This window comes from Candoia aspera, chromosome 3 (genome assembly GCF_035149785.1).
Source record: "Candoia aspera isolate rCanAsp1 chromosome 3, rCanAsp1.hap2, whole genome shotgun sequence".
NCBI lineage: Eukaryota > Metazoa > Chordata > Lepidosauria > Squamata > Boidae > Candoia > Candoia aspera.
The window spans coordinates 111,072,757-111,361,114 of NC_086155.1; the positions used below are offsets into that span (position 1 = coordinate 111,072,757).

The window sequence follows — 288,358 nt, forward strand, 5'->3', positions numbered from 1 at the left end:
GGATATAAGTTGATTTTTTCCAGTCTGATGGCCATTCTTGTGTTTTCCAAATTTGCTGGCATATAGCATGCATTACCTTGACAGCATCATCTTGCAAGATTTTGAACAGTTCAGCTGGGATGCCGTCGTCTCCTGCTGCCTTGTTATTAGCAATGCTTCTTAAGGCCCACTCAACCTCACTCTTCAGGATGTCTGGCTCTAGCTCACTGACCACACCGTCAAAGCTATCCCCGATATTGTTATCCTTCCTATACAGGTCTTCTGTATATTCTTGCCACCTTTTCTTGATCTCTTCTCCTTCTGTTAGGTCCTTGCCATCTTTGTTTTGGATCATACCCATATTTGCCTGGAATTTACCTCCAATGTTTCTAATCTTCTGGAAGAGGTCTCTTGTCCTTCCTATTCTATTGTCTTCTTCCACTTCCGCGCATTGCTTGTTTAAAAATAATTCCTTATCTCTTCTGGCTAACCTCTGGAATTTTGCATTTAATTGGGCATATCGCTGTTGCCTTTTGCTTTCCTTCTTTCTTGGGCTACTTCTAGTGTCTCAGCAGACAGCCATTTTGCCTTCTTGGTTTTCTCTTTCTTTGGGATGTATTTTGTTGCCGCCTCCTGAACAATGTTGCGAACTTCTGTCCAGAGTTCTTCCGGGACCCTATCTACTAAGTCCAGTCCCATAAATCTATTCTTCACCTCCACTGCATATTCCTTAGGAATATTAGTGAGCTCATATCTAGCTGATCTGTGGGTCTTCCCTAATCTCTTTAGTCTGATCCTAAATTGTGCAAGAAGAAGTTCATGATCTGAACTACAGTCAGCTCCAGGTCTTGTTTTTACGGACTGTATAGATGTCTGCCACCTTTGGCTGCAAAGGATGTAGTCAATCTGATTTCGGTGTTGTCCATCTGGTGAAGTCCATGTATAAAGGCATCTCTTAGGTTGTTGGAAGAGAGTGTTCGTTATGCAGAGTGAATTGTCTTGGCAAAATTCTATCAGCCTATGTCCTGCTTCATTTTGTTCTCCCAGGCCATGCTTACCTGTAATTCCAGGTGTCATCTGACTGCCCACCTTAGCATTCCAGTCTCCTGTGATGAAACTAACATCTCTTTTAGGCGTGTCATCCAGTAGGTGCTGCAGATCCTCACAGAACTGCTCTACTTCAGCTTCTTCAGCAACTGTGGTTGGGGAGTATATTTGGATCACTGTGATGTTAGATGGTTTGCCCTGAATTCGAATTGAGATCATTCTGTCGTTTTTTGTATTGTATCCAAGCACTGCTTTAGCCACTTTACTATTAATTATGAAGGCTACTCCATTTCTTCTGTGGTCCTCTTGTCCACAGTAGTAGATCTGGTGGTCATTTGATGTGAAGTGGCCCATTCCAGTCCATTTCAGTTCACTGACGCCCAAAATGTCTATCTTTAATCTTGACATCTCACCAATAACCACATCCAATTTGCCCTGGCTCATAGATCTTACATTCCAGGTTCCAATGGCGTGTTGATCCTTAGAACATCGGATTTGCCGTTCACCACCAGCACCGTCGGCCGCTAGCCGTCCTTTTGGCTTTGAGCTAGCTGCATCATCACGTCTGGGGCTAGTTGAACTCATCCTCTGTTCCTCCCCAGTAGCATTTTGACCATCTTCCGACCTGGGGGTCTCATCTTCCGATGGTATACCGACATATCTCTGGTTGTACTGATCCATTTAGTTTTCACGGCAAGAATACTGGGGTGGGTTGCCATTACCTTCCCCAGGGATCGGATTTAGTCTGACCTCTCTGTCATGACCTTCCCGTTTAGCTCATGGCATCATTGAGGGGCTCAAGCTCCAGCACCACGACAAGGTAACGATCCTTTGCTGAAGGCTCAGATCGTTAGTCCTTTAAATTATGTATGAATTTTAAAGAAGCCTCGAAATAATGGAAGGTTCACCAAGACAAAAAGTATTTCTATGATAATGAATAGCCTCTTCAGATTCTCCAATTAGAATAATGCAAATTACTTTTAGAAATGACGTGGTCAGAAGTATTGTCCTTCCCACCCCCCCCCCTTATAAGGACTTCCAAATGCGGCTCCTACAAAATGGTTCTCTCGCTTCTCAGCTGGCTCTCACTGTTCGGTCATGAATCCTCACTCTCTTGACTGTTTCCAGCTGTCCAGAAGACACAGGGAGCAATTCGTCAGCTTCTCCTTCCCAGAGCTTGCTGCATGACTCAGAATAATACCCTGAGGCACCGTAAATCACCACATTGTAAATCCTGGATTGTCCTTCTGCCATTACTCCTCACCAGAAACCCTGTCTTTTCTTCTTTCAACAAAAAGTCCATATAAGGATTCCAGTCTTTCAAAGAGGTCTTTATTGTTTTTTCCCTGACCAAACCGGTCAGCTTCTTTACCATTTCTGCAAGTTTCATCAATTTTATAATCCAATCTTCCACTGTGGGTATTTCATTATTCTTCCATCTTTGTGCATACTGTAATCTTGCAGCAGTTATCATATATAGTATTAATTTACCATATTTGTTTTCTAGTTCTATGTCCATAAAACCAATAAAAACAATTCTGGTTTCATCATAATATTAATCTGCAATATCTTTTGCATCATTGTATGGATTTGCACTCAAAATTTCTTTGCTTTTTCACAGGTCTACCATACATGATAGAAGGTCCTTTTCATACTTCCAACAGTGGTTTGATATTCCTTTATACATTTTTGACAGCTTGACCAGTGTCATATACCAATGATACATCATTTTATTTTAAAAAGTCTCTTAAATTATGACACAGTGTAAATTTAAACTAGTTCCCCATATTTCCCCCCACGTATCCATATTTATATTATAACCAAAATTTGCAGCCCATTTTACCATGCAGTCTTTAACTTGTTCATCTAGTGTTTTTTTTTTAATCCATTCAATTGTGTCCAATTCTCAGAGACTGCCTAGACAAGTCCCTTCAGTTTTCTTGGCAAGGTTTTTCAGAAGTGGTTTGCCATTGCCTCCTTCCTAGGTCTATGAGAAAGTGACTGGCCCAAGGTCACTCAGCTGGGTTTATGCCTAAGGTAGGACTAGAACTCACAGTCTCCCAGTTTCTGGACTGATGCCTTAACCACTACACCAAACTGGCTCTCTGTTCATCTAGTACCTATTAGTAAATCTGTAAGTGATCTCAAGTAAATTATCAATGATTTCTGACACAATCATAACACAATTGCAGCAACTAAATGTTTTCCTCTGCTTTAAATTATACTGCTAACATTAAGATGTTATGAGTAATCAAACTGAATGCTTGTGAGGAAAGTTCAGTTGTGATAATCGAAGCAAGTTCCTAAATTCAGAATTCATTAATTCTACATACTGTGTATGTTTTTTACACCAAGCTCCTGTTATGGATCTCAGTTTGAATTAAAATCATCATCATCATCATCATCATCATCATCATCATCATCATCATCATTGTCGTCATCTTGCAAGCCTGAAGTCTAGAGGAATTCTGAGTGCCGTGGGATTTCCTGTACAGGACAAAATTAGGATGCCCTGAGAGGAGGCACTGTGGAATAGCCAGAGGAAGCAACCCTGGAACCAGCAGTTACAGGTAAATATAGTACAGTAGACTCAGGATGATAAGGTCAGGTTCAAGGAGCACAGTTCTGCAGCCAAGATAGACAAGCTCCCCTAGCATTGAGTGGTGCAAACTGGCACATAATACAAACTGCTGAGGAGACTAATTTATAGGACACCAGGGTTTACAAAAGGTTAGCAACATTTTCCTATAATCTCTGACTCCTGCTGGGGGAAGGGGGAATCTGGTATGAGAAATAGAAACCTTGACTGGTAGTGGTCCCCAAGGTCTTCTGGTTACTAAAGGCACCTCTCTGAGATTTATAGGACAACTGGAGCCTTCAAAAATCCACTGACTGACTTCATCTCCTTCTCAGCTACTACAAAAGTTTCTTTGTCTTTAGCCATTGCTATTTCTTCAGCTTTACCTGCTACACTGTCTTAATTAGGGGAAGAAATATGTCTAAGTTTTACCCAACACATATGCCTTCTTAGACTCTTGAAATCAGGTTTTTATAAGCTATCAGCTGCTCTCATCCTCAAGAGATGTGGATAATGTCATCTTCATCCTACTCCCAGTCCACTGCAAATGCATACTGCAGCCATGTTTTCCAGCTTTTTGACCCAAACCATCTTAAGTGCTTCAGAGTGGAGGGTCTCCAGCGCTTCATTCCATTCTAATAACAGCTCCTGCTCCAAGAGGCAGTGCCTGGCATGGCGCCTCTCCTCCAGTAGCTGGTCACTGTCCTGTGCGACTATTTCATCCTGGGCTGCTTGATGGCTATGTTCTTGCCATCAATAGTTGCTGAGGTGTTTTTTTTTTGTTAATAATCTTGAGGCTGATCCAACAATAGCTTGTTAAGTCAATGAACTATCTCAGCCCTAAAAGTTCATGCCCCATTCAACCCTTACATCTCCCAGTGAAGGTGAAGACATCCATGTGGGCAAATATCTGGGAAAGCAAAGGGACTAGTGAAGACGGGACAGTCCCTAAAAGGGCAAGAAGGCCTAATTGACACAGGAGTCAGCCAGCGAGGCTGTCAGTGTGCTATCTTGAAGCTGGAAGGAAGGATTAGCTATTTGTTGTGCCAGCATGTGTCTGCATTTCAATGCTTTAATCTTTGTATATATTCTATTAATTTAACTTTGTGTCTATATCTATGTGTGTTCAACCTCACAGGAAGGAAAGTGATTGGCAATCCCCTTTTTTGGAAGAGAAAGGTGGGAGGCCACAGCAGCAGGGGAATGAGAAGACCAATGGGAAGACATGATAGCCTGCAGTCTTGACTGAAGACCTTGCAAACTGCTGTCAAAGTGCCTTAGTCCAGAGAAGATTTTCTTAAGCCAGTTTAGAGTCAAACCAACAGGACAGGAGTAGCTTAAATGATAAATATGGATATGCCCAAAAACAAGAATTACAGAGCTGGAAGGGACTTTGTGGGGTCATTTAGTTCAACATGCAAGACCTTAGCAATATTTTGGTTACTGAGCAAGTCTAGTAGAGTGGTTAAGATATGGGACTAGGAGCTGGTAAATTGAGGGTTCAAGTCCATCCCATAGCCATGAAAGCTTACTCAATAACTTTAGTCCAGTCACTTTCTCTCAGCCTATCCTATCCCATATACTTTTTAAGAAAATTGGAGGAGGCAATGCTTTGTACATTGCCTTGAAGAGAGATGGGATATAAATCTAATAAAATAAACAAATGAACTGATTAAATGTTGGTTAGATGGTTATGATGATTATTTCTCCTCATATTGGAGGGAAGCTTCAAGCAGGCCGCTATGGAACTATTTTTCAACATTTTATAAATGACAACTCATTGGCCACACATACCTGTCTATGGGATTTTGTGTGGTTATTCAGCATTTTACTTAACTGCCACCAGTTTTTCATTATGTTTTCTATAGCTACCAGCAACCATTCTTATAATGGCTCTTGCAGTCTGGAACTTGTCAGTCTTCTCCCCTCTTGCCAGATTCTTCTATTCTTCCTGCTGAAATGTGTATGACCTTTGCTGCCAATGTTTTGTTGTAGTCACACTTATTCTGTCTAAGAGGTGGAAAGGACTGGAGACAATGTTGCTGCTATTTATGGGAACAGCGAGTAGTGCTACTGCAGATACTCTCACTGCCATCCATACCCTGAGAGCATTGCTCTGACAGCCACCATAAGAAAGCTTTGTGGTTGATTTTAGAGTCCCTCAGAATAGCTGCCTGGGCTCTAGCTAAAGCTGCTACTTGGCCTTATGAGTATCATTTTCCAAGATTAGTCAGCACTTTAAAAGCTATCCTGAAAAAAATCCAACAAATTCAGTGAAGATACCTAATTTCCTTTACTCTGATATAGAAGGGATTGCTCAAGGGTTCTTTTCTGCTGTAGTCTACAGTTAAGCTTGGTTGCTAATTTACCTAGTTTGCTCCCAACACATCGTTTATCCAATATACACACTGTAAGAGCTGCCAGAAATGAATTTAAATTTGGACAAATTCAATTCTGGTAGCTATTACCCTCTGGTTCATGGTAGTGTGTGTGATCACCCTCTCTTCTATTTTATCCTCAGAGAATCAGAGTTAGAAAGTGCCATTTAGATTATCTAAACCAATTATCTAACCCAATTTCGGTTCAGTGAAGGAACCCAAATTCAAGCATTTTAGACATTTGGACATACTGTTTCATCTTTAGTGGTAAGTACTTCTCTAGTAATTAGGGTCAATGTGATTACTCTTAGGAAGTTGTAGTTTTTCTCTCCCAACTCAAATTCATTCAGAGTCTGCTTTCCTGTCCTCCTGCAGTCTGAAATAAGAGAGAACAGGTTCTAATCTCTTTCTCTGTGATATCATTTCATGAATTTCAAGACTGTTGTCATAACCTCCATAGTAATTCTAATCCCTCTTGAACCCTACAATGAGAATCTAAATTAAGAAATCAAGAATAGCTCAAGAATAGCTCTAAATGAAATCTGAATGTTCTTAAAACTTACAAGGCTACAATTTAAAAACATTTAGCTATGCTATTTTTCAAATATCTATTCATATTTTATGTACCATGTCCTGTATATTGATGTAATGGACAATTCATTTATCATGAGTATTGGGTATGGACAACTTCAGCAGCTATTGAACGTGTCCAATATGATAAATATGGTTTATTCTGAGGATTTATTTATTTAATTCAATTTAAATGCCACCCAACTCCAAGTGACTGAACAGCTCACAATATAATACACCATAAAAAAACCCCAACAGAATAAGATGTGATATGGTCATTCTATACAACTATAAATAAAGACACATCCAACAAGGGATCCCATCCATCAAAACCCAAGGCCTAGGAGAACAACCAAGTCTTCAGGAGTTTACAGAATGCCAACAGGCCACCCAGATTTCAGGGGGGATCTCATTCCAGAGGACAGGCCCAGAGAAGGCGCACTTCTTAGATTCCAATAGATGGCACTGTTTAAACTCTGTTGGCAAGTACCAGCCAGGCAGAAAGTACGGGAGATAGGCAGTCCCTCAAATAACCAGGCCCTATGCCATTTGGTCATTAAAGGTAATAACCAGCACCTTGAATCAAACTTGGAAGCATACTGGCAACAATACAGTTCATAAAACAGAAGCATTATATGGGCACATTGAGGCATACCCATCACTGCCCATGCTGCTGAATTCTAAACCGGTTGAAGTTTCTGAGAGGTTTTCAAGGACAGCCTCATGTACAGCACATTGCAGTTGTTGAGTGTTGAGGTGACTATAGTATGAATGACTGTCTGAAGAGCCCCCCATCTAGGAAGGGACGCAACTGGCATACCAGATGGAGCTGTGCAAAGGCTCCCTCACCTTCAGCTGCCACCTGCTCTTTTAAGCAGGAGCTGTGAGTTCAGGAGGGCCCCCAGATTCCCTGAGCTGCCTATCAGTTTTTCAGGGAAGACCCCAAGCTCCCTCTGGATTCTCACTTAGTCCATCATTCATCTGGGGCAGAGCACTTGAATAGGCCCTATCTCCCTAAGGGTGTGCATGACCCCAGTGAACTGAAGGGCAAAGAGTGATCTGTCAATGGCAATGGACTGATGTTAATGTCCTCTACTACCAGATCATGTTGTAACTGCCCTGAGGCAAAAACTAGATCTAGTGTACAGCCACCAGTATGCATTGGACCATTGATGATCTGGGACAGATCATGGAGGCCATGAACTCCTGAGCCACCCAGGACTCAATGCACTATGTGGTAGATTAAAATCTCAGCACTAATAGTCTCCAGCAGCTCAGGCAGGGATGCTGCTGGCAATAAGGAGGACAGCAGCATTCCCAACTGTTTCCATAAGCCCAACTTCAACCAGAGTAACCCACATCTGGTTACCTGTGGAGCTGTCAGTTGTATAAGAGATCAGACTAAGAAATAGAAACCACATAGGCCTACCTTTCCTAGAACAACTAGAGTAACAAAATCTTGCAAGTCTGAATGTGCTTTCCATCCTTCTTCTTTTATCTTCATGTGAATTGGGGGGGGGGCTGTCTGAGGCATTTTTATAAATCTTTCTTGGTATGGGCTCAAGCCTCGTTTATTTATTAGTTTATTTATTTATTTATTATTCAAATTTGGCCACCGCCCATCTCCCCCAAAAGAGGGACTCTGGGCGGCTTACAATAAAATCAGGCTCCAAATATAAACATTAACATCTCATAAAAACAATTATTATAAATTGTTTTATTATAGTTGCCTTGGTAATAGACCTTCCCTCTGTTCTTGAAGGTCATCCTCTCTACTTCAACAGGAGCCTTTGAGAGCTTGTAAGGACTCACAGTTGACAACAGCCCCCTCTCCTCCCTTCCCTGGGGTCTTGGCTAGTGCAAAGTCTGAAACCCAGGTGGGCACAACTCCAAGATGGGTATACTTTCCTCCAGGCCCAGCTGGGTCTCAGTTAAACTTGCCCAGTTGGCACTGTTTTCCATTATAAGATCATGAATGAGGGCAGCTTTATTACATTATGATCTGGCATTCAGAAACAGCATCCAGAGCACGGGCCACTGAGGAGCCAATAGCCAAGTCCCGGGGGTGAAAGCCAGGGGCTGGACAGTGGTACACTTGCAAGCAGTGGTCCTGGTGTCCCTGAGTGTGGCCCATCCTTGGGTTCCTGCCATGCTTCCCACTACCAGTCACTATTGTGATGGTCAAATGATTTCAGCAATAATTAAAGAGAAAATATTGTTTGTAGTGCATGAGAAATATGTATTCAGGAAAGGACAATAGGAAAAACTGATGCAATGCAAGTGCACGTTTGCTTACATCCTTAGAAAAACTATCCCTTCTTGTGGTAAGATAGGACCTGCTCAACTCCATTTTATAAACAATACTCCCAAGTAGTGGAAAAGAACTTGTTCCTTTCTCTCAGGGCTAATGCCCTCTTACCAGAAGCATCTGAAAAGGCTTTTGGAGCAGAAGAGAGAACAATCATTCCAAACAGCACAGACAGATGGTTTTGTAATCAACACTTCAAGTGGGTAAGAGCCTGAGAGGAGGCATACATTCTCTGCATGCCAATGCAGTAACACTTGGTTGCTGCTGTCATTGTTTCAAAGTGGCTCCTTCTCTTTCCTGAATTTAACTGCCATTCCTCAAGGAAGGAAATACAGTGGCTCTTTTATTTAAGAAAACTAGGGAGTGAGAAAGTGTTGCCAGAGTATGCACACCTGCTAGAAGAACACGTTACAATTATTGTAGTAATAATATGTCCAGTAGTTTAGGACTTAAGTACCAGATCATGAGTTTAGGAAGAGATTAGCAGCAGCACAGTTCTTTCAGCAGCTAACAACAGGGTGGGGGGTGGAGATTTTCCCATTGCTTTTGAACAGCATAGTGCTCCAATGAAATGCAATTGTATTATACAGTCATAGGTAAAGGTAAAGGTTTCCCTTGACGTTAAGTCCAGTCGTGTCCGACTCTAGGGGGCGGTGGTCATCTCCGTTTCAAAGCCGAAGAGCCGGCGTTTGTCTGTAGACAGTTCCGTGGTCATGTGTGGTCATGACTACACAGAACGCCGTTACCTGCCCGCCGAAGTGGTACCTATTAATCTACTCACATTTGCATGTTTTCGAACTGCTAGGTTGGCAGGAGCTCGGATTAGCAACGGGAGCTCACCCCGTCACGCGGATTCGAACCGCCGACCTTCCAATCGGCAAGCTCAGCAGCTCAGCGGTCTAACCCGCAGTGCCACCGCGTCCCTCCTATTATACAGTCATACTGTAGATTAAAATACAGAAAAAAGTGGATAAAATGGCCAAATTTAGTCCAATCTACTTAATGAAGCAAAGCAAATGAATCTGTTAATAATGATAACAACAATAATAATGGTATTATATAGTAACATAACAAGTTAAAAAGGGGAAAGGAAAAAACAAAGTAAAAACAAAAATAATTGAGAATCAACAGTCAAAGACAAGTGAATAATTGCTAGCATGAAAGAACATAAAAAATAGATTTGGCAATAGTTGATGTCCCACTTCTATTAAATTTGGATAATTACTGGCCAGTCTTCTGGAGAAGGTGGTGATACTTCACTTGCAGAGGATCCTGGGAGAAATTGATTTTCTGCACTCATTTCAGTCAAGTTTCAGAACTGGCATGAGATGGAAACATCTTTGGTTGCCCTAGTGACCTGGAGGAAGGGAGTATGTCCCTTCTGGTCCTAATAATCCTCTCTGTGGCATTTGGTACCCCATCATTGCATCCTTCTCAAGTGCTTGCAAGGAGTGAGAATTAGACACACTCTTTCACAGTTGTTTTGCTCCTTAGCAAGTGGCTTCAGTTGATATGCATGGAGGAAGAGTGGACAAGGTAATGGTTGTTCCAGTGTAGGGTTTGGACCTCTTTCCCATGCTATTCAACTTCTACATGAAACCAGTGGAAGAAGTTATTTCTCAGTTTGGGGTGATTATGCTGAGATATACAATTATACATTCCTACCTGAGGCTAAGCCAAGAATGCTATTGAAATTCCAACCCTGAGTGCCTGGAGGATGTGAGGGTCTAAGATGGGTCAAAGTAAAATCAGATTAACCCCTGCAAGATGGAATTGCTGTTTGTTGATGATAGACCTAGCTATATGCTGGCTCCAGTTTTAGCTCTTGTTGACATCACACTCCCCCTTAGCAGTAGTTACACAATCTGAGGGTGCTTCTTGTCCTAACAGCCAGGAACCACGCTGAGACAAGGAACAGGTCTCTAGTGCTTTATTGCTGCTACATAACAGGAAAATCCTAACAAACTAAAGAAGCATGGGAAAAACCCAGACATATAAACCCCAAAGGTTAAGGCGGGCCCGATCTGTGTCTCTTGGAATGGCTACCTAATTCCTCAGTGCTACGCATGCGCTTTACAGCCTGGAGGGGAGCCCCCTGCTCGCCATCCTTACTCATGACACTTCTGGACTCATAGCTGCTGGGACACCTTGGCTATAGTGATTAATGCCCTTATCACCTCACAGATTACTGCAATGAGTTTTACATGGGCTGTCTTTGAAGACAATCCAGAAGCTTTAATTGGTCCAAACTGCAGCAGCCTGCCTGTTAACTGGAGGTAACAGATTTAACCATGTAATACCTATGTCACAATTGCTACACTGGTCATTAATTTGTTTCCAGAGCCACATCACTGATATATAGATTAAACAGATTTGGAGCAACTCTCTGTAGCAAAAACTGAGTTTACCAGATCATTGTACTATCCATATTTGACAACCAGTAGAATATTGGTAAAGATAAATTATCCAGTAAAGAAGCCTTTTCTCAACAGAAGAAGCTGATCTAAGCCAAAGTTTGTCCCTAATGATGGAGTCAACGGCAGCTTTCAGATTAATAAAAGCAACATATAAGGCATGATACCTTCAGCAAAGGATCGTTACCTTGTTGTGGTGCTGGAGCTTGAGCACCTCAATGATGCCATGAGCTAAACAGTGAAGGGCCACCCAAGACAGGAAGGTCATGACAGAGAGGTCAGACTAAATGCGATCCCTGGGGAAGGTAATGGCAACCCACCCCAGTATTCTTGCCATGAAAACTAAATGGATCAGTACAACCAGAGATATGTTGGTATACCATCGGAAGATGAGACCCCCAGGTCGGAAGATGGTCAAAATGCTACTGGGGAGGAACAGAGGATGAGTTCAACTAGCCCCAGACGTGATGACGCAGCTAGCTCAAAGCCGAAAGGACGGTTAGTGGCCGACGGTGCTGGTGGTGAACGGCGAATCCGATGTTCTAAGGATCAACACTCCACTGGAACCTGGAATGTGAGATCTATGAGCCAGGGCAAATTGGATGTGGTTATTGGTGAGATGTCAAGATTAAAGATAGACATTTTGGGCATCAGCGAACTGAAATGGACTGGAATGGGCCACTTCACATCAAATGACCACCAGATCTACTACTGTGGACAAGAGGACCACAGAAGAAATGGAGTAGCCTTCATAATTAATAGTAAAGTGGCTAAAGCAGTGCTTGGATACAATACAAAAAATGACAGAATGATCTCAATTCGAATTCAGGGCAAGCCATCTAACATCACAGTGATCCAAATATACGCCCCAACCACAGATGCTGAAGAAGCTGAAGTAGAGCAGTTCTATGAGGATCTGCAGCACCTACTGGACGACACGCCTAAAAGAGATGTTATTTTCATCACAGGAGACTGGAATGCTAACGTGGGCAGTCAGATGACACCTGGAATTACAGGTAAGCATGGCCTGGGAGAACAAAATGAAGCAGGACATAGGCTGATAGAATTTTGCCAAGACAATTCACTCTGCATAACGAACACTCTCTTCCAACAACCTAAGAGATGGCTTTATACATGGACTTCACCAGATGGACAACACCGAAATCAGATTGACTACATCCTTTGCAGCCAAAGGTGGCGGTCATCTATACAGTCGGTAAAAACAAGACCTGGAGCTGACTGTAGTTCTGATCACGAACTTCTTCTTGCACAATTTAGGATCAGACTAAAGAGATTAGGGAAGACCCACAGATCAGCGAGATATGAGCTCACTAATATCCCTCAGGAATATGCAGTGGAGGTAAAGAATCGATTTAAGGGACTGGACTTAGTAGATAGGGTCCCGGAAGAACTCTGGACAGAAGTTCGCAACATTGTTCAGGAGGCGGCAGCAAAATACATCCCAAAGAAAGAGAAAACCAAGAAGGCAAAGTGGCTGTCTGCTGAGACACTAGAAGTAGCCCAAGAAAGAAGGAAAGCAAAAGGCAACAGTGATAGGGGGAGATATGCCCAATTAAATGCAAAATTCCAGAGGTTAGCCAGAAGAGATAAGGAATTATTTTTAAACAAGCAATGCGCGGAAGTGGAAGAAGACAATAGAATAGGAAGGACAAGAGACCTCTTCCAGAAAATTAGAAACATTGGAGGTAAATTCCAGGCCAAAATGGGTATGATCCAAAACAAAGATGGCAAGGACCTAACAGAAGAAGAAGAGATCAAGAAAAGGTGGCAAGAATATACGGAAGATCTGTATAGGAAGGATAACAATATCGGGGATAGCTTTGACGGTGTGGTCAGTGAGCTAGAGCCAGACATCCTGAAGAGTGAGGTTGAATGGGCCTTAAGAAGCATTGCTAATGTGATGCTGTCAAGGTAATGCATGCTATATGCCAGCAAATTTGGAAAACACAGGAATGGCCATCAGATTGGAAAAAATCAACTTACATCCCCATACCAAAAAAGGGAAACACTAAAGAATGTTCAAACTATCGAACTGTGGCACTCATTTCACATGCCAGTAAGGTAATGCTCAAGGTCCTGCAAGGTAGACTTCAGCAATTCATGGCGCGAGAATTGCCAGATGTACAAGCTGGGTTTAGAAAAGGCAGAGGAACTAGGGACCAAATTGCCAATATCCGCTGGATAATGGAAAAAGCCAGGGAGTTTCAGAAAAACATCTATTTCAGTTTTATTGACTATTCTAAAGGCTTTGACTGTGTGGACCATAACAAATTGTGGCAAGTTCTTAGTGGTATGGGGATACCAAGTCATCTTGTCTGCCTCCTGAAGAATCTGTATAACGACCAAGTAGCAACAGTAAGAACAGACCACGGAACAATGGACTAGTTTAAGATTGAGAAAGGAGTACGGCAGGGCTGTATACTCTCACCCTACCTATTAAACTTGTACGCAGAACACATCATGCGACATGCTGGGCTTGAGGAATCCAAGGCTGGAGTTAAAATCACTGGAGGAAACATTAACAATCTCAGATATGCAGATGATACCACTTTGATGGCTGAAAGCGAAGAGGAACTGAGGAGCCTTATGATGAAGGTGAAAGAAGAAAGTGCAAAAGCTGGCTTGCAGCTAAACCTCAAAAAAACCAAGATTATGGCAACCAGCTTGATCGATAACTGGCAAATAGACGGAGAAAATGTAGAAGCAGTGAAAGACTTTGTATTTCTAGGTGCGAAGATTACTGCAGATGCTGACTGCAGTCAGGAAATCAGAAGACGCTTAATCCTTGGGAGAAGAGCAATGACAAATCTCAATAAAATAGTTAAGAGCAGAGACATCACACTGACAACAAAGGTCCGCATTATTAAAGCAATGGTGTTCCCCATAGTAACATATGGCTGCGAGAGCTGGACTGTAAGGAAGGCTGAGAGAAGGAAGATCGGTGCTTTTGAACTGTGGTGTTGGAGGAAAATTCTGAGAGTGCCTTGGACTGCAAGAAGATCAAACCAGTCCATCCTCCAGGAAATAAAGCCAGACTGCTCACTTGAGGGAATGATATTCAAGGCAAAACTGAAATACTTTGGCCACACAATGAGAAGACAGGACACCCTGGAGAAGATGCTGATGCTAGGGAGAGTGGAGGGCAAAAGGAAGAGGGGCCGACCAAGGGCAAAGTGGATGGATGATATTCTAGAGGTGATGGACTCGTCCCTGGGGGAGCTGGGGGTGTTGACGACCAACAGGAAGCTCTGGCGTGGGCTGGTCCATGAAGTCACAAAGAGTCGGAAGCGACTGAATGAATAAACAACAACAATAAGGCATGATACAGGCTATAGAGGAGATGCTATTGATGCTCTTTCTCAGTGCTTGGAAGCTGTCAGGGTCTGGATGGGGCAGAAAGGATTAAACTGAACCCAAGCAAGACAGAAGTTCCATTTGTCCATAGAGGCTCTTCACTGACAACAGAGTTATCTCTGGACAGGTAGGCACTACCCCGAAGAAGCAGGTTCATGAATTAGGGGATCCTTTTACACAGCTTCTGCTAGTGCAACAGGCAGAAGCTGTGGCTAGAGGGTCCTTTGCCCAGCGTCAGCTGGTGAACCAGCTGTGGCCTTACTTCGTGCAAGAGGACTTTGCTATGATAACTCTTGTCCTTATTACTACCTGGTTATGTTACTGCAATAGGCCATTTAAACCATTTGGAAGCTACAGATATTCCAAAATGCTGTGGCCTGTGTGCTAATGGGACTTGCTGCTGGGACCATATCACCTCTTTTCCTATTTGCCCTCCACTGGTTACCTATTAGCTTCCAGGTGCAATTTAAAATGCTGGTTTTGACCTATAATGCGGTTTATGGCTTGGCACCTGAGTACCTATACATCTGCTTGCTTCACGCAGAGTAAGCCCCACCTATTAAGACATCCAGGGAGAAACTGCTCAAAGTGCCCCATTTTCAGGAGGTATAGAGGTGAAGCCATGAAGTGCTGCTTCTCAGTAGAAGAGCCTCCCTGTGGAAATCAGGCTGGCCCCCTCCCTGATTGCATTCAGAAAGATGTTTAAAATAGAACTAGTTCAGAGGGCATTCTTGTTAGATTGGGCCATCTCTTTTATTAGGGGGGCTGCTTCATTCTGAGCTGTTATTTTATTGTTATATTGTTTTGGTTTTATGCTGATTTTATTGCTATCATAGATGTTTTGTTTTATGGCCTTCTCGTGAGGCTCCTTGAGATCACTCTTTGTCCTTAGGATGTTAGCAGAACAGTGGAAGTTGGATTAGAAGGAAGAGGAAAAACACTTGGATTCTGGTGCTATATACAAAGTGCTGTGTACATTTGAATTGGGTGTTGTGTTGGAGAAGTGAGTTATCTATAAAGCTTAGAATGCTTGGACACCTTGGAATAAACCTGGACACCAAGTTTGTGTTGGGGACAAAGGAGATCTAGTTTAAGGACTACCTTGCCCTTATGATGCACATATACTTATTCATGGGCAGTATGATGTACTTCAGAAAACTGCGTTTGGGCAAAAAATAGTTCAGACTTGTTCCAGAGAAGAGGACAAGAAACATTGGATTCTAAATTACAGGGAAATAGACATCAGGGAAAAATTCCTAATAAGAACTGTTCAACAATGGAATAGACTGCCTTGGGACTCACTGCACTGGAGGCATTTAAACAAAGACTGAATGGCCATCTGTCAGGAGTGCTGTGAGAATGCATTCTCACACCAGGCAATAGGCTGGTTTAGAAGATTACTTAGACCCCTTTCATTCCATACATTCTATGATTAGAACCCTTAATTATGTGTGCTAAGTTTTCTCATTATAGCTGTTAGGACCTAATTGAGATTTCAAGCTGAAAATTATGTATAACCAAGGAACTGATCAAAGCCATTTCTTTCAAGAATATTTTGAGATATGAATGAGAATATAGTTCTTTTACTTTTGAACCATCTGCACTAAAGACACTGGCCAACCTCATGACCTGGTAAAGCTTATATGTTGCTTTTATAAATCTGAAAGCTGCTGTTGACTCCATCATTAGGGACAAACTTTGGCTTAGATCAGCTTCTTCTGTTGAGAAAAGACTTATTTGATAATTTATCTTTACCAATATTCTACTGGTTCTCAAATATGGACAGTATAATGAATTTCCAGAGATTTGGCATTGGATACCCTCAGTTTTCTGCTGCAGTTGCATCCTGACATTGTATGGGTTATGCTCTTCTGGAAGGGTTGTCAGTTTTGCCGGCCATATTGTCAGCTAGCAAAGAACCTTTTTCTGAGGACTTAAAATTAATCTCATGATTTGTCCATTTTAGTTAAAAATAGGGTTCTCTTCCTTTGTATGCTAGCCACAACATATGGTAATCCTTTGTTATTGTCTTTGTTTTTACCACTTTTGCATTATATATATTTGTTATATACTGTGTTCGTGTGTGTATATACACAGACACACACACAAACACATTTCTGGTTTTATCTGGGATTAATTTTTCCGACTTTAGATTCTAGTTCACAATCAGAAAAAAATACTAATAGTGAATTAAGTAATATTTTTCTCTAAAAAATATTTACAGTAGTTATCTTACAAATACAAAATGCAGTAATCCACAAAATTAAAGAGCAAGAATGTAGTATTTAACTGTGTTTGTTTAGAGGCCTGAGAGAATAGCAGACTGTCAGCTGACTAAACTGTGCTTGTGCCTGGTTAGCTTCCATAGGTTCACTGGTGAACCACCATAACCAAAGTGGTACTTTTTCTTTTTTAGTGCTTGGGAATGCCTGGAATATGGACTCTCATGCTGGTTGAGCCACTAAATTTATATTAATTATATTTATATACGAATTTTCCTCTAGGAACTCAAGGTGATTTGCATACTACTGTGGCCTTCACGTTTTGCTACAACTACCCTGTAGGGCAGGATGGGCTAAGAGACAGTGATTGGCTCAAAGTTTATATTTCATTTTATTTAGTACACTTATTTATTAGACTTTCCTCCAGGAGTTCGATTGCCATTTTATCCCCATAACAATAATACTGTGAGTTTAACCAGGATGAGAAAATGATTGGCTCAAAATCAACCTATTACATTTTCATCTTAAGATAACTATTTTCTATCCATGTTCTTAGTTCCCATTGTTAAGAGTTCTATATGTTTCAGCTACTCCTTTGAAAGCAATCTATAAAATTATTCTATGAAACATCAAAAAGTCACTTGTTCGAAACAGATATAAAACTAATACAATGATCTAAATAAGCAAATCTATTTTATAAACCTAACACCTATATGGCATCATTTCCACTTTAATCCTTTCAAGTGTTTTGAAGTCAGCTGTCTGACCTAACAATGTTAGCTGGCCCAATCATCTTTCCCCCCACCTAACTGCAAAAGAGTCATTACCTTTTTGCCTGTGAGATGAAGACATTGTTCATAAAATGTCCCCATTTGTGAAAAATCTAATGGTATCCAGGGGAAGGCACTCTTCAATGATATATAGCCATGAATTGCTGAGATTGTCCTGTCTCCCTGGAGGATTAATTCAAAGATGACGCAAACCCACAGCACCTGTGGCCTCCAGACCTGCAGATGAGTATACCCACAGCAATGCACTGTGATGCCTGGAGTCTGATTGGAGGTTTAGACCCACTACTCTAAGTCTCAAATCATAGATAGCCAAGAATCCAGAACCAGAAGACTGAAAACTCAAAAAAGCCTACTTAGTAATAAGACTATTTAGGAGCAAGGTCTTGTTCCCAAATAGTGGATTAGTGCTGTCTGAGTAGCAGCTGGTATGTTACAGATGCTCCAGTGTCAGAGATACAAAAGCCTTCACATGAGAGCAGACCTGAAGCAATGTCTTGCGGTTGTATCTTTGTTTGCTAGCCGGATGTTGGACTTCTTTGCACACTTGTTGGTGGCCCAGTACAATTGTCTTGTTTCAGTTCTGTTTCTCTAGTACTTATATTGTTTCATTTACTCTTTTGTTCTTTCTACTGATTTTTTTATTGTCTCTGTGATATGATCTATGGACTTTTAAAATGTTGCCTTCATGTCAACTGGTCTAAAGCCTGGTTCTTCTTCCTTGTTTATCTAAAATAATTTCCATTTTTACAGAAACTGGAAAAAAGAGGTCAAGGTTCAAAGAGACATAAATATGGCTAATAGTGCCAGAGTCAAAAAAGTGGCCATCGTTCCTCACCATAATTGTTTGTTGTGGAGCTTTCCAGTGTCTGCCTCATGAGATGAGCCAAAAGTAGAGAATGACTTCATGTGACAAGAAAAAAAGAGAAAAAGGGAGTGTAGCACCAAGTTGTGTCTCAGATTAATTACATTAATATCTCACTAAAAACATTTATATTGTCTGTTGAAGAGATATAACACCACTCTAGCAGTGGCAACATTGTGATTGTGAAAACTGATTAAAGTTCTAGTTTTGGATAACTTTCATGCATAATTATATTATATTGATACTGTGGTTAGTAACATGTAATGTAATAGTCATTCATATCCTGTCCTACAAATAAATATAACTGCACAGTCCAAGTTTTGTAAAGGGAGCTTATTTGCAACCAGAGGGACAAGCAACAGGGTAAACAACCATCCAGAAATCAAGCAAAGCAAAAGGGCTCTTGTTGTAATTCCAAGTAGGGTCAAGACAATACAAAAAAGAGTAGAAATCTAGATAACAGGGGAATGTAGTAATTCAAGGATTCAGCTGGAGGCTTTAGGTATGGGAATGTCTCCATCCAAGAGCCAATACTTTCCATGGACTTTATTAAAAAAAATATCCAATAATTTCCAGTATAATTGTTTTTGCCTTTAGCTAGTCAACCGTATTGCTTAACATACCAGGAGAAGAATCCTGTCTTGACCTTCTTTCTTTATTTCCAAACTTACATGAATGCTTAACATACAAGTCTTTTAAACTTCTTATTACCTTTAAAAGACTGTATTTTGAATGCTTGGTAAACCAGTTAACATGAAGGAAAAGCCATGTTTATGGAAAGCAAGAACTTGGCTAGTAATTTCTCAAATGAAACTAAAAAAAAAATCTGAACTCTTAGAGGAAGGTTTTCGTGTGACTGCTGTCTCCACTATCAGAAGGAAACTAAATAGGAATTAGAGTATATGGAGGAATTCACAAAGATGAAGGAAAACTATCAGGGTTGTCAGGAGAAACAGTACAAACTTGAAATCCTGTTTGGCTTCCAATAACTTTATCCAAGCAGGAGCAAAAAGCCCAGTAAACTTGTTTTTCATTTCTAGACTGTATATTTCCAGATATTATAGATACACAATCAATACTGTAACAACAAAATAATAATATAAATGGAACTTTAAAATGATACCATTGAGACACACACACACACACACACACACAGTACAATAGTCTCCTGAAACAGCTTGACAATAAGAACTGAGTCATAAAAGGAAATCATATGGATTACAGACACAAAAAAGAGCATATTAAGATTACTATCCTCTTTTTTTTCAATAAGTTAAATTTAGTTTGCTTCTCAACTTTATTACAAAAGGAGTGGAATTAATGACAAGAAAAAAATTGTTCTAATAAGAAAAATGCAAATTGATTTGCAGTCTGTAGCCATCAAGTCACACAGCAGGGTTGAATTTCTTTAAGAGAAATGTAGTTCTATTCCTGTAGTTTATAATGAGCAATGGATCCAATACAATAGCCACAGAAGAAAGTATGTGTGAATTGCCAGAATCTGACAATTCTATTAATGTTTTAAATATCAGTCAAGAGGTTTTAGTCCTCTATTATTATTGGTTCATCATTCACAGGCTGTGGCAGATGCATGCCTTGTGATGGCTGAAGGACAATGGGTTTGTAGGGGTTTCTTGCAGCTCTCTTAGCATCACAGGAAGAAAGCAGCTTGCGAATTTTTCTATGAAAAATGAAAAGAAAAATCTGTCAGAGAATGTTTTTTGCAAATCCCAGTCTTCCTTATCAGTCTATTATTGATGCAGTAAATTATTTCTGGATTTTTTTTGTTCATTTAGATTAATTACCTGCTCCTTGAAAAAAGGTAAGACAACAGCTGTTAATGGAAATTACAAAACAAAATTTTCTTTTCTGGAAATTTCACATATACCGGAATATATACTGTGTGTTTCATATCTGTTTTCCTCAAAGAAGTTCCAGGAAGAACACGTTTCCTTTTTCCATTGTATTCACATAATTCTTTTGTTACATGTGCAATAAGTTATGCTGAGAGAGTTGAGGAGATAAAACTAAATTTTATGGTGAAATAGTATTTGAACCCCCGATTTATTCAGTCCTAGCTTCCCTTCCCCACTTGGTTCCACCTTTCCTTTTCACTTTAATTTCCCTTTGATTACATTTTGTTTCCTTTCAGCCCAAAGTAGAAAACAGATTTTAGAGATTATCAGTGCCTGATGATCCAACAGCTTTCTCTTATTTGTTGCAAATTAGGGCTATATGAAAATTCTTACAGATCAGAATTTTCTATTTGCTAATCCCCCCTCCCCCCCAAAATTGTGCTGTGCTGCCTCATCATGGCGGAAGGGTGTTCCTGGGAGAGATGAACAAAGAACTCCAGGAGTATATGCCAAGAGTATATATTCCCAGCAGGGTCATTCAAGGCAGGAAGATCATCCCAGCTGCCCAAGCTAAAGCAAGCAGGAACCTTTATTGGGCATCAGAGATAAAGGAAGATCCTGGAGGCAGAGACGACTTTATACTGTGTGCACAATTATTAGGCAAGTTGTATTTTGGATTGACAGAGAGCACTGTAGTTGTAATTTTCATTATTGAACAACTACAGTGCTCTCTGTCAATCCAAAATGTTAATAAACGTCAAACCTGAATATTTAAGGAAGTAAAAGTGAGGTTTTGGCTTTCTTAGGAGCATATCTATGTGTGCACAATTATTGGGCAACTATTAGTGTGCAGAATTATTATGCAACTAAATGAAAAACGAAAATTTCCCCATCTCACTCGTTCATTTTCATCTGTTAAAGTGAGAATTTTATTTATTACTCAAATTTAGCCACCGCCCATCTCCCCCAAAAGAGGGACTTTGATAAACAAAGAATAATAAACAACTCAAAATTTACAAATAAACATTTCTGACATTTCAAACAAAAGATCAGTGACCAATATAGCCACCCTTCTTTGCAATAACAGTCATAAGCCTTCCATTCATGGAGTCTGTCAGTTTCTTGATCTGTTGACGATCAACTTTTTGTGCAGCAGCAACCACAGCCTCCCAGACACTGTTCAGAGAGGTGTACTATTTTCTTTTACCGTAAATCTCCCATTTGAGAAAGGCCCACAAGTTCTCAATAGGGTTTAGGTCAGGTGAGGAAGGGGGCCATGTCATTATTCTTTCATCTTTGAGGCCTTTACTGGCTAGCCACGCAGTGGAGTACTTCGATGCATGCGATGGAGCATTGTCCTGCATAAACATCATGGTCTTCTTGAAAGATGCAGACTTTTTCCTGTACCACTGCTTGAAGCAAGTGTCTTCTAAAAACTGGCAGTAGGTTTGGGAGTTGATTTTGAGTCCGTCTTCAACCCGAAAAGGTCCAACTAGCTCATATTTAATAATACCAGCCCATACCAGTACCCCACCTTCACCTTGCTGGCATCTGAGTCAAAAGTGGAGCTCTGTGCCCGTCACTGATCCAGCCACGGGCCCATCCATCTGGTCCATCAAGAGTCAGTCTCATCTCATCAGTCCATAAAACCTTTGAAAAATCTGTCTTCAGATATTTCTTGGCCCAGACTTGCCATTTCAACTTATGTGTCTTGTTCAGTGGTGGTCGAGTTTCAGCCGTCCTTACCTTGGCCATGTCCCTGAGCACTAAACACCTTGTACTTCTGGGCACTCCAGGTAGGTTGCAGTTCTGGAATATGGCAGTACTGGAGGATAATGGGTTCCTGGTAGCTTCACATTTGATTCTTCTCAAATCTTTGGCAGTTAATTTGCATCTTTTTTTCTCAACACGTTTCTTGCGACCCTGTTGACTATTTGCAACAAAACGTTTGATGGTTCTGTGGTCACGCCCCAATATCTTAGCAATTTCAAGAGTGCTGCATCCCTCTGACTTTTTACAATTTTTGACTTTTCAGAGTCAGTTAAATCTCTTTTATGGCTCATTTTGCCTGAGGAAAAGAAGCTGCCTAATAATTATGCACACCTTGATATAGGGTGTTGATCTCCTTAGGCCACACCTTCCCTCATTACACAAATACACATCACCTGATATGCTTATATCCAATAAGCATTCAGGTTTATACAGCTTGGAGGTGGAAAATATGCATAAAAATGATATGGTCAAAATACTCACTTGCCTAATAATTGTGCACACAGTATAGTGACAATGGCACAGGTATCAATTCATACTGTGTGGGAAAAGGCAATAGTAAACCACTCCTGTATTTTTACCAAGAAAACCACATGGGTAGAAAATATAAAATGATTGATATAATGCCGGATGATGGGCCTCTCATGTCAGATGGCACTCAACATGCTACTGAGGAAGAGCTGAAGATCTTTCGGAGTACTGGATGTCAAAACAAAACATGGAAATTGCCAAGAAGAGAAGAAAAAGCCAAGAAATATAAAAATATCTGGAAGGAACTTAACAAAGAGAGGTGTTAGATAGTAACCAATTCAAAGGAGATCAAACATAAATGGAAGGAGTATACTGAAATACTGTACAATAGAGATGTCAACATCCAAGATACCTTAGAAGATACTTCCTACTTACAAGAACTAGAAGATGAAGTTAGACCAGCACTCTGATCATTACCAAGTTGAAAGGGTACAGGAACTGATGGAACACCCACAGAAATATCCACAGAAGGCAGCCAGTTTGGCATAGTGGTTAAGATGCTGGCCTAGAAACCAGAAGACTGAGTTCCCGGCCTCCCTTAGGAATGAAAGCCGGCTGGGTGACCTTGGGCCAGTCTCTTTCAGCCCAACCCACCTCACAGGGTTGTTGTTGTGGGGAAAATAGGAGGAGGAAGGAGTATTAGGTATGTTCACTGCCTTGAGTTATATATAAAAAGATGGGTTAAAGTAATAACAATAACAATAATAACAATAATAAGGCAAGCAACAGAAGAAGAATCAGTAAAGGTTCTAACTAAGCTATGCCAGCAAATCTGGAGAATGACACAGTGGCCAACAGATTGGAAGAGGTCAATCTGCATTCCAATACCAAAAAAAAGGACCCTTTACAGTGTGTGCAAACTATCATACTATATCCATAATTTCACATGCTAGCAAAATAAATCTTAGGTTCATCTAACGCAGATTAGAGCCCTGCATCAGAAAAAAAAGATGTCAGATGTTCAAGCTGGCTTTAGAAAAGGCCAAGGAACACAAGACATTATTGCTGATGCACGATGGATAAATGAGAAAGCCAAAGAACACCAAAAAGTCACTTGGTGCTTCACTGATTACAGAAAGGCCTTTGATTGTGTTGATCGTGTCAAACTATGAAATGTGATTAGAAAAATGGGAATCTCAGAACATCTCATTGTATTCATGGGAAACCTATATACAGGTCAGTATATAGAGCGAAGAACCGCGCTGAGACAAGAAGCTGAAGCTCTGGTGTTTATTGTTCTACTCTACTAGACAGAATCCTGCTAAGATGAAAGGCACTAGCAAACTCTACTAGAAAAACCCCAGAAGCCTAAGGTGGGTTTTTTCTGATCTTCTTGGCCAGGAGCCCAAGGGATTCTAAACCGCACGTGGGCTTTTCCCCCTGGAGAGGGCCCCCCTCTTCTTCACCAGCAATCTCCATAACAGGAAGCCACAGTACAGACAACATGACAGCACATTACAGACAGAACTGGCTCTGGGTTGGCAAAGGAGTGAGTCAAGGCTGCATACTCTCCCCTTATTTAGTATATGCTAAATATATATTAAGGGAAGCTGGATTGGAAGAAGATGAGCATGATTTTAAACTGGAGGAAGAACATCAGTAACCTGCTATGCTGATGACACTATTCTGATAGCTGGAATTGCCAAGGATCTGCAAGGTCTAGGAATAAAAGTCAAGGAGCATAGTGAAAAAAATGGGACTAAAATTAAATATAAAAAAGACCAAACTAATGACAACAGATCAAGCAACCAGCTTTAGAATTGATAATGAAGATACTGAAGTGCTGGGTAGCTTCTGCCTTTGTTTTAGGTAGTTTGGGCTATCTCAGCTGGGTGGTGCTACAGTGTTTTGTATGAGTAGAAACCTACTGTCATCAGCAGTAGCTCTGCTTAACATGAACTTCAGTGTTATTAGAATTATGGTCTAGGCTTTGTCTCCAATCAGACTTGGTAGAAAATATTCCTGGTTTTGTCAAAGCCTCCATATGATAAATCCAGGAGCATCCCAAGGCTGATAACTTGAATGACCAGAGGGAACTGAATTCCATCAATGATGGGAACCCCAATCCTCTCCAAGTCACAAGACCTACCAATCAGTCTTGTTCAGATTTAATTTCAGTTTCTTCTCCTGTATCCAGTTCCCAACCAGGGCCAGGCACCAGAACAGCACCAAGTCTGCAGGTCAGAAGAAAAGGAGAAAGAGGGAAATTTTGATTTATTGTAATTTCATATTCTTAAGAGGGGCCAAACTGCATACTTTTGGGAAAGCATGTCCTCTTGGGTGAAGCTAGAGCCATTCTCTATTTTCATGAGAACAAGGGAGTTATCATCCTCAAAAATGACCCAATGAGAGTAGCTATCCCTCAATCCCCAATTCTATTAATGAACTGTGAACTTCTGAATCAACAGAACAACTATATTATGTAATAAAAGTAATTAGATAACTTTCCTTCGAGGGATCTACTTTCTTTGCAGATGTCCATGAGTATCAGTTGTAATCTATCTTCTGGGCTCTCTCAAAAATTTAGGATATCCCATCCAAAAAAGAAAAATGAAATCTCCTTCAGGATTCAGGAAAGCAGGTTCATTACCCTGGGTGGCATGTGGCTGAACACCTCAGGGCATAAATAGTTTTTGTATTGACCACTTCTACAGGACAAGAAAACTAAGAAGAGAGCATTTGTTATACCCATCTCCAAGCTTTTTACTGGAGAAGGCCTGGCAAATGACCAAGGATTCAGCCATGACAACAGGCCTGATTTCATTGTAATTTTTGAATTTCTGCAGAATTACAGCTGGATTAGTTCTGGAAATCAAGGCTTCCATAGAAACGTTGTTAGGATAGCCTATAGCACATGCTCCTCATATATGTGCAGAAACTTCTGAATCAGATGAAATGACAGAAGTGCAATGTCATTTGCCTGATGACAGCCAAATCATTCTGCACATTTCAAGTATCTTCCACTGTTTGCTGCGTGAGCTAGTCCATAATCTTCTTGGATAACTTACATTGTGCTCATAGCAACATCAGATGATGCTTTGCTCAGTTCAGAAACATAATAGCTTCATTACAGGAAAAAATAGGATTTTGTTTTTTACTGACTTATATACATCGGCAATGGCTAAGTTGTCCATGTGTATTAGCAGATGTGCTCTCTTGGGCATTGTCTAAATGTGAGCTTACTGAAGCTGAAGCTCAAATACTTTGGCCACCTAATGCGAAGAGAGGACTCACTGGAAAAGACCCTGATGCTAGGAAAGACTGAAGGCAAAAGGAGAAGGGGACGGCAGAGGATGAGATGGATAGATAGCATCACTGATGCAATGAACATGAATTTGAGTAGACTGTGGGAGACAGTGGAGGACAGGAAGGCCTGGCGTGCCCACGGCGTCACAAAGAGTCGGACACGACTTAACGACTGAACAACAAAATGTGAGCTGTCTTTTGCACTTCTATCACAAGATAGAACTGAAATACAGAGGTAGTTTCAAAATTGCAATTGTAGTAGTATTTTGGAATTCTGCAATTCTGTAATAAAAAGGCACACCAATGTGTGAAACACTTATATGCATACTGAATACAGATATTTAGAGGATTAAGTGTTGCTGCTTTCAAGCCATCTGTCCAAGATGTTTCAAGAGCAAAGCATTATGGAACATCCATAGCCTTCAATGATTTGCACTTTTAATTCAGATTTGTCTAAGTGGATTGTTCGTGGAAAAAGTGAACACAAGGAAGATAAAATATAGAATGGTGATTAAAGGATGATAGCACACCTTACATATAAGTAGCTTGAATCCTTTTTTTTTTTTATGTCCTGCATTAACAACATTCTTTGAGCAATCAACATTCAAGAGATTCAACAATATTCAAGAAATTCACATCTGTCAAAAACATTGTATGTTTTTGTCATAAGTAGGATTCTGTTCTTAGAGTGGAACCTACTGTATCCTCTTTGCTATCCAACAAACAATCCAGATAATTATTCAGTTTCTGAGGATGCATGTATGAGAAAATACTTTTGGTATGTTGTTTTTTAATTGAAAAGAACGTCTGTGTGTATAGAATTGTACCTGTGTCACTATGAGTTGACAGAATACTACCAGCCGGGCCACATCAATCACATCTGCTGATTGTCTTAGAAAATACAACCAGAGTTCTGATCCTTAGTTAATACACTCAATAAATAAATATTATTTTCCATAATAAGGCTTAAGTCATTTCCACATGCTTTTTTTCCCCCCACAGATGCTTATTCAATCAGTTGTCTGTGAATCAGGTCTGAATCTGGGCTAGTGTCGAATATAGTAAGTTCATCAGGCTTGTCCAAATAAATGAAGACTGACAAAACCAAAATACAATATTATCTTGGGAAATGTACAGCCAGTGGCATACACACACACCCATCGTTGGTGGCTCATAAGTAATGGAACAAATGGCTGACAAACAGCTGCATGGCCAGGTGTAGCCTGTTTCCTGGGTACCCCATGACCAATCAAGCAGATAAAAGGCCTGGAGGTGGAGTGTTACATTTGCATTTGGTAGCTGTTCACTGGAACTCTCAACATGAGGTCCAAAGAGGTGTCCATGTGAGTGAAGGAGGCCATCATTAGGCTGAGAAAACAAAATAAACCTATCAGAGAGATAGCAAAAACATTGGGAGTGGCCAATACAACGGTTTGGAACATCCTGAAAAAGAAGGAATTAACTGGCAAGCTCAGCAACAGCAAAAGGCCTGGAAGACCACAGAAGACAACTAAAGTGGATGACTGCAGAATTCTGCTCATGGTGAAGAGGAACCCTTTCACAACATCTAGTCAGGTCAAGAATGCTCTTGAGGAAGTAGGCATTCATTGTCAACATCTACGGGCTTTATGAATGTAAATACAGAGGCTTCACAACAAGGTGCAAGCCACTGGTAACGCTCAAGAACAGAAAGGCCACATTAGACTTTGCCAGCAAACACCTAAAAAAGCCTGCCGAGTTCTGGAATAAGATTCTTTGGACTGATGAAACCAAGATTAACTTGCACCAGAATGATGGGAAGAGAAAAGTATGGAGAAGGAAAGGAACAGCTCATGATCCAAAGCATACCACATCATCTGTCAAACATGGTGGAGGCAGTGTTATGGCAGGGGCATGTATGGCTGCCAATGAAACCAGGTCACAGGTGGTTTTCATCACCTGACTGCTGATTAAAGCAGCAGAATGAATTCTGAAGTGTATAGGGCTACACACACACACACACACTATATTGCTCAGATTCAGCCAAATGCTGAGAAACTGATAGGACGCCGCTTCATATTGCAGATGGATAATGACCCAAAACATACAGCAAAAGCTACACAAGAGTTTCTCAAGGCAAAGAAGTGGGATGTTCTTCAATGACCAAATCAGTCACCTGATCTCAGCCCAACAGAGCATGCTTTTCACTTACTGAAGACAAGACTGAAGGCAGAAAGACCCACAAACAAACAGCAGCTGAAGGCAGCTGCAGTAAAGGCCTGGCAAAGCATCTCGAGGGAGGAAACTCAGCCTTTGGTCATGTCTATGGGTTCCAGACTTCAGGCACATTGACTGCAAAGGTTTTTCATCCAGGTATTAAAGGCGATCCTTATGTTTGTAATTACGTTGGTTTGTTCCATTACTTATGAGCCACCAACGATGGGTGTGTGTGTATGCCACTGGCTGTACTTCCTGAATGGTTAGTGCCCCACTTTTGTCAAACCACTTGAATGACAGCTGAAAGTCCTGACTTCGCTCCCATCTGGGTGTGTTTCCTTTCAACTTCAGTGTCGTGGTGTACAGAGGCCAAATGCCAAAACAGTTATCCTTGTTCCAATATTTCTGGTCCTGACTGTATGTGTATGTGTATGTACAAAAGTTTTAGGCAGGTGTGAAAAAATGCTGTAAAGTAAGAATGCTTTCAAAAATATATATTGTAACTGTTTATGTTTATCAATTTACAAAATGCAAAGTGAGCAAACAGAAGAGAAATCCAAATCAATATTTGCTGTGACCACCCTTTGCCTTCAAAACAGCATCAAGGTACACTTGCACAAAGTTTTTGAAGGAACTCGGCAGGTAGGTTGTTCCAAACATCTTGGAGAACTAACCACAGATCTCCTGTGGATGTTGGCTGCCTCAAATCCTTCTGTCTCTTCATGTAATCCCAGACTCGATGATGTTGAGATCAGGGCTCTGTGGGGGCCAAACCATCACTTCCAGGACTCCTTGTTCTTCTTTACATTGAAGATAGTTCTTAATGACATTGGCTGTATTTTTGGGGTGGTTGTCCTGATGCAGAATAAATTTGGGGCCAATCACATGCCTCCCTGATGGTATGGCATGATGGATAAGTATCTGCCTGTATTTCTCAGCATTGAGGACACCATTTATTCTGACCAAATCTCCAACTCCATTTGCAGAAATGCAGTCCCAAACTTGCAAGGAACCTCCACCATGCTTCACTGTTGCCTGCAAACACTCCTTACTGTACTGGTCTCCAGCCCTTCAGTGAACAAACTGCCTCCTACGACAGCGATTTATTTCAAATTTTGACTCACCAGTCCAGAGCACCTGCTGCCATTTTTCAGCACCTCAGTTGCTATGTTTTCGTGCATAGTTGAGTCGCTTAGCCTTCTTTCCACATTGGACGTATGGCTTTTTGGCTGCAATTCTTCCATGAAGACCACTTCTGGCCAGACTTCTCTGGACAGCAGATGTGTATACCTTGGTCCCACTGGTTTCTGCCAGTTCTGTGCTGATGGCACTGCTGGACATCTTCTGATGTCGAAGGGAAGTAAGTATGATGTGTCTTTCATCTGCTGCATTAAGTTTCCTTGGCCGACCACTGCGTCTACGGTCCTCAACATTGCCTGATTCTTTGTGCTTCTTCAAAAGAGCTTGAACAGCACATCTTGAAACCCCAATCTGCTTTGAAATTTTTGCCTGGGAGAGACCTTGCTGATGCAGTATCACTATCTTGTGCTTTGTTGCTGTGCTGTCTTGCCATGGTGTATGACCTATGACATGAAACTATCTTCCACAACCTCACCTTAGTAGCAGAGTTGGGCTGTTCCTCACCAGTTTTAAGCCTCCTACACAGCTGTTTCTGTTTCAGTTAATGACTGTGTTTCAACCTACATGTGAAATTGATGATCATTAGCACCTGCTTGGTATAATTTGTTAATCATACACCTGACTCTAATCCTGCAAGATCCCTGACTTTGTGCAAATGTACAGAGTGTGCAAGTGTAAGAATTGATGCTGTTTTGAAGGCAAAGGGTAGTCACACCAATTTTGATTTTAGATTTCTCGTTTGCTCACTTTGCATTTTGTAAATTGATAAACATAAACAATTACAATATATATTTTTGAAAGCATTCTTACTTTACAGCATTTTTTCACACCTGCCTAAAACTTTTGCACAGTACTGTATAATATGTGTATAAAGGTAAAGGTAAAGGTTTCCCTTGACGTAAAGTCCAGTTGTGTCCGACTCTAGGGGGCGGTGCTCATCTCCATTTCTAAGCCTTAGAGCCGGCGTTGTCCGTAGACACTTCCGGGTCATGTGGCCAGCATGACGACACGGAACGCCGTTACCTTCCCGCCGAAGCGGTACCTATTGATCTACTCACATTTGCATGTTTTCGAACTGCTAGGTGAGCAGGAGCTGGGACTAGCAATGGGAGCTCACCCCGCCGCGCGGTTTCGAACCGCCGACCTTCCAATCGGCAAGCTCAGCAGCTCAGCGGTTTAACCCGCAGCGCCACCGCGTCCCTCTGCATAATATGTGTATATTGTATATATATATGTATATAATACACACACACACACACACACAGTATTTGGATTTTGAAAAAGATATACCTGTTTTCCTTAGGCTTATCTGTAGAGGCCCTTAGGGAAGATGCTCTCTCTCTCCCTTTAGCTGAGAGATAGAAAGCATCCGTTCACCACAATTTTTTGTAAGAATACAAAAGAATTGTGGTGTACAACCTTACAAAGAATATAAATAGCATAATATAGGAAAACTGTAGAGGGAGCAGCAAGTCTATTTGCCTTTGAAAGTTCTTTCTCCACTCTAGTATAGAAACATTTCAGATGAAGAACAGGGAAGAATGTGTTTGGAAAGCCCCTTGCAAAACTGATCCAGAGGACTTTGAATCCTGTGGGAAGAAAAAAATGAATTTAGAAAGTAGTACTATACCAAGTACTGGTAAGAGGACTAGGAAAAGTAAGCAGGATGTGGAGACATCCAATAACAGGCACATAAATACAGAATGGGATAGATTCAAGGATTCCAGTGTCTCCATATAAATGCATGGAGTATACAGTACAAAGAGAAAGAATTTAATGCCCGAAGGCAAATAAGATTTAGCATGCATTACTGAAACCTAGTGGGACGAAGCTCATGAATGGAATGCACAGACTGAAACGTATACAGGTAGTCCTTGGATTATGAAGACAATTGGGACCGGGATTGCTGTTGCTAAGTGATGCAGTCTTAAAGTGTGATGTCACATGACTGCATTGCTTAGTGACAGCAATCCCGGGCAGTCCCAGTTACTGTCGTAACCCCAAGACGCATGGGTCATTCAGTGAGAAGAGGCAGGAGTCCCAGGTAAGGAGTGGGTGGGGTGCCGTGGGGGGTGATGGAAGCCAGGAAAGGGCCTGGGATGGCAAGCGCAGGACACATGCAAAGCTGGGGGAAAGCCTGGGAGGGCTGGCAGAAGCTCTGCGTGGGCAGGGGGTGCTGCAGGTGGGAGAAAAAGTGGAAGCAACTTACCAGAGCAATTTGGTACCTTCTCTGCTAGCTTCCCCATTGACTTTTCTTGTGGGAAGCTGGCAGGGAAGGTTGCAAAAGACGATCACATGACCATAGCTTGCTGCGATGTCATAATTGTGATCCAGGTACCTGAGTGACCGGATCATGATCATGTGACTATGGGGGTGCTGCGATAGCCAGAACTTTGAGGACTGGCCATACATCCATTTTTTTCAGTGCTGATGTAACTTTGAATGGTCACTGAACAAATGGATGTAAGCCAAGGACTACCTGTAACTTTTTTAAAAGGAAGAGGTCAGAAGAAAGGAAGGAGTGGCATTGCACATATGTATTGAGAAGAAATGCACCTATGTGTTGCGATCCAGCTATTTGAACATGAGAGTCCATTTGAGAAGATTTAGGAAAGAATACAGAGAAAGAGAATTAAAAACAATATTATTGTGAAGGGTGTGCTCTATACTGCTGCTAAGGAGATCTGGATGATGCCCTCTTGGATCTGATTGCAAAACTTTAAGGGAGAAATGTAAAAATAAGGGGGCCAGATATCCAAACATCTGTTAGAAACCAACTTGGCCAAGGTCCTCTATGGTCTGTTTCATGTTCCAGAAGACAAGGGGATCAGCTATTTTAGATCTGATCCTAACCAATAGGGAAGAGTCAGTTGAAGAGGCAAACACAGTGGGAACCTTCACAAACATTTCATCTTGAAGATCCAAATAATACAGAAAGAGAAACTGGATCACAGTTGTGCATAAACAGTAGATTTCAGGAAAGCTAATTTCAATAAGATTAAAGAAGTAATAGGTGGGCCCCGTGGAGAGAAATCCTCAGGTCAGAGGGAGAGCAGGAAGACTGGGGACAAGTAAGATACTCTAATCACCCACTGGAAATAAAATAGGAAGCAGCTTAGGAAACTATTGCGGGTATACAGGTAGTCCTTTTTATTTTTTTTATTTTTTTTCTTATTTCTTATTTTATTTTTAAATTTTCATTTTATTATTTTATTTTTTATTGTGGGTATAAGGTAGCAACTGCTTCAGCAACTGTTCACAAATACAACGGTAATAAACAGTAATAAAAAATCATTTTTTGACCAATGAGTGCATTTTGGACAACAAAAGCCTTCAGTTTCAGGCAGCAACTGAGTCACAGAGCTGAGCTTGTTAACTTGCAGTTAGCACTTTTTAGGGAGCACTGCCTTGTGGAGAAAAGCAACTCAGGAAGAGATAGCTTGTTTAAGCAATCTCTCCAGCCTGAGAGGGGACAAAAAAGGAAAGAAAAAAAATGGGTCAGGCACAGGGCACTGAATGAGAGAACTTTATCTGATGAGTCAGCAGCAACTAGTGATCTTTCTGCAGTTTCTCTCTCTCTCTGTCACATGGTTCATTTAGCGACCATGACACTTGGCAACCATTTTGCCAGAACCAATTGCAGTCACTAAATGAGGACTACACATATAGGGACTGCCTGAGCTAAAAGTTATAAGGGCTATGTATAAGAAATCACCAAGGAGGATTATTAGCAAATAGGTAATATTTGTAGGAAGTTAGGAAGAGTAAAGTGCAAAAGAAAAAAGGGGGGGTTGGCTATGTCACTGTAAACTAAAAATGGGAACTGGTGGACCCACTTCTAGAAGATAACAACAAGTAACAGGGAGAAGGCAGAGCTTTTCAACTCCTGCTTTGCTTTGGTCTTGTTCTGAAAGAGGTTCTGCGCAGAAATTGACCTAAGTGGAACAACTGATAAAAGAAAGATATGGTAACCAAGCTAAGTAAAAGGATGGTTAGGGAGTACTTGATTACCATGACTGAATATAAATCTTCAGAATCAGAAATTACATCTTGATGGGACTTGCAGATATTGTCTCAAAACCTTTCTGTGATCTTTCAGATATTGAAGAGGATGGGCATTAACATCAGAGGATCAGACAAGAGCAACTTTCAAAAAGGGGAAAAAAGAAGACCTGGGTCTTTAGGCAACAGTAATTAACAGTAAAACCAGACAAAATTCTGGAACAGTTTATTAAGCAGTTGGTTTATGAATAAATGCATTGCCTGGCAGAAGGTAGCAGGGTTTATCAAGAATAAATCATACCAAATCAACCTGATCTCCTTTGTTGATATTTCTTGGGTTAGTTGACCAGGGGAATGCAATGGACATAGACTGCAATAGACTTTGATTTCAGCAAAATAATTGTCAAAGTTTTTATTAGAGGAGAGGGCATAATTGTTAAGCTGGAGGGAAATATCAAGTTGCATATGCTCCATTCTAGACCCTGTTCATGTTCATGTTCATGTTCAAGTTCAGTTTATTACCATATAACATGCATTACCTTAAACACTGCATTTTAAAATATATTTTTTCTAAAAATGATACCATAAAAATAAATGTTGCAATATTTCTGGATTTTATCACTCATATAACTAGGAGGAGGAGAAGAGCATCCATTTTTTGCATTATTAAGGTGATTAAAGAAAAAGCCACAATTAGGTTATGTCAGAATGAATAGAAGGGCTGGTAAAGGGGAATATGGCCAACAAATTTAACTTTCTCAGTGGACAGTGACAGAGGTGATACCACAGAGGACTACTACTGAATTTTCTTTCTAGTAATGCTTACATCATACCTAGCCAAAGTGAAAGTTCTCCTGATTTTTGGATATAGGATGTTGACAAGATTGTCAGCTTGCTGTGTATTGTTTAACACATTTATAAAAAACTTGGATGGTGTACTAGAAAATATGATTATCACATTGGCAGGTAACATACAAGTAGAGGGAATAGCAAACACCGTGGAGAACAATAACAAGATTCAGGAGGACCTTGAGAGGCTGGAACAATGGGCCAACAAGATTAAATTCAACAGTTACAAATGTAAAATCTGACATTTGGATTTAAAATAAATTAAAAGCATGAGTATAGGATGTGTGGATGATACTGAGCAAAAAAGATCTGGTTATTTTGGTAGGTCACAAGCTAAATATAAGCCAACAATGTGATGCAATTGCAGAAAAAGTAAATGTTGTCTAGGGTTGCAGCAACAGACTCAATAATTATCAAGATCCACAGAATAATTTGTCTTTATTTTGCATTGGCCATTGCATTTTATGAAGATCATTGGCAAACTGGAGAGAGGACAGCAACCACAGTGGCTGGAAGGAAAAACAGAAGGGAAGAATGGCTGGAGGCATGTTTAGCCTGGAGAGGGAAGACTGTGAGGAGAAATGATAACTGTAATCAAGGGCTGTCAGGTAGACAAGCAGAACTGTTCAGTGTTGTTCCAGAAGACAGGACAAGAGACACCAAGTTTACATTATAAAGAAATAGATTTCAGCTGAACATCAGGGTTTTTTCTTCTAACAGTAAGAGCAGATCAACTATGGAAGAGATTGCCTCAGGAGGTAGTGGATTCTCCTACATCAGAGATAATTAAACAGAGATCAAGGATGCTATGAGCAGGATACTGGATTAGATAATCTCCAAAGCCATATTCTATGATTCTATGTATGTAATAGATGGATTAATTAAAGGAAGTAAAGTTTCCTTTAAGTTGAGCTTGATTCCAGGTGACTTCATAAAATTGTCCATTCAGTTTTCTTGGCAACCATATGGTTGTGATTTGTCAATGTCTTCTTCTGGGATGTTTATTAATTTCATAGTCCATGGCTCTGGTATTTCCTGGTAGTTTCCCATTCAAGTATTTCCCAAGCTCAACTCAACTTAGCTTCTGAGCCCAGATAAGACTTCTCCTAAAATCAGTTCTGCAAATAAACAGAAATAGCTAAATGTTCTCAATGTACTGGTGAAAATGAATACTATAATTTCATACAATCTAATTCAGCAGCTTCACTTACTCACTGAATTCCTGGAGAGTGGGAACAGTTTAGTTCACTAATGAACCCAACAGGTGATATCTCAGAATGGATTACTCATTCTGGACTACCTTGTAAACAACATGCAGAACCATGCCTCCACTGGCTTTGAAGACAGAGCCACCAAAAACAGATAGGAAAGCGTGAGCAGCATCACAGAATAACACCCAGAGATGTTGCATACAACCGACTTCCAGTGCACCCATTTTGCTAGACTCTGCGCTTCCAGAATGGGACTACAGAGCTACCTCCATGTCCACAGATGAACCAAAGGACTACCGTGTGTGTGTGTGTGTGTGGTGTGTGTGTGTGTGTATAGCTAGCTGGATGTTCACAACTCATCCTGTTATCATCCCAAGGGGAAAAACTGGATGTAATGCAACACCTGACCAAGAAATTCAATCCAGTACAGTAATTGTAAAAAGGGATGAATGCACATAGTCTTATGACAAATACACATATAACTTAGCAAAAGATCTAATTTCTCCCACTTCCTGGGTAAAAGTCTTCCTACTTCCAAGCATATTTTCTGTATCTGTGGGTATAAAAAACTGATCGGGATGTACCATGGAGCTAAGTTTGCAACTGGAAAAGAATAGAAACAATTTTCTCTGCGAAGTTCAACATTTGGGTAATTTGCTGGGGCAAATCTTTTGGGAAGAAAGAAAAAAGATCTGTTTTTCCTTCATTCCCCTTCTTTTCTATTAGTTCTGTACAGTATTTTATTTAGAGACCATATGTGAATACTATGTAGTCATAGTTCCCACCCATGCTGTCCTGAACATTTACCGTTTTAACTTCCTTCTCTTTGTGAAGAGGGGAGAGTGCAAAGTTAAAGCAGAAGAAAAAGAAAAAGGAAGAGGCAAAGGTTGGTTTATGTTCAGTGGGTCTATTTTTTCCCCCTTCTTTAACTGCCCCCCCACCACACCCCCAGCATCTTGCAACAGCCTAAGAATGTCCTTCCTCCCTCTGCTCCTCATGTTAGGCAAAATTGCATATGCAGGGGTTTTTTTTTAAGAAGAAGAAAAAAATAGACCCTTTGACCATTAAAAAGCTTAAACTGACATCCCTGCCCCCCAAATTTTAGAATTCTTTTACTTTCTGCAAATTAGGTGGAAAAAACCTTTTGCAGGGAGTAAATACTCTCAAAAATGCCAGCATTCCAATCAGTCCATTATTAGTTCTAATCCTTTCTTTAAGGCAGATACTACCTGATTTCCTCAGTGGATACAAAGAAAACATCATCAGGAGCATCAATCCAATTCATCTTCTTCCTTTTCACTGGCAATATGGTTCCACCACGGATTAACCGGATTTTTGTTGGGTATGATTTCCCATTGAGTAGTAAGTTTCGACTTGGTCCCTAATACAACATATAAAATATCGAAAAGATATAATGAATTTCCATGAAAGGAAAAAAAAAAAAGAGAAGAAATTCAAGACCAAGACTAATATTTTCTCTGTATTGCAATGAATGTATTATGCATTTCTGATTACTTGAGAAACAGGACGACATTCATGGACCTTCGGGACAGTCATGTCTCTTATACTGTCAAGAGATGTGGTCAGTTACTTTTTGAAGGGCTTTATGTTGTTAGAATTAAAAAGACCAGCAACCTCTTAAAAGGGTATACAAACAGAAACCAAAAAACCACATCAGGATGGCAAATGGCATGGAAGGACTGCTGTTCTTGATAAAAAATCTTTTTGTGTCCACTTTTAATTTTTTTTTTTTGGGGTGGGTGGGTGAGGATGAAGGTGGCAGTAGTAGTAAAAATATTCTTAGACTGAAGAGCTTAAGCAGTCAGAAAATTATTAGGGAAGGTGTATATAGCAAAGTAGTGAAGATGACTGAAGGTGTGCAAAAGAAATTCGACTGATCATCTCAGGTGAGAGGAAAAATTGTGAAATAGTAGATCCATGCTTATTTTTAAAAAGCACAGGGAAAAGTAAGAAGCTTGGAAAGAAAATAATAATTAAAAATATTATGCTGGGTTTCTAAACCAGCAAACTTTTGACTTTCAAAGCAAGAGCTACACCGACTATGCTATTACAGCAGTCATTTTTTTAAAAAATCCATTCAATCGTGTCTGATTCTTGGAGACTGCCTGGACAAGTCCCTGCAGTTTTCTTGGCAAGGTTTTTCTGAAATGATTTGCCATTGCCTTCTTCCTAGGGCTGAGAGAGAGTGACTGGCCCAAGGTCACCCAGCTGGCTTTGTGCCTAAAGTGGGATTAGAATTCACAGTCTCTGAGTTTCTAGACCAGTGCCTTAACCACTACACCAAACTGGCTCTCACAGGAATCACAGTAAATGATATTAGAACTAATGGTAAACTGGCTCAAATGAAGCAGCATTCCTTCCTTTCGAAGTCAGTGAACTGCTGGAGTTAGCCTGCAGCCAAAATAATACAAGAGCACTCAAGGCATCATAAGAGGAAAAGACTATGTTCAAACTGCAGCAAGAAAATGTGCAGGAATGTTGAGTTTAAGATGGAAGGGAGATGAGTGAAGGCTGATATTAGTTTCTGCCATCAAAAAAATGTTGCTGTCCCATTCTGACAGAAGGGCAACCAGTCAGTGTAAATAAACCCTTTGCCAGCTGATCTACTCTCTTCTGGAGTCTGCTGGTCTTAATTTATTTCCTCTCCTGACAACACATTGTTTTGTTCCAGTTCCAAATGTGTAACAAAACCTGGCTGTTTCAACAGGTGTCATTGTGAGTGTTCTTATTCCAAGTACCGCAGTTGGCATTTGTTTTGCCGCTTATGGCTGAACTCTTTTTAAAGGACCTTTTCATACCTAGCCAGTCATATCACAATGTTAATTATTTAGACTGTGATGATGTGAAAGTAGCCCATGGCTTAAGTGTTTGTGTGTGTGCCTGTGTGCATGTGTGCACAAATAGGTTTCACATAAAAATGTTGCTAATGCTATTGAAGTTGTGTACATGTAAAGAAGACTAGTACAATATTGGTTTGACTGATCTGTTGTACTCTGTATGCTCTTGTGCCTTGCATTGTTAACAGCTTCTGTGGCTTATTAGAGTCAATAATTACCCCTACAAATAAGGACAAACATCAGGAAAGACCAATACATTTGCTTTTGCTTAATTTGTATGCTACAGGGAGACTGAAACAAACAAAACAAACAAAACCAGCCATACCTCCAGAAAAATGGCTAAGAAAATGTTTTTTTTTTTTCAAAAAATGACCAAACTTTGAAAAACATATTTATTAATTGAAACGAATGGTGAAGAGTTTAGCTGCTCTACTGAATTGTATCCTGTTGCTTGAGTGACCCAGGATTATTTAACGAAATTGAAAACACTTCTGTCTTTTCTTTTGTTAAGAAGGGGTGAGAGGAGCGAATTTTGGTAACAGATTTTAATCTAAACAGATTTTTCAACTGGTGAGAGCACAGCTGTAATTCCCATGACAGTGTATTTTAATATTTTCAAAAAATGTTTTGGTTGCATTTTCTTCAATTTTGGTATCAGTTGCATTCAGCATGGATTACCATCCCACCTATGCTTGAAGTTCTGAGATAAAAAAGAGGCCAGCAGCTAGTCCTAAATTACAATTTTTTTTAATGTCCTGAACACTTGACACATTTTGCATCGTTTGGACAAAACATGGAACATTCATGCTTTTCTTCAAGTTTCTCTCTGACAAAACACAGCAATTTTATTCTGAGCTCAAAACAAGTTTTTCTGTCTCAAGCATCTCATACATATTCCTAGTCAGTATCCAGAATACACATCCAGAAATTAAAAAAAAAACAGTAAAATTTCTACTGCCATTGACAAATCAGATCATGATTATCTGAAGTTGTTCTGGTTGCTTCTTTTTTTTTTTTGGCAGGACCAGATTTATGAAATCTCTGAAAGCATATGTAGTCAGTTGCTATTTTGTCTACTTACTGAATATGCATCCTATTTACATTCATTAATATAATTATAATTCATTAATTATATTGCATGATCTACAGATGTTTTATTTGATATAAGTTTTGCTCTTTCAGGTGTCCTTAAAGTTAATTTCCAGTGACAAGCAAAGGTAATGTAATATTTGGATCTGTAAGAATTCTTCAGGCCTGTTTATTTTATCATTATTTTCCTAGGTCTTAAAAAAAATATAAGATACTATTACTATTACTATCACAATACAATGTTCACTTATTAAGCTTTGATGTTGCTCAGGTACACTGTTAATTGTCACAGTCAAATGGAGAAAAAAACATTCAATTGATATTACTATGGTCTAGGATACAATTTCTATACTCAGCCACCCAGTCAGTTTGAAGTCAGGCGGTGCCTAAATTGAATTAAATGAAAGAAAGGGAGGGAGGATGGGAGGGAGGAAGCAGATAAATGTCTAAGGAAACTCTATTGGCAAACTCCAATGTTCACTTATGCACTTTTACACTACCTCACTCTAGCTGTGTATCAGCTTGCTTAATTGCCTGGAATTCTTCAGTAAGCTAAAGGTTGTTCTGGACTATTTGTAACTGGAGAAGGCATTTAGGAACTGTAATGCTAATGGCTCATCTCATTTTTCCACAGCAAGATCAGGGCCTTAATATAATTGCCTACTGTTGTGTCTGAAAAATCCCACAGAGCATCAGGAATACTAATATTACTACTACTAATATATTAAACTTGTATGCCACCTGACTCTCAATGACTGCAGATTTCATATATCTGAATCTAAGGATTCAGTTCTATGGGCGGATACTATCATACTCTTTAAACGGTTGATAGGATATCACACAGAAGGTTAAAGGTTAAATCCTTGCTCTCTCATCTCAGAGTGCAGAACACAGAATACAGTAATGGATTTTAATTTCAGGAAGACTGAACCTAATTCAATGTTAGAAAAAGCTTCCCAGTAGTAAGAATAGTTTGACGGTAAAACCAGTTACTCAGAGAAGTGATGGGCTCTTCTTCATTAAATGTGTTCGTGTGGAGGCTAAACAGCCACCTGTTGGGAATTTAAATTCGTGCACAAAGCATGGCCCCTTCCAACTTTGTGATATTATGAATCCAGGAGAGTGTCCCCAGCATCTAGGAATGCCCAGATAGTTTATTATGACTCTACTCCCCTACTTAGCCCCTGATTAACTATGGGGCAAAGAGGGTCATTTCTCAACTCATTTCTCAGTTGCTGGTACATCTTCTAAATAACATCAAATACATCTTATCAATTTGTGATTTTTAAAAAGTTTATATGAAAAAACACCCATATTTTTGTACATAATTTTGCCTTACTCTACAATTACTCCTGTCTTTTTTATTTTACTAAAGTGTAGATTTTTCTTATATGTTTTTGCTTGCAAAACTGTGAATACTATATTGATTGGACAGGTATGAATTAGGTACATTCAAATTAAAATGGAAAGCAAAGCAAGTTTCTCCCCTATCCCTAGCCATTTGCTAAGGAGAAAGGGACTCCTTTTTTGACCACTCTCCTTGTAATCTGCTGCTGTGTGCCAGCCCAGTAGGTAGAATGGAAGGGAATAAAGTAAGAGTCCTGGGCTGGAAAAGTCTTTTCTTTTCAGATTACAGTCCAGGTAAGAGAAGAATTTCAGGGCTCAGAGTGCTCACCTTTGAGATAAATATTATGAGCCCATGGCTCTTATTCCTAAACCTAGATAAATGTCTTTAAAGCCATTTTTTATCTTATTGGGGGCATATCTTAGTATTCAAGTTTGTAAGGTTTTGTGGTTATTGAGTGAAATGTGTTTTATTACTGTAAACTATTAAAGGTATCATTCACAAGGTCAATTTAAATTAACTATGCATGCTAAGAATTTTACTCTGAAAAAGGACTCCATTGGTGACTTCTTATGAATACAACAGTGTTCATGAATAATTCATTCTAAAACCTTGATTTCTCATTCCTCACACACATTTTTCCTAACAAGTAGCGTAAGATAATTGCATTTAATTTCCTTTCACTAGAGAAGAATACAAGTCAACTGCACAATTTCCTAGTAATAATGCAAGCCAATTTATATAGCAGACGTCAACAGATAGCCAGTGTCCAACAAAGACAAACAATTCCAGCAGCCACTTCATAACATTTCTAAATAGTGCCAAAATTCACATATAACTGCTCTATATAGGCTGTGAATTTGTTAATATTTAGAAGATATATCTGCTAATTCTTATCCTGTAACTGGTATTCAAAATTCTTAGTGGACATTGTTCAAGGTACTATGATATAGCAATTTTACCATTGAGACCATTTGGTTCAAAGAAATATCACACAGATTTGCTTTGTACCAAAATTAAGAGTGACTTTAACTTCTAAGCAAAAAGCTTCTTTAACAGTGCTCCCAATGCCACATCAGAAGCATGTACAAAAAAACCAAACCAAAATAGATGATTAAAATTTTAACACAGAATATTTAGATTTTCATAGGAAAACTCCTATTGGAAGGACTGCAGGTGAGCTGGTGTCACAATGACATTAGAGGTGGAGGGGAACACTATCAGAGAGGACTCTGGAAAGGAGAAGTTTGGAAATAGAGGTGACCTATGACAACCAATATTATATAGCTGGCACAGAAGCCCCATGCAATATCTGTCTGTCTGTCTGTCTGTCTCTATCAAATTTATATGGCCACCCATCTCACGAAAAGGTGACTCTAGGCAGTGATTAAAAAAACAAGATTAAAAAAACAATAAACACATAAAAAGCAATTATTATTAAAAAATCAAAAAATCCCAAGGCTAAAGCAAGCAACAGATTTTAACAATAATGGAGCCACCTCAATACCTCGCTGGTTCCCTGGGGCCCCCAGGCCTGCTGACATAGCCAGGTCTTGAGGGACTTCCAGAAGATCAACAGGGATGGAGCCAGCCTCACTTTTTTGGGGGGGAGGATGTTCCATAAAGTAGGCACAATGGCATAGAAGGCCTGCCTCCTGGGACCTTGCCAAGTGTAGCTCCCTAATAGACAAGACCTGTAGCATGTCTCTTTTGCCAGATCTGATGGGATGGGCAGATATAATCGGAGAGAGGCAGTCCTTCAGATAGCCTGGCCACATGCCATGAAGGGCTTTAAAGGTCAAAACCAGCACTTTGAATTGGACCTGGAAACAAACTGGCAACCAGTGCAGCAGAGGTGTAAGGTGTGCTGTTCTAGAAGCACACGTAACTATTTTGCACCAGTTGAAGCTTCTGGATACTTTTCAAGGGCAGCTCCACGTAGAAGGCATTACTGTAGTCCCACTGGGAAGTGACTAGGGTGTGAGTGACTGTGAGCAGAGCCCCCTGATTTAGGAATGGGCGCAACTGGTGCACAACATGAAGCTGTGCAAAGGCCCTCCTAGGCATGACTGCCACCTGCTCCTCAAGCAGGAGTCGGGAGTCCAGGAGGACCCCCAGATTGTACACTGGGTCTGTCTGGGGCAGTGCCCCTTCATCCAGCACCAAAGATGGCATAGTCCTAGAACTGGCAGGCCCCAAAACCCAAAGCCACTCAGTCTTGTCAGGGTGCAGCTGAAGCCTGCTGTTTCCCATCCAGACCCTCACAGCCTCCAGGCACTGGGATAAGAAATTCACAGCATTGCTTAATTCTCCAGAGGCAGAGATATATAATTGGGTAACAGCATACTAATGATACCTCAGCCCATGGCAGTAGATGAGCTCACCCGGCCATCTCGTGTAGATGTTGAATAGGAGCGGAGAGAGCACCAAACCCTACAGCACCCCACACAGTAGGAGCTGAGGGCAGAATATCTCCTCCCCAATCACCACCAACTGGAATTGACCCCAGAGAAAGGAGGTGAACCAGCACAACACAGTGCCCTCCACCCCCAATCCTCTGAGGTGATCCAGAAGGATACCATGGTTAATGGCACTGAAAGCCACAGAAAGGTCAGTTAGGGCAAGGATGGATGCATGACCCCTATCCTGCCATTGCCAGAGATCATCCAAAAGTGTGACCAATGCCGTTTCTGTCCCATACCTGGGTCTGAATCCTGACTGAAATGGATCCAGATGATCTGCTTCATCCAAGGTCCTCTGAAGCTTCTGCAACAACCACCTTCTCAACCACCTTCCCCAAAAGAGGAGGTTAGATACTGGATGGAAATAGTCTAGTACAGTGGGGTCCAGCAATACCTTCTTGAGGAGGGGGCAAACCAAGGCCTCTTTAAGAGGTAAAGGAACAACCCCCTTACTCAACGAAGAGTTCACCTCCACTAGAATTCACTCACATGAAATCCCCCAGGAGGAGCTTGGATCTAAAGAACAGGTAGCTGAGATCACAGTCCTAAGGACCCTGTCCACTTCCTCAGGTCCAACAGCTTCAAACCATTCCCAGATAACCAGTCAAGACCCCTCCCTAGGCATCTCCTCTGGACCTGCAACAAGGTCAGCATCCAAGAGAGCAAATTTGAGCAACTTTGTCTGACAAATCTGAGCAACTTTGTCTGACAGACGTTGAACAATTCTTCCGCATGACCCTAAAAGAGGTTCTCCAAGCCCCCTCTACCCAACAGGGCACATGTCACCCAAAACAGGGCCGCAGGACGGCTATCCACAGATGCAATAAGGGCAGAGAAGTACTGACACTTTGCCACCCTTCTTGCCACAAGATAGGCCTTAATAGCGGCTCTCACCCATGTTCAGCTGAGTTTATCCTTTGTTGAACACCAACAAAGCTCTAGATGTCTTTTCTCTCGTTTCATCTCCCTTAACTCTTCCATGAAACACAGGGAGTGAAGGGATCCACAAGAGGGGAGAGGTCACATTGGCATGATCCAAGGCCTCAGCTGTCCTCCTTTTCCAAATGGCGACCAAGGCTTCAGATGGACTGAGCAGTGGACCAGCAGGGACAGTCTTCAGCTCCCTCAGAACCCCATTGGGGATGGATCAATCTAATGGGTCTAGCCTCCTTGCAGTGGATAGTGGCACTAAAGAATCCTATGATAATCATGGGAATTATTCAGTGCAGGAAGCATATTTTCTCCAACATTTAGGTTCATACCGATTAAGCTAATAGCTTCCTCCTGTCCTTTAAGAACATTTTTCAGATTAAAACAAAAAACCTCCCAAAGATTTCCTAATTTATTATCTTCCTTTAAAATACTGTATGTACAGACATAAGACATCTTCTAACAAATTCCCTATTTACCTGAATATATTTTTGACTAATATATATTTCATGATTTTACTATCATTGACTAGTATTTTTTAAAATATGCTTGAATAAAGAGTTAGAATCTACTTTAAAAAGAAGTAATTAATCAACGTGACTTTGGTCTTTTGTTCAATTCCTTATTTAAAATTCAGAGCAAAATACAAATTGCAGTAATCACTGAGAAAATGATAGGTAAAATAGTGATGCCTTGCAACTTATCTACTGCTGAAATCTTGGGATGGTGGTGTTTAGTTTTTTTTTTTAATGAAATTCTCTTACCATTTGTCTGTTTTGTCCATGGTTAGGCAGACCTAACAAACAGGAAAGAGAATAGAGCTTGTAAGACACCATTGGTTTACCAAGATAAAAACAAATAAATAAATAGATAAAATGCAAGATCAAAATAGCATGGCTATATTTGTAAATGGCTCACTTTCCATACAGAAATCACTTCCATATTTCCTTCCTCCAAAGCTTCTAATGATCTAAAAAGACTAATTCCTTATGCCAAATATTTAAATTTTTCAACTTATGTTCAGTGGTAGTGAAAGCAGCAACAGGAAAAAGTCAACATTTGTTGCAGCCAAGCACTTCTTGAAGGCATGCTGACTGCACTTACCCAAAAAGCTGAGGCTCTGTTCAGCTCAGCTGAGAATGGGTATTCTTCTTTAAGGAGTTTCTATTTCTAGAAAGAGGCATGGTCTCAAATAGACATAAGGCAGGCAGGGGTTGGGTTGGGAGGATTGTAATATAAAGATTTCCATATTATACAATAATATAAATTGTATGATCCAAATTATTCATCCCCAAGGAGAGGAGGAGGGGGAAGCCATATATGAAAATTAGCAGCATTTATTCTCACAAAATAGCTGCCAAGATGACTATATCTAGCTACAAAACACTCATTTGTCTGAAACCAAACTGATAAATAAGGATTATACTTGGCCACATCTAGTCTGTTTTTGCCTTGGGAGATTAGCATTATTTGCAGGTATGCATAATTTTTCAATTTTTAAAAATGTCTGCCACACCTTTGCTTATAGCACAGCAATATTTTCATTTAATTATTTGGTTTAAGAATATCTTTAAAGGAATAAAAATGTTAAGGGGGAAGAAGCCTCCCTGTTGGAAGCCAAGAAAGATATTTGGGGCATATAGGTACTTAGGTTTGGGGACCCCCGATCAAAGCTAATCCTCTAATTCCTTCCCACCTCCTTAAAAGTGCTTCTCTGTCTTTTAGGTGGGGACTAAACCTCCTGAGCCAGAGTCTGGGGGGAAAACCAAGTCTTCAGAGCCTTTAGAAAGGCAGACAGGATTGGGGCCATCTTGGGGGGAATTTTGTTCAGGATTGGGGCAGGTGCAGGATTGGGGCAGGTGCAGCAACAGAGAAGGCATGTCTCCTGGGTTGTGCCAGAAGATACTACTCACATGATGGGATCTTGGAACATGCCCATCCTGTCAGATCTTACTGGATGGAAACAATTAATTGGAGGCAGGTGATCCCCCGTGCCATGAAGTGCTTTATAGATAACAATCAAAAATTTGAATTGCACCTGGAAGCTTACTGGTAGGTAACCACTGTGTCTCATAAAGCATCAGTGCTACATAGGAACACTGAGATACTCCCACAACTACTACCACTGACACATTCAGGACCAAATGCAGCTTCCAAGTGGTGTTCATGGCAGCCCCATGTACAGCACATTACAGTAATCTAGATGAGAGGTGACCAAGGCATGAGTGACTGTCTGAAGGGCCTCCTAGTCTACGAATGGGTGCAACTGGTACACAAGTTGAATTTATGCAAAATCTCTCTGAGACATGGTGATGGCTTTCTGCTCATCAAGGTCCAGGAAAGAGCATAATTGGTGCACAAGACAAATCTGTGCAAAGCCCCCCTAGCCACGGCCGTGAGTCCAGGAGTACCCCCAAATTGTGTGCCAACTCAGCCTGGGGAAGTGCAACCCCAACCACAGAGTCAAAGATGATGTATCAGCAGATTCTGGCGGGCCAAAAACCCAAAGCCACTCTGTCTTGCCAGGTTCTTCCCCATCCAGACATTCACAGCCTCCAGGCACTTGGTCAGCACCAGAACAGCATCACTTGCCCAGTCAGGTGTGGAGATGTATAGCTGATATTATCAGTGCACTGATGATACCACACCCTCTGCCATCAAATGACCTTCCCAGCAGTTTCATGAAGATGTTAAAAAAGAGAGAAGAGAGACCCAAAGCCCTGAGGCACACAACATTGCAGGGGCCTAGGGTTCGACCTCTCCACCCCCGCACCTAGAATCGGCCAGAGAGAAAGGAGGAGAACCACTGCAAAACAGTGCCCCCCCACTCCCAACCCCAAAGCTGGTCCAGAAGGATACCATGGTAGATGGTATTGAAAGCTGCTGAAAGATCCAGGGGAGCCAGAATGGTTGCACCAGCCCCATCCCAAGCCCTCCAGCTGCAAGTGTGACCAATGCTGTCTTGCTACTGTATCCTGGCCTGAACCCAGACTGAAAAGGGTCCAGATAATCCCCTTCAACCAGGATCCTCTGAAACTGAGCCCCAACCACCCTCTCAACAACCTTCCCCAAAAAGGGAAGGTTGGAGACAGGACAAAAGTTGTCTAACACGACTGGGTCCAATGATGGCCTCTTGAGAAGGGAGTGCACCACCGTCTCCTGCAAAGAGGCATTAACCACCGCTTGGACCCAACCACATGCCATCTCCCAGGAGGCCTTATCCAACCAGGAGATCCATGGGTCCAGAATACAGGTGGTTAAGATCACAGCCACAAGGACCCTGTCTACTTCCTCAGGATCAGTTGGCTCAAGGTCCTCGTGGATAACAGGGCTCAGACGTATCTCAGTCACTTCCAAAGGGTCTGCCCAGCCAGAGTCCAACTCTGAGTGAAGTTGAGCAACTTTGACAGATGCCAAGAATATTCCTCACAGTGGCCCTTCAAGAGCTCTCCCAGCTCTTCCTAATCCAGGAAGGACCTGATCACCCAAAACAGGGCCACTGTGTGGTTACCTGCAGTTGCAATAAGGGTGGAGAAGTAAGAGTGCTTCACTGTCCTTATCGCCACAAGTTAAGTCCTAATATAGGCTCTTACCTGTCCTCGGTCAACTTCACTGTCCTCCAGCAGTGCACTAGGTTCTCTTATGTCACTTCATCTCTCAGAGCTCCTTGGTAAACCATGGTGCTCTACAAGGTCCACATACAGAGTCCACACAGACACAATTCAGTCCAGCCCATCAGCAGCTTATTCTAAGCTACGACAAGGGTATCCACTGAATTACATGCCAGAGTCTCAGGAATAACTGCAAGCTCTCTCTGAAACTACAGTGGGTCCATTATGTGCCTGGGGCTGGCTGATCTAATAGGCCCCACCTCCCTGCAGTGAGGGGAGAAAAGAGCCATTTAGGCCACTGATTATTATTTATTATTATTTGTTTAAAATTTATTAGCTGCCCAACTCCAATGAACTCTGGGCAGAGTACAAAACTAGAAAAATCATAAAAACAGTTAAAAATATTAAATCAGATGGATAGCCCAGTCTAAAATGATCTAATAAACAACAAAATCAACAAAACAAACAGGGGCCTTAGACAAATAATAAACATCAACCCCAGGCCTAAGTCAAACTGCCCAGTACAGTAATCCAAATAAACGCATCAGCTTTCTAAGCCTCTGAAAACATCCAGCGAAGGAGAGCCCACCACCAAATTGGATAATTAGTTCCATCTCTGAATGGCTTTTACAGTTCCAGTTCCATTAGGGGATTAATAACTTTCATCCTCCATCAGTTTGAACCTAGACTGAGCCGCACAACAGATTAACTTTCTGGACACTACAGTGAAACTACACAATGGACAAATAAGTACCACGTTATATGGAGATCAACTGAAACTATACTTAATTACATGTTTTAAGCTCCCATCCCAAGCTTATGGAAGGCTTTCCATCTTTCCACTTCCCACTGCATATCTCAAAGAGAGATTTAATAAATGTCCAGTGGAACAGTGCCTCTGTCCTTGTGGATGTTGGCCAAGCAGGGGACATATTAGATCATCAACTGTCCTTTCAGACACAGAATGATTGAACTACCTCCTTGCAGATATGACTCCCAGTGTTAGTAGTCAGGCTGCTACCTTTGCCATGCTTCCTTTTAAACTTAGAAATAGATTTTTAAACTCTTAATTTTGGTATGGGGATGGAGCAACATGGCCAGAGTGACAGCATTTTTAGTGAGCTCTTAATTCTTCTATTTTAGTTATTCTTTTATTTAGTTTTAAAATAGTTTACTTAGTGATTTTATTTAATATCAGTAAGTAATTTTAGTATCCTGTATTAGGATTAGAAATTTTATAAGTTTAGAATTAAGATTAGTTGGTAATTTAGAGTCTGGAATCCAACAGCTTTGGACACCTGCTGATGATGTGAGGCAGCAATGGCTACAAGACAGGAATGAAAAGGAATTCAAAGGGAAAGACCAAAGGGAATAATAAGCCTGAAATGTCATAATGAGAAAATTCCAAGCATCCATACACTCTAAGGCTGTGGCAGCTTTCAGACAGCTAAAACTGAAGGATTTGTTCCAGCATAAGGACACAGCATGTAAGTCCTCTTCTCCTTCCCCTTCTCCCCTCACAATCTCCGCTAATAAATCCTATGTCCTATTTGATTGGGAAGTGGATGATTTCCCTTCCTCCAATTATGAAGCTTTACAGGAGATAGAGGGGAGGACACTTTTAAAACCACAAGTAATTTAAATGTGGATGTGGACTTGGTTGCTAAAATTGCCTTTTAACTGCTAAAACCATTATTGCAATTTTCGATCAGCTGCTAGATGCCAATCAGAAAATAGATTAACTTAAGGCTATAATGGAAAAGCATATAGCTAAACCTGTAATGGAGTTAGCCACCAACTCAGTTGCTCCAGAACTTACTCAAAATCTATATGCTGCAGACCCCTCATGTATGGAAATTACCAGGGAGGAACTAATTCTGCAGTGATGCAGGATTGTTCCAGATTGAAATTAATCCTCTTAATGCGGGCAGGTGGCACAATAGACAAGCAGTACTACACTCCCTCTCACAACTTCTTCATTGTAGAGTATATTCCAGTGAGCTTACAGAAATCTCCTGGCTTCCCAGATGGCATGGACTCAAAAGAATAATATTGAGTTTCAGGCATTTTGCACTCCCTTCAATGATTTTTAAACTTAAAAATTTTGTGAGGGGATTCATGCCTATAAATGTCTTTCACAATACAGTAGCAGTGTACGGCCTCTGCTAAATTCTGGGAGGACAGCCAAGAATGTGAGGGAGGATGGCATAAGCCCCAGAGTTCATAATCTCAGCCAGCAACTCCCTACATAGCAGAACGATCCACCAACTCCAAGGTCAGGACCAGATAAGCACAGGAGACATAACACCCTAAATTTAATTAAAGGGAAGATACAGACATCAGTCCACCCTATGGAGGATGAGAAAGAACAAGCTCAGTTGTTTGGCACCCTTTCTACAGAAGGAACAATTATAGGCAAACTTGAGGCAGTTAAATCAATGCTTCAGTCAGTGACTGCTGCAATGGAGTCCCTTAACACTTTATTGCCCTCCAGCTGTCCTCCTGTTGAAATGCTGACAAATTCATTCTCTGAGTGCTTAACACTCCCTCCCCCCAGAAAATTCATTCTCTGAGTGCTTAACACCCCGTCCAGCCCCAAACTCATTCAGATAAATGAAGGAACACTAAGTTGATCAATGCAACACAATCTTTCTATAACCTCCCAGATGATCAGCCCACAGGTGATAATCCCTTACAACTGAACTCTAAAGAACATACTAGTTGAACTACAGCCACATCCCTACTGGCTCCCCCCTGTATGGATCCTTATTCTATCCATCCAATGGCTGTTCCATCTACAACTTGCTGTTTGTCCTTGCAAGTGAACTGTTGATCCTGAACATGGTCAATCCTCTGACTCTGACCCCCAGTCTGGCCTTATGTGTTCTGCCCATGAAACTGCTCCTATGGAACTACCCCAGACTCAGGACACCATCATCCTAATTGGAAACAGGTCTGCTATCTTCTCCCCCAATCACCATTTTTTTCAACCCAAGTGCTGAACAGTTATCCAGAGATAGCACCCTGAGAGAACCAGCAAATTGACAACTACATCCTGCTAACAATCTCTCCATCCTCTCTTGGAACATAACTGGATGGGCCCCAAAGCAAGCAGACCCTGATTTTCTTGGATTTCTGTCCCAATTTAATATAATTTTTTTTTTGCAGAAGACATGGATGTTGGGGGACTTTTCAATCCCCAAATACTTTTCTCTGCTTGCCCCTGCACAGCCTGGCCTCAGAGGTGGCAGGCCCAAGGGTGGGGGCAGCTATTTATAGCTTCCAACTTACATGGTCAAATTGTACAAAAAGTACCTCAGTTTGAGAATGCTGTATCATCTTTGTTAGTCTTTGACCAATTCTCCTCACTGTGTATTCTATCTTCCTCCTCAGCACCTCCATTCACAGGTCACCCCAAACTGGAACCAGGTTGATTCTTTCCTCACTCTTTGCCTGAATAAGTTCCCCAGTGAAGATATCCTAATAGCTGGGGATTTAAACGCAAGAGCTGGTTGTAATGATGAAGCTCTCTATGACTGTTTCAATGCCTGTCCTTCTGAAGAAGTAATTGAACCACCACTTATGCCCAGATCCTTCAAAGATACAAAATATAAGCTAGCTGGCTTTAGGTTGCTACATCTCATAAATAGGCTTAACCTACAAATGTTAAATGGTTCTGTCCAAAATGATTTTCCTAGACAATATACATTTTGGTCAGCTCACAAGTTATCCACCATAGATCATTTTATAATTTCGAGAGACCTGGCCCCTTGCCTTAAGCACTTTGGTATAGTCCTTAGGTCTGAAAATTACTGCCTTCCTCTAACTTTCACTTGCAAATTTAGACAAGGTCTAGTTAGGAGCCTAGTTAAGGCCCATTTAAAATGCCTGATGGGAGGCAGCTTTTACAGGGTCAGATGGAATGGCTCCTTTGAAGACAGGAAAGCCCAATGGTTTCACTCAGAGGAAGGAAGTGCATGCTTTTCAACCCGCTGTAACTTTGGGGCACACTCAGACCCAACCGTCTCACAAGATAGCAGAATACTTGATGTACATCACAATCTCATAGCTAAGCTCCAACCTTTTGTAATGAAGGCAAATACCAGCCCAATCATGAGGGTATGGCATTCTAAGAGTTGGTTTGACAAATCTTACATCGCTGCCAGAGCAGGATTATTAGAATCCTATGCTACCTCACTGAAGGCCAATTCACCAGATTCCATCCAAATTTTAAAGGAGCAGAAAAGACAGTATAAGGCTCTGCTCAGAAAGAAGGGGAAAAAAAAATCAGAAGAAAAAATGTTATTCGTTCAGTCGCTTCAGACTCTTTGTGACTTCGTGGACCAGCCCATGCCAGAGCTTCCTGTCAGTAGCCAACACCGCCAGCTCCAAGGACGAGTCCATCACCTCTAGAATGTCATCCATCCATCTTGCCCTTGGTCGGCCCCTCTTCCTTTTGCCTTCCACTTTCCCTAGCATCATCATCTTCTCCAGGGTGTCCTGTCTTCTCATTATGTGGCCAAAGTATTTCAGTTTTACCTTTAATATCATTCCCTCAAGTGAGCAGTCTGGCTTTATTTCCTGGAATATGGACTGGTTTGATCTTCTTGCAGTCCAAGGCACTCTCAGAATTTTCCAACACCACAGTTCCAAAGCATCTATCTTCCTTCTCTCAGCCTTCCTTACGGTCCAGCTCTCACAGCCATATGTTACTACTGGGAATACCATTGCTTTGACTATGCGGACCTTTGTTGTCAGTGTGATGTCTCTGCTCTTGACTATTTTATTGAGATTTGTCATTCCTCTTCTCCAAGGATTAAACGTCTTCTGATTTCCTGACTGCAGTAAGTATCTGCAGTAATCTTTGCACCTAGAAATACAAAGTCTTTCACTCTTTCAGTCTCACTGAACTGTGCATTTTTATGAGCCTAAGGTTGTGCTCTGACCTTATCCATCATTCATATCTAAAGTTAACTCCCTTTCATAGGCTGGAAGATGTAATCCTCCTGTCCTAAGCCTTCTGACCAATAGGAAAAGAACTGTTGTAAGTTATACAGTATGTTTGTGGAAAACATTAAAGGAAGACTTCATTCTGATGAAGCTTCAAACAAAGCACTTGCTTGAAGCTGCTTCACAAAGCAATAGAGATTTCCCTATTTTTGAAACAGAAATGAGATTAAGTTGCTTTATTTTTGTCTGCTTTGGAGCCCCTTCTCAGCCTTCTCCCACAGAATTCATGCTGCAGAAGAAGGCTGAGAAGAGCTTTCTGTAGTGAGTGTTTCCACTAGCCATGGGATCTCCCAGGCTGGATGGCTCCAGTATGGGCTGGGGGAACCCTGCAGCCTAAATCTTCCTCAGTACTCCTAGAACTTTGGCCAGCAGGCTTGAAGAAAGATGAGGTGAGGGGTGCTTTTGTCCAGCAAGTGATGGAAGGGGCAATGTCAGATTCCACGATCAGATGAATGATAAATCTTCTGATCATGTTCATCTGCCATGATGAGCTGATGTGTGTCAAGAACCAGATTTTTTTGGGGGGGGGGAACCCAGGAGTGAGAAACTAATTTGTTTGGGCTAAGGGGAAACGTCAAGGTAGTACCAGCAGAGACATCTGTGCTTGGCATGCCTAACCATTGGAATTAGGTGGGAAGAGGTGTAAAAGAGGGGGCAGATGGGTGACTGTTCATTTTAATTAGGTAGTTTAGGCGGGAATTTTCAATCACAGCTTTTCTCTTGATCTGTACACATTCTCAATAAATCTGAATTCTGCATTTTCAATTGTGCATGAGTCAGGTCATTATTGGGACCCAAAGTGTCAGTTCTTACAGGCAAGGAGTAACACTGATAGTGTCCTTGCCCCTGGATGCACCAGTCAGGAGCATTATAAGCCGATACCAAAGAAAACCAAGAAGCTAGTACCATTGGCTCATCTCTCCCAGGATGCAGTGATCCCAAGTTTTCGTGAGCTGGTGCCAGAAAAAGTAAATGGGCAATGCAGCTGACCTACCACTCCTGAGACCTCCTAGACAAGAGCTTTGGCCAGTAGTGGGGAAAAGGAGGTGCCCCACTGTCTCACCAGTAACTTGCCTCCCTCCTCTGCATCTGTGAAATAAAAGCCTTCCACAATGGCCTGCCTTGGTATCTGTTGAAGGTATCAACAGCATGTGCCAAAGTTAACTAGCCTGGAGTGCCCTCAGCAGGTGCTAAAATCTTTCCAAATTAACCTTTGGTGTGCACGATGACAAGCCTGCAGTGCTGGCTGGAGGGTGTTTGGCACAAATCAAGATTCTCCAGGCTGGCTGACTTTGGTGAGTGCCATTGAGTTGCTTATAATGTGGACACATTAAAGTTGCCTTGTCTGGAGTCCCTGCTTTGCAATGGAGGTCTTCCAGACTGGATAGCGTCAGTACATGGTGGGCATGAGTTTGAAACAACCCACTCTGGAATCACTTTGGCCTGTACTGAGAGAGTAGGTTGAAATAAGCCTTCTCTTGCAGCACCAAATTCTGTTTAGTGTGCATTGACATACTGGGTGGCTAAAAATGCCTGTTTTGGTGGCTAAAATGCCTGTGGGTATTTCCAAGACTGCTTAGCCTGGAAGCACTTCATCTAGGACTAAGGAAGGACACTGAGATGAGCTTCTCCTGCTGCACTGGCCTAACATTTGAGGATACCCAAACTGTTACGTTGAGGCAAATCTGATGACCACTTTACTGTGACAAAGCAGCAACTCTTCACTCAGGCCTGATAGAATGTTGATTATTTTTACTTCAGTAAATGACCAGTTTATAGGAAACCTAAACCCCTTGCTCATGCCTTTTCAGGGCAATTCCATGGGCAAGGATTCAGCTACCATCATTTCCAAGCAATTGAGTGATTCTAACTTCTTGAGGACACAGCCTGGTGTCATGAGTAAGGATGGCGAGCAGGGGGCTCCCACCCAGACTGTCAAGCGCATGCGTAGCACTGAGGAACTGTTCAGCCATTCAAAGAGACACAGATCGGGACCGCCTTAACCCTTGGGGGTTATATGTCTGGGTTTTCCCACGCTTCTTCAGTTTGTTAGGATTCTTGTTAAGTACTAGTAATAAATATTAGAGACCAGTTCATTGTCTCAGTGTGTTTCCTGGTAGTTAGGACACCTGGCATGCATAACCAAGACCTGGGTGGTCCCTGGATTTCAGGTTTTGCATCAGGCAAGACCCTAGGGGAGATCAAGCATGAGTAATGGAGGGCTGTTTCTGGTTGACGACCTTTGTTGGCACCTGGATAGGGAGAATGTACCATTTCTCACCTTTTAGGTCTCTAGACAGTGTTTGATACCATTGACCATGGTATTTTCCAGGACTTCTGGTGGGAACATGGCTGACTGAGCAGCTGTGTCCATGAGCTCTGCGGGCAGAGCTGATGATGCATACTTTTTGGGGGGCTAGAGAGGCTTTTTCCCGGAGCCCAGAGCTTTTTCATGTGAAGAAAAAACTCAGAATCACCCCATCTGCTTTCCAAAACGCCGTCTTGCAGCCAGAGAATTGCAGCGTTCGTGACAATCTGGTAAGAGATGATGGGAGGCGGGGGACTCCATCATTTCCACACCGCATTTGTAGCCTTAAAGGGACAGTAGGTCGAGCCATCCCATTTCTAAATCACCTAGTTTATATATTTTTTAAGTTCATGTACCCCAAGAGAGGCTTTCTACATCAAGAAGCGGACTCTCTTGGTGCTTATCATTATTTTTGGATTAAATTTTTAAAAGTTTTGGCTTGTTTTCCTGTTTAAAGATTAAGGATGACTGAGAATTATAATTGCCTTCCTGTTATTATTTTTGTACTGAATTTGAAAGATTGAATATTTTCTTACATGCTGGATTTGCTGTTTTGAATCTTCAGCTTTCTGTTTACTTTCTCTGGGACTTACTTGTAAGAGCACTTTCTCTTGCCAATTTCATTCAGAACTCTTTCATTATCCCATTAACTCCTATGTGCATGAGTCAATTATCTAGAGGGTGCCATAATCTACTGCCTGACAAATGGAGGATTTCAAGATTTTTTCAGAGCTTTGCTGTGAGGTTAAGCAGACATTTATTTATTTAATGTATTTATTTTTTATCCCATCTTTATTATTTTACAAATAACTCAAGGCGGTAAACATACCTAATACTTCTTCCTCCTCCTATTTTCCCCACAACAATCCTGTGAGGTGAGTTGGGCTGAGAGAGACTGACTGGCCCAAGGTCACCCAGCCAGCTTTCATGCCTAAGGTGGGACTAGAACTCTCAGCCTCCTGGTTCCTAGCCCAGCACCTTAACCAGACTCTCTCACAGTGCTGTCAAGCTATTCTGCAGAATATCTGGGACATTGGGAAAGATATTATTTCTAAAGTGTGTCATCTGGCTGAAGATGTTATGGAGGAAGATGGAGAATTTGATAAAGATGGTGTTTTTACTGACAGCGAGATTGAAGTAATGTCAGGCGAAGACCACATTTTGATGTTGAAGGGGTTAAAATGATAATCTTAACTGCAGACTACACAGAAAGTTGTTTTTCTGGGGGATTGTTATGGCTTTTTGTGAAAATGTTATGGGAGAGAAGAGAACTTGTTTTTTGGGAGTTTTTTTTTTTTGCTGAGAAGGCTGAGTTTTTAGGGGCGGCAGTTGGGCTGTTTGATTCCTGTATGAAAAATGCCTTGTATGTAAAATGGAGATATGCAAATGTTTTGACATATTTCGAAGTGGGGTAAAAATTTAAGAATGCTTAATTGGATTGATAATGACGTTTTTATGATTTTACGTCTTTCTAATGATTTGGATTAAGATTTACTGGTTTCTTTATGTTTGTTTGATTTTTAAGATTTATAAGGTATCTATGAGGTATAATATAATTGTTTGGTTTTTAGGTTTAATAAGGTTGAGATTGTTGTAGTATTATTAATTAGGAAAAAATTTGAGAATGTTTAATTGGATTGACAATGAGGTTTTTTATGTTTTTATAATGATTTAGATCAAGATTTATTGGTTTCTTTTTAAGGTTTAATTTTTAAGATTTATAAGGTATCTTAGGGTCAAGATGGTTGTACTATTATTAATTATAAAAGTAGACAATTTGTATGTTTTTATAATTTGATTTTTACTATAGTAGACAGAAATATATAGAACAGTGTTAGGAAGGAAATAATTGCATAAAGGTTGTGTCCTACTTTAGCAGGCATACCAGTCAGTGGCAGTGGAGAAGGAGAAGGAGACGTCAGCCCAGTAGGTCCTCTTTTGGGATCCTGCAGGGTTAGATTTTTCCTCTGCCTCCTCTGGCTGTTTGTCATCTGTATGTAACTGCTGGAAGTTCAAGGTGAATAGCCTCAGTATGCTGATGATACTCAGATGTATTTGTTTTCATTCTAGGTCAAACTTGGAGATACTGCAAAAGTCTTTTGAACTAATGCTTAGAGGCTGTACAGATCTGGATGAGTCAAAACAGGTTCAAGTCAAACCCAAGTTAGATGGAGTTACTGTTTTGTGCAGAAGAGATTTTTCTGGTGATAACGTGAAGGGGTGGCACTCCCCTTGAAAAAGCAGGTCCATGACAAGGGGATCTTCTTGGGCTGATGTCTATTGTTAGATGGGCAACTGGAGACTGTGGCTGGGGAGGCATTTGCTTAGATTTGGCTGATACGTTAGTTGTGGCCCTACTTGGACAAAGAGGCCTTAGCCATGGTGATTCGTGCACTTATCATATCTGCTTGAAGACCATTTGGAAGCTGTAATAGATACAAATCAGAGGCATAGATTTGGTGAATCAAACCTGCCATATTCACATAAAACTTGCCTTACAGTTGCTGCATTGGCTACTAATAGGTTTCTGGCAACAATTCAAAGTATTGTACTGCAGGACCCTCTGCTCCACACAGAAGAGGCCCACTTGACCCAAACAGTGAGCACATCCTGCATATATCTTTTAATAGTTTCCCAGGCCCATAAAGTCAAAAGGCTTGTAAGCAGTGTCTTTCAATTGTAGCCTCTGCATTATGAATATCCTCTCCATATGGAAGTTAGGCTAGCAACCTCATTATTGTTGTTCCACATTACAGGTCCCATGATGGAGCCTCTTGGCCACTGCCCCATCATCTCAATAGAGGATAGGTCAATTCTGATACCTCACCACCAAATCATATAGTTTCTATACTGATATATGAAAGTATGAAGAGAAGAGCAAAGAACCGTAAAGAAAACTGCTCAAATGGCCATGCCCCGCTCTGAACGACTACAGTGCCTTTTGTAGGTAGGAGGCCTTCTCCTTTGACATGGAGGAAAGTACTGAATGAGATCCTGCAAAGTTTTATCTTCAGCTCCATTATATTCAACATCTTTCTTAATGACCAAGACAACAGAATGGAGATGTTTAAGAAATTTGCAAATGATACTAACCTAAAAGGACTGACTAACATCATTAGAGAACAAAATTACAATTCAAAATGCTCTCAACAGATATGAACACTGGACCATTTCAAACAAGATGATGTTTAATGGTGAGTATAGTGAACTGACTCTCAATAGGAAAAATGAGATAAATAGGTAAAGGATTGGGGAGACCTGTCTTGGGGGCAGTGCAAGGAAGAAGACTACTAATAAAGGAATACTAGTGGATCACATCTGAATAGAAGTGAGCAATATAATGCCAGAGCTAAAAAGGCCAATGCAACTTTGGATCATTAACAGAAGTACTATATCCAGATTATGGGTTGTAATATTTCTGTTGTATTTTGGGTTGATTGAACTGGAGTTCTGTGACCTGTTCTGGGCACTGCATTTTAAAAAGGGACATGAAAAAGCTGGAACAAATTCAGAGAAATGCTGCCACAATGACATGAGATCTAGAAACTAAGGTCTAAAGTGTTTAAAGGAGTTGGGCATGTTTAACTTGATAAAAAAATTATGACAGCAATTTACAAATATAGTTAAGTGACTGCCTCCTTTCAGATGTTCTGAATTCTTATATATATTGCCAATGAATATTATCAGAGCTTCATATGGGTTCTTCTGACTGTTGATATTATTATTATTATTATTATTAAAATATATATGCTCCCAACGACTCTGAGAGTATATAAAGGGAGTCTGAGTGAAGAAGTAACAGCAAAAGGTTGTGCTTGATTCATTAAATAGACATCTAACCTAAGATAGGACAGCAAACAGTAAAAGCGATTCACTCTTGCTCACATTCAGCTGTGAAGACTGCTTAATGTTCAGGCATTATTGATCCATATATACTAAAATGGCAAAACTCTGTGAGATCTCACTATTTTGTGGGCTTTTGACAATCTCAGAGTGATTGTGAAATCTCATTCATCTGGCAAACTTGCATGTTTTCAGCTATCTTAAAATATATTTGTATGTACTCTGTGGGGAAGCAGGCACTTCTTTCATACTTCAAGAACATTTGCAAAGGAGATTGGAGAGAAAGAGATTACTGTAAGCTGTTTGTGTAGTGCACCCGCAGCTCCCAGTCACATTGCTTTGGATGTGTAGAAGAGCAAACAGCTTACTTTCTTGCAATTCCTTTCTCTCCAATCTCTCTGTTCTGCAATGGGGAAAAAAAAAAAAAACACAGATTAGGCATAGGATAACGCGTGCTGACTGTAATGGTGATCACGTGACTGAGGGATGCTGTGAAGTTGTAAATAGGCTATCAAGTTATTTTTCCAGCACCTTCACAACTTTGGTCGCTGAACAAATAGTCGGTAAATGAGCACTACCTTGGAGAAGTCTATGAGTGTACATGACAGTAGGCAGTAACAGTCAACAGTGGGATCCCCTATGGGCAGTCTGCCTAGGCCTCACCCAAAAATTCAGAGTTAGCTGTATAAGTCAGTATATTAAGTCTAAATATAGGGTACTAATAGATAATGCATTCAGGAAGATTATAATTCTACCTGAAAATTATCACAGTAGTTTTGGATTTTAACAGCATGGAAAATGAAATTAAGTGTACAGTACTGTATATGAAGAATAGAAAATTATGAAACCACACTACATGTAACAAAGAATGAACAGGCAGAACAACTTGTAAAGCCATCAGATTAAATTAGAAAAGTTAAACTGCATTAGAACAACCTGAACAAACTTCAAGATCTTACCCCTGCTAGGCATTAAAAGGCGCTTCTTCATGTTGCCTGGTAGAACACAGTGAACAGAAAAATAAGGAGACTATGTCAATAAGCTGATACAATACTATTTTAATGCCAAATTTTATTCGTGCAACTTTTAGGTCAGTTTTATTCTTTCCAACCCAATGGAAAGTTGGAATGGAATTATGTAAAGAAGGTCAGGTTTCTGTTAATCTGCTAGCATAATAATTCGAATAGGATAGATAAGGTCTGAAAATGGGCCAGATGAGGAATCTGACAGCTGCTCAGAATGCTGGTAACTGCTCCATTTGAAGTAATCTTGTTCCTGGTCACAGGACTCAGAATGGAGCTTATGGAATTCACCCCATCTTTTCCAATGCACACATACATACACACATATTGCTATTGTTGATAAATAGGTTGGGAAGAAGTCTAGAAATCATGCTCTACATCCTTTCCCTAACTTGTTAACATAGGTTTTGAATTAATTTAAACACCAGTGATGTGCAAGATGTACACAGTGTGCAAAATCAGCTTGCCATAGGAGGCAAGTTCATTCTAGTAAACACTCTTTGCTCTTGCTCAGCTGATGCAAGTTTGAAGTTTGAGATTAAAATACACTGCATTCACAGGATTCCCTTAGTCCACCAAAGTTAATTTGACTCATCAGCAATTATTTTATTTGCAGAGGTAAGAGTCCAGCATCTTGGAGGGACAAAGGGCCTAAGCCTGTCTGTATGTGTTAACTCCCTTCACTCATTACGTATAGGGCCAGAAAAGCCTACTGTAAAGAGCAGGGGTTGCAGGGAAGGCTTTGGCAGGCAAGAACCTCCCTTCAAAAAAGACTTACTTTGAATGTGTGCAATGGGATTTACCAGCAATTAATATTTAAATTTTAATATCTAAACCAGGGTTTCTCAACCAGGGTTCCTAGGGTTCCACAAAAGGTCACTAGGGGTTCCCTGGGGGATCACAATTTATTTGAAAAATTATTTCAAATTTGGGCAACTTCACACTAAAGAGGTAAGTTTCATTCTTTATTTTTAGTTTAAGAACACTGTTAATGCATATATACAGGCCTACCCATAAAACAATATAATAATTTTGTAACTTCTGGCCTATATTTGAACCTGAATGTGCAGGGGTTCCTCGAGGCCTGAAAAATATTTCAAGGGTTCCTCCAGGATCAAAAAATTGAGGAAGGCTGATCTAAACTTAATTCTTCTGAAGATCTGCATTATTGCAGATAATGGACTTTAAAAAAATGGAATCAGTTGGAATCCACTATTGCAGTGCTATATACTGTGAGAAACATACAGGTTCTCTAATACTACTTTATCCACATTTATAATATTATGAATTTATAAACGCTCTGTGCTTGTGTTTCAAAACTATATTATGGTACCTTAAGGAACCTCAATTACCCAAGCCCCTTTAAATAATTTCTTTCCAACATTGCAAAAAAGCAAAAAAATACTATCATTACAGTGCCTCACCTACACAGAAACAGCTCCAGCATAGATCCTGCCCAGAATGAATAAGAAAAGTCACCTACTATATTCTTCACTTTTGTGGAAGAAGTTGTCAAAATTTAAGTAACTCTTCTATCCCTCAACAAGGCAGAAAAATCATGTTTGAAATCTACTGATCCCCTAGATTCCTCATTTGGGGCTTCTGTTATTGTTTTGAGCTAGATTTAAAGAAACCATAATTTCTGTTTCTTATAACTCAAATAAATGTTCTAAGGTAGGCAAAGGTAATGTTGGAAATTTTCTTCCAGAGAGACATGGAGGCTGGCTGAAAGAACCAGGATTTTTAAGTTGAAACAAGGTAGGAAAAGCATGCAGAACATTACTTCCAGAATTCTTTCAAACCCTTTTCCCAAAGAGCCACAGGTATTTTCTATATTTTTTCCTGTGTAACAAAGTAGTGTTTGGCAACCATGCATTTTGTGTGCGCTGAGAAGCACAGGGCAGGCTGCATATGCTCTGTTCTGTGGCACAGGATCAAGAGGAAGGGGACTCAGAATGAAGCTGTCTGAGCTGTTGTGCCTTTCCCTTAAAGGATACATTGGGGGATTTTTTTCCCCTGGAATTTTGTTTTCTGTAGCTTCCGACCAGAACTGAACCATTTTCCAACTCTTGCTTTACTGTCTTTTCCTTGACCCTAAATTTTGTCCTGTTTTGTTCAGTATTTGGAGAGTTATCCTACTAATGTTCAGACAGATGGACAGAGTCCCAAGCATCTTTACAGAATTCCAACGTTTTATTGGGTTGGAAACATTTTATTGTGTTTGCATGTGTGTACTATGTGTGCATGTACACATCTGTGTTTCTATTGTTGCATCTGCATATGTTTGAATATGTGCACTTTCTTCCCAGGGTATAATAAGGATGTGTACATGTCTTTGTGTGTGCATATATCTACTTTCCCCTCCCATTATATATGTGTTTTTTGCCTATCTGCACGGGGAAGCATGGTGCAGTGGCTATAGGAAGCATCTATATTTTCTTCTGTGTAGGGCTTAAGGAAAGTCAGACAAAAACCCTTGGTCCTGTTATTTTGTTTTTAAAAATTGCTATGTTCTAGGTCACATAAACAAAAGGGAGGAGGGAAGGGCCCTGAGAACAGAGGAGTCAGCAGAATCTTGAGAACAAATATAGGGTTTAATTGGAAATCTGTGTATTACTTGTGGAATAAGGAATGGTGCCCCTCACAGAAACCATTGGTGCCTTGTCTACATAAAGTCTTCAGCAAAGGATCATTACCTTGTCGTGGTGCTGGAGCTTGAGCACCTCAATGATGCCATGAGCTAAACCGTGAAGGGCCACCCAAGACGGGAAGGTCATGACAGAGAGGTCAGACTAAATGCGATCCCTGGGAAAGGTAGTGGCAACCCACCCCAGTATTCTTGCCGTGAAAACTAAATGGATCAGTACAACCAGAGATACGTCAGTATACCATCGGAAGATGAGACCCCCAGGTCGGAAGATGGTCAAAATGCTACTGGGGAGGAACAGAGGATGAGTGCCATGAGCACCGTTGAGCTGAATGCATCAGCACAATGGCACACATAACAATACCACGGAAAAAAGAGTAAGGGATTAAAAGATAAGCAAAGCGATGCACAACAACAGACACAGACCCCGAGGAGAAGGGAACGACCCCAGCCGGAAAAACCAGTCAAGAGAACACAAAGGGGGAAGAAAGAGCGACAAAGACAGGGCGGATCACAAGGCACACCTGAAGCTGTCAGCAGGAACGCAAAGGATATTGCCCAGCTGAAAGCAATCACCGGCTGGAGGAAGAAAACGATTATGAGCGAAGCCCGGGGCACCAGCAGGGGCCCCGCGACCCCTCACTTACCGGCAACGAAGCATACAGGACTTGGGGGGATGACAGAACCCAAGGTGGGGGGGGGCGCTGACCGGCGCGGGCTATTTAAACCCCGCACCGGCGCGCTCCCTTCACTCTCAGCTTTTTCTAGCTATGCACTATGCTGAAATAAACCAGAACCTGATCTTCCCTGAATTAGTGTCTGTGTTTTACTCAGTAGTAGGCAGCGCATGACATAAAGCTGAGAGTCATAAACTCAGCCTCGCCAAGCCCCACCGGACAACAACGAGCCGCGGGAGGAACAGACGGCGAGAAGAACACGAGCGGAGAGCGATGGAGCCGACGCGCCGCAGCCAGGATGGGCGAGCCGCACGGCGAGAGGTGGAGAGAACCGACAGAGGCCAGAGGCAACGTGGACCCCAGGAGCCACGGACACCCTCCCGGCCCATCCCGAGCTTCAGCCCCACCCCCGGAGGGAGGCGGAGGCGACCTGACCACAGGAGGGAGCAACATACCTCCCGAGACCTGCGGAGACCTCCCCGCCCCACATCGCACCCCAACCACAGGCGTGGAGCTTCAGCCCAACTGCAACAAATGCGGTGGAGGACGGAGGGACGAACCAGCCGATTCGCTCCCAAGTCGAGGGAGCTGACCAGCGGACGGGAACGCCTGACCCCCACCGGTGGCCCAACTATGCGGAGACGCCGACCGGTCCGATCACAGCTGCGGCGCGGACCTTGAACCGAGAAACGCAAGCCAGACTCACGGCCATGGAGGCCCAACTAAGGGACCTCGGGACCATGCTGCAGTCGCTGATGTCCTCCATGCCTCACATGAACATACCCGTGCAGGTACACACCCCTATTCAAACCCCGAGCGGGTCTTGGCACCCCCATAGGCCAAATGCTAACAGGCAAGCTTCCCCGGCGGAAGAAGCCATGGGATGGGACATGAGGAGAGGGGATCCACCGAACACCAGGGCCCCAAAGGACTTCCCCATTTTCTTCGACGGGAACCCCGCGAAGCTATCGTTTTTCGTCACGAACGCCAGGGAGTTCATGGGGCGGCACGAACACTCCTTTGACTCTGAAGCGGACAAAATCGCAGCCGTGGCAATCAAGTTGCAAGACAGGGCGGCAGACTGGTACGTCCAAATGTACGAGTCCAATTCCCCCGCCCTCTCTGACTTCCACGCCTTCATCACTGAGATGAAGCACTATTTTGAGGACCCGCTAGCCAAGGAGAGGGTTAAAAGTGCGCTTCAAGCCCTCAAACAGGGCGCACGAACTGTAGCGGACTACGCCCTCGAATTTAAAGCCCTCGCAGGGAAGATTAACGACTGGTCCGAGACTACCCTACTAGAGATGTTCAAAAGGGGCCTCAGCCGCGAGGTACTCCAATGGGCACTCTACCGGGACGACCCGGCGACACTGCAAGGCTGGATCTACCTAGCGGGGAGAGCGGAACACGCTCATCGCACTTTCTTAATGACGACGGCAGAGGACAAAACAAGCACCAGCCCAAAGGTACCCGCGCCACACTTGGGGCCGGCCGGTCCCACGTACCAAAAGAAGAAGTTTGCTCGCGGACCCTGCGCGAAGTGCGGGAAAATGGGGCACAAAGCGGCAGACTGCTTCTCCAACCGAACACTAACTAGCGCTCCCAAACCCGCACCGAAAACGACGTTCAAACCAACTAACCCACCGCCGCCCCCCCCCCCACCGGATGACCGGAGCCACAGCGACACTGGACAAAGACTTGGACGCTTACTTGGCGGGGGAGGATGCCGAAGTCCCAGACCGGCTGGCGGGAAACGCTCCCCGCCTGCCTTAAAACGCGCCGTGAGGCAGGTGGTGGGACAGGGGCGCGAAACACATAGAGTGACGAAAGCTCCGTAATAATGGGGACAATCAGGCTTTCCTTCGGCAACAGAGCCACCACGGCTGCGGCGCTAGTGGACTCGGGGTGCTCCAAGAACCTGATCCACCCCGACATAGTCGCCAAGCTCGACCTGCCTTGCCTCCCCCTCCCCACACCGCTGGCTTTCCACCAACTGGACGGCTCAACAGCAGGAGGGAAACCAGCCACGACGCAGACCGAGCCTGTCACCCTGCAAATGGGCACCCACACCGAGCGAACATCTTTTGTGGTAACCCACATAGGGCGACCCATCATAGTACTAGGAATACCGTGGCTCGCGACCAACAACCCGCGCATTAACTGGAAGACCCGCACCTTCCAATTCGACGACGGCGCGTACCGGGCGCCAGTTCCGGCGGGCAGGATCAACCCCACAGTGGGACGGGCAGAGGCAGCAGCCCAGGACAACACAGCAACCCCAGAAGACCTACCTGAACAATATGCTGATTTCTCAGAGGTCTTCGGGGAAGAGGAGGCGGACCAACTACCCCCCCACCACAAGACGGACTGTAGAATTGAGCTGCTTCCCGATGTCCCCTTACCCAGGCCGAAGATTTACTCAATGACCCCAAAGGAGATGACAACCCTCCGGGAGTTCATCGATAAAAACCTGGATAGGGGTTTCATAGAGCCGGCATGCTCACCGGTCGGAGCGCCCGTCTTATTCCGAGAGAAAAAAGATGGCACCTTATGGCTCTGCACCGACTACCGGGGCCTCAATGCAGTGTCCCTATCCAATAAATACCCCCTACCCCTCGTGAAAGACATGCTCGCCCACCTGTCCACGGGAAGAGTATTCTCCAAACTGGACCTTCGTGAGGCTTATTACAGGATCCGAATCAGGGAGGGGGACGAGTGGAAAACAGCGTTCAACTGCCCCCTAGGCGCCTTTCAGTACAAGGTGCGGCCATTCGGACTAGCGGGGGCCCCGGGAGTGTTCATGCAGCTCATCAATGAGGTACTGCATGAACACCTGTTCAAAGGGGTACTAGTTTACATAGATGACGTCCTCATCTACACCCAGACGCACGAAGAACACGTAACCCTAGTCAGGCAAGTCCTCGAGAAGCTAAGAAGGGCGAAACTCTATGCCAAACCATCTAAGTGCGAATTCCATAAAGCACGCCTAGACTACCTGGGGTACCGAATCTCCGGCGAAGGCATAGAAATGGACCCCGAAAAGTCGAGGCGGTGGTGAATTGGGAACGCCCACGTAACAGGCGCCAACTTCAAAGCTTCCTCGGCTTCACGAACTTCTACAGGTCATTCGCACGGGGGTTCGCGGAGATAGCCCTCCCCCTAACAGACCTCCTCAAAACTAAAGGAGTTGGGGTCACACGGCGAGCCAAGAACCCAGGGACAGTACTAAATTGGACTCCCGCGTGTCAGACAGCGTTCAACATACTGAAAGCTCTGTTCACAATGGAGCCAATCCTCGCACATCCAGACCCAGAACAGCCGTTCGTGGTCCAAGCCAATGCCTCAGACTTCTCCCTGGGGGCTATACTGCTCCAAAAGGACCCTACAGGAATCCTGAAGCCATGCGCCTACCTGTCAAGGAAATTCTCGGAGACGGAAAGGCGCTGGCACGTATGGGAGAAGGAAGCGTTCGCGGTAAAATCAGCGCTAGAAACATGGAGGCATCTACTGGAAGGAGCCACCCAACCATTTGAGGTCTGGGCAGACCACCGGAACCTCGAGGCCCTCCGGACGCCCAGACGTCTCAGCCCGAAACAGGTCAGATGGGCCCAATTCTTCAGCCGCTTTAACTTTCAACTGAAGTTCATGCCGGGCAAAAAGAACTTCCTGGCTGACGCCCTCTCCCGACTGCCCCAAGACGAAGAGCCCATCCCAGATATGACTGGGACGGTCCTATCCGCCTCCCAGCTGGGGATGGCAGTGACCACCCGAAGCAGCGCTCAGAAACAGCTCAACCCCACGTCTCAACCGACGGCAAGCCAACCAGCGAACAGACGGCGCCACCCGCGACTGCCAGGAGGAATACGCGTGGACCTCACTGCCGCCCTCAAAACCGACCCCTGGCTACTAGCAAACCCCGACAAGGTGACAATGGAACAGGACTTAGCATGGGGGGAAGGCAGAATATATGTCCCGGACTCGCAGCGCCAGGCAATCCTGCGCAGATCACACGACAGCAAACAAGCGGGACACTTCGGGTTTCTAAAGACCCTGCACCTAACACGACGACAATTCTGGTGGCCCGCATTGAGACGGGACGTGAAGGCCTACGTAGCATCCTGCCCGATATGCACTATGACCAAACGGGCACCGGGTAAGCCCCCGGGACTCCTACAAACGGTGGCGGAGCCCTCCTGACCATGGGAGGAAATCTCCATGGATTTTATAGTAGATCTACCACCCAGCCAGAAGAAAACAACCATTTGGGTGGTGAAAGACTACTTTTCTAAACAAGCACACTTCATCCCCTGCTCATCAGTCCCGTCTGCCCAGCAGCTGGCTAAACTTTTCCTTGTACACGTGTACAGGTTACACGGATGTCCCGTACGCGTGGTGACCGACAGGGGCACACAATTCACCTCGAAATTCTGGCGGGCTTTTCTAAAACTGATTGGGACCCAACAAGCCCTATCTACAGCCTGGCATCCCCAGACGGACAGAGCCACAGAGATCCTCAATGCCACACTAGAACAATTCATACGCTCATATACCAATTACCACCAAGACGACTGGGTCGACCTGCTTCCGTTTGCAGAAGTCGCATACAATAACGCCGTTCACACGAGTACAGGGAAAACCCCGTTCGAAGTAGTCTCCGGGCGCGAGTTCGTACCCATACCAGAGCTACCACAAGCCCCGGGACCCCAAGTGGGCGCAGGCGACTGGGGACGGAAGATAGCGGAATCATGGCCAATAATCACGGCAGCGCTGAAGGAAGCACAGTCTGCCTAGAAAGAACAGGCCGACAAGCACCGGCGCCAGCAACCAACATTCCAGGCAGGGGATATGGTCTACCTATCCACCAAATTCATGAAATCACCTCAACCCTCGAAGAAACTGGGGCCTAAGTATATCGGGCCGCTTCGAGTAACACAGATAGTGAACCCGGTGGCAGTACGCCTGGACCTGCCGCACAATCTAAGGAGACTCCACCCGGTATTCCACAGCAGCCTCCTGAAACCAGCAACCACCTCCCGATGGCACCCAAGCACGCCTCTGCCCTCCCCAGTGATGATCGACGGCCAACAACATTTCGAAGTAAAAGAAATACTCGATTCCCACCGTCAACGGGGCACACTATACTATTTAGTGAAATGGAAACACTTCCCCCACCCAGAATGGGTAGCGGCTCAACACGTCAAGGCACCGGACCTGACCCGAGCATTCCACACGACGTACCTCGACAAACCAAAGGGGCACCCAGCCGAACCGGCCCCTAGGACACACTTCCCCCCTCGGGCCTCCCCCCCCACCTGCGTCGCCCCCAGGGGAAGGGACCCCCCAAGCCTGCGACTTGAGTAGACCTCCTCCCCCCTGAGACTCACCCTCCCCCCACCCTCTCCGGGCCCACTGGAAAGCGAAGATTGGTCATAGGTGCATCGCCGGGGGGCAAACGGCCAGGATGCACACATGACAACACGACGAACATCAAACTAAACAATCAACAAAACAAAAAGATAAGGATCCTACCTGGAGCTGAAATAGCACCTGACCAGCCACGCCTCCTCTCACGATGAACTGAGCAAGAACAAGCAGGGTGTGGTCGAGGCATGCGCACTCACAGGGTGTGGTTGAGGCATGCGCACTCAGAACACACCCAAAAGATGGAAACGAGGTAGAGGGTGGAGCAAGGGGAGGGGTGAAAGCACTCCGGCGGGAAATACAAAAAAAAAAAAAAAAAACTTTTGACAGCTCCCCCGGAAAAAAACCGGAATGCCGGGGGGGGCTACCATTCGAAAGGGGGGCAGTATGTCATGAGCACTGTTGAGCTGAATGCATCAGCACAACGGCACACATAACAATACCACGGAAAAAAGAGTAAGGGATTAAAAGATAAGCAAAGCGATGCACAACAACAGACACAGACCCCGAGGAGAAGGGAACGACCCCGGCCGGAAAAACCAGTCAAGAGAACACAAAGGGGGAAGAAAGAGCGACAAAGACAGGGCGGATCACAAGGCACACCTGAAGCTGTCAGCAGGAACGCAAAGGATATCGCCCAGCTGAAAGCAATCACCGGCTGGAGGAAGAAAACGATTATGAGCGAAGCCCGAGGCACCAGCAGGGGCCCCGCGACCCCTCACCTACCGGCAACGAAGCATACAGGACTTGGGGGGATGACACAACCCAAGGTGGGGGGGCGCTGACCAGCGCGGGCTATTTAAACCCCGCACCGGCGCGCTCCCTTCACTCTCAGCTTTTTCTAGCTATGCACTATGCTGAAATAAACCAGAACCTGATCTTCCCTGAATTAGTGTCTGTGTTTTACTCAGTAGTAGGCAGCGCATGAGAATGAGTTCAACTAGCCCCAGACGTGATGATGCAGCTAGCTCAAAGCCAAAAGGACAGCTAGCGGCTGACGGTGCTGGTGGTGAACGGCGAATCCGATGTTCTAAGGATCAACACACCATTGGAACCTGGAATGTAAGATCTATGAGCCAGAGCAAATTGGATGTGGTTATTGGTGAGATGTCAAGATTAAAGATAGACATTTTGGGCGTCAGTGAACTGAAATGGACTGGAATGAGCCACTTCACATCAGATGACCACCAGATCCACTACTGTGGACTAGAGGACCACAGAAGAAATGGAGTAGCCTTCATGATCAATAGTAAAGTGGCTAAAGCAGTGCTTGGATACAATACAAAAAACGATAGAATGATCTCAATTCGAATCCAGGGCAAGCCATCTAACATCACAGCGATCCAAATATACGCCCCAACCACAGATGCTGAAGAAGCTGAAGTAGAACAGTTCTATGAGGATCTGCAGCACCTACTGGACAACACGCCTAAAAGAGATGTTATTTTCATCACGGGAGACTGGAATGCTAAGGTGGGCAGTCAAATAACACCTGGAATTACAGGTAAGTATGGCCTGGGAGAACAAAATGAAGCAGGACATAGGCTGATAGAATTTTGCCAAGACAACTCACTCTGCATAACAAACACTCTCTTCCAACAACCTAAGAGATGGCTTTATACATGGACTTCACCAAATGGACAACACCGAAATCAGATTGACTACATCCTTTGCAGCCAAAGGTGGCAGACATCTATACAGTCCGTAAAAACAAAACCTGGAGCTGACTGTAGTTCAGATCACGAACTTCTTCTTGCACAATTTAGGATCAGACTAAAGAGATTAGGGAAGACCCACAGAACAGCTAGATATGAGCTCACTAATATTCCTAAGGAATAGGCAGTGGAGGTGAAGAATAGATTTAAGGGACTGGACTTAGTAGATAGGGTCCCGGAAGAACTCTGGACAGAAGTTGGCAACATTGTTCAGGAGGCGGCAACAAAATACATCCCAAAGAAAGAGAAAACCAAGAAGGCAAAATGGCTGCCTGCTGAGACACTAGAAGTAGCCCAAGAAAGAAGGAAAGCAAAAGGCAACAGCAATAGGGGGAGATATGCCCAATTAAATGCAAAATTCCAGAGGTTAGCCAGAAGAGACAAGGAATTATTTTTAAACAAGCAATGCACAGAAGTGGAAGAAGACAATAGAATAGGAAGGACAAGAGACCTCTTCCAGAAAATTAGAACCATCGGAGGTAAATTCCAGGCAAAAATGGGCATGATCAAAAACAAAGATGGCAAGGACCTAACAGAAGGAGAAGAGATCAAGAAAAGGTGGCAAGAATATATGGAAGACCTGTACAGGAAGGACAACAATATTGGGGATAGCTTTGACGGTGTGGTCAGTGAGCTAGAGCCAGACATCTTGAAGAGTGAGGTTGAATGGGCCTTGAGAAGCATTGCTAATAACAAGGCAGCAGGAGACAACGGCATCCCAGCTGAATTGTTCAAAATCTTGCGAGATGATGCTGTCAAGGTAATGCATGCTATATGCCAGCAAATTTGGAAAACACAAGAATGGCCATCAGACTGGAAAAAATCAACTTATATCCCCATACCAAAAAAGGGGAACACTAAAGAATGTTCAAACTATCGAACAGTGGCACTCATTTCACATGCCAGTAAGGTAATGCTCAAGATCCTGCAAGGTAGACTTCAGCAATTCATGGAGGAAGAATTGCCAGATGTAGAAGCTGGGTTTAGAAAAGGCAGAGGAACTAGGGACCAAATTGCCAATATCTGCTGGATAATGGAAAAAGCCAGGGAGTTTCAGAAAAACATCTATTTCAGTTTTATTGATTATTTTAAAGCCTTTGACTGTGTGGACCATAACAAATTGTGGCAAATTCTTAGTGGTAGGGGGATACCAAGTCATCTTGTCTGCCTCCTGAAGAATCTGTATAACGACCAAGTAGCAACAATAAGAACAGACCACGGAACAACGGACTGGTTTAAGATTGAGAAAGGAGTATGGCAGGGCTGTATATTCTCACCCTACCTATTCAACTTGTACGCAGAACACATCATGTGACAAGCTGGGCTTGAGGAATCCAAGGTTGGAGTTAAAATCGCTGGAGGAAACATTAACAATCTCAGATATGCAGATGATACCACTTTGATGGCTGAAAGCAAAGAGGAACTGAGGAGCCTTATGATGAAGGTGAAAGAAGTGCAAAAGCTGGCTTGTAGCTAAAGCTCAAATAAACCAAGATTATGGCAACCAGCTTGATTGATAACTGGCAAATAGAGGGAGAAAATGTAGAAGCAGTGAAAGACTTTGTATTTCTAGGTGTGAAGATTACTGCGGATGCTGACTGCAACCAGGAAACCAGAAGACGCTTAATCCTTGGGAGAAGAGCAATGACAACTCTCGATAAAATAGTTAAGAGCAGAGACATCACACTGACAACAAAGGTCTGCATAGTTAAAGCAATGGTGTTCCCTGTAGTAACATATGGCTGCGAGAGCTGGACCGTAAGGAAGGCTGAGAGAAGGAAGATAGATGCTTTTGAACTGTGGTGTTGGAGGAAAATTCTGAGAGTGCCTTGGACTGCAGGAAGATCAAACCAGTCCATCCTCCAGGAAATAAAGCCAGACTGCTCACTTGAGGGAATGATATTCAAGGCAAAACTGAAATACTTTGGCCACACAATGAGAAGACAGGACACCCTGGAGAAGATGCTGATGCTAGGGAGAGTGGAGGGCAAAAGGAAGAGGTGCCGACCAAGGGCAAGGTGGATGGATGATATTCTAGAGGTGACGGACTCGTCTCTGGGGGAGCTGGGGGTGTTTACGACTGACAGGAAGCTCTGGCGTGCGCTGGTCCATGAAGTCACGAAGAGTCGGAAGCAACTAAACGAATAAACAACAACTACATAAAGTAATTTGGTTGTAGAGTCATGTTGTAAAATCCCTATTATAAAAAGAAAAATACTAGCTGTCTATTTTTCACTTTTGATACAGTACCAATTTGTGTGAACAAACTATTTCAAGTTGTACACGTGTGGCAAAAATCAGAGCAGACAGATAATTTATATACTTTGGTAGAATGTTTACTAAAAATGGGCAAATTAATCAGAAAATTCTGAGGTGTGCAAATATTGGTAGAAATGTAGTATGTGGCCTGGTTCGAGGTTCAAGAATGGCTTCTGTTCTCTTTGTTAAATGGAAGTGAGAATTGGGAATGTCAGGAGAAATGTAAAAACTGGATGCATTGGGAATGGCTTACTTAAGAACATTGTGTGGTAAAGCAAGAAGAGACATGGCTAAGAACAAATGGGTATGGAATGAAGGTGGATTGAATACAAAAATGAGTGACCACTACAAAAGAAGTACACTGAAGTAATGTGTTTGTATAGAGAAACTGAATGAGGACTCAGTCACAAAAAGAGAATGAATCAATTGAAAGGAGGAGGAAGACAGAGAATGTCATGTTTGGGTGGAACTGATGAGATCCTCAAAGAGAGAGAGTTTAAAGAGTTGATGTGTGAGGCAGAGCATGGAAATGGTGGAAGTAAGAATAGAAGTATATGGGAAGGATAGTGAAAGGTGTTGGTGTAAACTAGATTTAACTGAATTTCCTTTTCTTTTTTTACTGAATTATTTCGATTTCGTAGGCTTACTTTTTCTTACTTCTATTCTGCACTTTGCATAAAGTTGCTTACCCTGAAAGAGAATAAAGGGAAAGTTACATATATATATATATATGTGTGTGTGTGTGTGTGTGTGTGTTTTCTTCCAGGATTTTTCAATTTCCCAGTCTAGTGATTTCCTGGTAGTCATCCAGGTACTAATCAGATACAGCTCTACTTATCTCCTTCTAGATCAACCAAAGTTGACTAGGAGCTGCTATCTGCTTTGACCCATCTTCCCTAAAAAAAATTGTACATCAGGAGACATACTTGGCTGGCAGATGCTATCACCTAATGGTTAATTGAGCAACTGGGAGTTGAAAAAAAGCTGCCCAGTTTTGCCACAAAAACAGGGACAGTGAAGAATAAAGGCTACCATAGCTAACTTGACCAGAAGGAAGAATACCTCAGGCATTAGCATTAGAAATTAATTTGTGAAGTCCTTGGTGCTCTCTGAGCCTTGTTGTTTTCTTGCAGACGTTTCATTGCCACAGTAGGCAACATCTTCAGTGCAAACAGGGAGAGGGCCTTGCTTTCTGTTTATATATATTGGTTTGCCCTGCTTGTGTTGGTGGGGGTGTTGTTCTCTCCTTAGGAGTTCTTTGATTGGGCTGTTGTTTGCTGCTTGGTTGATTGCCTGAGTTAATAGTTCCTTGATTAGGATATATTGTGCTGTTCGATTGTTCATCTGGTGTTGATCCTGGTGTTGATTTTTGCATATCTGGGTGTTGATTGCTGGTGAGGAGGTGTACACAAATTAATTTGTGTGAGAGAGGACTGGCCTTAGGTAAGGAACTATAATCAGAGTCATAAGGACAATGGAGGTGGATCTGGATCATTATTAACATCCCTTTATGTATCATTTTCTTTTCTCTGTTTTAATACTGCTTTTATAGTTTTTAATGCTTTTTAATAATTATTATAATGGTTTTAGATAATGTTTGTTTTATATATCTACTGTTTTATTGCATTGTTGTATGCCGCCCAGAGTCACTTTTCATAAGATGGGTGGCCATAGAAATTACGACAGACAGACAGACAGACAGAATGATCTCTCTAACTAGCTCACTGTCCAAAGAATCCCCCAAAGAAATGCCACCAAAATGTTGTTAACTGATGCCACCATTAACAGCCTCATATCAATTACCTTGGCAGTTTGAATCACATTTAATAAGTGTACTAACTGCCTTTTCCAAACTTGAGCCTGACACCAGTTAAGTTGTCCAAGTACATGAAGGGTTGTTATAACTTTGGAGTCCTTGGTGCTTTCTGAGCTTGGTTGGAGCACCTGGTAAGGGTGAGTTGTTTTTTTGATAGACTTGCATTTCTAATTTGCTGCCGTTTCCTCCGCTGATGAGAATATCCGGGAAGGGTAGTGTGTTTTTGTTTTCTTCTTCCCTTGTGAATTTTATTCCTTTGAAGAGTGCTTCATTACCAAAGTAACAAACCAACCTACCACAAGAGGAGCTGTGTAAGTACATTAGTCAGATGAGCACTAATGCACTGCAGCAACCCAGAACACCAGAAAAAGGCAACAGACCGCCTATACAACATCTTCCAACAAAATGGATACCCACACAACTTTATCAAAAAGTGTCTGACCACTCAACCCACTATAGCCAACCAACACAAGCTATGAAAAGGATAACACTGCCATACATCAAAAACATCTCAGAAACAACCAACAGACAATCACCATAACACAAAAACCAACTAAAGCCCTCCAAAACATCTTAACCAAAAGACCCAGTAGCCCAAGAAGAAAAAACAGGAGTCATCTACATCACACAGTGACTGTAGCAGCCACTGTGTAGGACAGACAGGCAGAAGACTAGCAGAGAGCATCCATCCACCCCAACTAGCAGTCAGAAGACACAATGAAAAGTCCTTAATCTTGCAGCACATGGACACTCAACCATACTTTCAACTGGGAAACTGTGAGCATCCTAGACCAAGCTAAATCCAAAAATGCTAGGGAATTCCTAGAAGTTTGGCATTTAGACAAATCAGCTATCAATAAACACATAAAGCAAACCACATTTACACACCATTCAAAAGAGACAATAAAAAAACTAAAAAGGAAACAAAAAGACCAGAACATATTTATTTATTTAATGTCTATAGCCACCCATCTCAACAAATGACTCTGGATGGCTTACAATCATAAAAATTATAAAACAAAATAATTAAAACAATTAAAAATACAAAATAAATATATATGGTCACCAAGTAAACAATGCATGGATGTTAATATAGCCAAGCAATGGGGCCATTAACACACTCAGGGCCCCAGGCCTGGGCACATAACTAGGTCTTCATGGCCTTACGAAAGGCCAACAGGGTCAGGGACATCCTGATCACTGAAGGGAGAATATTCCAGAGGGAAGGTGCTACAGCAGAGGAGGCACGCCTGCCCTCAGGAATATTCCTTGGCTGATGGGACTCATAGCATATCCAACCTACCAGACCGAATTGGACGGGTAGAAACAACTGGGTAGAAACAACTTGGTCCCTTAGGTAACCCGGCCCCAAGCCATAAAGGGCTTTAAAGGTGACAATCAACACCTTGAATTGCACCCAGAAGCACCATGGCAACCAATGCAGCTCACTTAGTAGTGGTGTTACATGTGTCGAATATCCGACACCATTTACTGCCCATGCAGCCGCATTCTGTACCAGTTGAAGCTTCCAAATGCTCTTCAAGGATAGCCCCATGTAGAGTGTATTGCAGTAATCCAGACAGGAGGACACGAGGGCATAAGTGACTGTGAGCACAGATTCTCGGTCCAGGAATGGGTGCAATTGGCACACAATGCAAAGTGTACAAAGGCTCTCCTAGCCACAGCTGCCACCTGCTCTTCAAGCAGGAGCCGTTAAGTCTACAAGATTGCGCGCTAGGTCTGTCTGGGGCAGTACAACCCCATCCAGGACCAATGATGGAAAAACCTTGTCACCAGAAGGCCCACATACCCCAAACCACTCAGTCTTGCTTGCTTGGGTTGAGTTGAAGCCCATTGCATCCCAACCAGGCCCTTACAGCCTCCAGGCACTGGGACAGGACTTCCACAGCATCACTCAGGTGGCCCAGGGTGGAGATATAAAGCTAAGTATCATCAGTATATTGATGATACCTCACCCCAAACCATCGGATCACTTCCTCCAGCAGCCTCAGGTAGATGTTAAATAAGAGAAGGGAGAGAACCGAGCCGAGGCACCCCACAAAGCAGGGGACATGGGCTGGACCTCTCCCCATCAACACCAACTGGATCTGACCCCGGAGGAAGGAGGAGAACCACTGTGACACTGTGCTGCCCACCCCAACTCTCAAAGCCAGTCCAGAAGGATACCGGATACCAAAGGCCACAGAGAGGTCAAGAAGAGCGAGGATGGTCGCACTGCCCCATCCCGCTCCCACAAGAGGTCATCTAAGAGTGTGATCAATGCAGTATCAGTCCTGTAACCCAGCCTGAACCCTGACTGAAAAGGATCCAGATAATCCGCTTCATCCAGAGTCCTCTGCAGCTGCCATGCAACCACTCTCTCCACAACCTTCCCTAAAAAGGGGAGGTTGGAAACTGGAAGAAAACTATCCAGACTGGTTGGGTCAAGTGATGGCCCCTTGAGGAGAGGGCGCACCACCAACTCTTTAAGAGCCAATGGAACCACCCCCTCCCTCAAGGAATCATTAACCACTCGCAGACCAATCATGTGCCTCCTCCCGGGCAGCCTTAACCAGCCAGGAGGGACATGGATCTACTACAGAGGTGGGTGAACTAGCAGCTGCAAGGGCCCTGCCCACTACCTCAGCTGCAACAGGATCAAACTCCCCCCAGAGTAGCCTCTACTGGTGCTGCCATAAAGCTGGAGTCCAACATAAAGCAAATACAAGTGACTTTATCTGCTAGATGCGCAGCATATTCCTCACAGCAACCCTGTAGGTGAAACCTGGTATTACTTTATCCAAGGAGGGACCAGGTCACTTGAAATAGGGCTGCTGGGCAACAGTCTGTGGACACAATAAGAGTGGACAAATAACCACGTTTCGCCAGCCTTACCGCCACAAGGTAGGCTGTAATAGCGGCTCTAGCTCATATTCAATTGTCTTTGCTCCCCATCTTCCACCAGCGGCATTCTAGGCGTCTCTTAGCTCTCTTAAGCTTCCTCAGCTCTTCTGTATACCATGGGGAGCTACAGGAGCCATGGGCACAGAGAGGCCACTCAGGTGCGATTAGATCCAAAGTCACAGCTGCTCTCTCATTCCATTCAGCCACCAAGGCTTTGGTTGGACCGTGCAGACTTCCCAGAACAGCCCCAAGCTCCCTCTGAAACACAACTGGGTCCATCACTCACCTGGGGTGGGCCGATCTAATAGGCCCAGCCTCCCTGTGGAGGGGGGTGGCACCAGAGAATTGGAGGCTCACCAGGAAGTGATCTGACCATGACAGAGGAGAAACCAATACCTCCCCCAATTTTAGAACACTCTGCCACTGCTCCAACAGAAAAACCAGGTAAGGCAAATGACCACTATTATGCGTCGGGCTCTGGATGACTTGGGACAGGCCCATGGCTGTCATGGTGGCTATGAACTCCCGAGCTACCTCAGACCCCGTGCCCAGGGATGGCAAGTTGAAGTCCCCCAAGACCATAAGCCTGGAGAACTCCACTGCCAACCTGGCCATGGAGTCAAGAAGTTCAGGCAGGGAGGTTGCTACGCAGCAGGAAGGCTGGTCTGTTAGCAACAGTCCCAATTGATCCTTAGTGCCCAACTTAACAAACGGTGTTGCACCCAGCAATCTGAGGAGCAGTGCCCCTGGATGCCTCCCAAGTATCTCAGATGACTACCGCCACCCCATCACCCCTACCCTGGGATCTCGGCTGGTGCCACACCCAGAAACCAGCTGGGCACACCTCAGAAAGGGGGACTTCCCCTTCCTCTCCCAGCCAGGTCTCCGTAATACACATCATATCAGCTTTCTCATCCATGATCAGATCATGGATGAGGGTGGCCTTATTACATATTGATCTGGCATTCAGTAGCAGCAGCCGACAACCCAGGGCCTTGAAAGTCTGCCATCTGGGGCCCGGGAGTGAGTTTGAGGGGCTGGAATGTGCCACAGGAACAATATACCTGTGGCCTATTCCTTGTAAATGCCTTGCCCTTCGTCTCTTGCCATTTCTCCCTCTACCCATCACTACTGAGATGTTATAGCCTGTCCTCATCCCTTCAGAGCCCTCCCCCCTCCCCTGTCCATCAAGGTCCATGCCCAGGCCCACACACCCCACCTCACACATAACCTACAATCCACCAATAAGGGTTCCTTAATGCCTGAGGCACTTCTACAATAATCAGCACTCAGCACCTCCAGCTAATCAAGGGCCACTTCTCCTCATCCCCCCATCCACAAACCATACCATGACATAAGCCAGTCTCCTTTCACCAGACTGCTTAGGCCCCACTTAAACAATCTCAGTGATTAAAAAAACCCTTTCCCAGCTCTCACCCATGGGCAGGAAGACAGAGTCACAGGGAACAACCTAGCTTCCAGCTTTACTAACCATTTCAATTACAGTCCTTTCAATCAAGTCCTCTTGGGTCATGATGACTACTGACTGAGAACAGTTCATGAGGATAGCTATTAACAGCACCTTCCAACTCTCAGCCAAGGGGGAGGCAAAATGGCTACCCACCCGCATGGGGGAAGGAACTGCAGCTACAGGCCCCCGGCAGTTGCAACCAGCCTGGTCCAGCCCTGCCTCCGCCACAGCAAAATCCTTCACCTCCACGCAACTGATAGAAAAAGATAGCCCTCATCCACACTCCAGCAGCATCGTCCTCCTCGTCTTCTTGCTCCCCAGCACAGTCCCTTCTGCAGGCTAGTAGGGGCTTCCTCTGTCGTCAGTGCTGGCTTCCTTCCCATCACCGTGCTGCCACCTGATGCAAAATGCTTGGAGCACTTCCCGTGCAAGGTTGCCAATCCACATTCCTGGCAGTCCCACAATCCAGCTGCCGCCACTGGCTCCAATCCCCCAAGGCCAGTTCTCCAAGCCGTGATCCAGCTGCAGATGCAGGTAAGGGAATGGGCCCTGGACACCACATGCAATCCCATTCCAAGCCGCCAAACAGCCCAGCAAGAATTAGAAACCGCATGGGCCAGATGGAAAACCAATCCAGTTTGGTCCAGTCGGGAAGCGACCCCAAGAAACTCCTCTACCATACAGTCCGAATCTCCAAATCTCTAACCCTCCACAACATAATAAAACCTTCCAACAAACCACACCCATTTTAAACACACATACCGACTCAGCGCCATCTTTAAATATGGCCTCCAGCAACCAACACCAAGATAAGCAGGGATTAATACCAGACAAAAATTCAAGCAGAAAACAATACCGTAATCAAGAAACTACCAAGAAGAAAACCATATTCCCACCAACACCGGCAGGGCAAGTATATAAACAGGGAGCAAACCCCACACTCACTAGCACTGATGATGTTACCGAGTCGGGTAATGAAATGTCTGCAAGCAAACAACCAAGCTCAGAGAGCACAAAGGACTCCACAGTTCAACCCTGAGCTACATATATTCTCTTCTGCTGGGGCTGTTATAAAGAAGATGGAACAGAACTGTTCTATGAGACACGATTTAAGTACATTTTGGTTGGATATTGAGAAGAAATTCGGCTAACAAGTGGTCAACAATAGAACAGGCTGCTCAGAATGTTAAACAAAGTTAAACAAAGGCTGTATAGCTATTATGCCTGGGATCCAGAAGTGGTAGTGTCCTGAGCATGGGGCTGGAATAAATGATCCCTACGTTCACTTCTAACATTCTATGATTATATGAATAACTTCTAAAGTATTTGGCAAAATCATTTTGCATTACTACACACTAAAGAACAATTTTCAGATAGAAAAATCATTAAATCACTCTAATAGAATTATTACTTTCTATTAACAAAAATGAAAAGCTACTGAGGCTACTAGGTTGCAAACTTAAGAACTACTGTAAATAATGTCAAAACTTAACACCAGAAAATATTTACCATCCATCCCATTGTGCTGTTCATAACATCTTTTTCCTAAGATAGTTGGAGATCCACTGTTAATCATTGAAGCAAACTTGTAAGGCATGCTGTTGAGGGAGCCAGATAAACTCTTAGTAGGATCAGGTTTCAGAGGGCAGGGATGAGACTCTGTATGGAAAGAGCATAATCTCAGGTCAATTTTGCGAAAGCCAGTGGTAAATTCATGTACATTACATTGGGAACAATATCTGAATATTAAGAGCTGCCCGATTTAATGTAGGTATCATCTGGTCTTCTGCACTGTAGTTATTTCTTCCTGAATTACCTTTCTTGGCCTGGTATATCTGGTTCATGAGTGTGAGTCTGTAAACACATGAACACACATGAGATGTGTGCATGCACACACATGAGATAAACAGGAAAAGATAACTGAAAGAAAAAGGATTATGTAAACCTACAGTGCTGGAAATAGTTTGGACTCTGTCTTCTCTCTAGCTCAAGTTTGTTCAAGGTCATGATCTGGCTCCAATTACTGTCAATTTCAGTGGTTCACTGCTGACTCTTCCCATGGTTCATCCAGTCTTCATAAGAAAACATTTTCTCACTCTTTGGTTTAAACCTAATCTGCTCTAAGAATGAATAAAGCATGACATGGGTTGCCCAATTTTTAAAACGAAAGCTATACACAGATGAGAAGAACTGAACATGACCTATATTTGCACATATCTCCCCATAAAAACTGGTTACTTACCTGTATCTGCAGTTCTTCAATTAGTCTTCTATGAATTCACATATATGGGTTAAGTGCCTATGCAAATTACCATTCAGAATTTTCTAGACATTTCAACGGTCCTATCTTTCTGGGAATGTGGGTTCAGTCTGTATAGCTGGATGAAGGTTGAGTCCATATGGCCATCCAGCTTATCCCTGATATGGGAAATTTCTCAGGAGAAAGTTGTTAATTTGCTGTCACTCTTGTAGAGTGAGCATAGACTGAAATGGGGAACTGCTGCTTAGCCAGCTTGCAAGGAAGTTTGATAGTTGTCACTCTCTACTTAGAGAAATATTGGGGGGAGGGGGAGAGAGACACTATAGGTCTTAGAAAGCCAAAACTAAATGCTGATCCAAATGCCATATGATCCAAATTCAAGGCACGTATATGACAGATAGCAAGAGAATGAAGTGATTTTGAATGATACTAAGGAAGAGCATTGAAGGAACTAGCAGAGGAATTTCCTGAATGTATGAGCTTATCAGCCAGTGTAACAGGTTCCCACATTAAGTGGTGAGTTCTCCCTCAATGGAAGTCTTCACAAAGAGGCTGGATGGTGATCTGTCAGAGATGTAGTGGATCCTGCATTTAACAGAAGGATTGGACTAGATGACTTGTAGATCTCTTCCAGTTCCATGATTTTATGAACCTGGAAGAGTGGACTGGAAATTCCAGTCTGGTAGGAGGTACATCCACAGACAGGTAAAGCAAATAACTTGTCCGAAATGCTACACTGTCCAATACTTAAGAGAATGACACAGCCTCTTTATTCTTGTTAGGGAAATTTTGTGTATGAGGACTTGTAATATATGAAATCTTGGCAACACTAGAAAGAGAGCTTCCTTGATGGTATCTATTGTTGCCCCAACAAACTGGGTAAGTCGCATGGGAAAAAGAAAGATATCTTTTAACTGATTGAGGGGCTCATGTGATATAGTAGTGGAAGGGTTCAAGCTCAGTGTGGGAATACCCAACTAGAAGTTATCCAGGTAAGGTTACAAAATGATATCCTTGGAAGTGAAAGAGCATGATAGGAACATTTAGAAAAAAACTTCCAAGGCTATTGAGAGACTAAATGGTAAAATACATATTGGTATATGGATCCAGCTACTATACAATGAAGGAAGGAACAATGGCAGGGTATTATAATTATGTGAAAGCCTCTGGACATAGAACAGTATACTTCGTCCACTTGAAAAACTAGTTGAGAAGGAGCCAGACAATAATGGCAATGAGGGAAGACAAAGCAGCTTTGCTGTAGTCAATATATGCACACTGTCCGGGATTTCATTGGTCTTACTGCTTACCAATCTATCCCCTTAAAGGGAAAGTCTTAGCCTTGGCCTCCAGTGTCAGTCCAGCAGGAGGAAGCCAGGCACAGTGACAAAAGCAATAAACAACATTCAGCTATCAAATCACTGTGTGATAAGCTGTATTTAATTGTTGCTTAGCAAATCATGCTGCTCTTGCCAATTGTCTTGGTCTATACGCCTGTTGCCCTCTTGCACATGAGAATGGAGGCAATTTCTTCCACAAGAAATGGTATTTCAGTATACATGCTTGTCAGCTGGGGTCACAAAGGGAAAGCTCAAGGAGAATATTTTGAATCCAAGACTGTCCAATTTTCTGCCTTCATCTATAGGTTGGTGATTGGAGTGTCTCCACTGTAATAGAAGTAGGTAGCAGATGTTGGAATAAGATCTAGCATTCCTCTTCTTTATACAGCTTTTAGATTTAACAAGAAGTTGTAGATATACTAACCAGCATAAGGCCGGAAGTCTCTGTTTTCAGAAAGCATGGAACCATGGAAACCTGGCAAAGTAATCGCATATCATACTAGCTGATATACTTGAATTCAGTTGATCACTTGAAGAGATAAAGGAACTCCCACACTATTTAAGGGACTAGCTGGAGTTTTGAAGGAAGATGAAAAGGCTATTACAGCTTCCATGTCAGCTACCCTCAGAGCTTGCTTCAAAGAAGGCCTCACAAGTGTGAACAAGTGTGACAAGTCTGTTTAGTAAATCCCTGGCAGTATTTCGAAGAGTCTATTCTCCAAGGCAAAACCCACAAAATTTATATATATCCAGGGTGGTTTAAGTCTGCTTTCTATTCTTATTTGTTTTACTTATATTCTGACATTTGTGAAATGCAGCCTTTAGGGCAACCCAGCTGAAGGTCAGGTGGCCTGCAATGGGAGGTTGAGGGTGTCCTCCTTTTTTTTTTTAAATAAGAAACTTTATTAAATTTCAGAATATAAGTAAAACATACGTATAAGAATAGAAAGAATTTGAAGAAAGAATGAAAAAAGAACTTAAAAATGCAGAAACAAAAAGAGAAAAAAGAGAGACTTCCAACTATCTTCAGTACAGATACAAGCATAAAAATACATTAACCTCTCACTCTATTTTATCTATAAAACACATTATTTGTATATTCTTACGCAGTCCTAATCGTCAAATCCCAATATTAAAACTTCATCTTTTTCAGTTTCAAGCAAAAAGTCGAAAAGTGGTTTCCAAGTAGAAACAAGTTAGACAAAATTATTTTCTTTAATCAATGCAGTCAGTTTTGCCATCTCTGCCATCTCTATTAATTTCACCCTCCATTCTTCCACTGTAGGAGTTTGTAAGTCCTTCCACCTTTGAGCATATAAAAGTCTTGCTGCTATTATCGTGTATAGAAACAGAGTCCCAAATTTTCTTTCAAACTGTTTATCCATCAAGTCCAAAAGAAAAACTTCTGGCTTCAACCTATGTTGACCTTAAGAATCTTTTGAATGAAAGCATATATCTGACCCCAATAAGTCTTAGCTTTCTTACAAGTCCACCAGAGATGATAAAAATTATCTTCACCTTGAGAACATTTCCAACATTTATTTGTCATTCCCTTATACGGAGGTTGAGGGTGTCCTGACTAACAACTCTCCAACAAGGTCTTTTGGAGAACAGTTGGAACAAGTTAAAGAAAAGAAAGTAATTTAAGAATTTAAATAAAAAGCATTTAAAACGAATTTGAGCTCCAGGACAAATGTACTAATGCTGTAGTAGTAAAAAAGAAACAGAAGTCATTAACTGAAAGAAACACCTCATTGTGAGATTCACATGGAAGGCAGGGGGTCCTGCCAAACAATTTTATAAACTCTATATTGTATTTCTGTATATTAAAGAAAAAAATACCCAGATTGGAATAAATTCAGCCAAAGAAGGAGAACCACAGACAAGTCTTTCCAAAAGAAACACTTTTCAAGTAGGAATGAAATACAAATAGTCCTTGATTAACAACAGTAATTGTGACCAGAATATTCATCGCTAAGTGATGCAATTGTAAAGTGCGGCGTTGTGTGACTGCATTGCTTAGCAATGGCAATCCTGGCAGTTCCCATTGCTGTTGTTAAGTGAGAATCACGGGTCATTAAGCAAGGACCTCCTTGCAACTTCCTGCCAGCTTCCCACAATCAAGGTCAGTGGGGAAGCCGGCAGGATGTTGCAAGTCCCAGATGGTTTGCAAGCAGACTGGCAGGCAGGTAAGTGGCACACATTAGCATTTTTGGTCCTGGTGGTGGCTGCTGCTAGGTGGGGAAGACTTACCTGAGCAACCTTCTCTGCTGGCTTCCCTATTGACTGCTTGTGGGAAGCCGCCAGGGAAGGTTGCAAATGATGATCACGTGACTGCAGGGCACTGCAACCGTCGTAAGTGCAAGCTGGTTGTCAAGCAACCAGATCATGATCACGTGACCACAGGGGTGGTGCGACAGCTGGAACTTTGAAGACTGGTCATAAGTAACACTTGTTCAGCATTGTTGCAACTTTGAATGGTCGCTGAACGAGTGGTCAGTGAGGACTACCTGTAGCAGGGTGCAGGACTTGAATTATTTCAACATTAGTTGGGAAGTGAACACCAGCAAGCACAGTCCTTCCACATTTCTAACTAATGGTGCCAACAACTTTTTCTTCCAGAGGGTGAAGCAAGGCACAAGAGGATCACATATTCTTGATTTGATTCTCATCCACAGGGAAGATTTAGTTGAGGAAGTAGAAATTGCAGATACATTGTGGGAAAGTGACACGTAATGCCAGAATTTTTCATTTTAAGAAACTGAGTCAAACATATATCTTTGACTTCAAAAAAGCAGATTTGAATAAACGTAGAACAATGGTAACTAGGATTCAACGGCAGGAAAAGCTAAAAGGAAAAGGACCCTGAAGGAGATATTAAAAAGCAGATCTGCAAACAAACTCCAGTGAGGAAAACAAATGAAGAACAGCGGAAAAATTGGACTGATGACCTGGAAACAAAAAAGGGATACCTCCAGGAGGTGAAAAAAGGGTCAGATTACCAAAGAAAAGTACATACTGGTAACAAAGAACTACAGAGCTGGTATCAGGAAAGCTAAAAGCTCTCCTGGTTTCTAGCCTGGTGCCTTAACCACTACATCAAACTGGCTCTCTATATTTAATGTTAGTCCCATTTTTTTCAGTATTCCTTGATTTTCATTGTTAAAGCTTGCAGATGATTCGCATTTTCAGCTATCAGAGTACTGACATCAGCATAGCGCGGGTTATTGATGTTTCTTCCTCCAATTTTAAAACCATGTGAATCTTCTTCCAATCCAAATTCCCTCAATACATATTCAGCAGATAGGCTGAATAAAAAAGAAGAGAGTATGCAGCCTTGATTAAATCTTTTGCCAACCTGGAGCCAGTCTGTTTCACCATGTTCTATCAGGACATGGCTTCCCAACCTGGGTATAGGTTTTGTATGAGATTAATAAGGCGTTCTGGGATTCACATTTTTCCCAGGACATTCCATGGTTTGACATAATCAACACAACTGAAGGCCCTTCTATCATCAATGAAGCACATACTGATTTCTTTTTAGTATTGTTTGGCTTTCTCAATTATCCAGCATGCATTAGCAATAATGTCTTGGGTTCCTCAGCCTTTTCTAAAGCCAGCTTGAACATCTGGCATTTTCCTTCCATGTAGGGCTCTAATCTGCATTGGATAATCCTAAGCATTATTTTTTTAGCATGTGAAATTAGGAATACTGTATGAGATTGCACTGTATTAAGTCTCCTTTCCTTGGTACTGGCATGTAAACTGATCTCTTTCAATTACTGGTCACTGCTTCATTTTCCAGAATTGCAGGCATAATTTGGTTAGACCCTTTATAAATTTTTCTTCCATTGCTTGCCATATTTCTATAGATAAATATCTCCAAAGCAATGGGGAAACCCTTCTATGTTTTCTTCAAAGAAACTATATGAGCCTGGTCATGTAATCCCCTGGAGTTATACTGAACTCAAGGGAAACTTCTTTAATTTTTTTTTTTAGCAGATTGTGGAAATGCTGCATAAAATTTCAGCAAAAATCTGGCAAAGCCCCCCCCCCCCGCAATTTCTGATGATAATGACTGTTGGACAATTAAGTAGATACACAGCTGGTCAAAATTTATAGCAAGAGTGCCCATCAGTAGTTTCTCATCAAACAGGAAAGAGGAAAAGTGACAACTTCTGTCTTCTAGCTATTCCACCCAATATTGTGTCATCTGCAATAATCATTCTAAATCATTAATAAATCTAGACAAATTGGGAATAGAATTTTGGATATCCTACTTTATTTTTAAGAAGATACAAGTTATGAAATTACATATCTATTCTATACTGAATGTTTTATTAATGGAAAAAGTTAAGCTTTAAATGATAAAAGTCTATATACTTAAAATATACTTTTATAAGACTAGTCTAAAATTGTTTCAAAAAGAAAAACGATTTCACTGCTATATAAAATTTTCTAGCACCCTGAACCTTACTACTAAACAGAAGCTGAGAGTAAAAAACCTGGAAGATTTTGAGTCTTTTTAATGTCATTCTTCTGCATTAGTAACAGGGTTGGGCTTGATGTAAGAAGGAAGTTTGAGAGCAGTATACATGAATACTACCCAAATTAATAATAAATTTACTCCAGGTTATGACAGAAATCTTGCACATCCATGTAGTCAGGCTTAATGGCTGAAGAGCAGCTGGACACAGTATGGCAAAGCATCACTGATATAGGAGTTGAATGTTCCTTGACCTTAAGGACCCAGAAACTGGATAAGGCCTCAATAATGAGATGGGGATGTATGTTTAGCCTGTATCTTTCTTGGGCTCAGACAGGCGGCTATTTTTTTTTCTGGAAATATTCATGCCTCCTGTATATTGCAATATATAGGAGACCCTGGATCGCTATATATTTTTCAGCCACCAAAGTTAAAAAGCACCAAATTATGCTCAGGAATACGCTATTACGGAAGAAGCTCAAAGAAAAAGCATTTGTTTATGTAGACTAAGTGAAACACAAAAAAGGATTCTGGGAAGAACCCACAATTATATATATCTTAAGCTGCCTAGAACTGCAGGAATTGGGTGGCTAAATAATTAATTTAACAGAAAGCTATCTCTATACCTTTGCCTTTCACTGATAGCATATCAGTGTAAACCAGAACTAAAATGAAGAGTGTTAATTATATTTTGTTTCTTAGACAACAGACCTGTAGTAAATGATAGGAAGCCATAAAAATGCAGGAACTTCAGACATTTCTGACTATGATTTTACTGGTATATCTTAGGAATATATCCACTGATAAAGCTGTTGGACAGAAGAACATTTTATGATTTTGGAGAGAAAATAATTTTATCTCAGGTTGTTTGTTCATAAATATCTTTTAAATGTGAGATGTAGATGGTATAAAGAAAGAATAAGAGTAGACCTAGGAACCTGCAGGCAACTAGGGGATTCAAAGTGGCCTGTGAGCCACCCAAGGGCGTTTTTCTAAATGTGTTTCTAAACACAACTACTATAACCTTCCAAAGAGAGGTAGGGTGATAAAATTCAGGCTAAGAGGAAATTAAGAGTTTCTTTGTTCTCAGTGAGTTCCCTTGGGAAGCAAAGGTCTTAAGACTGAATGCAACTATACCTAGAACCCAGTGCCTAAAAAGCCTGAGAGAATTGGAACCAGTAACATAAAATTGATAGGGGACATATAGTTGCATGAAGCATCCTTTATTTCTTTATAGTACTGCTTACTCAGTTTGGGTTGGTCATACTCTTAGTAGTACACAAAAACATAAAGTAGCAATAATAACATACAATATAAACAATAATAACCACAACAACAAAACATTAAACTGGAGCAATATACACATAAATTTCATTCAGTTAAATCAATCTAAGATCATAAAATCATTGGATTGGAAGGGATCTTGGAGGTTTTTTAGTTCACCCCCTGCTCAGGGCAGGAAACCTCACATTCCAGACAAATGGCTGTTCAAACTTTGCTTGAAAACTTCGAGTAATGGACCACCCATGACTGCTAAGAGATAGGTTGCTCCATTCATGGTCAGGAAATGCCTCCTTACTTCTAGTTTGGATCTCTCTCTGTACAGCTTCCATCCTTTGGTTCTTGTCCTACCCTTGGGCACTATGGAGAATAAATCCATATACTCTTCCCTGTGAAATCCTGCAAGTATTGGAAGACTGCTATCTTCTCTTCTCCCTTTAATCTTCTCTTCTTTAGGCTAAACAATGCACAGTTGCTTTCTTTAAAGGATTTAGCCTCTAAGTCCCTCACTATCTTTGAGGAAAAGTTCTATTATAACTTATTTCCAGAAGATCAACAAGGCTGGGCTAATCTAATTTCCAGAGGAGGCTGTTCCGTAACACTGGAGCTAGGGAGAAACATCTCTTGGCCTTGCCCCCGATTTTCCAAAGTGAGAGAATCACTAGCAATTTTCCCAGGATCTTTGTATTGGATAGGCTGATTCTAACTGCAGGAGCTCCTGGAGATATCTTACCAGACCTCAACCTATATCACTGCAATCTGTCATGACATTCCTCCCCATAGGAATTGTTTTGCTGCATCAAATTCTAACTCAAAACAAAAGGGTTGAAGCATTAAAAAAATGAAAAAAACTACTAATTCAAAATCTTCACCAATTATTTTTATGAAATTTGGCATGCTTCATCCCTCATAAGAATTTAGACTTCCTGTAAATTTCAGTCTGTTCTGGGGAAAGCAAAAAAGCTATGGACTTCTTAATTACTGGGTTTTAAAGGAGAATCACTTGAAAATACCTGTACAGATTTGTATGAAATTTGGCATACTTCATTCTCACTGACTATTCTGCAGACTTTCCCCACTGTAATAAAAGGCAACAAAAACCATTTAGACATTTATGCTTTTTCCATGCTAGATAGAAGTCAGAGCTCTGTTTTTCTGGCTCTACTTATGACTTGTGACTGAATTGCATTAGATTATCCATGGAGTGACTGGGAGCAGAGCCAGGTCTGATCCTTGAAGTAGATCAGGCAGTCCCTTGCAGATCCCTAGTATACTTCTATCTCAAGATTATATTTCACTCATCTTCCAAAGCAAATTCATAAAAAATCTTAAACCATATTTAAGATGTTAATCTTTAGTATGCCACCAATGTTTTGTTACTAGTTCGGACAACATAAATTTGTAATATTTTTCCAACATGTTTTTTGAAGTGTAGACTTCCATTTCCAATCTTTCTATATATCTGTATTTTTAATGACTTTCTCTAAAACAAGGGAAAAAATGTCATTCTCATGGAGAAAAATTGTAAGTGGCACTATAGCCCAGTGTTGTGATGGGAAAAAATGGAAGATTATTTATTTATTTATTTATTTATTTAAGGAAGATAATAAGAGAAACTAAAAGGAAGTTATAAGAACAGTAACCCTGCTCAGACTGTTAAAATCTCTCAATTTTAATAAATAATACTATCATTCCATGCTAGGTTACAACTCAAGCACAGAAAAAACTTGGTAATCTATTTACCTAGATACTGAAGCACTGCTTCTAAAGGTTTTCTAACAACTTGCTTTGACAACAAATTTTCTGAAGCTTCCGGTAAACGAGCTGCACCTGAAGACAACATTGGAACAAACATTACTTTATTTACATATTAACAAGTGGCATTTCTGAAACCAAAAGTGACATTTTTATGACATGAAGAAAATCTACATAATGAAGAAAATCTACATAATAGTACTGAATGTAAATGAGATCTTAATGGCAAGATTTTTTCATCCCACTCAAGGCAATAAAGCATTAATCACTTGAAAGCCTCAAACTTGTGTACAGGCAGTCCTCACTTAACAACCATTTGTTCAGCAACTGTTCAAAGTTATGATGGTGCTGAACAAATGGTAGTTACGATCAGTCTTTGAAGTTATGGCCGTTGCAGCACCCCACAGTCATGTGATCAAAATTCAGGGGCCTGGAAGCCCACCTGCATTTACAACTGCAGCATGCATTTCAACTCCCACCACCCACCTATCTGCCCCATCTCTGCCCTTTTGGCTGCTCTGAACTCCACCACCCCTGCCACCCTGCACTCCACTCCACCCTCCACCGTCCCTGCTGCCCACTGACCCCAGCTGACCGTCACCATTTTCCTCTTCCAGCAGCTGCTTCAGCTGGGCATGTCTTGTCAGCAGCAGGAAGAAGATGGCAAAGGTCTGCTGGGGGCTTTGGGATGGCGCTGTAACACACATCTCTCACTTCTTAATTAAAGGGCTTTCAAACTCCTGCATTTTTGGACTTTGTGGATAAAGACTTTGTTCACTGGGTAATTAAAATTTTTCATTACATATTATCTTGTTTTTAACAAGCTATTGGCATGGCAACTAGATCTAAAAGGTCAACAGTTAGTTTAACTCCTACTGAATCACTATCTGCTGAGCCAGGAAAAATGGTGGAGGAGGATTCTACTAACTTGTTAAAAGAGATTCTGGCTCAGGTACAAGTTCTGAAGCCAATTCAACAAGATCTGGCTGAGCTGAAGAATGATTTAAAGCAGATGCAAGAAAAAATGGCTAGATATGAAGATCAATTACATGACCACAAGACCATAACACAAGCCAGTCATAATATTCTGGATAAACAAATTACTTATTTAGAATCACAACTGCGTAGAAAAAATATACGTGTGATTGGTATTGAACCACCCCTCCCAGCCAATCAAACCTGGCTGAATTTATGGAGGATTTTTTCAGAAACCGCTTCTCTTTAGGAACAGATTTTCCAGTTGAAATTGAACATGTTTAAAATTCCTCTGATGAGATGGAAGACTGGGACTAGTTCCAATATCATTATTGTGCAGTTCCTACATGTTACCACAAGAGATGAAATTTTACATATATTTCACTAGGAATCAGTAAAGTCTCCACTGAAGTGGGGTTCCAGCCAAAGCAAGATATCAATCTATCCTGATTTTATGAATAAGGTATCAGATAAAAGAAGATTGTTTACAAAAGCTCAAAGCCTCGCCAGATCAGCACAACTTCATGCATTTAATTTCATGTGTTTTCCAGCAACATTCTGCATTAATCATCAAGATCAGGTGCACAGATTTGATAATCATCTGAACGCAGAGGCCTTTATCTTGTCACTGAAATCTACTGATGGAAAAGCCTACTTGTGTTTTGGTAATAGCTGAGTGAGAAGTTTGAGTCAAGCCTCATTTTAAAAGACTCACAAGTTCTCACTTTTTTCTCTCTCTCTATTCATGCCAGCCTCATAATAATGAGTCTGGGTGTATTGACAATTTAGCTTTTATCTCTATATTTTCCATGCTAACTTAAATTATTAGTTTGAAGCTGTTCTATATATTTACTTACAATAAGAGAGATGAGTTACAGTGTGATCCCACTGAGAAGTTGTGTATTTCTTTCTATTTATTTCCCTGTTTATATTTAGGTTTCTTTTCAGTTTTATAATAATGTTACTTCTTTGTTTTATTTTCTTGCACTTAATCACATTTTTTTTCTTTTAAGTATAGATTCTACATATACTGTATGTAATACAATGTTATTTGAATATTAATTTGAGTTCCTATGCAGGTTCTACATCTGTGACCAGTATTAGAAAATATGATAAATATTTAATTATAGAATAGTTCATTGCTAGATATTTGTTAATAGGTACAGGTTATAAAATGAACTGGTATTGGGAGAATATTGATAAATGGGCCAAAATAAAACTAGTGAAGTTAGCTAGTCTTAATGTAAAAGAGCTGTGGGAATACAAGAAACAAAAAGTAATTTTAGCATATTTAAAATCATTAAGGGCAGATATTGCTTATCTACAGGAAACTCATCTAATGGACAGGATAAATTTTTATTAATGAACAATTGGGTGGGACAGGTTTATCTTACAGATACTTCAACAACAGCTAAAGGTGTGGCCATCTTGGTTCAAAAAGGATTCCCAATGGATGTACAACAGGTTGTCACTGATGTGAAGAAGAAGTATGAATTAAATACTATAATATCACAGCAGAGAGAATTTACGCTAACATGTTTACGACAGAGATATTGGGAGTATGGTGAAAGACCTTGTAAAATTTTGGCTAATTGCTTAAATCAAAAGAAAGATAGGGCAATGATTCCAATTATTAGAGGTAAAGGAGATGAAATATATAACACTTCAAAAGATATAAATTGTCAATTTTTAAAAATTTATTCAGAATTATATAGCAAACTAGAGAATATATTGATGACCTTTTAAAATAATATAAACCTACCACACTTAGATGATACACAAAAACAACTTTTCTTATCTGAGCTAGAGAATAAACGAATAATTTTTAAAATGGCAACTGGTAAAATATCAGGATTGGATGGATTTCCTATAGAGTGGTATAAAGCATTTATAGATCTTTTGGTGCAAAAACTTTGTCAATTGTATGATGAGATACTTGGTAAGGGAATATAATCAGACACATTTAATCAGGGTTATATTGCAATTATACCAAAACCAGGTAAAGATCATACTCAATGTGCTAATTACCATCCAATTTCACTGATTAATGTTGATACAAAGATCTTAACAGCAGTCCTAGCAAATAGGTTACAGCAAATGATAGTTTGCTATTAAGAATGATAAGCAGGGTTTATAAAAACTCAGCAAGCAACAGACATTAGATTAGTTGTAGATTTAATAGACTTGAGTAAAAATAAAATCAGTTTGTAATTTTATCATTAGGTGCTGAAAAAGCTTTTGACAAAATATATAGATAGTACATGTTCGCTGTACTAAACAGGTTTCAATTTCCTTTGAAATTTATAAAATGGATTAAGATATGAGTCGCCTACATCTCAAATAAAATGGTATTCTTTCTGCTACTTTCCCATTATTTAGAGGAACTGAACAAGGATGTCCACTTTTAGTATTGCTTTTTAATATCTGCGTGGAATCCTTGTGCTATTAGACAACATAATTTGATTTAGGGAGTAGTACATAATTCAGTTGAATATAAATTGGATTAATTTGGAGATGACATTCTTTTATTACTAAACCTAGCACTACTATTCCAGTGTTGATGCAAATGATAGACGCCTTTAGTAAAATAGCAGGATATTCTATTAACTGGTCCAAATTGGAATTGATCCTGGTAGGTGAAAATTTGGTTACCCACACATTTAAGAAATACCAATTCCATATTTGTACCGAATCCATTAAATATTTAGGTATGACTATACGAAAGGATATAACTCAGTTAGTAACATCTAATATAAATAAAATATATAAAGAGGTTTCTTCAGTTATGGATAGATGGGAGTCATTAAACCTCACCCTTTGGGGAAAGGTGAATGCTCTCAAAATGAACCTTATTCCCCAATTAATTTATACTCTGAGAGGAATTCCTGTTCAGATATCTGGTAAATATTTTCAGAAAATAAATTCTTTGTTTAGAAAAATTTTATGGGGTTCTACAATTCCAAGAATGTCTTTACAGAAAATTCAATTACCAATTAATTCAGTTTTCCAAATCTGGAGCTATATCATCAAGCTTATCTATTGTCAAATATTAAATACTGGAAGTCAACAACTGGTGCTAATTTTCCAATTTGGGCAACATTGAAATATACATATATAGCACCTTTGGTTGGACAGACAGTATTAGGATCTAAATACAACAGAACATTAGTATCTCTTGGAATAATTAAGTCAGTTAGAAAGCTATAGAATGTATAGTCTAATAAAAAAAGATATGATCCTTTTTCCCATGCTAAATTGACTTTATGGGGAAACCCAACATTAAAAATTGGGGAAAAGATGGCGATATGGAAAAATTGGATGGAAGCGTGAATATTGACTTTGGACCAATTAATAGATGATTAATTTTTAACATATGCTGTGTTAAGAGATAACTATCATCTCTCGGATGTATCCCAATGGCAATATTCACAGTTACAGTAGATTTGTTAGCAACATTGTTTGGACCAGCAGCATTTTCAGCTTCTGAGGCACCTAAGATATTAGAACAACTTGCTAAATCCTTTAAAATTAAAAAACCTACAATTAGCTTTTATAGATATTTGTTATTAATAAATCAATTTAACATGCAGAAGATAATAGATGAGTGGATTAAAGAATTAGAGGTTTCTATATTGCCTAGAAAATGTGAGATTGTCTTAACTTCTATAGGTAGTCCTCATTTAACAATGGTAATTGGGCCCAGAATTTCCATTGCTAAGCAATGCGGTCCTAAAGCCCCTGAGGCACAGCACAGGATGGAACTGCAACCACCCCAGCCCAGCCATCCCAAGCCACCCCAGCCTCACCATGCGAAGCCAGACCAGCCGTGTGAAGCCAGCCCAGTCATCCCAAGACACCCTAATCTCACAAGGCCAGCCGTGCGAAGCCAGCCCAGCTTGGAAAGCTCTCCAAAGGCTCTGAAAAGATAGCATAAGCTTCCAAAGACAGCGTTCCAAAGGGAGCCACATGAAGGAAACTTTTGCCGGAGAAGCTGGGTCCAAAAAGGAGTTAGCAAAGGCAGCAAGGTGCTTCTGTTTTGCCTGTGGTGGCTGGGCAAAAAAGGCAAAAGGTTGGTGTGGGGAACTAGGAGGGAAGGCAGCTGGGTGAACAAATGCAGGCTGGGATGGCCTTGCCAGGGGAGGCTGGGGCAGCTTGGGATGGCTTCGCACAGCTGGGCTGGGGAGGCTGGGCTGGAGAGGCTGGGCTGGCTTTACGTGGTGCGGTGGCTTCACGTGGCTGGGGTGGCTTCGAGCGGCTGGGCTGGGGTGGCTTTGCACAGTTCTGGGTCTGTGTCTGCTTGCTGCCCCGCAAGGCAGGGTGCAAGGCTTCCAAAAGGGCAGAGAAGGAGGGGAGATAGGCGGGTGGGGGGAGTTGAAGCACCCCTGCAGTCATAAGTGTGGGTGGGCTACCAAGTGCCTGAATTTTGATCACGTGACTGTGGGGGCGCTGCAACAGTTGTAATTTCGGGCACAGGTCGAAAAGTCCATTTTTTCAGTGCCATCCTAATATAGAACAGTCGCTGAACAAATGGTCGTTAAGTGAAGACTACCTGTAGAGCTTTCAGCAAAGGATCGTTACCTTGTCGTGGTGCTGGAGCTTGAGCACCTCAATGATGCCATGAGCTAAACAGTGAAGGGCCACCCAAGATGGGAAGGTCATGACAGAGAAGTCAGACTAAATGCGATCCCTGGGGAAGGTAATGGCAACCCACCCCAGTATTCTTGCCGTGAAAACTAAATGGATCAGTACAACCAGAGATATGTCGGTATACCATCGGAAGATGAGACCCCCAGGTCGGAAGATGGTCAAAATGCTACTGGGGAGGAACAGAGGATGAGTTCAACTAGCCCCAGACGTGATGATGCAGCTAGCTCAAAGCAGAAAGGACGGCTAGCGGCCGACGGTGCTGGTGGTGAACGGCGAATCCGATGTCCTAAGGATCAACACGCCATTGGAACCTGGAATGTAAGATCTATGAGCCAGGGCAAATTGGATGTGGTTATTGGTGAGATGTCAAGATTAAAGATAGACATTTTGGGCGTCAGTGAACTGAAATGGACTGGAATGGGCCACTTCACATCAAATGACCACCAGATCTACTACTGTGGACAAGAGGACCACAGAAGAAATGGAGTAGCCTTCATAATTAATAGTAAAGTGGCTAAAGCAGTGCTTGGATACAATCCAAAAAACGACAGAATGATCTCAATTCGAATTCAGGGCAAGCCATCTAACATCACAGTGATCCAATTATACACCCCAACCACAGATGCTGAAGAAGCTGAAGTAGAGCGGTTCTGTGAGGATCTGCAGCACCTACTGGACAACACGCCTAAAAGATATGTTATTTTCATCACAGGAGACTGGAATGCTAAGGTGGGCAGTCAAATGACACCTGGAATTACAGGTAAGCATGGCCTGGGAGAACAAAACGAAGCAGGACATAGGCTGATAGAATTTTGCCAAGACAACTCACTCTGCATAACAAACACTCTCTTCCAACAACCTAAGAGACGGCTTTATACATGGACTTCACCAGATGGACAACACCGAAATCAGATTGACTACATCCTTTGCAGCCAAAGGTGGCAGACATCTATACAGTCAGTAAAAACAAGACCTGGAGCTGACTGTAGTTCAGATCACGAACTTCTTCTTGCACAATTTAGGATCAGGCTAAAGAGATTAGGGAAGACCCACAGATCAGCTAGATATGAGCTCACTAATATTCCTAAGGAATAGGCAGTGGAGGTGAAGAATAGATTTAAGGGACTGGACTTAGTAGATAGGGTCCCGGAAGAACTCTGGACAGAAGTTGGCAACATTGTTCAGGAGGCGGCAACAAAATACATCCCAAAGAAAGAGAAAACCAAGAAGGCAAAGTGGCTGTCTGCTGAGACACTAGAAGTAGCCCAAGAAAGAAGGAAAGCAAAAGGCAACAGTGATGGGGGGAGATATGCCCAATTAAATGCAAAATTCCAGAGGTTAGCCAGAAGAGACAAGGAATTATTTTTAAACAAGCAATGCACGGAAGTGGAAGAAGACAATAGAATAGGAAGGACAAGAGACCTCTTCCAGAAGATTAGAAACATTGGAGGTAAATTCCAGGCCAAAATGGGTATGATCAAAAACAAAGATGGCAAGGACCTAACAGAAGAAGAAGAGATCAAGAAAAGGTGGCAAGAATATATGGAAGACCTGTACAGGAAGGATAACAATATCGGGGATAGCTTTGACGGTGTGGTCAGTGAGCTAGAGCCAGACATCCTGAAGAGTGAGGTTGAATGGGCCTTAAGAAGCATTGCTAATAACAAGGCAGCAGGAGACGATGGCATCCCAGCTGAACTGTTCAAAATCTTGCAAGATGATGCTGTCAAGGTAATGCATGCTATATGCCAGCAAATTTGGAAAACACAAGAATGGCCATCAGACTGGAAAAAAATCAACTTATATCCCCATACCAAAAAAGGGGAACACTAAAGAATGTTCAAACTATCGAACAGTGGCACTCATTTCACATGCCAGTAAGGTAATGCTCAAGATCCTGCAAAGTAGACTTCAGCAATTCATGGAGTGAGAATTGCCAGATGTGCAAGCTGGGTTTAGAAAAGGCAGAGGAACTAGGGACCAAATTGCCAATATCTGCTGGATAATGGAAAAAACCAGGGAGTTTCAGAAAAACATCTATTTCAGTTTTATTGATTATTTTAAAGCCTTTGACTGTGTGGACCCTAACAAATTGTGGCAAGTTCTTAGTGGTATGGGATACCAAGTCATCTTGTCTGCCTCCTGAAGAATCTGTATAACGACCAAGTAGCAACAGTAAGAACAGACCACGGAACAACGGACTGGTTTAAGATTGAGAAAGGAGTACGGCAGGGCTGTATACTCTCACCCTACCTATTCAACTTGTATGCAGAACACATCATGTGACAAGCTGGGCTTGAGGAATCCAAGGCTGGAGTTAAAATCACTGGAGGAAACATTAACAATCTCAGATATGCAGATGATACCACTTTGATGGCTGAAAGCGAAGAGGAACTGAGGAGCCTTATGATGAAGGTGAAAGAAGAAAGTGCAAAAGCTGGCTTGTAGCTAAAGCTCAAAAAAACCAAGATTATGGCAACCAGCTTGATAACTGGCAAATAGAGGGAGAAAATGTAGAAGCAGTGAAAGACTTTGTATTTCTAGGTGCAAAGATTACTGCAGATGCTGACTGCAGTCAGGAAATCAGAAGATGCTTAATCCTTGGGAGAAGAGCAATGACAAATCTCGATAAAACAGTTAAGAGCAGAGACATCATACTGACAACAAAGGTCTGCATAGTTAAAGCAATGGTGTTCCCCGTAGTAACATATGGCTGCGAGAGCTGGACCATAAGGAAGGCTGAGCGAAGGAAGATAGATGCTTTGGAACTGTGGTGTTGGAGGAAAATTCTGAGAGTGCCTTGGACTGCAAGAAGATCAAACCAATCCATACTCCAGGTAATAAAGCCAGACTGCTCACTTGAGGGAATGATATTAAAGGCAAAACTGAAATACTTTGGTCACATAATGAGAAGACAGGACACCTTGGAGAAGATGCTGACGCTAGGGAGAGTGGAAGACAAAAGGAAGAGGGGCCAACCAAAGGCAAGATGGATAGATGATATTCTAGAGGTGATGGATTCGTCCCTGGGGGAGCTGGGGGTGTTGACGACCGACAGGAAGCTCTGGCGTCGGCTGGTCCATGAAGTCACGAAGAGTCGGAAGTGTCCTAACTACCAGGAAACACACTGAGACAATGACTTGGTCTCTAATATTTATTACTAGTACTTAACAAGAATCCTAACAAACTGAGGAAGCGTGGGAAAAACCCAGCCATATGAACCCCAAAGGTTAAGGCGGTCCCGATCTGTGTCTCTTTGAATGGCTGAACAGTTCCTCAGTGCTACGCATGCGCTTGACAGTCTGGGTGGGAGCTCCCTGCTCGCCATCCTTACTCATGACAGGAAGTGACTAAATGAATAAACAACAAAAAACCTGTATAGCAAGGTGTCAATGGACCTTAAATTGCAACTTATACAACAAAAAATAATATTTAGAATTTATTGTACTCCATTAAATTTGTACAGAAAAGGAAGACAGTCCTTGCGTTGGAGATGTAATAAGGACAATGCCTCTTTAAAACATATGTTCTGACAATGTTCTATACTTACCAAATTTTGGGAAAAGGTAGTGGATCATATATGCGACTGTGAGACAAAAGCTAAAATTTTCAGAGGACAATATTCTCCTGAATTAGATACCTAGTACATTGAATTTGACAACTGGACAACGTAAATGGATTCTCCCTGCCCTTACTATGCCTAAAAGAGTGATACTGCAACATTGGAAAGATAAATGTATGGCCCCATTTACTCAATGGATTGAAGACCTAGTTATACTTGCCACCTATGAGAGGATTGCCTATAGACGCAGACTTTGTATGGGTAAGTACAATGAAATATGGGACTCATTTATACAAAATACAGTAATTTAGGGAAAAGCATAATGGTTATGTAATTGTATTAGAAATAAATATACTGTATGATATTTGCATTAGATACAATATATATAGAATTATAAAGTGCAGGGATGGGGGTAGACGGGGGGAGGAGTTGAAGTGAAGGTGAATGCAGCAGGCAGGAGAAGCATGAGGTCCTCACCTATTGATGGTGCGGTCCTCACCTAATGACCGCAACTGGGACTACTGGAACTGCCATTGCTAAGTGGTGTGGTCACATGATGTAATGACAACTTCACTTAGCGATGGAAATTCCAGTCTCATTTAGGGTCGTTAAGCAAGGACTACCTATATTTCACAGTTTAGAGGTCAGTCTGGTGTTTTTGGGACATCCTTCACTTCTCCCTCACACTATAGCTCAATTATGATCAACATTTTGTAAGCCCCCAAGCTCCCAAGCTCCCAAATACATAGTTTTTCCTTTTTCTAATTTACAAAAGTATTTTTTCTGCTTACTTCCATACTTACTTTTGGTGGCCTCATGTCACATTCAAATTGATAGCCATTTATTTACTTACTTACTTACTTACTTACTTAATTTATCAAATTTTACCACCGCCCATCTCCCCCCCAAAGGAGGGACTCTGGGCGGCTTACAATAAAACAAAATTTAAAATTCAATAACCTTATAAATACAATATAATATAGACAGAAATAAATATAAAATGTAATAAAAATCCAGATGGCTAAAGGTTATATCTCAATCCATGAGTATAAAGGCCCTTCTAGGGCACTAGCCATCCCCACGTGTGACTGTTCCCCTTCCTGCTTCAGGCATGACGACAGAACCAGGTTTTTATTTGTTTACAGAAGTCCAGTAAAGAGGGGGCTTGTCTCACCTCTGGGGGAAGCATGTTCCAGAGGGCGGGAGCTACCGCAGAGAAGGTCCGTTTCCTGGACCCCGCCAGATGGAATTCTTTTACAGGTGCGATCCGTAACACGTCCTCTCTGCATGACTGGGTGGGGCAGGCCAATGTGATAGGGATGAGACGGTCCCACAGGTAACCTGGACCCATGCCATGTAGGTCTTTAAAGGTGACAATCAACATCTTGAATTGGACCCAGAAGCAAACTGGGAGCCAGTGCAGCTCATGCAACAAAGGTGTTACATGTTCCCGCCTTGGGGCACCTAAAATTGCCTGTGCGGTTGCGTTCTGGACCAGTTGTACCTTCTAGATATTCTTCAAGGGTAGCCCCATGTAGAGCGCATTACAGTAGTCTATATGGGAGATGACCAGGGCATGAGTGACCAAATGCTAGACCGTTAGCCGCCCAAGTTTGCTACTGGAGAAACTTTTTCTTTTTTCAAACATATACACCACATACACAGTTCTCAAGATTTTGTGGCAGTAAGCCTCAATTTTTCCCCCTTCAATAGCACTGACTTACTTTTTAAGAATTTAAAATGTAAGTTAGCAATATGCAATCAGAATAAAGACTCACATTCTGCTTTGATTGCTGCACTGTTGATAGTCACATGAGGATGTTTTGCTGCATGCCATGGACGCAAGATGTCTCTACATAAGCGTCGGGCAAGCCTGGTTAGTTTGGTTGTGTGTAAATAGAAAGCCTGTCGTGTTTTCATAGCAAACTTGGGGCTCCCGTTGTTTCTTATGGGTCCAGTATGAGGACTCTATAAAAAAGTAAATATGTCATATGGTTTGGTTAGAAATTTGTTTAAAAAACAAGATTTCCTGCAGGCAGATAAAGGCTAAGTAAGGCTGAGTGTGGAGAGATGATGAGTAAAGAGAAAGAAGGTGTATATGGAAAGCTACAAAATAATAGAACTATGGAAAAGGAGATTTATTTATTTATATTTTAAAAACCATCCAACTCCAAATGACTCTAGGTGCTAAGGTAATCAAAACCCACCTCCTGCTCAGTATAGGAAACCTAAGTAAAACATCTCAACAGGTGGCTTCCCAGTTCTCCCCCAGTGAAGGGAAGCTCACCTCACCAATTGATTCAATGAACAACCTGCTCTTTCAGTTAGATTCCCCCCCCCCAGACAGTATTCTATAAAGTTGTGTATTTATCTCTACGAAGGTATGAGTGTGCACACATATAAGGTATATGATTGGGAGGATGGAATGTATACTCATGAAAACATATGTATCATGTATTTGGATAAACGGCTGTGACTGTGTAAATTGACTGTGCTAGTGCTTGGTCCATGTGCACTAGCGTGGAGGTTGAACAGGAGTGTTGTGCTGTGTGTCTATACAGGTATCTGTTGATGGTGTGTGTGTATAATAGTGTGCATGTGTCTATATTAGTGACAGGATGTACCCATGGACCTTGTTGATAAGCTGCCTCTGAATACTACTTTGTGAAGGAAAGGAATTTTCTTTCAACCATGCATCCCTGCTGCATGAGAGAAAAGTAATAATTTTATGGCAACAATTATAGAGAACACTGACCCTCCTTGCTCTTCCCTAGGTGAAAACCCCAGGTTATAAATTTAGACATTTAAGTGAAGTTAAAATGTGCATGTGTGATGTTTATGTTTATGTAAAAGTCAATTGTAATATTGTTATGTTCATGGTTGAGTGGAATTATACATAAAGCATTTTATATGGAAAACAATAATCAGTATTTTTATTGTGACAATTAAGGTATCACCTTCCCCAAATATTGTGCTATCATTTGTACCTGATAGGAAGGTAAGAGAGACAAAAGAAAAGGAGATTTATTTATTTGGATTTTAAAAAACACCTGACTCTAAATGACTTTGGGTGCTAAATAATAGAAAAAGGAAAGTATAAAAAGCTGTGTTTCTAAGCATATGCAAAAGAAAAGCATCCTATGATATTTCCAGAACTGTTCTGAAAGAAAATGAGATTTGCAATCTAATACTAACAAATCTTAAAAATCTAAAAGAAAATGGGGAAGGGGGAAGTTATGCATTTATGTTTAGCACCCTGGAGTGGATGAATATTTTTCTCTTTTTCTGCTTTCTTGTTCAAATGTTCTTGCTATTCCTAATATTTACTTAATTTACAATTATCTGAAAAATAACAGTGGCTGTGCCAGCTGGTTAACATTATCAAATAAATTTATTTCAGCCTAAGGTATAACCTACATTTACTTATCTGAAAAAGAATAATCCTGGAAGAAAAATCATTATTTTTTACAGCTCCTGAATATATTATTACAGGACTGAAATGAAGGAAGCTGAATCTTTACTGTTTATTATATCAGGGATTCCTACTGAAAGTACACTAATTTGATTTTATATCTACCTACCTACCTACCATATTCAACACTATAACACAGAATCCTGTATTTTTCTTATAAAAACATTTCATTGATTGGCCATTTCATTAATGTCCAGAGACCTTTATTTTCTTAATTTGCTCTCATTTAATTATCAGATAATATGGTGTTTGCAGACAATTAGTTTTACTAATTTAGTATTGAGGATTAACATTTCCATAATTATTACCATGATATGGTGGAAGAGCTCATTAGCTTCAGTGAATCTGAAATACTAATGTGAGCTAGGGTTGCTCTTGCTGGTACAGGAAGGTCAAAAGGGAGGATTGAAGCTAAAAGGGGTGAGGTCAGGTAGGGCACTGTAGGCCCAAGAGAAGCCAACCCAACTAGAAGGAACTCCAAACCCAAAGTTGAAAGTAGGCAAACCATTTCTTTATTGTTGCCAAAACATGTATGTGAACATGGCTCAAAAATGTAGAAAAATCTGGATGCCAGATGATGAGATCCCCAATCCAGAAGATACAGCTCTAACTACTGCAACATGTTGAACTTTCAAGACTAGGTCTTGGAGGCAATGACAGGGATCAGAATTACAAGGAAATCTGGTCACTAATGACGTCAGTATTGAAAGAGGAAAAGGAATATGTAATGTGAAAAGCATGAACCAAGGAAAACTCAAAGTGAGAGGCATACAGGTGCCCCATGTATCACTGGAGGTGACAGAGAGGTTATCAAGATTATTCAGAGCCCCCAACAATTATCCTTTCCAGCAAAGAGAGTCCACTACCTCCAGAGGCAGTCTCTTCTATTATTAAACAATGGATTACTATTATTATTACTAATTACTATTAGGATTTTTTTTCCTGATATCCATCTGAAATCTACTTCTTTACAATCTAAATCCACTATTTCTGTTCCTGTCTTTTGGAAAAACTCTGAACAATTCTGACCTGTCTTCTTCAAACTCTGAACAATTCTGACCTGTCTTCTTTATGACAAATCTTCAGATACAAGACAGCTATCATGCTTCCCTGAACTGTTCTCCCTGCTAAAGATATTGAACACCTCCAACCATTACTTTTAAGACCTGCATTTGGGATTTTCCCAGTCCAAATGTACAACTTCACATTTGTTCCTGTTGAAATCCATATGGCTGCTTTCTATCCATTGTTTCAGCTTGTCAAGGTCTTTCACTGTCCTCTAAGGCATTTGCTATTCCCTTATCTTTGTACTGACTGCAAATTTATAACTATTTTTTCTAACTCCATATCTGTCTTTTAAAAATATATTGAACTACATAAGGCCTAGAAGAGAGATGTATAGTATTCCACTTGACACTTCCCTCTAGTCTGACACAAAACAAATGACAAATTGCAGGGTACAATTTATTCATTTATTTATAAAATTTACATGACATCCCATCTTAAATATATAACTCTGGGCAGCCAGCTGTCTGTATGTCTGTCTGTCTTTCTATCTACCCATCCACCCACATCCCATGACTAAAATTAAAAATAGTCCAATATAGAGAAGAAAAAAGTGAGGCAATTTTAGAGAACAAACACACATTCGGTGGTGCTTAAAAGTTTTTGAACCCATTTGAATTTTCAGTATTTCTGCATAAATATGACCTAAAATGTGATCTGTTCTCCACACAAATCCTAGAAGTAGATAAAGAGAACCCAATTAAACAAATGAGTTAAAACATTTTATTCCTTTATTGAGGAAAATGATACAAATCTACATATTTTTGTCTGGCAAAAGTATGTGAACCTCTAGGATTATCAGTTCATTTGAAGGAGAAATTAGTCAGGTGTTTCAATCAATGGGATGATAATCAGGAGTAAGCGTAGGAGGTCCTGCCTTATTTAAAGGACCTAGGAACAAGAACTCCATTTTTAGGGCAGTACTATGCCTTGCCTGGTCCACTGTGGGGCAATGGTCACTTTGGCATTTTCAAGACCCTACATTTGATTTTGAGGAACATTTGGTGGCCATACATTCAGGCTAATGTAAACCAGTAGTATGCCTCCTGTTCAACCTGGCCCAGCGTGAAAGATGCCCTTGATAAACCTGATCTGTTTATACTTGCAAGGCTCTGGGCCACCATGTCCTTGGAAAGAGCAATGACAATCCTGGTTGTGGTTGGTACCCTGACCAAAATGGCTCACTTTGTGCTATGTTCGGTCCTCCTCACAGCCAAGGAGATCACCCATCTATTCTTACATATCACCTTCTGCCTACATAGACTGTCCAACCACCTAATCTTAAATTGTGGTCTGCAATATACCACCAGATTCTGGCAGGCACTCTTTAAGAGCTTGGATGTCTAGATCCATCTATCATTTGCACATAATTGGACAGACAGACAGAACAAGTGAATGGAATCCCACAGCATTATTTGAGATGCTTCATCAATTTGCAGCAGGATAATTGGGTAGAACTCCTGGTACTTGCTGAGTTCATCTACAACAATGTACAACATATATCAAATGACACTATTCCTGGTAAGAGCTTCCATCCCACTTTTTCCAATTAACCCAACCAGAATCTATCGTCCTGGCCACAAACCAACTACTAAAAGAACTATAGGCAATCCGCCAAGTTCTCCAAGATCTGCTACAGATGGACGAGGAGGGCTACAAACACTTTGAAGACCAACATCACCAACTCAGGGCTTCCTTAGCAGTGGGGGACTTGGTATGGATTTCTATGAAGCATTTGGGAACTCAGTAGCCATTGAGGAAACTGGACCACTGATTCCTAGGTCTGTTCTCAGTAGAAGTGGAAATCAACCCAGTGGTATACCACATCAAACTCCCATCCACCTTCAAAGTACATCCCATGTTTCATTGTTCCTTACCACTTCTGCTGCTCTTGCAAGCCCACATTGTTCTGTTGCATCTCTACCACCCTTGTTATCATATAAGACAAAACCTAAATAGGAAGTGGCATGATCTTGGATTTGTACCATCATCCAGATGTTTCCAGTACTTCACTGATTAGAAGAGTTTCAGGCCTGAAGAATGCTCAAGGGAAGATGCAGACCATGTTCACACACCCTGGCATACAATTCCACTGGCGCTACTCCAAATGCCCAAACCTCCAGCCTTGGGAGAGGAGAGCTTGATGCTGAGGAGACTGATCTAATGAATGTCACCCTCAGGAGGCAGTAAGAAATCTAATACCTGAAAGCTGGCCCACCCAGCAATCTTCAAGAGCCTGTGGTCAAATGACAAGGACCAGGATCCTGGGTGACTAGCCCTCAAGCATGCTATGCTCTATGCTGAGCAGAGCAAAGGAGTTCCATGTGCCTCCTTGCCTGGCAAGAGTATCCCCAGCCTTGATTGGGTCCTATGTGGTATAGGTTCTACTTAAGAGGCACCATTAGCTGACAACACTCCATTCGGAACAACCATTCTACCTGAACTGTGTGTGCTTGAAGCTTTGAACCTCTTGCCTCCTGAAATTCTGTCACTTTGAACCTGGATGGCTGATTATGGATGGCCCATAATCCTCCCATAACACCTAGATCTTTGGACCAGGACCTAAGAATGCTACACTGGACTCTCAGTGTTAGGAACTTATTTGCAGGCAAGCTCACGTGTGATTAAAACTTTGCTGAGGCATATGTGCATTTGCACACATGCTTGCTTGCCATTACTTGTACATGCTTTAACTAGAAGTAAAGCCTTAGGAGTCTAACTTCTATGTGCATGTGTGCATAGTTGGCTTAGAACAGGACACTGTAAAAGAAGTTTTAAATGATCTAATATTCAAATAGTTCAGATATGGTCTGGGTGACTGGTAAAATGTAGTATCTTTTGTCATCTGGGAATTCTTCCAAACCAATAAAAAGCTTTGTGCTTTCATTTGGGGTACTTTCAATTTTTCCTTGGAATTTGACATCAAAGCCTACATTAAAGCCCACATCTTTGAAGCAAGTGCCAATGTGGAGGGCTCTGAAGGAATAGCTAACACCATATGACTCAAGAGAGAATCTTTGGGCTGTGTGGCTATAGAGTAACTTGTTATTGGAGGCTGGGATACCAGCTGCTATACTTGGGTAAGTATAAAGGTCTTGGCAAAAGAGATTCATGCAATGCAAACATACACTGGATATCCAAAAGATAAAATCTGTTCTTTTTAATCCTGTGGCATAAGAAGAAAAGTGGCAAAATTATTTGTACTGAATCATATAAAAAAGAGTGCTGCACACTCTTTGGAAGTTACATTGAGGGTGTCTAGAGGCCAGGCTTCCAGGGGTCTTTGTGCTCTGGTCAAAAAAACCTCAGTGTTATAACCACTCAGCTTGAATTCTGTGAGAACCTGGCCCTAGTGCCCTAATTAATCTACCCAGTCAAGATCTCTTGTCAGTGTTTACCTTTCTCCATGTAGGCTGTTCTATTTAACCAATGCACTTTGGGATAAACTGGAAAATCAATATCTAAAATCACCCAAATACAGCCCTAATAATAGTAGGTGATTTTAATCTCAGAATTGGACTCAATGATGCAGTGCTCTTCTGAAGTGACTATGCAATTCTATGCAAGCTGCTGAAGGGAAATGCTGACTGGTAGGCTCCTCAGCCTTCGATTCCATCCCAAGAAATATACTCTGGTGGAAAGTTTGCCCTTGCATCTATGGACCAGTGGCTTTTGCACTAATCAGGATGCTGCATGAAAACACAGTCACTCAAGTTAGGTGTAGTAAAGCTAACTTTATTATATCTTACTGCAGTTATTCCAATCAGCCGAGGAGTTAAACAGGGATGTGTTTTAGCTCCCCTACCATTTAATATTTATGTAAACTCAGCGGTTGCTGTTCTTACAGAAAAAAGAATTCCATCCCCCCTAAATTCAGGGTCAGATATTTGGCAATGCTGCTGTACACTGATGATGCAGCAATTTTCTTGCTTATACTGATGGGTCTTAGGAGAAGTTTGAGGGCCTTAGCAGAATTCTGCAAGGAGGAAGGGCTTACAATTTTTGTTGTTGTTGTTGTTGTTGTTGTTCAATCATGTCCGATCCTCAGCAACTGCCTAGACTAGTCCCTGCAGTTTTCTTAGCAAGATTTCAGAAGTGATTTGCCATTGCCTCCTTCCTAGAGCTGAGAGAGAGTGACTTGCCAAGGTCACCCAGCCAGCTTTCATACGTAAGGCGGGAATAGAACTCACGGTCTCCTGGTTTCTAGCCCATTGCCTTAATCACTAGACCAAACTGGCTCTCACAGTTAATTACTCCAAGACTAAAATTAAGGTTTTCTCATGAAGATCTAGTTGCCATAAACTTCAATAGCAAATAGGAACTAACAAAATAGAACGAGTTCCAGCTTTTAAATATCTAGGAGTAATTTTTCAAGCCTCTGGAAGTTGGCAGGAACAATCTAGAGTCATCTATGCCAAAGCCAAGTACAAAGGCAATCCTGGGCCTTTTTCACTCTAAGGGAGGTAGATGCATACCTGTGGCCATTAAGCTGTTTAGAACTAAACCTATATCCCAAATGCTGTATAGGGCACAGATAAGCATCTACAACAATCGAAAGCCCCTGAATGCTGCCAATCTAAGTTTTTGTGAACATTCTTCTAGGTTCCATGTTCCAAATATTCTAATTCACATGGAAACAGAAGGATCCCACTGGAGGTGAGGGTCCAGGTTTGCCGTCCGTCTTATTGGCTCAACTTTCCATTTTCTCTTGGCCTACTGGCCTCAGTAATTCTTCTTAATGCATTCATATCACAATGGAGACTAAAAATCATGGCTAACCTGTGTTATTGCCACCTTTCCATTCACTCTTTTTTATCTCTAAGCCTGAAGAAAGCAAAACCTGCGATATTGCCAAAGAGTCATCGATAATGCATGTCACACAGACTTGAGCGCTATAGGTAACCTGCAAGAGTAGGTTCCTTCCTGGAAACCTTTTAGACTTGCAAACTATCAGTTCAACCTAGTTTGCTCAACACACTGTAAATCCTTAAGGCATTTGGCATGCTCTAATTGTCTCCCCTTAGCAGTATAGGACAGGAGGTTTCATAAACTCACATTTAATTAGAGAAAATGTTCCTGTGACCAGAATGAACCTGAGACCTTAGTGCAGATATATCTTCATTGTCCCTTCTACAAGACCTTATGCGCTGGTATACCTACACCATCTCCTAGTAGAGATCTGAGGGAGAGGTGGCTTGTTTTCTACTTTCAGACTGGAACCATGTTATTACTTACAGGATTTCAAAGTTCTTATTGGAAGTAATTTTATTCTTTTATCTAAAATTTACTTATTTTATGCTTTGCTTTGTTATATTTTGTTCTCTTTTGTTTACTTCTTATATGTGTAAATTTTAATTGGCAGGTCTATGTGGCGGTTTTATTACTCTTATTGTACTTGAGCCTGCTTTTATGTGTTGTTTTAGGGCTGTAGCTACTTTGCTAGTCACTGACCATAAATAAAAGTTTTCTTTCTTCTATAGAAAACTGATATTGTATTGGGCTGCAATACCTGATCTGGTGAAAATGTGAACTGCAGTGCATGAAATAGAATTTGCTATCCAGAAATAGCAGCTACAAAAAGATGAGGCGTAGGCAGCAATGGCAAAAGCAGGGTGGGCCTGCTAGAATGATTACAGATGTAACTAACTTTTTTCTCTTCTCAAATGGCCAGCGGGAATGAAAAAATGTAAAATGTATGTATGTGTACGTATGTTCAGATGAATGTGAGAAAGACTACGTATGGCTTTGGGTTCCAACATGGCATCAGAGGCATCACTATGCCCACAATGCTTTGTTTGGAGCCTGCCAGGCTTCCTGCTTTTCCCGACTTTTTTTTTTTTTTACATTTGTAAACGTATTAAATTTTTTAAAAGGATGTCGTCAGTCTAGTTTTGTCATGCAGGAGGCAGTTCATATTTTAACTCTATTGTGACTGATCACTGATAGACTCTTCAGGCAAACTCCTTCAAAGGAAATGTCTGGTTTTAATCTCAGCCAAATACGAGGGATGGTGTTGGCTCAGTGAGACAATTTGAAGCATAAGCCAAAAGAATACGAGTCACATTACACAGAATATACATTACTAGAATCTGAGAGAATAGATAAGGAAGGTATCTGAAGGAACAACAGAACTGAAAGAAAGCAAAAACGTGGTAGAAGTAGGAAATTAAAAGGCATATATTGATGTAAGGACGGGAAAAGAGAAACAAATGAGTATTATACAGAAATGAGGTAAACACAGCAAATTAAGACACAATTTTTGAAAAACAATAGGGAGCTGAAAAAGGCATGGTGTTGCTAACATGTCAGTTCATGGGCAAACTTCATTCAGGATTAATGGTACCACCTTGTTTGTTTTTTAAAAAGGGCTTACCTTTTTCTCTTTCCGTTCATGCCAGTCCTTTCCTCAGAGAAACACCAAAATTGCCTCTACTGGGAGAGACTAACATGGTGCAGAAGATCCAGATCTGCCTTATTTTTATGAACTTTTTATGGTCTATAGTCCAGAAAAAAACCATAGTATTGGCTTGTATCCTCTAGATGCTCTTTAAATACTGTGAATGAACATACCCCATTATTGCGGTTTGGCCCTGGTCGCTCTCCATCTAGCCGTGTTGGCATTTTCAAGCCACCATATTTCTTCCAGTATGTCCAGCAAGATATACAAAGACGACATTGCATGTTAGGAGGACCCCAAGAATACCATTGGTGAGACTGTGTAACTAGGATCAGCAAAAACAGAAAATGAGACATGCTATGATACTTGCACATTGCAAAAGAAATCAGCTTCCCAATACAAGAGAATAAAATTTATACAAAGAAACACACTTTTGTAGCACAAAAGAACTATTGATTAATATTTAAAGTCAGAAGTCAGATGAATAAACCCCAGGTAGCCTTCATATTATTGGTTTACACTTAATACTCTGGAGGCTACCTTTTTTCACAATGATTTCATTTCCCCCACCATATTGTTGTTATTGCCATCTCATGTATGTGATGGAAGACAGTGCCTGGTGCCCTCTCTCATCTTTTTGCTACCATTACTGCTGCTGTAAGCCCCACTCAACAAAGCTTGCTTGTTGGCCATGGCTCTTTCAAGAACTCATGAAAAAAAAATGCTGCCCAACAAACAGCCATTATGTTTCAATCCCCCTTCCTTCCAATCTACTGCTCAGAGCCAGAAAACCCAGGCCATTCCTCTCTCATTTTGTTCCTGAAGCCAGGTTTCAGTGGGATTCTGCTCTCTCTTTTTCTCTCTCTTCCCTTCCGTCTGGCCTAACTGAAGAAGAAAAGACAGATGTTGGGTTTTGGTAATAAAGGCAAGAGGGGAGTTATGTGGTATACTTGTCCATCAGTAAGCACATGGTGGTAGTAGGTATGTTGCTTTACTCCTATGATCAATGAGCATAAAATACTACTTTTGCTCTGGCTGTTAATTTTTGACTAAAATAGTGAGCTACTTTGCTTGACCTAGCAGCAAAGCTGTATAGAAGAAGTATAAGCATGGGAGGAAGAAAGAGTCAATTTTGCATTTGGTGCCTGCCTACTAGGTTGAGAGGACTGACAATTTTGATTTTTCTTCTCTGTCTCTACCCCTCCATTTTTTAAATAGAAAAACTACTTCAAGACAACTGTGGTCTTCTCTGTCCCCAGGCCACATTATGGTAAATAGCTACCTTTATTCTTCCTGTTTCCTCCCTTGCCAAGCTAACAGTCCCACTGGCTCAGTCCTTGTCAGAATCCAGGCATCTGACAACCACAGGGAACCTGACATGTAAAGCCAGAAGAAAAAAGGAAATAAAAATGTATCTCTCCCTGTCCCCACCATCAGACAGGGTATTGAGAATGCAATAAATTAGGCAGCCCCAGACTGAGCTTGGGATGTAGGAAGGTAGATGCAAAGGCCAGAATTGATGAGAGGGTGGAAAGAATAACTTATGATTGTAGCAGCAGGTGAGAGTTAACTGGGGGTAGAAACATAATGCCTTCCCCACTGTTAATTACAGCAAGCCAGACAAATGTAACATTCCTAGCAGATTTATTGTAGCAAAGGTCTTGAGGTAAAGGACAAGATGCATGGAGTACTCCTCAGCTGAACAATTAATTTTACTGATTTATTTGCCATTTTTCCTGCTTTTCCTCTAAAGAGATTCAGGGAGAAACAGTACCACACCGTCTTCCTTTCTTCCCCTCCCCAATTCTGTGTTCCCCATAATCTGTGAATTAGGTTGGTCAAGGGTATTAATTGGCCATCATTTCTATACAACACTCAGACAGTTAGTGATAACACACAGTTCCTAGCTTTTTGAAATTATGCTCTTCTTGTTTCTACACAACTTAAATCACAACATGACTATGTTCTGCCTTGGAAAAAGAGTTTGCTTACCTGTAGCTATGATTCTTCAAACGCTCATCTGTGTATTCACACACTTGAGGTCTACACCTTCATGGAGCACTGTTCCAGAACTTTCTAAAGCTAAGATGATTGCAGGATAGTCTTAGCAAGAAAATACCACCCAAGTTTACATCACCTACAAACTGATAAACATTCCCTCAATCTCTGAATCATTAATAACAATGCTAGATACTCAGAAAGTATCTAGTGTGGCACTCCACATATTGTTTCACTCCAATCTGATGATGAAATGTTGATGAGCATTTTAAGAATACAAGCCAACCGTATCTAGATAATATTTAATTAACTTGTGAATCAGAATGTCAAGGGATATTTTGTTAGACAATCAAAAATGAAATAAAACTATTCTGGTAAGGCATTTTCTTGACAAATCCTCCTAGTAATCGCTGCATTGTTTTCAAGGTACTTACAACATGTTGATTACTTTATAATCTGTTTTAGTACCCTCCCAAGTATTAGTATCTGTTCTGTTCTGCAGTTTCTTCGATCCCCTTTTCTCCCCTTTTTGAAGACAGGGGACACTATTTATCCTCCTCAAATCAACAGTTCATCTAGTGCTGAAGGAGTATCTTCTTTGGGGAACAGAAGGGCAGTTCTAAAATGCCATTATAAGCAGGGCTTATCTGATGCACAAGAATTCATAGATGATTACTGGAAGAATCTTCAAGAAACGTAATGAAAATCCAAGGAGGAGCATCCCTTCAGTCAGAAAAGAATCCTAAATTTCCTTCTCAGAAATTCAGTAAATATATCTCCAGATGGTTAATCAAGAACTTCCTGAACTCTTTCCAAGACAGGAATAGTAGGCACTTTAAAAAAAACCTGGTTAGAGACAATAGATAGTACAAGAGATTTGATAGTAACTGATGGGAAATAGAAAATCTTGAAAATTGTCTTGCATAATGCACTCTAAGCTTGACTAAGAGAGCCATATCACAATAGAAATGCAGTGTAGGTACTGCTGGAGAAAAAGGCTGAAACAATGTAGCTATAAACAGCTGAGGAGAACATTGTCCAGCCTATTATGAGCTGAAAGAGGAGGAATCTGGAATGTCCCTGACTCCACAAGTGCAAAGAAGTATTCATGCTGATGGTAAGAGGTAAAGCCTCCAGAAATAAGTTAAGCAGTTTTAAAAACAAAATAGCAGTAGCAAAACACTTACTCCAGTTAGAGCAAGCTAGGGCCAGTATGTCAAGAACCCACTGGGGTCCTGGAATCAATAGGTCTAATTCTTGTTATGCTGCTTTATCAGATCCTGCATCAAGCACGTGGTTATATTCATTCATTCATTAATTATCTATCTGTCTATCTAATTTATCCCCGCTCATCTCCTCCCGTCAGGGGACTCTGGGCGGTTTACAACAATAGATTAAAAAACCATAACCATAAATACAGAGAATAAAATACAGTAATAAATAATATAAATAGAGGTAAAAATAAAGAATCCAAGTGGTGAAGAATCTAAAACAGTCCAAGTGTGGGAGGAGTGGTCTATAGCAACCATCCCCATGTAAATCGATTCCCCTCTCCACCCCAAGCGAGGTGGCAGAACCAGGTCTTCAGACTCCTCCGAAATGCCAGGAGCGATGGGGCCAATCTCACCTCCGGGGGCAGCATGTTCCACAGGGTGGGAGCTACTGCAGAGAAGGCCCGCTTCCTGGACCCTGCCAGATGAAATTCTCTTACAGACAGGGTCCGCAGCATGCCCTCTCTGCATGATTGGGTGGGACGGGTTGATGTAATGGGGAAGAGGCGGTCCCTCAGGTAACCTGGCCCCATGCCATGCAGGGCTTTAAAGGTGATAACCAACACCTTGAATTGGACCTGGAAGCAAACTGGTACCCAATGCAACTCGCACAGCAGTGGTGTTACATGTGCCCTTCTAGGGGCACCAAAAACAGCTCGCGCGGCTGCATTCTGGACCAGCTAAAGCTTCCGGATACTTTTCAAGGGTAGCCCCATGTAGAGTGCATTGCAATAGTCTATATGAGAGATAACAAGGGTATGAGTGACTGTTCGAATATTAGATGGACTCTGAGGTCCCTACTAACTTTATGATTCTTGATTGCCATGGTTTGATTTGCTGATGCATTTGTTTACTCTTAGCTATTCATCAGATTACCTGATTTTGATCTCTGTTTATAGATTACTGGGTTCAAACTCTGCTTTCTAACTGCAAATTCTAATCTTGTGTATGAAGATGTTTTATTGAAATGCCAAAAACTTCTGTCCCTATCCCTTATTTCAGAAACAGCAGTTTTTGTCATTTGGCTGGTTATTCTATAAAATGATTTTGAACCTGACTTGATATCAACAATTCTTAGTAAAAAAATTTGGACGCATTTAGGCTTAGGGTATTAAGTTACATTTGATTCTTTTATATGATTCCTAAAAAGCTCTCAAAATGGATAAAATTTTACCTCTAATTTTGACAAATGAAACAAGATTTAGACAGTTGATGTAGAATTTGAGTGTTGATGTAAAATGTGATTAAGATGAATATAATTCTCAGATTGACTTATTTCAAGAGATTAATTTTTATTCCTTCACACTATTTCATTCAGTGTATAAGAAACTACATTTTATTTAGTAGTGATACTTTAAAAAATTATTAAATTGAAACTGCCTATTTGGAAAGGGAGATTTCATTTTTCATACTTTTTATCAGTGGGCATTTATTTTACCATTAATTATAGGCTGGGATAAAAATTTTCCAAATGTAGCTTCAAATCAAATCAAATCAATAATTTTGATCCCTTTACACATGAAAAACTAATATTATAAAACAGTGTTGGCCTTAAGAATAGCTGATAAAATGTTCTGTAGGAAGGAAACTGTGGCTCAACCAGTTTAGCTTTATTGAAGTTATTTTTAAAAGTTCTGTAAAACTTAAAAATGAGTTGCTCTCAGAGAGTTCCTTGACAGTTTGTTCAATATAAGCACTTATTATATGAACGTTTTGATTTCAATGCCATTTGCTAACTTGGAAACTCCAATTTTATTCAAGATCTTGGGGAATTAATTGAGGATCTTAAACCAGTAACCATTGTGTCATCAATGTCCAATAGTGATATCAGATGATGGGTCTGTAATTCCATAGATCCTTATTTTTCTCCTTTTGGAAGACAGAAACTACACTGGCTTTCCTCCAGTCATCTGGCATTTTACCCATTATGCCATTTCAATTTTACCAACTCTAAATGCCATACAGTTGACAACGTAAGTACTATTTTGTGACAATCTGATCTTCTTCCCATTTGTTATTCATATTCATTTTGGTTTTCACAAAGCTTTTTGTGCAGCCCCACTGGATTCTTCTCCTGTCCTCTATTTTTTTCCACATTGGAGTTGTTTGCAATTGTGCTTTTACTATTTCTTTTTACGAAGTTCCACTTATCTTGAGCATCTCTGTCAATGAGCTTCTCCTACCACAGAAATGCACTTAACATTACTCTGAGTTTATTTACTACTATTAAAGGCCAAGATAAGCATTTGATTATAATCAGCTTTAGTTTCCCTTTCATTTTCCCATGTTTCTGTTTCTTCCACTTCCTTGACATAGTATTCCATATTGCTTATGTTATTTCATTATGGTAGTAGTAACTTTTTTGTTCAATAAATTACCAAAAATGTAGAGCGGGGAGGAGGGAAAAAAAAAAGAGTTGGGTTAGGGTATTGAATTATCTAACATTCCAAAAGATGCCTTTGCACTTCCAGGTGATGCAGATCTGAAGTAAAGACCATTTTAAGCACTTGCTCAGAGATAGGAAGATTAATTCAGATTAGTTTATTAAACTGGCAGCATGGGCTACCACTCCCGAATAAATTTCTCCCAAAGACAGGGAGTTTTGGGAATGTCAGGGGCTTGGGGAAGATTATTGCCATAAGGGAAGATTTTGAGGCCATTAACCACAAAAAATTACCCAAGACCATCCGAGATTCTTTCTGACAAAAATAAAAATGTTATTAAGAACAAAATGAACAAGGGGATAGAAAGAATAAAGAGGAAAAAAACCAAAATAAACCCCAGAGTAATGATGAAGTTGGACTTAATGATCCCTTAATAGTTATGATTCTATCAGCAAGCAGAAAGTACTGTTGGCAGAGTGCTAGAAAGCATTTGGCCCAGGAGAGATCAGAAAAGTCACACACGAGGCATTTCTATAAAAATAAATTTATTTACAGAAAGCACAAAAACATATTTACAGGCTTCTGCATTCTCACAGGCTCTCAGAGAGGAGAGATTTCTCCCTCAGCTGCATATTCTCTCCAGAGTAAGAAGGAACTGAGTAACAATCAAAACTGCCCTCGCTTCAGGCAATTGCAACTATTAACACCTGAAAAGAGGACAATTAAATTCAACCTCTTCATCCAGCCAAAATCATTAGTTACCACAGTAACCTTAATCTGTAGCAGAAAACAATATACCAAACACTCCCCTTTTTATGCTACAGAATGAGATGCAAACCAATTTGCTTTGTTAACTCTTTGTGTCTTGGTACAGCAAGAGGTTTGGTTAAAATATCAGCAATCATGTCTTTTGATTCACAATATTTCAACATTTCTCCTTTGCTTATCATATCTTTGATATATTGATATCTAATATCGGTATGTTCTGTCCTATTCCTGCAGGCTTCAGATTTTGCCATAGCAATGCAAGCTCGATTATCCTCATAAACAGTTATAGGCTGGTTCACTTCCATGCCCTATGTCTTTTAACAAATGTTTAAACCATATACCCTCATTACAGGTTTGTGTTAGAGAATAAAACTCTGCTTCTCCAGTGGAAAGAGCAACAAGTGTTTGCTTTCTAGAATGCCAGCCTAAGCTTGACCCAGCAAATTGAATTAAAATCCCAGAAGTGGATTTCCTGTCACTGACATCTGCTCCCCAGTCAGAATCGGCAAAAGCCTGCAATTTCTCAGTTCCAGAGGCATTTAGCTTCAGGCAATAATTCTTTGTTCCTTGCAAATACCTCATTAACCTCTTCAATGCTGCTTTTCCAGTAGATGTAGGCTTCTCTACCTGTCTACTTAAAATAGCCACAGAATTTGAAATATCTGGGCAAGAGTGATTTGCAATGTACAGTAAACTTCCAATTGCAGATCTATATTTCTCTGCCTCAGTTAATTGAGTTTCTCCTATATCTTTCTGAAAATCTGTTATCATCGGAGTAGAGACTGGTTTACAGTCTTGCATATTAAAATCCTCTAGGAGCTTTTGAATTTTACTACATTGGTTGAACAGAAAGCTACCATCCTTCTCCCTGTGTATTTCCAAACCTAGGTAATTTGTTACAGTTCCAAAGCTTTTTAATGTGAAATGGCTTTTCATGCAGGCTTCAAAATCAAGCCTTTGTTTTTCTGTTGGTGTGAACAGCAGCAAATCATCAACAAATGCACAGATACATACAGCCTTGTCTTTCTTCATATATACACATGGATCTGCTTTTCCTTTTTCAAAACCAAAATTCTGCAGTTTTTCATCTAATTTTTGGTTCCAGGATCTGGCAGCTTGTTTTAACCCATAGACTTCTGCAGTTCACAGACTAGATTCTCCCCTTTTTCATAGCCAGGGGGTTGCTGCATGTATAATTTGTGGTCTAAATCACCATAGAGAAATGCAGTTTGAATGTCATAGTGGTGAACTGACATTCCTTTTGAGTGCAGCAATTTTTAACAGTAATCTAATTGATTCACCTTTAGTAACTGGTGCAAAAGTCTTGTCAAAGTCTAAATCTTTCCTTTGAGTCAACCCTTTTGCAACTAACCTTGCTTTACATTTTTGGATTTTGCCATCAGCATCCGTTTTCAGTTTGAAAACCCACCTACAGCCTAGACAGCGTTCATTGGGAGGTAGATTTACCAGTTTCCATGTTTTATTTTCTTTCAAGGATGCTAACTCCTGTTGCATGGCAGAATGCCAATTTTGTGCAATCTCAGGTGGTAAAGCATTCACTTGTTCTAAAGACTCAGGTTCTGTGAATATGTGAAAAGCCTTTACTGTTTCAGCCTGAAAACGTGATGGAGGAACGCCTTTATTACTTCTCTGAGATCTGCGAGGTAATACAGGGCTTAAATTTTGACTCCTATCACTTTCCTGAGAAGCATCTGTCCCATCAGACAGATCTTCAGTTTGCTTTTCTGGTTTAATGTCCTCATCAGGCAAAAGATCACCATCAGCAAGTCCTTGCTGTTCTCTTGTGGTGGTCAGATCAACTGGAGAGCTAGAGTTTAATCTCCCCCAGTTTTGTTCAGCAAAAGAAGTGCTTTTGCTAATTATTAATTTCTCTCCCATTATGAACCTGTAGCTCCTTTGGCTTTGTTCATAGCCAACAAAGATGGCTTTCTTTGTTGTGGGGCCTCCTTTCCTTCTCTGTTGTTTTGGAATATGAACCCATGCAGTGCTACCAAACACTCTAAGATGGTTTACCTTTGGTTTCACACCATAAAACAAATGGAATGGAGTATCCAGAATCACAGAGTTATACAATCTGTTTTGTACATAACAGGCAGTAGATACTGCCTCTCCCCAATACTTAAAAGATAAATGTGAATCTTTAAGCATGCATTCCATCGCATTTTGCAAGTTCTGCCCTTTCTTTCAGCAACACCATTTTGCTGAGGGGTGTAAGGGTTAGAAAGAATTTGTTCTATCCCCTTTCTGCTAGGAACCTTTTGAATTTGTGAGAAAGGTACTCTCCTCCTCTATCACATTGGAGTGCCTAGGGAATTTTCCATTTGCCCATGTCACAAAACCTTTAAATTTCTCAAATGCCTCATCTTTATGTTTTAAGATGTAGATAAATGTGTATCTTGAGAAATCATCAGTGATGGTCATTGCATACCTTGCTTGTCCAAGACTTGGAGCAAAAGGACCAATAATGTCAGAGTGTAAATTTCCAAAGGTCTAGTTGTAACTCTGTCACTGCTTACTCACAGGAGCTTTTAGTGTTTTGCATTCTTTGCAAACTACACAATCTAAGTATTTGTTACAGGGTTTTATCTTTAGGTCAGCACACAGCTGTGGCATTTGTGCTGTATACTTGAAATTAGCATGACCAAATCTCCTGTGCATCAGGTGTACACATTGGTCATGATATGGCGTGTTGCCAACTGCAGCCTTGCAACTTGGCTTCCTTGCATTTTGCACAATGTACAAGGAGTCTTTTAACATACCAGTAGCACACAATTTTCCATTTTTACGTATCTCACAACCATTTTTCTTAAATGTTATGACATACCCTGTTGCAGCCAATTGTGCCACAGATAAAAGGTTTGATTGTAAATTTGGCACATATAACACACCTTTTACAGTTTCTCCCAAGCAGGATAAATACAAGTCACCTTGTCCCATAATTTTGGTCACAGACCCATCAGCCAAAGATACACTTTGTCTTTCAGTTTTAGACAGTGACACAAAAGAGCTTTTACAATTACATAAATGACAGTTGGCCCCAGAATCTAACACCCATACATCAGAATTACCCTTCTCAGCAACCTGTGCAATTTGGGTTGTCTGAAGAGCCTTCTTCTGTGTTGCCCTTGTGCTCTTCTTCTCTGTCTTTCCACTCTTGGGTCTCAAGGCACAGTCTTTCTGCAAATGTCCAGCTGAACCACAAGTGAAGCATCGCTGGCTGGCTAGTGCTGTGGCCTCAGCTTCTGTTCCCTTCTTTCCCCTTGTTTTCTGGTACTGCAGCTTTCCAGAAGAGATGGGGGGGGGGAATCTTTCCTCTCTCTTCTCCCATTCAGTGAGTAAGCGCTGTGTAACATACAATGGGGTGAGATCTGCTTCAGGCATAGCCTCCAGGGTACAAATCAGCGTGTCCCACATTTCATTCAGTGAGGACAGGAGGATATAGAATTTTGTGAGGTGTAAATTCCTTTCCTCTCTCCTGCAACTCAACGAACAGCTGCTGAATATAATGCAGGTGCTCAGGAAGGCGATCTCCTTCTGCAAGGTAGGCTTTGTACAGCTTTTTTGTCAAGGTAGCTTTACTCCCTGCTGTTGCCTTTACATATACGTCTCTCAAAGTGTCCCAAAGTTGCTTTGCAGACTGCATACCTCACATGTGGACTAGCTGATTGTCCTCAACTCCCAGGATAATGGTGGCTCTAGCCTGCTCATCCTGCCTAAGCCATTCAGCACTGGGATTTTGGGGGTTTGCTCACCAATTAGCAGCCAAAGATTCTCTCTGCAAAGATACATCTCCATCTTCAGGGCCCAATTCAGGGCCCTGGTCTCTGATAGGCGCTCCAGAGGCATCGCTGAGGGCTGGGAGGTAGCCATGGCTTCTTCTTTCTTTTGCAAGTCACCTCAGCTGGCTTCTTTGTCCTGTAGACCAGCAGTTGCTGGAAAATCTCCAGGTAGCTCCAAAGAAAATCTTCACAGGTCTTTGCTACCTGCCTTTAAATTGTGCATGAGGTGTGGAGCTGATCTCTCTATTCTCTCTGGGTTTTTACTGGGCTTACTGGGCTGCTTACTGGGCCCATAACCTGTTGGCAGAGAACTAGAAAGCATTTGGCCCAGGAGAGATCAGAAAAGTCACACACGAGGCATTTCTATAAAAATAAATTTATTTACAGAAAGCACAAAAACATATTTACAGGCTTCTGCATTCTCACAGGCTCTCAGAGAGGAGAGATTTCTCCCTCAGCTGCATATTCTCTCCAGAGTAAGAAGGAACTGAGTAACAATCAAAACTGCCCTCGCTTCAGGCAATTGCAACTATTAACACCTGAAAAGAGGACAATTAAATTCAACCTCTTCATCCAGCCAAAATCATTAGTTACCACAGTAACCTTAATCTGTAGCAGAAAACAATATACCAAACAAGTACTTCTTACAGTGCTTCTCACAGTGGTGCAGCTATAGAAGCTGAAGAGAAACTAAAAGGGATGGTGAGAACTGTGCCCAGTGAGGATATGTATGTGGAGGACAAGGCAAATTCTTTAAATTGAAAATGTTCCAATACAGTACTCCATGCAGACACAGACCCCATAAGTGTGATACACAGAAACCATGAAGATTTAATTTTAACACATAGTCTTTGAATGACACTGTAGGGATTTGTTAAAATGTTTCTGTGACTATATAATATTGTCTGGTCATCTCACCATTCCAAAATGTGCTACTGACTTTAGGAGAGAGCCCAGCACCATAGGAAGCCCACACTGGCATTTTTAGTATGAAAGAAAGACATCTTTTATTTACTGCATGCATTTAATAAGCTAAGCATAGAATTTTCTTCCTACTTGTTAAAGGAATTCTTTTTTTTAAATAGGAGGCAGGATTTCACACAATGCTAGTATAAATGGCTAAATTCATAAATCACTTACTATAGCAGCTTTCACAAGCACGGCCTGTTCCCATATTCTGTGTCTGTGTCTGTATTCCTGCACCATTCATCATTCCTGGTTTAACGTTGTTTACACTGATCTGGTTGGGATTTGGTTTGTTACTTAATATATACCAGAAAAAGAAGAAAACGGTTTACTATAACATGCAACATTTCAAAAAGACTTTTGACATAGTAAATAAAACATGAGTACACCCAAGTTCTAGATGTTTTAATACAAAATATTTTAATTAGCTCCTATATACCTCTCACATGTGAGAGACAAGGGGGAGTCCAGGTGTGAATGTGGTGTGTTAGAGCACTCACCCCGTGAGTGAGAGACAGGGGGTGGGGAATAGCGGATGTGATGCCCCCTGTTGTCCAGTGAGAGAGGCATGGGGGGCATAGTGAGTCTATGGGCGGTGGTTGGGCTTACCAGCACCGAGAGCTAGAGCTGGTGCACTGGGGGCCCACCATCCCCTTGAGGTTGTTGGTATGTGTGCACGGTTGTGCGAAAGGATGGAGGGATTCCTATTTCAAACCAGGAACTTTAGAGGTCCAGGACTGGAGGCAACTGGACTGGAAGATCCTGGGGGAGGTAGGGCGGGACACTTTATCAAGGTGGTGACGGGCAGGGAACGTTATGACAGAAGCCGGAGGGTGAGTCATCATAGAGGAAGATGCCCCAGATGTTTGTTAGCTGTAGTGTGTTCTGACCCTCTGTGCTTAAACCCAGGCCCTGGACAGCAGACTCGTTGGGGCCCTGGCCTCCGGCTGCTGCTTCTTAACATCAGGTCAGTTAACAACAAGGCCCCCCTCATATGCGACCTGATCACGGAGGAGGGGGCAGACCTGGCGTGTATTACTGAAACCTGGCTGGGCCCTGAAGGAGGAGTGGCTTTGTCAGAGATGTGCCCGGTCGGGTTTCGAGTGTGGCACCAGCCCAGATGCCAGGGCAGGGGAGGAGGAGGGGTGGCAGTCATCATCAGAGTCTCTGGTGGCCTTCAGGGGCCCTGCTCCACAAGTCACTGGTTGTGAGACCCTGTTCTTCAAGTTGGGTGCCCGAGAGCAGTTGAGAGTGTTGCTGCTGTACCAGCCTCCCTGCTGCATGGCAACATCCCTGCCTGAGCTGCTGGAGGGTGTCTTGGGGTTGGTGGTGGAGTTCCCCAGACTTATGGTTCTGGGGGACTTCAATCTGCTGTCCCTGGGGCAGGCCTCAGAGGCAGCCCGGGAGTTCATGGCCACCATGGTGGCCATGGGCCTGACTCAGATTATTTGGGACCCAACTCGAAGCAGTGGCCTCACACCAGACTTAGTTTTCTTGTTGGAGCAGTGGCAATGTGATCTGAGGGGAGAGTTATAGCTGTCCCCTTTGTCATGGTCAATCACACCTTGGTGGCCCTGAGTTTCTCCTATGCCGCCCCCCTCTGCAGGGAGGCAGGACCTATTCGATTGGCCCGCCCCCGGCGACTAATGGACCCAGTGCGGTTTAAGAGGAAGCTGGGGGTTATACCTGAGGACTTGCTGCACAGTCCAGCAGAGGCTCTGGCTGCTGCCTGGAATAGGGAGGCAGCCGGGGCCTTGGACAGGATTGCGCCTGTGAACCCGACACTCCCCATGGTACATGGTAAGGGTTCTGAAGAGGATTAAGAGACGCCTGGAGTGCTGCTGGAGAAAGACGAAGACTGAACCTGACCAGACACAAGCTAGAGCCGTGATTAAGGCCTACCTTGTGGCGGTAAGAGTGGCAAAACGTCAGTATTTCTCCACTCTTATTGCATCCGCAGAATGCTGCCCGGCAGCCCTGTTTAGGATCACCCGATCCTTGTTGGGGAAAGGGAGTCCGGAAAATCATCTACAGGGCCGTGTGGAGGAATTTTCGCAGCATCTGCAGGATAAAATCTCTCAGATTCGCTCTAAGTTGGACTCCAAGCATGAGACACGGTCTGTGGAGATGCCTGGGGAACATACTTACCCAGTTATCTGGGAACAGTTTGATCCTGTTGGACCTGAGGAAGTGGACAAGATTCTCCAGACTGTAAATGCCACCATCTGTCAATTAGATCCATGTCCCTCCTGGCTGGTGAAGGCAGCTCGGGAGGTGACGTGTGGTTGGGTCCAGTCGATGGTAAATACATCCTTGCAGGAAGGGGTGTTTTCAGCGGCCTTTAAAGAGGCGCTGGTGCACCCCCTCAAGAAACCATCACTGGACCCTACTATACCAGATAATTTTCATCCAGTCTCCCACCTCCCCTTTATGGGGAAGGTGGTTGAGAAGGTGGTGACATTGCAGCTCCAGAGGATCCTGGAGGAAGCGGATTATCTAGTCCCCTTTCAGTCAGGTTTCAGGCCCAGATATGGAATGGAAATAGCATTGGTCGCACTTATGGATGATCTCTGGCGGGAGCGGGATGGTGGCAGTGCATCCATCCTAGCTCTCCTTGATCTCTCAGCGGCCTTCAATACCATCGACCATGGTATCCTGTTGGGTCAGCTCAGGGAGTTGGGGGTGGGCGGCGTAGTTTTACGCTGGTTCACCTCCTTTCTCCAGGGCCAGTCCCAGTCGGTGTTAGTAGGGGAGGAGAGGTCAGGCCCACGGCCCCTCCTCTGTGGGGTGCCTCAGGGTTCAGTACTCTCTCCCCTCCTATTTAACATCTACGTGAAACCGCTGGGTGAGATCATCAATCCCCATGGGGTGAGGTATCATCAGTACGCTGATGATACTCAGTTATACATCTCCATCCCGGGGGAAGTAAGTGATGCTGTGGCTGCCCTTTCCAGGTGCCTGGGGGCTGTTGGGGTCTGGATGGAGAACAACAGGCTTCAGCTGAACCCTGGTAAGACAGAGTGGCTGTGGTTTAACGGCCCCTCGGCTCCTAGGAATTTGCCATCTTTAGTTCTGGATGGGGTTACACTGTCCCAGACAGACTCGGTGCGTAACTTGGGGGTCCTCTTGGACTCACGACTCCTGCTCAAAGAGCAGGCGGCAGTCGTGGCCAGAAGGGCCTTTGTACAATTTCATGTTGTGTACCAGTTACGCCCCTTCCTGGAGCAAGAGGCCCTTCAAACAGTCACTCACGCCCTGGTCATCTCCCATATAAACTACTGCAACGCGCTTTACATGGGGCTACCCTTGAAGAGTATCCGGAAGCTTCAGTTGGTTCAAAATGCAGCCGCACGAACAGCGATGAGTGCTCCGAGATCAGCACACGTAACACCCTTACTGCACGAGCTACATTGGGTTCCAGTTTGCTTCCGGGTCCAATTCAAGGTGTTGGTTATCACCTTTAAAGCCTTACATGGCATGGGTCCAGGTTACCTACAGGACCGTCTCACCCCCATTACATCAGCCCATCCCACCCGATCATGCAGAGAGGGCATGTTGCGGACCCCGTCTGTAAGAGAATTCCATCTGGCGGGGTCCAGGAGGTGGGCCTTCTCTGCAACAGCTCCCGCCCTTTGGAACATCCTTCCCCCAGAAGTGAGGTTAGCCCCCTCCCTCCTGGCCTTCAGAAAACAGCTGAAGACCTGGTTTTATCGCCTTGCCTTGAATAGGGAGGGGAAGAGCCATTCTTGGGGCTGGTTGATTCCCTAGTTCTGTGGGGACCAGTTTTATGCCCTTAAGGTTTGAATTAGATTCGCCATGGCTTGGATTTTATTGCATTTTATGCTGACTGATTAATGGTGGTATTTATGATTTTATTGAAATTTTAATTGTTTTTATTGTGAACCGCCCAGGGTCCCCCGTGTCGGGGAGATGGGCGGTGATAAAAATTTGATAAATAAAATAAAATAAATATTCATTTTCCTTTCATATTTAATGGTACAAAAGTCAGCAACCTTTTCAGGCAGTGGATGTTATCACATAAATTTTATGCAATGTCAGAGGAACATTAAAAAAATTAAATATATTTTAAAAATTAAACTGTAAAAATGAAGAAAATCACATGAAATACAAGATGTGGCTATCTCAGAAGATATCAGACTATTTGATTTTAAGACATTAGGAGATCAGTGGACACTATTTAGTGCCATTGTGAGTACTAAGGCACCCCGAGATGCCAATTCCCACGGAATGCTTTCCAAATCCCTTAAAGGTTTTGTTCACTGATAAATTCCTAGAAGAATGATTCCCTATTAGCTAGGAGATGCACAACAACATGGTCTCTTTCAATCTTTAGGCAGTTTGTTTTAGGAAATTTGAGTTTTGGTGGATGATGGATCCTTGTTGTGAAAGTCCACTCAGTACAGAAGCCTTTGTGGCTCAGCAGTTGAGAGATTTGCTAGAACCAAGGCCTTCTTGGCCAATGGTTAGCTCAGCCCACTGGTTAGCTCAGCCCACTCTACATGGGTACCCAGAGATCATTTTAAGGTGTTAGCCTTGATAGAAAAGAAATGCTTCTGAGCCTAGGTGAATAGACTCCCTGCTTCCTTCAGCAAAGGCTTGGTTTTTTTCTGCTTTAGTTATTGACATAATCACCATAGCATAAGACCAAGTCAGGCTTTCAAGTATCAAAGTCCAAAGAAACTGTTCTGAGAACCAGAAGATTACACTGATTGTTTGAATTCTTTGGCCCTGATTGTGAGCCTGGTGGAGTTCTCTTGATTTGTGCATAAGGCATCAAATGTCTGGTCCCAGGATTGGAGATCTTTGCTAAGAGACAGGTGTTCAATTACCACATTAGGGAGCAGTGTACTATTGGGGAGGATGTTTCAGTTGGGTGCTTCCTCTTGGAAATTAGGAGGGTCTTAAATGAATCTGGCCCACTGGACATAACGTATCTTGCCTAAGTTTGGCCATGGACTGATGCTAAGTTTTGAGTCTCAGGTAAATGGCATTTGCCAAATTCTTTATCAGTTCTTGACTAGACAAGAGTGCAGTATGATTCATAAGAATTGGAGTCTAGGGTTAGGGTGAGGGTTAGTCTAGGAAGGGAAAGAGATCCTTCACATCATTGTTGGAAAGATGATGTGGCAAAGGAAGGTCAGTTTCTCTTTTGGTATAATGGTATCATTTCTAGGGGGAGGGAAGAGTCATCCACGCAGAGATGTTGTGATTTGAGCCACTAGGATCTTGGTAAAAATTCTTAGGATAGAGGTAAAGCTAAGCAATACAGCCTAAAATTGGCACTGTGGCTCCTTAACCTGAAATGAGGATTGGATGGTAATGATGAGCAAGTAGACTTTCTCCAGGTCTATAAATTCAGGGAAGTTCTCCTTATAATCTGTCATAGTTGGTTTTCAAATCCTCAGTTCTGAACTTACGGTACCTTAGGTGGCTTTTTATTCTATTAAGAATAATTATTATGTTACCCTTCTTCTTTGGGACTGTGAAGAAAAGCAAGAACTCCATGTTATTCTCTAGATAGGCTACCTTCCCTAATGCCCCAATCTGGAAGACATGGTGAATGGCTTATATCACCTTACCTGGCCTAGCACTTCAGGTGTTACATGGGACAAAAAAATCTGACTGTTCACACCATTTCTAATAATAGGGCATAGTTGCACTGTACTATTTCTAGCTCTTACTGATCTGATATTCTTTCAGATACCTGAAAAGCTGGTCCATCAGGGTGTTAAGTGCTCAGGAAGAAATGATTTTATTTGCGGTAGTCTTGTCGGCCATTATTTAATCTCCCCTTGCTACCAACTGGTCTATTAGTTTTAGGGATATCATTTGTGAAGAAGGATGGTCTGAAAGGGTGAAAGGGCTTATCTAAGGATGATTTAGACTCCTACATGCTTGAAAGGGCCTTCTTTTTTCTCACTGTCTCTTTTTCTAAAATATTTTTTATTAAATTTTTAAACAAGAAGATTAAAAACTATCATGAACTAGTATAAAGTAAGAAAGAAAGGGGGAAATGAAGGAAATCAAAGAAAGAACAAGAAGTGCAAGAAAAGGAAAGATATTTTCTCATTGTCTCCACCAGGACTGCTTCCAAAGAGTCTATGAAGAGACGATGATTATGATTATGACGATTAGATTTTTATCCCACCATATATATGCGTGTGTGTGTATATATATATCAACTCAAGACAGTGAACTTAACACTTCAGCCTATTTTCCCCACAACAACCCTGTGAGGTAGGTTGAGCTGAGAGAGAATGACTAGCCCAAAGTCACCCAGCCAACTTATATGCCTAAGGACAGCCTAGAACTCAGTCTTCTGGTTTCTACATCAGCACCTTTAACCACTACACCAAACTGGCTCTCAGATGAAAGATGAGAACAATTGGCTACTATTAGCCTTGGTGTTGATGCTGACTTCCAAATTGTGAAGCCACCACTATCCTCTGGCTATGACACAGATTGAGGCTCAGTCTAAGGGAGCAGCTACTATACTATCTTTCAGATGCCTGTTGAAAATTTATTCTTCACCCAGGCCATTCTAAATGTTTTTCCTTTCTTTCTTTCTCTCCCCCCTGCCACCTTTTTAATGAATATGCTTTACTGAGTATTGTTTTATAACAATGAATTTAATGAATTGTTTATTACATATTTAACAGCTATACACTACTTTGAGACATTTTGGCATAAGAAGTGGCATAATGTGACAGCAAGGAAAAAAAGGCTTTCTCATGCACAAAGCCATAGCCATCCCTTTGTTCAGAGCTGATTGAGAAGCCTACTCAGCTTCATGAATATGTTCTGTGCTATCAGAGCTATGCCGGAAGTTCTGAATGATAGCAGGCAGCTCAGACCTGTGTTGCATTTTTGTCATATTGATTGTTTGGCCACTCAGTGATCTCAGAGGGGAGCAGGTTCCCTTGTGGCATGAGATACTACTGGAGTATCCATCTTGGGTGCGGTGAGGTCCTTCACAGCATCTTCATCATCACAATTCACACAATTCTATGATCGTAGGCATTAGAACTTGTAATATTTATAGAATGATCTTGCTTTTAAAGGTTTGACTTATTAAATATAGATAATTTCCTCAAAGCTAATTGGGAATGGAATTTCTAGGTTGAAAGAAAGTAACTTTGCAAGTTACTTTCTGCTTACTTAGCATTTGGAACGGACAAAGGGAGATCCTCTTCAGAGGGGATATCTTCAAGACCGCCATGCAGTTGGAAAGATACTTTTTAAAAATCTGAAGTGGGAGCAGCTGGCTTATTTTAACACCTTTCCCTATCTGAAGGCTTGCCCTCTTCCTTGTCCTCAGAATTTCCTAGGACAGATACAAGCTAGTTAGAGATCTTTTCTCTTGTGAGGGGTATGGATCAAGACTTTGTCAATCTCTTGTAGTCTTTGGAGCACATATCATTTGCTGCTCTGCTACACTGCCCCTTGCACATCCTGGACTTTGAAAGTGAAATGAAATGACAGGAAGTTACGCTGTAACTTTAGCAAGAATTTAAATATCATTTTGCTCTATATTTAGACCTTCTTGCTCCTGCCTATACACAGTGAGTTGGTGTCAGCCTTGCAAGGTAGACCAGACTGGAAGCACACCCTGATAAACTAATTCTTCTTTATTCTAAGGTTACATTAACAGAGTCTTGCAAATCTGAAAGTACATTTCTCTCCTGTTGCCTTTACAGCCCAAGAAACCACGGAGGGTCCCTTCTGAGACATTTGCTATGAACACATTCTTGCTGCAAGCTAAGCTGCCTCTTATCCGACCATTCCCCTGGGTGTGGGTCTTCCCCTGTCTCCCAAGGTCATTCCCACACAGCATTACAGTTGGTTAGCATGGTGGTTTTTTCCCTTTGGACTGACTCAAGGCAGACCAGAACCCTCATATCTTCAAGCGAGCCTTTGGAGTTTTTTTCTTCTGCCCTGTTTCAGGACATTTACATTCTCTGACCACAAAGTTTAAAAGGAAGAGTGCCAAATAACCAACTGAGATGCTATGGGATCCCTGAGAATAGGGTTCCTTCCATTCTGAGGGATGGGATACAAAGTCTTGCAAGATTCGTCTGCTCTCTAACTCCAAAGAACTTTGACAAAAACCCTGTAATGTCTACTAGGTTTTGTACCACCTGGAAAAAAGAGCAGGGAAAAATGGTATAGCTTATGCCAAGCAGCCATGAAGGGAAAGTGGAATTAGGAGCCAATTAAGCCTTTAATTCCATTGCCCTCCTTACACTGCTCAGGCTGTGAGTCAGGTACAGAATCTCTCCACTTGCTCACTATTGTGTGGAAAAGAGAAGATGGAAAAGTTAATCATTCAATTGAGTCTTCTCCATCACTTTAAACAAAAATGTTTTTGTTTGCTTGTTCATGGAACAGATGCATGTCTGGTATTGCACAATGTCTATTCTACTTTCTAATAAATTGTTTCTTTCAGCCCAACTGTATATAACTATCCCAGCTTCACTTAGTAGAAACAACTGAAAAGCGTTGTGCTGTAGTCCACTATGATTTTTATTTTCTAAGAATGCCTCTAAGGTATGTGAAATGAGAAGTGCAGACCACAATATTATCTAGTCCTACTCTCTGCAATGTGAAGGAAAACCAAGCATTCTTGGAAATGAATGTTTGAAGATGGAGCTTTCCTTTGCAGTATGCCAGTCTGTCATTTAATTTTTCTTGCAAATCAGGTAGGACATGGAGCCTGGCAAGTACCAAGGTAACTGTCTGGCCGGCATGCTGATGCATGTAAACACTATGCTGGGGGCCCAAAGGCTATAAAACCTTTAATAACAAGCTTAAGTCCTCTTCACACTTTCCTAAACTGTGTAGGGAATATATCTGAGTGATCTGATGTTTAAAAGATTATTCAAATGAAGCTACTTAGTTTTCATGACAGCCCTGTATTTCCTGTTGCTCTTCTTTTAGATGGAATACTAGAAAACTAGATTGTTCTGCTTTTTATATAAGCTATGAATGGATCATATTGAATGTCTTTCATGGAATCTTCAGCTCAGCTATTATTTACTTTAGAAATTAATCATGTGTTCCATATCCAATATTGTTTTATCAATAAAATTCTCTCTTTGTTCTTTAAATGGTAGATGAGAATAGAGACAATACTTATCAAAGAGCACTGCACTAGAAACATTAGCCTTATTATTCCATCTGATTTCACCTACCAACCTACTTCTGTGTAACAATCTATTATAAACATATTCTCTTATATCTCACCTTCCTCTAAGAAGTCTCCATTTTACCAATTAAGAACAGTACTTATGATTCATAAGAAATTCAATATGTAATGACCATATATATACATTCCATGACTGATTTTCAATTCTCGGATTATAAAGAGAATCAAAGCTGTTTTGGCTATGGCTTTAAGATAAATATATGTAAAAACAAGGCTATTTTCCATTCTTGTTTGTACAACAATAGTTTGACAATAGCAATGTATAAAAGATTTACAGACATATATATGCTACGTATATTTAGAGATTATAACTTCTGTTTTATTATTAAGAATTACCACTATAACTTGAAATAGATGCCACATTTTCATTGTTCTTGAAAAGAGATATACAACAACGACACTTACTAATTAGGAATATATACTTGCTTTAGCTTGCTTTCTGCTTCTGCAGCTTTTAATCGTTTCTGAACATAAAAGCAAACAAAAAACAAATTTAGAAGAAAATCCACACCAATTTTTAGTAAAAGGAAATTACTTTTCTGAACATGTACTTCTAAAAACTATCTCAGGAAGCAAGAAATCAAACTACTTGCAAACACAAATATGTTTACCCATTTGGTTAATATTACATTTATTTATTTGTGAACAGCAAAAATCATAAGGACTGAAAGCACTAACAGATATTTAATTCAGTCAATGCATACATTGAGAATTACTGTACTTTATTTATTACATTTCTATAATGCAAACTACTGGGGTTTTTCAATGTTTTACTATAAAACATAATCAAAATTTTAATCTGAGTCATGGACACCCTTCCTGTGCAAAAGAAATATTCTTCCTATTCTCAAATGAGACTTTTTTATTTGACTGTTTCCCTGTACTCAAGGAAAAAATAGGAATGACAGATGTGCAACACTGGAACTTAGCAACCAGTGCAGAACCTAGCAATTCTCGAAACTGAAACATCCCCTCCTTTAGGACATAAGCCTTTCTCAACATTAATTGCACATACATAGGAAAGAATCTATATGTCTCTGTGTTTATATAAATACATATAGCAGAAGCACGTGGAATATCAGTTTTTTTATTAACTAAAGTTATTTTCAAACTCCTTAACAATTGGAACATATATATTGTGTATTTATTCATCTAAAACTGGGATGGAAAATGTGTAGTCCCCAGAGCTACAAAAATTTGATAGTAAATTGGCTGATTTGGGCTGCATATTATTAAGTTTCATGAAATGAATTGATATGCTTTCACCCTAACTTCCTTTCAGAGCTGCTGCTGCTGCTCCTCTTCCCTATCCTTCATTTGAATCATATATGAAACTAAAAGCAAAGAACTAACACAAATCAAGGGTGCTGCTTTCATATCTGAACCAGAGAACTGCCTCTTCTACCAAAATCAATGTATATATTTCTCATTGCTGTCTCTGCTACCAAAAAAAATCAGTGCAGCTGTTCCTCTTTTTTTTTAATGGTACTGAAGTTGTTTCACCACACAAACCAAAAAATAAGATGATAAACAATTTTGGATATACAGAGATTAAGAGAAATTCTAATTAGGAGTTCAAAATAGCAAGATTTTTTGAGTCTTTGTACAAACAAAAAGGCAAGTTACTATAATGAATACTGTAAAATAAATATATTCTTTGAAGTCAATGCATTATAGGTGTGCTCTTACCTGCTGAACATATCGATCTGTGGTTTTCCACATGTAGTAATACTCAATTATGCTGGTTAAGGACTTCCATGGAAGCTAGAGAACACACACACACACAAACCTGAAATGTCAAGTCTATAACATTCTACCAATAAATAAAACAGAATTTATAAATACAAAAAGCCAAGTAAAAAATATCTAAATAAACAGACACCAAATGCAAAACACAAAATGTTATTGCCTAAGTATATTAAGGATATACCTAACAGTGCTCAGCTGGGAATAATGCCAAAAATGCTATGCTGGTTCATAGTATGGGGCTTTTTCCCCTTTTCTTTCTTCCTTTTTCTCACTAAAGAGCTCTTTTTATAGAATAATATATTTACATAGTTATATTACTATTTATCTGCAGTATTACAAACTAATAACTAATATAAGAAATGTTAATTATAATGTTTTTACAGTTTAACAGAACAATTTTTTTATTTATTTAAACTTGCAGACTGGAGTCTAACAGTCTTCTGATAATGGAAAACATGTTCCCCCGCCACCAATGTATCTTATGTGCTGGGTACATAAGAGTACAATGTTACTCAAACATTGTAACTTCAACTGGCCCAAGGCTTTTTCCTTAATAAATTGATCATTCAAACTGCCTCTGTAGGAGTCAAGGGCACTGGATGATTTGGAAGTGAATACAAGAACAGTAGTCATTCCCAGGAAGTTCATCCTTGAATATATTGATGTAAACATTAACTTCTTACTATGGATTTCATAGTGGGATAATTTTTGCAAATTTGTCTAATTATGCTATACCTTCAGGACAAAAATAATTTTAAAAAATCCATATACTATAGCAGAAATTAGAGTTTTGTGAAAATTTTAATTTGAAACATCTGGGTATAATTTTCTTTCTCTGAATGAAATTCCAAATTAAGTGTAGTTTTCAAATGCTCTGAAAGAGATTCCAAGATTTTTGGCAAATACTAATTCAGACCAAATTATTTTCAATTAGGAGAAAACTCAAATTCAATTACAGCAGGAAAAATAATTACAACAGCCAAAGATTAGATGGTGCACACAAATGTGCATTATATCCGGATCAAGAATGTGGTTTGATTCTACTCAATTAGCAGTTTAACGTGTTCACCATATTGCTGACTTGTGTGCTATGAGTCTGAGGAGGATTACATAGCAGGTATTGAACGTTGTCTAACTGAAAAAAGCTATCATGCTTTTTTGGACATGCAAAGATTTTTGCTTACTTACAAAATCTTGCTGAATATCAGTGAAATCCTTTCCATATTTTTCAAGGGCTTCTTCAAAGAGATTTGCTTCAGAAGCAGACCATTCCTCCATTTCATCCCTGCATAAAACAGGCCCACCATGTGGCACAAGGGCAGAGATTGCCTTGGAAATGTCATAGACATTTTTATGCAAAGTATCCATAGCATGGAACTATATAATAAACAAAGCAAATATGTTTTTTAAGTTGTAGATATGCATATGAAAATAACATATTTCAGACTGAAATAGCTATAGAAAATGACACCAATTAAAAATACGTTAGCAAGTATTACTTAATGAGAAATAGAACTCCTTGTCAAAGAAGGAGCATAAGTGCAATATGAGCAATCTGCTTTATTGGCATAGATAACTTTCACTTTCTTTCTCTGTTTAACTAACAATCTCTCCTTTAAAGTCTTGAAGTACTACATGTACAATTATGTAAATTATTTAAACAAGAATGAAAAGGAGAAGGACCATGTTACAATGCAAATTATTTTTTTATCAGAGATTTAAAGAGCTCTGACTGATCAGCGGTTTCCCACTATCTATATACACAAACATGGAAAATGTAAACATGACTGTACTGGGATTTCAAATTGCAAAAGTTGAAGGTTACCAGGTTTCCAAAACTCTGAATCATTCTGATATAGGTAGCCCTTGTTTACCAATCACAACTGGGACCAGCAAACTCATCACTAAGTGCCCCGGTAGCTAAGTGAAACATCATGAGACCACGATGGACTTAAGATCTCACTTCCGCTTCAGTTGTTAAGCGAATCACTGTGGTTGTTAAGCGAGACATGTGACCATGACTTGCAGTTTCACTTCCACATTCTCCATTAATTCCGCTTTTTCGAAGCCAGTTGTGAAGCATGCGAATGGCAATCACATGACTGTGGGATGCTGCAATGGTTGTAAATGCAAGGATTGGTTGCAAAGCTGTTTTTTTGTCAACCATCATAACTTCAAACAGTTGCTAAATGAGACAGTCAGTATGCGAGGACTACCTATACTTTATAGTGACAGTATTAACTCAACAACAGGATTTATTTTCTTAAATTCTCACCAGTGTGATGTCTCTAGAAGCTGCTGCAGCACTCATATGTAAGCTTGGCTGCCGAACAGAACTGCTACAATCTAGAGCACGTGCAAATGTACCCACAGAGCTAAAAAAAGAAAGAAGAAGAGAAATCTAACTTTCCAGTTAAAAACAAACATATGAAAGTTGTAGATTGTAATGTGTCAGCCACAAAAGCCTTCCTGCAACTTGTGAATCTAATACTTTCTAAAAGCAATTTATCCTAATACCCCCCTTCCCTTTGCAGAAGAGAGCAGCCACCTAAATTTAACATCAGTAGGAAGTAATCTAACCACAATGAGGGAAACATAGTAAAATTCCTTATTTTCAGATCACTCCTCCTCCACAAGCGAAGTAGAGAATGTATCTACCGTGTAACCTGTTGGGGCCAGTTGGGATGTTCATAAAATTCTGAGCTGCACTGGATCTAGCAAATTTGGCATGGATATTGAAGTTCTCTTGGACTGCAATCCTGGAGATCCACAGTTGTCTCCAAATTATCTTTATCAATTCATGTCGCAGGCAGGTTGGCAGTGGGACCAGTTGGCAGTGGGTTGCCAGCAGAATCCTCAATCTTTCCCAAGTGCCCAACATACTACATAAAAACTCCACAGGTGTTGTGTGTTGTATTTAGGTGGGGGGGGGGGGGAGCATATTCAGATCCTTGACCAAATACCCAGGTAGAACAGCTAGGGATAATATAGCTAGAACTCTCCACCCACATTTCTTAAAATCAAGACATGGCACATAGTTATATGCCATCTTCTTCATCCATACTCAGACCATAATGAATAAAATTTTATTCCAAAACAAGTAGACTGGAGAGCAGTGTAGAAAAGACACCATACATATGTGGTTGGGGGAGAGACTAGAAAACAGAATGGCCCTTAAATGCCTAACCCATTTGCTTCTTAGCTTTTCTGCCAACTCCCAAACTCTGTAATTCTCCCCCGCTCCCCTTAATTCACTTTCCATTCAGTTCCCTGATTATAACATACAGGTAGTCCTCGACTTAAGACCATTCATTCAGCGGCTGTTCAAAGTTATGACAGTGGTGAAAAAATGGACTTACAAGTGGTCCCCAAAGTTACAGCTATTGAAGCACCCCTGCGGTCATGTGATTAAAATTTGGGTGCTTGATCAACTCTCCCCACCTGCCTATCTTGCCCCCCCATCTCTTCCCTTTTGCCCCCCTGCACCTTGCCTTACAGGGCAGCAAGCAGCCCCAGAACTGCATGGCTCTGGGCCTGCCTGCCATGCCCCAGGAAGCCGCAGCCTCCCCGGGGCCTCACTCCCCAGTCCGCCCCAGCATGTCACAGCACCTGGGAAGCCCCAGCAAGTATTTGTTCACCCAGCTGCCTTCTCTCCCAGTTCCCTGCACTGAGCTTTTGCCTTTTGCATCCAGCAGCTGCGGCCAAAGCAGAAGCACCTTGCTGCCTTTGCTGACTCCTTTTCTGACTCAGCTTCTCTGGTGAATGTTTTCTACACATGGCACTCTGAGTCTTCGGAAAGCTATGCAGTCTTCGGAAAGCTGCACTGTCTTCGGAAAGCCTTTGGAAGGCTTTCAGAAGACAGCACAGCTTTCCAAAGGCAGCACAGCCTTCAGAAAGCTGTGCTGTCTTTCTGAAGGCTTTCCAAAGACAGTGCAGCTTTCTGAAGGCTCAGGGAGCCACGTGTAGGAAATGCTCACTGGAGAAGCTGGGTCCCAAAAGTCAGCAAGGTGCTTCTGCTTCGGCCACGGTGGCTGGGCGTGAACGGTCAGTGTGGGGAATCAAGAGAGAAGGCAGCTGGATGAACAAATGCTTACTGGGACAGCTGAGGCTTCCGGGGCAGCTGTGGCTTCCCAGGGTATGGCAAGCAGCCCCAGAGCAGCACAGTTCTGGGGCCGCTTGCTGCCCCACAAGGCAGGGTGCAAGGTGGCCAAAAGGGCAGAGATGGGGGGAGATAAGTGGGTGGGGGGAGTCAGAGGCAATCCGTTACCTTACTGAGGCTTGGAGCTGGGAGGGACCAAGCCTGGAATGGTTTAGATTGTGGTGGGTCCTTGGCTAACAACCAGTGAAATTTGCTTAACAATGACAAGAGGGATTGTCATCACTAAGCAATGAAGTCATGTGATGTCTTGCTTTATGCCAGCATCGCTTAGTGACAGAAATTCCAGTCTCAATTGTGGTTGTAAGTCGAAGACTACCTGTATCACTTTCCAGCCAGGTTTACAACTAAAATACCTGTTAAAACAAGGTAGCATGCACACACTCTGTACTGAATCAAGCCTCACACAAACAGTCTTTCCCTCTTTATAAAACAGAATTATAAAATATGCTCCCTATATCCATCTATCACTTAGCTCCCAATCTCTAAGAATTCTAAAAAAGAGTCAGGAAAACAGGCATTTCCCCCTTTCTCTTCCTGAGGTGTAGTTCTCACTTCTGTTTCACCTGTCAAACTCACTATCTGCACCAAGACTGAGGAAGATCTTCCTATCGCAGGAAATAATCTGAAACTCAGGAAATAACCTCAAAGTCTGTGAAGTAGGTATAGCAGTCTATTCCATCTAGACTGCAAATACTGCACTCATGAATATTTCTGGCATATAGGCAAGTACGTATAGCCACAATATTAGAACATTAGAAAAGTCAGAAATGCATGTTTAGCATAACATTTTAGACAGCTTAATACAACATCAAGAATATCTTGTTAGATATCTGACAAAAGATGAGATAAAGGCAGCACAGAGATGCTTATGTATTGATATTTATTAGATGCACATAAAAGATAAAGAAAGACCACTACAGATTTTTCATATCAATAGGAGGAAGGGAACGCAGACTTTCCTTTCATGAAAGATTTATCATATTAGCAAGAATTTTTTCCTTCATCAGTTAAACATAATTTGTAATATATCAAGAACAAATTGGCAATTGCAAATACCCCCAAAACTGATACATATAAATACCACAAGTCAAAACTGATCTATAATAAGTATGATAAGTTATATTTAAATTAATTTCAGTTGAGCAAAGTTTGTGAGAAGACATGACCCTAGAATGAAGATGTGAAGGAGAAAAAATGTGAAAATAACAAATGTGAAATATTTGAAAAGGTCTGCTGTGCCAACAATTGAAGATCTGCTAATTAAATTACATTATTGATGCCAAAATATTAATATTAATGCCAACAAATATTAATATTAAATAGTATTTCCAGAAAGGCACATCTTTTTATAAAAAAACAAGGGTGGCAGTAATAAACTAACGGAATAACAAACATTTGATTGGTGGACTATATCATAATAGGGAAAAAAAATCACCAGATGAAAAATTAAATTAGAATATCTTTCTTCTTACCGTGCTATTATAAGGAATTGGTCTATTTGTTTTTCTATTAGTGGGTTAAATGTGTCCCAAACTTTTGTTTCAAGTTTTGATTGGTCTCTGCCATCATCCGCACCTAAAAATTCAAATCAGAAAGCTGTTTATTAAAGCAAACACCAAACCCAAATCCCTGGTTTGGGGCGAGGTCCCACAATACTTGCAATATATACAAAGCATTTAATATTCACTGTCAAAATTTTAACTTTCCTGATTAGCAAAACAATCTGCTTCCCACACTGTAGAACTCAGGATTTTAAAAAGTCTATATCCATCCCAGGGACAGTAAAGGTCAGGACCATTTCCTTAAAAAAATCCCTCCTTAATTGTACAAAGCATTTTGAGAACTGTAAGCTGAACAATTAATTCTAATATAGAAAATGGTCATAATAGTACAAATGCATACTTATCATTGTTATTATGAAACTAATCCACACGTACAGAGTATTTCCAAATTAAAACTCAGCATTAAAATAACAAAAACTGATCTGAGGAAATCAGTCCACAATTACAGCATTCCATATAAATAATTACATTACCCTAACCAGAATATCCACAAGGAAGAAGCTAAAAATTTTGATCAAAGGATTGTTTTTCCACCGTTTAATAATATGACTATATTAGGATGGCTGGATTCTGTAAATTCCACTTTGCCACTATATTGTTAGACCACCAATTAAAAGGGGAAAAAAAGAGCAGCAGATTGTTGCAAAATCATAATGGTTACATTTACTGCAGTATGCAAAAACATTTATTTTGATATATATGAAGCAGACAGAAGGATTTGAGGCAGCCGACATCCACAGGAGATCTGTGGTTAGTTCTCCAAGATGTTTGGAACAACCTACCTGCTGAGTTCCTTCAGAAACTCTGTGCAAGCGTATCTAGAAGAATTGATGCTGTTTTGAAGACAAAGGGTGGTCACAGCAAATATTGATTTGATTTGGATTTCTCTTCTGTTCGCTCACTTTGCATTTTATAAATTGATAAACATAAACAATTACAATATATATTTTTGAAAGCATTCTTACTTTACAGCATTTTTTCACACCTGCCTAAAACTTTTGCACAGTACTGTATATGAGCACTACTTTTATCTTTTACCTTTACTTTATCTTTTATTTATTTTAGTACTGGGATTGAATATTAGTCCTTAACTCTGAAGTCTGCTCCAGTTCAGTGCAAAGGTGGTATCCAACTAGTGGTTAAGCTCTTCTTCTGCCTAGGAAGGTAGGAAAACCTGAATTGCAGAAGTCTAAAGTTCTAGACCTTAGCCCTCTCCTTTTAGCCTGATCAGGTGTGGCCTTAGGTGCTTCTTTTGCACTAGGCCATTAAGTGATCTATGTCCTTTTCTTTTTGCAGCTTGGAGATATTATGGGGTTTACAGAAATGGTTTCTTAAATAATGAAAGCTAGGGGAAAAAAACCTTCTAGTCTCAGGGTCTTTTTTTTTCAAGATGGTGCCAAGGATGGGAGATTTAGGCAAAGCAAGAAAAGTTATCAGAAGAAAAGTGAAAGAGGAGCAAAAGTTAAAGAGTTGAATTGGAGTGTGATTGGAAAGGAGGAAGAAGATGAAAGGAGATGTTAGGTGTCAAATTTGGAGAAATCAGGCAGAGGTGTTACTGGGTCAAATGTGGAAAGGAGAAAAGAAGGTGGAGAAGATCAGTATTAGACTCAGTTGGGAGACCTGGTGGCAAGTCCTGAGACAGCAGTGGGGAGAGGCCTTGTGAGCTTAAGGATGTAGGGTTGAGAACCATAGATTGGGGTGACAACACTGTTGTATCCTTCCCATGTTGAGGTGACATGAGAGAGGGCTGGAACAAAAGCAGCTGGAAATGCCGGTGGTGCTAGAACTGGCTAGCTCAAACAGACGCTTTCGGTGAGCTGAGACAGAGTTGATGCAGAGAGTGTCAGCAGTCAGTGGAGCTGAAAGACCTGCAAGAACTGTCTAGGTTGGGCTGTTCTGTATCTGACAATGTTGGGCCTCACTATTCTTTTTCACCCTGGTCACCAGGAGTAGGGATGGACTTGGTCATCCAAACCCCACAGCTGATATAATCAGGTGTATGTACCAAACAGAATGCCATTTGGAGACTGATGTGTTGGAATCAGATCTACCTCCAGGAAATGATAGCTGCATGAATTGCCTTGCAGAAACATCAGAGACTAAGCTGAACTGGTTTCTGAAAGTCTGTTAAAAATGAGCCATGGAAGAAGCTGATTTCCCCCATAAAACTTCTTGGGAGGGTGGAATGGAAGTACATAAAGTTTTAGGAATGTGGAAAATTAAGTGGAGTGTTGTTAGAGAAGGAGAGAAGGGGATACCTATGTAAGGTGAGAGCTTGAAGAGGTTATATGGTATTAGTTGTGGTCAGAACTGAAAAACGATGCCCCCTAGACTCAGGTGAGAGTGGTGTTTGGAGAGGAGACTGAGCATTTAAGAAGGACAGTTAAATTAGTTTGGATAGGATATAAGGGGCTGCCAAGTGCTTTTGCAAGTGTAATTTCTCAGATGATTGTGAGGGGTTTGGAGGGTGGTCAGTTACATGGCTGGGATAGATCTCTCCAGGGATAGTGATGAGTGGGGGAGACTGAGAAGAGGAAGCCAAGGAAGTTGAGAAGATTAGGGTAATAATGGGCAGATATGGTGGAAGGTAGGGTGTAGTCTGCTCTTGGAGAGGTGGGATTGATCACTTGAGGCCAATCCCCACCTCTGTCCCTCTTGCCTCAGCTTGAGAGCCGGTTACGAGGTTCTTTGCTCTGAGGTTTGCTCATTAATGCCCACAACAGATCTCTCGTCTTACACTATTTGATTGTGGATGAGAGGGCAGACCTGACTTGCACTACCAAAATCTGGTCAAGTGAAATAAAGGCCTCTTGGAAATGTATTCTTCTTGGGTGGGAGGAACAAGTGTGACTGCTGGGTTCTACTGCCTGACCTCATTGCAGGGTTGTCAATGGAGTTCCACAGGCTTCTGGTGCTGGGAGGCTTTAACCAGCTATTCTTGATCATACAATCCCAACTCAAATGAGTAGCCACATATTAGACCTGGTTTTTGTGATCTGAGGGTAGACAACATTAACATTTGCCATTTGTCTTGGTCAGATTATTCTCTCATTATTACTGAGCTAAGTAGTGCCACCAATCTCCACAGGTTAGGGTTGTGCTTCCCCATGCAGAACTGGTTTGTAACTTGGGAGTTCTTTTGGACACCCATCAAAAGGGGGTGGGTTGCACTCTCATATCTGACATATCAGGCATGCCAGTTCCTGGGCAGGAACCTCTTCATTGTCACTCATGCTTAGCTCATCTCCCATTTGGATTACTGCAACTAAATCTACATGGGGCTGCACTTGAGAACCACCTGGAAGCTTCAACTGGTCTAGAATACCAGTTCTTACATTGGTAAGTAGTGATGGAATAACACAACTACTTCATGAGCTGCACTGGTTGCTGCTTGGCTTCTGGATGCAATTCAAGATGCTAGTTGTCACATTTAAAACTCTATATAGTCAAGACCTGGTAATCTCTATTTATAAAAATACATATTTGCCATGGTTTCTGCCAGTCCAATAAGATTAAGCAGGGTAGGTTCTCTTCAGCTCTCTTCCCTTAGTGATTGTTATCTACTTTGCTGGATTGGAACAACATGCAACCCCAGCAAGAAAGCAGCAAATAAACAATAAATAAATAAATACCAAGTTTTACAAAGCAAAAATTTTGTATACAAACTTAAACTTGACTTCAAAGGCTGGGGAGTGTAGAAGAATTAGACTAAGTCCAAGTCTGCCAGAGTGGTTCCTGCCCTAGCAAAATGTGCAAATGATGGGATTACTTCAGGAGAAAAATCACAACTAGAATGGAACACTAGAACAAAAACATGTAAACATAAAATGAAAGATTGCTTTGGTTGAAATAAAGGAAAAAGGTAAAAGGAGAGCTGTGAGATTTTCCTGCCTTTCCCTGGGTGTGGAAGAATTAAGCAAGTAGTTGGATGTCTCCAAGCACTGAACATGGAAATTTCTCTCATTGGCAGACAGTATTATATTATTACTGTTCTGCTCTTATCAACATAAGAACATATGGAAATACTGGAGTGTTACTTTCTTTTCTGACTTCTTTGTACAGTCCAGTTATTATCCACACCCCTGGGATTCCTGAAGATGAGGACAGTTCTTCAGAGCCCTGTGGTATTGACTTCTAAACAAGGCTAATTCTAGTCACTACAGTCTACTTTCTAATTTTTTAGAATCAAGAAGTAGACAGCTAGAAATGTATAGGGGTATATAGGTACCGATGCTGATTTTAGTTATTTTATTTTCATCAGATAAAAGCAGAAAGGCAGCAGAAGCAAACTCCTTATATATAATGGGAAAAAGCAGATAACTTTATACATTCTAAACCAGTGTTTTGTTCCTATAAGTTTGGTTCTACTTGTTTGCCTTTTCATCTATTGTTCTTTTATGTATTTTGCCTTTTTTAAAATATAAACTTAGATAGAATCTGTCTTATAAGCTACTCTGGAAGGCATTTTTAAAAACCACAGAAAAATGAAGAAAACTTAACACTGTAGAAAAATTAAATAGAAATATGATTATATCATATTAGAGAGATCAAGCAGAATCAAATCAAAGTGCCCACAAAAGGAAATATTCTGCTCTAATCTTTGCAATTAGGTTCCAAATAAACAAGGGCTTGTTCAGTAATTTGTTATTGCTTTCTTCTGGGATTCTTTTTTTTCCTTCCCAATCTAATCTTTTTGGAATTTTCTGGTCTCCTATCCAAGCACTAATCGTATCAGATTCTGCTTAGTTTTCTGAATGAGCAAAGACCATCTATGTGCTGCCTCTTGCTGTATTCCCATTTAATTAGTTTTTAATTAAAAGGGAAAAAAAGTCTGATGGGACAAAGAGCTTAGGAGGTCCCAAGGAATGTATCCAGGTGGTCACTGATAGTTTTAGGCACCATGTTTGAGACCTCAACATTTAGAGTGCATACAAATAATCTCCATAACAAATCTGTCAGGTAGGTCTGTAATATAATGCATTTCTTAGATTAATTTTCAAAATTATCTATTTCAAGAACTTTATTGTGATCCAAAAAATGGTTAATAGCACAGCTACTTTAAACCATATTGCAACATTAATTTTCCATAAGGATGCATGGATCTCAAAATGTATCATTTGATCCAATATTACAAAGCCACAATAAAAACTTGAACTGAACCCATGTTTAGTCTCAGGACTACAGCCATCAAGATCTTCAAATATAGGACAATTATTTATTTAACTACATCTGTATACTAGCCAGATATCAGTACAGTACATCCCTAACACAATGCATCTACTATACTGATTCTCTAAATTGTTATAGTCTACTATTACATTAGCAAAAGAAGATGGTTGTTTGCTGACATGCTGTATATAGTTGAAGACAGGAAGAATGCAAGAGGCAACAGAGGCAAAGGAAATTTTGCCCAGTAAAACGCTGAGTTCTAAGGAATAGCAAGAACAGAGTTATATCAAAATAAGCAATGCAAAGAAAGTGAGGATAAAATCAAAAAGGACAAGATGTTTAAGAAAGTTACAAAAATCTAGGGATTTTTTACAGATGGGTAAAATAAAAGACAAAGAAGTTAAAGATCAACTTGCAGAAAAAAGACATCAAGAAGAGATGATATGAATATGCTGGATAAACTGTACAAACAAAGAAAAGTGAAATTACATGACCCCAGAAAGCACTAACACCAAAGCTGCAGGAGTTGATGGAATACCATTAGAACTGTTTAAAATCTTACATGATGATGCAGGTTAGTGCAGGTATGGACAACACTGATTTTACAAAGGCTTTTGACACAGCAAATTCTGGTTCATACAGTCGACCTCCCAGGACACTCTACAGCAGACCTCAGAGTGACGGTTTCAGAAATACAATTCTCCAAGATTATACTCAGCAGTTCTGAGACCACAACCACCTGTTTTTTAGCAACCTGGGATGTAATCCATTAGGTTCCAGAGACTTACATTCATTCAGAGTAGCTGGGAGTGCTCTCACCAATCTCTTACTATTTTAACTTTCATTTCTTTTCTAACCCCCAAGGTGTGACTTCTGACAGATTGGGCATCTGTTTCCTTTTGCAAAAAGACAGATGCAAAATAGGAATTAAACAATCCAGCCTTCTCCCAATTTTCTGTCACCATCTTGCCATCTTTTCCAATCAACAGAATGCTTTGACTTTCATCTTCTTTCACACATACCTAAAGAACTCTTTTTTTGTTATTTTTTAGCATTCATTGCAAGCCTTAGCTCATTCCAATCCTTAGCCTTCCTGATCCCACTCTTAAAGATTTGGGGTATTCTGTGATATTCTGCTTTTGTTATATGTCCTTCTCTCCATTTTTTAAACTTGTCCTTTCTGTTTCTCAGCTTATCAGATAGCTCTTTATGCAACCATACTGATTTCATTGGTTGCCTCCCATTTTTGTTTGTTTTTGGCCTTTAATTATCTCATTTTGGAGGGAATTTCTGAACCACACTGAACTTCAAAATTTTCATCCATGGAATCTTTCCTATTTTTCCCTTTAGCTTACTGAAGTCCGTTGTCTTGAGATCTAGTACACTCAGATGAATTACTTCAGGAAAAGTAGGTGGAGGAATTTTGTATAACAATGTTTTCATGGACACATAATAGCCTTGTCCATTTTATGCTAGATGCTCATATGCTCTGCAAGGACAGCAGAACCGTTAAATGGTCTGCCCTAGTCACTGCCAAAATCAAGTACCTTCCTGAAAGCCCTTGGGATTTCCTATATCTTCTAGTTATAATGCTACTGAAGCCCTCACAGAGCTGTAGGAAAATGAAATTATTTTGTGCGATAGACACCAGCATGCCCATGGCCCTTCTTGCCTGTGGCAGAATAACGTCACTCCTTGAGAGCAATTTAAACAGAAGGAGCATCAGCTTAAGTACTAGTGGAGGGACTCTCTTGAATATAACTATACACAGAATGGGCATTGTTCTATATTGTGTTGTCTCTTCCTCAGGATTTTGGGGAGGGTATCTTGAGCAATTCACTCATCATGACCACTTAATATTTTTCTTTGCAAATAAAGCTGATAACTGTATGAAGTATTTGTCCTGCTGTTTTGGATGCTTTTCAGTTTAGGGACTGAAGGAGGCAGGGGACAATATGGTATAAAAGGCACTCTGTGTAACCTTTTATTTATTTTACTTGTTTATTCTGCTGAGTCTGAGAAAGGCCAGAAAACAGTCTAAGCTGTAGCTCCATCACTGAACCAGGGAACCTGTAACATTCACTTAATGACAGCAAGGGGAATTGCCAAGACTGCTGTCACTAAGCAATGCCATCTCGCTTTACAACCACATTGCTCAGCAATGGAAATTCTGGGCTAGTTATTGTTGTTAAATGAGGACTACCTGTACCAGTGTTTTACCTTGAAAATAAAATGGACTCCCTAAGGACTGCTTCTGAGGCATTTGCACAAAGTCAATCAGACAGTCTGGCTACATTTGTAAAAACTCATGATACTGAACTAAAACAAGAGCAGCCTGCTGCTACTTTTGAAAAGCAAAACAATCTCCTCATTGTATTCTAAGAATGTCTCCCAAGTACACTTCAATTCTCCAACACTGTTCCCTAAGGAAGTAATTGTAACTCCAAAATAACTAGACTGAACTGAAAATTATTCTGAACAAAGCATTGGGAAGCTAAGAAAGCCATCATTCTGTCCTTGAGCCAACTTCTTTATTAACAGTCCTCCTAGACAGATCTGCATATAGTCAAATAATTTCTAAGTGTAGAAGGCAACAAAGGGATTTTATGCCTTTAATCCTTTCTTACACACTTTTCAGATCTTCCCCATCCAGGTTTTCTATGACAAGAAGTATATCCTCTTTTTAAAGTTCTATCCCAAGCTGACCTTGATTCCATGAGAACTAAAGGCAGTCTACCAATGCCAACTCCTACTGTTCTTGGCAGTCCAGTACCCACACAATCCTACAGAAATAACTCCAGACGAAGAGAATTCAGAGGAGGCTTTTGGCACTGGTCTGGTTAACTCCTTTGTAGCATTACCAGGTCATGAACAGGAGGAAATCCTGAGAAGACTGGGTAGCCTCAAACAAATACTTTTGGCTAACCCAGCCAGTGGTTTCAGATTTAAAAAATCACCAGAGTCTGAAGTTATGCTTCACTCTAACTTGACCAAGATTCTACAGTGGAAAGCAAGGCTGAAAGACACAAGCAACTCAAGACACACCAACTGGTTGATCCTGGGATTCTATCCTAGTTTATCAAAATTTGGGGGTTGTTGCCGACAATAACCCTTATTTTGAGGATCTTATTAAACTAACTCAATAGCATGCAGCCCTGAAACTTGGCAGGATCATCCCATATCTACTGAAAAGCCTAAAGACAGAGAAATGGATATGGCAGCCTCTGCCTATCATTTCTCTTACCAGAAAGTCAAACTATGTAGAGGAGGAATCCCCTGACCTACTAAAACCCTGGCATAGCCACAATCCCATCTTTAGGAATTCTCTTCTGCACAAGACACTTCCTTGGAGGGAGATAATAGCCTCCAAGGCTCAATTTGATAAGACTGTAAATGTCCCAAAGGAACATTGAGCTGGAGGAATTCAACTGTTTTATGTCCAAACTCAATATCCTTTTTTCTCAGAATACTGCCAGATGAAACAATACAGGTAGCCCTTGCTTAATGACCACAATTGAGATTGAAATTTTGGTTGCTAAGCAAAGTGGTCATTAAGTGAATCCAATCAGATTTTACCACCTTTTTTGCAATGGCCATTAAGCAAATCACTGCAGCCATTAAGTGAACCATGTGGTCGTTAAGCGAATCACTGTTCCCCATTGATTTTGCTTGCCAGAAGCTGGCAGGGAAGGTCAAAAATAGCGTTCAGGTGACCATAGGACACCACAATGGTCATAAATACAAACCAGTTGTCAAGCACCCAAATCATGATCACGTGACTCCAGGGATGCTGCAATGGTCATAAGTGTGAGAAACGGTCGTAAGTTGTTTTTTTCAACACCACTGTAAGTTCGAACATCACTAAATGAATGGTTGTTTAGTGAGGACTACCTGTAGGAAAAATGCCGCTGCCTTTGCAAATGTCTTGTCCAAATATGATATAATTGTAATGCAGGAAACCTGGTTGCAGAAGGCCTTAACTTCCATGAATACAACACACTCATTGCAAAAGCAACACCAAGCCCATCCAAGGGGAGGGTGTTACTGCTCTTTCTTATCTAAAGAAGCAGTTGATAATAGTTTAATAATAGACTGAATGAGGATGAGTTAAGTTGAATGAAATTGGCACATGTACAAATGGGGAGAGGGCCTGGATACCCTGGTTTGGGCTTAATTGTGTACTAGATGGGGTTGTACTCTCCTGAAAGAGCAGGCCTGCACCTTCAGCTTTGGGCAAAAACTACATTTGCACCACTATACCTAGTATGCCAACTGGGACGGTTATTGAGCCAGTCAGATCTGGCAATGGGTATCTGAATACTGCCTACATACAGTAATTGTTAGATTACCGCAACATGCTTTATGTGGAGCTAACTGTGAAGAATACTTGGCAGCTTTAACTGGCTGCAAAATGCAGCAGCCAAGCTGCTGACAGGTGCATAATGCCAAGATCCATTCATCCATCCATGCATCCATCTAATTTATAGGCCTCCTGACTCCCAGTGATTCTGGGTCACTTACAATGAAATGATAACACACACATATGTCCTGACTAAGGTCAAAAACATCCTGCAAGTCTTCACTTTGCATTGAAATAGCAGAATTAGCATATAATCCATATACACACATAGGTCAAGCCAGGAGTTTTCATATATAATAAAACCAAAAACATAAATCAAAAGGATAAGCCATCAAAACAGCTTGCAATTCAAGAGCCAAGGAAGCCAGACAATTCTTCTGCCATCCTGTTCTATTGAATGATTCCAGTAAAACTGCAGAAAGCAATCCCTCCCTGCTTCTTCTTGCACAGCTGCTTTCTCCATACAGCAGGAAAACATTCCCATCATTTTGTCTATCCATCTTCTCCCAAACAAATACTATTCAACAGAGTAATCACTTCAAAATTCCTCTGAATAGAATCTTAGTGGAAAATAAAGTACAGAACAATAATTTCCCACATTCTCCTGATGAAAGGCACTCCTTTCTCTTTATACACAGAGGAAAGACTAGCGAAGGGCAGCGTTCTGGGCTAGACTGAGCCTCCTTATCTGAATCTTTACTTCCTTATCTTATCCAGCTTGCTGAGATTGGTGATACCAATCCAACCACTGGGCCAGTTTTAATCTCCAATTCTTGCTTCAACTGTCAAGAAATCCTACAGATCTTGAAATGGTAGTTAGGCAAACTGTATTTTTTGAGCTACCACTATACAGTGGTATAGTGCTTGCTGACTTCTCTTCATTTTCATATCTTTCACTCTATATACAATAGTTTGAAAGTCAATTCACAGACATTTCACAATTTAATAATGGCAACTACATTTTAACTGTATTTTCTTTATTAAATACATAAATTTAAATTTCTTAGCATCAGACACTGCACTTTGATGGATTCTAACTTGACAGCCAGCCAGTGTAAAGTGGATTCAAGCACTGACTCAGCTTCAGATTCAATTCAAAAATATCACTTCTACTGCCACTGATCTTCTTTCATCCAAATATATTCTGCATATTTTCCATCTTAATGCCAGAAATTATTTCAATATACTTCAGAACTCTTCCAGCTAGTAACTGGGCAAAAAGTGTGGAGTCTACAGACCCAAACACTTATACTGAAAAGATGAAGGAATTTTCCAGAAAAGTTTCAACCTAAATTAATTTTGTTCTTAAAAAATACACAAAAACTTAGCTTCATATCTGAATAAAAGAGAAAACCTTTTAGGTTAATAGCTCTTAAAACCTTTCAGGACATAATATGAATTCTTTATGGATTTGCGCAGAGCTGAAAAATGAAGTTACCTTCTTTCAGGAAATCAGTTATATCAGCTTGGTATCTGTTTCCAACCCTGATCTCTCCTTTATCAGCTAGAAGAGTCTTCTGTTGCGGATCATACACTAGTGAATAAAAAAAGAAGTCCTAGAAATAAAAAAAGGAGAGTAACATCTCTTATTATTTCTGACAACTTGGATTCTAAATATATCCTCTTCTAACTCTTCTTTTACAATCAAAATTAGAACTGGAAACCAGGAAGGTAAGATTGAATGTATCAAGTCCATAACAGTGAAAAAGTAAACATTTCTTTTAGAGAGCATTTTTCTAGACAGAAGTGCATAATTATAGTGTATAAAAATATTGGGAAGTCTAGTAATGTAATATTCAAAGCAAAATTTAGGTTGCTTAAGTGGAAGGCTAAAAGCCAGGATACAAATATAGTATTTTCAGAACTGCTAGTTCTGTGTTTAGAGCTGAGGAATCTCAGTGCAAGATAGAAACTGTAGTATTGTTAGGTATTTAGCTTGCTAGGCAAACAGGACTATTTGGGCACACTTAATCTATAGGAAAAACCAGAATGCTTTTTAGAAAGGAACACAATGAACTAGTGTTTAAAAGTGAATTAAATGGGATTCTGTGTCAAGCTAGGGAAGGTAAAGGTTGTGTCACGGTTCCTGTTCCAATGTTACTGAAACATTGCAACAAGTTCCCATGCCATGCTGGTGCTTACACATGTTGTTGTCCAGGAAGGGGCTGCTACTGTACACTTGTGCCAGGCAGTGAGCTGGATGATGCAAGTACGAAGGAATGTATGTTTGGGCTAACTTGACTGGTCAAGGACATTACCTAGAGACTGCCAGCAACCGTTACCAACACCTGCAAGGGAATGGAATTCTACTGACTTTAGGGGGAGGGGTTTGGGATTGCTTGCAGGTTAATTGGGAGAAATCCCATGCTTTTGGTATTCTCAGCTTTGCCTGTGATCCTGCATACTATTCATCATTAAATTAGATTTCCATAGAAGTCCTGTGTGAGTCTGATTGTTGCTTTGGATAGGCAGTCATCACAGGTTGATTGTAGACTGTACCGTCTATAAAGAACATTTGTAAAGAAATAAGGAGTGAAAGAACTGGGCTGCTTTAAAATTGAACTTGTGGCCTAAATGGCCTCTATGTTCATGTTCTATGAGAAAAAAGTCACTATATAAATCAAACAAAGTAACTAAATATATTAGACCACCATTGTTTGTTTATTTATGTAAAAGTATTCTGGCAGCAACAATAAGACTGCATTACACCTTTCTGGGAATAGGTCCAATAGAATCCAAAGAGGCTTATTTCTGACCCAAACTATGTCATCAGCATATGCACTTGAGAACAAGAAAAAAGTATCATTAGCTTTTGTGGAAAGGAAGTAAAATTAAGCGTCAAGGAATAAACTAACAGTGGAAAAATTTTAGGAATGCTTAACATTATATCAATCGAACCAAACTGAAGAGAGAATTTTCAACTTTCTATATTCACTGAAGCAGAAAAAATTAGTAATAATATAATTATGTGCAATCAAGTTGGTGTTGACTCTTAGCAACCACAGCAATAGATCTTCCCCATGATGATCTATCCCTAACCTGGCCTTTCAGATCTTCTAATGGTGCACTCATTGCCACTGCAACTGAATCTATCCACATTGATGCTGGTAGTCCTCTTCTTCTCTTTCCTTCCATCTTTCCCAGCATTTAGAGCCTTCTCTAGAGAGCTAGATCTTCACATAATGTGTCTGAAGTAGGATAATTTGAGCCTGGTCATTTGTGCCTCAAGTGGGTTGATTTGTTCGATGATCCATTTGTTTGTTTTCTTGGCTGTCCAAGGTATTCTCAGGAGTCTTCGCCAACATCAAAGTTTGAAAGTATCAATACTCTTCCTATCCTGCTTTTTCAAAGTCCAACTTTGGCTTAGAGTATCACAGAGAATATCACTGTTTGCACAATTCTGATCTTTTTAGGTATAGAGACGTCACGGCATTTAAATATCTTTCCCAAGGCCTTCATGGCTTCAGCATATGTCTTGATTGCTTGTTACTTTACTGCTGATGGTTGATCCTAAAAGGCAGAAGCTATCCACCACTTCCATATCTTTATTGTCAATATAACCCGTAAAATATAACCCTTCCATTTAAAATTAAGTATTAATTTTGTTTCCAGCAGCATTTTATACAAACTTTTATCAATATTTTGCTACAAAATATTTTAAAGTATCTATTTTATTATAAAAATAACAGATTCTTGGCATGACATAAGCATAATCCTTCTATATAAAATTGGTTTAAGTACACACTTCAGGCAGAAAGATGAAAGTTCTGCTTTACTAAACATATCCACCCATATTATATCTAAAATGTGGTCTTAACCAATCAATCAATCAATCATTTATTTATTTATATTTTCTATCCCGCCTTTATTATTTTTATAATCTTTATTATTACAATCTCTGACTAGCAAATGGAACAATCAACTTCATAAAATGAATAAAAGAACAAAGTAATTAAGCCATGATGTTTATGGAAATGTCTAAGGCAATAAAAATGCCTTAATGTCTAAGTCATCTCTTGTAAATGACATTTACTACAGTGCAGTAAGTACAGATAGCAGGATATTAAAAGTACAGTCTAAATGATAAAGACAAAATGACAATAATAAAAAATTAAGAGTAAAATACTCAAATTCTATTGTATATTAAGACTATTGAATATACAGAGATATGAGTTTGTGCCTACATAAATGTATACAAATAAAATTGTATATTCGTCAGTGACAAATAAGGCTAAGCTATTGCAACTTACCATTTAAATCAATGGATTCTTTGTATGAAATGACTGCTTGTCAACTGCTATACAAAATCTGATGAATAGTGGTAGTCATAGTAATGAGTGCTAGGACCCAGGTCTAAACTTTTACGACCCTATGCCTTTATAGAGCTGTGGAATTTTAAAAGAAATATCAAGCCCAGTATTTGATTAAAGTCAACATTTAGATAAACTAAGGCAAAATGTGAACAGCAGGCAGTATACACTATATACTGCATAACACAATACTTTAAAACATTTTCAATGTTTAAGTAAACTCATACCTCACATTCCAGATAGGATTTAAGAGATTCTGTTTCATTTAATAAAGTAACACTGCATTTGCCTCTAAAGAAAAAGAAAAAATCACAGTTAGACAAAGAGTAATTTCTGACTATTGGTTCTCTGCATGTATCACATAACAAAGCTCTCCTTCAAGTGGAGCTCAACTCCTAATATGGAAGCGGTTCTTTTAAATGTCTTGCTTAGAGACCTGGCATTTCCTGGTGGTTTCTTATTCAAGTACTAACCAAATCCCTCCATCCCTGGTTTAATATAATACAACCAAGGTTAAATATGATTATGCTCATTTACTTAGACTATACCTAATGTGAGTGGCTGGCAAAGATTCCAACTGCCGTGAGAGAAACAGTTCTCGATGTCGCAACTGGTGTTTCTGTTTCTCAGGTAAATCCATCATTTCTAGGTTTTCCATCTCTTCTTCCATTTCTCCTAAATGATACAGAAAACAACATTAACCTCCAAAGATGAGATAAACTGTACTTCTTGAATCAGCGGAAATGCACTCTTGAGAAATCAGTACAGGGTAGCTATTAACTGATGAATAAGTATATATGAAGAATTGTAGAAGATCTGTTCCATGCCCTATCTAGTTTAGTATTGTGTTCCTATCATGGCCTGACATAACATAAACTTTTGTTATGGACTTAGACCAGACTTTATACATAAAATACATAAAATATACCTAAATTCCCTGATAATTCATTAAAGCAATAATAAAAGGAAAAAAAGGGGGGGAAAGGTAGGTTTGGGGTGAAAATTAAAGATATGGAAGGAATGCAGTTGTGTTATACAATATTTGCTGGCTCGTTCTCATAGCCAAACACAATGTGGCTATATTGTGAGTATATATTGCTCTTATGGTCTGCCACAAGAAAGAAGGTATACCAGTCATAATCTATACCTTGGGATTTTTCTATGAGGAGTTTAATTATTGAATCACTAAGTTTCTGCAGAAGTTGCAATAGAGTAGAATGTGTTGCACTTCCTCTTTGGCATGGGAGCCACATGGACAGAAGAGTTCACAGAAAGGAATCTTTGATATTTTCCATCAATAACTGCTGAGGACAGTGCATCAAACCTAGCTAGCTCTATGATGTGCATAATTTGTTCAGGACTGGCAATAATCAACTGGCTTAATAGAATATCCAAGATGTATTTGCCTTGGTGCCATTCTATATCTTCCTGCCATCCCATGTTAAGAATCCTCTCCTTCAATATTCATTTTGCTTGATTGTATTCCATTTTCTGTATTACCTCACTAGAAAAGCTTTATACAGCCAACTTTTCTCTGATACATTTCTTCCAGGTACATTGAAAGTTATCTTTGTTTATCAAGGACATCAGCCACACTGGGACAAACATTAATTTCAACCAGTACTTAAAAATGGCAATCCAGATCCTGGCCTCTGTCCTTGTGGTTCCTAATTCTAATCTTAAAGCTGCATTGCAGCCACATCTAGGAACTTGCACAACTGATCTTAGAAACTTAGATTGTACCCTCTCTGCTATAGTTATATTAGTATAAGGCAGCCTTTCTCAACCTTTTGACCCTGGAGGAACACTTCAAATATTTTTCAGGCCTTGGGGAACCCCTGCACATTCAGGCTCAAATATAGGCCAGAAGTTACAAAATTATTATTTTTGTTTCATGTGTAGACCTGTATACATGTATTAACAGTGTTCTTAAACTAAAAATAAATAATGAAACCTACCTCTTTAATGTGAAGTTGCCTGAATTTGAAATAATTTTTTAAATAAATCGTGATCTCCCAGGGAACCCCTAGGAACCCTGGTTGAGAAACCCTGGTATAAGACCTTGAGTACAATACAATAATTGTGTAATTAGTTTTGCCTCAAATAATTTTAAGGCAGCTGGAATATAATATCCACCTTTAGAGAAATAAAAGGACAGTCTGACAATGGCACTCTTCTGAGCCACCTGAAATACATAGCCAGGTGTGATGAATGAGAAGTGCTTCCCAGGTAATTAAAATATTTGACTTGCTCCATTCTTGCTTCTGTTGCCATTAATAAACCAACTTTAAATCATATGTTGAAGGCCACAATTTTTGGTAATTTATCCTCAGTTTTTTTTCTTCACAGTATTGAGCAAAGGATTTTTAAGGCCCTCTGCATCCCTAACATGGACAGTGAGAGAATAACTCACCAGCATACAGGAGAACTGAAAGGTGTCTATCAGCTAATTTAGGAAGATGGAAATTACTTTTGCTAAGATATTCTACAATTGAGTTTACATAAAGATTAAATAGTACTGGTCAAGGACACATCTTTGCTTTATACCTGGACTGTAGTAATTGGATCTGTTAGCTGCCCTCGGGAATCACATCTGGCCCTCAAGTTAGCTTTGTTATAAAATATATGTTTTAAGAGATGTCCGTGTTGTAATAGTAGGGGGAGAGTCTGGGTGTCCAGAGGGCTGACTAACCAACGGAAGTATGATGCGAGGCACTGGACTGGTCATTCCAGGACAAGGAGGTCTAGCCCAGCTGTGTCTTCCCAAAGCCAATGTTGGTGCTGGGGATTCAATCTCCATTCCTTGGGATGAGGTGAGTTTAGGCTCCATGGCAATCATGGGACTATCCCAGGTATTAACTGCTCCAATTTGTGGGTGTTATGTGCTAAATGCAGTCTTTACCTTGGACAAACCGAATATGATCTGAAGATAGAGGACACTGTGTTCAGTCCTTTGCCATGGTTACATGGTCACAAAGTTTGTCAACCCCTTTGAATTTTCTATATTTCTGCATAAATATGACCTAAAACATGACCTGTTCTTCGCACAAGTCCTAAAACTAGATAAAGAGAAACCAATTAAACAAATGAGTCAAAACCATTATACTAAAGCTAAGAAAACAAAGCTGCCCATTCTTTTTATTTTAATGTGCTTCTTAATAAAAGGGAAAAACCTAGTCTCTTGTATTGAATTTCTCTCGAATTCTAGCTGCTACAATCACACTCTTTACTTCAGAGTTGCTTCTAACTAAGCGCAAACTAGCATTATCTTGTGGTCTGCCCTAATTTTATATTTTCCCATACATTTTTCGATTGGAATTTTCTTTAAGATGATGTCTGTCCTTTTACCAGCTCTATATTTTTATCTCCACCAAAAATGAAAGTTCTGCATGTGAGTTAAACGTATTTTTTTACCTTTTCTCTTTTCATTTTTTAAAAGTAAAGTTTGAAATTATTTATATATTGTGAGGTTGGTCTATCTCCCAAAAGATCAGGAAAACTGATTTCCCTAGTCATATGCCTCAATACTACACAGTTAGGACATAGTGCTATATAATTTATTAATTTTTAACATCTTTTTGCCAGTTACTTCTAATAAGGAGCATAGCTTGTAGTAGTTCTATGTCTCTCACATGCCAGGCTTAGAGGGATGCCAGGTGAGGCAACCCTCTGGAAGATAGGTGGAGGCAGCAATAACTACCAAACAAATATAACAAGGCAGAAAAACAAGCAAGGATATATCACCCTAGAAGACTTCTGGGAGAGGAGACTTCAGACCTCCAATCTTTCAGCCTATGGGCTCACCCCTGCCATTATAATTATACTATTTATAGTGAGGGGGAGATGGGCAGTGAATAAATTTATAAAATAAATAAATACATAAAAATTTATCTGACTATTGAATATAAGGATAGCATAATTGTTAAGTATGAACACTTAACTCTTGTTTTATGGTACCTGATATATTTTCTTTTTGAACTTAATTGTTATTACTGAACAATGTCACAAACCACTGTAGGATGGCTTTGCTAGGAGTGTAAAATATATAAATATAATAAACAAATAAAAAATAAATATCTTTTAATTCTTTCTTTTTGGAAGACTATGGGCCAGAACATGATAGAGGTAAGGATACAGGTAATTTTAGCAGGTTATTTAATTGTTTTTCTGACAAATCCCCTTAATCTGTTGATAAGGGTAAGAAGAAAATATCATGCAATGGTAATCTCAGGCAAAGATTTTTTTTTCACTATAAGTCACTGTTTCTGACAATATATTACTATGGAATTTAGCTTATCCCATCTGTCAATGAACACTGAAAACAGACTATGAAATATTGCAAATTAGTCTTAGGCTTTATGTAAAATGCAACAGGTTTACTTTCATATACAAGCAGGCAACAGTATTATATAGTAATATGCAAATACAGATGAAAATTAACAGGTAAATTTGAACAGATTAGTAATGCAATCTAAAGTACTTTGAATAATCATGCATGCTGCTCTTAGATGGTTTAACCTTTGCCCAAGATCAGAAGGTTGAACCAATGAATAACTCACACATTACAAATATATTTCGCCCACTCAAACACATTCTGATATGGGTAGCATTGTCTCAATCTGGTATACTCAGTTAAGGGCAAAATCATCATAATTAAACGCATCAGCCAAGACAACTCAACACTTCTAATTAAACAAGGACAAATGGTATTGGTCATAATGGTAAAATTACACCTTGTACACATTCAGCAAGAATGTTATAATCCAACTATTAAGTCATAATGCAGTCTACCATTGGTTAAGTATTCAGTGACAATTGCATTTTGACTCAGAAGGGCCATCATAGATCCTAGAATCATTATGAAAACTTACAGAATTGACTCTAGGCTAAAGGGCATTGTCCTATACTGGAAATGTTGTTAGTGTAGACAAATTTCCTTTACTTCCTGTGGCTGGGTCTGATAGCACATGAACTAAGTCTCTAAGAAATCAATAGATATTAGCAGTTGTTTTTGATGATGCCTGCAAAAATGACTGGAAAATCTCCAGGAAATTTTCCTGATGAATGTGTTCAGCCATTTCAAATCCAAAGTTGCCTTACATTCCTCTTTTTGGGAATGAAGAATAATATTGAATAAATCTCCAGTTTTTCCTGATTACTTTGATGAACCTGATATATACTGGATAGTTTATCCAAACCTATGGTACTTAAGGAAATGTTTATTTAATTAATCCCATTTTCTGGGCTTATCTGAAATACTGAATTACAAAACGTATCACATTTTCTTGGTTGTACAACATGCTAACCTTAAATGTGATTGGTTAATTTAAATTATTTGTATTTGTATCTGCAGAAGTGTACCATGTCAATGCGGCCTTTCAGTACATCTTTACTCTTGTTGGGTATGCCCTGGAACAGGACAGTCTGACCTGTGAGAAAAGATGGCAGCTGGAATTTTCCAACCCTGATTTTGGTTCAAAGGCTAGCTAAAAAAAAAATCTGAGACCTCTGAGAGAAAGAAAACAATCCACTTGTTATGCCTTAAGGTCCTTAGAATGGTGAGATGGCAGATAAATTAATTTTTTTCTGTCTTCCTTTCAGTGTAGGTCATAGGTCTACTACTAATTCTTTGGGAGAGGGGAGAAAGAAAGAAAATAGGTTTTTTTCCCCAAAAATGAGATGAGTGCATAACTCACAAAAGAGCTCATTAGTCTCCTGACCCAATAGGCTGGTTTGAATAATAGGATACCTCTCCTCTTGGAGACATAACAGACATTTTTGACCCTGCCTACTAATACACGGAAGAAAGTTAGTCCTGAGGAATAAGAGAATCCAAATGACCTTCATACATCCTGGGAAAAAGTATTTGTATCTCAATTTGTAGTTCTTCTTAGTGATATAAACAAACTCTTGACTAAATGAACTGCTTTAAATGTCATCCAGTGACATAACACAAGAATCCCTTCTCTTATACTCCTTAAAACAAAATCAACATTTTACAAATTAATGTAAATATCACATGATTTATTAGTAATAAAAACACTTACTTGCATGTTTGTCAGCCAGTACAATTAAAGCGTTTGAAATATCCCTCCGTCTATAGAAACATACCACCTTTGCCTCTACATTTCCATTGGCTGTCTGTAATAGTTAAAAAACAGTAACAATAAAATCAAGTTAAAATACCACTTCAATTTCAGTGGGATTCCATTATTAAAGCAAGAAAGCAGAAATAGTTTAAAGGCATTTCCAGAGGTTTGCAAGCAAAATAGTTCATGTTTAACAGTTGGGTGACACCAGTCTAGCCAACTTGAAAGAAAAAACATTGAGACATGCATTAACAGTGTAACATAAGATAGGGCATCATAGTAAATTTGTGTAATATTTTTCTATATTTGTTTTGTACTATAATTGTTATGCATACATATACTGCTGAAACAGAATTCAGTATGAGTCAATAGATGTCTTTTTGCTATATACTGTCACTATACTGTAATACTGTGTTTTAGGTTTATGAAGAATCAAAAAGTTTATCTTCAATTTCTCATCTCCTTTTAAAGAATTACCAAACTCCTTATTAAATTCTGTTTAATACACATCTGCCAAAAATTTAGTTCAAACTATACAACATTTGACTGTATATAAAATGTGTTTAGTTTTAGTCTGGAAAATAAAATTCTAAGCTAATCATCTTTGCAAACTTAATGATTACAAAATTGAAATGATACCCAATAACTAAGCATGTAAAATAGTATGAAAGGAATTTAGCCCTTGTTATCAGACAACAAAATAATTCTTAAAAAACTGATTTACTGTTTGTCTCTGGATCTTGCTGTTCCTATATATTTATAAAATAGCAAGGGGCTGCTTCTGAAGGGATACAAACATCTTTTAAGTCCAGGTTGCTAATAAACAAATCTGAAAAAACTGCCTTAGAATATCTAATAATTATTACTTTTAATATCAACATATAGAGTTTAATAGAGTTCCCTGAAAGAATAAAAACCAGGTAATGAAAAGAGCTATATCTTTTAAAACATCATGGAATGCTAACTGCGTGGGGGCCATCCAAATCTCAGGGGGAATGGTTTCTACATGGCAAGCATTGCAACGAAGAAGGAATGCCTCCTGGGTCTCACTAGATGACACTGCTTCATAGCAGGGACCTGGAGCAAGCCCACCCAGTTGGATCTGGTGGGAGAAGTAGAAACAGTTGGAGAGAAGCATAAATTACCTGGACCTGAGTCATGCAGAACTTTATAGGTGACAACCAACATCTTGAATTGCACACAGAAAACTATTGCAAACTGTTAGACTCATGCCAGATGGTAAATTGTGGAGTCCTTGGTGCTCTCTGAGCCTTGTTGTTTTCTTGCAGACATTTCATTGCCACACTAGGCAACATCTTCAGTGTGAACAGGAGAGGGTCTTGCTCTCTGTTTATATATAGTGGCTTGCCCTGCTTGTGTTGGTGGGGGTGATGTTCTCTCCTTGGGAGTTCTTTGATTGGACTGTTGTTTGCTGCTTGGTTGACTGACTGAGTTAATAGTTCCTTGATCAGGGTGTATTGTGCTGTTTGATTGTTCATCTGATGTTAATCCTAGTGTTGATTTTTGCATATCTGGGTGTTGACTGCTGGCGAGGAGGTATACTGGTATTTTGGCTTTTCTATTGTCTCTTTTGAATGGTATGTAAATGTTGTTTACCTCTATGTGTCTGTTGATGGCTGCATTGTCTGAGTGCCGGGCTTCCAGGAATTCTCTGGCGGTTTTGGATTTGGCTTGGTTTAGGATGCTCACAGTTTCCCAAATGAAAGTATGGTTGAGTCTGTCCATGTGTTGTGAGATTAAGGAGTTCTCATCATGTCTTCTGACTGCTAGTTGATGTTCGTGGATGCATTCTGCTAGTCTTCTGCCTGTCTGTCCTACATAGTGGCTGTTACAGTCTTTGCACTGTATGTTGTAAATAACTCCTGTTTTTTCTTCTTGGGCTATCGGGTCTTTTGGGTTGCTTAATATGTTTTGAAGAGTTTTAATTGGTTTATGTGCTACGGTGATGCCATGTGGTTGTAACAGTCTGTTGGTAGCTTCTGAGATGTTTCTGATGTATGGCAGTGTTATCCTTCTCATAGCTTCTGTTGGTTGGGTTGTAGTGGGGTGGGTAGTGAGGCACTTTTTGATGAAGTTGAGAGGGTATCCATTTTGCTGGAAGATGCTGTACAGATGATGTTTCCTTTTTCTGGTGTTCAGAGTTGCTACAGTATATAAGTGCTCATCTGAATAATGTTCTTACACAGCTTCTCTTGTGGGAGGTTGGATTGTTACTTTGCTAACGGAGCACTTGGTTGTTGTGGGTAGCTGTCCTGTGGACTTGTGTTTCTAACTTGCCATCATTTCCTCTACTGATGAGGATGTCCAGGAATGGTAGTGTGCTGTTGTTTTCTTCCTCCCTTGTGAATTTTATTCCATTAAAGATGTTGTTGATGGTTTCATGAGTTTCTTCCAGTTGTTTCTTTTGTATTATGATGAAAGTGTCATCCACGTACTGGATCCATACTTTGGGTTGTATGTGTGGGAGTGCTATCCTTTCCAGACGCTGCATTACAATCTCTGCTATAAGTCTTGATATAGGTGATCCCATGGGTGTTCCTTTGATCTGTAAATTAACATTCACTCTGTGAATGGTAGGGTTTTGGATCATAAACAGCTCATCCAAGCTCCTCTCTCTTTACTAGAGATAGGAAAATTCAGAATCCTTTTAAATAAAAGAAGCTGTAGACAGAAGCTGGGAAAAGGACTGGGATTCTATAATCCTGAGAAAGTGGGAAGTCTAGGAATAATTGAAAACTGCTTCAGGAAATTTCTGCCTCTGAAAAGAGAGGTAAAAACATTTAACTAGGAATATTGTGCTAAGTATAATCTTTGTTTTGTTATGCTGCGCTGAAGTCTTCAAACTTTTTTTTTAATTTCTCTGTGCAAGCTCAGTAAATTGCATATACTGTACTTCATTTTTTATGCTGAATGTATATGAAGTTGTGCATGAGAAAATAATTTATCTTTAGAATCTTTTTTGATCGCTAATAATTCATTTGAAGCTTTCTTCACTATCTTTAGATGCTGAGAGAATGCTCATTTGTAGCAGACAAGTAGCATTTTTTGTACATTTTCTTAATTTATTCAAGATGTTGCTTCCCCATAATCTTTTTTTTTTAATCCATTCAATCGTGTCCAATACTTGGAGACTGCTGGATGAATCCCTGCAGTTTTCCTGGCAAGATTTTCAGAAGTGGTTTGCTATTGCTTGCTTCCTAGGGCTGAGAGAGAGGGACTGGCCCAAGGTCACCCAGCTGGCTTTGGGCCCAAGGCAAGACTAGAATTCACAGTCTCCCGGTTTCTAGTCCAGTGCCTTAACCAAACTGGCTCTTCCCATAATCTTAATAGCTCTGTAATTGATCTTCACTGCATTATTTATATTTAAAGTTAAAAAGGGATTTTTACAGCTTATATGTTGTTTTTTCTTTTCTTTCTCTTCTTCTTTTAATAGACTTTTATTTATCTCCATCGAGACTGGTCTGTTTCTCAAGTGGGGACCCTAGCCCTAATCCTAATCCTTCTGCTACATGGTGGCAAACACGGGGACAACTAGAGGGTAATTCATAGTAATTTTATTAAAGATGATAATTACAACAGTAAAAACTAATACAAATACTCACTAAAAAAATAAAATAAAAAGAAGGTGCAGAAAAGAGAAAAAAGGAAAAAATAGAAAAGAATAAAGTAAAAAAAAAAAACAATATATATATGAATGTATGTATGTATGTGATTTCCCACCTTCATCACAAGTATAAACAATTTTAGTAACTTATCATCTTCTCATAAAATACAACAAATGATCTCTTCTTCCCATAACCCATCTCTTATCTATAAACAAATCCATAAAGCATCGCAATTTTAGTCCTGGTGTCAGCAAAAGTCCATGAAGGGATACCAGAGATAACAACATATCTATTTTAACCTTGATCAAATAAACCAACTTTATATTTCTTCCTTTTACTTCTAACAATCTTAATCTTTAGTCCATTCAAATAACTTTGTAGAACTTGATTTCTTTTCATTTTTTCTTTGTTCTTTCTCATGAGATTTTTCAAAGCTTTAACCAGTCTCTTTTGTAAATGCAATATAAGAAAATTATCCAGGTCACTCTCTTGGTTTGTTATTTGTATATCCCTTTTAATTATTAAGACATCAGCCAGTTTCTTTTGTATGTCCAGTGTAACATCTTTTTCCATGTCATCCTTGTAGCCTGTCATTTTTAAATCCACTTTCAACTCAGTCTCGATCTTGTCAGGTAGAACCTGTTATATTTTAGACACAGTCTCTCCATACAGGCAGATGTCTCTTTAGTTACCTCTAGTTCCCTTTCGTGTCCAATTTTTTAAATCTTATCTGATGTGCTTTTTTTAATTGAAAACAAAAGCTTTTTCCCACAGGAAGGATTCTTTATAATTAATTCCAAAATCTTATTTCAAATTTATCTGGACCTTAGTCCATTTGTGTCATGAGTGCCGTTGAGCTGAAGACATCAGCACAACGGCACACATGACAATAACGAGGAAGCAGAGGAAGGGGCTCAAGATAAGCATAGCAAGCACGACAACAGCCACAGACCCTAGCCGGAGGATGCAGCCATCAGAACACAAAAGAGAAGGAAGAAAAGACAAAGGCTAGGCGGATCGCGAGGCACACCCAAGCCGTTAGCACAAGCGCAACGGAGATCGCCCAGCTGACAGCAATCACCGGCTGAATGAGGAAACCGATGATGGGCGATCCCGGGGCACCAGATGGGGCCTCGCAACCCTTCACCTACCGGCAAGACAGCATGCAGGACAAAGGGGGGGTGACGTAACCCAGGGTGAGGGGGCGCTGACCGGCGCGGGGTATTTAAACCCCGCACCGGCGCGCTCCTCTCACTCTCAGCTTTTTTCGCAACTGACACTACGTATGAAATAAACCAGAACCTGCTCTCCTAGGAATCAGCGTCTGTGTTTTACTCTGCGGTAGGCAGTGCATGACAATTTGTAACTTTCTAAAATCAAAGTTTCAATCACCCTTTTGCTATTTATCTCTCCTCCCCGCAAATTTTTCAAGTTCTTAAATTTGTAGTTAAAACTTTGGAGGAAACTCACCTGGTACTGTCAAACTTGTCGATAATAGCTGAAAAGCAGTGATTATAAAAGGAAGTTGCAAACTTAGTGGCCTTCCAAAGGTGCCAATTGCAGTTTGAGCAAGATGGCTTCCAGAGAAAGAAATGGCAGACTGAAGATGGCTCAGTCATCACCCACAAATGCTCCAGACAGCTGCTCCTCACAAGGAGACAAGATAATGGTCTCCAGTGGATTTAGAGCTGAGGGAAAGGTAGTTCAGGCTCAAAATATTTTTCCTTTTCTTTCAAGTTTTTTGACAGGTTATTTGACGAGAGAACGAAGGAAGGAAGGAAGGAAGGAAGGAAGGAAGGAAGGAAGGAAGGAAGGAAGGAAGGAAGGAAAGAAATCCAACACCAATTTAAGAAATGGAGCTGGAGCAAGAAGAATCATTTGAAGTATTGGAGCTGAAGAGAGAGAAAGTGGGTGGAAGGCCAGGCTCATCATTTAGAAATGGAGAGATTGAAGAGAAGAATGGAAGAATCGGAACCAATAGGGTAAAGCTGGCAGAGAAAATACAAGGAGAAATGTCAGGGATGATTTATTTCTTTTCAGAGCTGCCTTGCTCAATTGTATAGTTTTACTTTTGCTCATATTTTCTGTCTCTCTGTACCTGTGTTTGCTGATTAAGGATTTTTTTTTAAAGAAAAGCAAAAATTGTTGACCTATTTCACAAAAATAACCTTTAAAATATAAGTGATGGTTAATTCAAAACAACAGAAATAAAAGTGAACCTAAGTTACTGGCAAATATGTGCAATGCCTTCAAAACCATTTACAGCATTAGTGCTTTACCTTATTGAGTTCTTCTATTCTGCGTATCAAATATGGGTTACTTGAAGAGTTTTCAAAGTAGACATAATCTGGAAAAAAATATGTATTTTTGAAGCACTGTATTTTAAGATGCAGTTTAAGAAGGAAAATATTAATACTGTAGCTTATATACAACACCTGTAGACATATATTCATCTATTGAAAATATCCTTTATTCTATCACCATTTTCATTATCCATTGCAACAGCATTATTTTTATTCCAATGTTACATTATTCAGTTCTCCTAGTCTCTCATGGACTCAAGTGATACTGACACTTCAAATCATTATCTCCCCTAAATGGTAATACACTCAGAAAATAATGATCCACATAGATTGTTTATTTACATTGTAACACAAACACAACTTTCTCATCCTTCACAACTTTGCCAATTTGCAAACCTGCATAGGCCAGTATAGCACCAAATGAGGAGGGCTCCTTTATAGCCTGATTGAAAGGAAAATCTCCCTTTGGAGATATCAAAATATTACACGTTGGCAGCTCAATATTACACATTGAAAAGGGAAAAGAACAAAATTCCTCCAAGAGGCAACCATATTTTTAAAAAATCATCTTCCTTGCTCCTAAGGGAAAAAAAACTTAATTGAGTTAATGTTTCAACTCCTAAGCTCCATCTCCAACTGCAGGTGGTTGCAACTGGTGCCCTGAGAGTTGCAACAGGGCACCCTTATTAAACATACAAGAGGTACCTTTATACAAGAAGCAACATTTTATTGCATTAATCTCATTTTAATATCATATGTAACTAATATTTGTCTTTGCTTAACTCTCTCTTTTGAACATCCACACACTGGCTGTATCTTTTCATCACTCCTCCCACATTTAGGAAATAGTAAGAGGGGGCTGTTCAATGATTGAAAAAGTTACTGGAATACTGAGCAAAATAACTGGTCCCCAAAGCGCTCCTAACCCTAACCCTAAAATGCTTCTAACTCTAACCCTGTATACATAAAAAGTGTTTGTGTCATGAGTACTGATGGCGAGCAGGAGGGGGCCTCTATCCAGGGGGGAAAGCGCATGCGTAGTACTGAGGAATTAAGCAGCCATTCAAAGAGACACAGATCAGACCCGCCTTAACTTTTGGGGTTTATATGTCTGGGTTTTCCCACGCTTCTTCAGTTTGTTAGGATTTTCTGTCTTATGTAGCAGTAATAAACACCAGAGACCTATTGCTCGTCTCAGCGTGATTCCTGACTGTTAGGACAGTTTGTCTTAAAAGATACAAATTAAATAATGTGGAATATCATTCTTAACAAAACCTTATATATATGAAAGCAGTAAGGAATTTCCATGCAGAAAATGTATGTATTGTGCATTACACACACACACACACACTTCCAATTATTTATTTTTGTGCAAATGAAGTAGGAAAACAATTTATTTACCTGCAAATTTTTGTTTAAGATAAAAACTGATAAAATAATTTTATAAAGATACAAGACAAAGTATAACATTTGAAAAAATAGATATCTAATTTCAACAATTAATATTTTAAAGCTACATTTATGAAAAAAATAAAACCAGCTGGAGTCAACAGTCAAATAAATAAAATATTTTCTTTAAAAAGTGGCCAAGAAATTGATTTCTTTCACTAATGAAAGAGCAATATTATGACTTTTCACCCTACAGCAGGTAAAAAGGATATTAAAAGTGGAACAAAACTTAGACTACAAAGTCAGTGTATCAAATAAAAAGACACCAGTGAGAGGAAAACAGGGCACCAGCATCAAGCACTATACACTGTGGGCAGCTATTCTCACAGGACCAGCCATCAATCGCCAAGTGTCTCAGAACACACTACTAATATTGAACAGATACTTCTATGGTATAGCCACTTCTAAGAATTTTGGGCTTTATTGGCTGGACAGGTCTGCTTGGTGCTCCTTGCCTTCCTTCTCAGATGGTAACACATAGCAACTACTGCTCCCATGCCCATGAATATGGGCAAGTTAGTTGTGGTTGTACAGAAGAGCTTTATCTACTTTCACTTTTTATCATATTTTCACATGCTGCACCCAATTAATAGAAATGAAAGAGACTAACTCCTCACTTTCTAAGATGGCATGAAGAAGAGAGGATCATTTGGATTTGCTTGCAGAAACCGTTTTCCATAGCAATACACAGGTGAGCTCAAGGTGTATCTCTCTCCCCCCGCCCCTCTTTTCAGCATAACTGGACCCTATCCCTGTTTACAGTCCTGAAGGGAGACCAGAAGTGAGCAAACAAGTAAAGCAGGTTGTTCATAGAGGGAGAAATTACAGCACCCTCTCATTCATTAGTGTAACACATGATCTCTGTCTTCTGAGTTGTGCAGCGTGTCTCAGTGAAGTGAGTGAAGCCAATCAATAGTTATATTCACTCTTATTATTCTTAACGTTGGTTATTATTGTGTTGACAGGTCTGTATTTAGAAATTGGTGTTTGTTATTTTTTTGTTTTAGTTTTTGAAAACAAGTTTATAAAATGAGGAAGGAACTTCACCTTCTTCAAAAAAAATAGTTACATTCACTCTATTATTTATATGGATCAACATGAAGGACAAGCATGCATACAACATTCCTTCTTGCTATCTTTGGATGGCATGAGGGGAGAATTAGATAAGAATTTTTAGATAAAACTTCTATTTGTATACTACCCAGAAGGAAGTATACAAATAAAGGAAACTTTATATAAGTCAATAACAGGATGAGAGGTGCTGTTTCCTCATACGTTCTGCGTTTGCAAAGAACAGGCAGAAAACAGGAACTCTTGATCTTTCTGCTACCAGTCATCCCATTCATGCTGCATAATCTTTATTTCTAGTACTTTTCATCTCATCTCATTTTACCTCATTTATTTATTTATATGCAACCCCAATCACCAAGACAACTCTTGGCCGCTTACATCCTAGGGTTCAAAGAAACATAAAAGCAGGAAAGGGGACAAAAACAGATAATAATTTCGTGGGCATACATAATGTGTGAATGTAATAAAAGCCTTCATTGCTAGCGTTCGACAATCTATCAAGAATTCATTTTTAAGGAGAAATTAATTTTGTACAATACACAAATATTGTTTACAGCACTGTAAGTGAAAGTGACAGATATTTTCACCGTCTCTCGGCAGTTCCTTGGATAAAACTGTGCTAAGAAAAGGAAGAGGTTCATTACTTGAAGCTCGCCTCTCCCGTCTTCCTTAGCAACCCCTTTGGCCCAGCAAAACCGCCTTACAAAGAACTGCCGACTACTTGCTCTCGCTGCAGAAGAAAAGATGCTAGGCACCGCTGGCCCACAGGAAAACAGATACCCTCACCGCCAAAACGGCAGGCCTTACCTCCAACGCGGTACATATTTGCAGCCATATGGAGAGAGAAGAAAAGGCCAAGGGGACACTACTACAGCTTCTCGAAGCAAGATCCGCTGGAAAATGGAGACTGGAGAGACAAGGAGGCGACAAGACGAGGAACGGAAATGGGCCGGGCCAGATGTATGACAGACAACCAGAGATAGCTGTATGTAAACCCAGTCAGGCTCACACCGGCCGTGAATGAGCGCTGCCTTTCCTCGAAGACAGAAGGCGACCGGACTGCGTGCGCATCTACTCCCCCGCCCCCTCGTGTACCACGTGTGTTAAAAGAGCGTTTCGGTGGGTAGTTTCGCACCTTTCTCTTGAACTTTCTTGAACCTATGTCTGGGGGGCGGGTCTTAGTGTGATATGAGAACCTAGCCAGAGTTAACAGCACTATTTACTTTAGCGTGGCTTTGATCGTTATTATCTCTGGAACCAGAGGCCGCGTACTTTAAATACCAACTGCTAAGAAGCAACGACGGCAGAGGGCTACTGCCTAACCGTCCATCTTCGTGACATTTGTGAATGCAGTTGATTGGCCCCCGTGGAACACAAATGCTAAGCCAGCTGCGCCCGTTGGAGCTTTATGTATTCTGTGTGCGTTTAAGTGTTCCTGAGGGCGGGATTCACGAATGGCTAGAAAGCTCTAGTTACAAGAAGAACATTACAGGGATAGACAAGAAGACAGTTCAAGAGCATGTGTTTTGTCCAAGTGTGCCTGGGAAAGAAAAGCAGACGGAAGTGACCTCATATTAGCAATCCCTTAAAAAGGAGGCGGAATGATGGAGAATAGGTGGCATAAAGTAAACGCGTAACAGTTTATGTACACACCACTGCCCTCTTGTGGGCCTTTAGGTCATGGGATGCTTAAGTCAATCCTACTGTGTTAGATTTGGATCTCCAGCACCCTTGGCCTGATCTGGCAGGGGTCTTTTGTTTTCAGTTCTTTTCCCTGAGTCTGTGAGGAATATCTTTTGAACATGCCAAGAAATCTATTGATTTATGCCAGGTCCTTTTTTTCTCACTGGTGATTGAAAATTACTGGGATTTTTTTCTTTTAATGTGTAAGAGTTTTCAATCAAAAACTGGTTCAAAAGAAGGTTCTTATGAAGAAAAAGGAGGAAGGAGCCCTTTGAATGCCACTTTCAGCTTCTAAATGAAAGATGGGTCATAAATCAAATATCACAATGGATTGAACTGAGCTGTTGAGGGAATTAAGAAAGTCTACCCAGCTGGATATGCTGTGTATATATTTGTAATAGAGAGTAAAACAAGGCTTTTTAGGAAACAGTGGCTTCACCATTGGAGCCCATATTTATATTAAAACTGTCAACTAGAATCAATCCTGAGTTCAGGTATAGAAACAACATACCCGAACTTAGGTCTACAAGGAGGGAAATAAACATTCACTGATAAATAGCTATAGTTCCCAATTTTCAAGTCAATAGCAACAGTGAGGTTTAGAGAAAATTGCACGGAGATTCAATGTAATTAGGAGACTAATATCCCACAAGGATTCCTGCCTTTCAAGTTAAGGGTTAATCAGATAGAAAGGATGGAAATTCAACTAATACCAAGGAGTCTTGTTCTCAGGTTTTCTGCAAGAAAATATTAAATGCCTTTAAAAATGGGTGAAGAGAGGGTCATGCAATAATCCAGGAGACCTCCAAATTTCATGTGGATTATCCAAAAGTAATTCATCAGGAATTACATCCAGCATTGGCACAGAGTGATACACAGTAGAAGAGGTGGGATAAGTTAGGTCTTTTAATGCCCCTGAAGAAATTGATAAATTGAGGAGTAAGTCACTACATGAATAATGGAGTCCCAAGTGCCAATGTGTGTAGGCTCATGTAGCTTAGTTTTTCCCACGGAATTCACTGGGAACCTGAGCTAATACAGTTCTTAAATGAACATTGGGTTTGACAGATAACCAGCTGAGTCAGATGAACATTTGAAAATGGATCCTGGGACACAAGTTCCTTTGGATATCCAGTGCTGTCAATATCATTAGAGCTCATTCTCTGACTACTGGGTTTCTGCAAAAGAGATGTTCCTTTGGCCATTTCAATACTGCTATACTGTACTTTAAAAGATTCAATACCGCTACACTTAAATAAGGCAATCAAATGATAATTTAGTACTTTTTAGGACTAATAATAGAGTCAGAGGTTGACAAAAACAGCCAAAATAAGAACATTAACAAGAATTTCTAAGAAATCTAAAGCAGTCCATCTTTAACTTTATGGACAATCAGACAAAACCTAATGTTTTAAAACTTACGTTGAACAAAACTCAAACTTAGGGTGTGACAGAAGGCTATGTGCAGAAATATAGTCGATATGAGTAATGATGGCGAGCAGGAGGGAGCCTCGATCCAGGGTGGAAAATGCATGCGTAGTACTGAGGAATTAAGCAGCCATTCAAAGAGACACAGATCAGACCCGCCTTAGCCTCTGGGGTTTATATGTCCGAGTTTTTCCCACGCTTCTTCAGTTTGTTAGGATTCTGTTTTATGTAGCAGTAATAAACACTAGAGACCTACTCCTCATCTCAGCGTGATTTCTGACTGTTAGGACATCAATCCTAACAAACTCCTACTCCCATCGAAAGAGGGAGGTACAAAGAAAAATAAAGGAGAGACATTTGGAAAATGTCTTCAGAAAACCAGGAAATTCGGCAAGCCATCCAACAATTGGCAGCAGCCCTGCAACAACACCAAAAACAAGTAGATCTCCAGATCAACACATTACAAGCTGCCATGCTACAGCAGTTACAACAACCAGCTCCGATTAACCCACAACCGGTGCCAGCAGCAGCAGCAGCAGCAGCTCTGCCAGTAGTCTTGAGATCCCAGGGCAGTCTACCAGAGAAGTTTGGAGGAGAAGCACGACAGTTGAGAACCTTTCTCACACAGTGCACAATGTTTTTCGACAGCAGACCAGCAGAGTTTCCCACAGACAGAACCAGAGTCACCTTCATTCCAAGTCTGCTAAAGGGACCAGCAGCCAAATGGGCTATTCCCACGGTGGAGAACAACGACCCAATTCTCAACGACTACCAGAATTTTCTGGCAGGGTTCCGAGCACACTTTGACAACCCGATCAGAGAGGTCACTGCCAGCCAGGAAATTCGGAAGCTCAAGCAAGGCAACAAGAGAGTGGGAATCTACATTGCTGATTTCAAGTTGTTAGCAGGAGATCTGGACTGGAATGAGAGTGCCTTGAAAGACCAATTCAAACGGGCTGGATGAAGAAATTAAGAATGAATTAGTGCGCCAGGCAACACCAGCTACCCTAGAAGCCTTATATCAGTTGTCTGTGGTCATAGATGCCAGGCTAGAAGAGCTCAGACAGATGCAGCTGGGGAGAGGCAGGGGCCTCAGGACGCTTCCAGGATTTCCAGCTCTCTCCACAGCACTTCCTTACTCAGGACCAGAGGAGCCGATGCAGATCGGGGCGAGCAGGAGGGTTACTTCCGAGGCTGAGAGACAGAGAAGGAGAGAGAGAGCCCTCTGTTTCTACTGCAGAGTCCAGGGGCACATGGTGAGAGCTTGCCCAGCGAGAAGCCAAGCAAATTCCGTAAGAGCCCCAGGGCAAGCAGCTGAAACAAGAGCCACCTCCGCCTCTACTTCCAACCAAGGAAACTCCGTCAGTCTCCCTCCACAGAACTCAGCAGGGAGACCATCAATCAATTAAGAAGGGCTCATTCCAAGGATTCCAAGCAATCCTTTTACTACTTACCAGTAATAATGCGCGTAACCCCAGAGCACCAGGTCAAGCTAGAGGCCCTCGTGGATTCCGGAGCTTCAACCAATTTTATTGATATACAGACCGTACAAGACTTCAACATTCCGACCATAGAATTGCCACGTCCCATAGAAGTGGAAACCATTGACGGCCAGCCCCTCAAGGCAGGGCCGATTAGAAGGTTCACAGAACCTGTGCAACTTAACAACGGGAGACCACATTGAGTGGATCCAACTTTATGTTACAGCATCACTTAATGTGCCTATAGTCCTGGGCACACCTTGGCTGAAGATCCACAACCCATTGTTGAACTGGACTACGGGAGCAATCTCCTTCCCAGCTAAGGAATGCCAGCACCACAAAATTCAAGCCACTCTCCTCTCTCCAGCAACCAATGCAGTCCAGCAGGGGGGGTCCAGTTGCCAGCCAAGTATGCAGATTTCACAGACGTTTTCAGCAAACAAGAGGCCACAGCACTACCCGCCCATAGGGACTGTGATTGCACCATTGAGTTGATACCAGGAGCCAAGATTCCAGCAAGGAAACAATATCCCATGTCCCCCAAAGAACTAGCCACCTTAAAGGATTACTTGGATTCTAATCTCCAAAAGGGGTTCATCCAACCATCTACTTCCCCAGCCTCTGCTCCTACCTTCTTCGTACCAAAGAAGCCTGACCCGCAAACCAGGAGGCACCCATGAGAGTGGTCCACGATTTCAGTTTTTTAAATAAACTCACAATAAAAGAAAATTATCCCATGCCGTTAATATCTGACCTGCTGGATTGCTTACAGAAAGCACACATTTTTACTAGGTTGGACCTCAGGAATGTGTACAATCTGATCCGGATGAAAGAGGGGCATGAATATCTGGCTGCCTTCAACACCAGGTTTGGTCAATTTGAGTACCTTGTTTTGCCCTTTGGCTTGTCTAATGCAGGAGCCATATTTTCCCGATTTATGAATCAAATTTTCTCTGATTTACTAGATAAGTATCTGGTCATTTATCTAGATGACATATTAATTTTCTCTGAGGATGCTACAACTCATGTAACCCATGTACATAATGTCTTACAAAGACTGAGAGAGAACAAGCTGTTCGCCAAGCTAGAGAAGTGTGCCTTCGATTTAACTGAATTACATTTCCTGGGCTATAAGGTATCAACGGAAGGCATATCCATGGATCCTTCTAAGGTCCAGGCAATTCTCTCTTGGCAACCCCACCAAAATGTGAAAGATGTACAAAGATTTCTAGGGTTCTGCAATTTTTACAGGCGGTTCATAAAAAACTTTAGTGACAGGGCTAGACCCCTCACACAGCTTTTGAAGAAAGGATCAAAATTCATTTGGGGGGAGAGAGAGCAAGCAGCCTTCCAAGAATTCAAGCAACTCTTTGCATCCCAGCCGCTGTTAAAACACCCTGATCCCACGAAGCAATTCTCAATGCATTCAGATGTTTCCAATATTGCCATTGGGGCGGTGTTATTGCAATATACAAACAAAACCGAGAATACATTACTTCCTTGTGCCTTTTTTTCACGCATACTCTCACCAGCAGAGAGAAACTATGATGTTTTTAACAAGGAGTTGCTAGCAATTAAAGCAGCATTCCAAGAGTGGAGGCACTGGCTAGAAGGTGCAGCCTTTCCTGTGAAAGTTTGCACCGATCACAAGAATTTACAGCTTCTACAAAACACCAGATCCCTCACCCCACACCAAATCAGATGGAGCCTGTTTTTCTCCCGTTTCAATTTTGTTATTTCTTATGTGCCCGGGGTGCAAAACTGTTTGGCAGATGCCCTCTCTCAAACCATTCAGGCAACCCCTGCCACTCACCAGGAGGTACAGGCTACTATATTACAACCTCACAACTTTGATCAGTCTATGAGGGAAAACCAAACAGAGATTTTAGCAGCAGGCACACAAGCAGAGGACCTATTTACAAGAGTCAGAGCTCAGCAGCAACAAGACTCGTATGCCAGGGCCAGGATGGATGACCTCCAGACCTCTTGTGGATGACCGCAAGACACTGCCTCACCATTCAATGTGGAGGCAGGAATCCTCTGGCATAGCAGGCGATTATACATTCCCCCCTTATCGAGGGAAGAAGTACTGAGACTTTGCCATGACCATCAAACGGCAGGCCACGGAGGTGTTTTCAAAATTCTCCATAGAGCTCTGAGAGACTACTGGTGGCCTAAGATGACTGCAGACATAAAGGGCTATGTGGCTTCTTGTCATACCTGTAGACAAGACAAGCCTCTCCCAGGGAAGCCCACAGGACTCTTGCAACCCCTACCCACCCCCAGTCAGCCTTGGGATACAATCTCCATGGATTTCATCACTGATTTACCCCCGGTCCAGGGGCTGGCTTCCATACTAGTGGTGGTGGACCTTTTCACAAAAATGGCACATTTTATTCCATGCAAGGGCCTCCCATCTGCGCAAGCCACAGCGCAGTTGTTCATGGACCATGTTTTCAGGTATAGAGGCATGGTAAATCACTTGGTGTGTGACAGAGGCCCTCAGTTCACTTCCAGGTTCTGGAGGGCGCTTTTCCAGTCATTAGGGGTCCAGATCCACCTATCATCATCCAACTAGCAACGGGCAAGCTGAGAAAATTAACCAATGGTTACAGCAGTATCTCAGGTGTCACACCACTTATCAGCAAGACAATTGGCCAGCCCTACTCCCCATGGCAGAATTTACATATAATAATTCTGTACAGTCCTCTACCAAGATGTCTCCTTTTCAAGCACTCTACGGGGTTAACCCTCGGGTGTTGTCCACCTCTTCCCAGCAGGGAGCTGTTCCAGCCACGGCTGATTTTCTTAAAGAGCAACAAGCCGCACAGGAGTTGTTAAAGGAGCAGCTGAACAGGGCAAAGAGTGCTTACAAGAGAGCTGCAGATGCTCACAGACAAGAGGGGCCAGCAGTTGCGGTAGGAGACAAAGTGTGGCTCTCTACCAAGTTTTTGACCTCTACCAGACCCTCCAAGAAGTTGGACTCTAAGTTTGTGGGCCCTTTCACTGTGGTACAGCAGATAAATCCAGTGGCTTATCGCTTAAAGCTGCCAGCATCCATGAAAATCCATCCAGTCTTTCACAGAGCCTTGCTAGCCAAGGACCCTCCCCCAAGTGCCTTACGATTACAACTGCCCCCCCACCCCCAAGTAATTGTGGAGGGGGAGGAGGAATACGAAGTCGAGGAAATTCTGGACTCTAGGAGGAGGGGAAGGGGCATCCAATATTTCATACACTGGAAAGGCTACCCTGAGGAAGAGTGCACGTGGGAGAATGCCAGAGATGTGCATGCACCAACGCTGGTTCATCGATTCCATCAGCTTTTCCCTCACAAACCCAAGCCTCGCACTCTACCAGAGGTTCCTCACTTGGCTGAGCAAGCAGAAGAGTTCGTAAGTTTGCAGCCTCCACCCCCGCCTGAAGCCTTGACACCAGTAACAGAGGAGGGGGGGGAACCACAGCCCTCCACCTCGAGCTTGCATTTCCCAGGGGGGAGGCGGTACGACTCTTCTAATTATCTAGCTATTTTCCAGCAGCAGCCACCTGGGCCAGAAGCGTTATCAGACCTGGAGAGCAGCACTGATTCGTCCTTGGAGGAGTTTTCCTTTGAAGAATTTCCATCGTTGCCCAGTTCCCATGGGAGCTTAGAAGGAGACATAAACTCTTATCAAGCCTCTGGAAGGGAGGGGGCTGAAATGGAATGTGAATCTGGAGGGGAGGGTGATGTCATGAGTACTGATGGCAAGCAGGAGGGGGCCTCTATCCAGGGTGGAAAACGCATGCGTAGTACTGAGGAATTAAGCAGCCATTCAAAGAGACACAGATCAGACCCGCCCTAACTTTTGGAGTTTATCTGTCTGGGTTTTTTCCATGCTTCTTCAGTTTGTTAGGGTTCTGTTTTATGTAGCAGTAATAAACACTAGAGACCTATTCCTTGTCTCAGCGTGATTTCTGACTGTTAGGACAATCAGTTGTTCTTGTAACTTTGAACCTAACCCAAGCACAGAATGGAGATACACAGATCTTTCTAAGTGTGCCCAATTTGGGGGTGGGCTTTACTTGACTGGAGATGCTGAGTGCTGCTGCAGAAGCATCTTGAGTTTAGTGAGCCCCTTGGAGACCGTGGTAGGTTTGTTAGTATAGGGGGGCATGGGCTTGGGAGGGGACTCAGGTCAGGAGAGAAGGGAGGTCTCTGGAGGGTTGGGGGTGGGATATAACACGTATAAAAAGATCAGTTAGGGGAGGCCCGTCTCTCTGAAGTATCTGAGGATGCACTGCCGATGTCATGCGCTGCCTACCACTGAGTGAAACACAGACACTGATTCAAGGAAGAGCAGGTTCAGGTTTATTTCAGTGTAGTACTTAACGCGAAAAAAGCTGAGAGTGAAGGGAGCGCGCCGGTGCGGGGTTTAAATAGCCCGCGCCGGTCAGCGCCCCCCCCACTTTGGGTTGTGTCATCCCCCCCCAGTCCTGCATGCTTCCTTGCCAGTAGGTGAAGGGTTGCAGGGCCCCTGCTGGTGCCCCGGGCTTCACCCATAATCGGTTTCTTTCTCCGGCCGGTGATTGCTGTCAGCTGGGCGATCTCCGTTGCGTTTCGCTGACAGCTTCAGGTGTGCCTCGTGATCCGCCCTGTCTTTGTCTTTCCTTCTTCCTCTTTTGTGTTCTGATGGCTGGGTCATCCGGCCGGGGTCTGTGTCTGTTGTTGTGCATGCTTTGCTTATCTTTAATCCCTTCCTCTGCTTCCTAGGTATTGTCATGTGTGCCGTTGTGCTGCTGCCTTCAGCTCAACGGTACTCATGACATACTGCCCCCTGTTCGAATAATAGCCCCCCCCCCCGGCATTCCGGTTTTCCCCGGGAGAGCTGTCAAAAATATTTGTTTGTTTGTTTGTTTTTTTGTTTTTCCCGCCGGAGTGTTTTTGCCCCTCCCCCTGCTCCGCCCTCTACTTCGTGTCCATCTTTGGGTGTGTTCCGAGTGCGCATGCCTCGCCCACGCCCTGGGAGTGCGCATGCCTCGACCACACCCTGCTTGTTCGTGCTCAGTTCATCGTGGGTGGAGGCGTGGCTGGTCGGGTGCTTTTCAGCTCCAGGTAGGAACCTTATCTTTTTGTCTTTTTGAGTTCGTCATTGTCATGTGTGCATCCTGGGCGTTTGCCCCCTGGCGATGCACTTGTGACCAATCGTCTCTCCCTAGTGGGCCCGGGGGCGGGGGGAGGGTGAGTCCCGGGGGGGAGGAGGTCTACTCAAGTCGCGGGCTTGGGGGGCCCTTTCCCCTGGGGGTGCGGCGGGTGGGAGGGGGGAGGCCCGAGGGGGGAAGGGTGTTCAAGGGGCCGGTTTGGCTTGGCGCCCCTTTGGCTTGTTGGGGTACGTCCTGTGGAATGCCCGGGTCAGGTCTGGCGCCTTGACGTGTTGCGCCGCCACCCATTCTGGGTGGGGGAAGTGTTTCCACTTTACTAGGTAGTGTAGTGTTCCCCATTGGCGGTGAGAGTCGAGTATTTCTCTTACTTCGAAATGTTGTTGGCCGTCGATCATCACTGGGGAGGGCAGCGGCGTGCTTGGGTGCCATCGAGAGGTGGTTGCAGGTTTCAGGAGGCTGCTGTGGAATACCGGGTGGAGTCTCCTTAGATTGTGCGGCAGGTCCAGGCGTACTGCCACCGGGTTCACTATCTGTGTCACTCGAAGCGGCCCGATATACTTAGGCCCCAGTTTCTTCGAGGGTTGAGGTGATTTCATGAATTTGGTGGATAGGTAGACCATATCCCCTGCCTGGAACGTCGGTTGCTTGTCGGCCTGTTCTTTGTAGGCCGCCTGTGCTTCCTTCAGCGCTGCCGTGATTATTGGCCACGATTCCGCTATCTTCCATCCCCAGTCACTAGCGTCCACTTGGGGTCCCGGGGGTTGCGGTAGCTCCGGTATGGGTACGAAGTCGCGCCCGGAGACTACTTCGAACGGGGTTTTCCCTGTGCTCGTGTGGACGGCGTTATTGTATGCGACTTCTGCGAACGGAAGCAGTTCGACCCAGTCGTCTTGGTGGTAGTTGGTGTATGAGCGTATGAATTGTTCCAGGGTGGCATTGAGGATCTCTGTGGCTCCGTCCGTCTGGGGATGCCAGGCCGTGGATAGGGCTTGTTGGGTCCCAGTCAGTTTTAGGAAGGCCCGCCAGAATTTCGAGGTGAATTGTGTGCCCCTGTCGGTCACCACGCGTGCGGGACATCCGTGTAACCTGTACATGTGTATAAGGAAGAGTTTGGCCAGTTGCTGGGCAGACGGGACTGATGAGCAGGGGATGAAGTGGGCCTGTTTGGAAAAGTAGTCTTTCACCACCCAAATGCTCGTTTTCTTCTGGCTGGGTGGTAGATCTACTATAAAATCCATGGAGATTTCCTCCCATGGGCGGGAGGGCTCCACCACCGTTTGTAGAAGTCCCGGGGGCTTACCTGGTGCCCGTTTGGCCATGGCGCATGTCGGGCAAGACGCTACATAGGCCTTCACGTCCCGTCTCAGCGCGGGCCACCAGAATTGTCGTCGTGTTAGATGCAGGGTCTTTAGGAACCCGAAGTGTCCCGCTTGCTTGATGTCGTGTGATCTGCGCAAGATCGCCTGGCGTTGCGAGTCCGGGACATATATTCTGCCTTCCCCCCATGCTAGGTCCTGTGCCATCGTCACCTTGTCAGGGTTTGCTAGTAGCCAGGGGTCGGTTTTGAGGGCGGCGGTGAGGTCCGCGCGTATACCTCCTGGCAGTCGTGGGTGGCGCCGTCTGGTCGCTGGTTGGCCTGCCGTCGGTTGCGACGTGGGGTTGGGCTGCTTCTGAGTGCCGCTCCGGGTGGTCACAGCCATCCCCAGCTGGGAGGCGGATAGGACCGTCCCGATCATATCTGGGACGGGCTCTTCGTCTTGGGGCAGTCGGGAGAGGGCGTCAGCCAGGAAGTTCTTTTTGCCCGGCATGAACTTCAGTTGAAAGTTAAAGCGGCTGAAGAATTGGGCCCATCTGACCTGTTTCGGGCTGAGGCGTCTGGGCGTCCGGAGGGCCTCGAGGTTCCGGTGGTCTGTCCAGACCTCGAATGGTTGGGTGGCTCCTTCCAGTAGATGCCTCCATGTTTCTAGCGCCGATTTTACTGCGAACGCTTCCTTCTCCCACACGTGCCAGCGCCTTTCCGTCTCCAAGAATTTCCTCGACAGGTAGGCGCATGGCTTCAGGATTCCTGTGGGGTCCTTTTGGAGTAGTATGGCCCCCAGGGAGAAGTCTGAGGCGTCGGCTTGGACCACGAACGGCCGTTCTGGGTCCGGATGCGCGAGGATTGGCTCCGTGGTGAACAGCGCTTTCAGCCTGTTGAATGCTGTTTGACACGCGGGAGTCCAATTTAATACTGTCCCTGGGTTCTTGGCGCACCGTGTGTCCCCCACTCCTTTAGTTTTGAGGAGGTCTGTCAGGGGGAGGGCTATCTCCGCGAACCCCCGTGCGAATGACCTGTAGAAATTCGCAAAGCCGAGGAAGCTTTGGAGTTGGCGCCTGTTACGTGGGCGTTCCCAATTCACCACCGCCTCGACTTTTGCGGGGTCCATTTCTATGCCTTCCCCGGAGATTCGGTACCCCAGGTAGTCTAGGCGTGCTTTATGGAATTCGCACTTTGAGGGTTTGGCATAGAGTTTCGCCCTTCTTAGCTTCTTGAGGACTTGTCTGACTAGGGTTACGTGTTCCTCGTGCGTGGGGGGGCGGCGGTGGGTTGGTTGGTTTGAGCGTCGTTTTCAGTGCGGGTTTGGGAGCGCTAGTTAGTGTTCGGTTGGAGAAGCAATCTGCCGTTTTGTGCCCCATTTTTCCGCACTTCCCGCAGGGCCCGCGAGTAAACTTCTTCTTTTGATACGTGGGACCGGCTGGCCCCAAGTGTGGCGCGGGTACCTTTGGGCTGGTGTTTGTTTTGTCCTCTGTCGTCGCCATTAGGAAAGTGCGGTGCGCGTGTTCCGCTCTCCCCGTGAGGTGGATCCAGCCTTGCAGAGTCTCCGGGTCGTCCCGGTAGAGTGCCCATTGGAGTACCTCGCGGTTGAGGCCCCTTTTGAACATTTCTAGCAGGGTAGTCTCGGACCAGTCGTTGATCTTCCCTGCGAGGGCTTTAAATTCGAGGGCGTAGTCCGGGACAGTTCGTGCGCCCTGTTTGAGGCCTTGGAGCGCGCTTTTAACCCTCTCCTTGGCTAGCGGGTCCTCAAAGTAGTGCTTCATCTCAGTGATGAAGGCGTGGAAGTCAGAGAGGGCGGGGGAGTTGGACTCGTACATTTGGACGTACCAGTCCGCCGCCCTGTCTTGTAGTTTGATCGCCACGGCTGCGATCTTGTCCGCTTCTGAGTTAAAGGAGTGTCCGTGCCGCCATGTGGTCTCTGGACTTAATAGAAAGTGGGAACAACTCACAGAATTTATTAAGGCATACTTCTTAACTGCAGTGGAGCCAAGAGGAAAAAGCCTTTCCTAACTAGAAGGCAGAGCTAAGGCTGAGGAATGGTGGTGGGAGTGTTTCATATAGTATGCAAAAGTTTAGTTCTACTTTCTGACTAGAAGAGGTGAAATTAATATTAAATTAATATTTTCCTGTCAACTTCATCTTTGGTGAGAGAGAACATTTTGAACATATCTAAGAACAATATTTTAAAAACCTATATATTTGAGTGGAAACCATTTTCTGCGTTTTTCTAAAAGGAAAGGACTAATACAGGTAGTCCTCACTTAGCAACTGCCTCATTCAAAGTTACAACAGTGCTGGAAAAATAACTTTATGAGCAATACTGCATGTACGACCTTCACCTCTGTCATGTGTTTACAGTCAGTATGTGTTGTCTTGTGCCTGACCTGTTATTTTTCTTGCCCCCTACCTTGCAAAGCAGAAAGATTGGAGAGGAAGGGATTACAAGAGACTAAGCAGGCACCCAGTGGGGAATACACATCGAAAGCAATGCACTGGTACCAGCAGCCACAAGCATGCTATGCAAACAGCTGGGTGTCTTCCCCACTGTGTGCCTGCTTACTCTCTTGTAATCCCTTCCTCTCCAGTGAAGGTAATACAAACATTAATTCCTTTCTTGCTAATTATCCCAGCATGGGGGTAAGCATTCCAAAGGCTGGGGGAGTGGGGGAAAGGAAAGCACAGTTGTGATCATGTGATTACCCACTTAGTAACTGCTTCGCTTAGCAACCAAGTTGCTGGTCCCATTTGTGGTTGCTAAACAAGGACTACCTGCCGTTCATTCTTATACAAAATTTAAATACATGCCCAAGCTCTTAGGTATTATTTCATTTTTACAGCATACAGCACACGGGCATGAGAAACAGAAACACATATAAAAAGACCCAGACTAATTCATCCCCTTAGATACAATAATCAAGCAAAACAGGAGAAAGAGATATGAACTCAAACAGATAGGGTTGCCCCAAGTTAACCCTCTAGCTAATTCTTAATGTATTGTAATTCATAGAGTTGCTATAAGAATAAAAAAAGGGGTCTTCACCTCCTGGAGGAAAAGCAGAATATAAGTGTGATAAAATAAGCTTATAATAAATTGAACTGGGAAATCAAATAATCTTATACTACATTAAATACACTATATACTATAAAATATACTAATATATTTAATGTACTATCTACAATGTACTATATACTAATATATACTACGTTAAATATTATTCATACACCCACACACTTCTGATGATGATGCTACCCATTTAATTGTGTCCAATTCTCGGCGACTCAATAGATCAGCTCTCTCCACATTTTCCAATCTTATATGGCTTCTTTTAGTTGTTTTATGCTCTGGCTGGTGTCAGCTTTGATGGTGTCTAGCCACCATGTTTTTTGGCAGCCTCGTTTCCTTTTACCGCTGAGCATTCTGAGCATTCTGAGCAAAATTGCCTTTTCCAGTGAGATTAATTGCATGACATGGCCAAAATAAGTAAGCCATGATTTTGCGCACCAGTGACATGTCTGGTTTTATATGCTCCAGTACTTGCTTGTTTGGCACCTTTGTTAACCAAGGAATGTGTAGGAGCCTTCTCCCACACCACAGCTTGAATGAGCCGATTTTCCTCCTGTCTAGTTTTTTCATGGTCCAACTTTCGCAACCATAGGTAGCTATGGGAAACATGATAGTGCAGATTAATCTGCATTTGGTTGTCAGACTGATGTCCTTGCTTTCCCATACTTGATTCATGTTCATCATTGCTGTGTGACTCTGTGCCATTCGACACTTTATTTCTGGACTGCATTTGCTGCATTGGTCAATCTGCGATCCTAGGAAAGTGAATTCTTGCACACATTCAATCTTTTCACCATCAATTGTTACTTTGACATTTCCATTCCTCGCAGTGGTCATGAGCTCGGCCTTTTTAATGTTTAGGAAGAAGCCAAATTCCTTGCTTTCTTCTTTAATCATTTTGATCAGATGTTTCAGGCCTTCTTTGGTTTCTGAGAGGAATCATCAGCATATTGAAGATCGTTGATGTTCCTTCCTCCAGTCTTTACTCCAATTTTTGATTCTTCAAGTTTCCTCATGATCACTTTGGGATACAGGTTGAATAAGAAAGGTGAAAGAATGCAACTTTGTCATACTCCTTTCTCTATCTTGATCCAATCCGTGTTTCCATATGGTGTTCGCATGGTGGCTTCCTGATTTGTGTACAGCAATTGCACCAACTTGACCAAATGTGTTCGCACCCCTAGGACTTCTAGGGCTCTCCACAGCTTGTCATGATCAATACAATTGAAGTTTTTTTGTAGTCAATAAAGCAGATGTAGATGTTCTTTTGATATTTCTGAGATTTTTCCATGATCCAGCATGGATTTGCAATATGGTCATGAGTGTCACAACCCCTGAAGCCAGCTTGAACATCTGGTAATTCCCTTTTGATGGTTGGCACCAGACGTTGTTGTATGATCTTAAGAAGAATCTTGCTAGCGTGAGGGATGAGGGCAATTATACGGTAATTGGAGCAATCCTTGGACATGCCCTTTTTTGGCAATGGAATGAACACTCTTTTCAATCCTGTGTCCATGTATTCATTTCCCAAATTTTCTGGCACAAGGCTGTGATGGTTGTGGGTGGTACAGGCCTCATCAATTCTGCAGGTATGGTATCAACACCAGGGGCCTTGTTGTTTGGCAGTTGGCTCATTGCCCACATGACTTCTTCCTGAAGGATGTCTGGTACTATGTCTGCTACCCTTTCCTCATCATCTTGAGAAGGCTGGGCCTCTTTGTTGCTGGCATACAGCTCTTCTCTATATCCTCACCATCAGTTCTTGGCACCTTGTTGGTCAGACAGTTCTTTCCCTTGCTTGTTTTTGATGATGCTTTTATGAACACTAACTGGTGTTCAAATCCTTTCGACTTGCATAAATGGTGCAGCCCTTCATGCAGTCCTTTTCTAGCTGCTTGCAATGCTGGTCCCAGTAAACTTCATTGTCTTTCCTTGCTGCTCTTTGGAAAACTGCATTGTCTCCTTGTTTCCTCCTGTTTGCCTGCTGCTTTGGCTGATTTTCTTTGCTCAGCTATTCTGATGGTTTCATCTGAGAGCTACTTGCATTTTTTCTCTGGCTTCTTGTATGGTATGTGTTCAACTGCTGTTTTAATGATGAGCAATTAAATTTCTTGCCACAATTCATGCCTATCTTCTCAGCAGTGTCCAGCAGTTCAAACCTATTTTTCACCTCAATTACATACATGGAAGGGATTTTGGTGATGTCAAACTTTTTGGTGGTGCTGTCTTTTTGATGTTGCATAATTTGACTCTGATCTTAGCCACAAACAATTCATGATATGAACTGCCATCGGCACCTGGATATGTCTTGACAGCAAGGACTGAATGGACCATCAATGGCTGAATAGGACATAGTTGATCTGATTATGGTGCTGTTTAGTTGGTGAGGTCCAAGTGCATAAGTGATGCTTGTGCTGTTGGAACCAGGTATTCATGATTCAAAAATTATTTTCATGGCAAAATTGAACCAACAATTGCCTGCATCATTCCTCTCCCCAGGTCCAAAGCTGCCAGTGATGCCTGTTTTTGCTTGCCTGCAAACATTTGCATTGAAATCACCCAGTATGTAAATAATGTCTTTTTGGGGCGTTTGTTTCAGAGGTTTTTTTTTTTGATGCTGGCATAGAAGTCCTCTATTTGAAGCTCTGTTGCATCAGTCGTTGGGGCATAGACTTGGACAACTGTGATTCTGAGGGGCTTGGCACAGATTCAGATGGTCATAATGTGATCATCAACTGTCAAGAAGCTTTCCACTGCTTGAGCAAATTTCTTGCTTGTGATAAATGTCACGCCATACATTTTCCTGGTGTTATGTCCAGAGTAATAGATAGTGAATTCCTCAGACTGGAAATAGCCATTGTAGCCAAATAGCCATATAGCTCACTGACACCAAGGAGGTTGATTGGTCAACCTGGCCATCTCCTGTTTGATGATACTCAATTTACCCTAGCTCATTCCTCGCATATTGCTATCTGATGTGTCCATGCAGCGCAGACCCTCGCTTTCACCAATGGCTGCATCAGCAGCTGGGATTCCTGCTGGATTTGCCCCAGGTGTGTCATTAATGCCTTGACTACTTACTGCAGGTCCTTGCTCTTCCCCAGTAGCTTCTTGGGTATCTTCTGGCCTGGGGGTCCTACCATTGGGCACAATATCCGATTCATTTGAGAGCCTTTCCATAAAATTTTCTTGGCAAGGTTTTTACAAGGTAGGTCACCAGGTCTTACCTCAACCCTCCCTATGGGACCAGCATACAAGTGCATGGCTGGGATATATATTATATTATATTATATTTATACATACACACACACACAGACACACACAGTCACACAATGTGTGTGTGTGTGTGTATGCATACATACATACATACACACATACACACACATATACAGTACATGTACGTATACACATACATACAAAATATATATGTAATATATGCTAAATATACTACTGTATATTAAAGAGCCTTCCTAGCACATAAAGTAACCTACAGTACTGTATACTGCAGTCACTTAATGCACATACTAGTTTCTATTCTATAACTATATATTTGCTTTTATTTTCCTAAATGAATAATTTTACCTTTGTCTCTATACAGTTTCATTCTGTTATTTTCAAATCATTTCTCTAATTTACCAAGATTAATTAAAAATTTGTTTCTGTTTTTCAGACTTTTAACTATCCCAGTTTTGTATTACTTCCAAGTTGATGGACATTCCCTCCACCTTGCCATCCAAATCTATAATAAAAATGTTGAATCATGACAAAATCTTACAGCACTTCACTCAAACTCAGTTTAATGAGGAATAACTGACGGAATTTTCCCCTCACTTGGTGCAGGACTCACAAGGTCATAACCCTAGCCGGATATGAAGCGCAGGACCTAACCCCATCAAGAAAAGCGTGAGTCGTGAGGTCGTAACCCTAATCAGTTAAGGCGTGTTGAACCTAGCCCCGTCAAGAAAGGTGTGGCAGTCAGGGCCCTGGGTACATGATTAGATTAACCCCTAGCCTAATTGTATGGGCGTTTGAAGCCAAAACAGCTAAGTAAAGTGAACAGAGGCCTAGGCAGCCCTGTATTTTTGGGAAACAAACCCTTACTTTGTGCCCTGTGAACTAAAAAATAATAGCCTAATGATGCTTTTAATTTTTGTGTAGTGCTAAAAATCAGTGCCTCGAATACTGGAAAATGATCCCCTAAAAGGCAGCCCCGGCCTGCGTTTGACCCCCTTTTTTAAAATCACTTCCTTGAAAGCAGGAAAAAAAGCCCTTTTAAAACCACAGCCGGCTTTTTCCTTTGTAAAAAGTCTAAAGGCGCGTATTTTGCCACTTGTACCCTCAAATCCGCATGTACACGTAAGCGTTTGAAGCACGGCCTTAATAAAATTTATTCCGCACCTACGGCAAAAGACAAGGAATGTTAACGGGAATTAAAATACTCACAAGCAACAATCAACCAGGCAGCAAGCATCCGGTTGTGGTACTTATTATGGGTACATGTCAGGACCGCGATTCTGGGCATAAGTGTTTGTGTCTGCTAGTGAAAAAAGGTTAGGTCTTGTTCAGGACATGCCTGGTCATGTCAGACCCCCCGCAATTCTGGGCATGTGCCAGGGCATGCGCAAGACTCGTTGATGTGTCTTGCAGGTGCAGGGGAGTTTGTGCAGACAGGCCTGAACAGCTACCGGTTTAAATCCAGCAGTCTTTTGAAAAATAAAAGACACGTATTAGGTATCAAGTGGCATGTCACAAGGTTCAGATCTGGGCCTGTAATGTTCAGTATGTTTATGAATGACTTGCATAAAGACGTAAGGATTACTTATTAAATTTGCAGATAATATAAAATCAGGCACCCTAGTTAATATCCTAGAAGATAAAAATAAAATTCAAAATTATCTTGATAGAGAAATGGATTTAAAATAACAGAATGTAACTACAAAAGACAAATACCTTGTTCATCATTTAGAAAAAGAAATAAAATATACAAATAAAAGACAGGAGATACCTAATTGGTAATACTGGTTAAAAGATCTTGGAATATTTAAAAGCTGATATTGCTCAGCATATACAAAGGGGCTGCAAAAAAACCCAAATACAATTTCAGGCTGCTTTAACAGAAGTATGGTTTCTAAAATATTACACTTTATTTGTGCTGGTCAGATGCTATCCCAACTATTGTGTCCAGTTTTGAGTAACTATTACAGTTTATGAAAAAAATCAGACAAACTGGAGCAGATTGAGAGAAGCTCAATGAGGATGCTAAATTGGCTTCTTCAATAAACTACAAGATAAACTTGTAAGAGGAAAAGGCAAAATATTGCTGCTTCCCACCTACAATTCTCTGTTAAAACTATTCTAACATATCATCAATGATCCACAGAAGTTCCAGATGGCAACAATATGTATTTATTCTAGGAGCACTACCAAACTAGAATAGAACTGAAACCACATAATTGCTTTTTATATCATCCAAAAGGCAATACAGTTTTACCTTTTTTTCCCTTCATACCAAAATCAGATTGACTACATCCTTTGCAGCCAAAGGTGGCAGACTTCTATACAGTCGGTAAAGACAAGACCTGGAGCTGACTGTAGTTCAGATCACGAACTTCTTATTGCACAATTTAGGATCAGACCAAAGACATTAGGGAAGACCCACAGATCAGCTAGATATGAGCTCACTAATATTCCTAAGGAATATGCAGTGGAGATGAAGAATCGATTTAAGGGACTGGACTTAGTAGATAGGGTCCCGGAAGAACTCTGGACAGAAGTTGGCAACATTGTTCAGGAGGCGGCAACAAAATACATCCCAAAGAAAGAGAAAACTAAGAAGGCAAAATGGCTGTCTGCTGAGACACTAGAAGTAGCCCAAGAAAGAAGGAAAGCAAAAGGCAACAGTGATAGGGGGAGATATGCCCAATTAAATGCAAAATTCCAGAGGTTAGCCAGAAGACATAAGGAATTATTTTTAAACAAGCAATGCGCAGAAGTGGAAGAAGACAATAGAATAGGAAGGACAAGAGACCTCTTCCAGAAAATTAGAAACATTGGAGGTAAATTCCAGGCAAAAATTGATATGATCAAAAACAAAGATGGCAAGGACCTAACAGAAGAAGAAGAGATCAAGAAAAGGTGGCAAGAATATACGGAAGACCTCTATAAGAAGGATAACAATATCAGGAATAGCTTTGACAGTGTGGTCAGTGAGTTAGAGCCAGACATCCTGAAGAGTGAGGTTGAGGGGGCCTTAAGAAGCATTGCTAATAACAAGGCAGCAGGAGACAACAGCATCCCAGCTGAACTGTTCAAAATCTTGCAAGATGATGCTGTCAAGGTAATGCATGCTATATGCCAGCAAATTTGGAAAGCACAAGAATGGCCATCAGATTGGAAAAAATCAACTTATATCCCCATACCAAAAAAGGGAAACACTAAAGAATGTTCAAACTATCGAACAGTGGCACTCATTTCACATGCCAGTAAGGTAATGCTCAAGATCCTGCAAAGTAGACTTCAGCAATTCATGGAGCGAGAATTGCCAGATGTACAAGCTGGGTTTAGAAAAGGCAGAGGAACTAGGGACCAAATTGCCAATATCCACTGGATAATGGAAAAAGCCAGGGAGTTTCAGAAAAACATCTATTTCTGTTTTATTGACTATTCTAAAGCCTTTGACTGTGTGGACCATAACAAATTGTGGCAAGTTCTTAGTGGTATGGGGATACCAAGTCATCTTGTATGCTTCCTGAAGAGTCTGTATAACGACCAAGTAGCAACAGTAAGAACAGACCACGGAACAACGGACTGGTTTAAGATTGGGAAAGGAGTACGGCAGGGCTGTATACTCTCACCCTACCTATTCAACTTGTATGCAGAACACATCATGCGACGTGCTGGGCTTGAGGAATCCAAGGCTGGAGTTAAAATCACTGGAGGAAACATTAACAATCTCAGATATGCAGATGATACCACTTTGATGGCTGAAAGCGAAGAGGAACTGAGGAGCCTTATGATGAAGGTGAAAGAAGAAAGTGCAAATTCTGGCTTGCAGCTAAACCTCAAAAAAACCAAGATTATGGCAACCAGTTTGATTGATAACTGGCAAATAGAGGGAGAAAATGTAGAAGCAGTGAAAGACTTTGTATTTCTAGGTGTGAAGATTACTGCAGATGCTGACTGCAGTCAGGAAATCAGAAGACGCTTAATCCTTGGGAGAAGAGCAATGACAAATCTCGATAAAATAGTCAAGAGCAGAGACATCACACTGACAACAAAGGTCCGCATAGTTAAAGCAATGGTGTTTCCCGTAGTAATATATGGCTGTGAGAGCTGGACCATAAGAAGGCTGAGAGAAGGAAGATAGATGCTTTGGAACTGTGGTGTTGGAGGAAAATTCTGAGAGTGCCTTGGACTGCAAGAAGATCAAACCAGTCCATCCTCCAGGAAATAAAGCCAGACTGCTCACTTGAGGGAATGATATTAAAGGCAAAACTGAAATACTTTGGCCACATAATGAGAAGACAGGACACCCTGGAGAAGATGCCGATGCTAGGGAGAGTGGAAGGCAAAAGGAAGAGGGGCCAACCAAGGGAAGATGGATGGATGATATTCTAGAGGTGATGGACTCGTCCCTGGGGGAGCTGGGAGTGTTGACGACCGGCAGGAAGCTCTGGCGTGGGCTGGTCCATGAAGTCACGAAGAGTCGGAAGCGACTAAACGAATAAACAACAAAAGCTAAACACTAAAGGCTCAGTTTGAAGAATCCAAGCGTTCAGGGAGAAATTAGAATGTTAACTGGTATATATAAGTACCAGTTATACCATTTACAAGTAACATGCATGGTTTTTGTTAAAGCAGTAATGAAACTTGTGCACAGTTGAGTTTATACTGGCTTGTGGAAAGCTGTTAGTTTCACTTTCTCTCTTTGACAAGGAACACCATCCTTCTCTACACGGAATACAGTATTGGCTTTTCACCTGAAGTCTCCGTTCACGTCAACAGCAGCTTCTCCTAATAGCAAACAGTAGTCATGTAGAAAAGACTTTTCCTTCCCCAGGAGCAGGAGAGGGAGTTGAACCCCTTCTCCCTGCTGTTATTTACATAACGAAAAGCGTGCACCTAAAATACTATTACACAACTGTTACGTCACGTTACGTCTTCAGTTTGCAAATGCTTCTTTTGCTAAAATCGCGCCATAGCATTTAAAAGCTACAGGAGATGACAAGGAGCTCGGAGAAAGAAAGAAAAGGAGGCAGGCGAGGAGTGAGGACATCCCTATTTGGGACCGGGCTAACGGGACGCAGCTGGGGCTCGAGCCATCGGTCTCGGAGGCCGTTCATGGGCAGCATATTGCTCGATCTCCCCCTCAAACTGTTAGGCCTTCATTTGTGTGCTTCGAATCATGCTTCCGACCCTTGCTGGGGATATTGGGAAACCCACACCTCTGAACGGAACAAAAAAATGTCCATCACTTCTACCGGAACCAAAAAGCAAGGAACCTCCGCTCTTAACCGGCGATAGAACTGCACAGGAAATAGACGGGACAGTTGTTATGGGGATCCGGAATTTGGTCTTTGCAGCTTCCGGCCAGCTCAGTGTAGTTAGTCTTGGGCGGCAGGATTCTGAATCTGTAGGTATTGTTCGTCCAAACTAAGATGGTGCTTCTAACGATGATTGCTCGGGTAGCTGATGGGCTTCCGTTAGCGGCTTCTATGCAGGAGGATGAGCAGGTAAGTGTGAGATACCGTGGCTTCCCCCCCCCTTTCTACTCAGTATTTAATTTCTGATTAATATATGCGAAGCAGCTTAAGCATTTTAAGTGTACTCGCTAAATGCCAGAATTAAAATTGAAAGATATTTAGGAGTAAACCCAATTGCATAGGGTTAATTTTTCGTTATTTACTATGAGATGGTTTCTAGTTGTCTAGGCTGGAAATAATATTCTCTGTGAGCTTTGCCAGTATGGTTACTGAATTGCATTCATTCTTCCCCACTTCCATTTAAAGGAAGACAGGTTATACAGTTATGGGATTTTCTCTTTATTTCATGTGAATATGCTCCAGTATTTCACAGGCTTAATGTTTGCTACTGGAGAACAGGAATCTGCAGATAAAGTGGATACTGTAGTCCACAAATGTTTATATTTTAAGGTGCCACAGGATCTAAGTTTGGATCTGGTTGCTTTCTAATCATTCACCAGAATTTGAAAAAATTTGCAGAAGTTGTATGCTGAACATTTTTTGTTTGTTTTTTGGGTTTTTGTTACTGATTTTTGGTAGTCGGGTCGAGATCTGCAGCAGTACCAAAGCCAAGCCAAGCAATTGTTTCGGAAACTCAATGAACAGTCTCCTACCAGATGCACATTAGAAGCTGGAGCAATGACTTTTCAGTAAGTATAAATAGCAAATCTTGGTGAGGTTCTCAAACTTTCAAGAGAAGTGACATCATGTCTCATTTTTAAAACATAGTTCTGGAAGAATTCAGTGTGCTGAAATCAGTTCTCAGTTTATCAGCTTAGTCCTTTGCAAGATTTACCCTGCTCACATTAAGGGGAAAAATGAGTAAGGGATATGAGCTTGTACATAAAATTATTTTATATTGATACAGGAGATCTGAGGAGAACTTTTAGTAGTTTTCATTTGTTATTGAAAATTATACAACCTAAAAGCATTATTGTATCAAGCTTTTGTATAGAATCCACTCCATCAAATTACTATATTGAAAGAAAATATATCCCTTTGTGATAACCTCAAATTGGGCAAGGATTGGAGCATTAGTAGTAGAACATAATACTTGTCAGTTATTACAAGTAGGTATTGATCCAAGTAATTATATAAGAGGAGTTACTGGACACTCTTCCCTCCATTTGAGATCCAGAAAGGCCTGAATGTAATTGTTATCTATAAGGAACTAATTAAAAGCATTATAGCAAGCCTCAGAGGGTTCTCAGATTCTTGAAGGGGCATTCAGGGATATGTGTCAGTTCCTCACAGTGTTGAAGAACTCAGCAGGTTCATAGAATTGTAGACTTGGAATGGATCATAAGAATCATCTGGTCCAAGCCTCCGCAAATGTACAGAAGAACCAATTAAACCATCCGTAAGAGGTGGCTGTCCACAGCATTTTCTTAAAAATCTCCAGAGATGTAAAACCCACAACTTCATAGGTAGAATATTCCACTTTTGTACAGATCTTACCATCAGGAAGTATTTCCTTGGATTTAAACAAAATTTAGGCAGCTGTAATTTATATTCCCTATTTTTGGTCTGTTTTTAGGGAAATAGTTCTTGGCCATTTTTCCTGTAGTTTTCCTTTATGTACCTGATCATGGTTATCATGTCTCCCCTAAGTCTTATTTTCTGAATATCCCATCAGCCTATTCTCATAGGGTCCTCCACTGAACCCTCTCTAACCTGTCAATATGCTTCTGGAAATGTGCCCAGAGCTGAGTAGAGAGGAATAAGGTTTTCATGTGTCTTTGTGACAGTGGTGCTTCTGGTGGAGCCTGGAACTGCACTAGCCCTTCTAGCTTCTGTGTTTACACTGCTGACTCATGTTCAGCTTGTCAATGAGCTCAACCAAGTCCTTTTCAGATCTACTGAATGAATTCCCCATCTTGTATTTGTGTCCTACATTTTTTCTCTTTCATGTAATATCTTACATGTCTGTTTCCACTGAAATCACAATTTCCTTTGGGTAATAAAGATAAAGGCAAAATAGGATTGAGTTCCTCTGCTTTTTTCATGGTCATTTATTAACAATTCTCCATCTGAAGCAGGCAGTGAGCCAACCAACTCAGTTGTCATCTTCTTGCTATTGACATATTTGAAGAAAACCTCTTTGCTGAATTTTGCCTCTCTTGTTAGCTTTAATTTGTTTTTCTGCTTTTGCCTTCTTACTTTCTAGGCTGAAGCATTGTAGATTTCTTTGGTTGTAAACCCCTAATCTTTTGCTGCATATATCACCACACTGTAAGCTTTTAAGGGGACTTTATGCTGCATCTTATCAAATTCGAGATAAGTTTTTCTTGACTTCTGCATTTTCAAACTAACGGCAGATAACTTAGAAATCCACTACAAAATATTTCACATTTTGTTTGCTAAGGGAATGATACAGAAGGAGAACATCAAGAGAACAAAGTAAAGATGTAATAATAATAATTTATTAAACTTGTATGCTGCCCAAATTTCAAGAACTCTGGGTGGCTCACAACAATCAAAGAAATTACAATAAAATCAATAAAAATGTTAAAGATAAAAGATGGCAAGCACGATAAAGCAAGGGATTTCACTCTCCCTCACCACTGTCCTTGTTTAAGATGCAGAAGAACTCTAAGTATAAGTTGAGGCTAAATATAATTTGTGATTCTTGTAGATCGGACTGCTGTTTATAGTATGGCCACTGAAATCAATACTCCGAAGATGGGAGTTCATTTTCCTTCCAGGCTAACAATTGGCTTATATCTTCTTTTATACAGTTACATTATTGAGAAAGGAGTTTGTTATCTGATACTATGTGAAGCTGCTTTCCCCAAAAAAATGGCTTTTGCATACCTGGAAGATTTGCACTCAGAATTTGATGAACAACATGGAAAAAAGGTGCCAACAGTGTCCAGACCCTATTCTTTCATTGAGTTTGGTGAGATTCTACTTCTTGAGATTAATGACATTTCACATCCTGTATTGTTCTATCAGCCCTATAAGGTAGACAGACTAAGAAACCAATTCCATATAAGTTAGGACTACTTTTATTATGACAGTATACTAATGGAGTCTAAATGTGCTTCACCATTTAAGCAAATCCCACATGGTTGTTAAGCATGTCATGTGATCACTATTTGCGACCTCCTGCCGGCTTCCCCATTGACTTTGCTTGTCGGAAGTCGGCAGTGAAAGACGCAAATGGTGATCACGTGACCACAGGATGCTGCAACTGTCATAATTGCAAGCTGGTTGCCGAGCACCTAAATCGCAATCATGTGACCAAGGAAAAGGACCAGTCATAAGTTTCATCATTCAGCGCCATTGTAACTTTGAATGGTCGTGGAACAAGTGGACATTAAGCAAGGACTACCTGTACTTGTGAAGTTTTATTCCACTAAACGAGAGGTGGAGAATTCAAATTACAATTCCCAGTATGATTCACCATTGGCCATGCTGACTGGGATTATGGATGTTGAAAACGTTATATCTGAAGGCAGACAGCTCTGCATTGTCTAGTCTGGCAGTGCTTTTCTAGTATCTCAATAAGGTATCTTTTTAATTACTTGTTTCCTGATTGTTAAGTTAAGATGCTGAAGACTGAACCTTCTATATGACAAGTCTATGCGTCATGAGTACTGATGGTGAGGAGGAGTGGGCCCCTATCCAGGGGGGAAAACACGTGCATAGTATTGAGGAGTTGAGCAGCCATTCAAAGAGACACAGATCAGACCCGCCTTAACTTTTGGGATTTATCTGTCTGGGTTTTTCCCATGCTTCTTCAGTTTGTTAGGATTTTCTGTCTAATGTAGCAGTAATAAACACTAGAGACCTATTCCTTGTCTCAGCGTGGTTCCTGGCTGTTAGGACACTATGCCAAGTTAGATTTCCTTTTCCCCAGAAAGCTGATATTTTAGATTAATTTATATAGTTAGGAAATTATTCTTCATGCCATATTGTTAATTTGCCTTAAGGTGTGTTAAAATGAATATAGGATGACAGGGATGTAATCAGATTGTGGTTAGGGACTATATTTGCTACCAGTATAGTTGCTGAACCCTGTTGGGGAAACTAAGATAACTAACAGACAAGAGGTTCATTTTTTTCCTATAGCAGTTAATTAAATTATCTTCCTATCTCCTCCACCCACCCTTTTTTCTACTCCCTGCAATACCTCCTCTCTGCTGCATGATTTCAGAGTGGAATTGTACAGAATGATAATTATGATAGATGCACAAGAACTTGGAAAGAGAAGGGTCATACATGAACAATTACTTTTTATTCCAGATACTTACATTCAGAAAACCAAGAAGCTGTATATAGATAGCCGTGCAAGAAGAAATCTTGGCTCTATTAATACCGAGTTACAGGATGTACAAAGAATCATGGTAGCCAACATTGAAGAAGTCTTACAACGAGGTGAAACTCTTTCAGGTACAGAGACAATTGGGTGCATAAACCAGAGGTTTTCAGATTTTTTCAGGCCATAGAATTTGTTAGTTCTGTGAACTTTTTTGTTGCTGTTGTTGCTCTTAGTCTATCACAGAACCCCATCAAGTTCTTGTGGGACGCTAGGGTTTCACAGTTTGAAAAACCCTGGCATAAACCATTGCCCCTTTTGGGAGATGTTTAAACACATGATTGCGGAAGGAAACTGGCAAGCTGCTCTGCATAAAATAATACTTCCTGTGGATAATGAAGGAGCACTCTAATCTTCAGGTTGCAACAGAAAAATGCCAGTACTGAGAAGAGCCAAACATGGAATGTGCACTTACTCTGCTGTTTTGGGTACCATATGAAGGCCTTTTAAACATCTTGTTTGTATTTTAAAAGGGTGTAGTTAATTCCTCTGGGAATTTACTTGGAACATAGGGTGCAAATATCTTATCTTATACTGTAAAAACAAACCAACCAGCAGACCAAGAAAATTAAATTTTTTATGAGAAGTTCTAAATCATCATGGTCTTGAGTTTCAGTGCCATTATTTCATGCTGAGGTATCAGTGCAATGTACAATAAGCCTACATCATTAGTACTGCTTATTGAAAAGTATTTTTTTAATTCATCCCTTGTTCTCTTGTTTATGGTGGGGGCAATTTCTTCTTTTGCAACTGAATTTACGTAGCTCATTCTATTGCACCACTTTCCAGCTACCCTTACTGCACAATGTTTATTTTTTGCTAGAGAAGACAATAATCAATAAGACGGTTAGGAGCAGACATTGCCCAACAGAAATCCCATCATCTTATCTCTCCATGCCCTAGTTCCACATGCTCACTACCCATCTGCTTTAGTCAGTGATTAAGCAAAGCAAGTAAGCAATTATCCTGCTTACCCGGAAGCTGATGCTTAGGTGAGGGATCTAACCAGACAGAGCAGCAGAAGTGGCTGCTATGGCTCTGTTCTTTCTACCATTTTCTTATTCACTCCTATGGACAGATAATTGGCATAAGGAAAAGAACAGTTTCTGCTTACATAACAGAGAGCAAACAATTTATGGGTTTTTTCCCCCCTAACCATTATGTCTGAATCTGAGGAAAACCTTCATGAGGAAAGGTGCACCAGAGTTAACTCATTTAAAAGTCTTTCCCAAAGTGGAAGTAATTCTGAAAGTGTAGATTCCCACCCTTTCTACTTTTTATCACTCTAAATAAATGTAATTTCTTTTGATCATTCCTAGTTAATGTTACTTGTATCAATCAACTACTGTTGTATTCTCTCCAGTGTCACATTTTAAATGATAAACTATTTAGAACAAAAGTCTACTTACTTTACTTAGGCTGATAAAACATGGAAAGGCAGAACATGTGCCTCAGTAATAGGTTAATTATGGACTTCCTTGCAGTTGGTTGATGATATTTCTGTTCCAATCCTTCAGTAATGAAGCCAATATTTGGTCTGGTATCCTACTTAAGGGAGACCCAGATTGGTATAGTGGTTAAGGCACCAGGCTAGAAACTGGATGATAATGAGTTCTAGTCCCGCCTTAGGCATAAAGCCAGCTAGGTGACCTTGGGCTAGTCACAGTCTCTCAGCCCTAGGAAGAAGACACTTGTACAATCTTGCCAAGAAAACTGCAAGGATTTGTCTAGGATTTGTCTTATATTATGCTCATGCAATTTAGCTTTGCCACACCACTATGTTTGCATAATTTAGGAGAAGCAGCAGTTACATAACAAAGTTATTACTGCCTGCCTCTCAGAGTGATTTCTCATTTGCTTTTTCTGTAATACTAGCTTTCCCTTAATGGAGATGATGAGTCAGGACAAGAAGTGGTGCAGTTACATGGCAATGTTATCAAACAGCTAATGCTACTTGATAGTAAACAGCAAGTAGGTAGTGGTAACTTCTCTCTTTGTGCAAACATCCCTCCTTAAAAACATAGGCTTTCTAAATAGAAACTAAATATAGAATAATAATTAATTGATAAACACACTTTTGAATACAAAACCTAGTATCTCATGTAGATAAAAACTATTTTATACCATACTCAAAAGGTGTTTAAGGAAGTTAATTTATCTGAGTTGTAATTATTCTTAATGGTAGCAGCTTCTGAATTAAATGTTCTGCTGGATAAGGTCTCAGTTTCTCAGTCAATTTACCAAATTACAGCAAAGAGGTTCATGTTTCTAAAAAAAGGATAATCTTTTGACAATGGTTTGGCTTCTAAATTAATTCAGTATAAATTTTTGATTCTCTCTTTTATTCTCCCTGCACTACCTGTGACTTCAAAAAGCTTCTTGTGAAGGTTGGGAGCAGTTGATGGGGAAAAGAAGGAATGAGAAACTTCCTTTCCACAAACTCAGTGCCTCATCCCATTGTTCAGGAAAGTTCACTAGCCTTTCACAGATTTTTTTTCAAAAGATTGTACAACTGCTACGGGGAATGAAAGAATTTGCCTTCCATGAATTCCCTTACGATAATTATGTTAAGTCATTGTTCCTAACTTAAATAAAAAATGTTAATTATCAAAGACAAAAGTTCCTACCTGCTTGAGGGAAACCTATAACATCCAGTAAGCTTTTCAGCAAGACTGAAACATACTGTATATGTCAGACTGAAGTCAGTCTTAAACAATGAATATTCGACAAAGAGGGTGAAGCCAGATTTACTGTCTTGTAAATAACAATGTTGAAACATTATTAGTTGGTAAATTATAATGTTGATATAAGTATAATCTTTTTGTTTGCATGCTATCTCTTTTTGAAACAGTATTGGATTCCAAGGCAAACAATCTGTCCAGTTTGTCCAAGAAATACCGCCAGGATGCAAAATATCTGAACATGCGTTCCACCTACGCCAAGCTCGCTGCTGTTGCTGTGTTCTTTATTATGCTGATTGTCTATGTGCGGTTCTGGTGGCTGTGAGAGATTAATGGGCCCCAAAGAGGGATATTTAATAATAGCAAGCATATCATTGTTAAATAGCCAAGATCACAGGATGTACATTAGAATCTGCCTAGAAATGTTCTTACAATGAGAATTGCTGCTATTTCCAAATGTCAGAGCTTGCTGGGACTAAGGATTTTCCTTTGTAGCAGTGACATGCTTGGAAGACAAGACACTTCTCCAGCTGACAGATAGGAGTAGCCTAATTTGATCTATCTACTGCTATTCAGCACTGCTGATAATAGACATACCCTAAAATAAGTGCAGCTCTGGTAGTTAGGGGATTCTAATGGACATTCTAGAGTGTGAGCCTTGTTAATTGAAGAGAAATTCCTGTTTCAAGGCTGACACGTGTGTGCATGTGTGTGTGTACATGACACACACTGATTTTTTTAGTTTGTCCAGTCAATACTGATTTTATATTATCAAATCTTGACTCATTACCCTGTTAATTTAGTAACTGCATAAAAATATTGCTTCATCTGGCTTCTGTGACTGGTAAGTGAAATGAGGAAATAATTTGAGTTCACGTCACTGTAAATATTTGAGCATCATGCTAAACTGTAGTTCAGTGTATTATGACTAAGCTACAGGACATTTCTCCAGCTGACAGATAGGTGTCAGCAAGTGTTAGAGTATTACTGTACAGCTGAGGAAATACTTCAGCTTTTACTTCTGATTTGTTTAACTATGGATTGTCATATCATTTGGACTAAATTAGGTTTAATTCTAACTATAGCTAATTTGAAGCTATACAGTTTCAAAAGCAGAAGCTTTTGGCCAATTTCCCATGACTAGGCAAGGGAAGAGAAAAGAGGAGGGTCCTCAGGACCAAGATTCACTAAGGCTCATTTACACTGTGGCTTAGTGTGATGTTCAGATGTGGCCTCTCTCTGTTTATCTTACACTGAGTTGCTGAGTGCCCTCACAAATGTTGTTGCAGTCTGTAAGATCACCTACTAGCTGGATATCCCTTATTACAAAAGAACAGTGGAAGAGCAGGCTTCTTCCTGAGAACCTGAATATATATTTTGAAAAATTAACCCCTTTCTTTCCTAGAACTATGTTTCTAACTTTATCACAAAAGATAAATTGCCATGGAGTATCTCTGGTGACACTGCCCTCCACAAAGTATACATATCTATTTTGGGAATTGCCTAGCTGCAAGCAAATTCAGTTCCATGAGTCAAGATCTGTCATAGAAGTTCTGCAGAATAAACAGAAAACATCTCAGTTCTGACAAGGCCAAAGAACTTTAAACTCCAAGGTTAAATGTCTATTGCCATCCACATGTCAGCACTGAAATAAATGTATTAAGTAAATCTTATATGCAGTCTCCTGGTCTCTCTCCTATCTTCTTTGTCATACATCTTTAAGAGACCAGTTTAAGCTTTTAAAGGATAGGAACCTATTCCCAATCAACAGCCATATTCTGCTCTTATTGCAAGAACTCTACTATATACTATTCTTTCATATAAAAGTTTCCTTTTTGTTTTGTTTTATTCTAATTTCCACTGGAAATCGAGGTAATAATGATGATAATCGTGTTTCAAGAAAATATTGCACAGCCATTTATCCAGGATGGTACAGGTGGTCCTTGTTTAATGACCACTTGTTCAGCAACTGTTCAAACTTATCATGGCACTGAAAGAGTGGTTGTTACAACTGGTTGTGTTTATGGCCATTGCAGCATTTTTGTGGCCACATGACTGTAATTTGCAACCTTCCCTGCTGGCTTCCAACAAGCAAAGTCAATGGCGAAGCCAGCAGGAAGTTGCAAGTTGCAGTCACATGAGGTCCTTGCTTAACACCAGCAACGAGGACTGCCGGAACTGCTGTCACTAAGTAGCACAGTCACATGGTTTTTTGACTTACAGCTGTGTTGCTTAATGACAGTTTCTGGTCCTAATTAGCATAGTTAAGCAAGGATTTCCTGCATGAGGATTCCTGCACTGGGCAGGGGTTGGACTAGAAGACCTCGATATCCCTTTGAATCCTATGATGATGATGATGTATTATATTTAGAAGCTACCCAATTCCAGAACAACTCTGGAGATAGAAATCAGTATAGCTCTGGAACTAAAATATATTAAAAGTCCTGCATTTTTTCCTCAGACAGGATTTCCTAGTTCATAGTGATAGGTCACCTGATAGATCTTGATATAACAACTTAGCCAAAACTCAACAAGTTAGGTCCGGTTTGGAGTGCTCTGGCAACTCTATGTACAAATAAATTTGTCCAGAATTTTATTCCAGCTGTGTTTCAAGGCATATTTACATTAATACAATATGGCTATTACTAGTCCACTTATTAAGTTATTAACTGTATCCAAACTAGTGGCCATACAACACTAGCTGATTCCATTTGTTAAGGTTGCCTGATGAGGAAGGTATGTTGTGCTGGCCAACATCATTTCACCCCACGCTCAAAGCACTGTTTTGCCACCAGCACTAAATGAAAAAATAACTCCAGGGCTCTTCATACTACTCAGTGCTTGTTAAAAGTAGAAAAGCAGAAGTTGCTCTTGGAAACAGTATGTTCTTATACAGTATGTTGTATGTCTCTACTGCCTTATGTACAAATTGATGCTGGATCTTTGGACAAGACATACTAATCTGAAACAACTCTCATAATTTTTGATATCTATTACTAAAAAAGGATATATAAAGATGAATATATGCTAATGATAGATTTGTTGGGCGTATGTAGATCTTTTCTGTTGGGCTGTACTGGCAAAACAGTAAGTGGAAGTCTTCTCTATATTGTACCAAACACCCTGTGCAGAAATGTTTCTAGTTCTGTTCTAAATACAAACCAAAGCACAATTGTTCCAGACAGAAGTAGTAGAAGTAAGATCAAGGCTGATGGTATATGCTACACTGGGAGCCTCCTTACTACTGAGATCAGCTACTCAATGCAGTGATTTCTGAGGGGAAGGAGTGAAATGTACTGCACTGGGATTGGTGGCAGCTGAGGGGAGGGGTAGAAGGTGCTGAGACAATAGGAGTAGACAAGCCAGTGGTAAAGGCTGTGCTGGGAACTGCTGAGAGAAGAGAGGGAAATGAAGTATGCGGCTTTGATGTACTCTTCCGATAAAAGTGTTTCTCTGGATTTTGCTTTATTGGAAACTGGAATAGCCTGAATGTTCTGGGCTCTGTTTCTTTTACACTGGCTAATCTGAAATGGTTCATCAGAAATTTCCAGAATGCAACAAAACATTTTCCATTTTGTGCACTGCTGAATTACAGTTCCGGACAGATCCAGGTAGAATAGCCAGTGGTAAAGGTCATCATTTGAAGCTGTAATTCAGGAATTTGAAGGAATACAAGTTTCCCAGCCTACTCTAACTTTCAACACTAACTTCTTTTAATTTCCTGATGGTTGGCTTTTCAATAGTTTGAACCATAGTCAGAGCCAGATCTAGGTATAAATTAAGCTACAGCTTAGGGCCTCAGAGGGACGCGGTGGCGCTGCGGGTTAAGCCACAGAGCTGCTGAGCTTGCCGATCAGAAGGTCGGCGGTTCAAATCTGTGTGACAGGGTGAGTTCCGGTTGCTAGTCCCAGCTCCTGCCAACCTAGCAGTTCAAAAACATGCAGATGTGAGTAGATTAATAGATACCGCTTCGGCGGGCAGGTAACGGCGTTCCGTTTAGTCATGCTGGCCACATGACCACGGAAGTGTCTACAGACAAACGCTGGCTCTTTGGCTTTGAAACGGAGATGAGCACCGCCCCCTAGAGTCAGACACGACTGGACTTAATGTCAAGGGAAACCTTTACCTTTACTAGGGCCTCAGAGTCTGCAGGGCCCTTTCAACATTTCTGATTTTTTTTTATTGAAGATGATTTCATATATGTAATTATTTACAGTCAAAAACCAATACTTGAAAGATATTACCACTTCAAATATAAAACAACAATATAGGCTTTTCTGCATATGTTTTATATTTATATGAGAAGTAAATCAGAACCTTCTGTATTGCTCACATGGTCCTCATTAATTAAGATATGCTTTGTTTCTGCATTCACACTTTCTGTTCAAAGAGGGCCCTTCCTCCACCCTTGCAGGTTTGTTATACATTTTGCAACATTCTTGCCCAGTTTTAATTTTTTTTACACAGCCTTATTTTCTCTTAGCATTTGCCAAATAGAGCCTCTACAGCTTTCCACAGTGTAGGGCCTCACATTTATTTATTTATAAATTTATTCACCGCCCATCTCCACCTCATGGGGGACTCTGGGCGGTTTACAATAAAATGCAGTTAAAATTTAAAACCATTTCAATACAATAAAATAAAATTATAACAAAATCTAAGTGGCAAAAGATTTTAATCAGTCCGTGAGTGAGACAGGCCCCTCAAAATCACTTAGGGCACTATCCATCCCCAGGTATAACTATTCCCCCTCCCATTCCAACCCTGCTGACAAAGCCAGGTCTTTAGTCTTTTTCAGAAGTCCAGGAGCAAGGGGGCCTGTCTGACCTCTAGGGGGAGAATGTTCCAAACGGCGGGAGCTACAGCAGAGAAGGCACGTGTCTAAATCTGGCCCTGCTAAAAGGATTACAAAAGAGATTTATATGTTAGTTTACTTACGTGGATAGATCAGGCTGATTTTGATTGTACTTATATAAAGTTATCTAGTTTGTTTCTGAAATTGGCCTTATATCCTTTAAGAATATGTTTATTGATAATACTGGGAAACTGATGATTTAGACTCTTACCTATATTTACAATTGTATAAGGTAAATTGGTCTGAAAGTGCCTGGCCCAGAGTTATGTAGTAAGCTTCATGGTCCTAGCCCAGCAGCCTAAGTAGTACACCATACTTGACCCTTATTTGTTTTATTGACCATTTTATAGTCAATAATACAGATAATTAGGGATAACCAGAGTTTTTGCAGCTAAGGGGAAATAAACTACAGTGACATGATCCTATACAGATCAACCTGCATCTGATTATATATGCGTAGGATTGCACCATAGGATGAATTAATATTTTGTTAGATTGATATATTTAATTAATTCAATTTAGGCACTGCCTGATTCCAAACTGACTCTGGGCAGTTCACAATGTAATAAACCATAAAAACATAATACAAAACAGGATGGGATCCAGTCACTCTTTACAAAAATAGACAAAAACATACCCAATGAGTATTTTCCAAGGGATTTCAAAGAAAAGGGTTTTCAAAGAAAGGTAATTAACCTGTCTAATATTTATGTAATGTACTTTATTTATGAATGAATATAGTAATGACTGGAAATTTGTCTGGTATATTTCCAATAATTTAAATTATTCACTTGTCTGTTAATTTGTTATCTTGTTTGAGTAAAATAGCATTTGGAACTTACTTGAAGTAGCAGAAGGTTTTAAGACTACATTCCTAGATTGGAAGGGGGAAAATCTAAAAATGTAACCCAGTTATTTTCTTTGGATTGGAAGAGGCCACTGGAGCAGATTTTCATTACAATCAGTGAGCAGGAGAACAAGGGAATTTCTTCTAGTAGTGAGAGTCCACTATGTATCATCGGATGTAGCCCTAAATATCTCTATTTGAAGTATACTTTATACAGTATATTTGAGATGTAAGACCATTGCTTTTTGTGTCATATTTTTTATTTTTCAGCTGAAAAATTTGGAATTATGGAAATTATGGAAAGTACTTCTGACTTAATTTTTAAAACATTTATATTATGAATGTAATATTTCATAATTATATATTATGGTACCATGCATTCAGGCTCTTGCCATGCTTTAAATACAAACAGGCAATAATCATTATCAGATACTGAAGACAAAAGCAATTTATTTGATTTATATTTTTAATTTATTTTTGATAGTGAAGTCAGATTCTTAGCACTGAGCCACAATAGAATGAGTGTATTTGTATGACATTTTAACGTACTCCAGCTGATTAACTAGCAGTTGTCTTTTCCAATAGTTTTAATCAGTTTGTTTCTTGAGGGGAAACAACAGGGCATTCCATTTGAACAAAGACTCTGCCCCTGTAGTGGAAGTCTCTCTGAAATACTCAGGTCCTTTCATATTGCTGCTGCTACAAAGATGCCCTGTTGAGTTAGTAATACCTCATCTACAGTACTCAGATTTCCAGACCACCCGGATCCATTTTATTTACAGTTGTTACTACCTGTTCAATGTGATTTATTTCTCTTAATGTGGCTAAGTTTTGTTTTACTATTTGTGAATACATCACACCTTGACCACCCCAGTTTTATAATAATTTTACTGTGGTTTTTATTTGCTGTCTCACTTCGTTTTTTGTTTTTGAGCTGGTCTATGACTATGTGGTCAAGGTATGATGTTCTGAGCTGGTCTAACGAGAGCCAGTTTGGTGTAGTGGTTAAGGCATCAGGCTAGAAACTGGGAGACTGAGTTCTAGTCCCACCTTAGGCACAAAGCCAACTGGGTGACCTGGGGCCAGTCACCCTCTCTCAGCCCTAGGAAGAAGGCAATGGCAAACCACTTCTGAAATACCTTGCCAAGAAAACTGTAGGGACTTGTTCAGACAGTTTCCAAGAATTGGACACAATTGAAGGGACTAAAAAAAATGACTATAATAAAGTATCTTGCCTTTAATCAGTTTGAACTTTTAGGTACTTACAAGATAGTAACTACTTCACATTCATCACAGAAGAGCCACTGTCTATAGTTAAGAGCCATTTTAAATCAGGTTTGACATGTGCATACTGATTTAACTTGCTTCTACTGTCTTTGTGCAAAATTAAATAAGGATTGCCTGCCTTCATAATTATTTTACAGTAACTTTGCTTAATAGCAAACAAAAGCAGTTTTCTGGCTCTAAGGCTGTAATAAACTTAAAATAAAAGCAGTGAGTGCTATGTTTAGCCAAAACGTGAGTACAGATAAAAAGGAAATAGCATCTTTGTTCTATTTTTACAATCCAAAGATTTGTAAAATACAAGTTCTGCAGTCTCCCAAAGCCACATAATGTTGACGTCAAACTGAGACGTTGAAAAAGGGGTATCTGGGTAAATGATTTGGCCTGATTAAGCTCCACGCTACTTAAGCCAAGTCCTGGTTCTTTGGTTGAGCAGCAACGATATACTGCATTTTGCTGCAAGTCCCATTTGCTCCATGGCATACATTTTCTACTACTACGTTGTCAAAATAAATGCAATTTGGAGGTACCCTAATCAGACCTGGAGATTTCCTTCCAGAAATTAGAATATATATGGTACGCTCTCTGCTTAACCGCTCATCACCCGTTGCTCTATTCCCCCGCTTCTCTTCCGGGCGAGGGAAGCGAGATGGCTGGCTGTGACCGCCAATTTGTTCCGCCCCGCCCCGCCCCGCCCCGCCCCGCCCCATTGCCACCGTCCTTCAAGAAATTGAGAACTTATTAGCAAAGTGAAACACTACTACTGAATTCTAATCATGCCATCCTACTCAGTGACAGTGGCGACGGGAAATCAGTGGTTCGCAGGCACCGATGACTATATCTATTTTACCTTGGTGGGCTCAGCCGGCACGAGCGAGAGACACCTGCTTGACAAGCCCTTCTATAACGACTTCGAGCGGGGTGCTGTGAGTGAGGTGGCGGGCGGGCTGTGGAATCCCACTCTCGAGACCTGTTTAGGTGTACGATGGCTTCTTTCTCATTTGAGATTTGAGTTTTGCATCGACAAAGAGCCATTTCTCTCTCTCCTCGTCCCTCGGTAGTTCCTAGTCGATACTGGCGTCGAAATAGGAATTTGCGTTCTTACGTCCTTTCTTCTGAGCTGATGAGGGATGTTTGCTTTTTGCTCCCCAGCCATACACAGCACAACACATCTTTGCCTCCTCAGTAGCAACAGCTGTGCTGATGAAAGCAAGCAAGTAACGATTATGAATGCTCATTTGCCTGAGTGCTGTCTTCTTCTGCACTGTACTATAGCCAGAAGGTGCAGCTGCTTAGGGACTCTGTTGCATGATGTTTTGCAGGAGAGGACCCTCTCTCCATTTGCTTGCTATCGTTGGGTTTTTTTTCTGGACGGTATAAGGGAAACTTTGCCGTATAATACAGCACTATCCAGAAGGAAGAACCCAATATTCATACTTTAATCAGTGTAGTTGATCAGAAATCCCTGGTTTGCTGTATCAGGACTGTGAAGGTGAGCAAAATGATATTTGAAGAAGCACTTGATCACTGTCTCTGTAGTTCCATGCAAGAAACTGGGCAGAGAGGAGACAGTTAAACAGGTTCCTCTAAGAATGTCCATGGCTTCTGTTTCTTATTCTAAGAGGTCTCATTAGGCCCAAAGAGGATGGACGTTCAAAAGGGCAATTTTGAACAAAGCAGAAACAATGGCAAATACTCCTTGCTGCCATCCTTTGCCCATCTTCCTGCCAAGCTGTTAGGAAAAAAAAGCAATCATGAAAGGAAAATTGTTCTAGCAAGGAGCAGTTATTCATGCTTTTCTGTGCCTTCTGTAGTTGTTATGATGGCAGAGTGGTTTAGACCTAATTTCTACTGTTGTCTCTTTCCCTGGACTGTGACTGACATTCTAGAGAGAAATGAACAAGAGATGATTACAGGGTGAAATATTTACTGTTTCTGAATGCTAATTGGCTCTCTTGCTTATTCTTTCTTTGGGCAGCTTACTAGACAGGATTCTACTCTGCAAATTCATGAGTGTGTATTACTCACTATCAACTCCATGTGGTTGGTTTTGCCTCCAACTAGGGAAATACATGCGCATTTGTTGTAAACATAGTGTCCAATGTGATAATATTCTACTAGGTAATATAAAGGAAATCATGTAGTTACATAAACTTATTTATCATATACTAAAATAGTAATTTATTAGTTATAAGCAAATTGAACTATTGATTATATGTTACGAGCTAAATGTACAATGTCACTGGTATAATTACTCAGGGAACAATTATTTTGATATTTGGTTCTGCATTAATCCTTGGTAACATTGCCAACTTCTTAAATATAGTTCAACATAGGATTTTGTGATCATCTTTGCTGCACGGTTTCAGTTGCTCAAAACACTGCTTGAGAACATTGGAAGAGTTGTGCTGTTTAGTTAATTATTTCCTGTTTGGTATTTCCAGGACACATATTGACTACTCAAGTCCCCTTTTGGTAGCCCCTAGATTACTGTAAGAATTCAGTTTCCATTTTGGGAAGGAAAAGACAAAAATTAGTTTTTTCTCATGAAAATCCTAGCCCCTTCATATATATATTTGTGGCCTTGTCTGCCTTACATTGTTACCCTATCTGCCATGGCCTCAACTCTGGACTCACTGCAAAGATATACACCCACCCCACCAGTTTATATTACCTTCATGCTTCTTTATAATTTATTTCACCCCACTATCTCTCTCCCACATACGTTATGTTTGCTCCATTATCACAGCATTTCCTTCCACTGAAGTAATTTAAATTTGTGGTTGAACTTCTGGCTTATGAGGATTTGTATACCAAATATTGTATGGGAGCAAGAGATAAGGAAAGTCTGAAGGGACATTTATTTCATAGGTTTGATTCTTATCAAGCACCAGAAGGTAGATGTGGCTAAGCCTCTGGCTCCAAAGCTTGGAGACAGATCCACAGTCTGGAGTCAAAGCAGAATTGGTCAGTGTGCTGTGCTCTAGAAGAGCTGGAGCTGAAGCAGAACTAGAATCAGAATGGAGCAGGACTTCAGACCCTGGAGTAGAGCTGCTACATTCTCTGCTACCTTGAAATATTTATTACGTTTATTGCAAATGTAACAAAATGCAGTATCTAATTCATTTCTTAAGAGTAAATTTTATTGGCATATTATTATCCAATAATGTCAGTCAGAAAATGTTATTACCATACTAGTTTATATTTTCCTCCATGGTTCCAGAGCTGGAGCAGCAGCTTGGGGTCCCTGAAACAATTTAGACCTGGAGCTGAGAGCTTATCTTGGTGCTAGAGCCAGTCTGGAGCCAGAACATGACTACTGCTGTCATTCCAGAGCTGGAGCTGACAAATCTGATAATTGCCAACCTGCTAGAAGGTTCTCTAGAATGTATTAGACTTTCCTGGGTTTAGCTACAAGGAGCTTGACAGATAATCAGAATCTTGATGACATTCTGGTATGAGTCTCCTATTGCATCATGGATCTAAATACAGGAAGATTGTGCAGCATAAGACTTATATCCTGAATTACAAAATGTAATAATTAGATAACTCTATCTACATGAGCATTGTTGGAGGTAAACCGATTCAAATTGCTAACGAGTTTGGAGAATATTGAGCCACAGTGTTACTTCTTTACTTCTGTTAATGAAGATTTCTCTGATAGCTCAGTATCTTTTCCTTCAGCTTACTACGAAGATTAATATCAAATAAATAGTCTGTATGTCAGCAATGCCACAACACTGCTTCATCATTCTGATAACCCCCCAACCCCTGCCAATGGACACTGATGTATACTACCACCTTCCTTTTCTGAATTTGACCATGGTCTTTTCTGCCTTTCAACTCTTATCATGCAATAAACTGGCATACATGCACATAATAATTAAAGCAAAGATCCATAGATATCATAAAATTGAACCATTAGCAAGGAGGAAAGAAGACACAAAACATTAAGTGTGAACTCTGGATATTTAATTTCACACCAACAAGCAAAAGATTTAATTATCCTCTCTGCAAACTCCATCTTCCCCAGATGCCTTAAACTTCTTATACAGCAGCAGATTAAACATTCTAGGAAGCTGTTTTTTAAGATGGTTTGAGGAGAGTCTCGTGCAACAGTTGGATTTTTAGAAATTTTAACCAATCCAAATTAAAAAAAACAACCCCTATATATACACATCTCCCTTATGTATAAACCATAATTCCTCTGAAATTATTCTCTTCTCCCTTGCCATTTGCAATCACTTTATTTCCCTATCACAGCTTTCTCTTTTTTATTTAATCCAGAGTAGGATACTCATATTTGATTAATGTAGAGAAGAGGATTGTTTTTGTTTTCCTTCTTACCTAACTCCTCCCTCTTTGGAAAAACTATCACCCATTGCAGATGAAATAATTGTTTTTTGTTTTGTCAACAGCAATTATCAAGCAATGGAATCATAACCTTTAATAAAAAGAAAAATTAATATGAGGGTAAGATTATACTGCTCATTATGTAAATACCAACAGTATTTAGAAATATCTTACTGTGATTCAGTGGAGTCTACTCCCAGGAAAGTGGCCTAGAAGTGTAGCCATAGTTCATTTTGAAGGGAAATATACAGTCCTGTCTTTTACACATTTACTTAGAAGTAAATCCTGCATTACAAACAGGCACCTGCTTTAATCCACTGATTTAATTTTACTTTCAGTATTTTAGTCACATATGGTTTGCGTTTTTCATTTTGAATGAACACTGGCTTACAGTTAGATATGTGTTAAAAGAAGTAAATAATATAAAAGGGTACTTCTGTTTATGTGAAGTATTAAAGGATAGACTCAGCGGTACTTTCTTCATATATTGTATTTTAATCCTAGAACTGAAAAGGTACTGAATCCTGCTGCAGTTTTGGCAGAAATTATGAAGAGAAGACAAGAAGAGGAGAAAATAGACAAAATAGAGGGGACAAAAATTTTCGTATTTTCTATGGAAGGGGACTCGGAGCAACAGATTGTTGTGATGAGGAGGAGAAAAAATTGTATATAATCTCCTTGTAGTTTCTTTGCAACAGATAGTCCATGCTTAATCTCAAGAACAGAAATGTTAAAGTTTTAAACTGCTGAGAGTGCCTTCCCTCCTATCCCCCACATGGGGTTTTTATTGCTCAGTTTTGAGCCTGCATGGTTTCAACTGTGTTCCTAATCTCACAAGAGATAGTGAAGCCATCAGTCTGTCACACATGTGCAAATTAAGCCTCTTGTTAGTCAAACTTGCCTTTTTTGTTTCTCCTTATATTTGTGAAATTTATTTAAATTCTAATAGTGCTTACTTTTCATATTTACTGTTAAATTTACACATCCAAATTTTATGCAAATCTGTGTCATACATGTGCTTTAACAGCTGCATGAGTGAGAGGGGAGTGATGTTTATCTATCCCTGTGAATATACAGGTTAATGTAGACCAGTGATGGCGAACCTTTTGGGCTCAGCATGTCAAAAATTCAGAAAATGCCTAACTTGACTCAGGTGGCCTGTCACCCCCCCCCCCCCAAACAAGAGAGAAACAATTCTTTACATATTTATTTTTTTAAAAATACAATTGTGTGGTGCTATTATATAAATAAATGTCAAATAATTACAAAAAAGTAATATGAGTAAAACAAACTCAGACTTATGAAAATAATAATGGAAAACATTCATTAAACCAGTTTCATTATTAAAAATAGCTTCATACAACATATTAATCAAATAGGAGGAAAACCACAATTATGTAGAAGTATAAAGTGAGAAAAAGTAAAAGAAAAATCAGTGACTTATAATAGAGAAAGCAATATCCAGGAACCGGCTTTGTACAAAGCCAGCAAAAACACGCCCCTTCACTCAAAGATGCCCCTTTTTGCCCCTTCATGCCAAGGCATGCCCCTTCGCACCTCTTCATACCAATTGCAAGCAGCTTCTCCAGGAACTGGCTTTGTGCAAAGGGGCAATAACAATAATTATTAGTATTAGTATTGCCCCCTCGTGCAAAGCAGCTTCTGCAGAAACTGGCTTTGCACAAGAGGCCAGGTGAGCTTGGGCGGTGAAGGGCTTGGCAGCAGGGGTCTCAGAAGTGGCAAGGGCAACTGTGGCTGGGACTGAACTGGGCTGGGGTGGCTGTGGCTTCCCAGGGTGTGGCAAGCAGTCCCAGAGCTGTGCGGTTCTGGGGCTGCTTGCCGCCCCGCAAGGCAGGGTTCAGAGCGGCCAAAAGGGCAGAGATGGGGGGGGGAGATAGGAGGGTGGGGGGGATTTGCAGTGCCTTTTGTCTGTTCATTTTCTTTGGTAACTCAAACAGGAAGAATAGTTGTCGGGTGTTGGTGAACGCTGGTGTGTCACCCAAAACGTTGTGGTGTGTCACCTTTGACGGATGTGTCATAGGTTCACCATCACTGATGTAGATTTTATTTATTTATTTATTTATACATACATACATACATACATACTTCAAATTTAGTCACCACCCATCTCACTCAGGGATCAAGTAGATCCTATACTGATCATATTATAAAATATATGCTATAGTCTTACACTTTTTAAGGTAAAGAGCCCTGTCAGATCACATTTTTCTTGCAGTAGGATTGCACTTGCTATTCTTTTACAGCTAATGCGATGCACAGAAATTCAGTATGCATGCTTCTTAGACAAGGTCTGCTTATTTGCCAACTTTTGTTCTTGTTGTTATAAAAAAATATTTTCTGTTGCAGAATATCCTACTTCCCTATCTCAGTTAGGTCAAATAGTTCCCTTTTCCAGTGAACAATAGAAAAAAAAACCAATCAGCATGGTGTAATTTCAAGGAATATTCCATAAATAAGTGAGGGTTTCAATACCATCCAGATCTATCAGATGCCTTGGTCTAGCCCAGTGCTTCCCAACCTTTTCCTTCATTACCTAAAACCACTTATGAGAAAGTCCTTTTTACCCAAAAAGAAATAAAACACTTCAAGTCAATTTAAACGTCCCTGTTGTGATTGGGTAATTGGTTCCTGTGTCGTTACCCAAAGAAAAACCACTTTTACCCAATTTTGGGTAATTTACCCAGGTTTGGGAAGCACTGGTCTAGCCTTTTTAACTAGTCCGCTACCCTGCAAAGGTTTGTATTAGCTGCCAGTTGAAAACTGACCAAGAAGTGATATACCAGTTACGATGGAATCACACAGAGCATTCCTACCTGCAGATTCTCAGCAATAACTAAACAGAATACCAAATCCATTGTGGCACACATGGGGCCAGAAATGGGTTGGGATAGGTGCAGCATTTCCCAATCTGGGCAACTTTAGAGGTAGAGTTTCTATTTCAATGTCTATGCTAGCTGGGGGGATTCTGAGAATTGTAGTCCTATACATCTGGATGTTGCCCAAGTTGGGAAATACAGTTCTGCAGTCATGATGAAGGACATGAATCGGCTGCTTTGGACGTGTTTCACAACTAGTTGCTTTGGACGTGTTTCACAACACAGCAAGGGCAATGGTGACAAAGCCCACTAAAAGCACATTGTCAAAGACTTGTTAGCCTGAAATGAGCCCTCCTGAAAATGTAAAGTTACATTATTTGCAGGTGGCTGCACTTAGGTTGTCCAGCAGATCACAGCCTTTTTTTTCCCTCCCAGATTGATACTTACAATGTTACAGTGACAGAGGACTTGGGGGAGATTCATCTAATAAAAATTGAGAAGCGGAAGTACTGGTTTCCTGATGACTGGTACCTTAAATATATCACTGTGAAAACACCAGTTGGTGACTACCTGGAGTTTCCATGTTACAGATGGATTACAGATGAAAAAGAAGTAGTTCTCCGAGATGGTCGAGGTAAGTACTTTGCAATATTACATGAATAAGTGTACTCCCTGTTCTATGGGACAACCTTCAGATATTTGAACACTGCTATAATATCTGTCTCTTCTGTAGTCCAAACATACCCAAGTCTTCTAACTGTTCCTCTTCAGGCCTGATTTTGACTCTGCTCATCCTCTTGGTAGCCATCCTCTTAACTCACTTCAGTTTGTCATTATCTTGAACTATGGTGCTCAGAACTGGACATAGTACTCCAAATGGGCTCTGACCAGGGCAGAGTGGAGAAGAACAGGACTTTATACTTCTGTTAATGTTGGAATCATCATTCTCCATGTTTCAATGAAGTCTATCACATGATACTTGTTTTCCTGAGTTAGGATCTCTAGTTCTCTCTGTTGTTTCTTATACTCTGTGCATTGGCATAGAAACATCTGTGGTTTTGAGTGGCACTGTCCTTGAAACTCTATAGACTGGTCTCTTGCTTCTCTATTTGTGTTCTGCTTTTGAGTCCTTGGCTGTATATACAGTTCTGGGATTTTGCGGTCTTCCTCTTTTTGTTCTTCCCCTGTTGAGACTGGTGATGCACCTGCCAAACATTTTCTTCCAGTTGTGGCTCATTTCTTTCCAGGAGACTTCATGAAGGTAGCATAGGGCATTATCACTGAATCTAAATTCTTCTCAGTGACACAATCTATGTAGCCATTTGCTGACTTCTAGGATCCTATTTCTCCTTCTGCTATGACTCTCAACTGGAAGGCTTGATGAAAAAACTACAGGTAGTCCTCTTTTAGTGACCACAAATGGGATCAGCAACACTATCCTTAAGTGAAATGGTTGCTAAGTGAGAAGTCATGTGACCAGGACTGTGCATTGCTTTTCTCCACTGCCCCTCCCTTTGGGACAGCTGGCTTGAAACTGACAAGACTCATCAGTTTCACACCTTCTACTTCTGTTGCCTCCTAACCACTCCCCTGCCCCTTGGAATACAAACCCAGTGCTGGGATAATTAGTAAGAAAGGAATTAATGTTTGTATTTACATTCATTGGAGAGGAAGGGATTACAAGAGAGTAAGTAGGCCCACAATGGGGAATACACCAGGCCGTTTGCCTAGTGCACTCAGGGCTATTGGCACCACTGCATTCCTTTCGATATATATTCCCCATTGTAATCCCTTCCTCTCCAATCTCTCTGCTCTGCAAGGGGGAAAAAGGGGAAAAACAACAGGTGAGGCACAGGACAACGTGTACTTACTGTAATGTCGACCAGTGACTGAGGGACGCTGCAAAGGTCATAAATGCAAGCCTCGGTCTAAAGTTATTTTTTCAGCACCATCATAACTTTGAATGGTAGCTGAATGAGGCAGTTGCTAAATGAGGACTACCTGTACTTATGTTCCCTGTTCCTTCAGCATCCTACCCAAGGTCCAATTTTCTCTTGAGAATCATTCAAGATCTCTTCTGACCATGTCATTTGTCCCCACATAAATCAAGAGGAATGGATAGTTGTTGATGAACAGAGAGGTTACCAAAACCTCTCTGTCCATCAGCAATCCTGTCACATCATGGACATGGGCACCTGGAAGACAACAGACCTCACACAATGCTATATCAGATCTACTCAGAGCTGCATCATTTCCTCTCAGCAGGGAATCACCTGCCACGATGGCATACCTCTTCTTTCTTAATGTTGCCCTCGAGCTTCTTGATCATGGGACTGCAAGTGTCTTCCACAGGGTTCTGTGGCAGGATTAGCTCCAGTGGCTGCAGATTGTCCTCTAGGGTAAGTCTGGTACCAGATCCTGAGGTCCACTGGCACTGAATGCCTCCTGATCTTCTTGCTGCTTTGGATCATAAGTTACCATGTGTTTGCCTCTACTGAAGGGACTTTTTCCCCCTTTTCTTTGGTGTTCACTTCTCTGAAGTGTATCAGCAATCCTGTCCAGGAAATATTATCCTCCTTGACATGCTGCAGTGCAGAAACACTCTAGTTCCTTAGGTTCTCTTCTAACAAGGGAAAAACCTTGACTTGTAGCAGGTGTGGTTTAGGTTCTTTATTTACACCTCTGGTCCCTACCCTTACTTAGAAGATGTTAATTCCTTACAGGGTTTTCTAGGAATGCGGGTCTTGTATTCATAAGCAGAATTGTTTATTTGACTTCCTTATCCTGGCAAAGTATGTATACCTTGGCCATAGATTAGCATGTCTTTTCCTTAGTGCCCCATAATAGTAATCTTTTCATAATCAAGGGTAAATCCAAGTAAGCCTGAATGTGAGGAAGGAACTGAAAACTTCTGCTTCTACATAACTACATATTGTTGTTTCATCCAAAGCAAGACAAACTGTGGTTTCAGTAGTTATTGAAATAAACTGACTTCATACCTTAATTTATGTTGGATAGCTTCAGTAAATCATTACTGAAGATTAAACATACTTCAGTGACATTAAACTTTGGCTAATCACAAATAGAATCAAAAGCTTTCAGTTTCTTGTTTGCAACTATGCCAGAGAGTTGGTAAGCTAAATTGGTGGCTTAAGCTTAAACTACATCTCTTGTTTTAGTTTTATGATGAAAAATGGGAGGAAATCATGCCACTCTTTCTTGATGGTGTGATGTCTGGTATTCATAGCTTGCTTATAGTCTCTGTGCCAACAATTGCCCACCCTGGCTTTAAGAGATTAGAGTTGTGCAGCATTTCTGACTTGAAGGCAAAAAAGTGCTTTTCAGAGCACTGGAATGATTATTAAGAATAATATTCTATAGATACTGTAGACTGAATTCCATGATTGACATAGTTGAGTGATACAAAGTGTTTGAAAGGGACAGAAGCAGTAAAAAGGCGGCAGAGTTGCACTATATACTAAAACTAGATCTATACCTGCTCAGAAATCCAAGTGAATAAACTTAGCAATGCTATAAAGAACATTTGGGTTAGAAGAAATGAAAGAAAAGATAAAAGCAATACTGGTACTGGTGTCTACTATCACTTGTCCAACCAAGAAAAAGATGTTGATAATGACTTCCACACAATATAAATATCCTTAAAGTAATACATACTCTGTAAATACTTAACATAACAAAGTCCTTATACTAAAAAGGCTGCTTTTGCATAAAGCCACCAGCAGCTGTTGTTCTGATAGCTGGCTTGGTACTTGTGAATAAGATCTTGGAATAATAGTTGATTGCTGTAAACAGGGCAAATGGAATTTTAGGCTGTGTTAACAGAAGTGCAATGTCCAAATCATGGGAAGTAATAGTTTCACTTATTTCTGCTTTGGTCAGACTCTAGCACAAGCATGCAGTTACCATGAGAATATTTGCCCCAAATTATGGCCATTTAAAATCTCCAGAGTTTTACTTAGAAAATTTTTACTTTTAGCAGAGGAAAAAATAATTGCAGTTTTGGGCATTTAAACTTCCATCAGAAATTCAAAAATATTCTTAGCCTCTCACTTTAAAAAAATCCCTGAAAACCATTAAAAGTTGAATTTCAACTGCAAACACACACATTTAAATGAAAATTTCCAGTAGTTTGGAAAAATTCTGATTCAACATGTAACCACAGAAAATAGGTGAAAGGGACTGGGGAATAAGGAACATTTGGAGAAAGTGTGCCCTAGAATGCATAGCCATACAGTACTTTTCTTCTCATCCTCAAAGAAGCCCCATACTATGCTGTAGCAAAACACCAGCTTATCTCCCTGCCTTTCTCCTCTGCAGCTGCTTTTTATGTCATTGCAGTGGTTTTCACCACCCCCTCCTTCTCTATCCCTCTTCCTCTTCTGCTTCTAACACTGGTCAACGGTTGCAAAATTTGCTCCTGCTCTTAATGCACTGCAGCTGCTTCTCTCTCAGCCTTTTCCCAATAGTTATGTGAAGGCTTATTAGTTGCAAATTGTAGCAACGAACAAGTCAATATCCCCCACTATCTGACATAAAATGTTCCTATGAAGTTCTTCCATTAAGCTCAGGATTGCATTATAATAATTCAAGAGAGCATACAGTATCTCCCTTTCTGAGTATTCTAACTTCCCCTCCTACACCTAATTGCAAACACTGCAGCTTTTCATCCGTCTGTTCCCCTTTTCTAAAGGCCATTTTCCGTTATCAGACCCTGCCTTTCAAATTGTTCCTCTTTCTGCTGCCATATTCCATTTACATAATTTTTCTCTTTTAACAAGAGTGCTGAGCTTCTGCTTCCCTCCACCTTCCTGTATAACAGATAGAGAAGGGGAAAAATACCTGGCATTGAAGAAAAGCTACATAATGCAGGATGTATATATGGAATAAATTTTTAATGACAGTAGAGCACCACATTGTAATTACATAAATACAAATACGTATGTAGAGAAGACTATATTAAGAAGCAATTTGAAAAATGGAAAGATGGTGGGATGTTGCATAAATATTATAACTAAGGGACAAAACTGACACAGAACTTTGAACAAAATTCCAGAAATGAAACTAACATCTTTATTTCCTGGCCTAAAACAAGCAGTGCTTGTTTGATACATGAAACTTGATGAATCATGTTTTTAAAAGATTTCTTAAAACTAGTTCACAACAGGAGTTATTGGCAGTATGAATCTGTTTCGAATTGTTGGATTACAATAAGGAAATAAGGAAAGGACGTATATCTTGTGATGTATTGCTGGTAGCTGGTTCCTGATTAGACAAATGAGTGTATTATGTAGAAATGGAATACATGTATCTTGTAAGAAAACGCATGTGTAGGAAAAGTAAAGTATCTATAGTAAAAAACACAAATGGGCACTTTATGGTTATGAGATTTCTGCTTAACCATAAATAATGAAATTTTCCATAATTTTGAGATAAAAGAACATCTGAACAGGACGTGAAAAACAGATGTCCTTGACAGGAGGAATAGGACATGAAAAGGGCAGATATTCATGCAGTTAGAGCAAAGGTTATTGTAAATTGGTTATTGTAAATTGTCAGGAGTTTCATCCTTCTGACAATGTTGGTGAGCCAGCCAGGAGACCCAGGCTAACCAGGTGAGTGCAGCAGGAGGCATATGGGGTTCCCTTTGCTCCAGTACTTCCTACTTATCCTTGCTGTTTCTCACTGGGGTAGTAAAGGGACTCTTTTGCCAACCAATCAAGTGGATAATCAAAGCCTCCTATTGGTAAGTACCTTTTAAAATTCTTTTACTGTAATTTCATTGATGAACGTTCAGTCATTTTGCATCACACACCAAAAAAATGACAATGGTATTGTTATAGGTTGAACATGTTACATTTTAAAGGAATGGTACCTCATTAGAGGGTCTCAGGGTCTCCTGGAAGGGACCTAAAACCCACTGGACATGAGTGTCAGTTTTAAAATAGGGACATTAGGGGGCAGTAAAAACCCTAAGGATTCACCCTGGTTAAATTCCTCATTTGTGGAAGTTTCTGTTCAACCTGGTATGTTGAAAATGTGCGCTAAGACTTTGAGTTGCAAATGGACCAAATATTTAGATAATTGTGGTAGGCAGATTTGGCAAAGAAAAATTGGGTAATTTTCAATATTGTCAGTTAAAACTGTTACGTTTGTGCACGTGCATGTGTGTAAAATGTTAAGTGAAAATGCTGTTTTGAGCTGAAGAGAGTCTGAAAAACAATGTGGGTCTGTCCCATAATAGTTGGATGGCTCCACAGTAAAAGGAATGCTTCAGATTCTTGGAATTCCATGGCTCTGGCCACACTGTGCATCTTCCAGAAGTTTGATTAAGCAACCCTTTCTGCTATTTATTGTGAATACAGGATTTGATTGTGCCATGTGTCCAGTTGTTTGCATTCCTTGTAGTTGTGTAAGTTTTATGAGTGCATAATAGAAGAAAGTTGTTTGTTGTTTTGTTTTGTTGTCTACCATGTTATTTATTTATTTATTTGTTTATTTTCTATCCCCCCTTAACTACTTTTTATAAATAACTCAAGGCGGTGAACATACCTAATACTCCTTCCTCCTCCTATTTTCCCCACAACAACAACCCTGTGAGGTGAGTTGGGCTGAAAGAGAGTGACTGGCCCAAGGTCGCCCAGCCGGCTTTCGTGCCTAAGGCGGAACTAGAACTCTCTGTCTCCTGGTTTCTAGCCTGTTGCCTTAACCACTAGATCAAACTGGCTCTTTATTGTCTAATGTGTTTGTGAGTGTTGTGTACATGCCTTCTTAAATATCTTCTCTTCCACCTTCAAAACTATAAAGGGGGAGGAAGATTGATTCCTTGTGCAAAGCTTCCTGTGTATCCATGAGAAGCTCTTCCTATCTGCGTGTATGTGGACTGCACTTGTGTGTGTGTGTGTGTGTGAATTTGTATAAATCTCCTCTCTACTGATTAGGGTTGTCTGTCTGATTTCCTAGTTGCATGGAAGGAATTGAAAACTCTGCATGCCCCAGTGGGCTGTGCTTGTTGGGACCTGGGAGAAAGAGTGTGTGTTCTAATTAATCTGGGATTTTATCTCTTCTTTTTCTTTTTCCCTTTGTTACTGAATACATGAGGAAAACAATTGATAAAACATGTCACTGTTGCCTTGAATGAAACTAATGAATGTTATGGTAAATGTTTGTGTGGTCCTTAGGAAAATGTGTTTGAAAGTGTGTGAATTAATTGACTGGAAGCTTGAAAACTGGGAAATCCCCTGCTCTGTTAATATTTGTGGCTCATGAGTAAGTGGCTAGGTGCTTGTTGTCTCTCCAGAACAGCTTCAGCTGTCAGCACTCAGAAAGGGAAGCAATTTAGTGCTGAAGCAATTTAGTGCTGTCTTCACTTCAGCCTTTTCCGTTTCCCTTGGCCTCACCCAAGCTCAAGCACCCCCCCTCCAGTCTGCAAGCTTTCCCCTCACCATGCTTGTCTCTTACTTGCTGCATGATTGGGGGAGGGGTCAGAACAAATGAGGGAGGTGGATGAATGACAGAGGGGGAATCGATTGGAGCTGACCCCCCCCCCCACTTTTTTCAGGATTCTTTTTTTTTTTTTTGTAATACTGTACCCTTGCACACTGTGCTTTATAGCTTCCTGAGATTTGCTATTTGCTTTACAAGTCTCATATTTCTCAGATTCAATCCTTTGAGTTTGCACCAAGATTTCACTGAGTATCTTTACATGTGCAGAGTGCAAACCATGTGAGATTGAGATTGTCTTATCTTTGCATTTTTGAGACTGAAACTTTGATTTCTGTTGAATTGTTGTTCAGTCGTTAAGTTGTGTCCGACTCTTCGTGACCCCGTGGGCACGCCAGGCCTTCCTGTCCTCCACTGTCTCCCGGAGTCTACCCAAATTCATGTTCATTGCATCAGTGATGTTATCTAACCATCTTATCCTCTGCCGTCCCCTTCTCCTTTTGCCTTCAGTCTTTCCTAGCATCAGGGTCTTTTCCAGTGAGTCCTCTCTTCGCATTAGGTGGCCAAAGTATTTGAGCTTCAGCTTCAGTATCTGTCCTTCCAATGAACAGGGTTGATTTCCTGTAGGATTGACTGATTTGACCTCCTTGCAGTCCAAGGGACTCTTAAGTTGAGTTTTGAACCACAGTTCAAAAGCATCAATTCTTCGGCGCTCAGCCTTCCTTATGGTCCAACTCTCACAGCATACATTACTACTGGGAATACCATAGCTTTGATTATATGGACCTTTGTTGGCAAGGTGATGTCTCTGCTTTTTAATACACTGTCTAGGTTTGCCATAGCTTTCCTCCCAAGGACCAGGCACCTTTTAATTTCATGGCTGCAGTCACCGTCTGCAGTGATCTTGGAGCCCAAGAAAATAAAATCTGTTACTGCTTCCATTTCTTCCACTACTGTTTGCCAGGAACTGATGAGACCAGATCTTAGTTTTTTTAATGTTGAGTTTCAAGCCAGCTTTTGCACTCTCCTCTTTCACCCTCATCAAGAGGCTCTTTAGTCCCTCTTCACTTTCTGCCGTTATGTCAGGGTCAGTCTCGCTTCGCAATAAGACACAGACTCACTTAATGGGTATTAAGGATTTCTGGTTTATTGGAATGGTGGCTGACAGAACGAAAAACGGGAACGGGGTGTGTGGTGTGGAGGTGCCCATTTTATACCCTCTTTTAGGGCCCTGGGCTCCTCCACCCTCTATTGTCCCAATCCCTCTTGATGGGATCCTTGATGGCTGCATGGGCGTTTTCCCGGTGTCTCCTCTTGTCCTCTCGATTCTGGTGTGTCCTCCAGGGCACCAGGTGCGGCTTATCTCTGCTCATCCGATGTCCTTCTTTTCAGCTGTATATGGGTCTTTTCAGCTGTATATGGGTGCTTTGGGTGCTTGTTTTAATCCCTGGTTTAATTATCTTCTTCCTCTATTCCTTGATGATCATGATCTACGTTGTGAGCCTCTTTGTGCCTTGCAACGAGATCATGACATGCTGCCCCCCAAAGATGTCTTTATGGTGCTGGTTTCTCTGGGTATGCCTCGTGGAACTGTCTAGCTAGTTGTCTTGCCATGACATGTTGTGCCTGGACCCACTCTGGGTGTGGGAAATGTTTCCATTTAACGAGATATTGCAGCTTACCTCTTTGCTTTCTTGAGTCCAGTATTTCTTTTACTTCAAAATGTTGGTTGTCTATCATTATGGGTGGGGGTGGAGGTTCTTCCGTATGCCATTTGGATGTGCTTGTTGGTTTCAGTAGTGCACAGTGGAATACTGGGTGGACCCGTCTCAAGTTGTGGGGCAGTTCCAGTTTGAAAGTAACTGGGTTGATTACCTGTGTGATTTTGAAGGGTCCGATGAATTTCGGTGCCAGTTTCTTCAAGGGTTGTGAGGTTTTTATGAACTTAGTGGAGAGGTAGACCCTATCTCCCACTTTGTAGTTCGGTGCCTCTGCCCTGTGGTTGTCCACATATTTTTTGTACGTGGTTTGTGCGTCTGCTAGGGCCGTTTGGATGATTGGCCAGGTTGTTGCCAGCTGTGCTGCCCAGTCGTCTGGTGAGCAGGGCGGGGTCTCTGGTTGCGGCAGTTCTGGTATCGGTACAAAGTCCCTTCCGTAGACCACCTTAAATGGGGTGTGGCCAGTGCTCTGATGTACCGCATTGTTATAGGCTACCTCTGCAAAAGGTAGTAGGTCTACCCAGTTGTCTTGTTGGTAATTTATGAATGCCCTCAGGAACTGTTCAAGTGTTGAGTTTAGGATCTCTGTAGATCCGTCCGTGTGTGGATGCCACGCAGTGGACAGTGCTTGCTTAGTCCCGATTAGTTTTAAAAATTCCCGCCAAAACTTTGACGTGAACTGTGTGCCTCTGTCGGTCACCAACCTGCAGGGGGTGCCGTGTATCCTGTATATGTGTGTCAGGAACAGGCGTGCCAGTTGTTGTGCGGAGGGGATGGTTGCGCACGGGATGAAGTGTGCCTGCTTTGAGAAATAGTCTTTTACCACCCGTATCACTGTTTTCCTTTGGCTGGGTGGGAGGTCCACAATAAAATCCATGGAAATTTCTTCCCATGGGCGGGAGGGGCTGGCTACTGGCTGTAGCAGCCCTTGGGGTTTCCCCCCTTTCCATTTGGTGGTGGCACATGTGGGGCAGTTGGCCACGTAGTCTTTCACGTCTTTTCTCAGGTTTGGCCACCAAAATTGCCTCCTCATACGAACCCAAAATGTCCCGCAGTCTTGTCATCGTGCGATCTGTGTAAGATTTCCCCCCGCAGTGATTCTGGCACGTACAGGGCTTTCTCTTTCCAGGCGATGCTGTCCTTGATAGATACATGGTGTCGGTTGTTTTGCAACCATGTATCTGTTTGTAGTGCTTGTGTGAGTCTTTGTTGCCAGTTCGGTGAAATTGAACGCCGGCTCTGATCGTTCCCTGTCGTTCGTGCTGGCGTGCGCTGATTCCTTGTTTCGCTGCGCGTGACAGCTGGGCAGCCCAGCTGTTTCTCGGTCCATACTGTCCCCACGATGTCGGAGGCTTGCGTGTCATCCTGTGGCTGTCGGGAGAGGGCATCCACCAGGAAGTTCTTCTTGCCCGGTATGAACTTCAGCGTGAAATTGAACCGGCTGAAGAACTGAGCCCAACGCACCTGCTTCGGGCTGAGCCGTTTTGGCGTGCTGAGTGCCTCCAGGTTCTTGTGGTCCGTCCAAACCTCGAAGGGGCAGGTGGCCCTTCCAGCAGGTGCCTCCACGTTTCCAGAGCTGTCTTTACTGCGAACGTCTCCTTTTCCCATACATGCCATCTCCGCTCTGTTTTGGAGAATTTGCGGGAAAGGTAGGCGCAGGGTTTTAGGTGGTTGTCGGAGTCCCTTTGGAGCAGGATGGCTCCGATGGAAAAGTCGGAGGCATCTGCCTGCACCACAAAAGGCTTGGTGGGGTCGGGGTGTTGTAGCACTGGCTCAGCTGTAAAGAGGTTTTTTAGTCTCTCAAATGCCGTTTGACAATCAGCTGTCCAGTTTAGTAGCGCCCCCGGGTTTCTTGATTTGCGTGTGTCCCCCAAGCCCTTAGTCTTAAGTAGGTTAGTTAGGGGTAAAATAATCTCTGCCAGCCTTGGGGTGAACCCCCTGTAGAAATTGGTGAATCCGAGGAGGCTTTGGAGTTGTCTCCTCGTGCGTGGGCGCTCCCACGCCAGTATGGCTTGGACCTTGCTTGGGTCCATTTCTATTCCTTTAGCTGAAATCCTATACCCTAGATAGTCAATTTGTTTCTTGTGAAACTCGCACTTGGAGAGCTTGGCAAACAGCTCTGCCTTGCGGAGTTTCCTGAGCACTTCTTTTACCAAGCGTTCGTGCTCACGTTCCGTTTCCGTGTAGATTAATACATCGTCGAGGTAAACCAAACCCCCCTTAAAAAGGTGGTCATGCAGGGCCTCATTAATTAACGGCATGAATACCCCCGGTGCTCCTGCCAGTCCGAATGGGAGCACCTTATATTGAAACGCCCCCAATGGGCAGTTGAAAGCAGTTTTCCACTCATCCCCCTCCTGTATCCGTATACGGTAATAGGCTTCCCTTATGTCCAGTTTAGAGAATACCTTACCCTTTGCCAGGTGGGACAAGATGTCCTTTATTAAGGGTAGGGGGTATTTATTTGAAATGCTTGCTGCGTTTAATCCGCAGTAATCTGTACAGAGCCGCAGTGACCCGTCCTTTTTCTCACGAAAGAGGACTGGTGCTCCCACTGGAGAGTTTGCAGGCTTGATAAAACCTCTTGCCAAGTTTTTGTCTACAAAGTCCCTTAATGCTGCCAGCTCCCGCTGGGTCATGGCATATATTTTGGGTTTGGGTAGGGGTACCCCCGGGACCAGTTCAATGGTACAGTCCATTTTCCTGTGTGGGGGGGGGAGTTTGTCCGCCTCTTTCTCACTGAAGACGTCGGCGAAGTCCGCGTATTTGGTTGGCAGTCCCTCTGGCAGTGCTGTCTCTCTGTGCTCTGCAGTCGTCGCCCCCCCCCATGGCTGCTCGGGGGACCCTGCTCCCTGAAGGTGCTTGATAACGCCCGTCAGCAAACTTAATCTCTCTGGTTTTCCAGTTGATGACTGGGTTTTGCTGCACGAGCCATGGGATCCCTAGTATGAGTAGGGGTTGCCCCACCGGTGCCACAATGAAAGCCAATTTTTCCTCATGGCTGCCGAGCCTTAGCGCAGTTTCTCTGGTGTATTGGGTGACCGGGCCCCCTCCTGCTGCAGATCCGTCGAGCTGCGTGAACACCAAATGGTGCTGAAATGGATAGCAGCGGAGGTTAAGTGCAGCTGCCAGGTCTGGGTGCATTAGGCTTTTGGAGCAGCCAGAGTCAATTAGTGCCCAGACCTTTTCAGTCTTATCCCCATGGGTGAGGGTGACACGGACATAGAGGGTGGGGCATTCCTCACTCACCCCTTTGTCGTTGCGCCTGTCACTGTTCTCCACCTGTCCTTCGGCGCCCCTTAGGCCAGGTAGTTGTCGTTTCCCGTCGGCTCGTCGGGATTGCTTCCCTCCTCCTCTGAGCTGTAGGGGAAGTGTCTGGCTCGGTACTCCCCCTTCGCTGCTGGTCGCTTTCTTGGCACTGGGGTTGGTGCAGTTGGTGCCCTCCTCGTGCTCTCTCTGGGTGTCGATTTGGGGCATGCTGCTGCCTTATGGTCTTCCTTGCTGCACGTGAAGCACTGCCCTTTGGCGAAGCGCCGGTCCCGTTCCTCCTTCCATGGTTGGGGTCTCGCCTTTCCCTGCCTTGCAGCTGTACGTGGGGGTCTCGCTGCCTCCGTCTGCTGCGCTTCCTTCTTGGCGTGGAGGAACGTGTTGTGGGCGTCCTCTGCTTCCCCCACCAGCCGGATCCATTCTGTCAGGGAGTTGGGATTGTTGCGGCAGAGTGCCCACCGGAGAACGTTTAAGTTAAGTCCTTGTTTGAATTTCTCAATCAGAGCGATTGAGACCAGGTGTCCGCTTTTCCGGCTAGGGCTTGAAACTCCATGGCATACTCTGCCACGGAGCGCTGGCTTTGTCTGAGTGTTTTCAGCGCCCTTTTAGCTCTTCTTGCTCCAGGGGGTCCCTGAAGTGCAGCTCCAGCGCCTGCAGGAATTCTGTGCTGTCCTGCAGTGCCCGGGCGCCTGATTGGCACAGCTGGACGTACCAATCGGCGGCCCGACATTTTAGCTTTATGGCCAGGGCATTCACTTTGCCCCTTTCAGTTCTGAAGCAGGGACCCCATTCCTCGAGGTAGTACCTTGCGTTCGTTAGGAAAAAGGAGAGTTTAGAGGGGTCCCCGTCAAACTTTATGCCAAAGTCCTTGGCAGCCGTTCTGGTTTGGCTCCCGGTCCCCTCTGGGCCGTGCAGCGTGCTCCACGGGGGCTGATGCGGGTCGGATTGTCTCCAGTCCTCTTGCGGTATCCGTGTCTCTCTCTGGGTCTCCTCGCAAGTCAGTCGACCCGTCGCCCGGGTGGGGGGGCGGGACATTCTCCATCGGGTGGGCTCCTGGAGCCGGGCTCCGCTGCCGCCGTACGCCAGGTCATCCCTCCGCCTCTCATCCGGGTGCGCCTCCAGTCGTCGGGTGGGCTCCTGGGATCGGGCTCCGCTGCCGCCGCCACCACTGAGGTCGTCCCGCTGTCTCTCGTCCGGGTGCGCCTCTGATCGGCGGGTGGGCTCCTGGGATCGGGCTCCGCCGTAGTCGCCACCGTCCGCTGGGTATCCACTCCGTCTCTCGTCCAGGTGCGCCTCCGGTCGTCGGGTGGGTTCCTTGTGCCGGGCTCCGCCATCACCGCCGCTGCGCTCGCCCCGCCGTCTCTCATTCGGGTGTGCCTCCGCACTGCTGCCGCCGCGGGGTCCCTGCACTGCCGTCAGCTGTTGTAGCATCAGCCGTATCGCCTGCACCCCCTCCTCCAGCGCGTCGAGCCTCGCCGCCGTCTGCGGACTCCCGCTGTTGCACTCGCCATTCTGCTTGCCCTCGCCGTTGGCCATCGTGGAGGACGGACCTTCCCTTGGTCCCTCCGGGGTGCCAGGCGCTCCCTCGGCTCCGTGTGCCCTGGGTGGCGGTTCGTCTCGCGCTTCCTCCGGGGTTGCCTGCGAGCCTGGAGAAGGTCCCCTCATCTCGCCCCCGGTGGCCCGCGGGCTCCGGGGCGCCGGGGTGGTTCCCTCCCCCTCCGCTTCCCCCGAGCTGGATCCCATCTCGTTACACCGCCCGGACCTCAGCCACATCCCGCCCGAGGGGAGCGGGGCTTCGTCGCCAGGTGCCGAGGGGTTGCGCTGCCTCGCTCCGTGAGTTTCCATACCTAGCTGGGTCCCTCACAAGCTTGTTGGGTAGGTGCTAGGTAAAAAATTTTTTGCGGTTCCCGTTTTTATGTCAGGGTCAGTCTCGCTTCGCAATAAGACACAGACTCACTTAATGGGTATTAAGGATTTCTGGTTTATTGGAATGGTGGCTGACAGAACGAAAAACGGGAACGGGGTGTGTGGTGTGGAGGTGCCCATTTTATACCCTCTTTTAGGGCCCTGGGCTCCTCCACCCTCTATTGTCCCAATCCCTCTTGATGGGATCCTTGATGGCTGCATGGGCGTTTTCCCGGTGTCTCCTCTTGTCCTCTCGATTCTGGTGTGTCCTCCAGGGCACCAGGTGTGGCTTATCTCTGCTCATCCGATGTCCTTCTTTTCAGCTGTATATGGGTCCATGGGTGTGGGTGCTTTGGGTGCTTGTTTTAATCCCTGGTTTAATTATCTTCTTCCTCTATTCCTTGATGATCATGATCTACGTTGTGAGCCTCTTTGTGCCTTGCAATGAGATCATGACACATTAGGGTGGTATCGTGCGCATATATACCATCATATATACCATCATTTAAAAACTACAGCTTTGTTTCCAGTGGCTATAGTCCTTTTCAGGCCACATTTTTGAAAAATGAAAAAATAAGAGAACATTACCAACAACTATTGGTCTACTGTTTTTTTTTTTAATTATGCTTAAAAAATGTCCTTGAGAAGTTTGTAAACTGGGAGCCACAATTAAATGTAGTCTGATGGGCTTATTTTGGATGTTCCCTTTGATATAATTACCACAAAATAGCTTTCTTTGCTATGACCAGCATGCTTTGCTCCCACCCCTTTGGGGTTGGGATTCCACTGAGATTTTTTTTATATATAATCTATACTTTCTGTGCTGTTTTTTTCCCCTTTTCCTCTATTCCGGTTGCCCCAATGTCTCAGTATTTGTTTGCTCTTACTTGGAAGGGCCAGCCATAGACCTGGACATGGCTGCCCCACGGTTATACTGAATCCCCAACTTCGTTTTCACAAATTTTGAAGGCAGATTGGGCTATCATACATCTTCCAGCACAATCTACTCTGATCCAGTATTTACAGGCTGAAGTCTCTTACCTGGGTGATACTATATATCAAGGCAAAAGAATATTTTCCCCTGCCAGGGTGGTTCCTGTTCTTCACTCACCAAGCACCAGGTGAGAGCCCTACTTGAAACTCTAGGGTTCTGTAAGCCTTGGAAACCAGTGTTTGGCAAGCTACCTAAACTTTTTATGGCTCTAACTACTAAAGATATGCCTAAGCAAACAGAGCCTACTAAGACACTACATCAGCCTTTGCCCTACATTAAACATGTGCTGACCTGAGCACCAGCTTTCAGCTTCCCTACTTATGGGAAACCTTTTGTTCTCTAACGACAGGAAGTGGCTTCAGGAGTCCTTACTCAACCCTTTGCGGGACAACAGTGACCTGTTCTGTACACCTGGATCCTGTTGCTTGTGGTGCAGTAGGGTGCCTGAGAGCTTTTGGCAGCTACTGTCCTTTTTGTTCACATATTTAAAATCTTGGTTTTGGGTTTTCCATTGACTGTTTTTGTTCCTCATGACATTCCTCGAATGTCAAACTCAAGCCTTTAAACATCAGCATTTAGCTGCTTATGCAGCAGAGTTTCTAGCTGCTCCAAACTTGATTTTAAAGTAATGTACAACTTTGGATCTGCAACTCTTACTTCCTGAGACTATAGATGAAGGAAGGAGTATCAGGTATGTTCACTGCCTTGAGTTATTTATAAAAATAATAAAGGTGGGATAAAAGATAGATAGATAGATAGATAGATAGATAGATAGATAGATAGATAGATAGATAGATAGAACCTTTTTGGCACCAGGGACCAGTTTCATGGAAGAAAACTTTTCCACAGACTGGGGGGGAGGATGGTTTCAGAATGATTCAAGCACATTACATTTATTGTGCACTTTATTTCTGCCGTTGCTGCAAAACTCAGACTGCATTCTAACAGAGAATCTAATGCTGCCACTGATCTGACAGGAGGCAGAGCTCAGGGAGTAATGTGAGCGATGGGGAGCAGCTGTAAATACAGATGAAGCTTCGCTCACTCACCCACCGCTCACCTCCTGCTGTGCGGCCCCGTTCCTAACAGGCCACAGACCAGTACCGGTCCACAGCCCGGGGGTTGGGGACCCCTGTTCTACATGGTACAGAACTTGCACTCTGGGGGCTTTGATTAATACACAGCCCTCTTCCCATCTTTTGAGTTGGCACCATAACTGTGCTTTCTGTCCTAACAGTCAGGAACCACGCTGAGACAAGGAATAGGTCTCTAGTGTTTTATTACTGCTACATTAGACAGAAAATCCTAACAAACTGAAGAAGCGTGGGAAAAACCCAGACAGATAAACCCCAAAAGTTAAGGCGGGTCTGATCTGTGTCTCTTTGAATGGCTGCTTAACTCTTCAGTACTACGCATGCATTTTCCCCCCTGGATAGGGGGCCCTTCCTGCTCACCATCAGTACTCATGACACTTTCCGCCTTTCCCGTACCATATGTAATCCTTTGGTGGAATGGCAATCTCCTTTATACTCTTTATTTTGATGGTTTATGCCCCCACTAAGAGTTGCAGAGTGGGAATTAGTCCTCCTAAATATATCAGCCTCTCTTGAGATTCATGCTAGTGCTACAGCAGATGTAATTGGTAGGCTACAAGCAGAAGTTATTCACCAATAGCCACCCAAAAACTGTATGGCTCTGGATTTATTATTAGATAGTCAAGGAGGTGTTTGTGCTGTTATTAACTCTAGCTGTTGTACTTATGTTGATCAACAAAGTAACATTCTTACTGATGTTCAGGTTATTTTATTTATTTTATTTTTTATTTATCTAATTTGTCCCCGCCCATCTCCTCCCATTGGGGGACTCTGGGCGGTTTACAAGAGTCAATTAAAAACAATAAAATACACAGAATAAAATACCATAATAAATAATATAAATAAAAGTAAAAATAAAGAATCCAGGTGGTGAAGAATCTAAAACAGTCCAAGTGTGGGAGGATTGGTCTATAGCAACCATCTCCATGTAGATCTATTCCCCTCTCCACCCCAAGCGAGGCGGCAAAACCAAGTGTTCAGACTCTGCCAAAAGGCCAGAGTTATCCTACAACAGTCTGCCAACTCTTATGCCATTGCACAAACTGATGCTTCCTTACCTTCCTTCTCTGATCTCTGGCTGTTTCTCAATTCTTGGCTACCTAATTTTGGGTGGTTGAAATCTCTTAGTGTCTGTCATTTTTATTACTGTTTTATATTAATACTCTGTGGTAGTTTTTATTGCTTAAACTGTTTATATCCTGCCTACAAAATCTTCTTGTTCTATTGTTCTCCAATGCCATCACTTACTGTTGCAGAATTAACAGCCATTAGGGCTAAACTAGACTACAAGTACAAAAGGGAACAACCCCACTAAGAATGAATGAACCTTAGAGATTCTGTCTCTCTCAGGCTCAAAGAGGGGAGTGTTGGATTACAATAAGGAAAGGACATATATCTTGTGATGTAATGCTGGTAGCTGGTTCCTGATTAGACAAATGAGTGTATTATGTAGAAATGGAATACATATATCTTGTAGGAAAATACATGTGTTGGAAAATTAAAGTTATCTATAGTAAAAACACAAATGAGCACTTTATAGTTAAAGAGATTTCTGCTTAACCAAAAATAAGGACATTTGCCATAATTTTGAGATGAGAGAACATCTGAGCAGGATGTGGGGAAAAAATGTCCATGACAGGAGGAATAGGATATGAAAAGGGCAGATATTCATGCAGATAGATCAAAGGTTATTGTAAATTGGTTGATGCATTCTGATTGACTAAAATTTGGCCAAAATACCTATAAAAGGATGGAGAAAATTAATCCCTGGCATGGCCGCCCACTCAAAGAAATTTGACAACTTTGGGTGAATAAACATATTTTGACTCTCCACTTATCATCTGGCTATTTCTATGAAATTTCTGGCTTGGGAATGAACAGAAAAAAGGAAGGAGTTTCACCCTTCCAACAGAATGTTATCCAGTTCGGATTCAGGAATGAATTAGATACCAAAGATGGCATTTTTTAAAGTATATAGAATGATGACAACTTTGCTAGATATATAGAAAACCATCAGGCTAAATGATAGACATGTATGCATTATTATGAATTAATGCTGGAAGCAAACAGCAGTTGTTAAAGTAGAATGAAACTCCACAAAATAATTTCAGATATTATGTGGAGTGCAACGTTGTCACCCTCTGCTATTTAATATGTATTCTGCAGCTTGTTTAGAAGGTATAAACATTAATGGCATAATAACAAACATTATGCAGATGACACTATTCTATTAGTAAATAACAAATAAGATTTACATTCTTATTTTATTATTAAATTTGTATGCCACCGAACTCCCAGCGACTCTGGGCATCATACATATAGAATATATTTTGTTCTATCAGTATCTGTTGAGTAATCAGCAGCAGGATTATAGGTAGAGCAACCCCCCAGTATTGGTTAGAATTACACCAATATTAAACTCATTGCATTAGTTGTCAGTAGGCTTCTGAATCCAATTCAAACTGCTGCCTGTTACCTTTAAATGGTGAAGCACCAGAATATATCAGGCAATGCTTTGGCAGAACTGGTTTGCTCATTTAAAGAGAGCTGTTGAAATCCCATCTCCTCATGGATACATGGAGTATGGATGAGATGGCAGGCCTTCTCTATAATGTAATAAAGAATACTCTACCCATAGAAGTACATGTAGCACCCACCCAACTGTTATTCCATAGGCAAGTTAAATCTGTTTATTTTCAGCATGTTTTTAGTCTCAGCTATTGATTGTAGATGCCTAATTTGGAGTTGGATTTAGATTTAGATTTTTATTACTGTGTTTTTTCCCATTCAATTCAATTCAGTTTATCCGGACAGCTCGCAATACAACTCAACAAGATAAAAGATATAATATAAATAGAATTATCATTGGGACTGGAATCTCAGTCGTTGAGCAAAGTTGTTGTTAAGAGAGATGGCACATGAGTGCTTTGCTGCACTCCCGCTTGTGGTTGTTAAGTGATCTCGTGGGTCATTAAGCAGATGGAGTCCCAGGTAAGGAGTGTGGGGTGCCTCAGGAGGGTGGGAGGCTGGCGCAGGTCACTTGTGAGTGTCTCTCCGTGCAGAGGCTGAGAATCCTGCTTGGATCTCAGCTCCCTCTCGTCTCTGGGGGCTCTTTAAAGAGCTCCCTGCCTAAGGATTCCTGCTCCGTGCAAGCAGGCATGAAGGATTTAGCTAAATACTTCATGCCTGCTTGCACAGAGCAGGAAACTTGAAATATTTCACCCACCTCCCAGAGGTACCCCAGGCTCCTTACTTTACCATGCTGCATCTCCCCTCAGGCTCCTAAATGCTCCAAAGAGAGCTTTGCACTGCGAAGATGGGAAAAGGTGCCGAAAGCAGCCTTTTTTCCCCTTCTTTGCTGCGCAAAGCCAGCCCCACCCCCTCCTAGGAGCTCCAAAGAAGGCTTTGTGTGCCGGAGGTGAAATCCTTCATGGGGCTGCAGGAAGAAAGCAGAAATCTTCAGGATTTCTGAATGCTTTAAGCTCCATTCCTGCAGCCTGCCGAAGGGTTTTCCGTCCCCCCACCCCCTTGCAACCTTCCCTGCTGGCTTCCCCATTGACTTTCTGGGGAAGCCAGCAGAGGAGACTGCGGAGTCCTTGGTGTTCTCTGAGCCTTGTTGTTTTCTTGCAGACGTTTCATTGCCAGACTGGGCAACATCTTCAGTGCAAAGAGGGAGTGGGCCTTGCTCTCAGTTTATATATGGTGGCTTGCCCTGCTTGTGTTGGTGGGGGGTGGGGTTCTTTCCTTGGGAGTTCTTTGATTGGGCTGTTGTTTGCTGCTTGGTTGATTGACTGAGTTAGTTCCTTGATTAGAGTGTATTGTGCTGTTTGATGGTTCATCTGTTCATCTGGTGTTAATCCTAGTGTTGATTTTGCATATCTGGGTGTTGATTGCTGGCAAGGGAGTGTTGGCTTTTCTTTTGTCTCTTTTGAATGGTATGTAAATGTTGTTTACTTCTATGTGTCTGTTGATGGCTGCTTTGTCTGAGTGCCGGGCTTCCAGGAATTCTCTGGCGGTTTTGGATTTGGCTTGGTTTAGGATGCTAACAGTTTCCCAGTTGAAACTATGGTTGAGTCTGGCCATGTGCTGTGAGATTAAGGAGTTCTCATCGTGTCTTCTGACTGCTAGTTGGTGTTCGTGGATGCGCTCTGCTAGTCTTCTGCCTGTCTGTCCTACATAGTGGCTGTTACAGTCTTTGCATTGTACATTGTAAATAACTCCTGTTTTTTCTTCTTGGGCTATTGGTCTTTTGAGTTGCTTAATATGTTTTGAAGAGTTTTAGTTGGTTTATATGCTACGGTGATACCATGTGGTTGTAACTGTTGGTGGTTTCTGAGATGTTTCTGATGTATGGCAGTGTTATCCTTTTCATAGTTTCTATTGGTTGGGTTGTAATGGGTTGGGTGGTGAGGCACTTTTTGATAAAGTTGAGAGGGTATCCATTTTGTTGGAAGATGCTGTACAGATGATCTTTTTTCCTTTTTCTGGTGTTCAGGGTTGCTGCAGTGCGTAAGTGCTCGTCTGAATAATGTTCTTACACAGCTTCTCTTATGGAAGGTTTGATTGTTACTTTGGTAATGGAGCACTTGGTTGGTGTGGGTAGCTTTCCTGTAGACATGTGTTTCTAACTTGCCATCATTTCCTCTACTGATGAGGATGTCCAGGAATGGTAGCGAGTTGTTGTTTTCTTCCTCCCTTGTGAATTTATTCCATTTTAGATGTTATTGATGGTTTTGTGGGTTTCTTCCAGTTGTTTCTTTTGTATTATGAGAAAAGTGTCATCTAGGAGATTGCAAATGGCAATCACATGATCACAGGGTGCTTGGCAACCAGTCATAAATGTGAGCCAGTTGCCAAGTGCCCAAAATGCAGTCATGTGACCACAGTGGGGGGGTGGCGGTAGGACATTTCACTATGGCCAGAAGTTATTTGCTGTAAAACACCCTTTCCAAAGCTGTCATAACTTTCAATGGTCGTTAAACAACTAGTTGTTAAAGGAGGACTACACTTGGGATTGAGGTGCCTCCAGGCACTGGGACAGAACCTCAACAGCCTCACTTGGCCAGTCCAGAATCGAAAGATATAATTGGGTATTACAACATACTGATGATACCAAACCAGAATATACTTCCATGTCATTTATTCTCCTATACCCAGGAGGTTTGGAGAGCTATTACATGTCTCTGCAGTCTTATTTCCTCCAGAATAAACATGCTAAATGCCCCCAACTGTTCCTCATCACTTTTTTTTCCAGGCCCCTTATTATCTTGGCTGTTTTCCTCTGGACATACTCTAGTCTGTCAATGGATATAATTGTTCAACCGGCTCTTCAGAATCAGAGTGTTTGGCATGACTTGTTCTTGATAATGCAATGCTAACTTCTGTAACACAGTTTTCTAAATGCTTACAAACTACCTGCCCAACAAGCTATTCTTCAATTTTGCCCAGTGTCAACATCAAGTTCAACAATTCGTAGTTACCTAAGCCCTTTCTCCCCTTCTTGAATATAGGAAATATATTAGCCCTTCTCTTCTCAAAATTGAGAGACATTTACAAGCTCCTTGTGAGGAAAGAGAATATCTTCCAATCCCATATTATCATTCCACATCTTTCTTGAAGCAGTGGGCTCACCTTCCTTTTTCTTCCTCTTGATGTAGCCAGAAAAGCCCTTTTTGTTGCTTTTAGCTTCTCTTTTGTACTGTGACCTTCCTGACTTGCTTTTTGCAGATATTAGATACTTACTGATCTGCCTCCTTGGTGATTATACCCATCTTCCATGTCTTATAATATCCCTTTAAAATCTCTCTCTCTGCATCCATCAACAGAGTCCATGGGGGAGGCAAGGGAGGTCAGACAGATAGCAGTATTGTGCAAGCCCCACCCCATTTCTAAATGTGCCACAAGATTGTATTCATGTCCCAAAGGGGTGGAGCTTGCAGCATGATGTCACAATATTAGTTTCAATATTTTGACCAAAGCAGTGAGTTTCTGTGGACACCATTAGTATCCATTTTCCAGAATGGTTAATTGATCAAAAGACCAAATTGATTATACATATTTGTACATGTATGACATAAACATATGGCAAATATTTATTGCATAATCTGGAGAAAACAATTCTGAATGGTAACATGTTACAGTTCTGGAATGAATCACATATTGAGGTTTTGAAACTAATTTTCTGGTGCTCTTTGTCACCCAAAAGCATTGTGAAATGTAAAAGAAACTATACAATGTTTAGATGTTGAATATACAATAAGATTAGATACATTTTTGTTCTTCTGTAAACCTTGAAATATCTCTTAAGTTATACTGATAACTCTCTTGCTCCAGATATGTGATTTTGCTAGTTCTAGGAATGACTTTTGAAGAGCTGAGCTTGTTATTATGATTGTAGTAGTTCCTGGTTTCAATGTAACAAACAGTGGTTTATCACAATGGGATTGAGGCATGCCAGCATCCAGGCTTGTGTGCCCTTAACCCTTGTTATTCTACAGTAAACATTGGGTAAATTGGAGTGTTTCCTTCTAATTTTTATAAAGTAAACACTAGGCCGTTGTTTTCTTAACTGGATTTTTTAAAAAATCTTATAAAGTTCACATGACATGGCAATTTGTGGTTAACATCAAATAAAAGTGATCATTTCCAAACTATGAATAGATGCTCAAGAGGGGTAAATTGGGCCTATTCCTGTTCTGATAATGTAATCACAATATTTAGTATTATCCTGGACATAAACCACCTGTGACAAGATACAAAAAAAACTGTTCTTACTCTTATTCCTTATTTTAAAAATGAACACCATGAAAATGATGATTCAGAAGGAAATAGATGGCAATTTTAAAAAGTTAATGTAATTCTAGATTGCACTGGAACAAAACATTGAAAACCACTGAGAGTCTGGTGGACACTTTGCAGTAATGCCTGGGAGCATTACTTTAGCATGTCAGCCTCAAATATTGGAAAGATCTGATGAGATGCTTTGGTTGAAATTTTAATTAATATGGAAAAAGATGCTGCAACAGGCCCTGATCAGTATAGCATCACCTTCAGATTAAAATGCTTGAAAATTAGGATGCATGATACTGAGGAGGCAGCAGACCAAGGGAAAGTAAGATTCAGTTGAAAGTGGCCCCTCCATCAATTGGACAGGGAAGAAGAATAATTTCCTAAAAGAATATAAAACTGCTGACAATCTTTTTTGATTGCAGTGATTTTAATATACATTCAGTCAGTCATTTTATTGTAATCTTAGACCAGTACAAGCAATGTGTCCATAGTGCTCAGTAAATATTTATAAATCTATCTTAATAGATAGTAAATAAAATAAAATGTAAGACAAAGTTAAAATATATTTGTAAAACAACCTGACTAGAATCTGTGAGTGAAACCCAAAAGGAACAATGTATGTCTGGTTATAAAGTAGACTCTAAAATTATATAAAATGTGATAATATCTAAAGTTACAGAGATGTGATAGTATCTAAAATTTAAGTAAAATGTGGTAATATGTAAAGTTGCAGGAAAAAATTCTAACATTACATAGAATGTAATGTAGTCTGGTAGGAAACTGGCCCATCAGGGTCCAGCAGATCTTCCATGCTGCTGAGCAAAACCTAGCCACATGTGCTATAATAAAAGGCAGTTCATCTATGAGCAGCATCTGGGCATTTTAATATACATTAAATTTTTAAAAAGCAATTGTATGACATATTTCACATCTTTCAATTATCCTTGCATTTCATCACTTCTGCAGCTAAGCTTTTTGAAGATGAGAAGACTCAAATCCTTAAGCATCACAGACGTAAAGAACTGGAAGAACGCCAGAAGTTGTATAGGTGAGTTTTTGTAAAACAGGAGTCAGCAACCTTTTCAGGGATTGAGTACCATTCACAATCCTCTGTGAAGGCCCAGGTATTCCCTCCATCGTTAAATAAAAATCTTGAAACTTTGCAAGAATCATCCAGTCCCGTGAAATTCCACATTCTCCTCCCCAAATGTCCTATTTTGTTATAATTTCCAATAGTACATTCAAGAAAGAGATCCTGTTAAATGTAGTTTCAGATTTTTCTAGCGTAAGTGTACTTTGAATCATAGGTCTACTTTGTGATAGGTTGGGTGGGATCGATTTTACTGTTTAACTTCGAGTAACCTATTCTACATACTTTTAAAATCATCTGTTGTATTTGACTTATAAGAGCTCAGTGAATTACATTCAGCACTGATCCTGTGGGTACATTGGAATTTTGAATAAGAATCAAATCAGTCCAACTTTTATTACAGTTATGTGTTTTGAGAGTATACTCACGTGCACAGCCTTGATCTCCTAGAGAAAAGACAGGGTGTATTTCTTTCTTTGTTTAACACATTTATATAGCTGCCTATCTACCAATGGGAATTCTGGGCAGCGAACAAAAGTAAAAACATAATTCACAATCAATTAAAAGAACAAAGTTGAGGCTGCTGAAATAATGCCTTACCAGCATGTTCCACACATATATCCCAGGCTCCATTAACATCTGCCCCCAGTGCCTAGGAGAAGCCAGACCTTCATATTCTTCTGGAAGGCCAACACAGTCACAGCCATCTGAATCTTGGGGTGGTGGTGAGTGGTGGGAAGGAGGCTGTTCCATAAGACAGGTGTCATGACAGAGAAAGCACACTTCCTAGGATCCTCCAAGTGAAACTGCTTCACCAAGGAGACCTGGAACATGCCCACTCTGCTTGATCAGTGGAATGGGCAGAAACCACTGGGAATAGGAGGTTCCATAAGTAATCTGTTCTGTGCTAGCTAATGCTTTAAAGATGACAACTAGCATCTTGCACCTAGAAGCTTACTAGAAGCCAGTACTGCTCTTCCTGTAGATAGTAAACAGGAGTGAGGAGAGAATCGAACCCTGTGGCACCTTGTGAAACAGAGGATAGTGGGCCTCTTCACCACCACCGACTCCCAACCCCTCAACCAGCCCAGAAGGATACCTGATTGATGGTATCAAAAGCTTCATCAGTCAAGGACCAGGATAGATATAGCATCTCCATCCTGAGTTTGCTAGAGGTCATCTAAAAGCATGATCAGTGCCATCTTAGTACTATAATCTGTCTTGAAACCCAGCTGCAAAGGTCTGAATAATCTGCTTCCTCCAGAGCCCTTTGAAGCTGCCAGCCTACCATCTTTTTAACAACCTTCCCCAAAAAGTGATCCTCTTCTGCAAGGAGGCATTCACTCCTGCTTGGACCCAGCTACATGTCACCTCCCAGAAAGCCTTGGCTGGCATGGATTTAATACATAGGAGGCAGAACTCAATGCCCCAAGGGTCTTGTCCAATTCCTTGGGAGTAACTGGCTCAAATTCAGCCCAACTAACTGGGCTAGACTGGGCCTCACTCATAGGATCAGCACAGCTGGAGCCTAATTCCTAGTGGATACAAGCAATTTCATCTGATGAATGCTTAGGATAATCTTTCAACAGCCCTAGAAGGATTCCCATGACCCTCCTTACCCAGGAAGGACTGAGACACTCAAAAGAGTGCCAGGGGTGTATCTGTGGATGCAATAAGCATGTTTCTCCCTTATAACCACAAGGTCATCCTTAAAAAGTTTCTTACCTGTGCCCAGTCAGACTCACTCTTCCTCTTCCTCCAGCATCTCTCAAAGTTTGTCCCAAAAATGGGCTATTTGGGATCCATACACATAGAGAGTCTGCATAGGTGCAGTCCAATCCAAGGATGTTGTTGCTTGTTCATTCCAAGCAGTGACTAATGCCTCAGTCGAACCTTGCGTAGAGGTAAAGCAGAACCCTGCTTCAGGCATTACCTCAAGTTCCCTCTGAAACCCAATGAGTCCATCAGGGATGACCAATCAAATAGGTCCTTTTTCCCTGTAATTGGAGCAACCAGAAAAAACTTGAAGGCTAATGGAGTGATATCCATAACAAAGAACTCTAGAGGGCATAGGGAATTGCCTTGAAGGAGAAAGAGCCACTACCAAGGCAATGTTCAGATAAGCAGGGCTTGAGCCCAGGTCAAGAAACTTTGAGAAAACATCTCAGATGTGCCCCTCCCTAGTTCAGACAAAGATAAGTGAAGAAGTGGGGAAACAGACTTGCAAGACTGTATTACTATAGCTGTTACAATAAAAGCAGTCATGACATATATGGCATTGGTTTCTTAATCTGGTGTACCTTGTAAGGCTGACAGGAATTGATGACAACATTCCCCAACTAAAGATCACATCACACTGCCCTGAGATAAGCACCAGATCTAATGTGGGACAATAATCTGGATAAGGTCCATGTTTGCCATGGTGGCCATGAACTCCTGATCTACTCTAAGCCAAGCAAAAAGGCAAGTTGAAATCCCCCAGAACAGTAAACCTGGGGAACTGTACCACTAACCCAGCCATGAAGTCCAGCAGCTCAGGTAGGGAAGCTGCAGTGTAATGGGGAGGCTGGTACACAAGCTGTAATCCCATTTTATCCCTATGGCTGTAGAGAGTAAGGAAGATGACCTTGATGGAGATAGGTGAGCTCCATTACCACAGTGATGAGGGGAAAAACATGTCTTAAGTCTAAAACAAGCAGAAGCAGCTCAGACACCTCACTCAATAAGAAGTGGAGAAGGTACAGAACAATCAGACTTGCAAGATTTTGTTATTATAGACACTATCAGTAAAAGTAGCCTTCCTGTGTTGATTTCTTGCCTGGTCTACTTTGTGGGGCTCACATCAATCTTGCAAGTTAGGTTTTTCCCTTCGTCACTTTGGTAATAGAGCTTGTCTAGTTCAATCAAGGCCATCTTTGTTATTCTCTACAATGACCCGGCCTCACAAATAGGGTTTCAAATCCAGTTATCTGTAGAGCAGCATCCGTAGAAGCCAGCAGAGTCTCCTAGATGACAATAATTACACCCACACAATTGTCAACATTTTGGACAATTTTCATCATATCCCCAAACTCCTCTTTTTAGGGAAGGTTGTTGAGAAGGTGGTTGCTTGGAGCTTCAGAAAACTCTGGAGGAGGAGGATTATTTGGACCTCTTTCAGTGAGGTTTCAGGTTTGGGCATAGGACTTAAAACAGCATTGATTGTGCTTGTCGATAATCTTTGGAGGGACTTGAACACCTTTATTCATGATCACAAATTCCACATGGTTCACTCTACCATCATCCTTTTGTATACCAATGAGAATGCTTCTAGGTCAGAAAAATCCATTTTTCCACGTCACAGCTCAATTTCAGCACAAAAGTTTCTGAAGCACACATTTCTGCAGTTAGATCAATGACCCCCTCTCCTGTGGTGAGGCGCTCAATTAAAAATAATTTAAGATGTCCAAATAATTCATTTTGTTGTGAGCAGAGATATTAGGGCAAGTGAAATTGCCAATTACTACACATTTTATTCTTTGGATGTTTCCCTGAATTCATTCACCATCTGAGCATGTCCCCAGTAAAATATTACTTTGGTGCATGCATTCATTGAGATCTGTGGAGAAACCTGTCTATATGAGGTTTTTAACCTGTTTTACTTTTGACGTATCATAAAATAATCCCCATTGTATCTTTCCTTCTCCTGCCAAAATGTTTGCCACTAGAGATGGTAGTATCTCACTAATTTTCTTCATTCTGCCAGTCTACAACTACCAGTTTGGATTGGCTGAAAATAGAAAATCTCAACTGGAATAAGGAAATGTATGGCTTGATCTATAATTGATTTATTGAAGGTTTGAAAGATTCCTCAAAATACAATAATATCCTGGAATTTCATTCTTTCTGGGCCAATTACTGTGTGGTTATTTCTCCAGATAAATCAGGGATAGGCCAGTTCTCTTTCTGGAAGCTTTAATATATAATGTTTTGGCTTTGCCAGGTTATTTACTAGCTCTTCAAACATACCGAATACATTGATTTGGCAGGAGAATCCTCCCAAACAAAATACAAATGCTTATCAGAAAAGCTGGATATAATTTTTTTATGCCTTTAGGATTATCACTGGGGATTTATTTTAGTTACAATTATAGGTTAGAATAAAGAATTTAGTTAATCTCGTTTAATTTGGGAGTTAATATGTGACTGTCTTCAGCAAAGGATCGTTACCTTGTCTTGCTGCTGGAGTTTGAGCACCTCAGTGATGCCATGAGCTAAACCATGAAGGGCCACCCAAGACGGGAAGGTCATGACAGAGAGGTCAGACTAAATCCGATCCCTGGGAAAGGTAATGGCAACCCACCCCAGTATTATTGCCGTGAAAACTAAATGGATCAGTACAACCAGAGATATGTCAGTATACCATTGGAAGATGAGACTCCCAGGTCGGAAGATGGTCAAAATGCTACTGTGGAGGAACAGAGGATGAGTTCAACTAGCCCCAGAGGTGATGATGCAGCTAGCTCAAAGCCGAAAGGATGGCTAGCGGCTGACGGTGCTGGTGGTGAACGGCGAATCCGATGTTCTAAGGATCAACACACCATTGGAGCCTGGAATATAAGATTGGAGCCAGGGCAAATTGGATGTGGTTATTGGTGAGATGTCAAGATTAAAGATAGACATTTTGGGCGTCAGTGAACTGAAATGGACTGGAATGGGCCACTTCACATCAAATGACCACCAGCTCTACTACTGTGGACAAGAGGACCACAGAAGAAATGGAGTAGCCTTCATAATTAATAGTAAAGTGGCTAAAGCAGTGCTTGGATACAATCCAAAAAAAGATAAAATGATCTCAGTTCGAATCCAGGGCAAGCCATCTAACATCACAGTGATCCAAATATATGCCCCAACCACAGATGCTGAAGTAGAGCAGTTCTATGAGGATCTGCAGCATCTACTGGATGCCTAACAGAGATGTTATTTTCATCACGGGAGACTGGAATGCTAAGGTGGGCAGTCAAATGACACCTAGAATTACAGGTAAGCATGGCCTGGGAGAACAAAATGAAGCAGGACATAGGCTGATAGAATTTTGCCAAGACAACTCACGCTGCATAACAAACACTCTCTTCCATCAGCCTAAGAGACAGCTTTATACATGGACTTCACCAGATGGACAACACCAAAATCAGATTGACTACATCCTTTGCAGCCAAAGGTGGTGGACATCTATACAGTCAGTAAAAAGAAGACCTGGAGTTGACTCTAGTTCAGATCACGAACTTCTTCTTGCACAATTTAGGATCAGACCAAAGACATTAGGGAAGACCCACAGATCAGCTAGATATGAGCTCACTAATATTCCTAAGGAATATGTAGTGGAGGTGAAGAATCGATTTAAGGGACTAAGGTAGATAGGGTCCCGGAAGAACTCTGGACAGAAGTTGGCAACATTGTTCAGGAGGCGGCAACAAAATACATCCCAAAGAAAGAGAAAACCAAGAAGGCAAAATGGCTGTCTGCTGAGACACTAGAAGTAGCCCAAGAAAGAAGGAAAGCAAAAGGCAACAGTGATAGGGGGAGATATGCCCAATTAAATGCAAAATTCCAGAGGTTAGCCAGAAGAGGTAAGGAATTATTTTTAAACAAGCAATGTGCGGAAGTGGAAGAAGACAATAGAATAGGAAGGACAAGAGACCTCTTCCAGAAAATTAGAAACATTGGAGGTAAATTCCAGGTAATTTGATAACTGGCAAATAGAGGGAGAAAATGTAGAAGCAGTGAAAGACTTTGTATTTCCAGATGCGAAGATTACTGCAGATGCTGACTGCAGTCAGGAAATCAGGAGACGCTTAATCCTTGGGAGAAGAGCAATGACAAATCTCGATAAAATAGTTAAGAGCAGAGACATCACACTGACAACAAAAGTCCGCATAGTTAAAGCAATGGTGTTCCCTGTAGTAACATATGGCTGCGAGAGCTGGACCATAAGGATGGCTGAGAGAAGGAAGATCGATGCTTTTGAACTGTGGTGTTGGAGGAAAATTCTGAGAGTGCCTTGGACTGCAAGAAGATCCAACCAGTCCATCCTCCAGGAAATAAAGCCAGACTGCTCACTTGAGGGAATGATATTAAAGGCAAAACTGAAATACTTTGGCCACATAATGAGAAGACAGGACACCCTGGAGAAGATGCTGATACTAGGGAGAGTGGAAGACAAAAGGAAGAGGGGCCGACCAAGGGCAAGGTGGATAGATGATATTCTAGTGTGACGGACTCATCCCTGGGGGCGCCGGCGGTGTTGACGACTGACAGGAAGCTCTGGCGTGGGCTGGTCCACGATGTCATGAAGAGTCGGAAGTGACTGAACAAATAAACAACATGTGACTGTAGCAGATGATCCTGCTTCCTGCTTTGGGATAATGGGTTGGTAGCTCCTGCTGCCAAGAAATTGCCTCACCCGGCATCCAATCCATAATACTGTTGTGTATGAGACTGAGAATCTGTGTATTCTCAGATTCTGTGCTGCCTTTCTGGTGATTGAAAAATCAAAGTAAAAAGTGAAATTATTTCTATAATGTCAGCTCCTGGCCATATAGTATAGAAGCATGATGTCTATAGCAGTTCTAGACTGCATTAGATCAAGTATGTTTAAGATACATGAAATCCTTATTTCCCTCTAATCTGGTGATAGAATAGGTTCAGAGGAGGGCACCAAAATTTACACAAAGACTTGAGGACAGGCTGAAGGATCTTGAGATGTTCAGTCTGAGAAAAGAAGACTGACATGATATCAGTGTTCAGGGTACATAATAGGGTGTCATAAGAAAGATGGTCAGAAACTATTTTCCATTGCCACAGAAACTATGACCAGAAATAATGGGTATAAGTTACAGTTACCTATATTTTATTTAAATATAAATTAATATTTTATTTAAATGTTATTTAAGCTTCTTGACCATAAGATCTGTACAACATTAGGATTGGGATTCTCTCTGTGTGGAGGTTTTTAAGAAAAGGCTGGACAGCCACCTCTCAAAAATAGTTTAATTGGTTTTCCTGAAAACTGCAGAGAGGTGGACCAGATTGTTGGAAGTCCTGGTATGGACTCCCAGCATGCCTCATTAGCATGTGAATTAGCATGTAAATTGAGTTGTCCCAAAATGCAACTCTGAGGAAGCTGTTTGTTGCCACTCCCACTTCCTGTTTCCCTCTTTCCCCTTCTTCTACCCATGGAGAAGCAAGCATGCTGCTCTGCTCTCTCTTCATCAAGGCCGTGTGCTCGGGCCTTGATGAAGGATTCTGCCCCTTTCTTCCACACAGCTCTTGGCAGCAGTAGGGCTGAGAGTTTAGGGCAAACTAAGTATTTAGAAAGAAAAGAAGAACAAAGGAACTTCATCTTTTCTGCCAAGATGGATGTAACAGAACAACAAAGAATAAAGTCAGTAAGATTCTTTTTACTTCTTAACCTAATATGTCTAAGCATGTGATTTTTTATGCTTGGGAGGGCTTAATGTGTAAGATCAGTAACCTGTGTTTCTCTGTCATGCTCACTGAAGCTATCTCAAAATTTTCTTTTTCTGTGCCAGCTTCGCAGCTGTGTTATAAGCTCTGCTCCATTTCAGTGGTTCTAGCAGGCCACTAAATTGGCTTCACAGATGATCTTTGTTCCAACCCTATAATTCTGTGGTTATACCAGTGAGGATTAACCCTTCCTCCTGTCCTATCTCAAAAGTGATAAACTTTTTTTTCAAAAATAAGGAAAATGTAAATCCCCTTTTTTACTTTTGCATATTCATATACCAACATTCAGTGGTGAAGATAAAGTGCATAGTAGCCTAAATCTCAAGATACAGCAACTGCAAATGAGTTAGATGTGAAATATCCAAAATAAAATATAACGTTCCAGCAGACCACAAGATGACACTGGGCTGTTACAAATGGAGACGTCTGTCCAGATCTCTGAGAAGAGATTGGATAGATTTCAAATTAATACTGCAGATTATAAGAAGATAACTTCATGAATGCAGCCTCTAGATTTTTAAACTGAAGTTTAAAAAACCCTATTCTATAACTTCTACAGAAAGAAACAGAAAATAGAACTTTAGCATAGTATAGAAAACTGAAATTAAAACTAGTGCAAATTCCTGGCTTTACATTTTACCTATTTCTAACATAAATAACAGTTGTCTGTAGCAAAAGTTCCTCTTCTTCAATTATCTGGCCTTCCCTTTATCCTAAAATTCCAAATTTTAATCAGACTGCACTTTTTCTAGTGTCCATTCACAGAGTTCAACAGAGTTCTGCCCTTCATTTTAAAATGGCCAAACATCTGTCTTGAACAGAGAGAGGGACTGGTCTACCTATGCCAGATACAGACTTCTCTGCTAACAATAAGAACAGTAAAGGGCACTTTTGGAGCAGTGTTCCAAAAGTGTAACCTAAAACCAAATTTTACCATAAGCTTGCCCATGCTATTCTGTGAAACCTAGGATCTTTACACAGAAAATTATTTTACCAGCCTAGTGTTGTCTCCACCCTAACTAGAATGTATTGTATACATTATATGGTATACTGACATATTCAGGTTATTTGGGATTAGCCCAGTTTTAAATGTAGTTAGATAGATAGTAAATTTGGCTTCTCTAATATTATTATTTGGATAAATTCAGGTTTAATGAAACTGTTTAATTTTTTTTGTAGAATAAAAAGCAAAGTTCTACTTACCCGTAGAGTACCTCTGCAGTCAATTCAACTGAAGCACTTTATTTTTGATCCCCATGCCACTGTTGCTTGAGAAGTTCTCCAGCAGTTAGAATTTTCTGATGAATCAGTTGGGGCTTCTCAATTTTAGAGAAAGAAGTTGTTGTAATGTATGTAAAGTATTTGCACAACCTCTGGAATAACAAGCTTGAATGGTAAATCAATGGAAGGAAGTTTTAAAGAGTGTAAAATTAGTTTTCTTTGATCTTATAATTAGGGTAATGCAATTTCTGGTATACTAGACACTTCAGAGAGTAATTAGTCAGGTTTGATTACAATCACCTTGTTGGAGATTCAGTTCATACAGTAAGTTGGAACATTATCTCATATGGGTTACATTTATCCTATTAATTCCATATTTGGGGCTGAAATTAACAAGGTTATTTACATGTTTCTGTATTAATTGTTGCATGTTAAAGATGCGTATGTTCTTCTTGGCTATGTCCAGTATAAGGCATCTACAGGGAGTCAAAAAAATCAAGATGGCAGGTATGACTGCAGGATCAAAGCCACAATGCTTTTTAATGTATGTTGTATATGTTGTACACAAATAAAACAGAGCTTTGTATGGTCATGCCCACTACCTTGACTTCTTTGACACCCCACCAATGGATACCCCTGCCCTATTATTTGGAATTTATCCAGACTTCAAGACTAATATGGGATGCAGGTGGCCAAAATAATAATTTTAAAATACTGGAAAGACAAATCATCTACTATTTTTGTATTTAATTTGAAGGACTTAACTTTTTCCTACACATTGAACTTGCTGTTTTGAGTTTTTATTTTTCTGTTCACTTTCCCTAGCTGCTGATTAACACATTTTTTCTTAGTCAATGCTCCTATCTGCATTAGTCAAGTATCCAGGGGGTGCCATAATCTACTGCCTGAAATGTGGACAACCTTAAGGAAATCTTCTCAGCGTTTCGTTCTGGGCTTCGTTGTGATTTTAAACAGATTTTCCATGACATCTGCCAAGCCATTATGCAAGATATTCGGGATATTGCAGAAAATACCAGTTCTAAAATGTGTCAGCTGGCTGAAGATGCTCTGTGAGGGGAGGGAGAAGTTTATCAAGAAGAAGATTTTTTTTTCTGACAGTGAGAATGGATTCTGAAGAAATGCCAGGCAACAAACATACTTTGGTGAAGAAGGGGTTAAAGTTTGACTTCCAAGATACTGATGAGGTTGTTTTTGTTTTTCTGAAGGATTGTTTTGAGAACGAAGCTATGTTATGTGGGAGGTTTTCTACTGAGGGGTTTGATTTTTTTAAGGGGGGCAGTTGGGCTGTTGAATTTTTTTATGAAAAATGCCTTATGCATAATATGGAGACAAATAAATGCTCTGGTATATATCAGTGTGGGCTAAGAAATTAAGAATATGTATTTGGATTGATATTAAGGCTTGTATGATTCCATTTTTCTTTAATGATTTAAAGTTTGTTTGATCTTTTAAGATTTTTAAGATATAAGAATAAGTGTAAGAATAAGTAGACAATTTAAATGTTTTTATAATTTGATTTTTATTATAGTGGCCAGAAATATATAGAATAGTGGTAGGAAGGAAAAATAGGTAGAATAGTGGTAGGAAGGAAAAATTTAAACAAATGGGTTCTTTTGGGGGGGGGTTGATTTAGAGGTTTATATATTTATTTTCCTTTATATATAAGGGGAAGGAGCAATTGTCTTTAGTGATTTTTATAATGTGTCTATGGAATGATTTATAGAAATAATATGATCTTGGTTAGATTTAGAGTAAGGGATTAATTATGGAAATTGCTGTATATCCTTGTTGAAAGTTGGAAGTCATTTTGTAATTTCTTAAAAAATCTTTTTTCATTTTCTCTTTTCTCATGTTTTTCTTTTTCTTCTTGTAGGTTTTTTTTTGCTTTTTTGTAATTTTTATCTTTGCTTTAAACTTAATAAAATTCTTATTAAAAAAAAAAGACAAATCACCTGATCTGTAACAATTGATTATTAATAGCTAGTGTTTGTCAAAATTTGAATTCATTGGTTGTTGCTGTTTCTTTGCCCATTTTTATATTAATTTTAGTGATGTGTTACATTGTTAACATTGATAGTATGTAGAGGGGTTATGATCTTCTGTCCACTTCTGGCACCCATACCATGCCTTCTGCATTGATTTGCAATTGTTGCCCAGTGTTCTTGCTCCTCTTCTACCTTCAGCATACTGTATTTCTTCAGATAGGGCTAAAGAGTTCTCTTGAAACAGTGCAAACATGATCCAATCCAGCCCAAGTTTGCCAGTTACTATTGTCCTTTGCTAAATCCAACCACCATTCTTCTACAGCTATTTGCTAACTACGTACATCTTAGTTGCCAGCCATTTCCAAACTTTTCCTTCCCAGAGTTCTCCCTGCTAATTAAAACAATTTATATAAACAAGGAACTGATAATCATTTCCATTTGTTTTGTTTGATCTGAAATATGTTAATATTTTTAGCTATTTTATTCTTAGTCTTGAAAATCACTCAAAGTTCTGTTCAACAATTCTTATTTTTACCTAGATGGGCAGAATGGCATCCAGGTTTTCCTTTGAACATAGATGCCAAATCTCATAAGGAGTTGCCTCGCAACATTCAATTCGACAGTGAAAAGGGAGTCGACTTTATCTTGAATTACACCAAAGCGTGAGTATAGTAATGGCTCTCATTTAAGGTTACCACTATAGATTGGTATTGAGAAAGAGGAAAAATATGTTTGAATTAATTAAAAGACTATTTTAAAATAAATTTGATCCAAATAATTATATTTTGAGGACAGTATAGAACAACATACTATATTTTGTATAGCAATATAAAGCAGAAATAATCAAATCTACATATCCAATATGCTACAATTACAGTATAATCCATTACATATTTGTTCTATTTTTCCCCCAGATAAGTTTGTATAAGATTACAGATGGATAGTCCTCTAAGTGGGAGGGAGGCAAAGTTCTATATTAGAGAGTCTGCTGCATTTAAAACTTAGTGGAGATAACAGCATTTGAAGATCCAGGGATTGTAATTCAGTTTCCTGCCTGGAATTGAAGACTGGACTTACATCACGTGGAGAGGTTTTTTTTTCCAGGTTTCGGAGAGGTCCTATCCCTAAACTATTTCCATTCTTGCTTTAAAATCACCCAAAACATGGGCTATATAATTGTGCCACTGACATTAGGCTGTTTTGTAGCTGAATGTTGACAGTATGATATTAGGATGCTAGGTAGGGTACATGAGGTAGAGGTTGGCTGTCATTGTCCTAGATGCCAAGGCAGGAAATGGAGATGCCAGTTTTTTAGCCAATTTTTAAAAAAAATAATTTACCTCAACTCAGGACTAGCATGGTTATGGACCTGTCCGGGGCATGTTGGAGAAATGAGGAGCCTATGATCCTGTGGATCCATGACCTACTCAATCTGAACTTCCCACAGAATACTTTAGTATAGATTGATCAGCTTTCTGCCAGATGACATATGCCTGTGGATAATTTCCTCCCCTGTGGTATAATTTAAATGGTTCTATCTAATCTATTGACCACTATATTATTTTGTAGTTTATGTTTAAATCTGTCAATTGAAGTTTCTTCAATTAACTTGGTAAAATGAATTAGTACATAAAGTGCTATGAAACATAACACGTAATTATTTTATTTTTTTCCTGTAATTTATATTGTTTGGTTTGTTAATATCAGTGAAATAGCCCATGCATATATCATTAACTTGCTCTTTTTTACTTATATTTTAAGAATTATACTTAGCATTATTCTCTTTGTACAGGATATATATTGGAAGAAGGCATCTTTATTTGGTCATCCTATCAATAATTAGAAACCACCGAATATTTAGCAAGCCTGTGTTCTGTAGTCACCCCACAATTTGGAAAATAGTCTTAGATCAGAGATGTGGCTTATAGGGCTGTTTGTGACCCATGGTCTAATTTCATGACAGACCCAGTTTAATTTCAAAAAATCTCTCCAGCCAAACAGTTCAGATGTCTAGGAAGAGGGTTTGTCTCCCTTTTCAGCCCATACTTCATAAGAGAGAATATGTCAGAAACAAAATGAGAGGAAGAAAAAAAAGGGGGGGGTGAGAAAGAACTTCATTTGCTTCTGATCCTCCTTGCTTCAGCTCCACCCAACATGTTGCCCCTGAAATTGCATCAAAATGGAATGGAACTCTTGTTAGGAAAGAAAGTTGCCCATCCTTGATTTAAATTCAAGCCTGCTTGTTTGAGCTTAGTTCCAGACCTTAGTTCCAGATCATAAAATTCATGATTACTGTTGACGAGCATGGGATAACAAATGGTTCTTAATATCTTTATCTTTCAACATGAAAATTTTAGGCTAAACAGACACTTAAAAAGAGCCAAAAGTTGCCTGGTTTATTTAGATTTTGAAGCTAGGTTCTTTTGTATTCTGAGTTTTAACAATTGACTGGGACAAAATTAGATGACATTTCCAGGCAAAATCACACCTGTGAGGATAATCCCTACATTGTTTCAAAGAGGTTGAGGCATTTTCATGCAAGGTGATCTTTACAAGGAGAGTATTCATTCATCCTTCCTCTTTTTCGCTGGTAATGTTTGTGAAAACTATAGATGTTATAAAGGTCCAGTACAAAATGTCTTTCCTCTCAAAAAGTTTCCTGTACTTTTTGGAAGACAGGCTTTCTTTCCAAAATGGGCAAAAGAATAACAACACATTTTGCTTTATATCTCTACTACTAGAATAAAAACTGAGATAAAACTGAGTATCGGAGGATTGTACCTTATCTAGGAGTGGGTGTATAGGCCTTATGAAAATAAGGTGTATAGGTATAGGGTGTATAGGTCCTTATGAAAATAAGGACATGAAACAGTTGTAAAATACTGAATTCCAGGAAAAGATAAGAATTATCTTAAGAAACATATAATATTCCTTCAGTCAATCAAGACAAGCAGCAGGTTAGAACCATATGCAAAGAAACATGTAATATTCCTTCTGTCAATCAAGACAAGCAGCAGGTTAGAACCATATGCAAGGACACTTGGCTGTGGTATAATAAGCAGCTCGTGGTATAATAATAAGTAGTAGATTATTCTACTGTAGATGATTCTACAGTATAGAATATGTATAGTATAGAATACAGTATAGTATGTAGAATAGCTGTTCAACCTCCATATGTTAATAAACCAGATACTTTACTCAGGGTGTATTCTGATTTGTGTCCATTTCTGAGAAGTACAAGCTGGAGCAAAAGGACATTTTAAGAAAGTAAGAATTGTGGGAGAGATGGAAGAGAGTCATGTTGCAACCATAACCATACAGTGTTCTGTTTTGGGGGTTTTAGAATGGAAAATCTCTATATCAACCGTTTCATGCATATGTTCCAATCCTCCTGGAGTGACTTCGCAGATTTTGAGAAGATCTTTGTCAAAATAAGTAATACAATCTCTGGTGAGTTTAATTGTAATTGTTGATAACTTGCATGAAAAATGAGTTAGTTATATTTCGAATTTCAAGACATTGATATAATCAAACCAGCAATATGTGGTCACATCACAGTCGTAAAGTGTAATGTGACCGCATCACTTAGTGATGGCAATCTTGGCACTCCCCATTGCCGTTGTTAACAAGGATCACAGGTCATTAAGTGAGGACTTCCTCACAACTTCCTGCCAGTTTCCAACAAGCAAAGTCAATGGAGAAGCCAGCAGGAAGTCGCAAGTCCCAGGCAGCTCACAAGCAGTCCGTCATGGCAGAAGTGTGATCCGGGGGTGGCTACTGGCAGGTGCATGAGGGTGCACAGGTGGCCGTTGAGGTTCAGCATAAGCGCAGCAGGACCGGGGGTGGCTGCTGCTGGGTGCACAGGTGGCTGCTGCAAGTGAGCTAGGGATGCTGCAGGCACTGTAGCTGGATCCCTTAGGGGAAAAAGCCATGGGAGTGCAAGTGACTTACCAGAGTGACTTGTGACTGTCCCTGCCAGCTTCCCCATTGACTTTGCTTATGGGAAGCCGGCAGGGAAGGTAACAAATGGTGATCAGGCGACACAGGATGCTGCAACTGTCATAAGTGCAATCCGATTGACAAGCATCCAGATCGTGATCATGTGACTGTGGGGATATTGGGATGGCCAGAACTTAGAGGACCACTTAGAGGTAAGTACCACTCATTCAGCACTGTCATAATTTGGTCGCTGAACAAGTGGTTGTTAACCAAGGACTACCTGTATTGCAAAGTTTGACAACTCTTGTCATAGGAAGTTACATTTGTTTGTTTGTTTTTTGCAGTTACATTATACTGCTGAGTCATATTCACTTAGCAATTCACTTTTATTCCAGTATCTTTTTCATAGCTGCTATTGTTTCCTAAATGCATCTTGCATTTCTCTCTGCTAAATTTCATTCTGTATTTTCAGCCCATTTCTCATCTACAAATTGGTTAAACTATGTAACGTCTATATAAGTCATTAATAAAAATATAAAAGAATATAGAAACCAGTACTGAATTTTGTGACACCTCAGTGCAGTTTGATGAAAACTATATATGAGCATTCTATAAGTACAATTATTGAGTCAGCTATGTATCCATATTTTTGCTGGGCCAACTAGCCCACCCCAGCACACCATATATACTTGCATATGAGCCCATCTGTAGATAAGCCGACTCTTGATTTTAACCAAAATACCAAGAAAAATGTGCCACCTGTAGATAAAGTGAACCTCGAAATTTTTGTAGGTTTTAGTTTTCACAATTGGTTTATCTATGGGTAATCCATGGCTTATCAATTTTTCATGGTATTTTGGTTAAAAATTCGAGGGTCATCTGTGGATTAGCTTATATGTGAGTATATATGGGATATACAGGTACTTTTAAAAAGTATTACTGTATATACTCACAGATAAGCCAAACCCAATTTTGGGGGGTGTACTTTTGTACCTAAAATTCTTGGCTGCAACATGCAACATTTCAAGGGCTGTGATTGGTGGATCCCTTTTCTGAAATGTCAGCCCCCCCCCCAACATCCATTGTATGAAAAGTCTCCTCCAGTTGCATGCACAATGCTCTGCTTACTCTGGGCACTGCAATTTTTTTGTCTTCTCTTGTCAAACCCTCAACTGAACTTTAAAAAAAATGCTTATATCAATGGGTCAAGAGGTGTCCATTTGACCACTAAGTGGCAGCAAAGAGGTAAAGGTTTTTATATCTCTTGGCTGCCATGTCACAGTTGTCTGGATTTGTACAGCTGAGATGCAGCTACTGGATAAATATGTTGAAATCTTACTGCTGAAATTCAGTTACTATGCTGTTGACTTTTGATGGTCTGATCTCAGGGTGCTATTGGCATGCAAATACAGTGGTGGGAGGGACTTCATGCAATCCCTGAGTTGCTGCTCCTGATTTAGAATAATCATCCCATTTCTTTTCTTTCCTTTTCCTTCCATCTTTCTTCTTGATATTGTAAATAGTATAATAGTAAATAATAAATAGTAAAAAGCATGAAATAAACATATGGTCTTTTTTTATACAATATTAAAAATGGAGGCAGTGAAGAAGTCAAAATGTTTACTGAGGAATTTTTTTAACCTGTTCAATTGTGTCTGATACACTGAAGATATTACTTCATAATATATTTGTTGTTTATTCGTTCAGTCGCTTCCAACTCTTCATGACTTCATGGACCAGCCCATGCCAGAGGTTCCTGTCGGTCGTCAACACCCCCAGCTCCCCCTGGGATGAGTCCGTCACCTCTAGAATATCATCTATCCATCTTGCCCTTGGTCGGCCCCTCTTCCTTTTGCCTTCCACTCTCCCTAGTATCATCATCTTCTCCAGGGTGTCCTGTCTTCTCATTATGTGGCCAAAGTATTTCAGTTTTGCCTTTAATATCATTCCCTCAAGTGAGCAGTCTGGCTTTATTTCCTGCAGTATGGACTGGTGTGATCTTCTTGCAGTCCAAGGCACTCCCAGAATTTTCCTCCCAACACCACAGTTCCAAAGCATCTATCTTCCTTCTCTCAGCCTTCCTTATGGTCCAGCTCTCGCAGCCATATGTTACTACTGGGAATACCATTGCTTTAACTATGCAGACCTTTGTTGTCAGTGTGATGTCTCTGCTCTTGACTATTTTATTGAGATTTGTCATTGCTTTTCTCCCAAGGATTAAGCGTCTTCTGATTTCCTGGTTGCAGTCAGCATCTGCAGTAATCTTTGCACCTAGAAATACAAAGTCTTTCACTGCTTCTACATTTTCTCCCTCTATTTGCCAGTTATCAATCAAGCTGGTTGCCATAATCTTGGTTTTTTTGAGGTTTAGCTGCAAGCCAGCTTTTGCACTTTCTTCTTTCACCTTCATCATAAGGCTCCTCAGTTCCTCTTCGCTTTCAGCCATCAAAGTGGTATCATCTGCATATCTGAGATTGTTAATGTTTCTTCTAGCAATTTTAACTTCAGTCTTGGATTCTTCAAGTTCAGCACGTCGCATGATGTGTTCTGTGTACAGGTTGAATAGGTAGGGTGAGAGTATACAGCCCTGCCGTATTCCTTTCCCAATCTTAAACCAGTCCGTTGTTCCGTGGTCTGTTCTTACCGTTGCTACTTGGTCATTATACAGATTCCTCAGGAGGCAGACAAGATGACTTGGTATCCCCATACCGCTAAGAACTTGCCACAATTTGTTATGGTCCACACAGTCAAAGGTTTTAGAATAGTCAATAAAATAGAAATAGATGTTTTTCTGAAACTCCCTGGCTTTTTCCAGTGGATATTGGCAATTTGGTCCCTAGTTCCTCTGCCTTTTCTAAACCCAGCTTGTACATCTGGCAATTCTCACTCCATGAATTGCTGAAGTCTACCTTGCAGGATCTTGAGCATTACCTTACTGGCATGTGAAATGAGTGCCACTGTTCGATAGTTTGAACATTCTTTAGTGTTCCCCCTTTTTGGTATGGGGATATAAATTGATTTTTTCCAATCTGATGGCCATTCTTGTGTTTTCCAAATTTGCTGGCATATAGCATGCATTACCTTGACAGCATCATCTCGCAAGGTTTTGAACAATTCAGCTGGGATACCATCGTCTCCTGCTGCCTTGTTATTAGCAATGCTTCTTAAGGCCCATTCAACCTCACTCTTCAGGATGTCTGGCTCTAGATCACTGACCACACCATCAAAGCTATCCCCGATATTGTTATCCTTCCTATACAGGTCTTCCGTGTGTTCCTGCCACCTTTTCTTGATCTCTTCTTCTTCTGTTAGGTCCTTGCCATCTTTGTTTTTGATCATACCCATTTTTGCCTGGAATTTACCTCCAATGTTTCTAATTTTCTGGAAGAGGTCTCTTGTCCTTCCTATTCTATTGTCTTCTTCCACTTCCGCACATTGCTTGTTTAAAAATAATTCCTTACCTCTTCTGGCTAACCTCTGGAATTTTGCATTTAATTGGGCATATCTCCCCCTATCACTGTTGCCTTTTGCTTTCCTTCTTTCTTGGGCTACTTCTAGTGTCTCAGCAGACAGCCATTTTGCCTTCTTGGTTTTCTCTTTCTTTGGGATGTATTTTGTTGCTGCCTCCTGAACAGTGTTGCGAACTTCTGTCCATAGTTCTTCCAGGACCCTATCTACTAAGTCCAGTCCCTTAAATCGATTCTTCACCTCCACTGCATATTCCTTAGGAATATTAGTGAGCTCATATCTAGCTGATCTGTGGGTCTTCCCTAATGTCTTTAGTCTGATCCTAAATTGTGCAATAAGAAGTTCGTGATCTGAACTACAGTCAGCTCCAGGTCTTGTCTTTACCGACTGTATAGAAGTCCGCCACCTTTGGCTGCAAAGGATGTAGTCAATCTGATTTCGGTGTTGTCCATCTGGTGAAGTCCATGTATAAAGCTGATGGAAGAGAGTGTTTGTTATGCAGAGTGAGTTGTCTTGGCAAAATTCTATTAGCCTATGTTCTGCTTCATTTTGTTCTCCCAGGCCATGCTTACCTGTAATTCCAGGTGTCATTTGACTGCCCACCTTAGCATTCCAGTCTCCTGTGATGAAAATAACATCTCTTTTAGGCGTGTTGTCCAGTAGGTGCTGCAGATCCTCATAGAACTGCTCTACTTCAGCTTCTTCAGCATCTGTGGTTGGGGTGTATAATTGGATCACTGTGATGTTAGATGGCTTGCCCTGAATTCAAATTGAGATCATTCTATCTTTTTTTGGATTGTATCCAAGCACTGCTTTAGCCACTTTACTATTAATTATGAAGGCTACTCCATTTCTTCTGTGGTCCTCTTGTCCACAGTAGTAGAGCTGGTGGTCATTTGATGTGAAGTGGCCCATTCCAGTCCATTTCAGTTCACTGATGCCCAAAATGTCTATCTTTAATCTTGACATCTCACCAATAACCACATCCAATTTGCCCTGGCTCATAGATCTTACATTCCAGGTTCCAATGGTATGTTGATCCTTAGAACATCGGATTTGCCGTTCACCACCAGCACCGTCAGCCGCTAGCCGTCCTTTCGGCTTTGAGCTAGCTGCGTCATCACCTCTGGGGCTAGTTGAACTCATCCTCTGTTCCTCCCCAGTAGCATTTTGACCATCTTCCGACCTGGGAGTCTCATCTTCCAATGGTATACCGACATATCTCTGGTTGTACTGATCCATTTAGTTTTCACGGCAAGAATACTGGGGTGGGTTGCCATTACCTTTCCCAGGGATCGGATTTAGTCTGACCTCTCTGTCATGACCTTCCCATCTTGGGTGGCCCTTCATGGTTTAGCTCATGGCATCATTGAGGTGCTCATGCTCCAGCACCATGACAAGGTAACAATCCTTTGCTGAAGTCATAATATATATTTATTTTAATATCAGTTTCAATCTCTGTTCCCCTTCTGTGTTTTTTTGAATTCTTTTAACTTATAATCATCAGGAATACCCCTAAAACAACCTTTGTTTTGTTTCTGTTTTCTCCTTAGAATATGTAATGCAACACTGGCAAGAAGATTTTATGTTTGGATACCAGTTTCTGAATGGCTGCAATCCTGTATTGATTAAAAAATGCATAGAACTACCAAAGAAATTCCCAGTGACCACAGAAATGGTACAATACAGTTTAGAGAGAAATCTAACCCTGGAGCAGGAAATAAAGGTACCTACTTAGGATAGGCAGCTATTTCAGTGTTTAGCTATAAAGTGTTTCAGAAATGTTGTAGAAGTTGATTAAATTGTCTAGAAGAAAAATATTTTCCATTCTAGTACAAGAACATGCAGTTTGAACTATGAATTGGAGCAGAATTAGCAAACTCCTATTGTAGCACTCAAAATAAGAATGCCTAATTTTAAGAATGTAACATCATCCATGCTTTCTTGGGAGTAAACCCTAGCATGACTTTCTGAGTACAGAACAATTTTAAATATGTGTAAAAATAACCCACAGCTTTCTAAGATATAATGAAATTAAAACCTTTAAAGTATAGGTTGAAAGGTACTTTTTTTTTTTAATATTTCAAATTTGGTCACCACCCATCTCACTCAAAGAGCAACTCTGGGTGGTTTACAATAAAACACGAAGAAATGAATTGTTGTTAAAGTACAATAAAAACAATATTCTTAAATAAAAAATATATTCCAAGAAACAGATGTTAAAAAATTCTTTATTACCAGGAGCATCTTCAGGGTGCTAACCACCCCCAGGGTTGGTTACCCCTCATGCCCCATGCGAGATGACAGAGCCAGGTCTTCACCCCTTTCCAGAAGGCCGGGAGAGTGGGACCTGCCTCACCTCTGGGGGAAGAGTGTTCCACAGGGCCGGGGCCATGGCAGAGAAGGCTTTCTTCCTGGGCCCCGCCAATTGACAGTATCTCATGGACAGGGTCTGTAACTTGCCCTCTGTGCCTGACCGGGTGGGAAGGGTCGATGTAATGGGGGTGAGACAGTCCCTCAGGTGACCTGGCCGCATGCCATGTAGGGATTTAAAGGTAATAACCAACACCTTGAATTGGACCCAGAAGCAAACTGGCACCCAATGCAGCTCCCCCAGCAAAGGTGTTACGTGTGCAATCCAAAATTGCTCACATGGCCACATTTTGAACCAGCTGTAGCTTCTGGATACTCTTCAAGGGTAGCCCCATGAAATTATGGGGATGAACCCCTTTGGATATCATCTAGTCCCCTTGGAGATCATCTAATCCAATCCCACTGCCCAAGGCAGAAATCCACTGTTATAGCATTCCCAACTGAAAGCCACCTAGCATATGTTTAAACATTTCTGGCAAGGAAGAGTTTATCATCTCCAAACACAGTTTGTTCCATTGTTGAACAACTATTTATTGCTTGGAAACTTTTCTTGATGTTCAATAAGTATTTGATTCCTATTTAAACCCATTGTTTCTTGCTCTGTGTTCTGAAACATCTCTGAAGAATTCTGCTCCATCTTCCAGCTGCCCCAAACAGAATATTCCAAGTAAGCTGTGTTCCAGTGGGACAAAACTTGAGATGCCTGAACTATATTCAGTATGAAACAAATCTTCCCTTATAAAAACATTAGAGAAGTAAATACAGTAGGATAGTCAGAACAAAAACATTCTCCAGTCTTTCATGTTAGATTCACAGAAACAGTTGGCTAGTAATCCACACTGAAAGAATCTTTACTTTGAAAAGCTGCACTGGCTCCCAATAGGCTTCCAGATGCAATTACAGGTGCTGGTATCACCTACATGGCATAGGTCCAGGATATTTGGGGGACTGCCTTTCTGTCAGGGCAGACATGCTCAGAATAAGACTCAGACTCACTTAGAAGGTCTAAGGATTTCTGGTTTTATTTGAACGGTGTACGTGCAAAGAGAAAGACGGGAATCCTTAGGTGGTGACAGGGTGCCCTGTTTATACTTTGCTGGCGGACGTCGTGCTTCTCCACCCTCGGGCCAGGACCGGATGGGTGCTTGAGACCTCGATGCGTCAGCTGATGGGCGATCCCGGTAATCTCCTTTGTCTCCCTGTCTTCATCCGGACCGGGTGTGTCCTCTGAAGGTGTTTCCCCGATCTTCTGATATGCGTTAATTACTGCCTGATGGGTGCTCCCATGTCATGAGCACCGTTGAGCTGAACGTGTCAGCACAACGGCACACATAATACCATAGAAACAAGAGCAAGGGATTAAAAGATAAGCAAAGCGATGCACAACAACAGACACAGACCCCGAGGAGAAGGGAACGACCTCGGCCGGAAAATCCAGTCAAAAGAACGCAAGGAGGAAGAAAGCGACAAAGACAGGGCGGAACACGAGGCATGCCTGGAGCTGTCAGCAGGACTGGTCCAAGACTACCCTGATAGAGATGTTCAAAAGAGGCCTCAGCCGCGAGGTACTCCAATGGGCACTCTATCAGGATGACCCGGAGACACTGCAAGGCTGGATCTACCTAGCGGGGAGAGCGGAACATGCTCACCGCACTTTCTTAATGACGATGGCAGAGGACAGAACAAGCAACAGCCCAAAGGGACCCTCGCCACACTTGGGGCCGGCCGGCCCCACGTACCAAAAGAAGAAGTTTGCTCGCGGACCCTGCGCAAAGTGCGGGAAAATGGGGCACAAAGCGGCAGACTGCTTCTCCAACAGAACGCCGACTAGTGCTCCCAAACTAACCCACCGCCGCCGCCGCCCCCCCTGCCGGATGACCGGAGCCACAGCGACACCGGACGAAGACTTGGACGCTTACTTTGCGGGGGAGGACGCTGAAGTCCCAGACCGGCTGGCGGGAAACGCTCCCCGCCTGCCTTAAAACGCGCCGCGAGGCAGGTGGTGGGACAGGGGCGCGAAACACATAGAGCGACGAAAGCTCCGTAATGGGACAATCAGACTTTCCTTCGGCACCAGAGCCACCACGGCTGCGGCGCTAGTGGACTCGGGGTGCTCCAAGAACCTCATTCACCCCGACATCGTCACCAAGCTCGACCTGCCTTGCCTCCCCCTCCCCACACCGCTGGCTTTCCACCAACTGGACGGCTCAACATCGGGAGGGAAACCAGCCACGACGCAGACCGAGCCTGTCACCCTGCAAATGGGCACCCACACCGAGCGAACATCTTTTGTGGTAACCCACATAGGGCGACCCATCATAGTACTAGGAATACCGTGGCTCGCGACCAACAACCCGCGCATTAACTGGAAAACCCGCACCTTCCAATTCGACGACGGCGCGTACCGGGCTCCAGTTCCGGCGGGCAGGCTCAACCCCACAGTGGGACGGGCAGAGGCAGTAGCCCAGGACAACACAGCAACCCCAGAAGAATTACTTGAACAATATGCCGATTTCTCAGAGGTCTTCGGGGAAGAGGAGGCGGACCAACTACCCCCCCACCGCAAGACGGACTGTAGAATTGAGCTGCTTCCCGATGTCCCCTTACCCAGGCCGAAGATTTACTCAATGACCCCAAAGGAGATGACAACCCTCCGGGAGTTCATCAATAAAAACCTGGCTAGGGGTTTCATAGAGCCAGCATGCTCACCCGTCGGAGCGCCCATCCTCTTCCGAGAGAAAAAAGATGGCACCTTACGGCTCTGCACCGACTACCGGGGCCTCAACGCGGCGTCCCTATCCAATAAATACCCCCTACCCCTCGTGAAAGACATGCTCGCCCACCTGTCCACGGGGAGAGTATTCTCCAAACTGGACCTCCGTGAGGCATATTACAGGATCCGAATCAGGGAGGGGGACGAGTGGAAAACAGCGTTCAACTGCCCCCTAGGCGCCTTTCAGTACAAGGTACTGCCATTTGGATTAGTGGGGGCCCCGGGAGTGTTCATGCAGCTCATCAATGAAGTACTGCATGAACACCTGTTTCAAGGGGTGCTAGTTTACATAGATGACGTCCTCATCTATACCCAGACTCACGAAGAACACGTAACCCTAGTCAGGCAAGTCCTCGAAAAGTTAAGAAGGGCGAAGCTCTACGCCAAACCATCTAAGTGCGAATTCCATAAAGCACGCCTAGACTACCTGGGGTACCGAATCTCCGGCGAGGGCATAGAAATGGACCCTGCAAAAGTCGAGGCAGTGGTGAATTGGGAACGCCCACGTAACAGGCGCCAACTTCAAAGCTTCGCGAACTTCTACAGGTCATTCGCACAGGGGTTCGCGGAGATAGCCCTCCCCCTAACAGATGTACTCAAAACTAAAGGGGTTGGGGACACACGGTGAGCCAAGAACCCAGGGACAGTACTAAATTGGACTCCCGCATGTCAGACAGTGTTCAACAGACTGAAAGCGCTGTTCACAATGGAGCCAATTCTCGCACATCCGGACCCGGAACAGCCGTTCGTGGTCCAAGCCGACGCCTCAGACTTCTCCCTGGAGGCTATACTGCTCCAAAAGGACCCTGCAGGAATCCTGAAACCATGCGCCTACCTGTCAAGGAAATTCTCAGAGATGGAAAGGCGATGGCACGTATGGGAGAAGGAGGCGTTCCCGGTAAAATCGGCGCTAGAAACATGGAGGCATCTACTGGAAGGGGCCACCCAACCATTCGAGGTCTGGACAGACCACCGGAACCTCGAGGCCCTCCGGACACCCAGACGCCTCAGCCCGAAACAGGTCAGATGGGCCCAATTCTTCAGCCGCTTTAATTTCCAACTGAAGTTCATACCGGGCAAAAAGAACTTCCTGGCTGACGCCCTCTCCCGACTGCCCCAAGACGAAGAGCCCGTCCCAGATATGATTGGGACGGTGCTATCCGCCTCCCAGCTGGGAATGGCAGTGACCACCCGGAGCAGCGCCCAAAAACAGCTCAACCCCACGTCTCAACCAACGGCAAGCCAACCAGCGAACAGACGGCGCCACCCACGACTGCCAGGAGGGATACACGCGGACCTCGCCGCCGCCCTCAAAACCGACCCCTGGCTACTAGCAAACCCCGACAAGGTGACAATGGAGCAAGACTTAGCATGGGGGGAAGGCAGAATATATGTCCCGGATTCACAGCGCCAGGCGATCCTGCGCAGATCACACGACAGCAAACAAGCGGGACACTTTGGGTTTCTAAAGACCCTGCACCTAACACGACGACAGTTCTGGTGGCCTGCATTGAGACGGGACGTTAAGGCCTACGTAGCATCCTGCCCGATATGCGCAATGGCCAAACGGGCACCGGGAAACCCTCCGGGACTACTACAAACGGTGGCGGAGCCCTCCTGACCATGGGAGGAAATCTCCATGGATTTCATAGTAGATCTACCACCCAGCCAGAAGAAAACAACCATTTGGGTGGTGAAAGACTACTTTTCTAAACAGGCGCACTTCATCCCCTGCGCATCAGTCCCATCCACCCAGCAGCTGGCTAAACTTTTCCCGTACACATGTACAGGTTACGCGGATGTCTCGTACGCGTGGTGACCGACGGGCACACAATTCACCTCGAAATTTTGGCGGGCTTTTCTAAAACTAATTGGGACTCAACAAGCCCTATCCACAGCCTGGCATCCCCAGACGGACGGAGCCACGGAGATCCTCAATGCCACACTAGAACAATTCCTACGTTCATATACCAATTACCACCAAGACAACTGGGTCGACCTGCTTCCGTTTGCAGAAGTCGCATACAATAACGCCATTCACACGAGTACAGGGAAAACCCCGTTCGAAGTAGTCTCCGGGCGCGAGTTCGTACCCATACCGGAGCTACCGCAACCCCCGGGACCCCAAGTGGGCGCAGGCGACTGGGGACGGAAGATAGCGGAATCATGGCCAATAATCACGGCAGCGCTGAAGGAAGCACAGTCTGCCTAGAAAGAACAGGCCGACAAGCACCGGCGCCAGCAACCGACATTCCAGGTAGGGGATATGGTCTACCTCTCCACCAAATTCATAAAATCACCTCAACCCTCAAAGAAACTGGGGCCTAAGTATATTGGGCCGCTTCGAGTAACACAACTAGTGAACCCGGTGGCAGTACGCCTGGACCTGCCGCACAATCTAAGGAGACTCCACCCGGTATTCCACAGCAGCCTCCTGAAACCAGCAACCACCTCCCGATGGCACCCAAGCACGCCTCTGCCCCCCCCCCCCAGTGATGATCGACAGCCAACATTTCGAGGTAAAAGAAATACTCAATTCCCGCCAACAACGGGGCACACTACACTATTTAGTAAAATGGAAACACTTCCCCCACCCAGAATGGGTGGCGGCTCAACACGTTAAGGCACCGGACCTGACCCGAGCATTCCACACAACGTACCCCGACAAACCAAAGGGGCGCCCAGCCGAACCGGCCCCTTAGGACACATTTCCCCCCTCGGGCCTCCCCCCCCGCCCGCGTCGCCCCCAGGGGAAGGGACCCCCCAAGCCTGCGACTTGAGTAGGCCTCCTCCCCACTGAGACTCATCCCCCACCCTCACCGGGCCCATTGGGGAGGGGAGATTGGTCATATGTGCATCGCCAGAGGGCAAATAGCCAGGATGCACACATGACAACACGGCGAACAACAAAAAACAAAACAATCAACAAAACAAAAAGATAAGGGTCCTACCTGGAGTTGAAACAGCCCCCGACCAGTCACGCCTCCTCTGACGAAGAACTGAGCAAGAACGAGCAGGGTGTGGTTGAGGCATGTGCACTCAGAACACACCAAAAAATGGAAACGCGGTAGAGGGCGGAGCAAGGGGAGGGGAGAAAGCACTCCGGCGGGAAATACAAAAATAAAAAAAAATTTTTTACAGCTCTCCTGGAAAAAAACGGAATGCCGGGGGGGGCTACCATTCGAAAGGGGGGCAGTATGTCATGAGCACCGTTGAACTGAACGCGTCAGCACAACGGCACACATAATACCACAGAAACAAGAGCAAGGGATTAAAAGATAAGCAAAGCGACACACAACAACAGACACAGACCCCGAGGAGAAGGGAACGACCTCGGCCGGAAAATCCAGTCAAAAGAACGCAAGGAGGAAGAAAGAGCGACAAAGACAGGGCGGAACACGAGGCACGCCTGGAGCTGTCAGCAGGAACGCAAAGGATATCACCCAGCTGAAAGTAATCACCGGCCGGAGGAGGAAGACGATTACGAGAGAAGCCCGGGGCACCAGCAGGGGCCCCGTGACCCCTCACCTACCGGCAACGAAGCATACAGGGCTTGGGGGGATGACACAACCCGAGGTGGGGGGAGCGCTGACCGGCGCAGGCTATTTAAATCCCGTACCGGCGCGCTCCCTTCACTCTCAGCTTTTTCTAGCTACGCACTATGCTGAAATAAACCAGAACCTGATTTTCCCTAAATTAGTGTCTGTGTCTTACTCAGTAGTAGGCAGCGCCGGACATCCCATTATGTTGGGCATTACTCTGTGGATATGCGTGCCTGAGGGAGGTGTGAACGCATTCCCGGGGGACATGGGAAGGCGTTCCCCTTGCTTTTTGATGGGTGCTAAGTTGGTCTGAAGGGCTTATCGTGTTGGGGGTTCCCTTCTTGATTATGGGTGCTTGGGTGATTTAGGGATTATGCTTATCCCTTCCTCTTACCTAATGTGCATGTTCCCCGTTGTGATGCACATATGCCTTGCAACGGGGAACATGACATGCTGCCCCCCAAAGAAAATCTTAGGGTGCTGGTTTGGATGGGTATGCTTCATGGAAGTTCTTTACCAACCTTTTGGCTGAGACATGTTGGGCTTGGACCCATTCTGGGTGTGGGAAATGCCTCCATTTGACCAGGTATTGTAGTGTGCCCCTTTGCCTCATGGGTCAAGTATTTCTTGGATTTCAAAATGCTGTTGCCCATCTATCATAATGGGTGGAGGCGGGGGGGTTTCTGTGTGCCATTTCGAAGGGGTGGCTGGTTTCAGGAGGGCGCAGTGGAAAACTGGGTATATGTGCCTTAGATTGTGGGGTAAGTCCAGTTTGAAAGTGACTGGGTTAATAATTTCTGTTATGGGGAATGGTCTGATAAATTTGGGTGCCAGTTTCTTGGAGGGCTGCGGGGATTTGATGAACTTAGTGGAGAGGTAGACCCTATCTCCCACTTTGTAGTTCAGTTGTGCCGCCCTGTGATTGTCTGCAAACTTCTTGTATGTAGCTTGTGCATCTGCCAGGGCTAGCTGGATGACGGGCCAAACCGTACCCAGTTGAGCTGCCCAGTCATCTGGAGAACATGGTGGGGTGTCTGGTTGGGGCAGTTCCGGGATTGGCACAAAGTCTCTGCCATAAACCACCTTGAAGGGGGTGTGACCTGTGCTTTGGTGTACCGCGTTGTTGTAGGCCACCTCTGCAAAAGGAAGCAGGTCCACCCAATTGTCCTGTTGGTAGTTAATAAATGCCCGCAGGAACTGCTCCAGGGTAGAGTTGAGGATCTCTGTAGAGCCGTCTGTGTGGGGGTGCCAAGCCGTTGACAGTGCTTGCTTGGTGCCAATGAGGTTTAGGAACTCTTTCCAGAACCTGGAGGTAAATTGTGTGCCCCTATCTGTCACCAAACGGTAGGGGGCGCCGTGGATTTTGTAGATATGGGTGAGGAATATGCGTGCCAGTTGCTGTGCAGAGGGGATGGATGTGCCTGCTTGGAAAAATAGTCTTTTACCACCCAGATTACTGTTTTCCTTTGGCTGGGTGGCAGGTCGACTATGAAGTCCATAGAAATCTCCTCCCAGGGGTGGGAGGGGCTTGCTACTTTCTGCAGCAGTCCTTGGGGTTTCCCCACCTTCCGTTTAGGCCTTGCACATGTGGGGCAGGAAGTTACGTAATCCTTGATGTCTTTTCTTAGGGTGGGCCACCAGAATTGCCTCCTGATTAAATGTAAAGTTTTTATGAACCCAAAATGTCCCGCTGTTTTATCATCGTGGGAGCGGTTTAACACCTCCGCTCTCAATGGTTCTGGTACGTATAGGGCTTTTTGTTTCCATGCGAGCCCATGCATAATAGATACATGGTGTTGGTTGTTTTGCAACCATGTATCTCTTTCGAGGGCTTGGGCGAGTCTTTGTTGCCAGTCCTGTGAAATTGACCTGCACCTTCCCCCGTTTGCCGGTGGTTGCTCTGAGGCACGTCGGGTTTTAGTCTGGCTGCGTGTGACGGCAGGGCAGCCAAGCTGTGTGTCTGTCCATACAGTCCCCACAATGTCCGGTGCTTGGCCAGCATCTTGAGGTTGTTGGGAAAGGGCATCCGCCAGGAAGTTTTTCCTCCCTGGGATGAACTTAAGTTTAAAATTGAATCTGCTGAAGAATTGCACCCAGCGTACTTGCTTTGGACTGAGGCGTTTCAGGGTGCTGAAAGCCTCCAGGTTTTTGTGGTCAGTCCAGACCTCGAAAGGGCAGGAGGCCCCTTCTAGGAGGTGCCTCCACGTTTCCAAGGCTGCCTTGACCACGAACACCTCCTTCTCCCACACGTGCCATCTCCTTTCCATTTCCGAGAACTTGCAGGAGAGGTACGCGCAGGGCTTCAGCTGATTGTCAAAATCGCGCTGAAGGAGGAGCGCTCCGATAGAAAAGTCTGAAGCATCTACCTGTACAACAAAGGGTCTGGCGGGGTCGGGATGCTGTAATACTGGCTCTGCCGTGAAAAGGCTTTTTAGCCGTTCGAAAGCCGTTCGACAATCAGCTGTCCAGTTTAACAACGCCCCTGGGTTTCGTGATTTACGGGTGTCTCCCAGGCCCTTTGTCCGGAGGAGGTTAGTCAGCGGCAGCACAATTTCCGCTAGTCCCTGGATGAAACCCCTGTAGAAATTTGTGAACCCCAGGAAACTTTGAAGTTGTCTCCTCGTGCGCGGGCGCTCCCACGCTAGTATAGCCTGGACCTTACTGGGGTCCATTTCGATCCCCCTTGCCAGGATCCGGTAGCCAAGGTAATCAATTTGCTCCTTGTGAAATTCACACTTGGAGAGCTTTGCGTATAGCTCTGCCTTGCGGAGTTTCGTGAGCACTGACTTTACGAGGCGTTCGTGCTTGGCTTCGTTCTCAGAATAAATTAAAACATCGTCCAGGTAAACAAGCACCCCCTTAAACAAGTGGTCGTGCAAGACCTCATTGATTAGCTGCATGAACACGCCCGGTGCCCCAGCTAACCCAAACGGTAGAACTCGGTATTGGAATGACCCCAGCGGGCAATTGAAAGCCGTTTTCCATTTGTTCCCCTTCTTTATTCGAATCCGGAAGTAGGCTTCCCTGAGGTCTAATTTTGTGAATATTTTTCCCTTTGCGAGGTGGGCTAGAATGTCCTTTATTATGGGCATGGGATATTTATTTGAAACGGATGCAGCATTGAGCCCGCGGTAATCTGTGCAGAGCCGGAGGGACCCGTCCTTCTTTTCCCGAAAAAGGACTGGGGCTCCGACTGGCGAGTTAGCCGGTTCGATAAACCCCCATGCCAAATGTTTGTCAATAAAGTCCCTTAATGCCTCCAGCTCCCTTTCTGTCATGGCGTATATTTTGGGCTTTGGTAAGGTTGCCCCCGGGATCAGTTCAATGGTGCAGTCTGTTTTTCTATGGGGGGGGGAGTTTGTCAGCCTCCTTTTCCCCGAAAATGTCGGCAAAGTCTTTGTATCTGGCAGGCAGACCCTCCGGGGTTTCTGCCTCCAGGTGCATTGAGGTCGTTGTCGCCCTCCCCATTGCGGCGCGGGGAACCCGATCTCCTGTGGGTGCTTTGTAATGCCCGTCTGAAAAGGTGATCTCTCTTGTCGCCCAATTTATTTGGGGGTTGTGATGCCCCAGCCACGGGATCCCTAGTATGAGTAGAGGTTGGCCCACCGGTGCCACGATGAAAGGGAGGCTTTCCTCGTGGTTGCCGAGCCTCATCGCAACTCTCTCTGTGTATTGGGTGACCGGGCCCCCTCCCACTGCTGATCCGTCCAACTGCGTGAACACCAGTTGGTGCTGAAGTGGATAACAGCAGAGGTTAAGCACGGCCACCAGGTCTTGGGTGCATGAGGCATTTCAAACAATCCGAGTCGATCAGCGCCCAAACCTTCTCTGTTTTCCCCCCGTGGGCCAGGGGGGGCTCTCACATATAGGGTCGGGCAGTTGTCACTCACCCCAAAGTCGTTGCGCCCTTTGTTATCTTACACCTGTCTTTTGGCGCTCTTCAAGGCAGGTGGCTGGCGTTTCCCGCTGGTTCGTCACTTCCGCTGTCCTCGTCATCGGTGATGTCAGGGAATTCCCTTGCCGAGGTTTCCCCCTTCGCGGCTGGCCTTTTCTTTGGCGTTGGGGCTGGTTTGTTGGGAACCTTTCCCTGGCTGTCTCTTGTCTTTGCTTTCGGGCAAGCCGCCGCCTTGTGGTTTGCCTCTCCACACTTGAAGCACTGCCCCTGGGCAAACCTGCACTCTCATTCCTCCCCCCAGGGTCGGGTCGCCGGTGTCGCTGGAGCACTGCCGGATCGGGGTCCTCTCGCTGTTGCTGTGGTTTGTAGGGACCTCTGGACGTGCTGAAAGTTTCTTGAGCGTTCTCCACCTTTCCCGCCAGCCAAATCCATTCGCGGAGGGTGGTGGGGTCATCCCAGTTTAGCGCCCATCTTAAAACGTTTAAGTCCCTCCTTGAATTTCTCCGTGAGGGTGGATTGTGACCAGTCCCGCACTTTGCCCGCAAGCTCTTGGAACTCGCTTGCATAAGCCGCCACGGAGCGCTGTCCTTGCCTGATTTGCCGTAGTGCTCTCTTCGCCGTTTCGGTCTCGCGGGGGTCTCTGAAGTGGGAGTCCAGAGCACCCAGGAACGCGTCCACATGTTTGAGTTCCGGGGCGTCTGCCTGGCATAGATGGACATACCAGTCAGCCGCCCTCCCCGAGTCTGTTGGCAATGGTGTTGATCTTTCCCTGTTCTGTCTGGAAGCAGGGTCCATATTCAGCCATGTAGTTCCTCGCGTTGATGAGGAAGAACGACAACGTGGCTGGGTCGCCGTTGAATCTTGCCGCGAGGTCTCTCACTCCCATCGTGGGTGGGCTCCAGGGCGCCTCCGGACGCGTGGTCCTTCTCCTCTCCGGTAGGAAGCTGTCGTCCCGATGTGGAGATTCCCTCGCCCAGGCTCCAGGTGGTGTCAGCTCAGCATCCACTCGCCTCCAGCCTCTTCCCAGCTGACGCCCTGCAGAATGGGGGGGGGGGGGAACCCTCTCCCAGGCAGCCCAGTGTGGTGTGCTCCGGCGTGGTCGGCTCCCTCCTCCCATGCTGTGCCCTGCCGCTGCAGCTGCCATGCTTCGGGGTCAAGCGGGGGTGGGGACGAGCTTCTGGCGCTCCGTTCGCACTCACCCCGGTCGCTGCCTCCGCGCTCCAATGCTAGTTCTGCCAGGAGCCGCTCGATCCGTGCCAGGCGTGCTTCCGTGGCTCCGCAGCACGAGTTCTCTGTGGCGCCTCCCACGGCTTGCCCGCTCCGCCAGTGATCTCCGCCCCTCGCTGTGGGTGTGTTCCATTGTTCCCACGCCGCTTCGACCCTCACGGGTAGGGATTCCCCCGTTGCATCGAGGGTGACCCATACCGCCTGCAACTCACCGGCGGTCGTCCCGGTCACGTTGTGGCTGGGTTCCTCCCCCGCTGGGCATCCGCTGGTCCTTACTGCGAGGTTGCGGGTGCTGTCGCCGATTCCCGGGTGCCGCTTCATCGCTGCGTTGGTCCCTCACAGACAAGTCTGGAAAGGTGCTAGCGAAAAAAAATTGGGGGGATTCCCGTCTTTATGTCAGGGCAGACACGCTCAGAATAAGACTCAGACTCACTTAGAAGGTCTAAGGATTTCTGGTTTTATTTGAACGGTGTACGTGCAAAGAGAAAGACGGGAATCCTTAGGTGGTGACAGGGTGCCCTGTTTATACTTTGCTGGCGGACGTCGTGCTTCTCCACCCTCGGGCCAGGACCGGATGGGTGCTTGAGACCTCGATGCGTCAGCTGATGGGCGATCCCGGTAATCTCCTTTGTCTCCCTGTCTTCATCCGGACCGGGTGTGTCCTCTGAAGGTGTTTTCCCGATCTTCTGATATGCGTTAATTACTGCCTGATGGGTGCTCCCATTATGTTGGGCATTACTCTGTGGATATGCGTGCCTGAGGGAGGTGTGAACGCATTCCTGGGGGACATGGGAAGGCGTTCCCCTTGCCTTTTGATGGGTGCTAAGCTTGGTCTGAAGGGCTTATCTATTGTGTTGGGGGTTCCCTTCTGGATTATGGGTGCTTGGGTGATTTAGGGATTATGCTTATCCCTTCCTCTTACCTAATGTGCATGTTCCCCGTTGTGATGCACATATGCCTTGCAACGGGGAACATGACACTTTCTCTGTCTATACCATCAGGTCTGGCAGGAGAGGCATGTTCTGGCTTTCATCTATTAAACAGTGTCATCTAGTGGGACCCAGGGACAAAAGTTCTTCATATCTTGTTCCTGCAAGATAGGCACTACATTCATGCCCAACAATACACTCAGAATATTACTACTGTATTTCACTTGCAATATGATTTGTAGAGATGTATTAGACATAATTTCAACAGAAGGATCTCTGAAGTGATTGGAAAAGCTGTACCTTTTGAAGAGCTAGACATATGTTTAGCGTAATACTAGAGGTCCTGGAAGACACTGAAGCAGACAGGAAGAGGAGGAGCTTAAGAAAAGAGTGGAGAAGGAGACAAAATGAACTCTGAGAGTGGCATGTCTGAAACAGTTACATAATAAAGAATTTTAAGTTACAGTTTACACTGAAGTCTGTGTCAAGAACCATCTATGAAAGAACACCATTGGCAACAAGATAGGTTCCTGGAACATTCTTGTTGCTCCCCAGCCTCTGAACATTAATACAAATAACTTGTATAAGCTGCAGGTGGACACTTTTGCATTCTGCACAATTGTTTCCAAGATGGACAAAGAAGATGCAATTCAAAGGGCAATACTGCTGTGCTGCTTGGGAGCTCCAATATAACCAATTAGTTTTAAGCTTAACAGGAGAATATATACGTTTGTGTTTTTCTGATCTGTGATGGTAATAAGAGATATTGATTTGATATGGGTTTATGTATGTATGATTTGATGTATGTTGAGTGTCTTATGATTTGATTTGATGTGTGTATATAAACACACACACATCAAATCAATTTAACTACCTCTGTCTATAAACTTCTGTCTATACTGACAGAAGTAGTTAAATTATTCAGCCTATTATTCATTTTCTTATTTGTAATATGTTTGTGACATAAGTACTCTAAAGATAAAATATTTAATGCTTCCAGAATTATTTTTACATCTCAAATAAGCTCCATATCTTTTTTTTTTCTGGCAGCAAGGAAACATTTTCATTGTGGACTATGAACTTCTAGATGGTATTGAAGTCAATAAGACAGACCCCTGCACAGTACAGTATTTGGCTGCTCCTATCTGTTTATTGTATAAGAATCTGGAGAATAAGATTGTCCCTATTGCAATTCAGGTAATTTTGGTTTTGTCCAAATTAAAATAACATTTTGGTTATTATTGAAGGTTTTAACAATTCTATTAAACTTTTCAGATAAATCAAGCTCCTGAACCAAGCAATCCTATTTTCCTTCCATCTGATGCTAAGTATGACTGGTTATTAGCCAAAATATGGGTACGTTCTTCTGATTTCCATATGCATCAGACTGTTACCCATCTGCTTCGGACTCACTTAATTTCAGAAGTTTTTGCAGTGGCCATGTTCCGACAATTGCCTGCTGTCCATCCTCTCTTTAAGGTGGGTTAAGATACTAGGAGAATCTATATTATAATCTATGTTATAATAAGGCCAGTTTGGTGTAGTGGTTAAGGCACAAGACTGAAAAAGGGAGACTATGAGTTCTAGTCCCACCTTAGGCACAAAGCCAGCTGGTAACCTTGGGCCAGTCACTCTCTCTCCAGCCCTAGAAAGAGGGCAATGGGAAACCCAAAGACATAGACAGATAGACAAACAGGATAATCTGAGCATAGCAAGAGGGTGGTGGTTGTTTTTTTGCTTCTGCAAGACCCAGCAAACAATTAGGAAGATACAGCATGGGAACTAAATAGTCAAGTGTCATATTATTCTGATGCCAGATGACTTAGATGTAGCATGTTAACTGAAATCCATTTCTTATGCTCCCAGACATGCCTTTATTTGACTTGGGTACCAACACAATAACAAGCAGTTATGCTAGCAGATAAAAGGGCATACCCCAGGTTTAAGATACTAGAACTGCCCTTCAAGTTTCACACACACAGAGTTGTTAGCAATTTACTCAAGGCTGAGTAGTCAAAATCAAACAAGCAAAGGAACATAAATCATAGCCTCTGGAGATAAGGCTTGCCTAAGCAGATTTCAATCTCTACAGGAGCACACAGAAAAGTAGTCAAGATCCAATCCAAAGTTCAGAGAGCCGAACAAGGTTCATCAGCCAGTTCAACAGCAGTTCTTCCACAGGCAGAAGGCAATGACACACCAGACAATAATCAAATGGTTATTTCCAACAAGGAAAGCTGTCAGAGCTTTATCAGAGCTGCCTCTCTTATAAGGATGCTGTTTTTTAGTTAAGGCAGTCAAATCATTGATAGGCAAGGCAGCTTACTGAGTGTTTTTGCTCTACTCTTCAATTTACTTGCCATTTTCATTATCTAACTATTTCAGCTGTTCTAATGCTTCCTATTTTTGATCAACCTCAGGTGATTCCTGGCTTGGTGTCTCCTGAGGCTGGCATTCCACTGGTTCAGCTGGAGCAGCTTCTTCAGACTCAGGGTTGTCTGAGTCCTGGGCCATAACGAAAACACCAAATTGCATTCTTCAAGCTATTTCTTTTCTGTAATATGTTTGCTGTGGTGATAACCATAGAGGTATTTTTGGACACAATCTAAGTTTTTGTCTATTCCAAATGCTCAGGATGGCACGTCTAATAAAATGATTTTTAAAATCTACATTAATCTTATCATAACATAAATAGCCGTGCCACCCAAATCTCAAACTATGTCCTCCTAAGTCCAACAACCTTCCATTTCTCAGCATCAACCATTTTTTCATCCAAACCAAACAGCAAGCTGCAAAGTACAATTTCAAAGTACCTCCTCTTTCTTTAGCATCTTGCAAGATCTTGTATTTCACTCATGGTTTTTTCCTTGCCAAATAAATTTAGGTATGTCTTTCTGCCACTGTTTAAATGGTAAATCTGTTGTCAAAATAGGTATTGTCTGAAACAAAAATAACGTTCTAGGTAAAACATTCATTTTTATCACAGAGGTTCTTCCCAGCAATGACATGTAATTGTCATGTCCCATCTTACCATGTCTTTTTTAATTTCATTCCACATCTTAACATAATTATTTTGAAACAACATACAATTCATATCTGTCGGATTAACACACAAATATTTTACTTTTTTCTCAATTTTAAAACCTGTTTTGTTCATCAATTCTGTTTGATCTTGTATCTTCATATTTTTGTTAACATCTCTGTCTTTTGTTTATTAATCTTAAAACTAGCTAATCCTCCAAATTCTTTTAGTTTTCTCATTAGTAGTTCTATTCCTTTCAGCAGGTTCTCCAACACCAACGCCAGGTTGTCTGCAAAGGCTCTCAGTTTATATGTCTCTTTTTAAATTTTTATACCTATTATCTCATCTTGCATTATATCTCTGTTCAGAACTTCCAAAATCAATATAAACAAAAGTGGGGATAATGGATAGACTTGTCTTGTTCCCTTTTGAATCTCACATGTTTTTGTTAAATCTCCATTAATAATGATTTGTGCTTTCTGTAGTGTATATATCGATTTTACCCATTTAATAAAATTCTCTCCGAAGTCCATATTCTCTAAAACTTTGAACAAAAAGGGTGTGAAGAATGTGGGTTCAGATATCCCAACAGTAAGAAATCTCTCTGGAATCAGTAAAGTATTTCGTTTATTGAAAGATACAGTACCATCGCCCTCTGCATCTAAAGACTCAAGTAATTGCATTTCCCCTTGTCCTCTTCTTTTATCAGATCCAAGTCCCCGCCTTCGTTTGAAATTGAATATTTACAACTGCCTTTGGTTTTACAACCTGGGCTTCAGCAACATTCTTCACTGTTCGTTGGCAGATAACACTTTAGCCACAACATTCTGGTGTCAACTTGCTGATTCTGTGAAGTTTCTAACTCTTGCTGGCTCTGTGATGTTTCCAGCTCTCACTCACAGCAATCAAGTCTCCCCCCTCCCTCCTTTACAACCCATGACAGAGGAAAAGGCCCAGAAGGGGGTTTTATGTCTTCTGGGGCCAAACTTCTGACAAAGGGCCAGTTAAGATTGTCAAATGCTTTCTCCACATCCAAAAAGATTAATGCTTGTTTTTCATCATTTATTTATTTATTTAATTAATTTATATCATTATTTATTTCATTATGCTGTTCCAGATAATTCTTCTTTGACTTCTTTATAATATTGAGCTATCAACCCATCCGGGCCTGATGCTTTTCCCAGTTTTTTCCCAGTTTAATTTGTTTTATCACTTTTTTTGCTTCTTGAACAGTTATAGGTCTGCTTAATGTTGATGAACTTAATCAATACCACTGATCCCTGAATTCTTGGATGACTGACTTTTCAACATATTTATTCATGCAGCTTTGTCAGTGTTAATCTTGGAGTATAGTTCTTTTTTAAAAAATCTGCCAATTTCCCTATATTTCTGATCTTGATCAAGGGGACTTTTCATCTCTTATTCTGGATGGGGTTGCACTGCCCCAGACAGATCCTGTGTGCAGTTTGGCAGCCCTCCTGGACTTACAGCTCTTGCTTGAAGAGCAGGTGACAGCCATGACTAGGAGGGCCTTTGCACAGCTTTGTGTTGTTTATCAATTGCACCCATTACTGGACTGGGAGGTCCTGCTCATAGTCACTCATATTATAGCCACCTCCCAATTGGATTACTGCAATATGCTGTACAAGGGGCTGCCCTTGAAAGAGTATTCAGAAGCTTCAGCTGGTGCAAAATGTAGCGCCACATGCAGTTATGGATGCCAGTTGTTCAGCACATGTGACACCTCTGCTCCATGAGCTGTTTTGCTACCAGTATGCTTCTGAGTACAATTTAAGATGCTAGTGGTTAACTTTAAAGCCCTTTTTCGCTTGGAACTGGGTTACTTATGGAAGCATCTCTCCCCAGTGGTATCTACCCATCCTTTTAGATCTGACAGGAGAGGTATGCTCCAGATGCTGTCTGCAAAGGAGTGCCATCTGGGAAGTCATGTAGAAAATCTTGAAGAGAGTCATTTCTGTTGTGGCACCCACTCTCTGCGACATCGTCCCCCCTCCCCCCCGAGATCAGACTCATCCTGACCCTGCTGGCTTTCACAAGAAAGAAAGAAAATTGGTTTTGCCATCAAGCCTAGGTCCCTGATAGTATGTGTGAGCTCATTTCTTGATTGTAGTGATTGGGGTATGCTTGTTAGTGTTCTCAGATGCTATTTTAAGTTATATATAGTTTTGGTTACTGTTATTTATTCTGGTTTTAATTGTTAGCCACCTAGAGTCATGTATTTGAATTGGGGGAGTTACCTGCAAAGGAGTGTCATAAGGGCTTCATGATGCTCTTGACTGAAAATGAGCATGACAGAAAATTGGATTTTTGGAACCTCTAAAAATGATCATTGCAGAATTAAAAGGCATACAAGAAAAAATAGAGTGACCCTTTACAACTTCTGTTCATGGCCCCACTTGCACAAGGTCAAGGATGATGTTGCTAGGCTCCAGTCACTGCTGGATTGTACATGATATGGTGGCTCAGAGGCCCTCATGCCATTTTATTTATACAATATATAAGCTGCCTGACTCCCAGTGACTCTGGGCAGCTTACTATTAAAAGTATAGTAAAAAGTACAAAGAACAAAAAAGAAGAATGGCCCCTGAAGCAACATAAAACAGGGGCTCAGCCTTCACTTTGCTCTAGAGCCTGGAAAAATAGCCAGGTCTTTAATAGCTTCCTGAATGTCATCAGAGTGGGAGCCATATGGATCTCTGCGGGGAGATCATTCCAGAGGCAAGCACCATGACAGACAAGGCACACTTCCTGAACCCCACAAGATGACACTGCTTAAACAGTGGGAACCAGAGTGTGCCCACTCTGCCTGATCACACCAGAGAGGCAAAAACAACTGCAGACAAGCAATCCCTCAAATAACCAGGCCATATGCCATGAAGAACTTGAATTGCACCCAGAAGCCAACTGATAACCAGTGTAGTTCACAGAGCAGGGGGGTCACAACACTTCTTGTGCCACTGCATTCTGGACCAACTATAGATTGTCTGCTTACATGCATAGAGTGTTGCTATTGCTTCTGTTTTTAAAGGTTTGGCTTGGCTTGGTTTGCTGACTTGGTGTGTTGTTCATTATTACTATTCTGAACATGTTCTCACATGGTGGGGGGGCCATCTTGCTTTCTTTGTCAGGGCCAATATCTATGCTGAAAGATATGCAGTAATTGCAAATTGTTTTCCAGGCTTAATCTGAGTTGCTGTTTTAAACAATTAAAGACTTAGCTTATCTGGTAGTACATTTTGTAGTTATGGGCCTATCCAAACACAGATTTGTAGGAGGGGTCCTTTGATCAACACTCATAAGCTGTGTCCTGATCCAGCTAAGCACACAACACCGGAAGCGGTTATAAATGTTTGGTTTTACTAATAATAATTACACCAGCAAGTTAGTCGTCTCACACAGCTCCGAGGAGCGTGGTTTGGGGTTAGGGCAAGGCACGAGGCGGCTCAGGTCAGACCTGACTCAAAAGTACTGTTTGGCATGGAATCAGGGCAAGGCACAGGAGAGCAGTCCATCGCGAATCAAGGCAAGACACAGAGAGGCGGTCTAGTGTGGAGTCAAGGTGAAGCACAGCGGAACTTCTCGGTGCGGATTTTGTTCTAGGCGCCAAAGAGCCGTCTGGCACGGAGTCAGACCGAGACGCAGAGGAGCAGTCCGATGAAGTTTCACAGGGCACGGAGGGGCAATCCAGTGTGGAGTCAAGGCAAGGCACGGAGTCAAGGTTTGACACAGGATCACAGCTTGGCTTGGAGAGACAGTCCGGAACTTCAAGGCAAGAAGTGGGAGGTTGAGTGAACGGTTGTCTCCGACAACCTTCTTTGGCTTCGGGCGCTCCTTATTTCTTTGATTTTCCTGCTGTTTGGCTGCGGAAGCCAATTGGAATGCTCACTGTTCTGCCTGCTTTTCTGCCCTCCTATTGTGCATGCTGGGAGGTGGCAGCAATTCTGCCCCCTTTTCTTCACCAATCAGCGGCTCTGAATCTTGGCACCCACGGCTTGGCTCTGCCTTCCTTTCCCGCTCAATCTTTGCACCTTTTTCTCTGCCAATCAGTGGCTCCTGTAAATGATTGCCTATTCTAAAGTATCATCAGACTCACAGGCAGAAGTTCAAGGATATCTGATTTAATAACAGCATGCAGGATCCCAAAGAAAGCTGAGAATACTAAAAGCACGGGCAAATTCAAACTAAGAACCCTCGGTGAAAATGAAATCCCTCCCCCTTAGAATATTCTCAAATCCATATCCACAGGCGCTCGTAACGGTTCCTGATGGTCTGCCAGAAAAGTCCTTGAACAGGCAAGATAACCCAAACACATTCCATTCCCCCTGATTCAGAGGGAATCAGAGCTTCTGTACAGAGCTTGGTACAAGGTTTCAAAGCAGCTCCCTCGCAAACAGAAACACGCGTCAGCGCCATGGCATGAGAAACGTTACGATGTTTAAGATACATTAAAACAGTGAACGTGACAGCTCCCAAATTCTTCCCACCTTTTCCACAGTCAACTCCCCCTCCTCTTCATCAGACTCTGACTCCATCCTGACAAGCTGCTTGTTGGAAAGAATCATTACATGTTGTCATTCCCAAGCTAAAAAACTTATTTTCATATCTTTTGGGGTTGCAAACATATCCTCAACTTTTTAATTATTTATTACTATTTTACGTTTTATTTTTAAATAATTTATTCTGCAGTTTTAACTGTTATCACTTGAGATGTATACAAACTGTGTTAGTCAGTACAGTCAGGGTACTCTGGCCTTACTATATTTGGCAGATGCCATGGGGACCATCTCTCCTTGCAAGTGGATTGAGTCCTTCTATGGCTGCCTGACATGGGTCTGAGTTTTCGGCATTGTTGGTAGAGATGTTCCTTTTTATTTTATTATTTCATTTCATTTCATTCTTTTTTTTTTGTAACAACATTTTCTCATTTACTAGGAGTAGGTAGGCAAATGATATGTAATCTTTAGAGCAATTTAATTAGTCTTTTAGCAGCATGTGATTATTTGATCTATTAATATTACTTTTCTTTATTAGATGCTTTATCATTTTATATCATTAAGAGAACTTCATTAAACAGTAATAGTTTATCTGATTTGTAATCCTCTAAATAAAATATTTGATTGCTTTCCAAAACAGATTGAATTTTCTTACTGTATGTTGCATCTCCAATATTTAATTGTAATTGGGTCAAACAGTTAAAATAAGATGGAAACTCAGAGCTTGATGTAACAAATTAAGATGCCTGAAGTATTCATTCTAAATGAATGAATGAATGAATCTTTCCCAATAATTTCTCTCTGGGGTTCTTGAAAGAATTATGAATTATGTAAAGCAAAAAAAATTGAATTTTTTGTCTCTTATAACTGGGGGGGGAAAATAGAGGAGGGAGTGCTACTTAAATCTATTTTTAAAAACCCTCAGACACGCAAAATGGAGAAGACAGAGGGAAGAAGAGAAGTATAGTAGTGGCTGTATTACTTCTATGGCAACTTTTAATTAGAAAATTGTTAACTGCACAACTGTGATAACAATTTTCTTGTATCTGTTATCAGCAGGCTCTGATGTGGGTGGTGGTACAGTCAGAAATTATTTCATTTTTTTATTTTACCTTTTTTTACTCTGTAGAAAGGCAGCAGGATTTGTGAGCCCTCTGTCTCCCACACATCAGAGATTAATGGAAAATGAAATGTCCCCTTGGAAGAGAGATGGTTGGCAATGGGAGCTACCAAGCTACTAACCTTCTTCTGTATGGTTTCTGTGAGAAAAGGTTTGAGAGCTCCGGCCTATCAGTTTATAGGCTCAACCTTGCTCTCTAGAAAGTTATAAAGAGGTTTTCATTCTAATCTGTTTTTAATTCTGCTTTGTAGCTCCTGATACCTCATGTACGGTTTACGATAGCTATTAACACCAAAGCCCGAGAGCAACTTATCTGTGAATATGGACTTTTTGACAAGGTAAGATGAGCCAGGTTGGTGCAGTGGTTAAGGCACCAGGCTAGAAACCAGGAGATCCATGAGTTCTAGTCCCACCTTAGGCTCAAAGCCAGCTGGGTGACTTTGGGAGGTCACTCTCTCCCAACCCTAGGAAGGAGGCCATGGCAAACCACTTCCAGAAAACTGCAGGGACTTGTCCTGGCAGTCTCCGAGAATCAGACAGGATTGAACGAGTTAAAAAAAATAGAGATTTTAGAAGCTCTTTATTGAAGCTTATTGAAACCTTTACTTAAAGCTATTCCACAGCCACCCAGATGAGTTCTGTATGTTGAATATCCTATTAGATAAAGATCCTTAAATAACATGCACAGTTGCTAAATTTGCATTAATAGCATTTAAAACACTGGCCTATTTAGTTAAGACACAGATAAGTTAAGGAAAGCTAAATAAACAACAATTGCTACCTTTGTCACTTTAAATAATTTGATATCTGATCTATCAAGTAGATTAAAGGCTATATCCATGTATATATATTACTTCCTAACATCCTTTTTCTTTTTATTGTAAAACTTTTACAGAAATCTAACTTGAGAAGTAGATTAATAATACATTATTCTATGTATGGTCCCATACATAATTAATTTTAATGTTATACTTTTTAACTTGTATATTAGTATTATTATTTCTCATTCCATGATGAAACCCTCTCAAGTTAGTCAAAGACCACAATAAAGATTTGAATTGAATTGACTCATGAATCAACTCCTTAAAACAGATATATCTTTTTTCAAGCTTGTGGAGATGTCTGAAAAAAGAAACACTGCTTTAAAGAATAATAGAGAAAAAGCATTATGTTCATAGAAGATTCAAAGCACTTCTTCTGAATAATTTTCAAAGCATACATAGATCTAATATGTATGCTGTCTCAGGTGGTGCCCATTTTATCACTTAGCCTCTAGATATCTTATTCTCTATAGAAGAGGAAAAAACCCACCAAATAAAATGACTAAATACAAATATTCATTCCTTGTTCTTTTCTTTTTTCTTAGTTTAAATAGCTTGTAATGTTTATTTGGAAAACTTAGAGAAATTGAGTGGCTAAACCTTGAATATGGAGAACAGTCCTGTATGGAAGCTGGAGCTCCACACATACAGAGGTCCTCTGCTATAAGATGGCTGCATGTGGCCAATGGTCCAAGCTGCACCATCACATCCTTCTGTATGACCTACTAATCTTAGGAATGTGGGATCTTTCTCAATTGTGTTTTTCTTAATGCCCTCTATTATTTGTTTTGGTTACTAAAGGCAAATGCCACTGGAGGAGGTGGGCATGTACAAATGGTCCAGCGAGCAATGAAACATCTCACCTATAGCTCTCTCTGCTTCTCTGAAGAAATCAAGTCAAGACATATGGAAAGCAGTGAGGATATTCCATACTACTACTATCGGGATGATGGAGTTAAAGTGTGGAATGCAATCAGAAGGTAAAAGGTTGAAATAATGTCTGGTTAAGATTTTAATTTTATTAAAATTTTAGAAAGCAGCAAGAAACAATAAAAATTATGTAGTGTAGTTTTGTCTCATGTTAGAAAAGATGGATCTATATAGCTCATTCTTTGGGTAGCCAATGCCTGTGTATTCTACTCTATTCTACTTCAGATAACTTCAGATTTCTGCAGGGATGGGTGCTATATTTCTGCAGACTAGAATTTAGAGCCAGCTAAATTCAGATCCCTAACAGTCGAATGCTCAGACTTCTGGATTGGATGGCATTGCCCCAGACAGACCCAGTATCTGTCTGTCCTGAGGGTCCTCCTGGACTTGCAGCTCTGCACAAGGAGCAGGTGGCACCTGTGGCTAGGAGGGCCTTTGCACAACTTCAGGGTGTGCATCAGTTGCTCTAATTCCTGGACCAAGGGTCCCTGCTCATACCCTCATGGCCTCCAGACTGGACGGTTGCAATGCGTTCTATATGGGGCTGCCCTTGAACAATATTCAGAAGCTTCAACTGGTGCAGAATGGCAGTTAATGGCACCAGTTATTCATGGTATGTGACACGACTGCTCTGCAAGCTGCATTGGCTTCCAGTATGCTTCCAAGTGTAATTCAAGGTGCTGGTTGTCACCTTTAAAGCTCTTCATGGCTTGGGATTGGATTACTTACAGGACCCAATTGTCTTTACCCTTCATACCCAATCAGGCAGGAGGGGCATGCTATGGGTAATGTCAGCTAAGGAGTATCAGCTGGTGGAGCACAGAAGGAGAGCCTTTTCTGCTATGGCACCCACCCTTTGGACCATCATCTGTCTGAGATTAGATTGGCCCAATTCCTTCTGGCCTTTTGTAAGGCTTTGAAAACTGTGCCTGAGCCTGGGACTCTGGGACCAAGCCCATCTTCCAGCTGTGTTGATAGATGTTTGGAGGATACCCGGTTACTGTGTGTTTTATTTTTTATATTATATATTTAATCCATTTTATTGTAAGCTACTTAGAGTTATGTACTATATGTGAGATGGGTGTCTGTATAAATCAAGTAACAACTTTTGGTTGGAGAAAATATTTGTAAATGAAATACACAATATCTCAAAAAAAAAAAAAAGCATTGTTTGCACAAGCCAAATCAAACACCAGGTAGCATTTTGGGGGGGAAATGATTAGCTTGAGGGAACACAGCTTACATTCCCTGTGTTCCTTTACTTAGTATCTGGTGACATTAGATCAGTAAAAACTGGGAAGGGCAATACACATACAGCGTATTAAAGGCATAAAATCTTTATAGGTTTTGCCAGTTTTGTCAGTGAATCATGTTAAAAAAAAACAGTTCATCAGGCATTTTGGTGTTGCATTAGCCAGCCATGCATTCCTTTCCAGGAAATTAGTGTTTACTAATAGCTCCCAACTCCCTTTGCTTGTTGCTGATTAAAAAAAAAAACTGTTAATGGGCAAAGCCCTAACTTAGGCCCGAAACACAGGTAGCAAACTCAGGTAGAAACCCTGGAGTTGTCAACCTGGTTCAAGGCAAGAGTTCAAAGGTTAAAAACACCTTGGCCAGATTCCGTATTACTGTAATAATAATCTAAAGATTCTTCTCACAGTTAACTTTGCCTGCAGACATAACAGGCAATACTTTTGTAGTAGACTCCTTTAAGCACATATATGCCATGAGCTCACACATGAAAGATGCCAGGAAGAGGTGACCACAAAGAGAATGTAACAACTTCCTCAACCTCTCCCTCTCCACTCTTCCACCAGTTATGCTCTAAAGTGGGTAAGACTATGCATATATTGATGTGGGATTTTACTGAAATGTAAGGCTTAGAATTTACAAGGTGGTATATGGTATTAAAGTGTCCTATACTGTGCATTATTTTCTTATTTTACTTTCTTGGAGTTCTTAAAAGAACATGGGAACATGTCAGGTCAACTCTGCAAAAAAGAAAGCTCTGTTTCCCTCTTGACCATCTATTATGTCCCTCAGTACATAAAGAGTTGGTAATTCTTTATGAGCCTTGATGTAGAAATGTGTTAGGGATGTTATCATTTGAATGTGATGTTATGTTAAACTATGTAGTTTTTATTACTTTCTTAGCTTGTTATAACCTGTAAGATTTCTATTATAGTAAAAAGAAAGAAAAAAAAAATTTTCCTTCAGAGAATGGTTTAAGATAAAACACTATACATGTATTAGTTTCAAGGGAAGTTTTGTGGTATACTTCAAAAAATTCCAAGTATGTCCATGACCTGTTATGTTAATTAAAAGAAACTTATGTGTGAATTCTTTAAGTATAGAGCAGTGGCTCATAATCTTTTTTACATATAATTTTATTTAAAAAAATTTAAAAATATAAAAATTAACAAAACTATTATAGAATAAAAAAGAAAGAAAAGGAGGAAAGAAAAGAGACAAAGCTAAAAGTTCAGGAAAAAGGGAAGAAAAGAAAATATAAAGAAATAGCTGCTGATTTTCATTACAGCAGTTGTAAGTATAAATTTACTTCTTTCCCTATGGTTACAACATGACTCTCATTTTTTCTATAATCTATTTTTTCTAATCATGAAAACCATAAATCATGTTCATTTTTTTCTGTTACACACAAAAAGTCTATGAGGGGTTTCCAGTTAGCAATAAACATAGATAATGTCTTTTCTCTGATCAAAGAAGACAATTTGGCCATCTCAGCAAGTTCCATCATTTTCACCATCCATTCCTCCATTGTGGGTAGAGTCGAATATTTCCACCTTTGTGCCTATATAATCTTGTTGCAGTTATCATGTATAAAAACAAAGTTCCATGACATTTTTCCAAGTGTTTGTCCATCAATCCCAAAAGAAAAACCTCTGGTTTCAACTGTATATTAATCTTTAAAATCTTCTGAATTAGTGGCTTTAATTTTTGGCTTTTTTACATGTCCACCAAGCATGATAAAATGTCCCTTTTTGTTCACATTTCCAGCATAAATTTGAAGTACCTTTATACATTCTAGACAATTTCTCTAGTGAAATATACCAGCGATATATCATTTTATAAAAATTCTCTTTAAGATTATAACATAATGTAAATTCCAATCCTTTCATCTGGAAGAAGATTAGTAGCTTGGTAGCTCCCATTGCCAACCATCTCTCTTCCAAGGGGACATTTCATTTTCCATTAATCTCTGATGTGTGGGAGACAGAGGGCTCACAAATCCTGCTGCCTTTCTATGTAGTTTAAAAAAGGTAAAAATAAAAAATGAAATAATTTCTGACTGTACCACCACCCACATCAGAGCCTGCTGATACAAGAAAATTGGTATCACATTTCCTTCTGTGCAGTTGTTTAACAATTTTCTAATTAAAAGTTGCCACAGAAGTAATATAGCCACTACTGTACTTTTCTTCTTCCCTTCTGTCTCTTCCATTTTGTGTGACTGAGGTTCTTAAAAATAGACTTAAATGGCACTTCCTCCTCAAAAAAAATTCAATTTTTTTTTGCTTTACATAATTCATTTTTATTTCCATTTCTTTTACTGTTAACATAGATAACTTGCTGTAAAAGCTTAATTTTTGAGAGATGCTTATCTTTGGAAATTTCTTTAGATCTTCTTTTCTTTTCTCATCCAAAATAGCCTGTGTTTTCTCTTGTCACTTCTTTTTGAGTTCAGTATTATGTTGTATAAAATAATCTCTAATAAAAGCTTTACTTGCATCCGAAACCATTCTTAAATCAGAGCCTTTACCTAAATTATTTTCAAAGAATTCTTTTAATTTCTTTTTACAATCCTCCACTATTACTTCTTTCGTTCAGTCTCCATCTAAAAGAACTAGATTTCTTTTTGTACACCAAACTCATAGGATTATGATCTGAAAAAGTCTTTGGTAAAATCTCTACTTTAGAAACTTTAGTAACCAAATTCTTTGAAATCCAAATCATGTCTATTCTTGAAAAGGATCTATGTCTTTCTGAAAAATAAATGTACTGTTTCCATACATCAGCCAACCCTAAATTGTCCATCAAATTAAAAAGAAACCTTTTGGTAATTTACCTTGAGTGATGTTAATATTTTTCTTTGAAGTCTTGTCCAGTTGTGGGGAGATCACTCCATTGCAATCCCCCATCAAACACCAATTTTCATATGAAAACCTTACTAGTCTCTCCATGTAAATCAGCTTCCACCCCAACAAATCTGCCATGTTCATCAGTCAGTACAAGTTCTGGTTTTCGTTGGGGATTAATATACAAAACAACTCCATTTTTTTTTTGTTCCTGCTGAAATAAATTCTTTGCCCAAATGTTTATAAATCAAATATTTTGTGTCCTTTTTTCTAATAGCAGTCTCTTGTAAGCAAATTATATCCTGCTTTAATTTTTTTAAGTGAAAGATTTTTTTCTCTTCTGTGGAGCATTTGCTCCATTTATATTCCATGTTAAACATAATCAAACCAAAAATTTAGAAAAGTCAATGCACATAGTGCCTAATTCAGAATCATCCCTTTCAGATTCCTGTTGCATCTATTGTGATTTTTGTGTAACCTCTTCTGACACCTCCACTTGAATCTCCTCCAGTTCTTCCTTAATTTTTTCTAGAAATTCTCTCACCTTTTGAACAGAGTTCATTCAAAATCTCTGCTTTTTAAAAGTAAAATCAGACCTTTCAGTTTGTCCTATTGAAAAGGGATCTTTTTTTCTGCTTTAGTCTTTCAGTCAAAAAATATTCTTTTCTCTTACGTCTGATAGGAATTTCTTTTAGGACAATTATATCTGTATTATCAATCTTCAGTCCTGTATTTAATCCCTTGTCTTCTTCCTCACAAAATGCACCAAAACATCCCTTGGAATATTTATTGTTCTTGAAAATCTTGTATTTATCTATTTCTGCCTCTGTATCCTCCTCTTCCCAATCCAAAAAATTTGCCAAAGCTTTTATAATCTTTTCTCTAATATTTTCATTAGAAACCTCTGGAGTAGCTCTAAATCTCAGAATTTTTTTTCTCTCAATTCCAATACAGCCAAATTATCTAATCTTCCCTCCAACGCTCTATCTATAACTTCTGTCTTACTCTCCAACATATCCACTTTGTCATTAACTTGTTTTATATCTCCAGACATTTGTTTTACAGAATTTTCCATCTTTTTAACTTCTTCTTTCATCTCCTCTTTCATCTTTAGAAGTCTTTCATTTATTTTGTTTCAAAAGCTGTAAATATAGTCTCAAGTGACTAACCCTAATCCCCTCCTGCCCTCCATTCATGCCACTTTTCAAGTTGTTGACATTATGTTATAATCCAAAAGTGAAAGTATGAAAAAGGGAAAGGCAAACTCTCCCCTTTTTTCCCTCTTTTATCTTCCTCTGCCTTTAATGCTATAATTGCAGTCAAATGTCACATCCACATCTCCATGGTTACAAAGAGGCACACAACCTACTCCTATTACACTTATCTTTTGTTTTGTAAAATCCACCAATTGTCTGCAATCTTTAGTAATAAACAAAAAACATTCCCACAGAAGTCTGATTCACTTGCCTAATTTAAGTGTAATTTATTTCAATGCACTTTCATTTAAAAAAATAATCTTTAAAAATAACTCACCCCTTTGACTGTTTTAAACTTTCTTAAATCATCACCTTGTTAAGCTTTTTGTCAAATATTCTTTAATCTTTAAGTCCTTAAATCTTCTTTTAGTTTTGTAATCCAGAAAAAAAAATGAAACTCACTAAGAGGGATCTTATCGTGCCGCAAAAGAAAATCTCTCTTAATCTGTAGAATAATTCACAAGTGAATAAGAAATGAGGTTCAGCTAGGCTTAATGTCCGTGTAGGCTACATTGCAGCTGTAATCCTGTGCCTCCCAGCTGCTCAACTCACGAGTGAACTGCAAAACTTCTATTCCTGCAGTTTAATCACGAGGAGCAGCTGTCCAGAGAACAAGTGGGTTATCTCATGATCTCTCTGTATCCAGAGAGATTTCATCATCCAGCATTAGCCCCCTCAGCACCAATCACTGCCGCAGTGCCATCTCTGCTCCTTCGAAGATGACTAGTCCGCCCTAGCTTCAGAAGCTTCACTCATAACTGGAAGCTTCGCTCATAACCTGAACTGAAACTTCTTTGAAGACACAATCTTTAAGGATATTTGGCATTGGCTTCAGAATCTATGGGCCAGGACTGGACATTTGTGGCAGACTGCACCAGAAACGGTGCAGGACTGGATACTGAAGATGAATGCAGTAGAGGACTTTTTCCACTTACTTATTTTTATTTATTTTATTTATTTTCTATCCTGCCTTTATTATTTTTATAAATAACTCAAGGTGGTGAACATACCTAATACTCCTTCCTCCTCTTATTTTCCCCACAACAACAACCCTGTGAGGTGGGTTGGGCTGAGGGAGAGTGACTGGCCCAAGGTCACCCAGACGGCTTTCATGCCTAAGGCAGGACTAGAACTCACAGTCTCCTGCTTTCTAGCCCAGCACCTTAACCACTAGATCAGACTGGCTCTTATCATTGGCATTTGCTCCCCTGCACACCTATTAATCAAGCCCTTCAGCTGGATAGTTTCCCCATGTTCTAATGCAGACTACCAAACAGTAAAGTTTTCTGTTGCTTACTTACTGGTATTTATTACAAGGTATACTAGTCTTTTCAATAATTTTCATTGTTTTCATTATAAAATTAAATACAAATTTCATTGTTTTCATTATAATATTATTTTCAATCATTTCTTTTAATGTGTGGGAAGTGGTATTCAATAATTTGCAAAGGGACAGTGAAACTGTACTGATGAATATTGGGTTTGGAGAATAACTAACTAGCACTGAATCATAGTATTAGATCTTGAGGACAAATAACTGTCAAGGTGTAAGAAGCGGCCCAAGACAGGCATGATGGATAGATTACAGAGGGATAGATTACCCCTAGAAGACCCTTGGAGGGGAATGCCAACTCAGGTGAAAAATCATAATTCAGATTTGTTTCTGACCTTTCCATTTATTCACATATAAATCAGTATTCTGATGCGTATACAAAAAGAACAGATCTTGCATTGTGATGGTAACAACAGTGCTTTTACCATTTGACTTTCCCACTACAGACACCTCTGGACAGGGAGGACACACTCTTTACTAAGAGCCTATTATAGGTTCTACTCAAGGATTCTGGGGTTGCAAATGCAACCAGTGCCAGACAGACCTATCCAAGGAATTCCTGGGGACAAAATCTTTTCTTGGCCTACCTAATATGCAAAGGGATGCCCAGCAATTGTAAAGTGGGCTCAGCAACAAGAGCCATTTCTGAATTGGCTGGAAGCAAAAGGTTTAGATGAGATTTCTTGAGCAAAAGATTTAGATGAGGTCCCTTGACCAAATTAAGTGACAGTTCCCTGGTGTTTTACAATTGACTGAGGCTTACAACATGGCAGGGGAATTCCCATGCTATAATGTGGAACTTGGGGCAGATATATATGATTTGTGTGCAAATGTTCTGTGCTGGAACAGGGATTGAATATAAGAGGACAACCAAAATCAAAAGTCTGCTCAATAGAGGTAGTCAACAATTTTTTCAGAATTTTTTTCCCATGAAGAGGAATTAATCATACCACAAGCTTATAGATACCATCAGTGCAGTGAGTGGAGCCTGTTTTGAATAATTTTTCAAATCTGCTCACATAGAAATCTTTGAGGAATTTCTATTATATTCCTACTCCTAGGCTCTTACCTGCTTTTTTATGCTGTCAGTTTGTACCCTTTTTAAATCATTGTAGACATTTGCCTCTCAGGTCACATTCAAATCTGTTTGTTTGTAATCACAATAATGTGCTTTTAATCAAGGGCATGTATTTAAGCATTTTCACTGTGGCTGATTTTTTTCTTCCTACAGAAAATGTGACTTTTTTTTCAACTGAAAACATTTTTTAAATCCCCACACAGTTTTCAGAATCAACAGTTTTAGCATACATTGTGCACGAAAGGTCCCCTGTGCAAGCACCGAGTTGTGTCTGACCCTTTGAAGGGATGGTGCTTTCATTATGTTTTCTTGGCAGACTATAGCGGGGTGGTTTGCCATTGCCTTCCCCAGTTGTCACCTTCCCCAGCAAGCTGGGTACTCATTTTACCGACCTCGGAAGGATGGAAGGCTGAGTTGACCTGTGCCGGCCACCCAAGAATCCAGCTTCTGCTGCGATCAAACTCAGGTCGTGGAGAGAGTTTCAGTTGCAATACTGCCGCCTACCACTCTGTGCCACATGAGGCTATATACTTACTGTACCCTGTCTAAAAACCACAAATTAGCTTTATTGTTTCCTGGACTTTTATGCCTGTTTGTGCTAAGGGCAACTGTGAAAAAATAAACTTAAATCTTTGCATAAATGATATTAAGGGCAAAAAAAAAAAAACCCAGCAAACCCTACACTATATACCCAATGCATTTGTCAGGCAGAAATATTTAGCAACTCAACCAAACCAACATAGTAGACTCAGTGGTTTTAGCATAAACCATAAAAGCTCAGCATCAGCAAGACATGAAAGTACACAGTGCATGCAGTAGACAAACAAGAACAATATAGTAAATTTACAACTTAGAATTTGAAAATCTCAACAGTATTAGAGAGCCACTTTGGTCTAGTGGTGAAGGTGCTGGCCTAGAAACCCAGAGACTGTCGGTTCTATGCCTCCCTTGGACCTGAAAGCCGGCTGGGTGACTTTGGGCCCGTCACTCTCTCTCAGCTCAGACCACCTCACAGGCTTGTTGTTGGGAAAATAGGAGGCAGGAGGTATGTTTACCGCCTTGAGTTGACCAAAAATATATTTTAAAAGGCAGGATAAACATATAATAATAACAACAACAATAATAATAATAACTAGCAACCCATGTGGAATGTATATACTAGTGTATACATATATATGCCTTTGCTTGCCTGCAAAAGAAAGCGCAAATCCAAAACAAGCATGAGGCACAACCTGTGAATTCCAATTTCTCCATAGGAAGGTTTTTTGTTTTTTTTAAAAAACTCTATAAACTTATACTGGCAGGCAGGGAATTAATAATAATCTTTGTTCGTGCTTATGTTTAGGATCTGATATTGCTCCTGAATCTAGATTCAGGTGAGTCAGTGACTGGAGCCCTGCAGCATACGCTTCAAAAACTACTGAGCTTGCCCTCCATTACTCCATCCAGTCTAGCCAATAACAGCCTGAATAGAACTGGTTCCTGCTATTGTAGTGGCTAGGCTGGAGAAAACAATCATAGCTTACAAAATGACCAATCATAGCATCCAGAACCAACAGAAGTTTTATATAATGGCTCTGTTTTGTTGGAAGAGTTGGCAAGAACAGTGTTTTGTCAAAAGCTCAGAGATGTGAATATTTTGTATTATGCTCAAGACATTGTTGTTCCAAGTTTGGAATAATTTGTCTGCCTATAAAATCAATAAAAACAAGATGTAATGACCAGCACGCTCGAGCATGCAGTCAAAGACAATCTAGAGACTTGGGCTCAATTAACTGTTTAATGAAGCGAAGCGTCTGATACAAGGAAAAAGTTGTGAATGGCCGTTTCCCGTGCATTCTACAGTTTCAAACCACAAGCCTCTGATTCCCCTCCCCCACTCCCCGCCTAGGCATGCACCCCCTCCCTGGTGTTAGCAGATCGCTTGAACAGTTTCTGCTCGTTGACCTTGGCAAGGGGCATCTAGCCCAAACCATATAATTCACACTCCGATCTCGCTCCCCCTCCCTGCTGGCGACTCGCAGTCTGCTGACACGGGTTTCTAGATTTCTTCAAAATGGAAGCAAGTTTGATCAGATGTTGTATTGACATTTGGTCGAGGAGTCTGACACAAGATTTAAAATGGCCTTCTTCCTAAAGGTAGGTGTCACATCTGTCCACTACCACAGTTGAAGTACACAGAAATGCAAATTGTGTAAGCCCACACATTGAAATACTTCCTAGGGGCTAGAGGTTAACAGTGCCACCCCAGCTGAAGTAGATGGGTAGAAATCCCATCTTCAAAAGTTCGGTCATGAAAGAGTGAAAGAAAAACCTAAATTTGATTTGCCAATCAAATCTAGCCTGTCGGTTTAGATAGTGTGCAGAGACTTTCAAAGCTGAAGAAAACCAACTTCGACAAGCAATCAGGAGCTGGAAAATTTTCCTCTCAAGTAAACAAACTCCAATTTTGTCTTTTGCCTCTTTTACCTTTCTTTTATGGGAAAAACAGAACATCTCTTCCCAAACTGGCTCTAAGCCAGTTAAGCAGTGCTTCGGTCCGCTAGAGTCTGGAATTGGAGAGCCAGGAACTATATAGCAATCTAGGAACTAATTGAGACTAGATATGAATTATAGTGTTGATTTTGTTTTATGGAAAATCTGAGTTGCTCTGTCTATCTGCTGCCTGTCTTGCTGGAAGAGTCGCCTCCAAGATAAATCTTGTCAAGGTCAATTATTATTTTCCTTTATTTCTCTTTCTCCTTTTGCCTT

General features: G+C 41.5%; 3 protein-coding genes across 10 annotated transcripts in view; 2 read left to right on the forward strand and 1 right to left on the reverse strand.

Annotated features, from left to right (window-relative positions):
• Nucleotides 1–18,718: 18,718 nt before the first annotated feature.
• MTA1 (metastasis associated 1) lies at nt 18,719–167,233 on the reverse strand. Of its 8 annotated transcripts, none has more exons than XM_063298594.1 (20): nt 167,021–167,233; nt 163,670–163,737; nt 157,723–157,816; nt 152,224–152,350; nt 151,903–151,966; nt 148,804–148,921; nt 137,747–137,849; nt 134,391–134,490; nt 133,304–133,492; nt 132,056–132,130; nt 130,772–130,830; nt 121,315–121,436; nt 110,127–110,278; nt 100,798–100,987; nt 89,824–89,910; nt 80,223–80,372; nt 59,741–59,776; nt 44,774–44,805; nt 36,555–36,706; nt 18,719–20,205 (listed from the first exon to the last, which is right to left on the reverse strand). In XM_063298594.1, exons 1-20 carry the CDS (start codon nt 167,046–167,048, stop codon nt 20,067–20,069), a joined length of 2,085 nt encoding a protein of 694 aa, XP_063154664.1. In that variant the 5' UTR covers nt 167,049–167,233; the 3' UTR covers nt 18,719–20,066. The 8 variants fall into 8 exon arrangements, with proteins under 8 accessions (XP_063154664.1, XP_063154665.1, XP_063154666.1 ...); XM_063298596.1 differs by lacking the exon at nt 18,719–20,205 and adding an exon at nt 24,771–24,855; XM_063298597.1 differs by lacking the exon at nt 18,719–20,205 and adding an exon at nt 33,754–35,232.
• A 21,651-nt stretch (nt 167,234–188,884) lies between these two features.
• On the forward strand, nt 188,885–197,735 carry LOC134493814 (vesicle-trafficking protein SEC22b). The gene is made up of 5 exons (XM_063298606.1): nt 188,885–189,052; nt 189,602–189,711; nt 191,800–191,960; nt 193,310–193,456; nt 196,234–197,735. The coding sequence occupies exons 1-5, from the start codon at nt 188,978–188,980 to the stop codon at nt 196,386–196,388; spliced, it is 648 nt and encodes a 215-aa protein (XP_063154676.1). The 5' UTR covers nt 188,885–188,977; the 3' UTR covers nt 196,389–197,735.
• A 6,057-nt stretch (nt 197,736–203,792) lies between these two features.
• Nucleotides 203,793–288,358, forward strand: part of ALOX5 (arachidonate 5-lipoxygenase) — a 93,969-nt gene continuing 9,403 nt past the window's right edge. The window contains exons 1-10 of the mRNA XM_063298607.1: nt 203,793–203,975; nt 210,675–210,873; nt 234,434–234,515; nt 245,830–245,952; nt 248,634–248,740; nt 254,251–254,423; nt 268,487–268,633; nt 268,712–268,915; nt 276,344–276,430; nt 277,715–277,893. Of these exons, the coding sequence (XP_063154677.1) occupies nt 203,826–203,975; nt 210,675–210,873; nt 234,434–234,515; nt 245,830–245,952; nt 248,634–248,740; nt 254,251–254,423; nt 268,487–268,633; nt 268,712–268,915; nt 276,344–276,430; nt 277,715–277,893 (1,451 nt within the window). The 5' untranslated portion in view covers nt 203,793–203,825. The remainder of the gene's footprint in view (nt 203,976–210,674; nt 210,874–234,433; nt 234,516–245,829; nt 245,953–248,633; nt 248,741–254,250; nt 254,424–268,486; nt 268,634–268,711; nt 268,916–276,343; nt 276,431–277,714; nt 277,894–288,358) is intronic.

Excerpts from the sequence above, each read along its gene's own strand:
- LOC134493814 (XM_063298606.1), top strand. The coding sequence starts at position 188,978 with ATGGTGCTTCTAACGATGATTGCTCGGGTAGCTGATGGGCTTCCGTTA. Across the intron at positions 189,712-191,799 it reads GCTGGAGCAATGACTTTTCA|TTACATTATTGAGAAAGGAG; the intron begins GTAAGTATAAAT and ends TCTTTTATACAG. Across the intron at positions 193,457-196,233 it reads ACGAGGTGAAACTCTTTCAG|TATTGGATTCCAAGGCAAAC; the intron begins GTACAGAGACAA and ends TTTTTGAAACAG.
- MTA1 (XM_063298594.1), bottom strand. The coding sequence starts at position 167,048 with ATGGCTGCAAATATGTACCGCGTTGGAG. Across the intron at positions 133,493-134,390 it reads CTTCTAGAGACATCACACTG|TTCCATGCTATGGATACTTT; the intron begins GTGAGAATTTAA and ends TTTATTATATAG. Across the intron at positions 89,911-100,797 it reads TGCAGCAATCAAAGCAGAAT|GTGCAGCTCGTTTACCGGAA; the intron begins GTGAGTCTTTAT and ends TGTTGTCTTCAG.